The sequence below is a fragment of the Mauremys reevesii genome, linkage group 5, assembly GCF_016161935.1.
Source record: "Mauremys reevesii isolate NIE-2019 linkage group 5, ASM1616193v1, whole genome shotgun sequence".
Lineage (NCBI taxonomy): Eukaryota > Metazoa > Chordata > Testudines > Geoemydidae > Mauremys > Mauremys reevesii.
Window position 1 is genome coordinate 2,563,443 of NC_052627.1, and position 287,669 is coordinate 2,851,111.

The 287,669-nt window shown below is 47.9% G+C and overlaps 6 protein-coding genes and 1 long non-coding RNA gene across 12 annotated transcripts; 2 read left to right on the plus strand and 5 right to left on the minus strand.

Annotated features, from left to right (window-relative positions):
* Positions 1-8,789: 8,789 nt before the first annotated feature.
* HOPX (HOP homeobox) lies at positions 8,790-40,506 on the plus strand. Of its 2 annotated transcripts, none has more exons than XM_039541935.1 (3): positions 8,790-9,017; positions 28,193-28,379; positions 39,869-40,506. In XM_039541935.1, exons 2-3 carry the CDS (start codon positions 28,236-28,238, stop codon positions 39,944-39,946), a joined length of 222 nt encoding a protein of 73 aa, XP_039397869.1. In that variant the 5' UTR covers positions 8,790-9,017; positions 28,193-28,235; the 3' UTR covers positions 39,947-40,506. The 2 variants fall into 2 exon arrangements, with proteins under 2 accessions (XP_039397869.1, XP_039397868.1); XM_039541934.1 differs by lacking the exon at positions 8,790-9,017 and adding an exon at positions 9,129-9,506.
* LOC120406807 lies at positions 35,862-43,896 on the minus strand. The gene is made up of 3 exons (XR_005599599.1): positions 42,100-43,896; positions 39,102-39,103; positions 35,862-35,908 (listed from the first exon to the last, which is right to left on the minus strand). It is a non-coding gene; the product is annotated as an uncharacterized LOC120406807 (long non-coding RNA).
* Positions 43,897-52,198: 8,302 nt separating this feature from the next.
* On the minus strand, positions 52,199-113,106 carry THEGL (theg spermatid protein like). 4 transcript variants are annotated; one of them, XM_039542447.1, is made up of 9 exons: positions 112,984-113,106; positions 82,627-82,657; positions 79,508-79,564; positions 78,714-78,839; positions 74,677-74,814; positions 70,849-70,969; positions 62,631-62,762; positions 60,109-60,284; positions 52,199-52,354 (listed from the first exon to the last, which is right to left on the minus strand). In XM_039542447.1, the coding sequence occupies exons 1-9, from the start codon at positions 113,000-113,002 to the stop codon at positions 52,240-52,242; spliced, it is 915 nt and encodes a 304-aa protein (XP_039398381.1). In that variant the 5' UTR covers positions 113,003-113,106; the 3' UTR covers positions 52,199-52,239. The 4 variants fall into 4 exon arrangements, with proteins under 4 accessions (XP_039398381.1, XP_039398380.1, XP_039398379.1 ...); XM_039542446.1 differs by having other exon boundaries at positions 78,714-78,842; XM_039542445.1 differs by lacking the exon at positions 112,984-113,106 and adding an exon at positions 83,866-83,932.
* Positions 113,107-122,027: 8,921 nt separating this feature from the next.
* On the minus strand, positions 122,028-138,147 carry ARL9 (ADP ribosylation factor like GTPase 9). Its single transcript, XM_039539717.1, has 4 exons — positions 138,020-138,147; positions 134,453-134,621; positions 125,281-125,456; positions 122,028-124,219 (listed from the first exon to the last, which is right to left on the minus strand). Exons 1-4 carry the CDS (start codon positions 138,071-138,073, stop codon positions 124,040-124,042), a joined length of 579 nt encoding a protein of 192 aa, XP_039395651.1. The 5' UTR covers positions 138,074-138,147; the 3' UTR covers positions 122,028-124,039.
* A 47,816-nt stretch (positions 138,148-185,963) lies between these two features.
* SRP72 (signal recognition particle 72) lies at positions 185,964-230,344 on the minus strand. Its single transcript, XM_039539716.1, has 19 exons — positions 230,121-230,344; positions 224,879-224,999; positions 218,746-218,869; positions 217,736-217,879; positions 217,179-217,290; positions 208,992-209,023; positions 208,216-208,340; positions 208,066-208,123; positions 202,247-202,378; positions 200,357-200,485; positions 199,317-199,389; positions 197,842-197,906; positions 196,881-196,976; positions 195,566-195,669; positions 194,581-194,658; positions 191,925-192,062; positions 190,954-190,991; positions 189,959-190,118; positions 185,964-186,240 (listed from the first exon to the last, which is right to left on the minus strand). Exons 1-19 carry the CDS (start codon positions 230,224-230,226, stop codon positions 186,060-186,062), a joined length of 2,016 nt encoding a protein of 671 aa, XP_039395650.1. The 5' UTR covers positions 230,227-230,344; the 3' UTR covers positions 185,964-186,059.
* A 5,944-nt stretch (positions 230,345-236,288) lies between these two features.
* On the minus strand, positions 236,289-245,673 carry LEPROTL1 (leptin receptor overlapping transcript like 1). Its single transcript, XM_039542450.1, has 4 exons — positions 245,518-245,673; positions 241,503-241,581; positions 239,735-239,921; positions 236,289-238,745 (listed from the first exon to the last, which is right to left on the minus strand). The coding sequence occupies exons 1-4, from the start codon at positions 245,531-245,533 to the stop codon at positions 238,629-238,631; spliced, it is 399 nt and encodes a 132-aa protein (XP_039398384.1). The 5' UTR covers positions 245,534-245,673; the 3' UTR covers positions 236,289-238,628.
* Positions 245,674-251,521: 5,848 nt separating this feature from the next.
* Positions 251,522-268,880, plus strand: SARAF (store-operated calcium entry associated regulatory factor). 2 transcript variants are annotated; one of them, XM_039542401.1, is made up of 6 exons: positions 251,522-251,786; positions 255,892-256,067; positions 257,454-257,859; positions 262,298-262,406; positions 266,703-266,830; positions 268,494-268,880. In XM_039542401.1, exons 1-6 carry the CDS (start codon positions 251,537-251,539, stop codon positions 268,517-268,519), a joined length of 1,095 nt encoding a protein of 364 aa, XP_039398335.1. In that variant the 5' UTR covers positions 251,522-251,536; the 3' UTR covers positions 268,520-268,880. The 2 variants fall into 2 exon arrangements, with proteins under 2 accessions (XP_039398335.1, XP_039398336.1); XM_039542402.1 differs by having other exon boundaries at positions 262,301-262,406.
* The last annotated feature ends 18,789 nt before the right edge of the window (positions 268,881-287,669 follow it).

A 287,669-nucleotide genomic window follows, 5' to 3' on the forward strand; every position in this document is an offset into this window, starting at 1 on the left:
TCACTCAGGAGCAATCCCTAAAGGTTTTTGGGGAAAGGATCTATATTTGGCACAGCTTACAACGGGAAATGCCAAAGCAGATGTCTCGTTTGTATGAAAAGCTGGCCAAGCAGTAAAAATCCCATGCAAGTAGGTGGGCTTAAGGTGCAGGTGCCAGCTGGGGCTGGTGGCCTGTGATATACAGGAGGTCAGACTAGATGATGCGGTGGTCCTTTCTAGCTTTAAACTCTATGGCTCTGTATGGCACATGGCAGGGGCAGAGGGAAAGGTGCGCTCCTAACTGCAGGGCAAGGGACATTTTGGGGAAATTTGCATCCGCTTGTGTAACCTCTGGGATAGGCCATGCAGTGAAACCCAGACTATTTGTCAAATAATAAAATCTTACTAAAGAAACAGAAACCCAGAAAAGAGGATTGAGAGGACATGAAAAAGGTCATTGTGCTTCTGCTCAACATTTGGTTGGTAATATATAGGACCCTACCACATTCACAGCCATGAAAGACACGTCATGGACCATGAAATCTGATCTCCCCAGTGAAATCTGCTGGGGAGGGGTAGGGCCGGGGGTGCCCCAGCTGGGGCTCCGACCATGCCCTGCTCCCCAAAAGAGTGATGACCCCCCACCAATACCATGTGACCCTCCCATCTGCGCTGGCCTCTGCTCTCCGGCTGCCCAGTTCTTCAGGCAGCACCTCTGGCAGCAGCACCAAAGTGAGGGGAGCAATCCCACGACTCCCCCTTCAATAGCCCCATAACCCTTTTTGGGTCAGGACCATCAGGGTTACAACACCATGAAATTTCAGGGGTAAATATCTGAACCCATGAAATTGATCATTTTTAAAAGCCTGTGACTGTGAAATTGATGAAAATGGACGTGAATTTGGTAGGGTCCTAGTAACATACAACCAGTGTGGCCATGAGCTCGCATTTGCCATACAGCCATAGACCTGTGGGTTACCTAATCCATCCTGTGCATGTCTCTGAAAGTGGCCAAGAACAAAGGTGTCCCAGGAAGGCATAGTTCACCTTGAGAACAGCCCGGTGGCCCCAGTGGGGGCTTAGTGCATTATGCCCAGACACAGGAGGACTGATAGCTCCTGCAGCTGTATCTTTGCCAGTGCAGGGACCAACGCAGTTCTCAGTTCTATCCCCAGACAGAAACTTTGCTCAGCTGAAGTTCAGTTTTCCCCAATATCACTTACTTCAGGGGGGACACCATCAAATACTACGATGGTTTTTTTTCAGAAAACTAAGAAACTTAACATTGGGGAGTCTGGAAATCAAGCTGCAGGCTCCAGGTGAAAAACAAAGCAAACATTTGAAAGGCTGGAGAAACTCTGTTAAAATCACTTGGCCAACTTCCCCTCTGCCCTTACCCCTGCAATTCTCCCACCTTCCCCAGCAGACAGTTTGTAGAGAGGGACAAATACTGTTCTCCATTACATGGGCAAAAGCATCTGCCCCTCGACTACCCAAATGGGACTGCTCAGAGGGTCTCGCAAGCCCATAACTGAGAGCAGAATTTGGCCTGGCTACAGTGCATAAGATGCAGGCTTTTTCTGAGGAAGGCCTATTTCAGAATGTTTGTTCTGAGGGTATGCAGTGGTGGGGTAGCCGTGTCGGTCTCAGGATACTAGAGAGACAAGGTGGGTAAATCTCTTTTATTGGACCAACTTCTGTTGATGAGAGAAACTTTCTGAGGGTAGCAGTCACTGGTCCTCCAAATCTCCTAATGCTCCTTTGAGCTTTTCAATGGAAAGAGATGACTCATCAGATGAATTATTCAGACCTTCCCCTTTGAACATCCCACACACAGCAATTATGTGTAACCTCCTGCAAAGCTAATGGCAATAGATTTACATCCTGCAAAATCACATCTGACTGATTTCAGACAGGAGTATTCAGTAGAGCTGGTCAGGAAATTATTTGACAAATCTGAAAATAAAATTACTTTTAGTTTTCATCAAAATTTTGGAGGTTCTCATTAAACCTCTCCCCAAAAGATGAAAAATTTGGGGGATTGATTCAACAACTGGAAAACAAAATAAAAGTTAGCTTTAGAGGGATTCTAGTTTTGACAAAAAAAAGTTTTTGACAAAACTGAAAAGCTCTGTAATTGAAAAGCCATTGTTTGTCAAAACAAATCTTTCAGCTGAAAATGTTTGACCAGCTCTAGTGTTCAGAGGAATATTGCTGAAATAACTCTAAATTTATAATAACACTTTGTTAAATGAAATACATCTCTGCCTAATGCCCTGTCCTTACAAATCAGTGGCCTGCTTGCTGTGGATCAGGAGGTGAAGGAAAAGAGTTCCTGCCACATGAGGGGTTCCTTCCTTTCCTAGGAAGCAATAAAGAAGAAAAGTTGCCACTCACAGTTGCCAGGGGTAAGGGGAGTTAAGTTTTGAAAAGTTCTGATGTGCTAGGAATAGACACACACAAATCACACCAAACTGAGTAGCTGGTGGCCTTGCTGCTGCAGTGCCAAACCGACAAGTCTAGAAAGTAGACCAGTTCCACACTCTCTAGGCCGGCGTGGCCAAGCTGTGGCTCCAGAGCGGCATGCGGCTCCTGCTAGGAGCCGACTCTGGGGAAAAATGGTCGGTGCTCAGCACCCACTGGCAGCCCTATCAGCCACCCCTCCCTTCCGCCCGCTAGCGCCCCCCCATCAACACCTCCTCTGCCCTCTCCCGTGCCTCCCACCTGCCACAATCAGCTGTTTCACGGCATTGAGGAGGCTCTGGGGAGGAGCAAGGATGTGGTGCGCAGCCTCACCTCTCCCTCCCCCAGCGCCGCTGCCTCCTCCCTCCCTGTGCCTCCCGCCCACTGCAATCAGGTGTTTTGCAATGCGCAGAGGGGGAGGAGTGAGGACATGGCTCACTCAGGTGAGGGGGTGAGAAGGGGTAGGGACTTGGGGAAAGGGGTGGAGTGGGGGTGGGGCCTGGAACAGAGTCAGGGTCCAGCACCCCCTGGCTGGCAAAGTACACAGTGACTAGCTAGGTGTGGAAATGTTTAATCAAAATGTTTCTTACACCATCTAACAATGGAAGGCAAGTCAAACAGAAAAGAAAATACACAGATGAAAAATCAAGGCTTCCAACAGGAGTGGAAGAATAAGTAGTTTTCTTTGAACGTAATGGTAAGGCCATGTCTTTGCCAGACATGTATCTCAGTTCAAATCTTCAGACGTGCAGCGTCGTTTCACTTCTAGCCATGTACATATGAATCAAGAATTCTCACGAGGTTCTGAACTCCGCACTTTAAAACTGAAAACTTTGAAAAAACAAACAGATGTAGAGGCCCAGTTCTTCACCACACCAGATTTGCCAACTGATCGCAGACTGTAACATGAGCTTCCTATTATGTGGCCTGGCACATAGCCCATGTGAAAAAGCCCTACTCTGAAGGAGAGCCTTTAAAAACATGCCTCACTGATGTGATTTCAATCCTGTCATCAGAGAGTGAGAATCTACAGAAGAAAATGTCTGGCCTGCAGCTTTCACCCCATACAATAGAATGCAGAATCTCCGACCTGAACAGTGACATTGAATCGCAACTGCACTTGCAACTTCTGCAGTGTGAATATTTGAGAATCACTTTGGATGAGTCATCCGATGTACAGGATAAACCTTATCAGTATTTGTCCGGACTGTGTCTGACGACTGTGTTGTAAGGGAAGAATTCCTTGATATCGTGTCACTAAAGGACAGAACTTGTGGACAAGATCTAAAGGAGGTGTTGATATTGGTAATCGCGAAAAGCCACTTGCCTTTACAGAAGCTCACTGCCATTGCAATGGACGGGGCACTGTCCATGTGTGGCTCTGCAAATGGATTAGTAGGGCTTTGTAAGTCTGATGAGAGCTTTCCCAAATTTTGGACATTTTACTGTATTATTCATCGGGAGCAACTGGTATTTAAAAATCTCAAATTTGATCATGTCATGAAACCTGTCTTGCACATTGTGAAATGCACTCAATCACAGATAATTTCAAAATCTAATTGAAGAACTGGATGAAGACGACTCCCCTGCCGATTTGTCATTTCATTGCGCTGTTCGATGGCTCTCGAGAGGTAATGTTATTTCTCGTTTTTTTTATCTCCTGGAACCAGTAAAATTGTTTTATGTAGGAGAAGCACAGAATACACCCCGAGCTTACAGATCCTGGGTGGGTTCTAGACTTGGCATTTCTTGCAGACATGCTGCTGCACTTGGATAAACTAAATGTGGACATACAAGAACCATTCTGGTTGCTGTCTGATCTAGTGCAAGGTGTATTTGCGTTCATGAACAAACACAAACAGACAAATGCTTGAGAGAGAGCTGACACACTTTCCTTCAATGTCACAGCTTCCAGCCAGATCAAAAGAAGGTGCAGCAGAACCCCTAAAACAGAGCACAACTAGGTATGCGAGCATGATTAAAGATCTTAAGGACAGTTTTGAGGAAAGATTCCAAGATTTGCAACAGAAAAGACCTCAAATCAGATTTCTGACTGATCTTTTTAGTGCTGAAGCCAATTGTCTGAAGCCCCCTTTAGTCACTGATGAAGCAACTTCCCAGATGGAAATAATAGAACGAAATCTGTTCGGAAGACAGACGGGACCCTTACTTTCTGAAAATCTGTACCAAAGGATAAATACACCACCATCAGAGTTGTGGCCCTAAAATTAATCTCGATGTTTGCCTTGACCTATGAGTGTTTTCTTGACACTCAAAACATGAAATCCAAGCACTGATTTGTTTTGACAGACAGACACTTAAGAGAACTGCTGCATGTGAACACAACTAAACACAAACCCAACTTCAAGGGAATTGTTGAAAGCAAAGATTGTCAGAAGTCCCACGAAATAAGATTAAGATGTTGTTTGTGTTTGTTATTATACATTTATAATTTATAGTTAATATACATGATCAACCTATACACACACACACACACACACACACACACAAAGTTCCTCCTCTACCTTGGTGGGTCCTGCGCTTATTGGTAGATTTGTTTGCCTCAGAGATTCACCATGTGGGTCAGGAAACAGCCCAGAGACCTTCCCCTCTGATAGAAGCACAGTCCAGGTCAAGTCCTCCTGTGTCTGATCAGGAGTTAGGAGGTTTGGGGGGAACCCGGGCCCGCCCTCTACTCCGGTTCCAGCCCTGTGGACTGCAGCTGTCTATAGTGCCTCCTGTAACAGCTGCATGACAGCTACACCTCCCTGGGCTACTTCCCCATGGCCTCCTCCCAACACCTTCTGTATCCTCACCACAGGACCTTCCTCCTGGTGTCTGATGATGCTTGTACTCCTCAGTCTTCCAGGGAAAAGGGATATATTAGTCTCAGATTAAGTAGATCTGCCTTCTAACACTCTCCTGTATCCATCTGGCCCGATCCTGTCACTATATATATATTACTGCAGCTCTTGAAGGCACTACTGCAGAAATCCCCTCCCCATCCCAAGCTGGACTGCTCCGAGTACGACTGTTGGTATATGTTGCTTGGGCACCTCTATTGCTCTGCTGAGTGCCCTACTTCCCCAGCTAATCTTCATGACATATCTTCAGCAGCTGCTCATTAGCACCAGTCTCTCCCGGGGAAGGCTGTCCACGCTCTACGCCTGGCAGTGCTGCTAAACAGGACACGGGGCACTGGCCTTTTGCCTAAGTAAAGCGTGTAGGACCAGGTGCTCTGCCCCGGGAAGTCTGTTTACAAAGATTTAAAAGCAAAGCTTGTTTGATCAGGTTTCAAGATTACCACTGTATTGCAAACAGTGCCTGCTCCACCTGGCAGGTTCATAGAGTTCAAGGCTAGAAGGACCATCAGCTCATCCAGTCAGACCATTACATTTCACCCAGTTCCCCCCGTACTGAGCCCAATAATGTGTGGTTGGCTACCAGCAGTTCTTCCAGAAAGGCAGCCAGTCTTGATCTGAGACACTGAGATGGAAAATCTACCACTGCCCTTGGGAGTTTGTGCCAATGGCTCATCACCCCCACTGGTAACAATTGCCTTATTTCTAATTTGAATGTGTCAGCAGTAGCGTCCAGCCATTGGTTCTTGTTTTGCCTTTCTTTGCTAGATCACAGAGCCCCTTAGTACCTGGTATTTTCTCCATGTGAAAGCTCCTCTAGTCTATAATCTCATTCTTCATTTTGATAACTAAAGAGATTGAGCTCTTCAAATGGCTCACGGTAAGGCATTTTCTCCAGATCTGCAATCATTTTTGTGGCTCTTTTCTGCACCCTCTCCAGTTTTCAGTGGGGACACCAGAACTGGACTCAATAGTCCTGCATCGGGCTCACCTCCCTGCTCCTGCCCACACTACTCCCCATTCTACAGCCAAGGATTGCATGAGCCTTTGTGTCCCAGCATCGTGCTGGCAGCTCACGTTCAGTTACTTGTCCACACTCCTTTTCAGAGTCACTGCTTTCCAAGGGCACCCCAGGCATTTGCATACTTCTTTCTCTCTGTTCTTTGGCGTTGAGCTTCTTACTGTACTGACAGTGTCCTAAGGAGTCTTCCCCTATCTGTCTGGCCCCACTCCAGTAGCACAAACCATGGCTCATGGTTCCTTATGCCATGGGGTGGCCCAAAGCAGCCTGAGAGCAACAGTGAATTTGCGCCATCCCATGGCCTGCCACGTGTCTCTGGAACTTCATTGTTAAACCTGGGAACCGTCTATGACCCGTACATTTAACCCAGCTCTCACTACGTTTCAATTAGTGTTTTTAGTAGCAACTGAATTTGCAGTTGTTGTGCCAGCAAAACTCTGCTTGAACTCAATTTGCCTAAGTAAGGACTACAGGATCAAGCACAAGAAACTTATCTAGTGAAGCATTAGCACATGGCCATGGAAATTTATTGAGGAAACTTCCCCTAGTGGTGAAGCAACACAGGCAAGAACAATGTATCTATAAGTAAAGAGTACAGTACTAAAACCCCATGGGAGGGCGGCTGCAGGTACTGGGTATTAAAGCACTGTCCTTGGATGCTTTTAACCCCAGGGCTTAGATATCAATCTCAAACTGGCCTGTGAGGCTGGGAAAGGAGATTTTAGCATTCCCCTGATATTTACAGCATATTTTCTGTGCTGTCAGATTACCATGGATTGCTTTGGCTGCCTCTGATTGGCTAATTTGCAACTCAGCTGGCTGACAACCAAGTAACTCTCTGCTATTCCTTAAAAGAAAAGTTTGCATTCCTGTTTGCAGCTACAAGCTTCTTAACTGAAGGCTTTATTCCCCTCCAGCATTCTCAGCACTTCAACACTCATCATTTCTGCCCTTTCACTCATCCAGTGTTTAGTTTTATTCAGTCCCAACACAGCTGAACACAAACCCCTAAACCAATGGAAATTCCAAAAAATGACCAGAAAATTCCCACAGCACTTGGGCGCTCTGCAGACAGGATCCAGCTGAGCCACATTCACTGGGAGGCAGGAACAACCCCAGAGGAGATCTCCGTCCTCCCATCACCACACCAGCGGGAGTAACGTGTTGGATGTAGGAGTTTGCAGCAGTGGCATGTACTGTGCCTCTCTGCAGGTATTCAGCTGTTATCAATTTTCTATAAAAGTCTGAGGGCAGGAGGGTGCATGGCTAAAACTCACCCCTAAATCGCATTATTTTTGCTAATGTATTTCCTCCTTCCCCAAAATTGTTTCCATAGTAACATTAGAGCCATCTATGCTTAATCAGCGAAGTGAGGGATTCCTTATGGAGCTCTCTTCAGACACCCCACGGGAAAGGTATCTCTGCAGGAGAGGCTGAGCCAGGCCAACGGGACTTCAAGGTCACAGAAGGTTCGTGGCCATGCCAGGAACTGACTGCAGATGGTTACAGCACTCAGCCCTGTGCCTTAACCACCAGAGTATCCTTGTGGTTAGAGAGCAGATTAAAGCCAGTTCTAAACTGCTAATTTGCTATGGCAGGAACCCAGCCAAAGGGGCATTACCACTGAATGCAGGAAACCAAAACCGAAGGTAAGTCCTCAGCAAGGGCACTAGAGATGCCCATCGGCAATGCTCCAATGGCAGGGCCCACACCTTTCACGGCAGCAGAGGCCAGACGCTAAGGACCATATGGTCAAACGTAGCCACTGATTTTAGGGGCCTCCAGTGTTCAGTGCCCAAGCGGAGCTGCCTTGGCCTGCACATATAGCCCCAGCGGATGCCCACTGGACCTCCCGGGACCTTGGGGATTTCAGTCTGGGTGCCCCGGAGCTCTAGCAGTCAGGCTCACTAAGTGTTGGCTTGTGTACTTAGTGCACCTGGAATCCAAGTCGATGGGAGTAAGAGGTCAGCACCCCCAGCTACCACTAGGTTTAATGGCTGGGGGCTTTTCATGGGCAGGGCTGCCACAGAAGGGTTGGTATTTGCATTTTACCCCATTGCTGGAGTTTATTTTCCTGACGCTGGTCGTCACTTTCAGGAGGCCCAACTGGCTCCTTCCTCTTCAGAGCTAGACGGTGCCTGTCAGCACAGCCATGAGACAGGTGGTATGTGCGACGTGGCCTCCACGAGGAGCCCTAGGAGCCCTTGTGACTGATGCACAATTTCCTCTGGCTTCGTCCGAGCTCAGAAGGGGTCACAGATTCCAAGGGCAGAAGGACCATTGTGATCAGTCTGACCCCCATGCGACATAGGCCAGAGACCTCACCAGCCTCCTTCCCAGAACTGGTGGTGGGAATCTTGATGGCAATTCCCCGTGCACAGTGACCCCTGGACGCTGACTCAGCCACACCGGCCTGTATATTGCGGGGACAGTGCCAAGGATCTCCCTGCTCCAGTTCGCCCACCCAGGAGAGTTTGGGAAGTGGTCCTCGCGCCCTGCGCAGGGGACTCCAAGGCATAACCGAGTGCAGCGTGCCAACAGCAAGACAATTATACACCTGCACATGCACAAACTTGGGTGCAGAAGTGCCATGAAAAGCCTTCTACTCTTTGCTGAGATGTCAGGGCAGGCAAGCTAGGAAGGACACACTGAGAAAGAAAACAGATTTACCAGCGCTTGTGGTGGAGCTGCGGGTGAGTCATACCTGCCATCCCCTCCCTTCTATATGGTATGTGTACGTTCTGTCCCTAAAGGGAAACAAGTGTGTGTTAATTAGACAACCGTCAGAATGACATCCAGCCTGGCATACGGCCAGGCGAACTCATTACATCAACAGCGAGCTCTTTGAAGTGCTGCAGCAGCTAGTGAGAAGCCAGGCACAGAGAGGGAAGCCAAGTATCCTCAGCCTCTGTTCTCGCCAGGCTTCGTGTGAGCTCTAGAGCCGGTGGGTTTGAATAAGAGTGGATGTTCCTGCCTCGGCGAGCTGAATGCCAAACCTGAATTACCAGCAGTGTGTGTGGCTGAACAGCCAGCCAGGTGACAGTGTGCTGCAGGTTTTTCAGGTACCTGCTTGTCACACACACATATAGGCTTGTTATCAGGGACAACCGCCCGCACAGCTACTTAAACAGGCGCGTAGGACACTGTTTTTTTGAGAACGATCCAGTCACTTACAGCTCCAGGTGAGTGCAAACTTTGACTTGAATGCACTGGCTTTTCTGAGAACCCAGGGTGGAACTGAGGACTGTCAGGGACTCTGCTGCAGCAAGAGGGAAGCAGAGGGGTGTGGGGATGAGGGCCAGAACCGTACTGGCACCACCCTGCACAGGTACTGGTGGAAGAAAGTGCCCAGGTGCAGAAAGAGGTGTTTAATAGCACCAGGTGTTGCCGCACTTCGCAGTGTTAAAAGATAGGGAGATGGCTCTGCTGGCTGCTGTTGCATTCAGATTATTATTTCTTCTGCTTTTACCAGATATTTTGCTATAAATATGGAGCTGCTGAAGCCAGCTGGAGATTAGATGCTGCATGTTACTATTTTACATGATCACTGATTAAGATAGTTTATGTAGTAAGGAGCCGATTCTGTCACCTTGTTTACAGTGAGTGGTACCGTATTGTGTGTCCCCCGCCCCCCCGCCCAGTTGAGTTCAGAACCAATGGTAACTGGTGTCAGCAGGACCACCAGCAAAAGTACGATATGCATCAACAAGAGCAAAGGTGGCAGAACCGAGTCCTGGTCCAGGACTCGTTGCTGAAGCAGAGAAAGGGACTGACCTGCTTTGGGGGCTTTTCGGCTTTTCACATTTGCCTTTTGGTTGCTAGTGGCTTGTTGTTTTGATCCTCCCAGTGGCAGGAAAAAGGGGATATCTAAAAATAGCCACTTAAACATTCAGTCAGGGTAGAGCCCACTGACAGCTGAGTGATTGTGTTTGAAGAATAGATAGCAGGGGAGGTCAGTGAGACACAGCACAGCAGTGGGGGTTAGTCAGCGCTGCTGCAGCTTAGCAAAGCATGAAATATTAAAAAAAGGCCAAACTTCAAGTGAGATTTACCGCTCAGTAAATATTGACAGAAGCAGCCACCAGCCAGATATTGCGCGTAGCGTTCAAATGACCCAGTGGAGAGGATAGGTGTTGTTTGTAACGACTCACTAGGGAACCAGTGCAGAACACCATTAACCCTTTGTATGACCATTGTGTATAACGTCCGAGCACCAGAACCGAGATTACTGCTTCCTGTGGTTGAGAGGATTTCAGCAAGGCAGGAAACTATAGCTGGGTTGTACTTAGTTGAAATTGCAATATTATCTATTGCATAAAGGACGAGCCTTTGACGATAGCTTGCAGGTAGCAGGCGAATCTGGCACTCAGACACTAAGGCCCAGAACCTCAAAGAAATGGAGGCACCTGACTCCCATTGAAATCATTGAGCCTATGATGCTAGGTGCCTGGGAAGCACTTGGCCTGGCTTCAGAGATGCAGTCATTTCTGCTGCTTGCACTCAGGCCCGGCTCTAGGCAGCAGCAAAGCAAGCAGGTGTTTGGGGCGGCCCAATTCCAGGGGCTGCATTCCGACCATTCTTTTTGCTTGAGCAGTTGTGCTCTCGGAGCTTGGGGCGGCAAAAAGCCTACAGCTGGCCCTGCTTGCACTGTCAGGACCAACCCTACGCACGAAGACACTGGTCTGTCCCATGTTCAATAGCTGTGGAACCAGGGCTCAATGAGAACCCTACAGTACACTGCTTGAGATGACTCAGGTACTTTGTGAACAATGAGTGTTTGCAGGATGCAGCTTACAGCTGGGGGCCCCTTTGGGAGGAAAGATGCTTTATAATGTGGGGGAGGAGCGGGGGGGTCAGTTTTGGCCTAACTCTGCTCACAGTGAAGCCAGTGGGAGTTTCAGCACTGACATCCATGGGGTGAGGCCAGCACCGCTTGCTCTCGGAAAGCTCACTGCTTAGGGGCTACTTTTCAGCAGTGAGGAGCACCTACCCCCAAGCGACGTCACTGGACCCCGCAAAGGCTCAGCACCTCCAGACCCTGATACAAACCTCAGGGTTGGCAGTAGGACTCTGCAAACGTGTGGCAGGGCAGACTGCTCTGTCCATGCTGCTCTAAACTGTTGTTCCACAGAAATATTTTCAGGCAAACGCACCCCCGCAATGGGCGCCGAAGGCCTCTTCTGCATGCAGCATTCTCTGCGTGAGCAGGCACAGCGCAGAGGGGCTCTCTCCAGAACCTAGCACCAGCTCAATCTGCTTTTCCTCCGGGAAACCAGTCAGGCTGCTGAGTTTGCTGCCAGAGACAGCGCTGCCTTAGCTGAGCGAAGCGTGCCCAGGAGGCCGTGTGCCCCGGGAAGGAAGGTTCACCTAGTATTAGGGGTCTGTTCAAAACGGGGGCAGCTCCTGGTGAATGTGGTCTGTCGGCAGCCTCCTCTTGCAGTGCGCTGTGAAGGTAGGTGATGCTCATTGGCTTTAGTACACCTGGGAGCCCGAGTGAGGGACCCTGGGATAGAGAGAGTGTTGTAACGGGGGGCAGGGCAGCAGGGATAGTCTTGGCCCGTGTTCATTGCATCGGGGAGGGGTGAATTGTTCCTTTATTTTCACTTTCTTGTCCTGTCCTCAGAGGTTACGAAGAACAATTTTTCTCTCTCCTCCTTGTAACAACCTTTTATGTACTTGAAAACTGTTATCATGTCCACTCTGTCTTCTCTTCTCCAGACTGAACAAACCCAGTTTTTTCAATCCTCCCTCATAGGTCATGTTTTCTAGACCTTTAATCATTTTTGTTGCTCGTCTTTGGACTTTCTCCAATTTGTCCACATCTTTCCTGAAATGTGGCACCCAGAACTGGACACAATACTCCAGTTGAGCCCTAATCAGCGTGGAGTAGAGCGGAATAATTACTTCCCGTGTCTTGTTTACAACACTCCTGCTAATCCATAGAATCATAGAATCTCAGGGTTGAGAGGGATCTCAGGAGGTATCTAGTCCAACCCCCTGCTCAAAGCAGGACCAATTCCCAACTAAATCATCCCAGCCAGGGCTTTGTCAAGCCTGACCTTAAAAACCTCTAAGGAAAGAGATTCCACCACCTCCCTAGGCAACCCATTCCAGTTCTTCACCACCCTACTAGTGAAAAAGTTTTTCCTAATATCCAACCTAAACCTCCCCCTCTGCAACTTGAGACCATTACTCCTTGTTCTGTCATCTTCTACCACTGAGAACAGTCTAGATCCATCCTCTTTGGAACCCCCCTTCAGGTAGTTGAAAGCAGCTATCAAATCCCCCCTCATTCTTCTCTTCTGCAGACTAAACAATCCCAGTTCCCTCAGCCTCTTCTCATAAGTCATGAGCTCCAGCTCCCTAATCAATTTTGTTGTCCTCTGCTGGACTCTTTCCAGTTTTTCCACATCCTTCTTGTAGTGTGAGATCCAAAACTGGACAGAGTACTCCAGATGAGGCCTCACCAATATCGAAGAGAGGGGAATGATCACGTTCCTCGATCTGCTGGCAATGCCCCTACTTATACAGCCCAAAATGCAGTTAGCCTTCTTGCAACAAGGGCACACTGTTGACTCATATCCAGCTTCTCGTCCACTGTAACCCCTGGGTCCTTTTCTGCAGAACTGCTTCCTAGCCATTCGGTCCCTATTCTGTAACAGTGAATGGGATTCTTCCGTCCTAAGTGCAGGACTCTGAACGTGTCCTTGTTGAACCTCATCAGGTTTTCTTTTGGCCCAGTCCTCTAATTTGTCTTGGTTCCTCAGTATCCTATCCCTACCCTCCAGCGTATCTACCACTCTTCCAAGTTTAGTGTCATCTGCAAACTTGCTGAGGGTACAGTCCACACCATCCTCCAGATCATTAATGAAGATATTGAACAAAACCGGCCTCAGGACCGACCCTTGGGGTACTCCGCTTGAAAACGGCTGCCAACTAGACATGGAGCCGTTGATCACTTCCCATTGAGCCCAATGACCTAGCCAGCTTTCTATCCACCTTATAGTCCATTCATCCAGCCCATACTTCAACTTGCTGGCAAGAATACTGTTTGATACGGTCTCCCAAGCTTTGCTAAAGTCAAGGAATAGCACATCCACTGCTTTCCTCTCATACACATACCCACTTATCTCCTCATAGAAGGCAATTAGGTTAGTCAGGCATGACTTGCCCTTGGTGAATCCATGCTGACTGTTCCTGATCATTTTCCTCTCCTCAAAGTGCTTCAGAATTGATTCCTTGAGGACCTGCTCCATGAATTTTCCAGGGACTGAGATGAGGCCCTGTAGTTCCCCGGATCCTCCTGCTTCCCTTTTTTAAAGATGGGCACTACATTAGCCTTTTTCCAGTCATCCAGGACCTCCACCGATCGCCAGGAGTTTTCAAAGATAATGGCCAATGGCTCTGCAATCACACCCGCCAACTCCTTGAGCACCCTCGGCTGCAGCGCACCCAGCCCTATGGACTTGTGCTCATCCAGCTTTTCTAAATAGTCTCAGACCACTTCTTTGTCCACAGAGGCCTGGTCACCTTCTCCCCATACTGTGCTGCCCAGTGCAGCAGTCTGGGAGCTGACCTTGTTTGTGAAGACAGAGGCAAAAAAAGCATTGAGTACATTAGCTTTTTTCACATCCTCTGTCACGGGTTGCCTCCCTCGTTCAGTAAGGGGCCCACACTTCCCTTGACTTTCTTCTTGTTGCTAACATAGCTGAAGAAACCCTTCCAGGGCTGCCCAGAGTGGGGGGCAAGTGGGGCAATTTGCCCCAGGCCCTGGGCCCCCACAAGAGTTTTTTGGGGCCCCTGGAGTGGGGTCCTTCACTCGCTCCAGGGGCCCCGAAATACCTCTCGTGGGGCCCAGGCCCCCAGAGCTGCTTCTGCTCTAGGTCTCCAGGAAGGACCCCCCGCTGCCGAATTACCACTGAAGACCTGGCCCACGGGTCTTCGGGGCACTTCGGCGGCAGGTCCTGGAGTGGAAGGACCCCCCGCCGAATTACCACTGAAGCGATTCCCCCAGCCCCCCTGAATCCTCTGGGCGGCCCTGAACCCTTCTTGTTACTCTTAACATCTCTTGCTAGCCGCAACTCCAAGTGTGATTTGGCCTTCCTGATTTCACTCCTGCATGCCTGAGCAATATTTTATACTCCGTGGTCATTGGTCCAATCTTCCACTTCTTGTCAGCTTCTTTTTTGTGTTTAAGATCAGCAAGTATTTCACTGTTAAGCCAAGCTGGTCACCTGCCATATTTACTATTCTTTCTACACATTGGGCTGTTTTTTTCCTGTAACCTCAGTAAGGATTCTTTAAAATACAGCCAGCTCTCCTGGACTCCTTTCCCCCTCATGTTAGTCTCTCAGGGGATCCTGTCCATCAGCTCCTTGAGGGAGTCAAGTCTGCTTTTCTGAAGTCCAGGGTCCGTATTCAGCTACTCGCCTGTTTGTTCTATTGACTTTCTTAATTTTCTTTTTTCAGTTTTATTTTGTGGGGATTTTTAATTACCAGTTTTGATCCATACAGGAATATTTTATCCCCAAATCAAAAAATTGTATTGACATTTTTAAAAAATGTTTTGAACACGTTACAATTTTAAAAGCAAAAAATACTGTTTTAAGCAAATCTGCTGAAAATTCAGCAAACAAAACACTATTATGTAAACAATGGAATAGCGTTTGCCCTAATTTCTGCAAGATTTTAAATCATGATGATCCGTCCCATTGGAAATGGAAAAGCCACCTTACTGCTTACAATGGCACTCACTCCAGGACTTACTCAGTGACACCTGGCCTGTAATGCTTCAGTCACTACAGAGTTAGAGAAGAGTCGCTTTTGTGCATGGTGACATGTAACAAGTCTCCTAGGCTCTGTATACAAGGTATTTATTAGTGGGAGTTTAGACTGACTACACTACAGCTGAGTGGCAAAGATTGAGAGTTATTCAGCTCACTCTAACGAAGTGCCAAAGAAATCTGTATTCTTCAGTCCACCTGTCCGGTTTCTGGCCCGTGTTACGAGGAGTCTCTAATCCAACACTCAGAGAGCTGGACAGTATTTTAGTGGTGCACAGCCTTGTGAGGCACAAGTCAGTGCCATGGTGCATGTGGCATGGCCTTGTGACTAGGGCACAGACCTCTGGGCAGGCTGCACTAGTGCACCCACCTTTGCTAGCACTGATGGCGCTAAATCAGCACTGGAGCAATGGGGGAGAATTTCAGGGAAGCCTCGGGTAGCCCCAACCCCTGGGGGTAGCACAGAACACATGTACACCAGGGAAATAGCTTACCCAACAGCAGAGACCAGGACACGAGCCGTTTGAAAGCTTCTGCCTGTGGGGGCTCTATAGCTTGTGTCTACACTGCACACTAAGCGTGGGTCTGAGGGACCTAGTCTTGGGAACACAGCATTTCCAAGCCCAAGCTTGAGCATCCGCACTGCATTAGAAATCTGGGTTTACCATTGCTGGACCCTGGGCTCACAGCCCTGCTAATGCATCCACACTGCACTGCCCTACGGACTCGAGTCTGCAGCTAGACCAGCATCCATGCTGCAAAGTGACAGGGCTTGGCCTGCGTCACACCAGGAACTAGACTCTGGCCCCCTCCGCAGGGTCCGAAGACCCACATCCTGAGTGTCTGATTCTGTGTGGACCAGAGTGCGGATAGCCTCAAACCTGCGTCCGGGCCTGGGCTGAGTGTGCAGTGTAAACACACCCACTGAGCTTGAGGTTATCACGTGTTTCCAAAGTCGGGGGAGCGCGATAAAAGCCTCAGCCTGGGGCTAGTGAGGGACAGGGAGTCGGCAGGCTGAGGCCCACAGACCCTGAGGCCAGAGATCATGGCTGGTGAACACTGAACAGCAGCCCCCACCGCTCCTGAGCCTGAAGTCATTGCAGGGATATCCCTCCCGTTGGAAACTGCTTTGCCACTGAGCTGCCTCCGGCGCCAGTCGCTCACTGGAGAGTGCTAACAGAAACAAAACAGCTATAAGCTGAACTGGGGAAACAAATATGCACGTGTTAAATTCCATATGCAAATTAGCATGCATAAAATTAACACATTTTAAAGAACGACGGTTTACTGAGTACTGTCAGCATGCCCAGGGCTCTGAGCCTACCACAGCTGGCCCCAGCCCTGCCAGGGGAGCTTGCACCCCAAACCGGCTCCAGCTCGCCCCAGGGCCGCGGTGCTGGGCCCAGCGCTGTCGGCCACAGACGCTGCGCCAGATGAAGGCCCAGAGGGCCGGATTAACCTTTTGTGGGCGCCCGTGGAGGCAATGGAGCATGGTGCGGGGAGGTTAGTCCCCAGGGCGAGGGGCCAGCCAGAGGCAATGGGGCATGGCATGGCAGGGGCCCGCCCAATGCGAGGGCACTATTTACAAACCAGCAGTGGCCTGCCCAGCCCGGTGCTGCCAGTGTGCCCCTTTCCCTCGGGGACAGGCCCATGCCAGGCCCCCCCACCCAACATCCCCCAATTCCCTATGGCCAGAGCCCCCCTGGACCCACTATGCCCAGCGCCCCCCAGACCCAGCATCCAAATGCACAGCGCCCTGCACAACCCCACCCCTGCCCAGTGCCCCCCTGCCCACAACCCCACCACAACTACCCAGCACCCCCCATAGAACCCCCACTCCCCAGTGCCCCAACACACACAAATCCTCCCCGCCCCTTCACAGCCCAGCACCCCCAGACTCTCCACAGAGCCACTCCCCCAAGCCTTGCTGGGAGGTGACTGTGTCTGCCAGGCTGAGCTGGCAGTGCAGCCAGGGCCTGGAATTGCTCCGGCCCCTTGGGAGTGGCACGATCAGCCAGGCCAGGACCTGCCCCAGCTGGGGTCCCTCAAGACGACCTTGCCTGGAGGGGCCCTGCCAAGCCCCCCACACTGTTCCCTCCCCCCACCTGCCCCCGGGCAGCTGAGACTGGCCAGGCTTCTGTACCAGTCCCAGACAAGTCAGCTCCGGGGCCCCGCAGGTGGTGGGAGGCTGAGACTGTCCAGAGCTGGAGGTGCCCTGGGGGCTAAGAGGACCAGGGGTGGGGCCAGGGGGCAGAGAGGAGCCCTCGGCCAGGCGGGGGGCAGGCCGAGAGGAGCAAGGGGCGTGGAGGGGGAGCCAGCAGGGTCTCGGGGCGCAGTGCAAGTGGAGCAGGCCGGGGCCCCTTCTGAGTATGGGCCTGGCTCCATGGAGCCACTGGCACCATTGTAAACCTGGCTCTGGTCGAGCCTGAAGCAGTGAGATTAGTGACACTCAACAGAATGTCATGGGCAGGATCTGAACACCGAGCAGGCGGGGAGGGCGGCGTTCCAGGCCTGGGCTCTGGCCAGAGACGAAGCCGAGGACAGAGAGGCAATAGGGAGGACGTGACAGTAGAGACCGGAGGGGGTGGGAGCTGGAGGAAAAGACATCTCCCTCCAAACAGCACAGCCAGCCTGCCCAGGCGGGGCTTGCAGCTGACACACACGTAGGGCAAATCCGTCTAGCTCGCCCTGTGTACCCAAGCATATACTAGACAGCCGTGCTAGGTGGAAACCAGCCCTGTCTCCACCGTGGGAGGCTAGAGAGCTGGCCTGGGGGAGGAACCATCCCGACGACAGCTTTCCTTTGGGTGGGTTCCGCCGTGCCCGTACCCCACAGAGCTGCAGAACAGCAGCCAGCCAGAAACATCTGGTTTTGGAGCAGGTCTGAAGATGGGGCAGAGAGACAGATGGACATTTCCAAACAGCTGGTGGCAGAGGAAAGAGGGATGCAAAGGCCTGGGTCAGCCGCTGTTCTGCCCCTGACTCCCTGGGGCCCTGTGCTCAACACTTACTCTCCCCTGTGTTCCAGCTCCCACCTGTGCGATGGCCCTGCCCCATGAGGTGTCAGGAGGGCAAGCGCATTGAGCAGCGCGAATGCTCAGCCTGCATGGGAATGGGGCCTGTACAGGTGCCTGGCGTCTGGGAGGGGACACCTTGCCCCCTGCTCCTCACCCCACACGACGGAGATGGCGGAGAGGCAGCGATTCCTCTAGGCCAGGGAACGCCCGTGAAGACCGTTACATCAGCCTTGTAGCCAGTGGTGCTGGAAGAGTGAGGCCTAGCGGTTGCTTCAGGGCGCTGAGGCTCCAGCCCAGAGTGCCTGGGGCAATGACTCTAGGTGCAGGGGTCACTGGGGGCTGCTCCCTCACCAGGGAAGCCCACTCTGGCCTAGCATGGCCAGCACCAGCTTCTTTGGAGAGCCTGCCCCTTTCCTGAGTGGAGCTCCCTGTGGGCGCACACGGGACACCACCTCCAGGCCGGGGTTGGAATTCGCCCTTCCCTGCTCCTTCCAGTTCAGCCAGAAGCATCGGGGTTTCCAGCGCGCTCCCTTGCTGGATCGCAGGCAGGGAACTGGCCTTCGGCAAACGACACCAGTGGCCAGTGAGACAATTCCAGGCATTGGGATGGACTCAGCCAGCCTGGCAAATCCAGTACTCAGGTACTCGCAGGACCATTTACTGCCTTCTAGCCCCACATGCAGGCTATTTTAATTAAGGAGCCTACATCCAGATTTAGGTTTCCAGTTTGGGGCCACTATCTTTTCGCACAACCACCACCTGTCAAAGCTGCGGCAGGTCTGTGTCTACACCGCAGTCAGGAGGTGCGACTGCAGCATGTCTACACATACCGTATCTGAGCTACCATTGATCTAGGGCGAGCAGCTCACCTACACACCCAAGTCCCGAATGGGGCTAGCCGTGCCCCTGCCCTTGCTGCCACAGCTTCACTGCTAGCATCACTTGAGCCGCCTTGGAGCTAGCTAGATCCAAGCTGGCTCAGGTATGTCTACATGTGCTGCCTCCCCACTGCTGGGTAGGCAAACCTCCTTACCTGAGGAGGTGGTGAAGGCTAGGACTATAACAGCGTTTAAAAAAGAACTGGATAAATTCATGGTGGTTAAGTCCATAAATGGCTATTAGCCAGGATGGGTAAGGAATGGTGTCCCTAGCCTCTGTTTGTCAGAGAGTGGAGATGGATGGCAGGAGAGAGATCACTTGATCATTGCCTGTTAGGTTCACTCCTTCTGGGGCACCTGGCATTGGCCACTGTCGGGAGACAGATACTGGGCTAGATGGACCGTTGGTCTGACCCAGTACGGCCGTTCTTATGTTCTTATGTTTGTCTCTCGACTGCGTGCTCTGTTGGAGTCACTCAGATTTCTATGCAAAGTATTCCACATTGCTGATCAGGCAGGACGACACTGGCTTTCCTGTAGCTGGGTGCTGGACGATGCAATAGAAAAGCTTGTTACTCATTTCGTTTGCATGGGTCACTAGTGAGGGAGTGGCAGTAATTAAGTTTGCACAAGCAATGATGTCCTATTCCTCTCACTGGGTAAGCAAATTGTTTGGTCATTCGTTTGTTTTGTAACAAGGAGAAATGAGCTGGTCCCACCCATTTCACACATCGGTACATCCCAGAACCATGTGGGTGGTTACTGTCCTGCAGCCTTCTCGGACACAGGAAAGAAGCTCTGTGTTTGAGCAATGCATTTTACCGTCAGTGTTCAACCAATGAGTCATGTGATGGTGGAGGTTGCACAGCTGGGGCAGTGTTATTTATAACCACTTTCCATATTGCCAAACAATGATTTCACTAGCAAATGCTGCCTTCTGCAGAAGTGGCTCCAACAGGAGTTTCCAGACAGGGTGTTGGCAGCAGAAAGATCAAAGGTATTGAGACAGAGGGTAGCATTTCAAAAGACCCTCTGTGACCAGGGCCGGTGCAAGGATGTTTTGCACCCTAGGTGAAACTTCCACCTTGCGCCCTCCCCCGTCCCCGATCCCCTGCCCTGAGGTGCCCCCCTGCGGCAGCTCCCCCCCCTCCGCCCTGAAGTGCCCCCCCGTGGCAGCTCCCCACCCCCCACCCTGAGGCACCCCCCAACCCCAGCTCACCCCTGCTCCGCCTCCATCCCGAGCACGCCTTCGCTGCTTCACTTCTCCCGCCTCCCTGGCTTGCGGTGCCTAAGCTGATTGGCGCCGCAAGCCTGGGAGGTGTGAGAAGTGAAGCAGCTCATCCCTGCTCCGCCTCCTCCCCGAACACGCCGTCACTGCTTCACTTCTCCTGCCTCCCAGGCTTGCGGCGCCAATCAGCATAGGGGCGGGGAGTTCCCCTGCGTGCTGCCCCACCCCCTTCACTTGCTGCAGGCGGCCCTCCCCGTGCTCCCCTGCCCCAGCTCCCTCTGCCTAAATGCCGGCGACGACAGGGGCGGGTGAAGATCCAGCCGCCACAGTCGCTGCCGAAGAAAATGCTGCCCCCCAAATCCTAGTGCCGTAGGCGACCGCCTAGGTCGCCTAAATGGTTGCACCAGCCCTGTCTGTGACTTACGAGCATTTGCCCTGTTTTCAGAAATGACTTTGGCCGTTAGGAGTCATAGTCCCATCAGCTTTCAATAAGACCTCGGCACTTTAGAGACTATGACGGTCAGCCTCGAGAGAGCCGCCCTGGTTTGTGGGCCTGGGGGGTTGTACCAAGTCCTTCTGGGACATGAAAATAAAGCTGCTACAGGGGGCTCCTGAGAGAGGCCAATAGTCCTAGCAATAGCTGGTGACAAAGCAGGATACAAGGTTTGATTCTGAAGTCAGAATCTGCTGCCTTTTCACAGCAAGTTCAAGCCAGATCTTCGTTGTGTTTTGGAGAAGGGGAATAGGAATGGGGAGGGTGGAATTTCCACCTCCACAAGTACACCTGTGCCTGGAGACCATTTTTCCTCAGCTGGTGGGGCAGTCAGCTGTCCATGGCTCTAATCCAGGCCAGCTCCAATCGGATGCCATGGGGACATTTCTAGAAACATGTGGCTCTAACCTCCCCCTCTCCCCCATTAAAACCTTAGCCATGTCCATCTTTCAGGAACTTAACTTTTAAATTCCCTGGTCACCATTGCAGGCAGTTCTTCCCCATTTCCCAGCACTCAGAGTCCGTGGGAACAAGGAACCGCGCACACCTTTTATTTGGGAAAAACACAGTCACTATATATTTACCTGCAATAAAATGGGCAAAACCCAAGCTGTCCAATTCCGGTCACTGGTGTATAGAAAGGATGTGGAGAAACTGGAAAGGATCCAGAGACGAGCGACAAAGATGATCCAAGGGATGGAATGCAGCCATACGAGCAAAGGCTGAAGGAACTGGGTATGTTTAGTTTGGACAAGAGGAGATTAAGGGGGAGATATGAAAGCCGTCTTCAGATAGTTGAAAGGCTGCCATAAAAAAGATGGAGAGAAGTTGTTCTCTCTTGCCACAGAGGGCAGGACAAGAGGCAATGGGATCGAACTACAGCACAGCAGATTTAGATTAAAGCTCAGGAAAAACTTGCCAATTGTCAGAACAGTAGGAGAATGGAACAGATGCCTATGGAGGTTGTGGAAACTCCTTCACTGGAGGTTTTCAAAAGGAGGCTGGACAGAGCTACCTGTCTCGGATGGTTTAGACACAACAAATCCTGCATCTTGGCAGGGGGTTAGACTGACCCTGGCGGTCCCTCCTAACCCTGTGGTTCTATGATCTCACGCCACAATCCCAGTTATTAGGTGTCCTGCTTGTTGAGGGCCCACATCCATCTAAAAGCTCACTCACCGATCCCATTAGGCCCAGTGCTGATCAAGTGGGCGCTAGGAGGCGGCTCCTCAGCCAGGCTGCTCTGTACCAGCAACACCCACCCGACCAGGGCCCCTGCTGATCTGTGGCTGTCTCAGCCAGTTCAGCTCCTGCCCCAGCACTCAGGGCACACATGATGTTCAGCCATTGCGCAGGCCCCACGAAGTTCATCTCTGCCACCAGGAAGCCCAATGCAGTGAAGACAGCGCTATGGAGGGTTCAGGGTCCCCAAGCAGGGCCGGCTTTAGGGCAAGTCCCCGGATTCCAGGGAATTGGGCCCCGCAGTGTCCAGAAGAGGGGCCCTGCACCCTCCACCGAAGTGCCGCTGGAAACAGTGGCAACCGATTGAGCTGCCGCCGAATTGCCGTCATCTTCGCTGCAGGACTCCTGGTCAAACCACTTCCCTTTCCAGCACAGCCCCTCTCTTCCCTTCAGAAGCATGCATTCCCAGCCTATCAAACCACACACAACCTGTCAGCTCAGGGTGACCCACTTCCTACTGGGCGTATCTTGCACAATTCAAATGCCTTTTCATAACCAGCCATGTTAACAAACTGCTGTCATTCCTAGAAACAGAACACAAACAGATTCCAGACAATGCAACACAACACGCCATAGAATCATAAAATCATGAATATCAGGGTTGGAAGGGACCTCAGGAGGTATCTAGTCCAACCCCCTGTTCAAAGCAGGACCTAATCCCCAACTAAATCATCCCAGCCAGGGCTTTGTCAAGCCTGATGTTAAAATCCTCTGAGGAAGGAGATTCCACCACCTCCCTAGGTAACCCATTCCAGTGCTTCACCACTCTACTAGTGAAAAAGTTTTTCCTAATATCCAACCTAAACCTCTCCCACTGCAACTTGAGACCATTGCACCTTGCTCTGTCATCTGGTACCACTGAGAACAGTCTAGATCCATCCTCTTTGGAACCCTCTTGGGGCACTCCACTTGATACCGCTGCCAACTAGACATGGAGCCATTGATCGCTACCCGTTAAGCCCGATGATCTAGCCAGCTTTCTATCCACCTTATAGTCCATTCATCCAGCCCATACTTCTTTAACTTGCTGGCAAGAATACCGGGGGAGACTGTATCAAAAGCTTTGCTAAAGTCAAAGAATAACACGTCTGCTGCTTTCCCCTCATCCACAGATCTCCTCATAAAAGGCAATGAGGTTAGTCAGGCATGACTTGCCCTTGGTGAATCCATGCTGACTGTTCCTGGTCACTTTCTTCTCCTCAAAGTGCTTCAAAATTGATTCCTTGAGGACCTGCTCCATGATTTTTCCAGGAACTGAGGTGAGGCTGACTGGCCTGATCCTCCTTCACTTTTTTAAAGATGGGCACTACACTAGCCTTTTTCCAGTCATCCGGGACCTCCCCCCGATCGCCATGAGTTTTCAAAGATAATGGCCAATGGCTCTGCAATCACATCCACCAACTCCTTTAGCACCCTCGGATGCAGCGCATCCAGCCCCATGGACTTGTGCTCATCCAGCTTTTCTAAATAGTCCTGAACCACTTCTTTCTCCACAGAGGGCTGGTCACCTCCTCCCCAGGCTGGGCTGCCCAGTGCAGCAGTCTGGGAACTGACCTTGTTCGTGAAGAAAGAGGCAAAAAAAGCATTGAGTGCATTAGCTTTTTCCACATCGTCTGTCACTAGGTTCCCTCCCCCATTCAGTAAGGGGCCCACACTTTCCCTGACCTTCTTCTTGTTGTTAACATACCTGTAGAAACCCTTCTTGTTACTCTTAACATCTCTTGCTAGCTGCAACTCCAAGTGTAATTTGGCCTTCCTGATTTCACTCCTGCATGCCTGAGCAATATTTTTATACTCCCTGGTCATTGGTCCAATCTTCCACTTCTTGTAAGCTTCTTTTTTGTGTTTAAGATCAGCAAGGATTTCACTGTTAAGCCAAGCTGGTCACCTGCCATATTTATTCTTCTTCCTACACATCAGGATGGTTTGTTCCTGCAACCTCAATAAGGATTCTTTGAAATACAGCCAGCTCTCCTGGACTCCTTTCCCCCTCATGTTATTCTCCCAGGGGATCCTGCCCATCAGTTCCCTGAGGGAGTCAAAGTCTGCTTTTCTGAAGTCCAGGGTCCATATTCTGCTGCTCTCCTTTCTTCCTTGTGTCAGGATCCTGAACTCGACCATCTCATGCTCACTGCTTCCCAGGTTCCCATCCACTTTTGCTTCCCCTACTATTTCTTCCCGGTTTGTGAGCAGCAGGTCGAGAAGAGCTCTGCCTCTAGTTGGTTCCTAGAGCACTTGGACCAAGAAATTGTCCCCTACACTTTCCAAAAACTTCCCAGATTGTCTGTGCACTGCTGTATTGCTCTCCCAGCAGATATCGGGGTGATTGACGTCACAGGCGCCAACTTTTTTCTGTGCCGGTGGGTGCTCGCGCCCCTGCTCCGACTCCACCCCTGCCCCAAAGTACCCTCCCTAATTCTGCCCCTCTCTGCCCCTATTGGACCCCTCTCCAAATTCCCACCCCAACCCCGCCTCCTCCCCTAAGCACACCACGTTCCCCCTCCTCCCCCTCCCTCCCAGACTTGTCGCACAAAACAGCTGTTTCACGGCGCAAGCGCTGGGAGTGGGGAGAAGCAGGATGCAGTGGCATGCTCAGGTGGCCTTTGCATCCTCTGCCTGTGCAACAGCTTGTAGATTGATGCACAAATTAGGTTTCTGCCCCTCTGCTGAGTGGTAGCAGAGGTCAGTGTTTTGCAGGTCACCTGCCAGTGACCAAGGGACATCCCAATACACACTGCCTTTCTGAAATGAAAAGTCAAAACATTTAATCTCAAAACTGCTGAAACAAACTGTTTCAACCTTTCCAACGGAAAAAAAATCCAACCAAAACAATTTGCTGAATTCACAAATTGTTTTGGCTGACCCGAATCTTCATTATTATTATTTTTTGGCAAACAAAGGTTTTGCATGAAGTATTTCCCACAATGCCGTGTACTAGAAATGCACTAGGGCCTACGAACAGAACAGTAACCTGGGAGAACACAGGAATATTTTGGAGCTATTAAAATTAGAGTTTATGCAGCTATGTCCTCTTGGTGTCTAAGAGCTAGCAAACAAACCTTTATTCTGCAGTTCTCTAACAGGGTATGAACACGTGTCACAACCATGTGAACTAGTGTGACCTGCTCACCCTTAGAATGAGAAGTGTGTCAAGATTCTACAGAAATCCCCCAGCAATGAAACTGAAGATGGGCATGGGAAACTCAGGCTTAGCACATACAAGAAATATTTCCACAATCAGTAGTTCAAAAGTTGTGTTGGAGTCGTTTAGGTGCCAAGCAAATGTATTGCCTTGGAAGCTCACTGGGTAACGTTTCCCCAAGGTGATCTCAGGTGTGGCAAATCTTGCACTTCAGTTGATGCTTTCCTGGAGGACTGCATTCCTTCTGTCTAGGTTGGGCTCTTTGGGAATGGATGTTCATCCCCCTGAGAGCCCAGCAGGAGCTGTCCAGTAGAACCATAAAGCACTTGTGGGGATCACTGAGAACAAACCATGGGGCCCCGGGCTGTGTGGGGAGATGCACTGCTTTGACTGACAGTAGAATCTGCCCTGGCCTTCTCATTTGTTGAAGTGACATAGGAGAACACGACACTTAACACACCAAAAACTAAATACTGGAGCGTCCCTGTGCTAAGGGGCTTGCAAGCTAAAGATCTGCATCTGCAAAGACTAAGCATGTGAATAATTGAGTCCAATGGAGCTTTACTCGTGTGAGGAAAGTTCCTCATATTCTTAAATCTTTGCAGGACAGGTCTATATGTTGGCTATACACCGTTACCAATGCTAATAAACAAGGGATGGGGGAAAAGGCTGGGAAAGACCAGGAGGTGTTGGGCCGGGCATGCACAGTGACCAAAATCAGGACTGGGACACGCCAAGGTGGACCTGCAGGAGAAATAATGGAATGGGGGCACGAGGGGGACTGTTCAACACAGACACGGTGGGAGCCAGCTGGGCCCATTGCATCCCAGCCCTGCTTCAAGCACGGCTCGTTAGTGAATCCTTTTGTGCCTACACTTTCTAGTCAAGAAAACGGGCTGTGTAGATCCGCTGTGCTCCTTCCTGCTCTTATGTGCCCCTTTCCAACCTCTCTGTGCTGCCTCCGTCTTCCCCATCTCTCCAGACCCCCGCCCCCAAATCTCACACTGCCGCCCCCTGAAAATCCAGCCAGCATGCACCCACCCGGCCATGCAGACACCTCCCCCTGGCCCCAGCTTCTGTAGGGTCACCAGCTGGCCTGTGTTTATAAGGACAGTCCTGATGTTTGGGGCTTTGCCTTTTACAGGTGCCTGTTACCCACACCCCGTCCTGATTTTTCACACTTGCTCTCTGGTCACCCTCAGCTCCAGCCACACACACATACGCCAGCTCCCCCAGGAGAACTCATACACAGGCTTCACCCAACCCGCCTCACATCCGCAGCCGCCCCCCGTCCTGTCCCTCTCACCCCTCCAAACAGGGAGAGAGCCCCCTTCCCTGTTTGCTTTCCTCTGCCCCTCCTTGTGCACACCCAGAGGTTGGAAAGGCTCCCACTGACCCCGAGGGAGCAAAACTTGTCCTGCCATTATCATGTCCCACATAGAGCTGGGTGGGAATTTTTCACATAACCTTTTTTTGTTGGAAAAATGCCAGTTTGTCAAAACCCAAACGTCTCCTGGGAAAGGGGCAGGTTTGACACATTTCCCCTTTCAAAAAAGTTGAGAGAAAATCACAATTGTCAAAAATGTCCCGTTTTGACATTTTCAAAATGAAAAATCCCATTTTCAGTTTAAAATGACTTTGGTTCAACTTTTAAGTTAACTTATAGTTTAAAAAAAAAGGTTTTCAAAGAAAGGTCAAAATCAAAATGAAACATTTCAATTGCCCCAATCTGAAACAAAATGCAGATTTTTCAGTTCGTGAAAATTTTTGACATTTTGACTTTTCTGACAATTTTGAGACAGAAATGTCTTTTGAACTCTGGACAGTTCTCCTGGGAAGGGAAATCATTCCCCACGCTGCTCTAATCACGGCCAATAGGTCACACTCCAATGCAGCGGTTCTATAAGGAGTCCAGCCTTGCAGGGAAGCCATTCTATTGCTGATACACCCAAGGAAAAAAGCAGGCCATAAAAAAACCTTTCAGACATTCTTTCAACATCCAAAAGCACAATGCATTTTTTTCCCCTTAATAGTTACCCTTAATGCACTAATTTGTTACCAGAGCTTGCAGGGCACTACAGGATCCAGAGGACTGGCTCTCCCAGTGCTATAACTAGCAGCCTCCCTTCCCAGAGTCCTGCACATTCCTGTAACATCCCCAACCAGCAATGCCAACACCTAAAGTTGTGGACAGGAATCAGCCCTGCAGGAGTCTGCTGGAACTGTAAACATGGCAAAATAGCTTTGCCCAGCAGAGCACAGAATCAGCACGGAAAGAGGTGGTGGTTTCTGCTCTGCAGGCTCTGACATCTCAAGCAGATACACACTGATGTGAACTAGCTAACATCTCCCCCCATTTCCTCTGTTCCAGATCCCCCTAAACAATTTCAATTAGGCCTTTCTGCTAATCTTTGAGCTGAGCAGTTGTAATCACACTGGCCCAATACCCTGTCCCCTCCACCACGCGGGGAAGGGTCTCTGCCAGCTCCCAGGGGAAGGAGCGATGCTTTTGCTCACAGGGAAGCAGCTCCTGGTGTTCCCAGTGAAGGGGCTCTGCTCAAACCCAAGTGGGAACAGGGAACACAACGATATGGAGCCTCTGACTGGTTTACACGTAGCAGACTGAGCATTGCCCTGGGTGAACATTGCCTCGCATTAACTAGCCCGCTGGGCCTGTGCATCAGGGGCCTGGTTACTCCATTCAGGTATCTTTGGCAGCTGTTTCTGCCCTGCCCACGATGAAGGGCTTTGCAGGGGGGGTCCCAATGAGCCAGCGCACTAAATCTCACTCATTCAGATTAGCCTGGTTTGGGACAGCCCCCAGCATGAGATGCCCCTGGCGTTTGCCAGTGTGGCAGTCACAGCGCACGCAGGCCCCGCAGGGCCCAGAGACCAGGTGCTGCACGTGCGGCGCGGCAGCAGTGCCCTGCTAACACGGCGGCTCTGGCTGCTGAGCAGAGCTGGCTGGGGGGGTGCAGGCTGGAGCTGGGTGTCAAGGGCTGAGCTGAGCACCAGCAGCACAGGCCACGAGCGGACGCAGCTCCACTCCCTGCTCTGGGCTCAGGAAGAACCTGCTTCTCCCCAGGTGCCTCCTCAGCCCCTCGCCCAGCGCCCCGTGTGCAGAGGAAATGGCCACCGAGCAGCCAGTGGGCCCCACGCAGGAGCAGCTGGAGATCCTGGAGTACAACTTCAGCAAGGTCAACAAGCACCCAGACCCCACCACCCTCTGCCTCATCGCGGCCGAGGCGGGGCTGTCCGAAGAGCAGACACTGGTGAGTGCCCCAGCGCCCACAGCCCTGCTCTGGGGCCCAGAAAGCCATCCCGCCCCCAGCCCTACCCACCCCACAACCCGCCCCATGACTCCATTCCTCGCCCTGTAACCCTACAGCCCTGACCCACCTCACAACCCACCCCATGACTCCATTCCTCGCCCCGTAACCCTACAGCCCTGACCCACCTCACAACCCGCCCCATAACTCCACTGCTCGCCCCGTAACCCTACAGCCCCAACCCACCTCACAACCCGCCCCATAACTCCACTGCTCGCCCCGTAACCCTACAGCCCCGACCCACCTCACAACCCGCCCCATAACTCCACTGCTCGGCCCGTAACCCTACAGCCCCGACCCACCTCACAACCAACCCAATAACTCCACTGCTCGCCCCGTAACCCTACAGCCCCGACCCACCTCACAACCCACCCCATAACTCCACTGCTCGCCCCGTAACCCTACAGCCCCGACCCACCTCACAACCCGCCCCATAACTCCATTCCTCGCCCCGTAACCCTAGAGCACCGACCCACCTCACAACCCGCCCCATAACTCCACTGCTCGCCCCGTAACCCTACAGCCCTGACCCACCTCACAACCCGCCCCATAACTCCATTCCTCGCCCCGTAACCCTACAGCCCCGACCCACCTCACAACCAACCCAATAACTCCATTCCTCGCCCCGTAACCCAACAGCCCTGACCCACCTCACAACCCACCCCATAACTCCATTCCTCGCCCTGTAACCCTACAGCCCCGACCCACCTCACAACCCACCCCATGACTCCACTGCTCGCCCCGTAACCCTACAGCCCTGACCCACCTCACAACCCACCCCATGACTCCACTGCTCGGCCCGTAACCCTACAGCCCCGACCCACCTCACAACCCGCCCCATAACTCCACTGCTCGCCCCGTAACCCTACAGCCCTACCCACCTCACAACCCGCCCCATAACTCCATTCCTCGCCCTGTAACCCTACAGCCCTACCCACCCCACAACCCGCCCCATAACTCCATTCCTCGCCCCGTAACCCTACAGCCCAACCCACCTCACAACCCACCCCATAACTCCACTGCTCGGCCCGTAACCCTACAGCCCCGACCCACCTCACAACCCGCCCCATAACTCCACTGCTCGGCCCGTAACCCTACAGCCCTGACCCACCCCACAACCCGCCCCATAACTCCACTGCTCGCCCCGTAACCCTACAGCGCCGACCCACCTCACAACCCACCCCATAACTCCATTCCTCGCCCCGTAACCCAACAGCCCTGACCCACCTCACAACCCGCCCCATAACTCCACTGCTCGCCCCGTAACCCTACAGCCCCGACCCACCTCACAACCAACCCAATAACTCCATTCCTCGCCCCGTAACCCAACAGCCCTGACCCACCTCACAACCCACCCCATAACTCCATTAATCGCCCTGTAACCCTACAGCCCCGACCCACCTCACAACCCACCCCATGACTCCACTGCTCGCCCCGTAACCCTACAGCCCTGACCCACCTCACAACCCACCCCATGACTCCACTGCTCGGCCCGTAACCCTACAGCCCCGACCCACCTCACAACCCGCCCCATAACTCCACTGCTCGCCCCGTAACCCTACAGCCCTACCCACCTCACAACCCGCCCCATAACTCCATTCCTCGCCCTGTAACCCTACAGCCCGACCCACCCCACCCCCCGCCCCAGACCTCCATGCCTCGCCCCGTACCCCTACCGCCCAACCCACCTCACACCCCCCCCCATAACTCCACTGCTCGGCCCGTAACCCTACAGCCCCGACCCACCTCACAACCCCCCCCATCACTCCACTGCTCGGCCCGTAACCCTACAGCCCCGACCCACCTCACAACCCCCCCCATCACTCCACTGCTTGGCCCGTAACCCTACAGCCCTGACCCACCCCACAACCCGCCCCATAACTCCACTGCTCACCCCGTAACCCTACAGCGCCGACCCACCTCACAACCCACCCCATAACACCAATCCTCGCCCCGTAACCCAACAGCCCTGACCCACCTCACAACCCGCCCCATAACTCCACTGCTCGCCCAGAACCCTACAGCCCCGACCCACCCCACAACCCACCCCATAACTCCACTGCTCGCCCAGAACCCTACAGCCCCGACCCACCTCACAACCCGCCCCATAACTCCATTCCTCGCCCCGTAACCCTACAGCCCTGACCCACCTCACAACCCACCCCATGACTCCACTGCTCGCCCCGTAACCCTACAGCCCCGACCCACCTCACAACCCACCCCATAACTCCATTCCTCGCCCCGTAACCCTACAGCGCCGACCCACCTCACAACCCACCCAATAACTCCACTGCTCGCCCCGTAACCCTACAGCGCCGACCCACCTCACAACCCACCCCATGACTCCACTGCTCGCCCCGTAACCCTACAGCCCCGACCCACCTCACAACCCGCCCCATGACTCCACTGCTCGCCCCATAACCCTACAGCCCCGACCCACCCCACAACCCGCCCCATAACTCCATTCCTCGCCCTGTAACCCTACAGCGCCGACCCACCTCACAACCCGCCCCATAACTCCACTGCTCGGCCCGTAACCCTACAGCCCCGACCCACCTCACAACCAACCCAATAACTCCATTCCTCGCCCCGTAATCCTACAGCCCCAACCCACCCCACAACCCACCCCATAACTCCACTGCTCGCCCCGTAACCCTACAGCCCCGACCCACCTCACAACCCACCCCATAACTCCATTCCTCGCCCCGTAACCCTACAGCGCCGACCCACCTCACAACCCACCCCATGACTCCACTGCTCGCCCCGTAACCCTACAGCCCCGACCCACCTCACAACCCGCCCCATAACTCCACTGCTCGGCCCGTAACCCTACAGCCCCAACCCACCTCACAACCCACCCCATAACTCCATTCCTCGCCCCGTAACCCTACAGCCCCGACCCACCTCACAATCCGCCCCATAACTCCACTGCTCGGCCCGTAACCCTACAGCCCCGACCCACCTCACAACCCACCCCATGACTCCACTGCTCGCCCCGTAACCCTACAGCCCCGACCCACCTCACAACCCACCCCATAACTCCACTGCTCGGCCCGTAACCCTACAGCCCCGACCCACCTCACAACCCGCCCCATAACTCCACTGCTCGCCCCGTAACCCTACAGCCCCGACCTACCTCACAACCCACCCCATAACTCCATACCTTGCCCCGTAACCCTACAGCACCGACCCACCTCACAACCCACCCCATAGCTCCATTCCTCGCCCTGTAACCCTACAGCCCCGACCCACCTCACAACCCAGCCCATAACTCCCTCCTCGCCCCACAACCTGCAGCCCTGACTCACTCCACACCCCACGCCATAACTCCCTCCTCGCCCCGTAAACCTGCAGCTCCGACACTACCCCACCTCATAACGCCACTCCTCGCCCCATACCCCTATAGCCCCGACCGATTTTACAACCCACCCCATGACTCCCTCCTTGCCTCGTAACCCTATCCCCTGATACTCACTCCACAACCTACCCCATAACTCCACCATTCGTCCCATATCCTACAGCCCCGATACACTCCACAACCCACCCTGTAACTCCACCCTTCACCCCATAACCCTACAGCCCCGACCCACTCCACACCCCACCCCATAACTCTACTCCTCGCCCCGTAACCCTACAGCCCTGATCCACTCCACACCCCACGCCATAATTCCCTCCTTGCCCCATAACCCTATAGTCCCGACCCACTCCAAAACCCACCCGATAACTCCACGCCTCGCCCCGTAACCCTACAGCCCCGATCCAGTCCCCACCCTATAATTCCACCCCTCGCTCCGTAATCCTACAGCCCCGACCCACTCCACAACCCACCGCATAACTCCACCCTTCGCCCCGTTACCCTACAGCCCCGACCCTCTCCACACCACACCCCATAACTCCCTCCTCGACCCATAACCCTACAGCCCCGACCCACTCCACAACCCACCCCGGAACTCCACTCCTCACCCCATAATCTACAGCCCCATCCCACTCCATAAATCACCCCATAATTCCATTTCTCTCCCCATAACCCTACAGACCGGACCCACCCCAAAACCCACCCCATAACTAGATTCCTCGGTCCACAACCCTACAGACCCAACCCACTCCACACCCCACCCCATAACTCCCTCCTCGACCCATACCCCTACAGCCCTGACCCAGTTCACACCTAACCCCATGACTCCCTCCTTGTTCCATACCCTAGAGCCGCGACCTACTCTATAACTCCATTCCTCGCCCCATAACCTACAGCCCAGACCCACTCCACACCACACCCCATAACTCCACTCCTTACAGCCCCAACCCACTCCACACTGCACCCCATAAATCCTCACCTGGTAACCTGTTCCCCGCGACCCACTCCATAACTCCATTCCTCACCCCATAACCTACAGCCCTGACCCACTCATACCACACCCCCTAACTCCACTCTTCACCACAAAACCTACAGCACCGCCCCACTCTGCACCCCACCCCATAACTCCCTCCTTGCCCCATAAAGCTACAGCCCCGACCCACTCCACAACACACCCCATAACTCCACATCTTGCCCATAACCCTACAGCCCCAAACCATTCTACAACCCACCCCATAACGCAAGTCCTCGCCTCAAAACCCTACAGCCTCGACCCACTCCACAACCCACCCCATAACTCCCTCCTCGCCCCACAACCTACAGCCCTGATCCACTCATACCACACCCCATAACTCCACTCTTCACCACAAAACCTACAGCACCGACCCACTCCACACCCTACCCCCTAACTCCCTCCTCGCCCCATAACCCTACAGCCCCGACCCACTCCCAAACCCACCCCATAATTCTCTCCTTGCCCCATAACCCTACAGCCCCGACCCACTCTGCACCACACCCCATAGCTCCCTCCTCGCCCCATAACCTACATCCCCAACCCACTCCACACCCCACCCCATAACTCCCTATTCACCCCATAACCCTACAGCCCCGACCCACTCCACAACCGACCCCATAACTCCATCCTCGCCCCATAACCCTAGAGCCCCCACCCACCCCATAACTCCACTTTTCGCTCCATAACCTACGGCTCCGACCCCCACTCCACCCCGTAACGCTCTCCTTGCCCCATAACCCTACAGCCCCAACCCACTTCACAACCCACCCCGTAACACCCACTCCTCTCCCCATAACCCTACAGCCCCGATCCACTCCACAACCCCCCCATAACTCCTCATCTCACAACACACCTTCCTATAGCTGCATCACACTGCCATAACCCTGCTGTCCGGAGCACAGCCCCACAATCTCACCGCTCGCTCTCCCCCATAGCTATGCCGTCCATCTCCCACCCCACCACTCCTCGCCCCACGCCACAGCCCCATCCACCCTACATGAGCCCGCCCCCATATCCCTGTAAGTGCTCCCCTACTCCCTCCCATAGCCTCAATTTGCTCCCCAGAACTTCGCCAGCACCTGCCCTTGCTACCCCAGGGCTCTGTCCCTTCCCAGCGGCCCGCCCGGCCTGCCCCTTTTCATCTCTCGCTCTGCCTTTCAAGCATGTTTCTTTCCCGCTCACTCGCTGGCTCGCTCTAGCTGTCACTTCCCCTCCTGGCTGGGCTCCCCGCGGCTCCTCTATTGCTGGGTTCCCAGCAGCAGCCCTGGCTGGCTCTGCTCTTACAATGCCGGCCAGGCCATTTACAGCACCTTGGCAACGGCCCCTTTCCCGCTGCCTGTTCTCTCCTTTTGCCACCTCACCCCCAGCCGGCTGCTTTGTGGCCCCTTTAACTCTCTGTGTCCTCATTCCCGTCCCTTTCCATCCGATCAGTAGCATCAGCAGAATTCTCTGTGGACTAAAAGGGGTCAAAGAAATCCTGGAAGCTCCTTCAGAAGGAGGCAGGAGCTGCCAGACTGGCTGCAAGCTGCAGGGTCAGGCCTGAGAAGTGGGCCGGACTGTCTGTGGGGCGCTGTGCGTGCACACAGAGTCTTTGGGGGATTGTCCGCACACACAGCTCGCTCACGGCGGAGAGACTCCCAGCCATCGATTTTTCTTGGGGAACTGCTTGGACAGACTCACACAGACACACACTCGCTCGTGGCCTGACTGCTTTATTCCGCCTCTCCTACTTATGAGCCACGTGTGTTGGGTGCAAGGCCCGGCTCATGTAACGGTTTGGAGCTCATCACTGGAAAGTTAGTGCATAGCTGAAAGGTCGTGCTGGCGCCCAGGTGCCATGCATAACGTCAGAACTTACAGCCTGCACAGCAGCGGGCCGCAAATCCCAGGGCTGATTGAACCTGGTGATCTGCTGAACAAAAAGCTCTCAGCCATGCTGGTAGCTGCTCCCATCGCTGCTCGCTGGCTCAGCTATTCGAGGCTTCTCTGTGACACAGACAGAGACAATCCTGGTGTCTTATTATATGGATTAAGGCCAGAGTGAGCAGGCGCTGCTGGGAGAGAACACACAAAAAGCCTCCAACCCACCCCTCCTGCATGTGCTTCCAAGCACCCCTACAGAGGGCAGGGAGGAGATGGAGTCAGGGACCCTCCCGGCCAGCACAGGCTAGCTGGGTGCACCGGGAAGAGCATGCGGCATTCTCCTTAGGGACGGTGCAGCGCACAGTCCCCCAGCACGCAGGCAGGCAGGACGTATGGTGATTCCTAGGCACAGCCGCCCCATGGCACAAGCTCAGTGCTGCCCCCCAGTGCAGGCCCTGTGATGTGTTGCTCTTTAGCCAGCCACACGCAGCAGCTGGAAAGCTTGCGTCCTGCCTGCTGCTAGCACCAGGATGAAAGGGCACCAGGGACATTAAAAAGTAGCTGGTTGAAAAGGAGCCATGGGAGTACGTTTCGATGCAGCATTTCATTAGCCTGTGGGAGTAGCTTGGGCTGGAAAGCTGCAAGGCAAAGCGGGCCAGCAAGAAGGGCAGCAGCTGCAGTGCCCAGCAGGGCTGCCGCCATTACAGGGTTAGCCAGGGTCAGGAACCAGCCCCTCTCTCGGGATCGCGTTGCTCAGGGGGCTAGTTGCACTTTACACCGTTCCCCGGAAGCATTTGGTTGGCAATGGGCATGGCTGGAGCTTCCCTGCTGAGGTCAGAGAGACGTTTCCTCCCGCAGAACGTCATGGCCCACCACAGCCTCCAGCCTTGACCCGAGCTCAGAGGCCTGTGGTTGGTTCCAGTACGATCTTCCCTTATCTGGGACCAGAGCTAGCTCCCAGGGCTGAGCAGGGCAGACAGGCTAACTCGGCGCCAGCCAGCACAGCTCCTGCACACTGCGGAGCCAGCGCTGGTCAGGGCGGTCAGCAGAGTCAGGAGCTTCCCCCAGGCACGCTGCAGCCTGAGTTCATTCCAATACCCAGAGACACAAGGGCATGCATACAGCTCAGGCCGATACTCTGGGTGTAACCTACTAACACGCTCAGCATGGGCTGAGTACCTCGTCCTCCTCCCCTGGGCGTTACAAATGGGTTTGTTTTCATTCTTCTCTGGAGAAGACCTGTGAATATACAGGGGCAGGGGGAGAACAGGGCCTTACTACTTCCCAAGACAGCTGCCATACTCTTCTCCAGGCTGCGTGAGGAGCCACCAGCTCTCCCACATTCAAATCAGATCAGTGAAAAAGTCCCCCATCTAAAGAGCTTGCTACCTCCTTTCCATTCCTCACCTCACCTTCTTAGATCAGGCCAGGGCCAAGCGGTACTCTTGGCCTGTTCTGTGCACTTGAATGCCCATACAGCCAGGACACCCCACTATACTCCCTTCCCTCCGTGGCTGGCTAGAAGCTGGTGCCCCGTGCTGTTGGGCACAGACCTGCCCACGGTGATCCATGCCTTCGTGGCCAGCTCAAGGCTGAATTGATGCAGCTCATTCTATCTGGGGCTGACGCCACCAGCCCCGAGAACGTTCCAGTCCAGACACATACACACAGCGCAGCAGCCCGGGTCACCGAGAACACATAGTCCTGGTGTTCTGCTCTGCACCACAGCTACAGCCTACTGGAGCGCAGACACTGCTGGCCAGTAGGAGGCAAGCGCATGAGGCCAGGAAACAGATCCTCACCCTGCAGCTAGGCCTACGGGAGACTCACGCCCACCGGAGAGGAGAGTGACTGCAGACCTAGCCACTTACACAATGAGAGACAAACGTCAGCTGTTAGCTTCCCCAGGGAGTGTGTCACTCAAACCCACACCCAGAGACACCCAGTCGTACTACATTAGTTCTCCTACAGGCTGAAAAGCGAGACTAGGATTGTTACGTCTCTTCTTAAGGAGGCCAGGACAGTGGAGGGGGCCAGATGAGCCCCGGATAGCACCAAGCACAATGCGCAGACCCAGGAGGGTGGAACTGCAAACAGGGCCGGCTCTAGGCACCACACTCCAAGCATGTGCTTGGGGCGGCACTTTCCAAGGGGCTTAGGGCGCAAAAAGCCGGGAGCCGGCCCTGAGCGGAGGTGAGCTGCAGCGGTGGGGTGGGGGCACGGGGAGGGCCACAGGAAATAACCATCCCCCCCAGCTCACCTCTGCTCCACTGCCGCCTGCTCAGCTGTTTTGCGGCAAGCCTGGGAGGGAGGGGGAGAAGCGGAGTGGCGGCGGTGCGCTCAGGGGAGCAGGCGGAGCGGAGGTGAGCTGCGGCGGTGGGGGGCGTGGGGAGGGCCGCAGGAAGTAACCCTGTGGGGGAGGGTAGAGGAACCGTTCCCCCCCAGCTCACCTCCGCCTCCTCCCCCGAGTGCGCTGCCGCTCCGCTTCTCCGTACTCCCTCCCAGGCAAGCCAGGAGGGGTAGGAGGGGAAATGTGGCACACCCGGGGAGGAGGCGGGGCCAGGGATTTGGGGAAGGGGTTGGAATGGAGTGGGGAAGGGGCGGAGTTGGGGTGGGGCCAGGGGGGGGCACGGGAAAAATTTTTTGCTTGGGGTGGCAAAAAACTTGGAGCCGGCCCTGATAGCAAAGCACCCACTGGGCCATTTCCATTTGATAGTTTTCTTTTTGAAAAGTGCCAAAGTTGCATCTAAAGAGAAAGTCACCCCAGGAAAACCACTGCACCACATGCTGCAGGCTGTCTCTGAGCGCCGGGGAAGTGGCATGGAAAGGGCCCAGGCACCTCTCACACTGTATAGCTCAGAAGTACCATTGCAGTCAATGGAGTCACAATGGTGTAAACATAGTGAGCCCTGTCTCTGGCCTGGCCTGCATAAGTGGCGCTGGTGTAATATTCATTCCTTTGTTCCCAGCACACTTCTCCCTCTTCCGTTTACCCAGAGTGCAACTGACATCAGTGAGTGCGTCAATGGGGAGCAGTGCAGGTCTCTGTGTCTAACACCACACTGCGCTGCTGGTTCCAGCTCTGCTGCGGGGTGGGAATCAGTCACACACGAGCCTCTTCATGCCGATCTCCTGATTAAAACAAGCCCCACGAGAGAATCCATGCTCCTCACTGGAGTCTCCCCTTAAGAGACTTATTTCCCCGGTTAAACGGTGACATCAGCCGATGGGCAGAGGCCCTGCTGTGTGTTAGTTTGTTAGAGATGTGCTATGGCTCTGAAGTTTCACTTCTTCTTTCTTTACAGAGTAACGATCAAACATCACACAGGGCAAAGGGTGCACAGAACTCACGTCTCTCTCGTGAAAATTACTGCACATTAAAATTTGACCTTCCTAGACAAGCTTGTCTGCTCCTGAACCTGAAATACTCCTATAGAGCTGAGGATGTTTGAAAAAAGGGTTGTTTATGTAATAAATCAAGACTGAGGTTTTAGTTATATAGCACATGTACTGCGTCTAATACTATTAATATCAGTGTTTTCCATCTGCAGTGCCCTGCAGTCACTAGTCAGACACCAGAGAGACTTCTGATGAAGTGCAAAGTGGTAACTGGTCACCTGTTTAGGACAGGACATGTCAAACAGTCCAGCTAATCGAACTGACAGGGAGAAGTTTAAGTCGCTAGTTACCAGGCTGAAGTTGGGCCAATATCCCTGTTAATGATGATAAGTGTTAGGAAAAGTGTTGTAGCTCCAAAAATAACTGCTAACAGCAAAATAGCAGCTCACAGGCATAGGAGTGCTGTGCTTATTCACAGACAAAGGGCAACATTGGACTGTCCGTATGGATGACTTATTTCAGCTGCTGGCTTTTTATTGAAGGCACATGGAACTGATGACAGGACACATTTTATTATGTAAGTGTTAAAAGGTGGCAAAGGGGAACACTACGGAAATACAGCAGAGCTGAGGCATTATAACATTGTATAGTAGGCATCTACTGGGGATGACTTCTTTTAGATTAAGGGAAACGAGGCAAAGAAAAAACAATATGCAGGCTCCTGTGGAGAGCACAGTGTGTGTGACTCACTCTATACTAGCTGCCATCTTGGGCTAACTCACAGGGCACGGCCCTCCAGACAGGCTAGGGAGTTCACTTTACTCTTAAAGGTGCAGAAGCTAGAAAATAGCCTACCTGCACCACAGAGATCTAAATTTTTAACCAAACTGTACCTATATCCACAGAGAGCCATTCTGCTTCTTCCTCGTGCACTTTGAAATAGTTTCCTCTTTGATTACCACCCTTGTCATCTAAAGCATATGTTGGTCCCACCATTGGATTGGAGGACAAGGGGAGTTTCACTACTCCAGGTTTCCCAGCATTGCTGCTCATGCAGTGCCAATCATATTCTGGCCATTTAGGCAATACTTACTTCTGTGAATTAGAAAATCAAAAATGCCAATGTTAAAAATGTGACTTAGATGATCTGTCCTGCAAAATCTGCAGCAAAAAGACACACTTTAGTCCTATAGTGAAGATAATTTCCACACATATTAAAGTGCACTGTGATCACAGCTTTCAATATGCACATACACTTGTACTCACTACCACCAACCAAGCCCTATTTGTGTGCTTGGAGATGTGCAAACATCAACTCCCATCGTGCACAAAGCTGCCTGCAGATACTTTGCCCATGCAGGATTAGGGCTATAGTACCTGCCCTAGGGAGCTTTCATACCTATTTTATATGTAAAAGATTCAGTCCAGTGACCCACATTTCTTTCCCCACTCTCTGATGTCTACATGAACTGGGAGCACATGACTGCTGCACACCTGGTAGCAAAGCAGACCCAAGACAGCCACATCTCTCATTCTCTCTGATGCTTTCTCCCATCCCGGATTCATCTGGTTGTGATGTAAGACTAGTGGAAAGCTCGATCCTACTGACAGAGTCTTTAGAAAGCAAGAACATAAGCCTGTGGGTAACACTGTCAAAAGCACCTAACTGACTTAGGGACTTTACTCCTGTTGATTTTTGGTGGGACTTTAGGCTCCTAAATCAAATAGGCACTTCCGAAAATGTTACCTTATGTGTGATTGCAATGGAATAGGAAGTTATAGCAGTGCAAAGACATTGTTAAGTGCATCATTCTAATTTCCTTCAAAATAGTCATCTTTGTACAATTCTCTGTTCTCTAGAAATGGTTCAAGCAGCGCCTTGCAGAGTGGAGAAAATCCGAAGGACTCCCTTCAGAGTGTGGATCCGTTAGAGACTAAGGAAGATGACTCGCTTTGTCCCTACGCACTGAAAACAACTGATTTTGCTTTTCCTTCTCGCAATAGAATTTATGATCCAAAGTAACATCCTGCTATTTAACATGGTGTTTTATTTAAAGTGTACATAACCAGAAAAAAATAATGATATAAAATTGTATACAGTTCTTGTAACGTATTACAAGTGGCTAAGAGGAGAGCAGCTGTACCCTGTGCGGATTAGAGTTCCATATGGCATATAAATGTAATGTCAGCTGCACAGAGCAGAACCAGTTAAGGACCTCTGAGCAAAGCTACTACGAAAGGGCAGAATGATAGTATGAAAAATGTCCTTTTCTTCTGATCCCCGTATGCACACTCAGTGCCAGCATTAACATCCTCTCGGTTCCCGGAACAGAAAACCAGATGTGTCCTTAACCTGAGCTTCCTCAACTCAACACACAGAGCATTGAAAGTCACCACAGAGGAGAACTGAGGACATCCGTAATTACTAGATCATGCCAAGAACCCTTGATTTTATCTGAAGTGTGTCTAATAAATGTCACTAAATGAAAAGGAATATTTCTCTGATGTATTAATAAAATTCTAACTTTTTGTTAAAACTGAAAATATTTGTGTTCTGGTCACACTAAAGTCAGTTCAAGGCCAGACGAGCCCCCACCCTCAGATCACCTAGTCACAGGGCAATGACCACCATCCTGCCACCCGCATGCCAAGCCAAACAACCCGAAGTAGATGTTCACATTCTTCAGCCTGGGGTGCTCTTAGCACATGCTCACGACCTCACTCACAGCCCATCCAAAGCATTCACTGTGACAACATAGGGCTTTTCTTCCCTTCCACAATAACTGTCTTTAAAAGGTTGCTGGCCATTTTGCAGGCCTTCCGCATGTGGCAGACCCTGGGGCAGTCTCATGACCGGAGGGATTTTGTCCCACTGTTGCATTTTTAAAAAGCTTTTGGATGTATATTATTTGTCCTCCAATTTCCAAGCTCAGGAAATGACGTGTGGCAATGCAGGTTACTGAGATGACTCTGATTTACCAGGGGTTCTCAAACTTTTTCTTTCTAACCCCCTCACTCCCCACAACATGTTATAAAAACTCCACAGTCCAGCTCAGATGCTCTGGCTCAGGGCTCCAGTCCCGCTGGGCACCAGCCAGTCTAACGCCAGCTCTGTTTGGCAGACCCCCCTGAAACTGGCTCGTGGTCCCCAAGGGGTCGTGGACCCTGGGTTGAGACCCACTGCTTTAGACCAAACCAAGGGGTGGGAATCATTAGTGTACCCCAAAGCTCAGTTCCCACTGTACTGGTGAGAGTCACTAGTCAAGCTAAAGCAGTGTTTCTCAGCCTGGGGGTTGTGACCCCCCAGGGAGGTCACAGCCAGGTTTGGGGGGGGGGTCGCAAGTGCAGGGTTGGCTTCCTGGTGCGCTTTAACATTGTGCCGTTTGAAAGCCTAACGCCTGGGCACTCCTCCAGCCTCTGGAACGCCCAGGCCTGAGTTAGGGGCCCAGGCTCCCCATAGAATGCATGGGGAGAGCTAGGGGCTAAGAAAGGGAATCTCAAAGCAGGAGTCACCTAAGCTAACCAGGACTGAACTGCAGAGGAAGGAGGTGGGGTGCAGGCACCTAACTTCCATTGCTTTTGACGGACGGGTCTGTCTCTGCTCCGGCATCTCTGCCATGAACCTGTTCCTGGCATTGGCCCCACGCTCAGCCCTTTCTCATGAAAAGAGCAGAAAGGGGCCCCTCCCGTTACAGCCAGCAGCCAGTGCCCTCCCTTGAGCATGAGACACCCATTTTCAAGCCCTGCTCTGACTGATTGGAGCAGGGACGCGCAGCCAGGGCTCCCAGCTCTCAGAAGAGGCCCTGTGGGATATTCAGGGGCGGGGATGGCTCAGTCTCTCCTGTTAAAGTCATTCCACCAGGTATAAATAGTCACCTGGCTCAGAGACAGCAAGTGAGGGATTGACTCTAACCCAGTGACTGGGGCCCTCAACTAGAAGATGCCAGAGCCTGGTTGAATTCCCTTCTCCAAAGCAGACAGCGCAGGGATTTGAATTTGGATCGTCCCAATCCCCAGGAAACACCCTGCCCACCTGACTCCTGGAACACATCCCCACTCACCCTGTCTGGGTGAGATCGGCGCACACCTACCAGAGTGGGTCCCTCACAGGAGAGAGGCAGGGAATTGCCTGGCTGGAGCATCCTGCTGGGGCAGCATCAGGACTTAGGCACACGCAAGGTTGCCCACCAGGCGAACTTAGGTGCCTGTGGGCATTGAGATGGCAGCTGAGCAGGGCTTTTGGGACCATCAGTGGCACCTAAATATTGAAAGAGGCAGTTAGGTGCCCACATCCCTTTGTGACTCCAGCCCAGAAACCCGTGTCATAGGGTGGCCTGGTCCTTCGGGGGGGGGCTAGGCTCAGCCCGCCTGCCAGGCACGGGATGGGTTTGGACTTGGGGCAGGTGACCAGGCATCACGCACTGGTAGCCCCAGGCAAAGCTTCCCACAAGAGGGGGGGCTCAAGAGCCCAGGAAGGCCCTAGGAGGCCTCTTTGGAGCAGGGCTGGCAGCACTCCCCTGCGCAGAGAGCTGTGGGGGCTGAAGGAAAGAGCTGGGGCTGTCCTGATACAGGGGAATGTACAGGCAGGCCAGCGTCAGGGCGGACTGGGGAAGGGGCTCTCCAGGCTTCCCAGAGGGAGGGGCTGGTAAAAGTGCCCGGCCAGGAAAGGGATCATTGGAGGGAAGCATTCAGGGAGAACAAGCTGGCTCTGGGAAAGGGGGTACTGAAAAGCCGACAGCAAAGAGGGGCTTGGACACTTGCCCTTGTTCATTAAGGGGGAGGGGAAGTCTCTCTTCCATCGCCCTGATTTGCTCAGTGCAAGGCCCTGGTAAGGCACCCCTAGCAATCCAGGGAAGGCCCAGCATGAGTGTCTGTTTTGTTTAGCTGACCTGGGGTGTTTTAATACCATCTCCTGGAAGGGATATTTGACTTGCCCAAGCATCTGGGACATGATTTGAAAGCCTGAGAGCAGGGAAATTGAGGCAGCTAGGGGCAAAGGTGCTGAATGAGGTTGCTCACAGTTTTCATAGAGATTTCTAAACATTAGCTGTGCTGGCCCACAGCAACTGGGTGGGGTAGGTTTGGGAGTATGGCAACAAACGTGAGAGGGAAGAACTATTGCAGTGTCAGACCAAGAGGCCTGAGTGCAATGTAAGCTTTTCTCCCTGACAGGCGGGAGTGGAATCTCTGCTATTCCCTAACTGGCTGACATGCATGCCTTTCCTAGCTCAAAGAGGACCCGATCTGGCGGCTGTCATGAGTGCTAAATATTTATTCCCCCAGTGCTCTGAATACCATCCCTTCAAAGAGCTGTGGAATTGCTCGTCCCAGTGCTGGGATGCGTCACATCACCATGGAGAATAGCAAAGGCTAGACATTCACGCAGGAGCAGAGTTACAATGCAAGTAGCTAGAGTCCTAGCATCCTAGGCCCTTGTATTTAAAGCAATATCACACTTGTCCTTGCTGGAATTGGTCTAACTGATGCAGTGATGTCAGAGTCACTAGAGGAGAGAGAAAAGCAGCAGGTTGTTTTTTTGCAGGGAGGGGAGGTTTAAGAACTGATGCCAAGGCGAAACACTGAACATCCTGCATTCAGCTTCCAAACAATGAGCATGAATACAGCCCATAAAGGCGGCAATATTTAAAGGGCACTGCATGGCGCACTCAACACTAGAGCCAGAAGGTGACTGAGCATCAGCATTGCAGCATCTAACGACAGCTGCCCTACCGCTCAGTGGAATTTTCAGCCTTGACTTAGGCCTTGGCTACACTTGAGAGTTACAGCACTGTTAGTGGCTTCATAGCACTGTAACTCACTTCCCGTCCACACTGGCAAGGCACATACAGCGCTGTATCTCCGTGGCTACAGCGCTGCTTGTACTCCACCTCCACAAGAGGAATAAAGAGTATAGTGCTGCTGCTGCAGCGCTGGGGTGCCAGTGTAAACAGAGAATAATCTTACTATGCTGTAACTGACTTCCGGAACCTTCCCATAATCCTTTTAAGTAAAGATTGCACTCTTCGTTTTGTTGTGAACTCAGGGCTCCCAAAGCTGCTTATCTAAAAAACAAACACAGCTACTGTTTGCTGTGAATGAGCAGAGGCAGGCAGGGGGCTCCCTTTGGAACACCCACAGCTAGTGTTTGCTTGAAGAGAGGGGGAGGGAGGGGGCTTGAGGAGAGAAACTGCACGGCACGTGGGAGGGAGGGAGCGGGGGTCCGTTTCAGGGAGGCTGCTTATCAGCTGCTGTTTGCTTTCAGTGAGTGAGAGAGGGGTGGGGGAGGGGGTCGGAACTTGCAAGGCAGCTGCTGACAGAGGGTCGGCTCCAAAAATCCACTCTCTCTCTCTCCCCCACGCTCCCTGTCACACTCCACCCCACCCCCATCTTTTGAAAAGCACGTTGCAGCCACTTGAACGCTGGGATAGCTGCCCATAATGCACCACTCCCAGATGCTGCAAATGTGGCCACGACAGTGCACTGGCAGCTGTCAGTGTGGCCACACTGCAGCGCTTTCCCTACTCAGCTGTACGAAGACAGGTTTAACTCCCAGCGCTGTACAGCTGCAAGTGTAGCCATACCCTTAGGCTCAAGAGAATGAACAGAACACGGAAATTGGAAGTGATCCATTCCCTGTTGTCTAGTCCAGCTTCTGGTAGTTGAAGGGTTAGGGATATCTGGAGCGTCGGGTTATATCCCTGACCATCTTGGCTAATAGCCATTGATGGGCCTATCTTCCATGAACTTATCTAATTCTTTTTTGAACCCAGTTATAATTTTGGCCTTCACAGCATCCCCTGGCAATGAGTTCCATTGACTGACTGCGCTGTGTGAAGTGGGTGTCCCCCTAGTTCTTCTGTTATGTGAAGTAGTAAACAACACTTCCTTATTCACTTTCTCCAAGCCATTCATGATTGTATAGACCTTCTATCATCTTAGTTGTTTCTTTTCTAAGATGAACAGTCTCTGTCTTTTTAATACCGCCACATGTGGAAGCTGTTCCATACCCCTAATCATTTTTGTTGCATTTCTCTACACCTTTTCAGCTTCTAATGTATTTTTTTTTAGATGGGGCAACCAGAACTGCACATAGTATTCAAAGTGTGGGTGTACCATGGATTTATATAGTAGCTGTATGATATTTTCTGTTTTATTATTTATCCCTTTCCTATAGTCGCTTTTTGGACTGCCGCTGCACATTGAGCAACGGTTTACAAAGAACTAGCTACTGACTCCAAGATCTTTCTTGAGTGGTAACAACTAATTTACACCCCATCATTTTGTATGTACAGTTGAGATTATGTTTTCCAATGTGCATTACTTTGAATTTATCAACACTGAATTTCATCTGCCATTCTGTCACCCAGTGCCTCAGTTTTGTGAGACTCCTTTGTAACTCTTCACAGTCTGTTTTGGACTTAACTATCATGAGTAATTCTCTATCATCTGCAAACTTTGCCACTTCACTTTTCATCTCCTTTTCCAGAGCATTTATAGCACAGGTCCCAGGATAGATCCTTGGAGAACCCCATTATTGCTTTCTCTCTCCATTGTGAAAACTGATAATTTATTCCTACCTTTTGTTTCCTATCTTTTAATCAGTTACTGATCCAAGAGAGGACCTTCTCTCTTATCCCATGAGAGCAGTGGTGAGCTGGAGCCGGTTCCCACAGGTTCTCAAGAACCGGTTGCTAAAATTAGACCTCTGTGGAGAACCGGTTGTTAAAGGGCCAGGGGGTGGGCAAAGAACTCCAGCCCGCAGGCCAGACCATCCTGTTGCTCCCAGGATTCCCAGCTGGGGAGGCTGAGGCTCCCCGGGCCCCTCCCCTGCTTCCCCCCAGCTGCAGCATGGCCAGCCGTCGGCACCAGCTGGGCAGCTCAGCTGAGCTTGGGAGTTGTGCTGCTGCTGCTGCTGCTGCTGCTGCTTTTTTGAGTGGCCCGGCAAGGTGGTGGTGGTGGTGGGGCTGCTGCAAGCTCCAGGGCTGGCCAGAGGGGAGGGGAGGGGAGGGGGCAAGTGGGGCAATTGGGCCAGGCCCTGCAGGGGCCCCCGGCCCCACGAGTATGTCTCCCCCCGCCCTGGCCCCTCCCCCGCTCCCTCCCCCCTTAAATCAGAACTTTTTATAGGGAACCGGTTGTTAAGATTTTGGCAGCTCATCACTGCATGAGAGCTTACTTTTTTAAGGGCCTTCGGTGAGGGACCTTGTCAAAGACTTTCTGAAAGTCCAAGTGCACTATATCCACTGGATCCCCCTTGTCCATGTTTGTTGATGCCCTCAAAGCATTCTAATAGATTGGTGAGGCATGATTTCCCTCTAAAAAAGCTGTGTTGACTCTTCCTCAATATATCAGGGCCATCTGAGTCTGATAATTCTGTTCTTTCTAGCCATAGAGATTTTATGGGACAGTTTGATTTATTTAAGATTTGTAATTTATTTGACTCTATCCTTTCTGTCACATAGTATGCAACTCCCCCACGAGCACAAACTACTCTGTCATTCCTATATATTTTGCACCCTGGTATTACTATTGATTATTATCATTCCACCAAGTTTCTGTTATGCCTGTTATATCAACATCCTCATTTATTGCCAGGCATGTTAGTTCACTCTAGTATTTAGACATGTAACATTTGTATATAAGCACTTGTACATTTTGTCAATATTCAGTTGCTTTCCTTCACAGCTCATATTTAAATGGAACGCTTTTACATTTGACTGTTCCTCACAAGCTTCTACCTGTATTTTATCAGCTTCTTTCCTATCCTCTTTACTAGTACCCCATTTAATAACTGCATTGCTAAGGGGTGCTATTATCAATGGCTATTGGCCAGGCTGGGCAGGGATGGTGTCCCTAGCCTCTGTTTGCCAGAAGCTGGGAATGGGTGACTGGGGATGGATCACTTGATGATTATCTGTTCTGTTCATTCCCTCTGGGGCACCTGGCACGGGCCACTGTCGGAGGACAGGATACTGGGCTAGATGGACCTTCAGTCTGACCCGGTACGGCCATTCTTATGTTCCCTAAATATGTGCGCCTCCCCACCTATTGGCATTCCATATGGGATTTTGAGTCCATAAAGCAAAGAACAGATTACACTTGAGCATATACACATTGTCACGGACTCACAGAACGTGCCCACTCATGGCCCTGTGCGGTCCGTGGAGGGGTGTCCCTTCCAGTGCAACAGCCCTTCTCGGGGGTCCAGTCTCTCTTGGGGTCAGGCCCCTCCACCTCCTGGAGCCGCATGGAGACATGTCTGTCTCTCACCGTGGGCCCCCTCAGGGAGTCCACGCGCTCTGGACCCCCCAGGCCTCCTCACCCCCAAAGGGGTTGATGCCTCCTGTTCTCTAGACCGGAGCGACTCTCAGCCAGCGTAAAACAGGAGGGGTTATTGAGATTTGAACCCAGCACAGGAATCTCTCAGGGCCTCAGGCCTGGCCTCCCTCAGCCCAGCACATCCTAGTCCCCCTGCAGCCAGGTGGGATCTGCCTGCTCCCCCTCTCCAGCCCCAAGCCCCCCTGCTTCCCAGCTGGGCCTCCGATATCCCCGGCTCTAAGCCCCGCCTCTGTCCATTGTCTTCTCTCCAGGTAAACAGGGTCATAAACAGGAAGGCCTGGGTCTCCTCTCCTCTGGCCCCTCTGGCTGGAACCGGCTGGTCAGGTCACCGGGGTCCTCTCTTCGCAGCCCATTGTCCTCCCACTGGCCAGAACCGGCTGTGACTCCTGAGCTGGATGTCCGGGTCCCCAGGTCACCGATCGCTGGGGTCTGCATCCTCCAGGCCATCGGCCAGGGTCCCAAGTTCCCTCTCCGGTCCTCTGTAACAACAAACTCCCTCACCCCTCACCTCGTTAAACCTGTAACACCTGGGGACACTGAGTCCCCCTCCCTCTACATGCAACCCACTGGAAAACACAGAAAACCCAAGAAACCCCCCCCCCCCTCTTCGTCACACACATCCTTTTCATCTGTCACAGTAGCAATACATGAATAATATCCTTCATTTACAAAGTAATCCAAGTGTAAATCTATCCTAAGTATTATTTAACTGTTTCAGAAAAGTATGAGAATAGAGCTGGTTGAATAACTGATTTTTTTCAGTTCAGTGGCCAAACTGAAAAAAACACAGAAAAATGTTTTGTTTTGGGTCAACCCAAAATGACAATTTTTCAATATTTCCTTACCCTAAAAGAATTTTTTTTTGTTTTGGGTCAAACAAAACATTTAGTTCAACTCAAAATAGAATATTTCATTTCATTTTGGGAGCTTTTTACACTTTGGGGGGAAATTAGCTAAATTTTTAAACAAATCATCATTTTGAAACAAAAAATCAAAATGTTTCACTTCAGCATTTTCTGATTATATTTTCCTTTTTTTTCCAGTCAAAACTATTCACCGAGTTCGACCCAAATTTGCAAATAGTTTCAGTCAACCTGAGACTGCGTTTTTTGGTGAATAAACTATTTGCGAGAAAAAAATTCACCCCACTCTAACAGTGAATGGAAATCGCTTACGAAAAACATGAGAAAGGATTTCTGCATTGGACTGTAGGTGCCTCCTGGTGAAGCGAAAGGCATGTCTTTGCAGCTCATGGTGGTTCTGGGCCCACCCATGAAGATGAAACTAAAACATGTTATATAAGGGCAATGTGGCGTCTGATGAGCTACAGCACTTGTGGACGAACTCCTCCCACAGGGCGCCGCTCTGAAGCAAAGGAACTCAGGGCCTGGGGAGTATGATCCAGCCCTAAGAGTGCAAAGAGATACTCTGAGTTTTTTTTATTTTTAGACACATTTGTATTTGAGAACTTGGGTAGAGACACAGCGTATTTAAAAGCAGCCGCAGTTGAATCACTGGAGGGCTTTTGCCTGGATCGCCCACCTCTTCTTTATTCAAACTCCCCCACGCATACAGTCTATCTACAACAGGGTCTCAAACTCCCGGCCCATGGCCATCTGCGGCCCGCGAGCCTCTCCAATGTGGCCTGTGGGGCTCCCAGCAGTTTTGGGGCCGGGTCTCTCCCTTGGCCCCACCTGCCGCCCCCGGGCGCTCCCCCCTCAGAGGCCCCAGCAGCGCAGTGGAGCTGAGAGGCATCTGCCTGCTCGCTGCAGTGTCTGCCGGCCCTTCCCTGCGGCCCAGGGCCTGCACTCCCTTCTCACCCCCCCAGTCCCCAAACTCCCTCCCAGAGCCTGCACCTCATCCCCACCAGAGCCAGATTAACCTTTTGTGGGCCCCCCGGGGGGCAATGGAGCATGGTGCAGGGGGTTGGTCCCTGGCGTGAGCGGCTGGCCTGGGGCATAGCGTAGTGCCCAGTGTGAGGGCACTGTTTACAAACCTGCAGTTGCCAGACGCACAGTGGCCTGCCCAGCCCTTTGCTGCCACGCACAGACCCCCGCCCCCGCCCCAACACTGGAACAGCCCTCCAATTCCCTATGGCCAGAGCTTCCTCGGACCCACTATGCCCAGCGCCCCTGCCCCCCAGACCCTGCCACAAATACACAACGCCCTGCATAACACCACCCCTGTCAGCACCCCCACAGCCCCACCACAGCTGCACAGCACCCCACACAGACCCCCCACTCCCTAGTACCCCAGCACACACAGATCCCCCCTCAGCCCAGCACCCCCACCCCAGTCCCTCCAGACACACCCTCTCCCATGCCCTGCTGGGAGTGCAGGTCCTGAGGCAGGGAATCGCTCTGGCCCCTCGGGAGTGGTGTGATCAGCCGGGACAGGACCTGCCCCAGCCAGTCTCCCTCAGGACCCACTTGCCTGGAGGGGCCCAGCCAAGCCCCCCCCACTGGTCCCCCCCACACTGGTTGAGACTGGCCAGGATACTGCCCCGGTCGCAGGCGGCTCAGCCCCAGGGAGACGGGCGGGACCCCGCAGGTGGTGGGAAGCAGAGGCTGCCCGGAGCCGGAGGTTCCCTGGGGTCTGGCCAGGGGGCAGAGAGAAGCCGGTGGGTGGGGCCAGGGGTGAAGAGGAGCCCTCGGCAGGCAGGGCAAGAGGAGCAAGTGGTGGGCAGGGTGTGGGGAGCCAGCAGGCTGGTGGGGTCTCGGGGCGCAGTGCAAGCAGAGCAGGCTGGGGCCCCTTCTGAGCCTGGGCCCAGCTCCATGGCGCTACTGGCGCCATTGTAAACCTGGCTCTGATCCCCACACCCCCTCCCAGAGCCTGAGCCCCATCCCCACACAACCTCCCAGCCCCCACACCCCCTCCCAGAGCCTGTGCCCCATCCCCACACATCCCCAGCCCTCAAACTCCCTCCCAGAGCCTGCACCCCCTTCCCACACACCCTCCCATCCCCACACCCCCTCCCAGAGCCTGTGCCCCATCCCCACACAACCTCTGAGCCCCCAAACTCCCTCCCAGAGCCTGCACCCCCTTCCCACACACCCTCCCATCCCCACACCCCCTCCCAGAGCCTGAGCCCCATCCCCACACAACCTCTCAGCCCCCACACCCGCTCCCAGAGCCTGAGCCCCATCCCCACACAACCTCAGCCCCCACACCCCCTCCCAGAGCCTGTGCCCCATCCCCACCCACTCTCCCATCCCCACACTCCCTCCCAGAGCCTGAGCCCCATCCCCCCACAACCTCCCAGCCCCACTCTCTCCCAGAGCCTGAGCCCCATCCCCACACAACCTCCCAGCCCCCACACCCCCTCCCAGAGCCTGAGCCCCATCCCCACACAACCTCTCAGCCCCCACACCCCCTCCCAGAGCCTGTGCCCCATCCCCACACACCCTCCCATCCCCACACTCCCTCCCAGAGCCTGAGCCCCATCCCCACACAACCTCTCAGCCCCCACGCCCCCTCCCAGAGCCTGTGCCCCATCCCCACACTCCCTCCCAGAGCCTGAGCCCCATCCCCACACAACCTCTCAGCCCCACACCCCTCCCAGAGCCTGTGCCCCATCCCCACACAACCTCCCAGCCCCCAAACACCCACCCAGAGCCTGAGCCCCATCCCCACACAACCTCCCAGCCCCACCCCACTCCCAGAGCCTGAGCCCCATCCCCACACAACCTCCCAGCCCCCAAACTCCCTCCCTTAGCCTGTGCCCCATCCCCACACAACCTCCCAGCCCCCAAACTCCCTCCCAGAGCCTGAGCCCCATCCCCACACAACCTCCCAGCCCCCAAACTCCCTGCCAGAGCCGGTGCCCCATCCCCACACAACCTCCCCGCCCCCAAACTCCCTCCCAGAGCCTGAGCCCCATCCCCACACACCCTCCCAGCCCCCTCACCCCCTCCCAGAGCCTGAGCCCCATCCTCACACAACCTCTCAGCCCCCAAACTCCCTCCCAGAGCCTGAGCCCCATCCCCACACAACCTCTCAGCCCCCACACCCTCCCAGAGCCTGCACCCCTGTCCACACACCCTCCCAGTCCCCAAACTCCTCCCAGAGACTGCACCCGGTTCCCACACTCCCTCCCAGAGCCTGCACCCTCTCCCCACACACCCCCAGCCCCCAAACTCCCTCCCACAGCCAGCGCTTCTTCCCCTTCCCACACATCCCCTCCCGCCCCCAAACTCTCTCCTAGAGCCTGCACACCCTTCCTCTTCCCACCCCCAAACTCACTCCCAGAGCCTGCGCCCCATTCCCACACACTCCCAGCCCCCAAACTCCCTCCCAGAGCCTGCACCAGTCCCCCCACACCCTCCTGCCCCAAACCCCCTCCCAGTGCCTGCACCCCCTTCCCACACACCGCCTCCCAGACCCCAAACTCCCTCCCAGAGCCTGCACCCGGTCCCTAAACTCCCTCCCAGAGCCTGCACCCCATCCCCACTCTCCCCAGCTCCCAAACTCCCTCCCAGAGCCTTCACCCCTTTCCCACACACTCCCTGCCCCCAAACTCCATCCCAGAGCCTGCACCCCAGACCTCCTCTCCCACCCAAACTCCCTCTCAGAGCCCAACCTCTCACCCCTTCTGCACTCAAACTCCCTCCCACAGCCTGCACCCCAATCCCCTACCCCAGACCTCCTCCCCCACCCAAACTCTGTCCCAGAGCCTTAGGCAGGTGGGAGGTGGAGTTTTGGGGAGGCAGGTTCTGGGTGGCATGAGTGACATTGGGCCATTGGGAGGATTTGAGGATGGGCACTGGACCTAATGTAAATTGAGTTTGAGACCCCGCTCTACAATATGTAATCAAACACACTGGGGGGGGGGGGGGGCAGCAGACAAGACAGCCATGAATTTTCTAAGGATTTAATGAACTTAAGAGCCAACAGGTTCAGCGCTCAATAGGGCATGCTAGTTTTTTAAGCCTGCTGGAGCAAACTGCCTTCTTAGCAGACTCCTTTACTAAAAAGGCATCTGGATCAAACTGAGCAAGGTTCGCAGTGAGCCTGAAACAGTGAAAACACAGAAGAAGAATGGGTTAGGAGTATGAATTGTGGCACAGTGATTTCTGAAGACTCCCTCAGTTTTAACTGAGCCTAAGTTCTGAATCTACAGCTACTAACAATAAGAGCTTATGTTCTCAGGAGACCTTCAAACTGCACCCCTTACACTCTGCACAAATCACTGGTGACCTCTCCACCTCTCTCAGCCAAGATTTAATAGCAGGTGTCATTGAAAAGTCCCATAGTACTAAAATTTCATTATTTTTGCAAAATATATCACAGAACATTTTGTAATACGTGGTGATATATTGCCACAGATAATTAAGGTTGACACGCTGACAGGCCAGGTGCCAACGCATGCCAGATTCTCAAGGCACCTTCCCTTGATTGTGAATATCAAAGATGTTGATTATATTGTTTTCATCTGTCTATATCCCATATTTTGCTATTATGTTACTTCTACATTATGTATACCCTGTAATCAAAGGTGTGTTCATGTAAGATTGTAATCAGGTGTTAAAACTTCATAAAAACTAAATGTAGGATTTGTGATACAGCATGGCCAGAGGGCAGCAGGAGAGTGTTAGCAGGGAGCCTTATTCCCTGCAAGGGGAGGAAGGTTTGCTATAGATTAACTAGAGCACCTGAAGCCAGTCACATGATATAAACCCCTGCTTCAGTCAGACAGTGTGGGGGTTGGAGCAGGAAGGTTTGGTTGAAGCAGAGAGCGGTTTGAAGGAGTTGAAGCAGAGAACAGTTTGAAGAGAGACAAAAGGAAAGTTTGGAGGAGTGCTGCGGTGGGCTGAGAAGTCCAAAAACCCTAGGTAAGGGGCACCTGGCTTGTGTAGAAGGAAGGCAAGAAGCCCCTCCACAAGCTGAAGGGCAGGAGAGGGAAGTAGCCCAGGGGAAGGAACCACCAGTACAAGTGGTTCACCACTATCCTCAGGGCCCCTGGGCTGGGACCTGGAGAAGAGGGCGGGCCCAGGTCCCTCCCTCTCCACTCCACTCCTCAAGGACACTAGTGGGGTAATTAAAAATACCGGTTCAGAGGCAAGCAATGGCGCCCTGAACCTTCCCCAAAGAAGAGAAAGTGCGAGACCCAGCATAACAGTACCGGCAATTTGGCACAGATTGTTGTTTGCTATTATATTACCTTTTACATCGTGTATATCTCTGTGACTAAACTCATCAGACATAAATGGAACCTTGGAAATGCTGATGAAAGACTTAATGGCTATAACAGGAAATGCTCATTTCAAAGCCAGGGATCATGGAGGAATAAAGACACTTATCAGATTACCTTTTGTGGGGGAAAGCTATAAATATGGGTTCATGGAATGATCCTGCATCTCTGGACTATCTGGATTCCAACAGGGTGGAAAAACTGAGCAAGTGGACAGAAAACCCCAGACTTCTCCTGTGTAACTAATTAATGATCTGGAGGATGGCGTGGACTGCACCCTCAGCAAGTTTGCAGATGACACTAAACTCGGAGGAGTGGTAGATACGCTGGAGGGTAGGGATAGGATACAGAGGGACCTAGACAAATTAGAGGATTGGGCCAAAAGAAATCTGATGAGGTTCAAAAAGGACAAATGCAGAGTCCTGCACTTAGGATGGAAGAATCCCATTCACTGCTACAGACTAGGGACCAAGTGGCTAGGCAGCAGTTCTGCAGAAAAGGACCTAGGGGTTACAGTGGACGAGAAGCTGGATATGAGTCAACAGTGTGCCCTTGTTGCCAAAAGGCTAACGGCATTTTGGGCTGTATAAGTAGGGGCATTGCCAGCAGATCGAGGGACATGATCATTCCCCTCTATTCGACATTGGTGAGGCCTCATCTGGAGTACTGTGTCCAGTTTTGGGCCCCACACTACAAGAAGGATGTGGAAAAATTGGAGAGAGTCCAGCGGAGGGCAACAAAAATGATTAGGGGGCTGGAGCACATGATTTATGAGGAGAGGCTGCGGGAACTGGGATTGTTTAATCTGTAGAAGAGAAGAATGAGGGGGGATTTGATAGCTGCTTTCAACTACCTGAAAGGGGGTTCCAAAGAGGATGGATCTAGACTGTTCTCAGTGGTACCAGATGACAGAACAAGGAGTGGGGGAGGTTTAGGTTGGATATTAGGAAAAACTTTTTCACTAGGAGGGTGGTGAAGCACTGGAATGGGTTACCTAGGGAGGTGGTGGAATCTCCTTCCTTAAAGTATGAAATTAATTCGAACTTATTCTATTCGAATTTTCAGAAGCTATTTGATACATTCGGTGTTGCGTGTCCCCAATAAAATGCATGAATTCGGCAGAATGCATCCACAGTACCGAGGGTAACATCGAATGTCAGAGCAGTGCACTGTGGGAAACTATCCCAGAATTCCCACTGTCTCCGCCGCCCATTGGAATTGTGGGTTAAGCTCCCAGTGCATGATGGGGCAAAAACATTCTCACGGGTGTTTCTGGGTGTGTGCTGTCACTTGCTCCTCCCTCCGTGAAAGCTACGGCAGATGCCGTACTGCCAGCAGACGGTGCAGTATGGTGCACCACCACCGCCTGTCTCCTGGTACTATGAATCCACCTCGCATGTCCTCTCATCTTTCTATCCACTCTTTTGTCTAACCATTTCCCGCCTTTTTTCGGCTACCGTGAACCGAGCAGCACAGCTTCCGCCGCAAACGCTGCTCACGCTTCCGCCGCAAACTCTGCTCTCCCGCTCTTGCAGCTCTAGCAAGCTTCCTGACTCCATGAAAGCTACAGAAGACAACCATTTACCGCCTTTTATCGGCCATCTTGAACTGAACAGCTCTCCTACGTTTCGCGCCCTTTTTCCAGGATTACCTGTGCAGGCGCCATAGCATGGAGCCCGCTCAGATCTTCACTGCAATTTTGACCATTGTAAATACCTCGCGTATTATCCAGAAGTATGTGCAGTACCTGCAAAACCAGGTGAGGAAGCGACAACAGTGCTATTACTATACTGATGAGGACATGTACAGAGACATTCCTAGAAGCACGGCATATGGTGATTGGGAGATCATGGTGGCATTGGGCCAGGTTCATGCCGTGGAATGCCGATTCTGGGCCCAGGAAACAAGCACAGACTGGTGGGATCACATAGTGTTGCACGTCTGGGATGATTCCCAGTGGCTGCGAAATTTTCGTATATGTATGGCCACTTTCATGGAACTTTGTGACTTGCTGTCCCCTGCCCTGAAGCACAAAGACACCAAAATGAGAGCAGCCCTCACAGTTGAGAAGCAAGTGGCCATAGCACTGTGGAAGCTTGCAACACCCGACAGCTACCGGTCAGTCGGGAATCAGTTTGGAGTGGGAAAATCTACTGTAGGGGCTACTGTGCTGCAAGTAGCCAGTGCAATCATTGACCAGCTGCTATCAAGGGTAGTGACTCTGGTAAATGTGCAGGCCATTGTGGTTGGCTTTAATGCGCTGGGGTTCCCTAACTGCGGTGGGGCGATAGACGGAACGCATGTCCCCATCTAGGCCCCGGCACATTGTTGTGGCCAGTACATAAACCGCAAGGGGTACTTTTCCATGGTGTTGCAAGCATGGGTAGATCACAAGGGAAGTTTCACCGACATCAACGAGGAATGGCCAGGAAAGGTGTATGACACTCGAATCTTCAGGACAAGCTGAAGGAAGGGACTTACTTCCCTGACCAGAAAATAACCATTGAGGATGTTGAAATGCCTATAGCTATCCTCGGGGATCCAGCCTACCCCTTAATGCCATGGCTCATGAAGCTGTACACAGGCACCCTGGACTGTAGTCAGGAGCTGTTCAAATATAGGCTGAGCAAGTGAAGAATGGTGGTAGAATGTGCATTTGGACATTTGAAAGCGCGCTGGCGCAGTTTACTGACTCGGTTAGATCTCAGCACAACCAATATTCCAACTGTCATTGCTGCTTGCAGTGTGATCCACAATCTCTGTGAGAGTAAGGGAAAATGGATTCCCCACTTGCTGCCTGTGCCCTGTCCTCCTCCTCTTCATCCTCCAATGACTCTTCCTCCTCGCTCCGTGGCACTCCCCCCTTGCAGGTGTCCACGGACAGTGGTGGGGTAATGGTAGCGTCACCCCCCATAATTGCATGGAGCTCACGATAGAAGGGGAATGTATGGGGCTGTGATCCACAGTGCCCATTCACCTCCCCAGCTTTTTGGTACGCTTCCCTGAGCTCTTTGATTTTTGTACGACACTGCTCTGTGTCCCTGGAGTAGCCTCTTTCCGTCATGGCCCTGGAGACTTTAGCGTACGTATTTCCGTTCCTTTTTTTGGAAAGTAGTTCTGCCATAACAGACTCATCTCCCCAGCATGCGATGAGATCCAGTACCTCCCATTCGGACCATGCTGGGGCTCATCTGCGAATCCGGGACTGCGTGATCTCCTGGGATGGTGGACTCTGCATGGTCACCTGTGATGGTGGACTGTGCTGATGGTCACCTGTGCTGATGGTGACCAAACAGGAAATGAAATTCAAAAGTTCCCAGGGCTTTTCCTGCCCACCTGGCTAGTGCATTGGAGTTGAGAGTGTTGTCCAGAGCGGTCACACGGGAGCATTCTGGGATAGCTCCCGGAGGCCAATAATGTTGTATTGCGTCCACAATACCTTTAACCCAGGATTGCGATCTCGATTTAAGCGCTCCTCCACTTGCCGAGGTGGAGTACAGAAATCAGATTAAAGAGCCCTTTAAATCAAAAAACCAGTTTGATCATGTGGACAGAATCATTTTTTTTTCGAATTGGGGGTTGATCCTGCTTTGAGCAGGGGATTGGATTAGATACCTCCTGAGGTCCCTTTCAACCCTGATATTCTATGATTCTATGATGATTCTATGAACCCTGAAAGACTTTTGGAGATTGGCAGATTACTACATCTCTGCTAAGATGTACAAACTTTGACTCACCTGTTAATATGTTTTACCTACTTTAACCTCTCAATAACTCATTTATTTTTCTTAGCTAATAAACTTTTAGTTAATTTACTGGAGAACTGGCTACCAGGATTGTTTTTGGCATAAGATCCAGAGTACCACTTGGTTTGGGGTAAGTGACTTTGGGACAGGGGCGGCTCTAGACATTTGGCGTGCTGGGGTCTGAAGCCGCCCCTGCTTTGGGATTGGGAATAACCTAATGTGATGTGATTTTTGGTTTCTATAACTTTTTAATCACAACGTTAAGTTTGTCTGGGTGGCAAGATAGGCTCGAGGGTCTAAAGGGACTGTCTGTGACTCCAGGTATAGTGATCCAGGCATGCAGCTTCTCATCCACTGTAACCCCCAGGTCCTTTTCTGCAGAACTGCCGCTTAGCCAGTCGGTCCCCAGACTGTAACAGTGAATGGGATTCTTTCATCCTGCACTTGTCCTTGTTGAATCTCATCAGATTTCTTTTGGCCCAATCCTACAATTTGTTTAGGTCACTCTGGACTCTACCCCTACCCTCCAGCATATCTACCTCTCCCCACATCTTAGTGTCTTCTGCAAACTTGCTGAGGGTGCAATCCATCCCATCATCCAGATCATTAATGAAGATGCTGAACAAAACCAGCCCCAGGACTGACCTCTGGGGCACTCTGCTTGATACCGGCTGACATTGAGCCGTTGATCATGAGCTGTTGAGCCTGACGATCTAGCCAGCTTTCTACCCACATTATCGTCCATTCATCCAGCCCACACTTCTTTAACTTGCTGGCAAGAATACTGTAGGAGACCGTATCAAAAGCTTTGCTAAAGTCAAGACATATCACTGCCACTGCTTTCCCCACATCCACAGAGCCAGTTATCTCATCATAGAAGGCAATCAGATTGGTCAGGTTCTCCCACTGGTGTAGGTAATCCAGTTGCCTGAGAGGTAGTAGCTAGGTTGACAGAAGAAGTCTTTTGTTTACATAGCACTGTCTATGTGCAGACTTAAGTCTGCTGAGCTATGCTGCTCAGGGGTGTGGATTGTCACACCCCAGAGGAAGTAGCTAGGTTGATCTCTCTAGAGTGACCAGCCCTTCGAGGGTAAGTTCTTTGAGGCAGGGACTGTCTCTCACTATGTGCTTGGGCGATGTTTAGCACAATGGGTCTCTGGTCCTGGTTTTTCTTCCAGATGCTACTTAATAGAGACAGCAACAAAAGGTGCCTACTATAACTTAGTGCTGCCCTTGCCTGAGGCAAAGCAGCGTCCCTAAGCCTGACATGAGGAATGAACACTGCTCTCAAAGAAAACATACAGCACTGCTGAGAAGCAGAGAAGAATTCAACAGACTGAATCACAGAAGCCAGAGAAATCAAATGATCAGATAGGGAGTAGGGTGAGGGACTCCTATCTCCCTGCCAAACCAGCGAGTATATTTTGTAATGTATTGTCCAGACCAGCTATAAAATTCCCCTTGATGCTACTGACGCATCTAATTCATCTCATGGTCATGGCACATCTCCTGATATTCCACCTATGTTTTATTTTCTCAGTTTCTTCCCATTACCCCAGCTATGTCCTGCACAGTCACACGCACAAATTCCTCTCCTTCCTTGGTGGTTACGTCCCTCAAATTTGCAAAGTATCACATCCTCACTTAGTCACTGCTTAGCCAAGTTAAGTATATTTAGCTCTTTTCTCACAAGTCAATCCTCCAGACTTGGATTCTATTTATTGCTGTTCTCTAAGCTCCCTTCAGCTTGCCAATGTCTTTCTGGTAATGCTTGGCCAGAATGGAGCAGGAATTTCCACCTACTGTCGCATCAAACCCATCCCAGCTCTGTCACGATACTTTTGTCTGAGGCCTGAAATTGGATTGGCCTTTTTGTACCATGGGCCACTGCCAATTCCTGTGAGGTGACAGACAGCATGTTACAGATCTTTCAGTATTGCTACTTACCAAGTGTCTCCTTCTGATTGAGCTGATGTTTCAGTTCATTTTTCTTAGCTATGTTAGCATGTGTGTTTGTGTGTGGGGGGGTGTTTCCAAGCTGAATTACACTTTATTTCTTTGCACATGCCATCTTTTCTCTAGTTTCCTGTCTTATTTCTCTGTCCTGGGTGGTGGTAGCAACTCCTCCTAACTCTTCAGTATCTGTTAATTTCATTAGTGTGTTTATTCCACCATCCAGATGATGATAGATTAGGATGTTAAATAAGATTAACCCTTAAAGATTCCTTCAGTAACCTGCCTTCCGCAACTAGCTACATTGCCCTTTACCATTATTCCTTCACGTTTGTTACTGGCTTGGTAAAAATCGAATAATATAACACATCACCAGTTTGTGGTGTCTGCCCTTGTTTTCTGACTGTCTGCCCTGAGATAGGCACTCACAGTTGTGAGCCACTCCAGACAGTGTGACAAAAGCTACATGAATGAACAAAGACCATTGTATGATACATTAGCCTTATTTTTCTTATTGTATTTACTAACTAATGTGCTAAATTCAGTAATTCAGAGCGGTTTTCCCAGCTCTGGCATCTCAAAAAATTTAAAAGCACTTTTCAACTATATAAACAGTCCAATACACATTCACGAGTTGCTTCTTCCAATACTAACATGCAAACATCTCTGGGGTGGAATGGCAGCTGTTTAACAGCACAACTAGCTTTTGGGTTTCTACAAGAACTAATTATGCTTAATACATTTCCACGTTCTGTACGAAATGGCCATAGACCCAGCTGGTGAGACACAGGAACAATGACAAAGAAAAGTGCTCTCTGCACATCTGAGCAACCTCTCACCTCTCCTTTTAGCAAGCCCCTTTGGTGAGCACATACCTTTTGCACGGCTGGGCCAGTTCCTCAATCCTAGGCGTAGTCACTGCATGCTTTGCTGCCTTTGTCACTGGCCGTTCAGTATCACAGGCAGGCAGATACTCAGGTGACACCACTTTTGCTTTAGCCAACTCTAGTGTCCGAACACTTGCTACTGCTTGCTGGGCAGACCTAGATACCTGTGAGAGGAACCACAGGAGGAGCTCCCCTTGAGTTCTGTCCTGAAAGTACAGCTGTTAGATTAAAGCCAAAGGAGCATTCTGCCGTGAAGTGCTGGGCTGAATGTTAGGAAGCCACTGGGCAGCCAGTGCCAATCTGCAGTCCAGTGCCATACTCTCCTGTCAGGAGACACCACTTCCCAAAGGGATTTAAGATGTACCCAGTGCAGCCCAGCATAGCAGCCTGGCATGGATCATAGTAGCAAAGTCCATGGCCAAGAGAAAAGGCTGGAGCCTCCTGCCCAGACACTGCCTGGCCACTGCTGTTATTTGATCCTAGGGAAGCAGCTGGGAGTCTACCAAGCCTACTAAGTTATACACCCAAGTGACAAATGCTACACCCACCCTCTCCATCAGAGGGGCTGACAGTGTCTTTGCTAAACCCTGCAGCTGCTTCCCCCAACCTGCCAGCATAGGCTCAGCCTCAGCAAGAATGCACCTCATGTCCAGTCCTGCCCAGACCTGGAGAGAAACACACCACCGTACTCTCTGGCCTGGGCTACGTGGCCCCGTTATCACGCTGGATGTATCAAGGCGACTCGTGGCAGGGACACAAAAGGGGACACCAGCTAAAGGGAGGGCAGGTGAACTCCCCACGTGGCTCCTCCCCACCCCACCCCCAGCCTAGGGCCCCTGCACACTCCCCATCCACCATTACCTGGGGCTCTATCCTCCCACTGTGCCAGCTCCCCCCTGGCAGGTTCGACTGTCTTGGCAGCCAGGACCCGGAGCCACTCCCAGACGCTGCCTGGGAGAGTGCCTGGCTGTGGCAGCAGCAGGCTGCCCCCTGCCCAGGCTCAGCTTCTGGGGACAGTGGCTGAGTGAGCCGGCGCGCCCCCAGGAGCTGAGCCAGGGCAAGGGACAGCTGCTGCACTGCACGGAGCAGCATCCCAGGAAGGCAGCGTGTCTGGAGACAGTGCCATAGGTGTACATGGTGATGTGAGAAGAGAGGCCCCATTGGTCCAAAGAGCTACGTTAGATACCTCCAACAAGAGGAGCAGAGGGAGGAAAGGAGACAAGTGAAACGGAGGGAGGCAGCATTGTCCAGTGTCTAGGACCCAGGACACGGGATCTATTCCTGGAGCTGCTACTGACATGCTATGTGATCTTGGGCGAGTCACCTCCCTTCTCTGTGCCTCAGTTTCTCCTCCCTCCCCTGACCACGTAGACTAGTCTCATTGGAGAGGGGTCCTGAGTGCAGGATCTCAGCTAGCCAAGGTTTGCTAGAGACTGAAGTCTGAGTCTGTGGAATGGACCAGAACAAAGGGGCAGGGTCTGGAGTTGAGGGAATTCTTCTCCTTCATTTCCCTCTCACAGCTGGTTCTTTCCCATCACTAGCTCTGAAATCCGCCCTTTCCTCTCCATCCCAACCTCTAACACCCTGGCCCTGGACTTGATTCTCTTTTGCCCAAGCTCCTAGCCCCTTTGGTCGTATCTTTGGTATTATAGTGGTGCCCACAGCCATCAGGCCTTGCTGTGCTGGGCACGGCCCACACACAGTGAGAGAACTTTTACAGTCTACATGGACAGGGCAGGGAGGAGAAACTGAGGCCAGAGAAGGCAGGTGACTTGTCAAAGATCACATATCACCCCGGCTTGTCAGGCTATCCTATGCCAAAGCACTTTCATTCCATGCATCACCTTCGCTGCCCTGCATGGTGCACTCTCCATCTTAACCACTGCATCTCCCTCTTCCCATAAACTGGACAAGCTTCAAATGGAGCTGTACTGCTGCAACATTTGCTCCTTTTTCTACTGGGGTAAGTCCAAAGTGCAGTGCCAGCCTGAGAACCACATCAGGTGCCAGGCAAATGCATGGGTGGGAGAAAGAATCCTTGTCCCGGGCTACAGACTGGCTGCAGGACTGTTCTGCAGCAGCTACTTCAGCCTAATGGCTAGAGCAGCTTCTCTGGGCCCTTATGTATGGAGGAGAATGAGAGGATCGGTGCAGTGCTGGACCTTCCAGTCCCCGCTCTCCTCCAGCCTGTCCATCTCACCCACCTGCCATCTATCCATCCGCCTCGTGTTCATGCCTTGCACATCTTCAGGGTGTCTGAGCACCATGTGCCAGGCATCCAGGATCCAGCCTGACCCATGGCACAGCCTGACCCGGGATTGCACCAGAACCATTGCCCAGAGGTTCTCTGCGGGCAAGGAGGAGGGTACTGGCTTGTGAAGCCCTAAGCTGTTTTTGATACACTGAATGCATAAGTATTGTCTGCTTAGTCATCTAAGGGAGACCAATGACAGCCCATCAATAGAGAGGAAGGCCCTCCACACCAAGGAGCTGCAGCCACATTGCCTTACTGGACAGATCATGGACTCGGGACTTCCCCGGTCGTAGCACAAAGTATTCTTCTGAATCTTCGGCTGGGCAAGACGCTGTGTTCTTGGAGGGGTGAGAGTCATCTTCGCAGTGTCTGTAATTTGTGTTTCAACCTACAGAGGGCAAATAAACCAGTACACAGGTCTGTTAGATGTTAGAGGCCAATATTATCACAGGCAAGTTTCTCACCTTAGGCACCTGTATAAGAGTTTGATTTTCAGAGGAGCTGAACATGTCCAGTTCCCACTGACATCAGTGGGAGCTGTCTGAAAATCAGGCCATTTTTAATGTGGGTGCCTAACCTGGGACGTAGGTCCCTAGCTTTAGGTGCCTAAGTTTGAAAAGTTTGATCTGTGACACATACCAGTAACCAAGTCAGACTTAGACAGCAAGCCACAAAGCTTCATTGAAACATGCAGAATGAAACTTTTAAAAATCTCCTCTTAGGGTGGGAGTTTCAAAAGTGCCTAAGTGGTTGAGGAGCACCAATCCCATTGAACTCAAGGGGCCCTGGAAATGTCACCCTGGCTCCCCAAACCAACCCCTGCTGAATGTTGTTTGGAAGTTTGGGTGTTGGCCTTCTTTATGGGAGGAAACAACAGGTGTGCCAAGGATGTCATGGAACTGCTGCTACGCATCTGGTGGAGCTGCAGGCAATGGAAAGGAAGGAGCTTAGATACTGTTTACAGTGGCGTGTTCACAATACTGTGCTCAAGGGTGGATAAACAGCAGCCATAGGAGGAGAATACAGGGATTATAAGTGAAGAGAGAAAAGGAGATGGCTTTCCAAAGTTTGTGTGTGCGAGTGTACCTGGCAGCCACCCAATGGAAAATCATCAGGGGTGCCCCAGGCACACAAAGGCTAATCTATCAGAGGGGTAGCTGTGTTAGTCTGTATCCACAAAAACAACGAAGAGTCCGGTGGCACCTTAAAGACTAACAGATTTATTTGGACATAAGCTATTTTGGGCAAAGGCTGATCTGTAAGGCAAGAAAAGCAAGAGGCGGGAATAAAATGCCTCACACATATAGATGGCACAGAACTGCTTAGTCTCCAGGCCTGCAGCCAGGAGTTACTGGGCCTGGGAAAAGTGCAGCAGCAGTCCCAATGGGCCCCAGGGGATCTCAGTACAATAAAGCCATTTCTCACCAGATGTGCAAGGTACTTGTCCTGACATCAGCCCTTCCACTTGCCTCTCCACCACAATGTCAGGCTCTTTATGGTCCACCAACCACTGTACTGTATTACTTTCCCAGACCCTCACAGACTTCGATCGTGCTACTCTTCCCCCGGCTCCTACACTCGTCCTGAACTTCACTCTCAGCACCTAACCTTTCTGGCCATCTCTCCAGGCAGGTGCAGCAGGCTTCCTGCTCCTCTCCAGCTGTGAGCACTGCTCTGACCCCTCTCGCTCTGTGTGCAGCTTGGTCACATCCCTGCCAGCCCTGGGCCCTACAGTAAAGGACCTGGCAGTGTGGTGGAGGAGAGGATAGAAGGTCTGATGTCGGGCACCTACCTCGTACACCTGGTTTGAACCAAGGCCTATTGGACTTGAAGAGAGGGGGCTGACAGGACTCCCGGGAAGGTGAAGCCACCTGGCAGTCACTGAGCTGTCACGGGCATACATGTGCTAGTATAACTGTAGACATTGATCCAGGGAGCTAGGACCGTGCTTCATTGACAATAAACCTGACCAAGTGCCTTCGCACCTTGATGGATCTTGTGGTCATTGAGTGGTTCGCTCGAGGTCTGCTGTGCCAGCTACCTGCACAGGGCTGGGATGGCATATGGAGGAAACACATGCAGCCAAACATCTAACTACACTGGGGACCCCAACCGCTGATCTGTTAGGTAAACGAGCTGCCCTCTGTAGGAATCGCGATCTAACATGGCAGAACAATATGAGTTAGGGAACCCCCAATACCTACCCTGCAAATCCCCACAGAGCTTGATGAAATTTGGACCCGATGAATTGCCAGCAAGGGGGGACCCATATGAATTTTAAAAAAGAAAATGGGGAAATATGACAATAGGTGCTGGTGCACTTTTAACCATTACTGCTTCCAATTTGCCATTGCTTAATATCACTGTTTTCATCTTGATTCATTTTTTGCTGTTCTACAGCTGGTTTTGCTGCAGCAGACCCTTGGGCAGTACCCAACCAGTGTTTAAGATTGTTTATCTAGATCGTTGTTGCCATTGCTTTTAGTTTCCCAATCTAGGGGGTATAGCAAGTTTTTCGAGACAGGCATGGGTCTTCCAAAGAGCACCTCAGAAAGGCTAAATCCTGTCATGCAATTTGGACGGCTCCAGATTCTCATATGAACCCATGGGAACACCATATCCCAATTTGTTCCCAGTTCATTGCACACTTTGGATAATTCAATTTTAAGAGACTTGTTCATACTTTCCACCTGCCCTCCAGCTTGAGGATGGTAGGGATGTGCAAGGGTAAGGGAATACCAGGCCATGTACCCATGTTCCGGAATACTTTCCCAATGAATGCAGGTCCATTATCAGAATCAGTACTGTGTGGTAGTCCTCATCTGGGGAATACTTCCATCATCAGCATTTTAGCAGCTGCAGGGCTATCTTCCTTCCTGGTGGGAAATGCCTCTATCCATTTACTGAAGGAATCCACCACAACAGATGAGCAATGGCCCCATAAAATCCACCTGCAAGCACAGCAGCCTGCAAGGAACTCTTTAAAGCCTGGTGTATTAGTTCTCCCCACCTTTTCATAGAATCATAGAATAGAATCATAGAATCTCAGGGTTGGAAGGGACCTCAGGAGGTCATCTAGTTCAACCCTCTGCTCAAAGCAGGACCAAACCCAACTAAATCATCCCAGCCAGGGCTTTGTCAAGCCTGACCTTAAAAACCTCAAAAAAAAGGTTTCCTTCTAGCAGGGCTTATAGGGAATAATCATGTAATCCCTCATATATATCCATCTATACACTGGTACTACTCTATAAAGTATAAGCACAATACACTTATAATGGTGACCAAAGCCCTTCTCATCAATCACCAACTAAGTAGAAAGGCCTCCTCATGTCACCCAAAAGTTATCCCAAAACAACTCTAAACCCCACACATCAGTCATAGTCCCAGGCCTAACATTCCCAGGTCCACCATAAGGAACTAAAAACAATTAAAAAATAAAATCTGTCTATCAGTCATACGAGGGAATGTGCAGATTACAGGACAGATGAGGCATGAATGTGTAAGGTGACTACGTAACACTTTTTAGTCTAATGGGTCATCTTCAGTCCATGCATTATGCTTTTCCAGGACAATGGGTGAACATCCTCTGCATAAAAAGACAAAAAGTGGAGGAATGTAGTAGAAAGAGAGCCTTGTAGCAGAGGCCTGGAATAAGGCCTGAGGCCTGGGCTAAAGTAGTGATCAAAGTCAGGCTGTGAGCTAGGCAGGACCCGCTCACAGAATCTGGCAAGAACAGGGCTGATATTGCAAAAACACACATTCCAAAGAGGTGCTAGGCACAGAGCTCTCATGCAGAGCTCTCATCCAGTAGGGTGGTACCAGAATACCTCGATACCAGCACATTCCCTAAAGAGAACAGAAACATGCTGACCCATGCTAAAGATAAAGTCAGGACGACAGCATGATGGATAGAGATGTTTTGATCAAACCAACATGTAAAAGGTGATGGGTGGCACCTAACTACATCAGCGGGGCAATACGTAACTTGTTTGCATTGATATATAATGGAGTCTTGGAGGGAGTGTCCTTGGCCAGCAGAGGGGGGAATGGAAAGTCCCGCCATTCACTGAACTGGTCCATTGCCACAGGCATGCATGTGCTAGTGTATCTATGGACATTGATCTGGGGAGCTAGAACCGTGCTTCGTTGACAATAAACCCGACCAAATGCCTTTGCAGCTTGATAGATCTTGTGGTCATTGGGCAGTTCACTCGAGGTCTGCTGTGCCAGCTACCTGCGCAGAGCTAGGACGGCATACGGAGTAAACACATGCAGCCAAACACCTAACTACATTCATTACTCTACATTGCTGTAGCACCAAGGAGGCCCAGTCATGGACTAGGACCCCATTGTGCTAGGTACTGTACAAACACAGAACAAAAAGACTGAATCTAAGTGTAAGACAAGAGACAACAGATGGACACAGACAGACGGGGGAGTGCAAAGAAACATAAAGACAATATGTGTCAGCATGATGGACAGTGGGATAAGCATACCAGCAGCCTGACCATTGTCAGGGTTTTTTTTTTGTATGCTTCTTGGAAAAGAAGGGTGGTGCAGGATGCCAGTGAGGTGGCTTGGTAGGTATTTAGGGAAGCTCCTCCCAAGGGGGAGGCACAGCATCAGGGGGAGGCAGGAAGCACAAAGAAGCTTGTCTGACAATTTAGCAAGTGGAGTTTTGCAAGATCAGCTAGGGGACTGCAGTGCCTTTTGGGGACATGAGTATTGTACTCATCTTCTTTTGCTGGCCACATTGTATCTGGGATAGAGAGAGAATCATAGAATATCAGGGTTGGAAAGGACCTCAGGAGTTCATCTAGTCCAACCCCCTGCTCAGTGCAGGACCAATCCCCAATTTTTGCCCCAGATCCCTAAATGGCCCCCTCAAGGATTGGGCTCACAACCCTGGGTTTAGCAGGCCAATGCTCAAACCACTGAGCTATCCCTCATATCCTGTCAGTTCAGCCAAATGTTGTTCTTGGCATTCACAGCTGGCATGAAGTAGGCAAACACCTGCATCCAAAAATATAAACTGGCTATACATCATGTACCCTCCCGTACAGCCCTACTGTTACACAACAGAAGTCATTAAAGAGAGGGAGACGTTGCTTTCCTAGACTACATCTATTTTTCAGCTACACCGACAGGAAATACTGACCATAAACAGTCCAACTATTGCACAAAGCATCCAGAGAACAGTTACACAACGTCATTAGCATTACATATTTTTGTGGCTAATAGGATTCATGGATATTATTGTTTTTTATTTTAGCCAGCTGATTGAAAGGAAATGAAATTACTGAACTACACCTAAATAGAATTCACAGAACGAGTTATGTGAGCAAAATGCAGAAGCAGGTTTCTCCCTGTGTTGTAATAGTGCTGGATGTGGCAATGGCCTGCAATATCTTGGAAGACCTTACTGAATTAAGTTTCTTTGGGGTCCATTATATTAAATGCAAAGTTTAAGTATTATTGTGGGGCAGGATAGTATATAACCTCTCTGGGGGCAGGGCAGCTGTGATGTGAGGCGTGAATGATCAAAGGACTATACTGAACAATGTGCCAGACAAGAATGGACAATTGTGAAGGGGATTTCTGGGGAAATGCCCAGGGGGAGGTGAATATAAATTCCCTATCTCCAGTTATGCAATAACCAAGCTCTTTGAAGCTCCGCGCTGAGGAGTGGGCTTTTGTCTCATCTGTTACATGACGCCAAGATCAAAGGCCCAAGCTGTATACAGGAAAGACTGAGATATTCATGATTGCTCTGGTTCTGTATCTGAGATGGTTATAAACTTGTAACCATGGTAATAACCCAGCAGTGGGTTTTAAAGGACTGACACCGACCAGAGCCTGAGGTTGGAGCGGGGGTAGCCTCTGGTAAGCTTTTGAGAAGGCATGTAGGTTCTTGTACTGTCATTAACACCTTTCTCTGTTATGCTTTCATCTTAAGAATAATTGTGCTTGCTTAGATAGAGCTGTGTGGTAATTACATTGTTCATAGCCTCCAGAGTGAAAGCAAAGTGCAGACACTGGCCTGTTAAGTAGTCTGGCTTGCTGGAAATATCACAGTGTAGGCAGGAAACCATGCAGCCTGGAAAATCTCTGGGCAGCGGGGAGAAAGACAGGTCTCTGCCCAAGAGAGGTTATTGCTGAGGAGCTGTCAACCTAGAGTGGGTACCTTGGTAAGGATGGAGGGGGATACAGGTGCAGTTGCCCTGATCCATGACAGTAATATTTCCCACAACAAAGCAATTTTCTAATCCTCCTTCCTGACAGTCATAAAATTTATTTGTTAAATATAGATATTCATGTTCCATTAAAAATACTTTAACAAAAAGGATGGTCTCTTAACTTGCAGCTTCAAAGGCGAGAGTAATTTATGTACTGGAATGGGATTTTTAATTCTCTTTTTGCAATAGTCATAATTGGGGCCAGAAGAAACCACTATGATCACCTAGTCTGACCTCCTGCATACCACAGGTCACAGAACCTCACCCAGTGATTCCTGCAGTGTAAGCACTTCTGCTTCCCTACTATGTACATGAATGAATATGACTCATGTTATCTGAGATCCTGCCTGAACCTCTCACCCCATAATAGAGAGTGACCGACTGAGGAAGAGAGACTTCAGAGGTCACTCTCAATTTAGGTTTCCTGTACAATAGCATCAAAAAGGGGGGAGCTGCAGCTCCTGGCCCCTTCTTCTGTCCTTGTACGGGTGGGTAAGTATGTCTGATGTGAAGGTGGCTAATACATTCCAAATGTGGTTTGCATGATCTAGCAACAACAGGGGGTCAGAATTCTTAGCAGCCAATCAGCTCTTTCCATTTTCCCAACCCACTTTATCATGCACTATAGCCAAGAGTATTATTTTGGCTTGTAGTTATTTTTGGCCACTTAGACTAGTCTGTTTTCAATCCCCCACCAGATGTCTTTTGGAATTGCTGTAACACATAAAGAGAACATGTAGATTCGTAGATTCTAATACCAGAAGGGACCACTGTGATCATCACAGGCCAGAGACTTTCCCTCAAATAATTCCTAGAACAGGTCTTTATGAAAAGCATCCAATCTTCATTTAAAAATTGCCAGTGACGGAGAATCCACCATGACCGTTGGTAAATTGTTCCAATGGTTAATTACCCTCACTGTTAAAAATGTACAGCATATTTCCAGTCTGAATTTGTCTAGCTTCAACTTCCATCTGTTGGATTGCGTTAGACCTTTCTCTGCTAGACTGAAGAGCCCATTATTAAGTATCTGTTTCCCATATATGTACTTATAGACTGTAACCAAGTCACCCCTCATCCTTCCGTTGGTTAAGCTAAATAGCGTGAGCTCCTGGAGTCTATCACTCTAAGGCAGGTTTTCTAACCCTTTAATTGTTCTCGTGGCTCTTCTCTGAACCCTCTCCAATTTATCAACATCCATCTTAAATTGTGGGCACTGGAACTGGACACAGGATTCTAGCAGCAGTTGCTTCAGTGCCAGTTACAGAGGTGAAATAACCTCTCTGGTCCCAGCCAAGATCCCCCTGTTTATGCATCCCAGGATCACCGTATCTCTTTTGCCAATAGATTCATACTGGGAGCTTATGTTCAGCTAATTATCCACCCCAACCCCCAAATCTTTTTTTGGAGTCACAGGTTCCCAGGATAGAGTCCCCCATCCTGTAAGTATAACCTGCATTCTCTGTCCTCAGATGTATCCATTTACATTTACTATTAAAATGCTTGTGCCCAGTTTCCAAGCATTCTAGATCATTCTGTAACAGTGACCTGTTCTCTTCATTATTTACTACTCCCCCAATTTGTGTGTCATCTACAAACTTGAACAGCGATAATTTTGTTTTCTTCCAGGTCATTGATAAAAATGTTAAACAGCATTGGGCCTAGAACCAATCCCTGCAAGACCGTGCTAGAAACAGACCCAATGACGATTCCCTGTTTACAGGCACAGTTAGACCTATCAGTTAGCCAGTTTTAATCCATTTAATGGGTGCCAGGTTAATTTTGTATCAGTCTCATTTTTTTTAAATCAAAATGTCATGCAGTACCAAGTCAAAACCCTTACAGAAGTTTAGGTGTATTCTGTCACCACTATTATCAACCAACCAAAGCAATAATAATAATTAAAAAAAAATCATGCAAACAGGCTAACATTTAAGTCACCACTAAACTACAAGAAAAAAGACGATTTAAAAATGGCATCAGTTAGTGTGGCTGAGCAGCCATGGCAGGTCTGGCACAACTTTCTTAACCTAGTAATTAAAAAGCATATCAAGCAACTTGTGCCCCAACTCCTGAACTGGCAGAACCATCCAGCTGTTTCTGTAGTGCGAACAAGCCATTGTGTCTATTCCATGGCTAACCTCAGGCTGCAGCAACCAAAATGAAATTGTTGCTGAAAGCCAATACAGGGGGGAGCGACGGTTCCCCTTTCCCAGTTTGGTTGAACATCACCATCACCTTTCTGTCTAGCAGGAAGCCTGGATGCACTGATTTGGGACGTGCAAGTTCTAGAACCCGCTGGGAAGCCTCACAGGTGAGTGCAGCTGTTGGCACAGGCCACTCTGGAGAACTACGAGGCCTAGAAAAAAACACAAACATGCAACATGGACACAGCTTCAGGGTGTTCCCAGAATAGGTTTGTTTATTTGAATTAAACTAGCGAAGTTGTTGCAGAATTATTGTAGTTTGTCTACAAGGATTGTGGTGGTGATGCTGTAACAAACAGCCCAAAAAATGGTTTTCATTTAATGCCTGGTGTAACTAAAACCAAAGCCATAGAGATGGTGTAACTTAGGGAGTGCATGAAATTATCTGGAGTAGGGGTGTGCTTGAGGGAGCCATCACCCTGCTAAGCAGTGAGCTGGGTGTGGAGTCCCCACTCCACATGGGCATGGGTCCAGTGTGAAAGGTCCAGTCCTACCCACCAGCCCTGATTGAATTGGGAGGCAGAGAGGGGAGCTGGCCCCAGAGCTCTGCTGGCTAAGGGATGGCTGGCTTGACTCCCTAAAGCCAGCATACCACCCCCCATTGGAGGAGGGGAATGCCTTTCCGGAGCAGGAGCTCCGCCTGGCCCAAGGTGGGGCAAGTGATTGGCTGCAGCCCTGGAGGGCTCTGGGATGATCACCAGGCACAGGGGTGGGACTGGAGAAGACTGTGGGGTTAGGTGGGGAGCACATGTTGCTGCGGGAGGGAGCAGGACCACATGCAGCCTGGATCTGCAGGCTAGGGGTCAGCCCAGGGAGCAGAATGGGGGCATGGCATGGCAAGGTGGAAGGAGCAACCTGGACCCAGCAAGGAGCCGTGACCAGCCCAGTGACACAGAGATGGATGCCAGGCAATGCAGCAGAGACCGGGATTCACCCTCCCAGCTCATACCCCACCCAGGCACCAGCCAGTGCTGCCAGGGGCAGGAGGTGCCGGTTCTGGGACTGGAGCTGGGGGTCGGATGGATTCTGATTTGGGCTAGTGAATGCGGGTGTGTATGTCTGGGCTCCGGGGACTCAGGACACCATGCTCTGGCGGGAGGGAGGATGTGAGACTCCCCAGGGGCCCACAAATGGTCTCTTGTGCCATTTGTGGGTTTGTCCAGCCCACATAAAGCCACTGGCCTGATAGCTGAGTGCAGCTTTTATTTCCTTGGTTAATTCCTGCCTCCCCGATGGCTGTGGAGGGACCCAGGGGGGTGGAAGGCAAGCAGGGTTCTCGCAGGCATGAAGCTTGGGATCTGGGGTCCACATGATGAACCAGGGGTGCTCCACCCCGAGACTGAATTGCCTCAGATTATGGAACTGGGAAGCAAAGTGAGTTGTTGCTCTCTTTGTCACCTACGTTGCTAAACCCTCCATCACCGTGCGCCTCGCTATGATGCAAAACCATCAGCCCTGAACCAAAACATGGTCTAAGCCACTTTGTACATGAATATTTAGCTGCTCTGGTGCATAACTCCAGTGGTCAAATGCACAAAGGGAGCCAGGTGATTGTGTGAATGAGATCAAAAGAAAGAGCCAGGAAATGACGATGAGCTGCTTTGTGGCTGAGGGGAAATCCTGTCATCTCACATCTCTGCCCATCACAAAGCAAGATAGAAAAAGTGCCCGAGGAGATAGTGCCCGTCCCCAAGCTCATGTTTCAGATCAAAGGCTGGGAACAGTGTTTAACAAAATGGGGGAAGGGAGCATTTTCACTTGGGGAAGAAGCAAAAGGCGGCAGCTGAAAATAAAGAATATGGGCATCCTAAGTAGATCTGCAGTGATGCCCAAATCCCATTGACTTTCAGTAACTCCTCCAGTTCCCAGTTTAAAGGTGCACACAGTGCATGGCCTGGTGCTGCAAACTTGGGGATGGACAGTTGCTAGTTTTGATTGTCTGTTCCCCAAGCACATTCTGCCTCTGCTTCTCTTGGGAGACACCATAAACGGGGCCTTTCCTTGTCTACACTGCAAACAACTTGCTGCCTGGTTAGCCCATCTCTCTGGTGAAAAACAGATAAGCCATTCGGTACTGCACTTTGCAGGGGGGGCTCTTAAGAATTCTATACCTGTCCCCTAGCTGCTACCCTAAATGGACCCAGAGCAGAGAATTCTTATGATCAGGTTCACCATTTCTGATGTCTATCCAGAGCTTGATAGTGGGGCCATCACAGCAGAATCTGTCTCTCCCCAAGAGTTATAACCAAGCCCAGGGCTTAATTTGTTTCCCTACTTCCTCAGAGGAAGTCAGACAGTTTCCTTTCTTCTTTCCTTTTCATCTTTCTTCCTCCTCCTACCCACTCCACTATCTTTTCTCCCCTTAATCTCTTCACCTCATTTTCCTCCTCTTTGACGTTTTAGATGCAGCCGTGAGGAAGTTATATTGAACAGGTGAGTTTCACATGTCCTTATGAAGGCAGCCAGATTAGTGGTCACTCATCTCCTCAGCCCTGCTCACACCCTGTCTCCCACTCTCACCAACATCACCCTGGAGCCTGACAGCTGCACAGATGCTGAGGAATGCAGCTGCTAAGGGAGGTTATGGTCACACAAGGTTTGTCTAGACCTGGAAAAGAGATGGACATTAGGCCAAGGGAAGAGCTATTGGGGAAACAACCCCCTTTTTTCCCAATGCAAAGAACACTCATTTTCATCTAATTTTCCACAGAATAATCCGATTTTTTTTGGCAGAAATTCAAATACCAAAAAATTTGTCCAAAACTGAAAAAATTCTATATGGAAATGTGGCCACGGTGCCCCATGGGAGTTGTAGTTCAGATGCCTCATGCTCCCTTTCTCCTCTATAAATTGGGCTCCCTGGTTTCACCAAGTCTCCCCTTTTGGAGGTGGGAGGCAGTGTATCATGGAGTCCTTGGCAATAGTCTAATCGGAGAGCCTGGCAGATAGAGAAGAATGGAGACGTGAGGGAACTGAACTACAACTCCCACAAGGCACCACTGCAACATTTCCAGATTGAAACACTTCTATTTCCACCATTCCAAATTTGGCTAATCAAATTTTTCCATGGAAAACAGAAGCTTTTTGCAAAAAAATTAATTTAGTCAAAAACCCATTTTCATGTCAAAAAAACGTTTTGGACTGACTATTTTCAGCCAGCCCTACTCAGGGGCAGCTAATGTGTGTTAGCTAATCCAGACCTATCCTCACCGTTTTTCCTAATCTAGCCAAACCCAGAGACAAAGGAACTCTCTCAGAGCCTATGGTCAATTCTATGGAGGGTCTGTTTCATCAGGACTGCGCTCTGAATCTGATCCAGTGCTCCATTCTTTTCTTCAGACGAATATGTGTTTATGGTAAATGTATCCTTCTCTCACATTTATAGCCCTTGCCTATTCCAAGTATACCACCTGTTTTGGCCTTGAAGGAGTCCCTAACATAATGATGTGCTCTCTAGGATGGTTCTCAATCATTTTCATAGTGTGGAGTTTGTTGGCCACACAAATACAGAGATTTTCAGCCCTCCCATTCACATTTATGCTGGCCACTTCTCTTCCTGTGCAGGGTATGGCAAGGTAAGGAGAGGAAAGAACTACATGTATGATTATATGCTTAGCTTCTTTCAGCCCAGTTTGGCAGCTGGAATGAGGCAAGTCCACACAATGACAGCAGCCAGCTAGCTACAGGTCATCAGCAAGTGCCACACAGAGCACAGCTACACAGCACCTCTGCTCTCCCCCCTTTTTTGGTCCTGTTCGGTTTGCTCCTACTCCAACCAGGCATACTGCTTTGAACGCTAATTATGCTGAAAACCCACTTGAAACACCTGTAGCACAATACGAGCTGTGTCGTTTTTTACCTTTGTTTTAAGTACGCTGTTTGGTATTTTTTAGGTTCTGCCAACTTCAGTATTCGAGGAGATGGTAAAGCTAAATCCATCAATGGTGGGCGCTGCCAGATCTCTGACATCCGGCCACAGCTGTACAAGAAGAGGCACCTTTGGGAATGTCATGGAAGAAGTAATGAAGAGAGTCAGCCAGGACCATAATCTCATTAAAACAGTGACAAACAGGCATGCATGGCCAAACCAGGATAACTTAAATCCATACACAGACATTGCACATGCAAAAATCCACATTTCTGCACTCAAACTAGGTACACTGCCTAAACAAATGGGTATTTGCACATGGGATTACCCAACCTGGCCATGCAAATACCTGCTTGCTTGCATGAACAAAGGACTTTTTAAGCACAATGGGGGGCGTGTGTGGGGGGTGAAAATGTAGGCCTTTCTATGGGCAGTTTTGAGAAACTACTTTACAATACATATCCCACAATAGCTCTGTTGTTTATTTATGCAAATTAGAATCCTTCTAAGTATAACATTTAATAATATATTGCACTGTTATAGTTCCTTTCATGTCAGGGTCTCAGAAGCACAGAATTAACTTGGCTTCATAACAACCCCCTTGGCAGGTGGAGTCAGGATGATTATTCCCACTGTTATGGATGGGGAAAATGAAACACAGTGTGGTTTGTCCAAGGCCACACCGAATAAATCAGTGGTGGAGATGGGACTACAATGCGGTAGTCCAGATTCCCAACTGCTTCTCCCCATCGCCTTGTTATCCTCACCCCACCTACAGTACCGACTTTACTGAACACTGGCATTTTGTTTTGTATATGTAAATCAATGTTTTGTATTAATTCTGAGTAGGAAAGAGACAAGACACTAGTGGCAATGGCAAGAGAAACAAATACAGTTGTACTGTCATGACATCCCCAATCCTTATTCTGGCTACTGAGCATCATATTCAACAGCACAAGAAATGCATAGACACATTCTCACAGGTGTTATGGCTCCTTAGGGGCTAGAAATCTGCTCTACACCCTGACAGAGCTCTGGCCTAGTCTCCTCACCAAAACCACCCCCTCTTGTAATTATTTCAAAACAGGAATTGAGACTTATAAGCACTTAGCGAAACCTTCTGCTAAAAAATCTGCAGTTAGGCCCCTGGGGTCTACAAAGCATTGGGGACAGTGAACCTTTAGGAAGGGACTGGCGAATGATTTCCATGATTAGCACCTGATAAGCAAAAAATATTGTTTATTCTTTTGGGACTTTATTGAAACTGCTACCGGAGAACTGCAAACTTGGGCATTGTCCCCCTGGAACAACTTTGAACTATGTAGCCGTATGGCCAGTTTGTCCCCTGGCTTTGCCTTTTTCCAACAAATCTGTAAGTTATGAAAAACAATACTCATCTGGAGGAGGGGTAGCTCAGTGGTTTGAGCATTAGCCTGCTAAATCCAGGGGTGTGAGTTCAATCCTTGAGGGGACCATTTAGGGATCTGGGGCAAAATCAGTACTTGGTCCTGCTAGTGAAGGCAGGGGGCTGGACTCAATGACCCTTGAGGGTCCCTTCCAGCTCTATGAGATATAGGTATATCTCCATATACACAGATTTTTATGATGATGAATACAATTGGCAGATGTTAATGAAACTGAAGATTCATTGCCACAATATAACTAATAATGGTAATAATCATTCACCTATACCTCAAGATGGGCATTTTAAATATGAAAGAGGAACTAAATAACACTTGTTAGGGCATGTTTTCTTCTTGAAAGCTGTTGGCAGTGGGTTGGTTAATTTGTTGCCTTACAGCCACATTCCTTGGACGATATTCTGCTCTCGTCTATATGCCCTCATTTGGTGTCCTGGCTCCTCTTCCATATCATCACAAGCAGGCTGGTAGGTTAACAAAATTCCATGCGACAAATTCTACCCTATTAATTCATATATCTTTCCATTCTCTTCATCAGCATGTGACACAGGGATGTTTGTTGAACACGGGGAATTTACACAATGTAGACCAGGGGTTGGCAACTTTTGAGAAGTGGTGTGCCAAGTCTTCATTTATTTACTGTAATTTAAGGTTTCGCGTGCCAGTCATACATTTTACATTTACAAGGGCTGGCGGATGGAACCCCAGACTGGCAGCGGGCTGAGCGGGCCGGCGGGCAGAACCCCAGACTGGCAGCACGGGCAGCAGACAGAACCCCAGACAGGCAGCGGGCTGAGCTGCTCAGCCCACTGTCGGTCTGGGGTTCCATCAGCCAGCCCCTGCCAGCCAGGGTCCCGGCCACTGGCCCTGCTCAGCCCGCTGCTGGCCCGGGGTTCCATCCATCCAGGCTGGCAGTGGGCTGAGCAGGGCTGGCAGCAGAGTGTCACTAAAAATCAGCTCACATGCCACCTTTGGCACATGTGCCTCAGGTTGCCGACCCCTGATGTAGACGATTTGCTGAAGGATGCATATCTTCTCTCCTTCTCATGGAACAACAAGGTCATGAAGGAGAGAGGGCGATGGTCTGGGAGAGCACACATGGCATTGCTCCCAAGGGTCTCAGCCCTGGGGCATCGGACAGTCTGTGCAAGACAGGACAGCTGTGGCTTGCTGAAGGCCTTTGGGTGCAGGGGCCTGCAGACCAGGGGAAATGGAGAGGTCAAAGACAGCCCCAGCCCTGTGCAAGTTAGCAGATCACTGTAGAACCCTGTGCTCTTACAGTGGTGGGGAGGAGGGAGGTGGAGTGGACAGCAAGCCCAGAGCTTCTGACCAGGCAGTCTTCCCACCTGGCCCTGCACACCAGCTACCGAATTCTGGAGTGGGACTCTGCTCCTTCTACCCTCAAGCTGCTGGATCTTTATGCCTTTGAAGTGGCAGCACATGTGGGACAGGCAGTTGACTAAATGGGTGACCAGTGAAGGGGAGAGAGGTTGGGCAGGGGACAGTGCCACATAAATCCTGGTCTAATGCTGCATAGGACCCAGGGCTTTGCACCTGGGCCAGGGTATAACAATCCACACCCACACACATTACACAGACACAGACACCATCAGTCACGCGCCATACAACACCCAACGTTCCACTCCAAAGCCACACGCCACATGGAAACCAAGATCGAATTGGCACTAGGCTGAACCTGGTGTCACTGGAATTCTAATAAAACAAACTGTTGCTCCAGCAACAACAGCTTCCCATTATGCGAGTCATACCCTTCTCACAGCCCAGCAGCTGCTCCACCCTTCTATCTAATCCCTGTATTGCCTGCCAGGTTTTGGAGGAAGCCTGAATTAAAACCGAAGTACAACTTAACCTTTCCAATTTCCCTTTAAAAAAATCAACCTGCTCCCACTTTTTTGGAACAAACATATATTTAGAAGGAGACTATATTATGAAGAACCAAGATTTCTATTATGAAGAATTGGGATTTTCAAAAGTGACTAGTGATTTGCTGACTCAGTATTTGGGTGCTCAACCTGAGACACCTTAAAAGGACGGCTTGATTTTCAGAACGTGCTGAGTGCCTGCCCTCTGAAAAAATGAGACTCCTTCAAGTGTCTCAATTTGGCCACCTGAAAATGGCAGCACCCAGAGTCATTAGTCCCATGTTGAAAATCTCAGCAACAACATTTACTGACCAAAACAACCACAAAGATGAATAGATGGGAAACACTGAAAAAACACTCTATTTAGAGACATTTATAATAAATGCTTTACACTTCTGCAGCCCCTTTTCATCCAGAAAATTGCAGAACTCAGCCAAACTTACAGGCACCTTAAGATGGCAAAATTGAACAATTGCCTTACTCAAAGATAGCAGCTGTGCTGAGCTGATCTCAGAGGGAAGCTGTGCATGGTGGATTGGGCTACAGTGATGATGTGAACGTGCAGAAACTTCTGCTTTCTTCTCCTTGCCCAATGGTCTGGATTCACCTCTGTACAGTTGTCATGCCTTTATTTGTATTAATTATTATCAATAAACCCTAAGCTGTTGCATTCATTAGTGAATGTTTTCCAGCAGAAGGAAGAGTGCTCCTGAATACAACCAACCTGCGCTGAAGGTCACCATTGAAAATTTTCTTGGGTTTGGCCAGAAACATAATTCTTGGTGTTGGCCGAGCCGTCAAAGCACTCAGGGAGAGCGGCCAAATTGTCTCCTGATTTCCCCATTCTAACCTACTGTTAAAACAGGGAACAAAAGGGAAACAAAATTCCCGGTTAGATGATCACTAAACTAAGCTTGGCACTGAGCCTCTGATGCTCTTCCAAACTTGCAAAACAACTGAGGAGCAACGTGCATGTTTATTGGTTGCAACCATTATTGTTGCACAATGTTAGCAGCCCTCTCAATGCCATTCCTGAGGAACAGCATGACCTGCTCCATCCCGCCGTCCCCAGGCATGTCCATTCTCAGGAGAGGCCATCTCCCAGCCTTTAAACACACTGGTAAGGGTGGGTGATAAGTCTCCCCCTTGCTCTCCTCCCAACTATCCAAAACGTGCAGGGGAACAAAAACTGGCCAGGCATGACAAGAACCGGCAAAATGTACAGCCACCCAAGCGGCAGGTGAAACTTGATGACTACAGTAATCCTGACCACAACCAGTGCTAGATCAAGGTGTAAGCACTACATGTTCATGTCTTAGCCTGGCCCTGACCACAGCTTCTGTGGATGAATTTAGATTCTCTAGCTCTGTAAATGAAAAGCCACATTCTCTTGTCTTTCCCAGATGTCAGATGGAGACAGCTCGCCAGTGCAGGAGAAACCCATTCTCGACACGCTCCACCTTTCATTATCTGACTGTTGTCCATTGAGGCCCAAAGCTTTGTACGTTTTCCACTCACCTACTATAGTTCTCCCAAGCTGCTTTAGGCTTCTTTGGCCTTGCTAGTTCTCGGATCCTAGTAAATGCAAATCAAGGTTACATGAGCAATTGAACGCAGAGACTGACAAAACAAGCACAGAGCAGGTGTTACAGTATTCTGAACCTTAAATAATTCTTGAGTCACTCAAAGACTTTCATCATGAAGCCAACGTGACAAAAGAACACTGAATCTTTTTTAAGTAATGGGCCTGGCTAGTCATTGTCTCTATAACATGACCTATCTTTTCAGTACATCTATTGATGTAAGAATTCTCTCCCTCTCAGTCCAGCTTCTCCTTTGCTCAGTTCTCTGGTGAACTCATAATCCAGTTTTTTTCGGTTACAGTAGTCTACAGTAGTAGCCAGAATTGCATAGAAAAATTCAGGATTAAGACTTCATGGAGATGGGCTGATGTGGAAGCATTTTTTATTGTTTTAATAATGTGATATTAATACACAAGGACTAGGAGATCAGAGATTCTCCCAGGCAACACAAAAATAAACAGAATAAGCACCACACAAAAGTGCATGCATCATTATCATCATCATGATTATTAAATAAAATGATTCACACAGTGCTTTACAAGTACAGATTAAGTCACATTCCCTGCACTAAACTGCTTACACTTAAGATCAATTTATTATATTACTATTATTATTAATGTTGTTTGCCTGTTTCCACTAGTACCCACAATGTGCAAGGCACTGCAGAAACACACTAAATGCATGGTCCATATCCCTAAAAGCTTCACTGTAAAGAAGGTAAGATGGTTACACTGTAAAGAAGGTAAGATGATCAAGAATTCCCAACAAAGTATTGTCTGTGTCTGTTTATACAGTGTCTGTGTCTGAAGCATGGGCAGGCACACTTGACTGGTGTTTACCCAGATGCGGCTGCAAGATTAAATATTCAGACTGCATATCCAATCAGGGAAGGGATACAAGCAATTGATTTAGCAGTTCAGTAGTATTTGCAAGGTCTTTGAATTAGAATCAGACTAAGTCCTCTGTCAACAACCTCTCTGCTTGCTGGAAGTTAGTGGCAAAAGAGTCCAATAAAATAGATGAAGTGCCATCAAATTCTTCCTCCTTCTCCATAAGTCCCATATTTCATATGTTGACATCCTTGGTGTCTATTCAACCCTTTCTCCAGGCAGGAAGAGGGCTGGTGGCTTCCCTTTACTTTGTGACACTTCCCTTAGCAACTGAACAGAAGCAGGTGTACAAATTATGCACTATGGGCCTGATCCAACGCCCATTAAAGTCAATGGTGTCACTAGGTTTTGGATCAGGTTCTCTATTAGCCTGGCAATGGGAACACAGCCTGGTGAGGGGGCGGGGCTGGAGCAGTGTCTGAGAGATGTTGGTTAAGAATGCATGTACGATGTGATTATGCTATTGGGTTCTCTTAAGGGCATGGGGCCCGATTTGAAAGTGCTGAGAACTTGCAAGATGCTGAGCACAGTAAGCTCTCCCTGAAGTCAGTGGGAATGGGGGAGATCAGCATCTCGCAGGAAGCTGGAAGGATGCCTGCAATCGCAGATTATCTTTTAGGCAGTCTATTGTTTACTTGATGCAAGAGGCAAGATAATGGACCATGCTCATTATACTTAAGCTCTACCATCCTCACATCATGTACAAACTCTGCTCTCAGAAAGATCAGCACAACTCCCATGAGCTTCAGAGGGATTTGCTCATGAAACTCTGGTCCTGTGCCTTCAGCTCATGGCAGAACATGTCCAGGTGTGGCCTTGTCATTTAAGGAGCCAAGCATCAGTTTCATTTTTTAACTCCAAGTCAAGTTGTTCTACAATGGTCTTCCCTTGCGAAGCAGCAACGGGCCAATTACAATTTCATCTAGAACTATTTCTAGTTCCGGCCTTGTCACAGCATAAATTTAGCAATAGATAAACTAGTTTACTGAAAATGAGATTATTACTGGGCATCCTCTCAGCAGAAGGGGCTCATTAATATCTCTCTAACCTTTACTCAGCCACGTTGGCCTAGATCCGTTTTCTAACTATAGCCAATGGATTAGAAGGAAAGTCTGACTGTAATGCTTTATGTTTTCCTAAGAATCAAACCACCTCACAAAATATGTTCTGTGCAACAGATTCCTCTCAAGAAGCACGAAAAACACCAAGACGACCTGCTGCTTGTATGCTGTTTTTTAAAAATGACGGGATGGCTGTAATTTACATCTCAAATGGAGACCTTCAGTTTGAAATGTTGTCACTTTACAGAAATAAGTTAAAAGTATTTTCATGTCCCACTCCTGCCCCTGAATTCCACCCACAATTTTTGTGTTTTTTTTATCAATCACATTTTCCTGCTTTTAAAAAAATGTCATTCTCTCCTCTGCTGTCACGTGAAAGACTCCCACAAACAGGAGAAAACGACTCTCTGAGGTCCCAGCCCAGCAAATGATTTACATAAGTCTGTAACTTCAAGCACGTGTGCAGTCCCATTGACAGGGGAAATGATGAAATTGACTATACTGGTCTAGTATTTGGGGTTTTTTACAAATTAAAATAAATAAGCCCAGATCCTCTGCATACAATGAATGCATTTCTACTCTTTATGTGGGCAGTATAATCAAAACTAGCATGTCTCCAGTTTTGTATGCATGGGAATTTCTGGTGAGAGCTTCTTCTAGTTGGGACAGAATGGTCTTTCACATTAACCCGCATGCATTCACAGGCTGCTCTTTCACAAAGCCGGTCAGGGTCAGCACCACACACCTGTACACTACTACAAACATCTAGATCATGGAATAGATTTTTTTTTTTTGCAGGTGCTACATTGAAATAATGTGAATAATTCTTGTAATAACCAGTTGACACAGACCTCCAAAAGCACATCAGCATTGTAAGAAATGTAACTGCTTTACTCATTCAAGTTCCCTCATCAGCAGGAGACATTGCCTCCTGATATTTATGACATTAGCCCCAGCCCGATGAATCCCCTTGGAGCCAGGCCTGCAGTCCACACTCAGGCAAAGCTCCCATTAGGTACGCTGGGAGCTCTGTCTGAGTGTGGAAGAGGACTTTGAGCTATGTACTTGCATTTCCAGATGCCTGCTGGGTTGTTTTTTCTTACCTGTCACTTGAATATGAACAGAAGTAAGAAACTGCGAAGAAAACAAAAACAAAGTGGGTATTAAAAGGCTGGATAACACCTGCATTCTATGCTGTCATTCACTGTAAGTAGGTGACTATACTTTAATCTCTATAAAATAACTGGCAAGGGAAAAGAAGCGTGTCCAACTACTTAAGCCTCAGTTATCTGACAGCTTTGTGTATGTTTTCCTAGTAGTTATCCTGAAGGTAACTACAGTGCAATGTACACATCATCTCTCACACGTCCCTGTGGTTAATGGTTGTAACAAAAAATGTTCAGGTCTCTCTCTGAACCAAGTGAGTGTAAGCAGGGTCTGAATGAATGCTTTCCTGACAGCTAGCTGGGAGGAGGGGAGACTATGGGTGTGTTTATGTAAATACAGTTTGCTCCTGCTCTGTTTACATATTCATCATTTACTGTGGTGTCAAAGGATCAACTTGGCTGGTGTGGGGTACAAATCACCTTAGTACTGAATGCAGGGGTAGTGAAATATGGTTCCCAATGATCGCTTCTTGGCTCTGTGAGCTAAGATGTGAAAAAATTATCTAAATTATTGTAGGAATACAGGAAAGCAGGCCTGTGCTTATCCCAGTGGTTCTCACACTTTTGTACTGATGACCCCTTTCCCACAGCAAGCCTCTGAGAGCAACCCCCCTTATAAATTAAAAACACTTTTAAAAATATTTACCACTATTATAAATGCTGGAGGCAATGCGGGGTGGAGGCTGACAGCTCGCGACCCCCAGGTAATAACCTTGCGACCCCCTGAGGGGTCACAACCCCGTTTGAGAACCCCTGGCTTAACCTGTCCCAAATGAGGGAGGGCACCCTCGGTTGAAAGAACCTCATTAAGCAGGGGCTCGAATGTCAGAGCCTTGTGAAAGTAAGAGGGGTGGGGACAACAACCCCACCCCCACCCTGGGTCCTCTCTAGACTGGCTTAACCTGTTCTTCCCCACTGCTCAAAGAACAGAGCTAAATAAACTTCATTAGGAGCCTCTTTTGTTATTTTAAATGCTCAATTCGAGTTGAAACCAGCTGTGGTAGGACTGTGTTTCTGCCCTGCCTGCTAACAGCTAAAATCACCGAGAGCTGAAATCACTTGAGATGGGGCTAAGATCAACGTGTAGGGAAAGTATGCCCCCCGGCCAACATGGCGCCTGGGACCCCTGCAACGAGCGAGTGCTACGGACCTACGGGATTGGTCAATGCTACGCACAGCTCATGAGGCGCCTCATGATCTCTGACACCATCCGATGGTCCAGGGACATCTACATCGAGCACATCACTGGCCACCGACAGTACCAGGAGGCATGAGCCAGAGTGACATCGTTCTTTGACTACGAGAAAGGGACCAAGACACTTTCTCTGTTGGATCATATGAACTGGAACCATAAACTCCCTGAACATTAAATCTCACCAAATGAGGGTCAATCCATCCTCCTCATCATATCCACTCATTATACTCCACACCCGAACATAGCCACTTTATGAACTTCATACCCTCATATCTCAATGTCTGTACTTTGACCCATCAACCTTTTACCCCCATTCGGGGATATTACAGATTATATATTCCTTATGCCACCCGATCTGAAACCAAACTTTGCACCCTTGATAATGTGTATGTTATTCCCTGATAACCAGAAACTTCTATGTTTAAACTCTGTACCATTCACTTTTTTAACATCTTAATAAAATGTTTAAATCTGTTCTTCTTATCTGTTCTTATCAGTTTAATATTTGCAAAAGAGCTGAAAATCACTGAGAGGCTGATGTGTAGAGGTCAAAGCTGAGAGACAGAAGGCAGAAGCGAATGAGTGACCAGCAGGGTGGCGGCAGAGAGGAGTGATGACCGAACAGCAGGGTGGTGGCAGAGAGGCGTGATGACCGAACAGCAGGGTGGCGGCAAAGAGGCGTGATGACCAAACAGCAGGGTGGCGGCAGAGAGGCGTGATGACCAAACAGCAGGGTGGCGGCAGAGAGGCATCACAACCAAACAGCAGGGTGGCGGCAGAGAGGCGTGATGACCGAACAGCAGGGTGGCGGCAGAGAGGCGTGACTAGCAGCCCGCAGGGGGCAGTGGAGAGGCATGATAAGTGGCCAGCAGGGTAGCTGGTGGAGGGGTGTGGTGAGAGTGGTGAGCGGTGAGCGAAGCGAGTAAGGTACCTCTTGTTGAACTCTGCAGATGTACCTCTGAATTCTGGATCTGCACTGACCAAGAACAGCAACTGTGAGTGGGGTGCAGAAAAGGGTTGGGCATGTGAAGGGGACTTTTGGATTGCTGGACTTAAGAACCTGAGGGGAAAATGGCACTGCCCAACCTACTTGGGGGTGGATCTTAGAATAATAGAATCTCAGGGTTGGAAGGGACCTCAGGAGGTCATCTAGTCCAAGCCCCTGCTCAAAGCAGGACCAAACCCAACTAAATCATCCCAGCCAGGGCTTTGTCAAGCCTGACCGAGAGCTGGCTCCAGGTTTTTTGCCACCCCAGGCGGCGAAGCAAAAAGCAAAAAAAACATAATAAGCCAATTGGCGGCAGCTCAATCGTGCCGCTTCGTCCCTCGCTCCCTCTCTTCCTCTTCGGCGGCACTTCAGCGGTAGCTCAAAGAGGAAGAGCAGGACTGAGGGACCCACTGCCAAATTGCCGCCAAAAACCCAGACGTGCCGCCCCTTTCCATTGGCCGCCCCAAGCACCTGCTTCCTTTGCTGGTGCCTGGAGCAGGCCCTGGCTGACCTTAAAAACCAATAAGGAAGGAGATTCCACCACCGCCCTAGGTAACCCATTCCAGTGCTTCACCACTCTCTGAGTGAAAAAGTTTTTCCAAATATCCAACCTAAACCTCCCCCACTGCAATTTGAGACCATTTCTCCTTCTGTCATCTGCCACCACTGAGAACAGTCTAGATCCATCCTCTTTGGAACCCCCTTTCAGGTAGTTGGAAACAGTTATCAAATCCCCTTCATTCTTCTCTTCTACAGACTAAATAATCCCAGTTCCCTCAGCCTCTCCTCATAAGTCATGTGCTCCAGCCCCCTAATCATTTTTGTTGCCCTCCGCTGGACTCTCTCCAATTTATCCACATCCTTCTTGTAGTGTGGGGCCCAAAACTGGACACAGTACTCCAAATGAGGCCTCACCAGTGCTGAGTAGAGGGGAATGATCACATCCCTCGATCTGCAGGCAGTGCCCTTACTTATACAGCCCAAAATCCTGTTAGACTTCTTGGCAACAAGGGCACATTGTGGGCTCCTATCCAGCTTCTCGTCCACTGTAACCCCTAGGTCTTTTTCTGCAGAACTGCTGCCTAGCCATTCGGTCCCTAGTCTGTAGCAGTGAGTGGGATTCTTCCGTCCTAAGTGCAGGACTCTGCACTTGTCCTTGTTGAACCTCATCAGATTTCTTTTGGTCCAATCCTCTAATTTATCTAGGTCCTCTGTATCCTATCCCTACCCTCCAGCGTATCTACCACTCCTCCCAGTTTAGTGTCATCTGCAAACTTGCTGAGGGTGCAGTCCATGCCATCCTCCAGATCATTAATGAAGATATTGAAAAAAACTGGCCCCAGGACCGACCTTTGGGGCACTCCGCTTGATACCGGCTGCCAACTAGACATGAAGCCATTGATTGCTACCTGTGGAGCCCGATGAGCTAGTTAGCTTTCTATCCACCTAATAGTCCATTCATCCAGCCCATACTTTTTTAACTTGCTGACAAGAATACTGTGGGAGACCATATCAAAAGCTTTGCTAAAGTCAAGGAATAGCACATCCACTGCTTTCCCCTCATCCACAGACCCAGTTATCTCCTCATAGAAGGCAATTAGGTTAGTCAGGCATGACTTGCCCTTGGTGAATCCATGCTGACTGTTCCTGATCACTTTCCTCTCCTTAAAGTGCTTCAGAATTGATTCCTTGGGGACCTGCTCCATGATTTTTCCAGGGACTGAGGTGAGGCTGACTGGCCTGTAGTTCCCCGGATCCTCCTTCTTCCCTTTTTTAAAGATGGGCACTACATTAGCCTTTTTCCACTCATCCGGGACCTCCCCCGATTGCCATGAGTTTTCAAAGATAATGGCCAATGGCTCTGCAATCTCATCTGCCAACTCCTTTAGCACCCTCGGATGCAGCGCATCCAGCCCCATGGACTTGTGCTCGACCAGCTTTTCTAAATAGTCCTGAACCACTTCTTTCTCCACAGAGGGCTGGTCACCTCCTCCCCAGGCTGGGCTGCCCAGTGCAGTAGTCTGGGAGCTGACCTTGTTTGTGAAGACAGAGGCAAGAAAAGCATTGAGTACATTAGCTTTTTCCTCATCCTCTGTCACTAGGTTGCCTCCCCCATTCAATAAGGGGCCCACACTTTCCCTGACCTTCATCTTGTTGTTAACATACCTGTAGAAACCCTTCTTGTTACTCTTAACATCCCTTGCTAGCTGCAACTCCAAGTGTGATTTGGCCTTCCTGATTTCACTCCTGCATGCCTGAACAATAATTTTATACTCCTCTTTGGTCATTTGTCCAATCTTCCACTTCTTGTAAGTTTCTTTTTTGTGTTTAAGATCAGCAAGTATTTCACTATTAAACCAAGCTGGTCACCTGCCATATTTACTATTCTTTCTACACATGGGGATGGTTTGTTCCTGCAACCTCAGTAAGGATTCTTTAAAATACAGCCAGCTCTCCTGGACTCCTTTCCCCTTCATGTTATTCTCCCAGGGGATCCTGCCCATCAGTTCCCTGAGGGAGTCAAAGTCTGGTTTTCTGAAGTCCAGGGTCCGTATTTTGCTGCTCTCCTTTCTTCCTTGTGTCAGGATCCTGAACTCGACCATCTCATGGTCACTGCCTCCCAGGTTCCCATCCACTTTTGCTTCCCCTACTAATTTTTCCCTGTTTGTGAGCAGCAGGTCAAGAAGAGCTTTGCCCCTAGTTGGTTCCTCCAGCACTTGCACAAGGAAATTGTCCCCTACACTTTCCAGAAACTTCCTGGATTGTCTGTGCACCGCTGTATTGCTCTCCCAGCAGATATCGGGGTGATTGAAGTCCTGCTTGAGAACTAGGGCCTGTGATCTAGTAACTTCTGTTAGTTGCCGGAAGAAAGCGTCGTCCACCTCATCCCCCTGGTCTGGTGGTCTATAGCAGACTCCTACCATGACATCATCCTTGTTGCTCACACTTCTAAACTTAATCCAGAGACTCAGGTTTTTCTGCAGTTTCATACCGGAGCTCTGAGCAATCATACTGCTCTCTTACACACAGTGCAACTCCCCCACCTTTTCTGCCCTGCCTGTCCTTCCTGAACAGTTTATATCCATCCATGACAGTGCTCCAGTCATGTGAGTTATCCCACCAAGTCTCTGTTATTCCAATCACATCATAGTTCCTTGACTGTGCCAGGGCTTCCAGTTCTCCCTGCTTGTTTCCCAGGCTTCTTGCATTTGTGTATAGGCCTTAAGATAACTCGCTGATTGTCCTGCTTTCTCAGTCTGAGACAGGAGTCCTCCCCTCTTGCACTCTCCTGCTCGTGCTTCCTCCCGGTATCCCATTTCCCCACTTACCTCAGGGCTTTGGTCTCCTTCCTGTGGTGAACTTAGTTTAAAGCCCTCCTCACTAGGTTAGCCCGCCTGGTTGCAAAGATTTGCAAGAGGGACGTATTGCCTCTCAGAGGTGCCCAGGGGTGGTGTGTAAATTTCCCAGGTTACTGAGTGGGGGCTCAAGCCGGTTCTGTGTTGTATCAATGGAAAGGAACCCCGAGATATTGAACCCGGCCCTGGTTGCTGCTGGCTCCACCTGGCAGAAGGATGACATGAGCAAGAGTGGGAAATTACCATTGGTTGTAACAGGAACGTACAGGTCCCTCTTTGGCTAAGTCTAATAATCTATTATGTGCTTTAACTGCAACTTCAAGGGAATTTTTCAGAGCCTTAGGTAAGTAGTATTATATAAACTGTACAAGACAAAGGAATAGTGCCATTTTTGGAACTCGGATGCTTGAGAAATAGGAAAAATCCAGGGGCAGTGATGTATGTTGTAAAGGCAGAAGTGAAGCAAATGATATCATACTTGTGTCATTATTGGGAAACAATGCACTATGAGGACCTCAACAAAAGCCAATCTGCAGATGGTGTGAGTTGTTATAATTAATTTCTTCAGACACTGTTATTTCAATACCACTACTTGAGTCTTTATAGCCAAGGTTGTCATTTGTTCCACATCCTTTTAATCTGTTACCAAACACTACTTTTTACGCAGTGAAAGAAATCTGCTTTAAATATTCATTCCGGGCAGTAGCCTGGCATGTAAGAGAGCAAAGCAGGAGAAAAGAGCAGTTATTGCAATGTGGGGATTTTTTTGCAATTCCTAGTTGATTTCTACATAATTTAAGTTGTACGTTAAAAGGAAGTTGCTAACCCTTTCTTGTGCAAAGACAACTTTCCGACTGCACTTTTGCACAATTAAGCCAGCCTTGCAGAAATCTGTGCCCAGCTAGACAATTGCAACAACAAAACATGTAAACTGTTCCCCACCTTCACCCAAATGGGAGGTTTACTTAATTATTTTCCTGAGATCACTACAGTGCTGGAATCAGATTTTTTTTTTTTTAAAACTTACCTTTCCCTTTGGGGACCAACAACCATGAATCACTGCTTGGGAGGCATGGGAGACAGAGCGCCATATCACTCTCCCTGCTCCTTCCATCTACACTTGTGAAATCGTATTATTCCCTGTGGCCCAGAGACTTGGAAAAGTGGTGCTTTGGTTATGACCACAGTATTAGCAGACTAGCTGGGGACAGAGTGTTGTGATGTCCAGTCTCACAGACTTGGAGAGCAGAACCGTGTCAGGATTTCCTCCCACTTACATGAACAACGATGATTATTTCCATGGAGGTGGCACCTAAGGACCCCAGTTGATGATCAGGGCCCCGTTGTGCTAGGTGCTGTACAGGTGAATGACTGCATAAATGTTCCATGTGGCCCAAAGACAATTGATATGGACACAGCGGCAAAATGAGGCCAGACACACGCCTGGAATTAAATGGCAGGCTGTAACTTTTATTAAACAAGGGAGGGGCACTACCCACCCATCACCCACACTCTCCTATACCAGGCATTTAATTGGGGGTTACGATATAGCCCATAACGAGGGGTAGGCTCTCCTCAGCCCACTCCTCTGGACTCAGCTCTCTGAGCTGAGTCCTAGCACCCTCCCCTCCATGAGGGGGACAGATGGTGCAGCAGGATAGGGATCTTGGCCCATGAGGGTCACAAGCCCTGATCTCAGCCCACAAAGGCCACAAGGTCTCATCTTATCACATGAGCCAAGGCCCATTACCCAAGTCCCAGGTCTTTTACCTCTGGAAACCGCACACTTTGTTCTCTTAATCGGACTGGAAACCAGCGGCAAGTTGCGATGAATAAACACCAGCACCTCTGTACTGCAGTTAGGTGCTAAGCGCGTTCCTACTCAGCCACTGTGGCTTGCAGGTGCTGCAAAGAAGGCCAAAAAATCCTCCCAGGTCCTCTGCCAATTGGCCTATGGGAGAAAAATTCTTTCCAGACCTCCTAAACAGGCAATTGGCTACACCCGCAGCATCTGTCAGGCCGGGCTCCCACTCCTAGTTCGAGGGGTAGGGTGGGCTGCTGGAATGGAGCTCAAAGAGGCGTCACATGGCCCCTGCACTGGGCTAAACCCCGGGAGTTGGGGAATACTGGCCAATTAGCACCCCTCTCCTCCAGCTGGCCAACAGACGCCAGAGACTCCTGGGGGAGGAACTACCTATTGTCCCTTGGCCCCATCACGTTCCCCCACCCATTGTTGTGAGTGGTGGCATTTCATACCATCACGGAAATCTCAAGTTCAGAGAGGAGACTCGTCCTTATTGCACCTTGTTATGCATACGTACATTGCAGAGGTCGTGACGTACGCATTATCCTAGGGAGACGAGGTGCCGAGACTTGCTTTTGTGGCATTCAGTAACACCCTTTAATGTGCCTTTTTAATTAATTTATATAAACGGTTGAGCTTCCCTGCCTCGTGGTTGTTGAAGCAAGGTTCTGCTCTGGAACATGACCCTGCAGAAATGAGGGAATCGCTGTAGGGCTCACTCCCTGTTGATTATCTCTCTCTGATTTCCATATCAATTGTCCTCAGTTTCTAGGTCAAACATATGGCTCTGGCTTCTCCCAGCTGCTCTGCAGAGAGGACAGATTCTGGCTGGGAAGGGCTGTACGGGGATTCTCTGACAGGAGGACTGAGGGAGGCAGAAAAACCGTTCCTGCACCAGCTGACCTTGTTAAGAACTTTACGCAAGGGCTGTAACACTCGAGCAAGCCCCAAGCGGCGATAGCTTCTGCTGGGGCTGGCTGGCACTGGGCTAAGATGCCACTCAGGCCCCATCCCCCCTGCACTCAAGCAAAGCTTATGGGCCGGGGGAGGGGAGAGAATCCCACCTATTGTTTTTCTAACAGCCAGCTCTGCACACTCCACTCGTATCTTAAAGCCAAAGTGGGCTCTTTCTGACTGCTGCGTGTCCTCAGTCAGCCTCTGTTGCAGGGAGCATGACCAGTGTGCAAGTAAAATCAGCCAGGTGCCCAATTCTGTGAGCAGGGTCATCCCTGGGGTCAGGGCCGGCTCCAGGCACCAGCCCAGCAAGCAGCTGCTGGGGCGGCCAACGGTGAGGGGCGGCACGTCCGGGTCTTTGGCGGCGGGTCCCTCACTCCCTCTTGGAGCAAAGGACCAGCCGCTGAATTGCCGCCGAAGACTGAAGCAGCAGCGATAGAGCTGCAGACCACGAGGGTTTTTTTGTTGTTGTGGTTTTTGTTTGTTTGTTTGTTTTTTGCTGCAAAAAACCCTGGAGCCGGCCCTGCCTGGGGTGGGGGTGAGGCTGGATGGTCCCGCATGGGTGGGGAATGAGTGGCAAGGTCACTTTGGACTGGGGAGTGTCCTGTGACTGAAGAGATGAGCTTCGGTGACTGGAGTGGGTTGAGAGTCTGCGAATATGGAGGCTGAAAGAGGGGGCACGTGGCTCTCAGAGAGTGATCTGAGAACAGGGTCACATAATTGTGACCAGGCTAAGGCAGGTACTGGTGTGAAGACAGGCTTCCTCGTCACTGGAGGAGAGGGTTAGGAGCGGCTTTCTGGCTCTGACCAGCAATGAGCCAAGGCCCCTGGCCCCTAAGCAGGAGCGAGCCCCTCTGGTGCCTGTTTTCACATGATGAGCACCCCAGTCCCACGTCTTTCAGGTACCCAGCTGAGACTGTGGCTCCCATGAGCTCTAGCCATCAACCTCCCAGAGCTCCCATCGTCCATCAGCCGAGTGTCTTAAGTTACACAAACCGTGGCTACTGCTCTCATGGAACCTGCAAGCACTACAGCTGCTATACATATTACTCTGAATGGCCACAAGGCTGGATTCTCCTCATGCTTACACTGGTGTTACGCCGTCATAACTCCACTGACTGGACTGGGGTTCTCTTGACTTACACCCATGTGCAGGAAGAAAATTAGGCCCATAATCTCCACAGGGACCTTAGTACAAATCCCAGAAATAAAAAATGTGGGATTGCCTTGCATCTTGAGGAGTCCTTTACCCATGTGCAAAGTGTGTGTGCAAAGCACCACCAGTCTGAGCTGGGAGCACTTCACTCCAGTTCTGCACAGGAATAAATAACTCTGCAAGGTGAAACAATGGAGAGAATCAGACATTGATCTGTACTAGCTCTAACATTTTCAATGCAGCCTTAGCAAAAATAGTCCTATGCTTGAAGTCTCAAAAGTACTAATAAATACATTGTTACATTTCAATCTTCTCTCAGTTATTATATTTTGTATCTATTAAGTAAAGAAATGCATGCTGGAAGCTTTTACAAGAAAGGAAAGAACACTTTTCTTAAAAAATCCCTTACTGCCAAAATGATGAGTCTCCAGCTCCTCGGGTTAGAAACTGAACATGAAAAACATGAGGAGGAAAGAAACATCTTTTGAAGAAGTTACACAGTTGTTTGCGTGCGCATGGAAAACTGGGCTTACAACCTTAGCTGTGGAGTAATGTAGCTCCACACCTCTGTGTCTAGTTACATGTGATGTCAAAGCCTGCCCTCTGCTGGAACAAGAGACGTAGTACAAAGAAACAGATTCGTGCCAAGCTTTATCAAAAATCGTGATCAACGTAACATTGTACCAGACTTGTGATATAGGACAGAAATGAACACTGTTTACTGTCAAGGAGAAAAGGAGAGAGAGAGCCAAGACAACATTCAGGCTTTATGTCTTCCTCCATGTATGCTGTTCTCTCATCAAGCACTTCCTGTGTATCTCACCTAAAGGTTTACCATCCCCTGACGATAACCTAGGCAGGCCTAGTTTCTTCAGATACCCCAGCAAGTGCCTGGCTGCTAGCCTGGCTCCCAGCTCTCTTGAGAGACTGTTCCTTTTTAAACAGGTCAGGATCCTTTTGCTCTCCTGCATCCCTAGGCCATTCCCCATGCTGGCATTGTCTCCTGGCAACCCTCAAATGCTTGCTGAAAAGTGGCTTACTGTGAGCCATTCTTTTTCCTTCCTGACAACCCCTTAGTAAACTAAACCAGTATAGTCACACAGCAAACATCCCGCTACCCAGACCAAGACACAGCATCCATCGCTGCAGGCACCACCGATTTGGGAGACTTACCCTTTCTACACATAATACATCATTTGAAAGTTTATTATGTCTACTTTAACATGAGCTGTCAAGTGATGCCATCACCACAGAAATGGGGATAAACAATCACACCATCAACATGTTAAAATATTTGCATTTGTTTTTGTTAGTTTAATGACTCTATGAATTATTTTCAAGAAATAAAATTAGATTTCTTTGTAACCTCAAAGCATCATAACAAGAAGGGTGAAACAAAATCTAATTATAAATGTGTACAGGAATCATTAAAATGTAATCACGCTTGTGACATTCCGCCTTGGTATACACTACGAGTTTAGGTCGAATTTAGCAGCATTAGATTAGATCGATTTAACCCTGCACCTGTCCGCACAACGAAGCAATTTTTGTCGACTTAAAGGGCTCTTAAAATCGATTTCTGTACTCCTCCCCGAGGGGATTAGCGCTGAAATCAACATCGCCGGGTCGAATTTGGGGTAGTGTGGATGCAATTTGATGGTATTGGCCTCTGGGAGCTATCCCAGAGTGCTCCATTGTGACCGCTCTGGACAGCACTCTCAACTCAGATGCACTAGCCAGGTACACAGCAAAAGCCTCAGGAACTTTTGAATTTCATTTCCTGTTTGGCCAGCGTGGGGAGCTCATCAGCACAGGTGACCATGCAGCCCCAGAATCTCAAAAGAGCTCCAGCCTGGTCCGAACTGGAGGTACTGGATCTGATTGCTGTTTGGGGAGATGAATTCATGCTATCAGAACTCTGTTCCAAAAGACGAAATGCCAAAATATTTGAAAAAAATCTCTAAGGGCATGATGGACAGCCGTACAACAGGGACCCACAGCAGTGCTGCGTGAAAATTAAGTTGCTCAGGCAAGCCTGCCAAAGAGGCAAACGGCAGCTCCAGGTCAGAGCCCCAGACATGCCTCTTCTACGATGAGCCCCCACCACTACCCCACCCCTGTCTGTGGACACCTGCAAGGGGGAAGTCTCACGCAACGGGATGAGGAGACGGAGGAGGAGGAGGATAGCACACAGCACGCAAGCGGAGAAACCATTCTCCCTGACAGCCAGGAACTGTTTATCACCCTGGAGCTAATACCCTCCCAACCCGGGCTCACGGACCATGAAGCTGGAGAAGGCACCTTTGATGAGTGTACCTTTGTAACTATAATGCATGATCTAAAAGCAGACGTGTTTAATGATTAATTTGCCCTGAAGACTTGGGATGCATTCATGGCTAGGACAGCCCCTCCTTTTAAATGGTCGACCCAACGGGTGCTTGGTATGGGAAAGGAGGGTGCTGCTGTTTGAAACCATTCCCATGTGTTATGGAGATTAAAGAAGCCGAAAGACTGTGGCTTACCATGGCCGCCTGCAAGTTGAATTCTGTTGCTCACCGGCCCTGCGTGTGTGATCTCTCACACCAACCGGCAGGCCCTCAATATAAGAGGCAAAATGCAACCTTGTACCGAAAGCACATGTGCTATGTAATGTTAACAGCTTGGTTCACCGTGAAAGAGTCTACTCATTGTTCTCTAAAATGTGTCTTTTTTAATACTACTCTCTCTTTTTTTCCTTCCGCGGCTGCAAATGTTTCAACGCTCCCCCTATGATGAAATGTTCTCTGAGCTCATGCAGTCCTCCTGCACTGAAAGAGCTCAGCAGAATGCATGGAGGGAAACAATGTCAGAGTCCAGGAAAGCAGAAAATGAACACGAGGACAGGAGGGATGAACGAGATGAGAGGTGGCAGAAGCAAGATGAGAGATAGTGGCAGCACGATGAGTGGAGGCAGGATGCAATGCTGAGTCCACTGGGGGATCAAACTGATATGCCCTGGCGTCTGGTGGAGCTGCAGGAAAGGCAGCAGGAGCACAGACTGCTACTGCTGCCCCTGTGTAACCGCCAGCCCTCCTCCCCAATTTCCATAGCCTCCTCACCCAGACGTCCAAGAACCCAGGGGGAGGGGGCTCTGGGCACCCAGCCACTCCACCCAGAGGACTGCCCAAGCAGCAGAAGGCTGGCATTCAATAAGTTTTGAAGTGCAGTTTGGCCTTGTCCTTCCCTCCTCCCACAGCGGAAGCGGTGGATGATGATGGATGCCACGAGAATAGATATTAATACCGAACGATGAGAGGACCTGCGAGGTGGATTCATGGCACCAAGAGAGCAGGAGAGCAGAGCTAGAGCTGCAGCAGAAGCAGTGGTTGGATGATGACGGTTAGCAGTCCTACTGCACTGTCTGCCGAAAGCAGTATAGCGTCTGCACAGAAAAAAGGCGTGAAACGATTGCTTTTGCTTTCACAGAGGGAGGGGCAGCTGATGACATGTACCCCCAGCCACCAGCGACGATGTTTTTGCCCCATCAGGCATTGGGAGCTCAACCCAGAATTCCAATGGGCAACGGAGACTGCGGGAACTGTGGGATAGCTACCCACAGTGCAATGCTCCGAAAGTCGACGCTAGCCGCAGTACTGTGGACGCACTCCGCTGACTTAATGAGCTTAGTGGGACACACACTGTCGTATAAATTGCATAAGTTAGATTGAATATTATCACTGTTCTGTTTGTTTGGCTCCCCTGTGGTTATTACCTGTCAATAAATAACTTTCATGATTAAGCTGGTTGTTTCTCTCCCCCCGCCCCATTGGGTGTTTTTTGGTTTCCCCATTTGCTCTGCAGCAACGCTTCCCGTAGCTAAGCTAAGAGATCCCTGCAGCGCCCCAAAATCCTGTGGGGTTTGCTCATCAAGTGGGTTACTAGCAGAACAATTGTGACATGAAAGTGGGGATAGGGACTGTGCAGGGAGACTTTGGCAAACCAGTAAAGTGCTTGAAACCACTCTGGCTTATTGTTAAAGGCGGCCTAGTCAGCAAGCTGTAAATTGGCCATTCAGCAGTCTCAGCTTGACCAAGGCAGGATTGGAGGGGATTTGGGGTGCCACAGAAAGGGCAGCTTGACCCCGTGTCCTTCCTGATAAGAATTGTGTTGAAGTTGCTGATGCATTTTAAAAGAGCAGGATGTGCCCCAGGAATGTCTATTGGGGTCTCAAGGCTGCAAACTCTGGAAAAACCCACACCTGGTTAATTAATAATCAGAAGGAGCCTCTTGCTTGCCCATTGGAACTGCTTGCTTAACAAGTTTTCTTTAAGGGACATGTCATTCTATTACTAATGTATAAATCAGGGAAAAGTTTGAGGTAGTTGGACTCTTTTTGGACTCTCCCTCTGGATACATCTTGCGGTCCCCACCGGCACATGGAAGATTTGGCCACCGGAAGCCTACCGCTGTGTCACTCGAGAGCCACACTCAGCTTTGGAAATTATCAAGGGTTGGGGGTGTTTTATTAACCTGTTGTGGACGTGTGTAAGTGCTTGAGACTAAGTAAAGTTTATCTTTAAGTGAAAGCACTCTTGCGTTGTCCTGTTTGTGCCAGCCATCTATCGGTTGGACAGCCGTGTCTCCCCTGATTTATTTCCTGACACCACCTCGCACAGAGTAAAAGTTACCCAGAGCTTTGGGTTGAAAGAACCCCGGGTAACAGGACGTGCTGAACCTGGGACGTATGAGGGTGGCAGCTTGGAAGTGCTGTTTGACCCAGCCTGCTGAGTCCAGGGACATATAAGGGTTCAGCTTGGGAGTGCTGATTAACCCGGTCATCTCAGATGTGCTCTGTTAACGTGTGTGTGTGTGTGAGAGAGAGAGAGAGAGAGAGAGAGATTCTGGGGTTGGAAGAACCCAGCCCTGGGGAACCTAGCTCCTGCAGGATAGCTCCATTGGGAAGGAACTTGCAGCAAGGAGCAGTGGAGCTCTGTATGAGAACACAAGTGACACAAGCCGTACATTGATAGAATTACAGAACACCCCCCCCCTCAAAAAAAGTAACCCTAATAAATGAGCATACCCGAAAGTAACAGGCAAAGCTGGTAACAATATGTTCACCAACATCTGTTATTTTCAACTGAGATTCTTGTACGTTGATGTTACATGCAGTCCAATAGACAAGTTGGTAAGCACCTCTGGGTGTGATTGAGGGTCAAATGAGTTTGTCATATTGTTGATGACATGGTTGGTAAGAGCTGCAACATGCTGGTCATCCCACTTCAGTGCAGAGGGAAGAACTTGTTTGTGGAGTTCTTCCTCATTGCTTCTTGCTAGGCCACTTTTCTCTTACAACTTTTCCATATTCACTTGGGATGTGTCTTGTGGGGGTCCCTCTGACAAGGGCTGGCTTCTTCCTTCTCAGTCCTATCAACCCCACTGCTGCCCTTTGAATCTTTGATGACAGTTTTCTCTGTTCCCATGTCACTCCACATTCCACTGAAAGAACCAGGAGTCTGACGCACAGCAAATTCCCCAGATTCAAAGGCACTGCTTACTTCTTTAGAGAGATTTAACATATCAGGAATGTAGATTGGTATCCACCTGGCATCGTTGGGCCTGTTTGCAATAAAATAGTATGGAAGCATGGCACACTGCATTTGTAGGTGAAATTTCCAATCACTCTCTTGCTCTTCATGGACATTTAGAAGTAATCTCTCCCAGAACTTGATGGGTATACCCCCATGTCAGAAATTCCTCCAGTACTTGTAGCACATGCTGAGTTATAGCATCATCACGCTCTTTCATGACATGTTGTAAGAACTCAATGTCTTCAGACTCAAACACCTGGAGTATCACCCAACATTTGCCAGACAAATGCTGGAACTACATGGTTCCACTTCCCTGCTCACACCATTTAACAAATGAATAAAGTTTCAGAGCACTCAGAGTCAAGCCAGGTAGAGCCCGGCTGAAGTTGTTACCAGCAAGCATTTGATCTGCAGTACAAGCTACGTACACATCAGAATCAACAAGAAGATCTCGCAATCCTGCATTTCCCCAGCATTTCCCAATACATGCAATAAACCAGCACAGGGTGTGAAAACCACCCAGGCAAATCATATTGGTACTAAGTTCACTTGGGAGAGTCCAGTTCACAAGCTGAGCAACAGCACACAGCTGCTGATCCACAGTTTGAATGGCATGCTGCTGTCTTAGAGCTGCTGACATTTCCTTACATTTCAGCATTGTAGTATAGACTGTGGCAGTGGCAGCTGGTTCGGCATCCACAGTAGGTCCCATATGCAACTGTTGTATAGGGGCTCTTCTTTGTTGCAAGCTTGTGGTTGAAACTAATCGAAAATGAAATTACCTGAGTGTGAAAATATCAACGTCATTTGGTATTGGTAGACCATCATGAGGTAGTCGTCTTAAAAGACATCAGCAGAGATCTCAGACAGAATTAATTTTTAGGCAAACAGAGTTTATTTTCGCAAGTACTTTTTCCATAGCAATTTGGTTCAGGATGTGTTCTAGGTTTTCCAAATGCTGCACACTGCATAAGAAACTAACTGCCTAGGGAGAGTAAGTGACTTTTTCCTTTCACACACTTTTAGTCCAGCATCAGAAGAAATATCACTATCAGCAGACTGTTCTTGAAATACCAATCTAGCCATTGAATGGAAGGTGTTCTTTCCATCAAGGGTCTCTATTCTGCATGTCTATCTCATCAGCAGCAGCAGCTCCTTCATGGATGAGATTTCTGCCAGCATTAAGTGATGAACTGCCTCAGCTCATCACAATTGATGCAGAATCCAAGAAGATGTAGTATGTCAGTTAAATTGTGAGACTGGGTCATTTGGTGTAACTGTGCAGCAAGGTGTATGTGCAGTGATGTGATATTTAACAGTTCCAAAACTACTATGTACTCCACAAATGAGAGGCACCTTCTATCACGCAGACTAGAAACTACATTGTAGGTACAAAGCTTACAAATGGAGAAGCATGACATTAGGAATTCACAAAAATTTCTATCTACCCACTATGTAGTACAAACTATGGGCATGCAGCCTACTGCTGCTGTTGCACAACCTTCATTGTGTTACCTTACAATGCTTAATTAACATCCTGACAGAGAGACAGGTGAACAAGCATCTTATGTCTGATAGAAAACCTCTTTTTCCACCTCTGTTGTGATGCAGATGCTATGAACACATTTCCAGTATATATACACCTATGTAACCTCTTGCACAATAATTGCACATACATTTCACGCCAATATCAATGACCAGCATGCCCTTGGCTTTCATTTGAGACCTCACATGACATTCTTTTGTGAATGAGACTGTGCAGACCAAAATAAGGGTATTCTTGTATTCTGTTGGCATTAAGGGGTCACAACTCATTTATCCAGTTTAGCTGTTTGAAGAGACTGTGGATAGGACAATGGGACCCCTCCCCAGCCGCTCCACCCAGCAACAATGGCACCCTGGCCCCAGCAAATGCATGGTGGCAGACACCTGCTCCACTCCCTCCGACAGCTAAGAGAGTAGAGAAGTGCTAGCCGGTACCACAGAAGGGGCTCAAGCAGTCCATCACAAACCACGCTCCTTGGTGGTTTCCGCTGTTCAACAGAACCCCCAAAGGAAAAGACTCCAAGAGACTGGACTCACCTGGTCAGTGTCAGTACAGTTACACATCGTCAGCTACCCAGCCCCCTTCACTGAGTAAAATTACTTGACATGGGCAGGGCCGGTGCTACCATTAAGGCGAACTAGGCGGTTGCCGAGGGCGCCAAGATTTGCGGGCGTCAAAAAGCGGTGCCCCCAATATTTTTTTTTTATAGCAGTTCCTCCCCGAGCGCGCGGTCGCTGCTCCACCGGTCCCACCTCCCAGGCTTGCAGTGCCAATCAGCTGTTTGGTGCCACAAGCCTGGGAGGAGAATTAGAGCGGGAGCAGCGTGCTCGGGGAGGACGTGGAGCGGAGGTGAAGAGGTGCCACACGGCTCCCTGGGCCGGGGTGGTGGAGAGCTGCCGCGGGGATGCCTCAGGGCGGCGGGGGGAGCTGCCACAGGGCTCCCCACCCCAACTCACCTCTGCTCTGCGTCCTCCCTGAGCACACCGCCCCCGCTCTAATTCTCCCACCTCCAGGCTTGCGGCGTGCTCGGGGAGGACGCAGAGCAGAGGTGAGCTGGGGTGGGGAGGTGCTGCACAGCTCCCCGGGGGGGGGGACTGCCATGCGGGGATTCCTCAGGGTGGAGGGGAGGGCGGGGAGCTGCCGCAGAGCTGGGGGCAGGGGCAAGGTGGAAGTTTTGCCTAGGGCGCGAAACTTCCTTGCTCCGGCCCTGGACATGGAATAGAGAGTGTCCCTGTGTAACTTTAGCGCCCTCGTGGCCAAGATGGAGTCTGCTCTGCAGACAGCTCTGGCCAAGAGACAGCGCGCGCAGGAACGCAGCAGGAGAAATCCCCTCCACCCCAGGGGCGCCTGTTCCAAACCCCCCAGAGTGAACACACCCCGCCACAGGAAAAGTACAATGGATATAACAAAGGGAGATATTTATTTACAGAGGGCTGGGAGGAGAAAAGCAACAAGGGGAAATACAGGGGGAGCAGTAAAACAGGGCTGCATCCAAGCCAAGGCCCCACGGGCCCAGCGGTGGCACAGTCTGGAAGGGCAGACACTGAGCAATGTGTCTGCACACAGAGTTCAGGCGTCCTGAGCAAAGTTCCAGTCCAGTGGTGAGTCTTGGGGGCTCCTGGTCGTCTTCGGCGCCAGTGAACTCTCCCCAGCAAACCCCTCCGGTGCCTCTCCTGCCGCTCGCTGCAAACACCCCAGAGCGACCCCCTCCCCACTGAACTAGCTACAGCCTCCCTCCTTGCTCCCAGTGCAGAGTGACCAGCCCCAGCACTCCCAGCCCCACACAGCTCTGGGCAGGCGTGATCCTGGGTCCAGCTCCGGCCTGTCCTTCTCGGGCGATTCCCCCCGGCACAGGGCTCCCGTCCTGGGCTGTCCCCGATCGGCACCCTGCCCTTCCCAGGCCTCAGGCAGGTTCCCTCTGCTTCCTTCTCCCTGGGCCTGCAGGCTGCCTCTCCCCTTCCTTAGAGCTCCAGACCCGCCCACTCGAGTTTCCCTCCTTTTGTCTCACTCTCCCCCTCCCCCCTGGGAAAAAGATTTAAAGGGGCCATGTTCTCTAAACCCCAAAGCGGTTACACCTGTTTACTTCTAAGCTTCCACAAGATGCCAGCGGGGAGCTGACAGACATCACCACCAGGGCCAGCTGGTTTCCCTGCAAGCAGCCATAGATATCTTGGACACAGCATGGAGGTCCACGGCCAACACTGACATCATGGAGGGCTTTGCAGCTCCAAGCCCCGGGCACCCCGAGAGGGGTGCAACATGCCCTTGGAGGGAACGGAATGGTTTGGCAAGTGCACCGATGATGTCTTGCACTCCCTCAAGGACTGTAGAGCTCCACTCCACCCATTGAGCATGTATACATCTGCCCCAAGTCACAAGGCCTTTACGTATCAAAGGCAGAGAGCACCTACCTACTGCCAAAATAGGCCCTCTGAATATCTACCTAGAAAGAAGACTAGACACTCCAGACAAAGGCCCCATCATTCTGGACCGTCAATCACTCCACACCACCTTCTAGGCAGCAGGCCTGAAGAGAGGATAGAGAGCCACAATCAAACCCCTCAGGAGCCCACCTTTGGAGGCTGCCAGGCCTTTTACCATTGGGATTGGTCTGCCCTAGCAATGGACAGAAGGGGGTTGGAAGAGGTTACCCACGGCTACCACATCCAGTTTCAGTCCTTCCCCACCTACTCTGATGCTTCTCTGTCCCTCTTCAGGGAGCCTTCTCATAAAAGCCGACTGAAGGGAGATGTGGTGTTTCTGCTTCATCTATGACCCATAGAGGAGGTAGCCCTGCAGTACAGGGGAAGAAGCTTCTACTCCAGATATTTCCCTAAGGAAAAAGGGAATCATCATCCTGTCCTTGACCTGCAAAGACTGAACAAATATATCTGCAGTCTTTGATTCAGGATGGTAACACAGGATGGTAACACATCAACCCTTCCCTGCAGGCTCATGACTGGTTTGTGGCTTGCAGGATGCATCCTGCAGGAAGTAACTGCAATTCACAGTGAGGCCCCAGCAGTACAAAGGTTTACCATTAGGTCTCTCTACAGTACGGAGAGTCTTTACAAAACACCTAGCAGTGGTGGTGGTGACAGACTAGAGGAGACAGCACATCAAACTCCATCTATACTTAGATATCAAACACAGATCTCATCAGGATGTCTCCTCAGCCCTGAGCCATGTTCTCCAGCAGTTCAACCAGCTGGGTCTTCTAGTAAACCACAAAAAGTCACCTCGTTCCATCACAGACAGAATTCATAGGGCCTTTGATCGACTCCAAAATCAATAAAGGCATGCATATCTTCTGAAGATAGGTTTCAATCTCTACAGTCAATAACCACTGGCATCAGACTGAACCCATCAACTACAGTGCAGAGCTGTCTCAGACTGATGGACCACATGCCAGCCTGCATTTATGTGACGCCACTTCTCAGACTTCACCTACCTTTGTTACAAGTCTGGCTACAGTCAATCTGTTCTCCTACAAGGCTTTAAATGATCATGAGAGTCATGGTGCTGCTACAATTCGCATCAGCACTGGCCTAGTGACTAGATCCCAAAATCATTCAAAGGGGAGTACCCTTCTCTACCCTCCCCTGACAATGACACTGATCACGGACACATCAAGAACAGGTTGGGCACCCATCTGAATGTCTCCAGATAAAGGAATCTGGTCCCAAAAGAACACGACCCTTCACATAAACAGCCTGGAGCTGCGAGCGATAAAATGAGTTTGCATGGCATTCCAGCCTGCCCTACAGAATTCCACAGGGCGTATCTTACCAGACAGAACGTCTGCAATGTATTACATAGGGGCACGTGCTCATCACTGCATGTCAAGACAGACATGGTGTCACTGTCAAGCATTCTTCATCTTCCAGGAATCAGCAACAATCTAGAAGACTTCCTAAGCAGACAATCCATGACCAGCCACAAGAGGTGACTGCAAAGCTCCATCATCAAACCAGTATTTCACCAGAGGGGAAATCCCACAATAAATTTGTTTGACACCAAAGATAACAGGGGGAGGGGGTGCTGTGCATGACACATTCCTCATACCTTGGAATCAAGAGCTCATGTATGCTTTCCCACCAATTCTTGCGATAACCAGGTAATACACAAGATGAGATGGACTAATCCTGCTAGCTCCATACTGGCCAAGACAATTCTGACTAACAAACCTTCTCTGGATGTGTATTCAACTGTCTTTCCACTTCCAGACTGTCCAGAAATAATGTCATAGAACCAAGGTCAGATACTGCATCCACACCCAAATTCACTGCATTTAAATAAAATAAATAAATTTGACAGTGTAGATGTTGGCTGGTTGAGTGCTACTGATGGAAACTGCTCCCTACATATACAAGCAAGTGTTCTGCAAAGCAGGGAGCCCTTTGTGAGGATTTACTCCTTGAAATAGAAATTATTCTCAATCTGAGTAGCTCAGCACAATCTTGGCCGGGGAAGGCTTCTATACCAAAGTTGAAAGACAATTTATCTGAAAAGCTTCAAACTTCAGCCATTTTTGCTACTCCCAAGTCTAAAAAAAATAGTTAGGATGTTTTCTTCTTCACCTCTCTTGAACCTGAAAAAAGCTAAATTACATTTTTTTTCAACGACGACAACAACAACAAAAAAAGTTAGTCACCTTTGGACTGAGACCAAGCACAGAAAATTTCAGCCCAAAGCAACATTGTTCAGAAAGTTATGAGCATCTGAAAGTAGGGGGTCATATTGTAATGGAAACTGTTTTGTGACTATCTGCACATCTGTCTATTGGATAGAAGAGCTATGTATACACACCAATCCTGCTTTGATTTGGGACAGGGACTATTTTTGTTATATGTGACAGTGCCTACCACTTTGTTGCGGAGGAGCTGACTGCCCTTTAAACGTGTACTATTAAAGTGGCACATGTACAATCTGTGTATACCATTATGACAGGATGGACTATGTCTGGAAGCCCCCCAGCTGGAGGCCCTGTGGCCCTGCGTCACTCTGCCCCAGAATAGAGCAGCGAGAAGTCAGGCAGCCTAGAATGGCTGCAGAGGAGCGGCCAATCAGAGGGGCAGCTGAAGCGACCAATAAAGGGCCAAAAGAACCAGATAAAAAGCAAGCAGCCTTCTTTTGCTGTGTGGAGCTTGAGGAGGGAGGACTGTGTACCTGGCTGGCTAGATAAACAGCAGGACCACAGACCGCTCACTGCAGAGAGCTCACCAGACAGAACTGAGCCCAGGGAAGGCTGCCAATGACTGGGTACCTGGCTAGCGGAACGAGCAGCAGGATCATCGAAAGGTCAGTGCAGGCAGGCTGAGCCCAGGGGACTGAGCACAGAACCTGGCCAGACCAGATGAGGGTACTGAGATGGGCCCTGCTGGTCTGGTTGCAAACTGACCCCAGGGAGGACTGCTGAAAAGGACACCAGCTGAGGGTATTGAGATGGACCCTGCCTAGGTGTCTGAAGAAAGCTCTTATGTTTCTTCCCAGAGGCATTGCCATGGCCCAATACCAGGGCTGTGATAAGAACTCAGGACTGTATATCCCGGAAGAGGGGACAGCATATGCAGCTCAGCTGGAGGGCTGAGTCACTGAAGACCTGCTGAGAGAACCAACGGCCTGGGGGTGCTTGCGCAAGGTGGGTGCCACCCTGTTGAAAGAACTAAAATCAAAGCCGGCTCACACCCAACCAACTAAAGGGGGCCGCCCATGAGAGTGGGTGTGGCCCTGTGAAAAAAAAACTGATTTTCTGGCTGATATGCTGCAAAGGGGGTGCTCGTGAGAGGCGGGTGCTGACCCCATTACAATCATTTAACTTACTGTAAAAGCATCAAAGAATCCTGTGGCACCTTATAGACTAACAGACGTTTTGCAGCATGAGCTTTCGTGGGTGAATGCCCACTTCGTCGGATGCCATCTACCCCATGGCTGCAGTGCACTGGGAGCACATCCACCTCCAAGATCCTGACTCCAAGCAAATTGCCTCACCAGACCCGGGGACTCTTTACTCCCATGGATTAGCAAGGACTCGGAGGGGGGGAGGGGGATCACATGTCTGAGACACTCTCCCTCCTTGTAACTTCTCCAGCCCCTTCTCTCCTGCCCCCCCACCTTTTTTTAAGTCCTTCCCTTCCTGCCTGATGATTTTACTTTGTTTTATCCCCATCAAATTTCCTAGATTCTGAGTTTACAGTACATCTGAAACTATTTGATCTATTTGCCTTAAGAGTACACTTATCAGAGATACCAGATCTAAACAATGCAATGAAGATTTCAATTGATGAATCTTTTCAATTCCCCAACTGATCTCCTAAAATCCTGTCCAAGAATAATTATTATTGTTGGTTATGATTCACCAACTTACTGAGAAAGTGTTTGTGATGGGTTGGATCACAGAAACCCCCTTGGGAACTGTCAACTGATGTGCCAAGACTACTTATGCCTCTGCTTTCCTTGCCAGCCTGGGAATCCAGCACCCTGTTTTGTCTGCTCCAACAGACCCAGGGTCTGAACCACGTGACCCAAAGCTGCAGACTTAACTGAAAGCAACTTACAGATGTGTTCTTATCTTTCACATTCAGATGCCCAACTCCCAATGGGGTCCAAACCCCAAATAAATCCATTTTACCATTTAACTCATAAATTGTTCACCCTTTATAAATACTGATAGGGATATGCACAGCTGATCCCACCCCCCGCCCCTCCCCCAGGTATTAATACATACTCTGGGTTAATTAATAAGTAAAAAGTGATTTTATTAAATACAGAAAGTAGGATTTAAGTGGTTCCAAGTAATAGCAGACAGAACAAAGTGAATTACCAAGTAAAATAAAATAGAACACATAAGTTTATGTCTAAGAAAGCTGAATACAGATAAAACCTCACCAGTTCCAGTAAGCTTCCTTTTACATACTAGTCTCCTTCTAGTCTGGGTCCAGCAATCACTCACACCCCCTGCAGTTACTGTCCTTTATTCCAGTCTCTTTCAGGTATCCTTGGGGGTGGAGAGGCTCTCTTTTTAACCAGCTGAAGACAAAATGGAGGGGTCTCCCAGGGGTTTAAATAGACTTTCTCTTGTGGGTGGAGACCCCCCTCCTCTCTCTTATGCAAAGATCAGCTCCAAGATGGAGTTTTGGAGTCACATGGGCAAGTCACATGTCCACACATGACTGAGAACTTACAGGTAGCAGCCATGGTTCACATGTTGCCTTGAACGTCCTCAGGTAAACTTCTTATGTGGATTGAAGCCTTCCAAGATCCATTGTCCGTTAAGTGCTTCTTGATTGGGCACTTAACTTGCACATTCCTTTCTCAAGAAGCTGACCAAATGCTCTATTAGGCTAGTTAAAATCAAGCAAGTACACAGCCAATATTCATAACTTCGAATACAAAAATGACACATGAATACAGATAGGAGGAACAGATTCAGTAGGTCATAACCTTTGCAGAGATGTGTTACATGGCATATGTAGCATAAAACATATTCCAGTTATGTCATATATATACATTCATAAGCTTATTCCCATGAAGTCTTATGGGGTATACCGTCACAGTGTTAGTATGAGACTGTCAATTGTTTTTTCAATAATATTATTTCAGGTGCTCTCCTCTCCCCTCTCCTATTCAATCTGGCATTAGAACCACTTGCAATAGTAATTAGGGGACACCAAAGGATCCAATCAGGGAGTCAATAGACAAAAATCCTTCTAGATGCAGACCACATTCTCCTAGATATTACAAATCCAGATCAGTCTATTCCAAATCTCCTACAAACAATATATAACATTGGCAAATTCTCTGGCTATATAACATAAATTGGGATAAATCAGAAGCAATGAAGATCTCATTAGATTAAATTGGAAGTGGCTCCTAGAGAGACATTTAGCTGGCAACAGACCAGCCTCAGATATCTTGGCATCCTGCTCCCTAGGGCAATTAAAAACATAGTCCAAGTTAGCCTAGCCCCATTAATCATGCAGTTAGCAAACCATTTCCATTGGTGGGAGGCACAACTTCTCTGCCTTTGGGGAACAATAAACGTTTTACAATGAATGCCCCTCCCAGGATCCTTATTATGCTGAATTCCCTCCCTAGTCATATTCCTCCCTTTTATTTTACCAAACTCGACACCGGGTTCAGATCCTTCTTGTGGGGTGCAGGTAACAAACTCAGAATCTCCATACACAGGTTACAGCTCCCTGGCAGAACAGGTGGATTTAAATTTCCCAACTCTACACTTTTCCATCCAGCAATAGTGCTTAGCCAAGCAGCACAGGGGCTCATTCCCTGGCGCTGTGGAGCCCCAGCTTGGCTCCTGCTGGAAGCAGAATTGGTTGCTCCTTTCCCCCTTTCCAATGCACTGCACTCAGATTACTTACTACCGATCCCTAAAGCGTGATTATCAACTATTTTGGCAGCCAGAAATATTTGAAGTACTCTGTTCACTAACTTTAAAAATCATCCCCTTCTACATAGCAAGGCCTCTCCCTGGGGGTAACTCAAAATTCTGTATAGCAGCGATAGGTGTTCACTCCACCCTTGCCCCAAAGGGTCAATGAAGACTAAGAATGGGTCCAATTAACCCAAGAGAGAGGGCTGAGAGGAATCAGGTGGCCAAATAATCCCCTGATTGAATGAGGAAGTCCGAGCTGGGTTGGGGCTATAAAGGCAGGAAATTGGCAGCAGAAAAGGAAAGGCTGTAGTCTCTCCATAGTGAGAGAGAGGAGGGTTGGGGGCTGGTACACCTAGACAAAGGAGGGGAACTAGGATTTGTAGGCATGAGTCCAGGGAAGGAGCAACAAGGGCTGTGGGAAAGCAGGCCACAGGTGTAGGATCCCTGGAGAGGAACCTGGAGTAGTAGGTAGGCTCAGGTTCACCTACTGGCCACTGAGGAAGTGGCACCATCCGTGCCTGGCCAGAGAAGACTGCCTGACACTGTTTGCGTAGAAGGACTTTGGGTAACCCCCAGAAGAGGAAACCACCTAGTGACCTGGCCAGAGGGACTAGTCACGAAGAGGCTCCTGGAGCGAGGGGGCTGCAGGGTGAGACAGGACTGGTACAGACACTGCTGGAGGAGGGCACAACACCTAGCCAAGCAAATCCCCAGCTCACACCAGTGGCGAGTGCACCCTGTAACAAGTAGGCAACCCCATCATTTGGCCAAATTGGCTTAGGAAAGGAATTCTGACCATCAGCCAATTTAGTTCGCATGACATTTTCCTCCCTTTTACAATATTAAAATTGAGGTCCAATCTAGAACCTAATTAGGAGTGGCAATATTCCCAAGTTAGACATGCCCTTTCCCATCTGTTTGGCCCCGTGCCTGAGCTACCCTGGCTCACCTGAACTGCTTTCATTTCTCCAAATATTATCCAGATTGCCAAAATCTATGGCAACACTATATGCACACTGGGCCAGAAAATTTGAAATAAACATGAATCCCCCAAAAAGAAATGGGAGGAGGAACTAGGATTGAAACCAACTGAAACAAATTTTAGCCGGTGCTCCAAACTGCTCCTTAGACCTCCATTTAAGATTAATCCAGCAGAAAATCATATGGAGGATGCATTGGACCCCTCTCCAACTTATCGAAACAGGAGCCACTAAGTCAGACAAAGGTTGGTGCCGTGATTCAGTAGGTGCTAACTTAACCCATAGGCTTGGGAAGGCTCCTACACCAGTAGGTTTTAGGCAGAAGTGAATGGCAGAGTTAATTTTTTCTGATGAAATAAAATTTGTTACAAGCTAAACAGGTAATTTAAAACCTAATGGATATTAATTGGGAGCTGACTAAGCAGCGCGTTAATAATTGCTGAAAGACTAGCACTACAAACATGGAAATCCAAAAGGGGACCAAAGACTGGAGCACAGACATGGTAAGCTGAGCCTCCGTGGAAAGAATCGTACACACCTTAACAGCAATAGTCAAGAACAACTCTCCGCCATGTGGGATGCTGTCTTGCAAGTAGCTGAATGATCTTATTAATAGGGCTGTCGATTAATCGCAGTTAACTCACATGATTAACTGAAAACAAATTAATCACAATTAAAAAAATTAATTGTGATTAAACACAGTTTTAATTGCACTTTTAAACAAAGGATTACCAATTGAAATTTATTAAATATTTTCGATGTTTTTCTACATTTTCATATATATCTTGTATTCTGTGTTGTAACTGAAATCAAAGTGTATATTTTGATGACAAATATTTGCACTGTAAAAATGATAGAAGAAATAGTATTTTTCAAGTCACCTCATACAAGTACTGTACTGCAATCGCTTTGTCCTGAAAATGCAATTTATAAATGTAGATTAATGATCTGGAGGATGGCGTGGATTGCACCCTAAGCAAGTTTGCAGATGACACTAAACTGGGAGGAGTGGTAGAAACGCTGGAGGGTAGGGATAGGATACAGAGGGACCTAGACAAATTAGAGGACAGGGCCAAAAGAAATCTGATGAGGTTGAACAAGGACAAGTGCAGAGTCCTGCACTGAGGACGGAAGAATCCCATTCCCTGCTACAGACTAGGGACCGAGTGACTAGGCAGCAGTTCTGCAGAAAACAACCTAGGGGTTACAGTTGATGAGAAATTGGATATGAGTCAACAGTGTGCCCTAGTTGCCAAGAAGGCTAATGGCAATTTGGGCTGTATAAGTAGGAGCATTGCCAGCAGATCGAGGGATGTGATCATTTCCCTCTATTCAACATTGGTGAGGCTTCATCTGGAGTACTGTGTCCAGTTTTGGGCCCCACACTACAAGAAGGATGTGGAAAAATTGGAAAGAGTCCAGTGGAGGGCAACAAAAATGATTAGGGGGCTGAAGCATATGACTTATGAGGAGAGGCTGAGGGAACTGGGATTATTTAGTCTGTAGAAGAGAAGAATGAGGGGGGATTTGATAGCTGCTTTCAACTACCTGAAAGGGGGTTCCAAAGAAGATGGATCTAGACTGTTCTCAGTGGTAGCAGATGACAGAACAAGGAGTAATGGTCTCAAGTTGCAGTGGGGGAGGTTTAGATTGGATATTAGTAAAAACTTTTTCACTAGGAGGGTGGTGAAGCACTGGAATGGGTTACCTAGGGAGGTGGTAGAAGCTCTTTCCTTAGAGGTTTTTAAGGTCAGGCTTGGCAAAGCCCTGGCTGGGATGATTTAGTTGGGAACTGGTCCTGCTTTGAGCAGGGGGTTGGACTAGATGACCTCCTGAGGTCCCTTCCAACCTTGATATTCTATAGATTTTTTTTTATTACATAACTTCACTCAAAAACAAAACAATGTAAAACTTCAGAGGATAGAAGTCATAAGAACATAAGAATGGCCGTACTGGGTCAGACCAAAGGTCCATCTAGCCCAGTATCTGTCTACCGACAGTGGCCAATGCCAGGTGCCCCAGAGGGAGTGAACCTAACAGGCAATGATCAAGTGATCTCTCTCCTGCCATCCATCCCCATCCTCTGACGAACAGAGGCTAGGGACACCACTCCTTACCCATCCTAGCTAATAGCCATTTATGGACTTGGCCACCATGAATTTATCCAGTCCCCTTTTAAACATTGTTATAGTCCTAGCCTTCACAACCTCCTCAGGTAAGGAGTTCCACAAGTTGACCGTGCGCTGCGTGAAGAAGAACTTCCTTTTATTTGTTTTAAACCTGCTGCCTATTAATTTCATTTTGGTGACCCCCTAGTTCTTGTATTATGGGAATAAGTAAATAAATTTTCCTTATCCACTTTCTCAACATCACTCATGATTTTATATACCTCTATCATACCCCCCCTTAGTCTTCTCTTTTCCAAGCTGAAGAGTCCTAGCCTCTTTAATCTGTCCTCATATGGGACCCTCTCTAAACCCCTAATCATTTTAGTTGCCTTTTTCTGAACCTTTTCTAGTGCTAGAATATCTTTTTTGAGGTGAGGAGACCACATCTGTACACAGTATTCGAGATGTGGGCTTACCATGGATTTATATAAAGACAATAATATATTCTCAGTCTTATTCTCTATCCCCTTTTTAATGATTCCTAACATTCTGTTTGCTTTTTTGACCCCCTCTGCACACTGCGTGGACATCTTCAGAGAACTATCCACGATGACTCCAAGATCTTTTTCCTGACTCGTTGTAGCTAAATTAGCCCCCATCATGTTGTATGTATAGTTGGGGTTATTTTTTCCAATGTGCATTACTTTACATTTATCCACATTACATTTCATTTGCCATTTTGTTGCCCAATCACTTAGTTTTGTGAGATCTTTTTGAAGTTCTTCACAATCTGCTTTGGTCTTAACTATCTTGAGCAGTTTAGTATCAACTATCTTGAGCAGTTTAGTATCAGTCCACTCAGACCTACTTCTTGTTCAGCTAATTGCTAAGACAAACAAGGTTGTTTACATTTACAGGAGATAATGCTGCCCTCTTCTTATTTACAATGTCACCAGAAACTGAGAACAGGCATTTGCATGGCACTTTTATAGCTAGCATTGCAAGGTATTTATGTGATATATGCTAAATATATCAGCATAACAGATATGCTAAACATTCGTATGTCCCTTCATGCTTCGGCCACCATTCCGGAGGACATGCTTCCATGCTGATGACGCTTGTTAAAAAAATAATGCATTAATTAAATTTGTGACTGAACTCCTTGGGGGAGAATTGTACATCTCCTGCTCTGTTTTACCTGCATTCTGCCATATATTTCATGTTACCATAGTCTCAGATGATGACTCAGCACATGTTGTTGTTTGTTTTAAGAACACTTTCACTGCAGATTTCACAAATGCAAAGAAGGTACCAATGTGAGATTTGTAAAGATAGCTACAGCACTTGACCCAAGGTTTAAGAATCTGAAGTGCCTTCCAAAATCTGAGAGGGATGTGGTGTGGAGCATGCTTTCAGAAGTCTTAAAAGAGCACCACTCTGATGTGGAAACTACAGAATCTGAAGCACCAAAAAAGAAAAGCAACCTTGTGTTGGTGGCATCTGACTCAGATAATGAAAATGAACATGCGTCGGTCCACACTACTTTGGATGGTTTTCGACTAAAACCTGTCATCAGCAAGGACTCATGTCCCCTGGAACGGTGGCTGAAGCATGCGCATCTGGCATGTAAATATCTAACTACAACAGTGCCATGACAATGCCTGTTCTCAATTTCAGGAAGTGGGCAACGTTTTCTCCTGCAAATGTAAACAAACCTGTTTGTCTGAGTGATTGGCTGAACAAGAAGTAGGGCTTAGCGGACTTGCAAGCTCTAAAATTAGACACTTTTTTTTTAATGCAGTATTTTTGTACATAAGTTCATGAGAGTGCATTACTGTACTTGTATTAGGTGAACTGAAAAATACTATTTCTTTTGTCTTTATACATTGCAAACACTTGTAATCAAAAATAAATATACAGTGAACAGCCCGATTAATTGCAATTAATTTTTTTAATGGCTTGACAGCCCTACTTAGGCATTAATGGTGTGTAAAGGGCGCACTGCGGGGGGGGGGGGGGTCCAGGCATTTTGCCGCCCCAAGCAGGGCAGGCAGGCTGCCTGGAGCCGCCCCAGAGCTCGCCACGCTGCGGGGGCCAGGCGAGCCCCGGCCCGGGCGGAGGGGGGGTGGGGGAGGTCAGGCTGGCGCGCTCCGAACAGCCGCACACGGAGCAGCAGCGCGGCCGCTCCACAGCAGGGAGGCGGCACCTCCCGGAACCGCCCGGCGCGGGGCCGCGCACCCACCTGGCTGCCGGGCCGCCATGCCGAGCGCCGGGCCCGCTCCCCGCCCGCGGGCCCTGGCAGCGACCGCCGCGCGCTCCGCCTGGCGCCGCTGTTTGTCGCGGTCGCCAGGGCAACCGCCGGGGCTCGCGCCGCGTTCCGGGCCACAAAAATGGGGGACGCGCGCCGCTGTAGTGTGTGTGGCGCGAGGGCAGCCCGACTCCGGCCGCCGCGCGCTGCAGCGCCCCCTGCTGCTAGCAACCGGCGTGCAGCGCCCCCGCGGCCAGGGCCGGGGCCAGGGGCCGGGCCGGGTTCAGAGCCCTGCGGCCAGGGCCGGGACCAGAGGCACGGCCGGGTTCAGAGCCCTGGGGCCAGGGGAACCGGCCGGGTTCAGAGCCCCGCGGCCAGGGCCGGGGCCAGGGGCACGGCCGGGTTCAGAGCCCTGGGGCCAGGAGCACGGCCGGGATCAGAGCCCCGCAGCCAGGGGCACGGCCGGGTTCAGAGCCCCGCGGCCAGGGGCACGGCCGGGTTCAGAGCCTCGCGCCAGGGGCACGGCCGGGTTCAGAGCCCTGCGGCCAGGGCTGGGGCCAGGGGCACAGCCGGGTTCAGAGCCCTGGGGCCAGGGGCACGGCCGGGTTCAGAGCCCCGCGGCCAGGGGCACGGCCGGGTTTAGAGCCCCGCGCCAGGCCAGGGCACGGCCGATCAGAGCCCCGCGGCCAGGGGCACGCCGGGATCAGAGCCCCGCGGCCAGGGCCAGGGCACGGCCGGGTTCAGAGCCCCGGGCCAGGGGCACGGCCGGGTTCAGAGCCCCGCGCCAGGGGCACGGCCGGGTTCAGAGCCCCGGGGCCAGGGGCATGGCCGGGTTCAGAGCCCCGTGGCCAGGGCTGGGGCCAGGGGCACCGCCTGGTTCAGAGCCCCGAGACCAGGGCACGGCCGGGTTCAGAGCCCCGCGCCAGGGGCACGGCCGGGATCAGAGCCCCGCGCCAGGGCTGGGGCCAGGGGCACGGCCAGGTTCAGAGCCCCGCGCCAGGGGCACGGCCGGGTTCAGAGCCCCGCTGGCCAGGGGCACGGCCGGGTTCAGAGCCCCGCGGCCAGGGGCACGGCCAGGTTCAGAGCCCCGCGGCCAGGGGCACGGCCGGGTTCAGAGCCCCGCGACCAGGGCACGGCCGGGTTCAGAGCCCCGGGGCCAGGGGCATGGCCGGGTTCAGAGCCCCGCGCCAGGGCACGGCCGGGTTCAGAGCCCCGCTGCCAGGGGCACGGCCGGGTTCAGAGCCCCGCGGCCAGGGCCAGGCACGGCCGGGTTCAGAGCCCCGCGGCCAGGGGCACGGCCGGGATCAGAGCCCCGCGGCCAGGGGCACGGCCGGGATCAGAGCCCCGCGGCCAGGGGCACGGCCGGGTTCAGAGCCCCGGCCAGGGCACGGCCGGGTTCAGAGCCCCGCGGCCAGGGGCACGGCCGGGTTCAGAGCCCCGCGCCAGGGCACGGCCGGGTTCAGAGCCTCGCGCCAGGGGCACGGCCGGGTTCAGAGCCCTGGGGCCAGGGGAACCGGCCGGGTTCAAAGCCCCACGGCCAGGGCTGGGGGTCAGGGGCATGAGCTGGGTTCAGAGCCCCGGGGCCAGGGCTGGGGCCAGGGGCTCGGCCGGGTTCAGAGCCCCGCGGCCAGGGCTGGGGGTCAGGGGCATGAGCCGGGTTCAGAGACCCAGGGCCAGGGTTGCGGCCAGGGGCACGGCCGGGTTCAGAGCCCCGCGGCCAGGGGAAAGGCCGGGTTCAGAGCCCCGCGGCCAGCGGCACGGCCGGGTTCAGAGCCCCGCGGCCAGGGGCACGGCCGGGTTCAGAGCCTCGCGGCCAGGGGCACGGCCGGGTTCAGAGCTCTGGGGCCAGGGCTGGGGCCAGGAGCACGGCCGGGTTCAGAGCCCCGGGGCCAGGGCTGGGGCCAGGGGCACGGCCGGGTTCAGAGCCCCGCGGCCAGGGCTGGGGCCAGGGGCACGGCCGGGTTCAGAGCCCCGGGGCCAGGGCTGGGGCCAGGGACACCGGCTGGGTTCAGAGTCCCAGGGCTGGGGCCAGGGGCACGGCCGGGTTCAGAGCCCCGCGGCCAGGGCTGGGGCCAGAGGCACGGCCGGGTTCAGAGCCCCGCGGCCAGGGCCGGGACCAGGGGCATGGCCGGGTTCAGAGCCCTGGGGCCAGGGGCACAGCTGGGTTCAGAGCCCCGGGGCCAGGGGCACGGCCGGGTTCAGAGCCTCGCGGCCAGGGCCAGGGGCACGGCCGGGTTCAGAGCCCTGCGGCCAGGGCTGGGGTCAGGGTCACCGGCCGGGTTTAGAGCTCACTTCTTTGGATGCATAGAATGGAACAAATTCTATTCATTCTATATCTAGAATTCCATTCTATGCATCCGAAGAAGTGAGCTGCAGCTCACGAAAGCTCATGCTAAAATAAATTTGTTAGTCTTTAAGGTGCCACAAGTACTCCTGTTCTTTTTATAGTAGAAAAAACTTGCTTCCAAAGTCTTCCTGTCCTTCCTGTCCACCCCTGTCTCCCCTCACCCCCATGTTGAAGAGAGCCCTTAAAGAGACAACACCCCTTTCCTGCCAGATAGCTGGACAAACAAGTTTCCCTTTCTTTACTTCTATCTGATGAAGTAGTTTTAAGAGAACCCACTAGCAAATCAGTACCTTAGTAAGATGTAAAATCCTTTGTTATGCCTAAAATCTTTGGAAACATATTTTTTAAAGTTGGTGAAATTTCATAAACATGTCTGTTGTTATGGAGATCACACCGTAAATTAGTTTCCCTTTTTCTAAAAGCAGTGAACATTGTTATGAACACACTAAACCTCTGTGCCTGATTAATTTAAAAGAATGTCTTTGTTTCAGTGAGTTACATATGTAGTAATCTGGAATGAGTACTTTATGAAGACTTGAGTACATTTAAAATATAAAATCAGTTTAGAAATACTGATTAAGAAAATGTAAACCAGAGGAGAGCTGCATCATGTATTTCATAATATTTAATGTTGTATTCAGCAGGACAGCTGACTTGCCCTTACTACAAAGTCTTTGCAAATAAATCTCTGACAAACTTCAGGGTACATCAAAAAACCCATTACTGACATATTTTATTCCCAAGTTTAGTGCTTTTAATTAGGTATCTTCTGCATGTCCAGTCTTCAACTTCTGGCATGCAGTGGAAAACATGCTCCATTTTCTTTAGAAAGAAATTGCAGAAGAATGTTTTTTTTCAAATGTCATTTGCTTCAATTGGGTTCAGGGATTTGGCTGGAAGGGGGTGATCAGGGAGGGGGAGGGAAGAGAGGAGGGAGACCGTGGGGAGAGGGCGGGGCCTGGGCAGAGTGGGGCGGGGCCTGGAGCAGAGCAGGGGTGGAGTATACGCGGGGCCACAGGCAGAAGAGGTGGGCTGGGGAGCTGGCTTCCCCAAGTGGCAGCTTCACCCACCGCCCATGACAGCAGGTGAGAGTGGGTTGGCTCCTGCACACCCAGTTCATGCTGCAGTCTCCTTAGGCAGGGGCCGTATTCACAGAGCCGAATGCGCCAGCACCGCACATTCTGCGTGAGGGAGAGGGTACGGGGGTCTCTACGGGAGCTGTGACTCTCCGCTGCCGTGAGGCAGGCTGGGCGGCTTGGTATCCTTCGCTGCCTTGTCCCTCCCCCCAGGCTGAGAGCCCCAGCTGCCGTCGGGCATAGGGGCACAAGTTTAATAATACTGCATAGGGCCCCCTAAATCCTAAGGATGGCCCTGGCCTTGGGTGTGGGTGGCACATCCAGCAGAGTTCAGAGGTGCCCACCCGCATACAATGCAAGCCCATAGCCTGAGGCCATGACCAGAGGGGAAGGAAGTTCCAACAACTTATTTGTCCAACACTTATTTCTTCTTTTCCAGCTCCCTGTAGCCAGGCCCAGTGCAGGCTGCTGGATCCTGCTGTGTGCACTGCCCCAGCAGTTTAAACCAGTCCGCAGCACAGGTAGGTCTTGTCTGCACTGGCCAGGGAAACTGTACTTAAACCTGAATAGCTAGAGAAGCATTAACATGGGGCCTGATCTTACCAAGGACTGAACATCTCCTGCAGAGTGCTGCTCAGCTCCTGGGAAACAAAGATACTCAGCACCTCACACAATCAGACCCCCAGTTTCCCTGACTATGTAGACTGGGCCTATGGGTGAATGAGTCCAGGAAGTGCAGCTCTGTGCTGTTAAACATTTTGGGCCGATTCTCCACCCTTACAACATCAGTTGTTAAGGAAGGGTAAAGCACCTGTAGTGCTGAAAGTCTTAAAATCCTGATTTGAGGACCTTAGTAACTCAGCCAGAGGCATGGACCTATTACAGGATTGGCGGGGGAGGTGGGGTGAGATTCTGTGGAGTGCAGTGTGCAGGAGGTCAGACTAGATGATTGTGATGGTCCCTTCTGGCCTTAAAAGTCTAGTCTCTTACCCTACTAACAGGGAGAGAATTTGAAAACCACGGTTACTGACAATGAATTAAGATCAAGCATGCCATCAGCTTGCTATCAGTTATGCACCCTTGTCATAAACAGATAGTTAAGGGTTAATGTCTCTTTTACCTGTAAAGGGTTAAGAAGCTCAGGAAACCTGGCTGACACCTGACCAGAGGACCAATGAGGGGACAAGATACTTTCAAATCTTGGTGGAGGGAAGTCTTTTGTTTGTGCTTTTTGTTTTGGGGGGTTGTTCACTCTTGGGACTAAGAGGGACCAGACATCAATCCAGGCTCTCCAAATCTTTCTGAATCAGTCTCTCATGTTTCAAACTTGTAAGTAACAGCCAGGCAAGGCGTGTTAGTCTTATGTTTGTTTTCTCAACCTGTAAATGTTCCTTTTTGCTGAGAGGATTTTACCTCTGTTTGCTGTAACTTTGAACCTAAGGCTAGAGGGGGTTCCTCTGGGCTATATAAATCTGATTACCCTGTAAAGTATTTTCCATCCTGATTTTACAGAGATCATTTTTACCTTTCTTTAATTAAAAGCTTTCTTTTTAAGAACCTGATTGATTTTTTCCTTGTGTTAAGATCCAAGGGGATTGGATCTGGACTCACCAGGAATTGGTGGGGGAAGGGAGGGGGGATGGTTAAATTCTCCTTGTGTTAAGATCCAAGGGGTTGGATCAGTGTTCACCAGGAACTTGGTGAAAAAGCCTCTCAAGGCTGCCCAGGGAGGGGAAGGTTTTGGGGAGACAGAAAGTGATCCAGACACTGAAATTTCTGGATGGTGGCAGTGTTACCAGATCTAAGCTAGTAATTAAGCTTAGAAGTGTCCATGCAGACTCTGTCTATAGATCAGTGGTTCTCAATCTTTTGTACTGGTGACCCCCTTCACATAGCAAGCCTCCGAGTGCGACCCCCCCTTATAAATTAAAAACACTTTTTATATATTTACTACCATTATAAATGCTGGAGGCGAAGCGGGGTTTGGGGTGGAGGCTGGCAGCTCCCGACCCCCCATGTAATAACCTCACAACCCCCTAAGGGGTCCCAACCCCCAGTTTGAGAACCCCTGCTATAGATCATAAACTGTTTTTACAGAGAAGGAATTCTTTGCACTGGCATTTTTTCCCTACTCTCCCATCTCTGATCATATATTAAAATAATGTCAAATATTCTTTTAAATTAGCAGATGGCTTCAGGGCTCTGCCCTGTCTGTTAGGAATGGCATATTTTTTTCTTCTAACAGTATTGCAGTCCCAGTGTTGCCATCTCTCACAACTTCATCACGAGTCTCATGATATTCAATGCTTTCTCTAAAAACCCAGCTTCTGGAGTTGTGATTACTTTGAGAATCTCAGCATTCACTTTAAAAATAAGTTTCTAGCCCTTGTGGATATGAAAAAAGGCTTTAAAACGTGGCCCCTAAAGCCTATGACACCAGAAGGCAAAGAAAAGGAACCCAAAAGTTATTTTTAAAATCTTGTAATTTTGGGGGCCTAACTCATGAATTCTGAGTGCTCGAGATTGATAATACTGCATCCCCATGGTCTTCTCTTTCAACTGCTTCCAATTTAAGCATGTTTTTTTAAAGATTTTAAAAAATTCTCTTGGAGTTGTCTATGAATTTGTCATGGCTATGGCTGCTGTAATGTTTGTCCCTTGTTTCTGTCCCTTGTGCCTGTCCTAGCTGGAAGAAAACGAAGTCTCCAATTCATAGATTGGGTATGTCTACACTACAAAATTAGGTCGAATTTATAGAAATCGATCTTTAGAAAGTGATTTTATATAGTCAATCGTATATGTCCCCACTAAGTGCAGTAGGTCGGCGGAGTGCATCCTCACTACCGTGGCTAGCATCGACTCACGGAGTGGTGCACCGTGGGTAACTATCCCACAGTTCCCGCAGTCTCCGCTGCCCATTGGAATTCTGGGTTAAGCTCCCAATGCCTGATGGGGCAAAAACACTGTTGCGGGTGGTTTTGGGTACATGTCATCAGTCGCCTCTCCCTCCGTGAAAGCAACGGCAGACAATCGTTTCATGCCTTTTTTCCGTGCAGACGCCATACCACAGCAAGCATGGAGCCCGCTCAGCTCAGCTCACCGTCACTGCTGCTGTTGTGTACTGGGTGCTGCTGGCAGCAGACGGTGCAGTAGGTCTGCAAACCATTGTCATCCACCGCTTCCACTGCAACTCTGCTCTCCTGCTGTTGTAAATGAGCTCAGTTTCAATTGAGTAAATGATGACTGCGCTCAATAGAGTAAATGAGCTCAGTCATCCACTGCTTCCGCTGCAACTCTGCTCTCCTGGTGCCATGAATCCACCTCGCAGGTCCTCTTGTCGATTGGTATAAATATCTATTCTTGTGGCATCCGTCGTCTCCACCGCTTCTGCTGCAACTCTGCTCTCCTGCTGTCCTGCAGATGCCATACCACGGCAAGCATGGAGCCCGCTCAGCTCACCGCTGCTGTTGTGAGCATTGTAAACACCTTGTGCATGATCCTGCAGTATAACCAGAACCTGCAAAAGCAGGCGAGGAGGCAACGACAGTGCGATCACAATAGTGATGAGGACATGGACACAGACTTCTCTCAAAGCACGGGCCCTGGCAATTTAACATCCCTGTGACGGGGAAAATACCACAGCAGCCCAAAATGGTAGCACTTAATTTCAGAAAGGGGGATTACATAATATAAAAATGAAGAAGTTAGTTAAACTGAAATTAAAAGGTACAGCGCAAAAAGTGAAATCCCTGCAGGTTGCATGGAAACTTTTTAAAAACACCATAATAGAGGCTCAACTTAAATGTATCCCCCAAATTAAAAAACATAGTAAGAGAACCAAAGAAGTGTCACTGTGGATAAACAACAAAGTAAAAGAAGCAGTGAGAGGCAAAAAGGCATCCTTTAAAAGTGGAAGTTAAATCTTAGTGAGGAAAATAGAAAAGAGCATAAACTCTGGCAAATGAAGAGTAAAACTATGATTAGGAAGGCCAAAAAAGAATTCGAACAGCTAGCCAAAGACTCAAAAAGTAATAGCAAAAAAAATGTTTAAGTACATCAGAAGCAGGAAGCCTGCTGAACAACCAGTGGAGCCACTGGACGATCAAGATGCTAAAGGAGCACTCAAGGATGATAAGGCCATTGCGGAGAAACTAAATGAATTATTTGCATTGATCTTCATGGCTGAGGATGTGAGGGAGATTCCCAAACCCGAGCCATTCTTTTTAGATGACAGATCTGAAGAATTGTCCCAGATTATTGCAGAACTACTAACTGTAGTCTGTAACCTATCATTTGAATCAGCTTCTGTACCAAATGACTGGAGAATAGCTAATGTGACACCAATTTTTAAAAAGGGCTCCAGAGATGATCCCGACAATAACAGGCCGGTAAGCCTGACTTCAGTACCGGGCTAGCTGATTGAAACTATAGTAAAGAACAGACTTGTCAGGCACATAGATGAACATAATTTGTAGGGGAAGAGTCAATATGGTATTTGTAAAGGAAATCATGCCTCACCAATCTACTAGACTCTTTAAGGGGGTCAACAAGCATGTGGACAAGGGGGATCCAGTGGATATAGTGTACTTAGATTTTCAGAAAGCATTTGACAAGGTCCCTCACCAAAGGCTCTTAAGCAAAGTAAGCTGTCGGGATAAGAGGGAAGGTCCTTTTATGGACTGGTAACTGGTTAAAAGATAGGAAACAAATGTTAGGAATAAATTGTCAGTTTTCAGAATAGAGAGAGGTAAGTAAGAGGTGTCCCCCAGAGGTCTGTACTAAGCCCAGTCCTATTTAACATATTCATAAATGATCTAGAAAAAGGGGTAAACAGCGAGGTGGCAAAATTTGCTGATGATATAAAACTACTCAAGACAGTTAAGTTCCAGGCAGACTGCAAAGAGCTACAGAAGGATCTCTCAAAACTGGGTGACTGGGCAACAAAATTGCAGATGAAATTCAATGTTGATAAATGCAAAGTAATGCACATTGGAAAACATAATTCCAACTATACATATAAAATGATGGGGTCTAAATTAGCTGTTACCACTCAAGAAAGATTGTGGATAGTTCTCTGAAAATATGAATACCCATCTCAAAAAAAAGATATATTGGAATTGGAAAAGGTTCAGAAAAGGGCAACAAAAATGATGAAGGGTATGGAACAGCTTCCTTATGAGGAGAGATTAATAAGACTGGGACTTTTCAGCTTGGAAAGGAGATTACTAAGGGGGGATATGATAGAAGTCTATAAAATGATGACTGGTGTGGAGAAAGTAAATAAGGAAGTGTTATTTACTCCTTCTCAAGAACTAGGGGTCACCAAACTAAGTTAGTAGGCAGAAGATTTAAAACAAACCAAAGGAAGTATTTTTTCACACAATGCACAGTCAACCTGTGGAACTCCTTGCCAGAGGATGTTGTGAATGCCAAGACTATACCAGGGTTCAAAAAAGAACTATGTAAGTTCATGGAGGATAGGTCCATCAATGGCTATTAGCCAGGATGGACAGGGATGTCCTTAGCCTCTGTTTGCCAGAAGCTGGGAATGGGCGAGAGGGGATGGATCACTTGATCATTACCTGTTCAGTTCATTCGCTCTGGGGCACCTGGCATTGGCCACTGTCAGAAGGCAGGATACTGGGCTAGATGGACCTTTGGTCTGATCCAGTCTGGCCGTTCTTCTGTTCTAAGGCCAGAAGATACCATTATGATCAGTCAATCTGACCTTCTGCATAGCTCACAGGCCAAAGAATTTTACCCAGTAATTTCTGTATTAAGTCCATAACCTCTGTTTTGAGCTATCATCACCTCTTGCTCAGTTTAGGGCAAAGGGCAGGGAAACAAAGCAGTACTGGTGTCACCGAATTTGGTTCAAGTTCTGCTCCAGTAGTCTATCTGGCAGAAAAATCAGTGTTGGTCTGTTCTTTAAGTCAGTAAAGGCCAATATTTTGGGTCAGTTCTGCTCCTGGAGCTAGGGGTTCAGCACTATACAGGCGGAATGGTGAGGTTGGAAACTGGACAGAGGCTGAGGTTTGAAATGAACACACTTACCCTCCCCAACAAGCAGCATTAGAGAGAGTTTGAACCCCCTTCCTTTCCCCAGCCAATCAACTAACAGGAGTGGCCCAAGGAATGGTTGCAGGCAGTCACTGTTCACCAGGGGGAGAGTGCTAGCTGCCTGAGCTGAGTCCAGGAGGTGGGAGGTGAAGCAGCAGCCTAGAACAGGAGATGTGTGCAAAGCAGAGGAAAAGAGGCCTTTGGAGAAAGAGAGTGGGAAGGCTGGGACCAGGATTTTGACATTAACAATACCAGAGTGTAATACAACTGAAAACTAACTCTACCAGACCACTGGGATGTTCTGGAATATCAGCTGAGCAGTCTGGTCAGAAAAATGAACTCAGACATGTGACTACGATAAAATGTTCTGCTTTATATAACTGTTTCAGTGGACAAATGGAAAGGCTGCTGCTACAAAACCTTTGTACAGAATCTGCTGTTACAAAACCTTGGTTTGGTATTTACAGTATTTTCTAAATATTCTTATTAAGGAGGTACATTCTTTAAATTAAAGAGACAATGGCAAGATGAACATAATGAACAAATTGTTTTCCTTATCTGTAAATAACCAAAATAATTTTTAAAATGTGATTTATTTTTCATCTTTGATATTGTTTGTTTACTTTTGGCATTTGACTTAGTTTAGGGCTTGTCTTTGAAACCAATAGAGTTAAACTAACACAAGAGGGGTGTCTGGATAGCTTTATCTGGTATAAGAATGGCTAATTTCAGTTTAGCTTAAACAGGTTCCTAGTTGAATTAAACTAAACCAAAATAAGCCACTCTTAAACTAAAGTAAGAGCTGTTTGCATCACTAACTAAACAGGTTTAAATTCACACTGTAAGTTATACTGTTGAAACTATCTTCTATAGGCAAAGAAACCCTTAGTGGTTTCTACCTTCTCAGTTTCACTTCCTGGTTTTCACACTCTAACAAAAGGCTGCAAGCCAAGATTTTCAAAGGGGATTAGTGATTTTGGGTGCTCAACTCAAGGCACCTTAAAAGGGCCCGATTTCCAGAAAGTGACGAATGGCCCCCCTCTGAGAAACAGCCCTTCTCAAAGGTGCCAAGCGGGACACTCAGAAACTGGGGCATCCAAACCTGCTAGCCACTTCTGAACAATCTGAACCTTCCCAACACTGTGGAGGAAAGTTTTCCTAGTTTTAAGTGCAGAAATCATGTTGTTAGGATTTTGTAAAACATAAAAACAAACAATTTCAGGCTCAGCTGGTATAAATCAGTGTCATGTAATTGAAGTTAATTGAATAAGGTTGATTTATACCAGCTGAGGATCTGGCTCATTGTTTCTAAACTGCATCTCCCATTAAATCTGTCTTATTGAAACTTCCCCCACCCTACAAATATTTACACTGCTTTTCAAAGATATTTTAAACTGCAAACCGTAAATAAAACAGATGTCCATAACAAATTGACATCATTTTCATATAAACTCCATGCGTTAGGAAAAATAATGCCACATATTTGATTTGAAAGTGAAACTATTGTGGCTGCAAGCTGGCAATACAATAACACAGTATCCCATTACTGCTCCCAGGAGAACAGTTGTCATTGAGTTTCTGAAACCAGCTGCGTGATCAGTTCCTTGGCATCCTGCATGCTGGAAGAGATCTCGGAGCCATCCTCTGCAACGTGGGTTCCAATCAGGAACATTTTTCTCTCATCTCCCATTTCAGACAATGCCAGAGCATCATGAATGTCTGTGATGCAACAGGCACCTTTGAGATCCTGACCAACAAAGACAAAACAACTCTGTTACTTGCATCCCTTATAAACACCAATTATCCCATTCAGTCTCTGAGGCAAAGACCAGTACATTTGGATAATTGAGAGTGAATACTGTGAATTGAGGGGAAGATTTTCAAAAGTGCCTAATGGATTTCAGAGCATAAATTCCTATTGTCTCTGTGATTTGTGCTCCCAAAACCCGTTGGTCTTTTGAAAATCTGGCTAGCTCCATTCTAATTTGTCTCTGGCATGAAAGCATACACTCCAAGGGCATGATCCTGTTTTATGCTGTTCCAGTGTCTCTGACACCAAGGCCCATCCCTGCACTTGAGAGTCCCCGCTGGTAACGTGACCCAGTGGATTTGTGGAAGTGCACACCCATCAGACAGATGCACAGCCCAAGTAAAAGTCAAGTTGTTAGAAAATCTGAGGCAAAGCAGAAGAAACAAACAGGGTTTTAGTAAGATAAAGAGTATCTTGTTTTAGAAAAAAACAGGCATTTTCTTTGTCATATTGATATAATATGGGTGTGATTCAATTCAGGGCACAGAGAAGCCAAGGAATTCAAAGTTATCTTCTGTATTTTAGTGCATTAAGTAGGAGAAAATGTGTCTAGCTGAGAGAAAGCATATTGCAGTTTCCACATTCCTTCAGCTATGCACCCATTCTATGAAACACAAAGTGCCTAATATAAAAATGGGATCCACTAAATGGATCCTAGTAGGTAACGTGAAACATATAGATAAATGCCCTCCAGCCTCTAAATTAAATAATATTTTCCCATGACACTGTACAGACACATTGCTGAGCCTTCAGGTCCAAACTGTCAACCAGGGTTAGCCAGTTCTCCATTTTTGCACCTGCAAATTGCACACACAATTATTTACACGCCCACTTAGGTCATATGGATATCTAAGCACCTGACCTAAACTGTGAGTGCAAAACCAATCCTGAGATTGTTTTCATCTGCAATTGGGAAGCACAAACTGAAGACCAGCTTCTGAAATACCTGGCCTTGAAAGATTCAAATGTGTTTGGAGAGGGTTAAGTTTCCCTTTTACCTGTTTATTGGCTAGGATCACCACGGGCAGAGTGGAGTCATTTTGGATCAACTGATGAAGAAGCTGTTTAGCCAAAGGGAAGCGCTCATGATCTGCTGAATCCACAACGTAGATCAGCACCAGAACCCTAGGCAGGTACATCTTCCAATAGGAACGCAAAGATTCGCTGCCCCCAACTGAAAGAGAACAGTATGGCCGAGCACTCTGTTAGTAACCCAAGCAATGCAGCCACTGCTTGCATCCGAAGAAGTGGGTATTCACCCACGAAAGCTCATGCTGCAAAACATCTGTTAGTCTATAAGGTGCCACAGGATTCTTTGCTGCTTCTACAGAACCAGACTAACACGGCTACCCCTCTGATACTTGAAGATATGCAATGTGAACACAAGATATTCAGATTAGAGAATATTTGATTTTATGTACTTTTGTTATCACTTAACAGTTCCTAAATATAAAGGCACCTAATCAAAATACCATCCTCTTATTTTTCAAATGTTAAGCTGCCCTCAGTCTCTCTCTCTCTCTCTGTTTGTTGGGGAAAGGGAGTAAGGGAAGCTAGACAGAAGAGCAGATTCTCTCCCTGAAAACATTCCTACAAAAGACTACGTCCAAGTGCTTGCTCTTTATTAAGGCCTAATGTTTTCAAACCTTTCCTCTAGTTCTGGGGGTCTCTCGGTTTGGGGATCTGACTTGAGATATCCCGGACCTGTTTTTTTCAGAAGTGCTGAGCTCTCCCTACTACAGTCAAGATGCACAGCCATAGGTGCTTAAGAAGAAAATCCCAGTGAGCTCACAGAACTATTCCTGTACAAGAGGTGAAGATCATTGCTTCGGATACATTTTACCGACCCTAATATCTTCTAGATCCTGAGTTAAGCTGTCTCCAGTATAAGGGCTGCAACACTATACCTCCCAACTACTCAGCTGAGTCACCCACCAGTAACATAACTGAGCTCAGCCTGCTCCAGTCTGCAAAGAGGACTTTTGCATTGCCTGTGGATTTCAGTAGGAGCAGTCCCCCAGTACAAGGGGTCTGTCACAGGTGTGATCATGCACTGCTACTCTGTGCAGCTTGCCTGATCCACTCTTTTAAGAGACCAGAGGATCAGAATGTACAAGCTTCCTCTTAGGCAAACTTCAAAGTCAGTGCAATGCTCAAGTGGAGGCTGATGTATATTAAGGAACAATTAGAACACCTAGTCTGATCTCCTGTTTAACACAGGCCATAGAATTTCAACTAATTACTAACAGAGTGCTGAACAACAGAACGCCTCAGTGGATTATTACAACTATAAATATGTTGCATTTATAGCATGCTTTGCAAACATGGGGGCCAAATATTTCACAAATGGTCACTGAGTTGGGCCCCCGTCCTTCCAACATAAGACATCTGGGGCTTGATTTTCAGAGGTGCAAAACTCTAACTGATTAGAATGGAGGCTGTGGGTGCTCCGCACCTCTGGAAATCAGGCCCCTCGGTGCGTCATGGTGGCTATCTAAAGTGAGTATGCACATTTGCAAACGTCGGCCTGACTGATCCTCACAATCACACTCAGGGGTAATACACAGACAGGGAGATTGACGCACAGAGGGGAAGAGGGTTTTTCAGAGCCATAAAGGGGAAAGAGTCAATGTCAGAGCCAGCAATAGTTCTGTCCTGTGTTCACACCCAACCTTTCTACTCTGCTTGACACTTCCCAGCCCCAGGTGCCTGTTGCAGCACCAGTGCCTCCTGGCTCAGAGAAGCTGTTCTCCTGGGGGAGCCCAGCTGAATGGCAAGAGGCACTGCTTCGGGGATAGTCTACACTACCACACTATATCAGCACAACTGCACCGCTGTAGAACGCCTGAAGATGTGCTATGCCAACAGGAGAGCGCTTTCATGTCGGCATAATTACTCCACCACAACGGTGTGGACACCGCTTTAAGTCAACGTAACTTGCGTCACTCGGGGTGGCTTTTTCACACCCCTGAGCGACACAAGTTACATCAAGTGAAGTGGTAGTGTAGACAAGTCCTAGGTCTGGACATATGGCTTCCAAAGTCCCTCCTGTATCTGCTCCGCAGGGTAGTGTGACAACAGAGCTAGGAATAAGATCTGGGTTCTCCCGCATGGCAGGGCACAGCAGTATATGCACTGAGGAAGCACAATCCTGCACCTACTGTGCATCCAGATTCCCACAGACTTCAACTGGGATACACGGCTAGGCTATTATACATACTGTATTACTACACAGGTAAGCCTGGACTATACGGCTAAACACACAGTCACCCGACCGGCTTCTGACTGCATGTGTGGGGTTCATGTGGATTGTGGGAAGCCCCTGGCACCTCGGCAGTGGTTTTGCTGCATTGTATTTGTATATCTGAACTCACAGGGCATTCACACAATTGTGGAACAAGGGTCGGTCCCCCTTACACACGAGATCAGCCATCTTGGGTACTACTGTGGAATAACTGAGGCCTGGAAAACAGCAGCTTGTTTTTAGATGTCTTCACCAGACCTTTGTACCTCAAGTTAACTGACTGTCCATTAACTCAAGGTACTTTAACCCACTGAATGTTTGTAGTTTGGCAGAGCCATTTTCCTGGGACAACTGACAATCGTTTGTAGCCTAGAACAAACGAGCCTTTCAAAGGGGTGCCTTCACTAGGACAAAAGGTGTGTTCTTAACTCAAGTGAGCTCAGGCCTGGGCTACACTTACAGGTTCTGCCAGTTGAACGCACCTTCTGCTGTGGGCACGGCTATATTGGTATAGAAGTGCTTCTACTGGTATAGCTTATGCCAGTTCAGAGCAGTGGCATGGCTAGGAGTGGAAATTTGGGTGGGCCCTGACTTTTGGGTGGACGGGCAATGACAGACGGTGGTAGCTCAGCTTTTTCCCCAACGCCACAACTCTGCCCCTGGTTCAGAGAACGAACACAAGCTACTCCAGCATAAACTGGAGCCTGGGTTCTCGCCCAGGCTCCAAACCCAACTCAGCTGCTTTTCCATGGGCTAACACCCACGTAAGAGCCCAGGTTAACTGTGCAGCGAAGACAGACCAAAAGTTATCTTATTCAGGTTAAGAACACACCATTTCTCCTACTGAACACCAGGCCAAGATGTTCACAATCTTGAGTTAATTGGCAATTAATTAACTCAAGGTAGAAAAACCTCCAGTGCAGACCAGGCCTGTGATGTCAGCATACAACTGACTTCAAATCCTTTGCATAATGCTTCATATTGGTCAAAGGGGTGTGGAATTCTTCACCAGGTGGCTGCTTGTTTGGGGGGAGGAAGGTCACATCTGCTTAAATGCAGGGCCCTGTCTGTTTATTGGGCACCAAGCTGGATCTAAAATCTGCAGCAAGGGCCAAGGTCCAGTGCAGGCTAGAAATTTTGGAGCAGCTTCAGGTACATTCGATAAAGGAGGATTCCTTGAATTAAACACAAACACAGATAACACCAGCCATGATGATATCTTTGATTTATATTGATTTGAAAGTCAATCTGTTTTATGCAGCTTCTAGATTTTCAGCAAGCCCTGGAATTTTCTTCTGAAAACACAGACCTGGCCACAGAAGTTGTGGAGGGAGGCTGGAAGGTTTGGGAACTGCAGAAAAAACAGCTGGGATTGGGGCACCGAGGAAGCAGTGGAGACTTTTTGTCCCCAGGGAGGAGACTTCCCTGTTTTAAGGAGGGGACAGAGATCCCTTGCTCCCCAGCCCAGAAGCTTTTCACCAGGAATCACACAACCCCCAAATTCCTCACTGGAGTTCCATCAGACTAGAGTGGCAAACTAGGCCCTTGATCTTAATAGGTTTTATTTCCACTAGGAGAACCATTGCACATGCTGCAAGGTTTTTGCAGTTAGAAGCTTCTTTTTAGTTCCCAGCAGCCTCTTCTGAGAACAGAGACCTCAGAAGGAGAGTCTCCCTAGCCATTTTCAGAGCTCCAAAGGGAAAACTTAAAAGATTTATTCTAATTGCGTCACTAAAAATGCTAGGTTTCAGAGTAGCAGCCGTGTTAGTCTGTATCAGCAAAAAGAACAGGAGTCCTTGTGGCACCTTAGAGACTAACAAATGTATTTGAGCATAAGCTTTCATGGGCTGCAGCCCACTTCATCAGATGCATAAAATGGAACATAAGGTAAGAAGATATAGATACATACAGAGAACATGAAAAGGTGGAAGTACCCATACCAACTGTAAGAGGCTAATTAATTAAGATAAGCTATTATCAGCAGGGGAGAAAAACTTTAGAAGTGATAATCAAGATGGCCCATTTCGGACAGTTGACACGAAGGTGTGAGGATACTTTAACATGGGGAAAAAAATTCAATTAGTGTAATGACCGAGCCATTCCCAGTCTCTGTTCAAACCTAAGTTAATGGTATTGTCATAAACAGATAGTTAAGGGTTAATGCAACTTTTACCTGCAAAGAGTTAAGAAGTTCACCTAGCCTAGCTGACACCTGACCAGAGGAACCAACGGGGGAACAAGATGTTTCAAAAGGAAGGAGGGAAGTTTCCTTTGTTAGAGTCAGTTTCAGTTGGAGTGAAAAAGATCAAGGAACCAGCCTCTTATCAGAGTAGTAAGTTTTAGAAAGGAATAAATAGGTTTATGTTTATTTTCTTTTGTAACTTGTCTTTGTGCAATTAGGGGAGTAATCAAATTTGGGTATTCTTGTGTGTACTAAGGTTTTTGCCCAGGGGAACATCCTGTGTTTTAAATCTGTTGTCTGTGAGATCAGCTTGTCTGATGTCTCCCAGAGGTTTTTTCTTTTACCTTTCTTTTCTTTAGTTAAAAGCCTTCTTTTTAAGAACCTGATTGATTTTTTCCCTGTTTTTTAGATCCAAGGGAATTGGATCTGGACTCACCAGGGAATTGGTGGAGGAGTCTCTCAAGGCTACCCAGGGAGGGGAAGGTTTTGGGGGGGGGAGACAGTTTCCTCCAGATAACTCAGACACCTGGATGGTGGCAGCGAGACCAGATCTAAGCTGGTAGTTAAGCTTAGAGGTGTTCATGCAGGTCCCCACATCTGTACCCTAAAGTTCAGAGTGGGGGTGAGACCTAAGACAGGTATCTAGTTTGCATATTAACTCAAGTTCAGCAGCTTCTCGCTGAAGTCTGTTTTTGAAGCTTTTCTGTTGCAAAATTGTCACCTTAACGTTTGTCACTGAGTGATTAGAGAGATTGAAGTGTTCTCCTACTGGTTTTTGAGTGTTATGATTCCTGATGTCAGATTTGTGTCCGTTTATTCTTTTGCATAAAAAATGATGTGTCTTATACAGGATATGTAATCAGTTATGAAGCTGTTATCTGAGAGTCCGATAATGTACTTCTGGACCCAGAGGATGCAGACGCATTAGCCTGCATGGGAAAGCAAAATTATTACAAGGGAAGTTCCATTTTTTTTTCCAATTTATGGTACTTACTTGGCCCCAATTAGCACAGTACCTGAGCACCTCTCCCCTCCATCAGGTAAGGAAGTGCTATTGGTCCAACTTTTTATAAGCTGCAAGGCCAGAAGGGACCACTGTGATCATCTAGTCTGACCTCCTGTATAACACAGGCCAGAGAACTTTCCCCAAATAATTCCCATTTTACAGATGGGGAGCCTAAGTGGTCTGCCCAAAGTCACACATTGTCTGTATCAGAGCAAGGAATTTACCCAGATCGCTCAAGTCCTAGGCTTGCCCTAGCTACTGGGCCATCCTTCCTCTCTCTAACTCCCTTCTTCCTCATGAATGCTAAGGATTGCTGCGTCCTTTAAATCCTACTCTACCACCAGGAGTCAGGTGCTCCCAGTCTGGAACTAGTACAGTGGCCTCTCCCACAGACACATCATTAATTGCTATGGAGATAGTGACACAGTGGCACACAGATTTTAAAGGTATTTAAGCTCCTAGTGGTATTTTTGAAAGTACCTAAATGCCTAAAAAGCCAGCTGGATAACGAGATTTTTAAAAAAATATCAATTTTTTTATTGAAGGTAATTTTTTTAAAAAGAAACAAAGTATATCTGTTCAAACAAATCTCATATAATGACAATTTCGGTTAAGGCCCAAACTTTACTATAAACTATTTAAATTATTTTCATTACATAAAAAAATAATATTCAAGCAATACCTGTTTGCTGCCAAGTTTTAAAGAAAGTCAGACCACTGAACTGGTGTAAGTCTCTGGCTAAGCAGAGTTTGCTGAAGTGCTAAACAGCAATAGTGCGAGACAGCAGTAGCCTCTTCTGCAGGTGCAGAGAGAATATTTTCTTTATTTCAGTTTATTCAATTAGTTCAGTTAAATGACTAGCTCATTCAAAGTTAAAAAAACAACTAGGAGCTGAAAAAAAGGAGGAAAGTTGTTTTACCTATCTATGAATAAAACTGAAGCATGAGAGGTTGAGATCTGCTAGTTCTAAAATCTTGAAGGACATGGCGAGCAGAATCAATCAGTTCAATGCACTAGCTATAGATCATTCTTTCTTTGTTTATTAAATCAGTTTTAGAAACAAAACATGTTTTGATCAACTTAATTTTTTCCCCTCATGAATCTAGCAAGGTAGTTTTATTTAGCTAACAGAAAATTTTAAAATGCTGATTTTGTGCATTTAATTAAATTCCACTTTCCATCCAAATGCAGCCTGACATAGATCACAAGTAAACAAATAATTATAATCTAGTAAAGGAGAAATGTGTCCATATTTTCTAACATAATAAGAAGTAAAAATTAAGAATCTGAGTAAATGTAAGCAAAGCTATATAATTGCTTAAATAACTATGTATAGCTATGATATATTCTCCTGGTTAGCAAAACAGTAGTACCAAAATATACTTCAGCCTTTCTTTAGGAATATAACTAAAAAGTACAAATACAAAACAAAATTAAAATTGCTTCCTGCTTGCTAATTTAAATCACTGATTTAAAAATCAACCGACCTTGCATAGACACTTTTGAAAATCCCACTAGGCAACTGAATACCTTTAAAATCTGGCCCTATATTTTCTAAATACTGGATTTCTGTTTGCTTAGTTCCTTTTAGTTCTCATAAAAGATGCTGGCCTGACAGACTAGGAAATTTCTATTTATCCACCAACGAGGTAAACAGGTAATACCATAACCTATACACTGCCCTGCCAACACGCCCCACCCGTTCTAGAGAACAGAACCCCGTCTCTATGTACATTCAGTTATTATTATAGGTGGAGCATGAGCAAAGTTACGTAAGGGTTTCCATTCTGTTGTTTACAATTTGTTCATCTTTTCTGTTCTGGCTGAATATAGGCAGGGTTGTTCTTCATCTGGGAGTGACATTGTTCTGCTTAAATTTTAGTCAAAACAGATCAGTAGTTTCCAGAATAAAGAAAGAGAAAGTTTACACTTTCTCTAACAGCTCTAGCACATCCACTGTCCATAGTAAGAACTAGACATTTGGGGTAGAGATAATCCCGTAGTTACAGCTGGGCCTGCCTTTTGGTGGTTATGATTTGTTAAAAGTTATAAGTATTTTTAAAATGTGCTTGGAACATGTGTGCTGGATTTGGTAATGCGGTTTTAACGTTTGCCAACATTCTCCTGGTTCAGCATGTGTGCATAACATAGAAAATACCACAGACCACATAAGTAAATAGATTAGATAGGGAGGTACAGATTTGACTGACAGAAACTGAACGAAGTCATCTCATTTCACAGAGGTCACTAAAGAGCCACCAGTTAGCAACAAACTTCAGTTACTACCAGCTGGGCCTGGATAGGAAAGGGCACCTCTGAAATGAAAGGTTCTGTCAAGTATTGCCAGTCACCTGAACCAAGCAGTTCCACTCTACAAAACTGCTTTGGATATTAATATAATGCATGCACTGAGCTCAGCCAGAGCATCCTCCACTTCCTTCCAAGTCAATGGAAGGTGCATGGGCTAAATACCTCTCAGTGGATGCTTTGAGGATCAGGACCCTATTAAGTAACTGTTTCAGTCGGATATTATAAATAACCTGAATGTACTATAGCCAGAAACAAAGTTGCTTGACTATTTTCATACACTGAACTATTGTATATTTTTCCCAGTGAAAATTAAGTTTTTAAAACCTCCAAAGTGGTCACAGCAGTTTTTTGTTTGTAGACTCAGTCTGCATGCAGAGTCCACCCTGTCTGGAGGAAGGAAAGGATTAGCCAGAGTTCAAAGGAGCTCCATCATAATGGTAATTAAGAATTAGAACATTTAGAGTTCCTGTGGTTTAAACTTTACAAACATCAGAGATTCCTTATTCTGCCTAGCCTTAGAGTGATTGCCTAGCCCTCGTCCCAACACTGTACTTAGCTAGACACGTTCTCTAGTGAAAAACACTAATTCACAGCTGTAAAACACAACTTTCTTCAACAGTGTCATTACCTGGAGTTACATTAGCATTCTCTCACCCTCAGCCAAAGTCATCCCTAGTGTAACTTCACTGGAGCTATGCCAGAAATGAATTTGGCTCCATATTTCCATTTAGCATATGTGCACACACACATGCACTTTGATGCCAATGTATTTTCTTAAGCAAGGAACAATGTAGAAAGATGTAATCCGTTAATAAGCACTGTAGCCGTAGTGTCTTCACAGTGTCCCAGAGGACAGTGTGATAGCACATCTCTGAAATTGGAAGGATTAAAAATGGAGGGTTTATAGAGGGATGGTTAGAAAAAGGGGAGGTTGTGGTTATGAAAAAAATAATACACCAACTATGTACTCAGCAATATAGAAAGAGGACAGACAGCTATTTGGTTACCTTTTATTTTATACTCAGAGAAACTACTGCAAAAAAACCAGCACTCCCATCCATTTTTTTGAATAGTACCATTTGATAGACATGTTTGGTCTGTTAAATAGGTGTATAGAGATTTCACTCCATTTAATAAAATCACTAGAAATGACATGTTGTAGGTGCTGTAATGACGCTCACTCACCCTGTTAAACAGAAAGATCTGATGACTGTATTCCTGTATAATGTGTCTTTAGACAAAAAACTCGCTGCTGTAATGATTATTTTGTTTCTAATACTTATGTGGCAAGGATCTGTAAACTTGTTAAAACTTCCTAAATAAATCATTAAAAAAATGAAGGGTCTAAGAGTTCTTCCTAAAGCAAAGTTCCCATTAAATATAATGAGAGTTTTCCTTATGTTACTTATTAAAATGCACGCACTTACTTTCTAAGAATTCCATCTTGGCTTCTTCGGTGTTGATGCAGACCGCGTTGATGCCCTCTGTGGGAGCTGTACTTCGCTTCACATGGTTTGTGGCCAGTGAGTGGAGAACACTGGTTTTCCCCGCTCCATCCAGGCCCAGTACTAGTATCTGTTTGCTTTGGGGTTTTCCCTGTGAAATAAGAAGGAGCACGTTCACTAGTGCAGCAGGAAGAGGGTGAGTAGCTGTTCAGCATACACGTCTGCAGAGAATCCCCCTATGAAGCATTAAGCGTTTTGCAGGGCTAGCACACAAGGAACCAAGAGAACTAATCTGTCTGTGTGCGGCTATAAGAGAAAACCCCCAAATATTAGTCAAACTCCAGCAAGATGAATGCAGTAGGGGCCTATGCCAGCACTAGGAATAGAAAGGCTCAGAAATGCAGGGCCGTCCTTCGGCATAGGCAGCATACACGGCTGCGTAGGGCACCTGAAAATTTGGGGCACCCCCGGGTCTTGGTGTCCACCCTCCCGCCTCTTCTTATCCCTGTTCTGACCCTTCCTGCAGGCTCCCACAGCCAGCTGCTGCAGCCTGGTGAGTCTTCCTCCGGAGAGGAGCTAGTAACTTAAAAGTGAAAAAGCCTCCAGCCTGCCAGACCTATTGGCACAACACTGACACTGTTAAAGAGCCATTCAAGGGGTAATGAAGCCATTTCACAGGCATTTGCCAACCCCCAGGAATATACTGTCAATTTCTGAATTTACTGACAAAACCAGTTGTGCGTCACGGTCATAGTTACTCAGAACAGGTTAGTCTACAGGACCTTAGTTTAAAATTTGCTTTAAAAATATTTCATTAGTGTGTTGCTGAAGATTTTAAAATCACATCTCTCAAAAATCCTTGCATCGATTTTTAGATGCACAATCTGAGTATTCAGCTTTAGCCTTAAATGCTTGGATCTTCAGACATAGTTTTTTTAAATAAATCCTTCAAAAGACCACCACACATTTTAATTGTAATTACTATAGTAGAAAAAACTTGCTTCCAAAGTCTTCCTGTCCTTCCTGTCCATCCCTTTCTCCCCTCACCCCCCTGTTGAAGAGAGCCCTTAAAGAGACAACACCCCTTTCCTGCCAGATAGCTGGACAAACAAGTTTCCCTTTCTTTACTTCTATCCGATGAAGTAGTTTTAAGAGAACCCACTAGCAAAATCAGTACCTTAGTAAGATGTAAAATCCTTTGTTATGCCTAAAATCTTTGGAAACATATTTTTTAAAGTTGGTGAAATTTCATAAACATGTCTGTTGTTATGGAGATCACACAGTAAATTAGTTTCCCTTTTTCTAAAAGCAGTGAACATTGTTATGAACACACTAAACCTCTGTGCCTGATTAATTTAAAAGAATGTCTTTGTTTCAGTGAGTTACATATGTAGTAATCTGGAATGAGTACTTTATGAAGACTTAAGAGTACATTTAAAATATAAAATCAGTTTAGAAATACTGATTAAGAAAATGTAAACCAGAGGAGAGCTGCATCATGTATTTAATGTTGTATTCAGCAGGACAGCTGACTTGCCCTTACTACAAAGTCTTTGCAAATAAATCTCTGACAAACTTCAGGATACATCAAAAAACCCATTACTGACATATTTTATTCCCAAGTTTAGTGCTTTTAATTAGGTATCTTCTGCATGTCCAGTCTTCAACTTCTGGCATGCAGTGGAAAACATGCTCCATTTTCTTTAGAAAGAAATTGCAGAAGAATGTTTTTTTTCAAATGTCATTTGCTTCAATTGGGTTCAGGGATTTGGCTGGAAGGGGGTGATCAGGGAGGGGGAGGGAAGAGAGGAGGGAGACCGTGGGGAGAGGGCGGGGCCTGGGCAGAGTGGGGCGGGGCCTGGAGCAGAGCAGGGGTGGAGTATACGCGGGGCCACAGGCAGAAGAGGTGGGCTGGGGAGCTGGCTTCCCCAAGTGGCAGCTTCACCCACCGCCCATGACAGCAGGTGAGAGTGGGTTGGCTCCTGCACACCCAGTTCACGCTGCAGTCTCCTTAGGCAGGGGCCGTATTCACAGAGCCGAATGCGCCAGCACCGCACATTCTGCGTGAGGGAGAGGGTACGGGGGTCTCTACGGGAGCTGTGACTCGGTACCCTTCGCTGCCTTGTCTCTCCCCGCCCCCAGGCTGAGAGCCTGGGCTGCCGTCGGGCATAGGGGCACAAGTTTAATAATACTGCATAGGGGCCCATAAATCCTAAAGACGGCCCTGCAGAAATGTATCAAGTTAGACCCTGATCCTGCAAATAGCTACGCATACACTTTCTTTATACACTGAGTAACCCCACTGCCTTCAATGTGACTACTCAAAGTGTGTGAAGTTAGCTCGTTGCAGGGACCTTATAGAGACATCGTCCGTTTCTTTGGAACTCTTTCCGTTTTCCAACATCACAGTCCTTCTGTAAAGGAGAAGGAACGCTCCCTGCCTGCAAGGTGAGTACGACACATTGGTGCTCCTGCAGTTTTCCCAGCCTGCATTAACAGAATACTGCCATGGCTTTCGAAACAAAACATCTTAGTCTCCTTTATTTAAAGGCACCCTTTTAGAAGCCTGAAAATAAGTGTTTCTCTACCAATATCAATGTGTTCTCCTTGGCAAATGCCTGTGTCTTCTGAGCTTTGAATGTATCTGGATTAATATATTCCCATCCATTTAAGTAGGGATAGCTCAGTGGTTTGAGCATTGGCCTACTAAACCCAGGGTTGTGAGCTCAATCCTTGAGGGGGCCACTTGGGGATCTAGGGCAAAAATCTGTCTGGGGATTGGCCCTGCTTTGAGCAGGGGGTTGGACTAGATGACCACCTGAGGTCCCTTCTAGGCCTGGTATTCTATGACCTTCAATGCACACTTAATATCATCAAGCCAAGACTCTGTTTGTGGACTAGCATCATCAGTTAGCCCACCACAGCTATTGGAATATTGTTTGTCACTGCAGAAAGAACAAAGGTACATTATGTTCTTGTAGAATCTGATTAATTTGACTTGGCACTTAGCTTGTTTTTACTAGCTATTCAGAACTGGACAGGGCTTTCCCTAGCTACTCCCCCCTGCCCCCCCTTTTTTTTTTTTAAAGAGGGACATGAGCATTTTTCTTCCACTGTAATGCAAGTGAGAGCCTCACAAACTGTTTACATGCTGTGAAACCCTGGTGTGTGTTATCCACCACCAGTGATGGGATGGGGCGGAGGGACATATGATCCTGATCCTTACACTAGATGGCAAGGATGGCACGCACAGGCATGGACAAGAGCCCTATGCACTGCTTAGGGCTATTGCTACAGGGTTATTTTTAGAAGGGGAGGCTATACCCATTCCCCCTTCCGCTCTCCCGCTGGTGCGTTTGCTCAGCTGGTCCTCAGACTAGGATCCCCAAATAAATCGATGCTTCCCCCAGCAGCTCCCGTGAGGCTCGGCCAGAGCAAGGACCACTGCCCAGGATTCTGGGGGCCAGCCGCACCAGGCTACCCAGGATGGTTTGATCTCCATGAGCCTCCTAGTTCCAGCCCCGAGCTGCTCCCCACGACCCCTCTCACCTCCTGTGCTGGTAGGGCACCGGGCACCCAGCCACCTCCCCCCAGCTGCGCCATGCGGCCTGGGGATAGAGGGTTGAACTAGAGAGGCAGCTTGGTCACCCACCATTCCTCTGCAGTGCAACCCTTGCTGGCCCGGAGGAGCAGCTGCAGGAGGCTCCGTGCCACGCCATCGCCCGGGGCCTGTCGATCAGGGATGAGGGGCCACTGGGTGCATGAGCGTCACCTGGGATGAGCAGCGCTGGATGTGGGAGTCACACCATCACAGAGGTGTAGGCACACGGTTGTGTATGATGGCTAGCACTGCAAAGCCCAGCGTGCTGTACGCCCCGCCATGCTCATTCTCTGGTGCTGCAGCAGCTGGCTAGCTTCATTCTGAAATGACGGGTCTCTACGGCATGCGGGTGTTAAAGATCCCATGGTGATTTTGGTCAAAGTGGGGGTTTGAGCCACTGTCCTTGGCCACAACGGTACCTCCCTGCACTGCTCTCAGCATGCTGCCTGCACAACAGTGTGTTACAGACCTCCCCTGCAGAAGTGGGTCCTATTTATATAGTTTCTTAAGGGCCTTGGACTCTATCTGGGTGTAATTTGTTTTTTTGCAGATGGGCTCAATGCTAGATTGTAGCCCAATGAAATCTGTTCTGGTGTCAGCTTTCTGAGCTCTCTGTGCCACTCGCACAGCTTTTAGCTCTAAAATCATCCTTGTGTAGCAAGACTTGTCTTTACCACCTGAATTTCTGTCACTAGATCTTCCGTCACTATTTAAACCAATGATCGCTAGCACTGTTTTGTTGCTAAGGCAGATGTTTTGCACCCACAGTTGGCTTTTGGGTACCCACAGAACTCTCTGTATATCCCATAGCAAATAACACAGAAGAGAATAGAAAATTCGTACCAGCTATCCCAAAGCACAAGAACATAACAATGACACTTAGACCCAGATCCTCAAAGGTATTAGACACCTAACTCCCATTGCTTTATCATTTATCTGGACCTTAGCTCTTTTCATTCACAGATCTCAAAGAAAGGGACATATCCTTATCCCTGTTCTGTACAGACAAGAGAAATGAATGATTCATATTGTTGGTGTCATTAGGCATAACTCTAGGTAACTCAGGAGGGTGGAAAACCATAAGTGTCAATGAAGCCTTCCTGTATTAGGCCTGAATGAACTAAAGTCACTCCATGTCTGACCAAAGCCTTTCCATGTTTGAACTTTAATCGACCTAACAAGCTAGCAACAGAGAATGGAATGTGTAACAGCTAGTTATCAGGTGCAACCCCACTCACACCGGTACTAGGAAATAATAATGAGGCCTGCTTGCTCCTGGCTAAGGGGCAAAATAACAGATCAAAAGAAATAAAACAAGATAACTGTTCACAGAAGAGTTACTAACGAGCTAAAGTGGTTGTTGCCAAGTATGACTTAACTGCTTAATGTAATTGCTACTTGCATGATGTATCTGTTATAGAAGAATAGACGAGAGGGGGAAGAAGGGGGGGTAGTGGGGGTAATACGAATGCTTAGCTGAAGTTATGTATAAAGAGGGAAAAACTGCTTGTAGGTGTGTGCTTGATCTGAGACAAGTCTGTCTCCTAGCATCACGCTTTGAGATCTCAAATAAACTTTGTCTGCTTCTCCACCTTGGTGTGTTTATTGGAGCGAAGCACACCGGGCAACGAACCGCTGTTGCTACCTCGGGCATTCTGTGCCGGCAACAATATGGTAACACAGTTGGTCTGGCAAAGCTGAGTCTAGAAGCCAGGTCTCCTCACTCCCAGTTCACTGCCCTGCCCATTTAGGGTGACCAGATATCCCAATACTATCGGGACCTCCGGATATTCAGGGCTTCATCTTATATAGGACCCCATTACCACCCCACCCCCCCGATTTTTACACTTGCTAGGTGGTCAGCCTATGCCCACTATACCATGCTGCTTTCCCACCTTGTAAATAGTAGAATACTTAATAACATTGATGAAAACATTGAAAATATAGGACTGTATCAGCTCTAATGGAGACAGCCACAGCTCCTATTTCTTTCAATGGGAGTTGAGCCCACTTATCCAGTGCTAATGTGACTCGTAGCCTTCAGAGCGTGAGATGCATGGGAGTAAATAACAGACCCTGACACTACCCTGCTCTTTGATTCCACCAGCACATCAGCCTTGAGTTCATTGCTGCCAGCAGAGGCACCGATTGCCTGGATGACTGGTTACTTCAGTAAGTGCTAAACACCTGATTTATCTATTTAATTGCTACATGGCACAGAAAGCCATTTTGGGAAATCTGAGCTTAAAAGGATCATGGCCTAATAAAAATGCAAGGGAGTTAGGAGCTGGAAAGATCAGCCTGGTATTTTGGTCCTGTCATATAAACAAAGGCTTGGAAGGGCACTCAAGAGGGCATCTCGTTCTTCTCCCCACGCTGAGACAGGAGTGAGTATTCCTGGACAGGCGTTTGTCTAACCTCTTCGTAACAGCGTCCAGTGCAGGGATCCCACACCTCGATTTTTACACTTGCTAGGTGGTTGGCCTATGCCGACTCCTGTTCCAGTGCTTAACCATCCTTAGAGTGAGAAGGTTTTTCCTAGTGTCTAACCTAAATCTGCCTCGCGACAAACTAAGCTGAGTACTTCTTGTCTTACCCTCGGTGAACACACAGAACAATTCAAGCCATGTAAACTGCCTTCTAGATTCCCAGTGTGACAAGGGCCTTACAAATGCTTGTAGCAAGATGATAACCTCTGCCAGCCAGTGGCATTAGCCAGCCATATATTTCAGAAAAAGCATACTTGGGCTACTGAAATAAAGAACTGCACACTAATTGCATATGAATCATCCCCCAGCCAGCAGCTGAAGTCATCAGCTATCCTGGAGATTTGTGTGTATATTTTGCTGCCACGACCCACAACATACAGGAAAGTGGTAAGAGTTTGATCTCACAGCTGCTTACTACACAGCGGAGCGTTTACTACCCAGCACTAAGTATTTGCAGAATTAGGGCCTATGCAGGTATAAGTTGTGGTTCCCTAATTTAGAAAAGTTAATTGCTTGTGATATAGAGATATACTGTACATTAGCCACTTAATTGCTCTCCAGCCTCATATTAAAATTGATGGTGACTCAGTTACACAGCCCAGTCCATAGACAGCTGCAGTGGCACAGGAGCCAGCAAACAGAGCTGTAAACAGGGGAGTTTCAGTGGGAGCTGACAGGGGGAGTTTGTGGGGGAGACTTAGAGACCTAGGCAGAGGAATTGACAGGCCAATGAAGGGAGTGGGTGGTGTTCTGCCGGTGGTCTGGTGCCTGCTGGGGGTTTGTTTTGGTTTGTGTTTCCTGCACTAACAGGATTTAGGTGGGAAGGCTATGACCGATACAGAGGCAGCAGTGAAAGACACAATGAGGATGACTGGATGTGGAAGCTGCGGCATGTACATGTGGAAGCCAGTAAATAATTAACAAGGATTTGAAGGGATCTTAATGAATGTCAGTTACTTAGCATGAGTTAGGCTAGCTGTGACCCTAATGACGTGAGATTTGTAGAAGCAAGATAATGTGAGACAGAGTGAACTGTGTGAAAAGTTATTACGACCTTGCAAATATGCAGGCTTGTTTTTCTTAGTAGTAAGACAAATAAGATAGCAGAAAAGCTTATGTATAAACAAAATGTATTTGTTGCTTTTTATCGTCTGTATTATTGCTAGAAATTGTCTGTAACAAAGGTATAAAGCTTGCTGTAATTGTTTACCAGTTGAGAGACCTGTCCGGGACTGGGGTGACCCTGTGTCCTATGGCACTCTCTCCCTCCATTGTAATTACTGGAGAAATAATAAAGTATTTGATTTTGCTGCACCCAAACAAAAAGAGAGAACTGAGTTTTTCTCCGACATACATGATCCTGGAGGGGGTACCTGATAAGAGTTTCATCTGCATGAAGTGCCGCCTGATAAAGCTGATGGAAGAAAAGATCCGAGGACTGGAGATGCAGGTGGAAACTCTGGTAGAGTTTAGAAGGGGGTCGGAGCAGATGATGGAGCAAAGACATGAGGAGGCTGAAGGGATAAGCTCAGACTTGCAGATGGAAGCAGGACCAAAGAGCTCTGAGGGGAGGCTGCTGGGTGAGGAAAGTGAACGGTGGAAGCATGTGACTAAGAGAACCAGGCAGAGGAAAAGACGGGCCAGTGAAGGAGAAACAGAGCTCAGGAACAGGTTTGCAGAGTTGGAAAATGAAGAAGGGGCACAGCAGGTGATCGCTGAAGGTGAGAGGGCAAGGAAGAAGAGAAGAGCAGCTAGTCCTCTGGGAAGAGTCAATGGAGACAACACCAAATATGAGCCCTAGGAGGATACGGGATGGGTTGTGGAGGATTGCAAGGGACAATAGCAATCGAGAGGACTTGCAGCCAGAGGGAACAGGGGATAGACCGGAGAATCACACTGTCACCAGGAAAAGGCAGGTCTACGTGACTGGGGACTCCTTACTGAGAAGGATAGACAGGCCTGTAACTAGAGCTGATCTGGAGAACAGAAGGGTGTGCTGTCTGCCGAGTGCTAAGATACGGGATGTGGACCTGAGGCTGAAAAGGATCCTAACGGGAGTGGGAAAGAATCCGCTGATTGTCCTTCATGTGGGAACAAATGATACGGCTAGATTCTCGCTGGAACGTATCAAGGGAGACTATGCCAAACTGGGGAAGACACTTAAGGAAATCGAGGCTCAGGTGATCTTCAGGGGGATTCTGCCTGTTCCTAGAGAAGGGCAACAGAGGGGTGACAAGATTATAGCGATCAACAGATGGCTCAGGCAGTGGTGCTATAAGGAGGGCATTGGGATGTACAGCCACTGGGAAGCATTCATGGACAGAGGACTGTTCTCTCAGGACAGACTTCACCTGAGTAAGGAGGGAAATAGACTTCTAGGATGGAGGCTGGCACAACTGATTAAGAGAGCTTTAAACTAGGAATTTGGGGGAGATGGTTGGGAGATGTCCAGGTAATGGAATTCAACATTGAGAGGGAAGAAAACAAACTAAGAGAGGATGCAGCCGTGGGCAGGAGAATGGACGTAAGGAGGAAGGGTAGTGTAGATACCAGTCTAATTGGTGATACTGGTGATAGAATGTCTGTGCCTAACCGGGTAAAGAATGTCAGTGAAGCCAAACGGCAAAAATTAAGATGTTCGTACACTAATGCAAGGAGCCTACGTAACAAAATGGAGGAACTAGAGCTACGGGTGCAGGAAGTGAAACCAGATATTATAGGGATAACAGAAACATGGTGGAATAGTAGTCATGACTGGAGTACAGGTATTGGAGGCTACGTGCTGTTTAGGAAAGACAGAAATTAAGGCAAAGGTGGTGGAGTAGCATTGTATATCGATGATGAGGTTAACTGTAAAGAAATAAGAAGTGATGGAATGGATAAGACAGAGTTTGTCTGGGCAAAAATCACATTGGGAAAGAAAGCTACTAGAGCCTCCCCTGAGATAGTGTGCTACAGACCGCCTGGATCTGATTTGGATATGGATAGAGACCTCTTTATGTTTTTAATGAAGTAAACACTAATGGGGATTGTGTGATCATGGGAGACTAACTTCCCAGATATAGACTGGAGGACAAGTGGTAGTAATAATAACAGGGCACAGATTTTTCTGGATGTGATAGCTGATGGATTTCTTCACCAAGTAGTTGAAGAACCAACAAGAGGGGATGCCATTTTAGATTTGGTTTCGGTGAGTAGTGAGGACCTCACAGAAGAAATGGTTGTAGAACCAAGGTTGTCCCCAAGTGATCATGAGCTAATTCAGTTCAAACTAGATGGAAGGATAAACAAAAATAGATCTGGGACTATGGTTTTTGATTTCAAAAGGGCTAACTTTAAAGAATTAAGGAAATTAGTTAGGGAAGTGGATTGGATTGAAGAACTTGTGGATCTAAAGGCAGAGGAGGCCTGGAATTACTTCAAGTCAAAGTTGCAGAAACTATCAGAAGTCTGCATCCCAAGAAAGGGGAAAAAAATCATAGGCAGGAGTTGTAGACCAAGCTGGATGAGCAAGCATCTTAGAGAGGTGATTAAGAAAAAGCAGAAAGCCTACAGGGAGTGGAAGATGGGAGGGATTAGCAAGGAAGGCTACCTTATTGAGGTCAGAACATGTAGGGATAAAGTGAGAAAGGCCAAAAGCCATGCAGAGTTGGACCTTGCAAAGGGAATTAAAACCAATAGTAAAAGGTTCTATAGCCATATAAATAAGAAGAAAACAAACAAGAAATGGGACCGCTAAACACTGAGGATGGAATGGAGGTTAAGGATAATCTACGCATGGCCCAATATCTAAACAAATACTTTGCCTCCGTCTTTAATGAGGCTAATGAGGATCTTGGGGATAATGGTAGGATGACAAATGGGAATAAGGCTATGGAGGTAGATATTACCACACCGGAGGTAGAAGCCAAACTTGAACAGCTTAATGGGACGAAATCGGAGGGCCCAGATAATCTTCATCCAAGAATATTAAAGGAACTGGCACATGAAATTGCAAGCCCATTAGCAAGATTTTTTAATGAATTGGTAAACTCAGGGGTTGTACCATACGACTGGAGAATTGCTAACATAGTTCCTATTTTTAAGAAAGGGGAAAAAAGTGATCCGAGTAACTATAGGCCTGTTAGTTTGACATCTGTAGTATGTAAGGTCTTGGAAAAAATTTTGAAGGAGAAAGTAGTTAAGGACACTGAGGTCAATGGTAATTGGGACAAAATAAAACATGGTTTTACAAAAGGTAGATCGTGCCAAACCAACCTGATCTCCTTCTTTGAGAAGGTAACAGATTTTTTAGACAAAGGAAATGCAGTGGATCTAATTTACCTCGATTTCAGTAAGGCATTTGATACAGTTCCACATGGGGAATTATTAGTTAAATTGGAAAAGATGGGGATCAATATGAAAATTGAAAGGTGGATAAGGAACTGGTTAAAGGGGAGACTACAACGGGTCATACTGAAAGGTGAACTGTCAGGCTGGAAGGAGGTTACTAGTGGAGTTCCTCAGGGATCGGTTTTGGGACCAATCTTATTTAATCTTTTTATTACTGACCTTGGCACAAAAAGTGGGAATGTGCTAATAAAGTTTGCAGATGACACAAAGCTGGGAGGTATTGCTGACACAGAGAAGGACTGGAAGGACAGGTTTGAAAGCTCGAAGCCTCTGGTAATTGGCTGAGCCTTAATCAGTGGGCGGGGCATTCACTCAGGCCAGGCCAGGGCTTTATAAAGCCGCGCACAAGCGACCAGGGAGCTTTGCGACCAGGGGCTGCTAACAGGGAGTTTCGCAAGGGAGTTTAGAAGGGGAGTGGGAAGGGAGTGGGAGCCCCTCGCCAGCCCTAACCCCTTCCCCGTGGCCCCCCCCTAAAACCTATAAACCGAACCACATTCCAAAACCACTTCCGTAAACCACCCTTTCACTGACTAGGAGACAATGCAGGCAGAAGCCCAGCAGCAGAGTGGGGGCTATCCAGTTTATTGCACTGACTGTCGCATGTATGATTACCTGCCCTGTGGGCGGGTGGCGTATGTGTGCAGTCGGTGCAAGGAGCTCCTGACCCTCAGAGACCATGTACCGACTTTGGAGGCCAGGGTGGCGGAACTGGAGGAGCTGAGAGAGGCAGAGAGGTATGTTGATGAGGCCTTCCGGGACACTGTAGAATTGTCCCACCTCCGCTTAGACAGCTCCTGTGCTGTTGAGGAGGAAGAAGGGCCCAGGGAAGTAGAGCAGTCAATGGGAGCAGAGGGAAACCTTCCCATAGTTGGGACCCTCCTTCCAGATGGTTCTGGGGTTGCCTCTCGCACTGAGGTTGCCTCTCCGGGGGAGGGAACTCCAGTTTCTAGGAAAAGGCAGGTGTTAGTAATGGGAGATTCGATTATTAGAAATGTAGATAGCTGGGTCTGTGATGACCGGGAGAACCGTATGGTGACTTGCCTGCCTGGTGCGAAGGTTGCGGATCTCTCGAGGCATCTAGATAGACTTATGTGTAGTGCCGGGGAGGAGCCGGTGGTCGTGGTACATGTAGGTACCAATGACATAGGGAAGGGTAGGAGAGATGTCCTGGAAGCCAAATTTAGGCTGCTAGGGAAGAGACTGAAATCCAGGACCTCTATGGTGGCATTTTCAGAAATGCTCCCAGTTCCACGCGCAGGGCCAGGTAGGCAGGCAGAGCTGCAGAGTCTCAATGCGTGGATGAGACGATGGTGTAGAGAGGAGGGGTTCACGTTCATTAGGAACTGGGGAAACTTCTGGGATGGGAGGAGCCTATACAGGAGAGATGGGCTCCACCTAAACCAAAGTGGAACCAGACTGCTGGCACTAAACATTAAAAAGGTTGTAGAGCAGTTTTTAAACTAGGAGATGGGGGAAAGCCGACTGCTGCAGAGGAGCGTGTGGATCGGACACAGACTTCTCTTAGGGGAGAGTCTGATGATAGAGAATCTCCAGGTTATAGTCAGGAGCAGAGGAATGAGAAGTATAATGTAAGGGCCGGATCAGATGATAAACAATCACATAAAAAAGAATCTGGCACATCAGAAAAAGGCAGGCTAATAAACAGGGACAAGTTTTTAAAGTGCTTGTACACAAATGCCAGAAGTCTAAATAATAAGATGGGTGAACTAGAGTGCCTTGTGATAAAGGAGGATATAGATATAATAGGCATCACAGAAACCTGGTGGACTGAGACCAATCAATGGGACACAATCATTCCGGGGTACAAAATATATCGGAAGGACAGAACAGGCCGTGCAGGGGGAGGAGTGGCACTATATGTTAAAGAAAGTGTAGATTCAAATGAAGTAAAAATCTTAGGCGAATCCACAGGTTCCATAGAGTCTCTATGGATAGAAATTTCATGCTCTAGTAAAAATATAACAGTAGGGATCTATTATCGACCACCTGACCAGGACAGTAATAGTGATGATGAAATGCTAAGGGAAATTAGAGAGGCTATCAAAATTAAGAACCCAATAATAGTGGGGGATTTCAATTATCCCCATATTGACTGGGAACATTTCACTTCAGGACGAAATGCAGAGATAAAATTTCTCGATACTTTAAATGACTGCTTCATGGAGCAGCTGGTACGGGAACCCACAAGGGGAGAGGCGACTCTAGATTTAATCCTGAGTGGAGCGCAGGAGCTGGTCCAAGAGGTAACTATAGCAGAACCGCTTGGAAATAGTGACCATAATACAATAGCATTCAACATCCCTGTGGTGGGAAGAACATCTCAACTGCCCAACACTGTGGCCTTTAATTTCAAAAGGGGGAACTATACAAAAATGAGGGGGTTAGTTAGACAAAAGTTAAAAGGTACAGTGACTAAAGTGAAATCCCTGCAAGTTGCATGGGCCCTTTTTAAAGACACCATAATAGAGGCCCAACTTCAATGTATACCCCAAATTAAGAAAAACAGTAAAAGAACTAAAAAAGAGCCACCGTGGCTTAACAACCATGTAAAAGAAGCAGTGAGAGATAAAAGACTTCCTTTAAAAGTGGAAGTCAAATCCCAGTGAGGCAAATAGAAAGGAGCACAAACACTGCCAACTTAAGTGCAAGAGTGTAATAAGAAAAGCCAAAGAGGAGTTTGAAGAACGGCTAGCCAAAAACTCCAAAGGTAATAACAAAATGTTTTTTAAGTACATCAGAAGCAGGAAGCCTGCTAAACAACCAGTGGGGCCCCTTGACGATGAAAATACAAAAGGAGCGCTTAAAGATGATAAAGTCATTGCGGAGAAACTAAATGGATTCTTTGCTTCAGTCTTCACGGCTGAGGATGTTAGGGAGATTCCCAAACCTGAGCTGGCTTTTGTAGGTGACAAATCTGAGGAACTGTCACAGATTGAAGTGTCACTAGAGGAGGTTTTGGAATTAATTGATAAACTCAACATTAACAAGTCACCAGGACCAGATGGCATTCACCCAAGAGTTCTCAAAGAACTCAAATGTGAAGTTATGAACTATTAACCAAGGTTTGTAACCTGTCCTTTAAATCGGCTTCGTACCCAATGACTGGAAGTTAGCTAATGTAACGCCAATATTTAAAAAGGGCTCTAGGGGTGATCCTGGCAATTACAGACCGGTAAGTCTAACGTCGGTACCGGGCAAATTAGTTGAAACAATAGTAAAGAATAAAATTGTCAGACACATAGAAAAACATAAACTCTTGAGCAATAGTCAACATGGTTTCTGTAAAGGGAAATCGTGTCTTACTAATCTATTAGAGTTCTTTGAAGAGGTCAACAAACATGTGGACAAGGGGATCCGGTAGACATTGTGTACTTAGATTGCCAGCAAGCCTTTGACAAGGTCACTCACCAAAGGCTCTTACGTAAATTAAGCTGTCATGGGATAAAAGGGAAGGTCCTTTCATGGATTGAGAACTGGTTAAAGGACAGGGAACAAAGGGTAGGAATTAATGGTAAATTCTCAGAATGGAGAGGGGTAACTAGTGGTGTTCCCAAGGGTCAGTCCTAGGACCAATCCTATTCAATTTATTCATAAATGATCTGGAGAAAGGGGTAAACAGTGAGGTGGCAAAGTTTGCAGATGACACTAAACTACTCAAGATAGTTAAGACCAAAGCAGATTGTGAAGAACTTCAAAAGATCTCACAAAACTAAGTGATTGGGCAACAAAATGGCAAATGAAATTTAATGTGGATAAATGTAAAGTAATGCACATTGGAAAAAATAACCCCAACTATACATACAACATGATGGGGGCTAATTTAGCTACAACGAGTCAGGAAAAAGATCTTGGAGTTATCGTGGATAGTTCTCTGAAGATGTCACGCAGTGTGCAGAGGCGGTCAAAAAGCAAACAGGATGTTAGGAATAATTAAAAGGGGATAGAGAATAAGACTGAGAATATATTATTGCCCTTATATAAATCCATGGTACGCCCACATCTCGAATACTGTGTACAGATGTGGTCTCCTCACCTCAAAAAGATATTCTAGCACTAGAAAAGGTTCAGAAAAGAGCAACTAAAATGATTAGGGGTTTAGAGAGGGTCCCATATGAGGAAAGATTAAAGAGGCTAGGACTCTTCAGTTTGGAAAAGAGGAGACTAAGGGGGGACATGATAGAGGTATATAAAATCATGAGTGATGTTGAGAAAGTGGATAAGGAAAAGTTATTTACTTATTCCCATAATACAAGAACTAGGGGTCACCAAAGGAAATTAATAGGCAGCAGGTTTAAAACAAATAAAAGGAAGTTCTTCTTCACGCAGCGCACAGTCAACTTGTGGAACTCCTTACCTGAGGAGGTTGTGAAGGCTAGGACTATAACAATGTTTAAAAGGGGACTGGATAAATTCATGGTGGCTAAGTCCATAAATGGCTATTAGCCAGGATGGGTAAGAATGGTGTCCCTAGCCTCTGTTCGTCAGAGGATGGAGATGGATGGCAGGAGAGAGATCACTTGATCATTGCCTGTTAGGTTCACTCCCTCAGGGGCACCTGGCATTGGCCACTGTCGGTAGACAGATACTGGGCTAGATGGACCTTTGGTCTGACCCGGTACGGCCTTTCTTATGTTCTTATGTTCTAATATGATACAGGAAGATCTGGATGACCTTGTAAACTGGAGTAATAGTGATAGGATGAAATTTAATAGTGAAAAGTGCAAAGTCATGCACTTAGGGAGTAATAACAAGAATCTTGATTATAAATTGGGGACACATCAATTGGAAGTAACAGAGGAGGAGAAGGACCTCGGAGTACTGGTTGAACACAGGATGACTATGAGCCACCAATGTGATATGGCCGTTAAAAAAGCTAATGCGGTTTTAGGATGCATCAGGCGAGGTATTTCCAGTAAAGATAAGGAGATGTTAGTACCATTATACAAGGCTCTGGTGAGACCTCATCTGGAATACTGTGTGCAGTTCTGGTCTCCCATGTTTAAGAAGGATGAATTCAAACTGGAACAGGTACAGAGAAGGGCTACTAGGATGATCCGAGGAATGGAAAACCTGTCTTACGAAAGGAGACTCAAAGAGCTTGGCTTGTTTAGCCTAACCAATAGAAGGCTGAGGGGAGATATGATTGCTCTTTATAAATATATCAGAGGGATAAATATCAGGGAGGGAGAGGAATTATTTAAGCTTAGTACCAATGTGGACACAAGAACAAATGGATATAAACTGGACACTAGGAAGTTTAGACTTGAAATTAGATGAAGGTTTCTAACCATTAGAGGAGTGAAGTTCTGGAACAGCCTTCCAAGGGGAGTAGTGGGGGCAAAAGACATATCTGGCTTCAAGACTAAGCTTGATAAGTTTATGGAGGGGATGGTATGATGGGATAGCCTAATTTTGGCAATTTAATTTGACAACTGATCTTTGATTATCAGCAGGTAAGTATGCCCAGTGGTCTGTGATGGGATGTTAGATGGGATGGGATCTGAGTTACTACAGAGAATTCTGTCCTGGGTGCTGGCTGCTGAGTCTTGCCCACATGCTCAGGGTTTAACTGATCGCCATATTTGGGGTCGGGAGGGAATTTTCCTCCAGGGCAGATTGGCAGAAGCCCTGGTGGTTTTTCGCCTTCCTCTGCAGCGTGGGGCACGGGTCACTTGCTGGAGGATTCTCTGCAGCTTGAGGTCTTCAAACCACAATTTGAGGACTTCAATAACTTGGACATAGGTTAGGGGTTTGTTACAGGAGTGGGGGGTGAGATTCTGTGGCCTGCATTGTGCAGGAGGTCAGACTAGATGATCATAACGGTCCGTTCTGACCTTAAAGTCTATGAGTCTTTAAGGGCCACATTTTTAAAAAAGACGGTTACTCACCTGTAGTAACTGGTGTTCTTCGAGATGTGTTGCTCCTATCCATTCCATGTAGGTGTGCGCGCCGCGCGTGCACGGCTCTCCGGAACATTTTTACCCTAGCAACTCCGGCGGGCCGGCTGGCGCCCCCTGGAGTGGCGCCGCCATGGCGCCCATTATATACCTCAGCCGGCCCGTCCGCTCCTCAGTTCCTTCTTGCCGGCTATTCCGACAGTGGGGAAGGAGGGCGGGTCTGGAATGGATAGGAGCAACACATCTCGAAGAACACCAGTTACTACAGGTGAGTAACCGTCTTTTCTTCTTCGAGTGATTGCTCCTATGCATTCCATGTAGGTGATTCCCAAGCCTTACCTAGGCGGTGGGGTCGGAATGAGACGTGGCGGAGTGTAGCACCGCAGAGCCGAAGGCTGCGTCGTCTCGAGACTGCTGTACCAACGCATAATGGGAAGCGAAGGTGTGGACTGAAGACCAGGTGGCTGCTCTACAAATGTCCTGGATGGGAACGTGGGCCAGGAAGGCGGCTGATGAGGCGTGCGCCCTCGTCGAGTGTGCGGTGAGTCGGCACGGGGGGACGCGAGCAAGCTCGTAGCACGCCCTTATGCAGGATGTCACCCAGGATGAAATCCGTTGAGAGGAAACAGGTTCGCCTTTCATGCGCTCCGCAATTGCCACAAAGAGCTGGGAGGAACGCCGGAAGGACTTTGTCCGGTCGATGTAAAAGGCGAGGGCCCTACGGACGTCCAGGGTGTGGAGCTGCTGTTCCCGAGGTGAGGCGTGCGGCTTTGGAAAGAAGACCGGGAGGAAGATCTCCTGATTAAGATGAAAGGCCGACACCACCTTTGGGAGGAAGGCCGGATGTGGCCGAAGCTGCACTTTGTCCCCGTGGAAGACGGTATATGGGGGACCTGCTGTCAGGGCGCGGAGTTCGGAGACTCGTCTGGCGGATGTGATTGCCACGAGGAAGGCCGTCTTCCAGGTGAGATGGAGCAGAGAGCACGTGGCCAGGGGCTCGAAGGGTGGGCGCATCAGCTGGGTGAGAACCAGGTTCAGATCCCACGTCGGAGCAGGCGGACGCACTTGAGGGTAGAGACGGTCTAACCCCTTGAGGAAGCGGGCAACCATTGGGTTGGAAAACACGGAGCGACCATCTACAGCGGGCCGAAAGGCCGACAGTGCCGCCAGGTGTACCCTCAGGGACGAGATCGCAAGACCTTGGCCTTTCAGGTACCAGAGGTAGTCGAGGACCATCTGGATAGGGGTCGAGAAGGGGTTAAGACCTCGCTGATCGCACCAAAGCGCAAAGCGTTTCCACTTCGCGAGGTAGGTAGAGCGTGTGGAGGGTTTCCTGCTTTCAAGCAGAACTTGCTGCACCGCCGCGGAACAGCCCCTCTCTGCGTCGGTCAACCACTCAGGAACCAGGCTGTAAGATGCAGCGACTGCAGGTTCGGGTGACAAAGCCTGCCGAGGTCCTGAGAGATGAGGTCCGGCCATAACGGGAGGGGAATGGGATCCCGAATCGAGAGCTCGAGGAGCAGGGTATACCAGTGCTGCCTTGGCCAGGCCGGAGCGACGAGTATGACGCGGGCCTTGTCCCTCCGCAGCTTGAGTAGTACGCGGTGGACGAGCGGGAACGGAGGGAACGCGTATAGGAGGGGACCCGTCCAGGGCATGAGGAACGCATCGGAGATGGAGTCCGGAGCCCGACCCTGGTACGAACAGAACCTGTGGCACTTCCTGTTGGTCCTGGAGGCAAACAGGTCTATTTGGGGAATTCCCCACCTCCGGAAGATGGTGTGAGCCACATCGGGGCGAAGGGACCACTCGTGGAAGGCGAAGGACCTGCTCAGACGGTCGGCCAGCGTGTTCTGCACTCCTGGTAGAAAGAACGCTTCGAGGCGAATCGAGTGGGTCACGCACAAGTCCCAGAGGAGCATCGCCTCCTTGCACAGCGGGGAGGATCGGGCCCCGCCCTGTTTGTTCTGATAGAACATGGCCGCCGTGTTGTCCGTGTATACCGCCACGCAGCGGTCCCGGAGGTGTACAAGAAAGGCGAGACAAGCCAAGCGGATCGCTCTCAACTCCCGCACGTTGATGTGGAGGGAGAGCTCCTGGGCCGACCAGAGACCCTGAGTGTGCAGGTCTCCCATGTGAGCCCCCCATCCAAGCGCCGAAGCGTCTGTGGTCAGGGTGACCGACGGGCGAGGGGGGCGGAACGGAACCCCTGCGCAGACCACCTCCGGATGCAGCCACCAGGTGAGCGTCTGGAGAGTGGGGACCGAAACCGTGACCACCATATCTATAGGGTCGCGATGGGGGTGGTACACCGATGTCAGCCACATGTGGAACGGACGAAGCCTCAGCCTCGCGTTCGCGGTCACAAAGGTGCACGCGGCCATGTGCCCCAGCAGGCGGAGGCAGGACCATACCGTCGTGGAAGGGAAGGCCTGCAGGGCCCGGATGAGCGAGACCATCGTCTCGTGTCGAGAACGAGGGAGGCAGGCCCTGGCGAGGTTGGAGTCAAGGACCGCTCCTATGAACTCCAAGCGCTGTGCCGGAACTAATTGGGACTTCTCGGCGTTGACGAGGAGGCCGAGAGACCGGAACAGGTGCAGTATCTCTGACACCTGAGCTGTCACCAGCTCTTGAGAGCGACCACGGATCAGCCAGTCGTCGAGATATGGGTATACGTGGATTCTGCGACGACGGAGAGCTGCGGCCACGACCGCCATGCACTTGGTGAACACCCTCGGGGCAGTGGAGAGGCCGAAGGGTAACACCGCAAACTGGTAGTGGGTCTCGGTGACCGTGAAGCGCAGGAAGCGTCTGTGGGGGGGGTAAATTGCCACATGAAAGTAAGCATCCTTCATGTCGAGGGCGGCAAACCAGTCTCCCGGATCCAAGGAAGGGATAATGGTCCCCAAGGTTACCATCCGAAACTTGAGCTTGCAGAGGTATTTGTTCAGCTCCCGGAGGTCTAAGATGGGACGAAGACCTCCTTTCGCCTTGGGGATGAGGAAATATCTGGAGTAGAATCCCCTGCCCCGCCTGCAGGGAGGCACCTCCTCGATGGCACCCACGCTCAACAGAGACTGGACCTCCTGTATGAGGACTTGCTCGTGAGAGGGGTCCCTGAAGAGGGACGGGGAAGGTGGGTGGGAGGGGGGGCGAAATAAACTGTAGGCGGTAGCCGTGCTGGATGGTGCTGAGGACCCAGCTGTCCGATGTTATAGCAGACCACGCCGGAAGGAAGCGGGAAAGGCGACTGGAAAACAAAAGGGATGGATCCTGGGGGGAGAGTGGTGGGCCATCCTCGGGCGTCCCGTCAAAAGGCCGGCTTCTGAGCCTGCGGGGCCTTGGACGAGCTCTGAGCCTGGTTGCGCCGTCCCCCCGACGGTCTACGGCGGAAGGGGGCCGTTCGGCGATTGTTAAACGGCCGAGCCCTGGCCTGGTTGAAGGGTCGGTAGGGCTGCTGACGGAATGAACGCCTCTGCGTGGCCGGCGTGTGCATGCCCAGCGTCCGTATCGCAACCCTCCCGTCCTTTAGGGTCTGAATTCTGGCATCCGTTTTCTCAGAAAACAGTCCCTGCATGTCAAACGGGAGGTCCTGGAGGGTGTACTGGACCTCAGGTGGGAGGGTGGAAGACTGCAGCCACGCAATGCGGCGCATCGTCACTCCGGATGCCACCGTTCTAGCCCCTGAGTCCGCTGCGTCCACGGCCGCTTTAATCAGGGTTCTGGAGGTTAACTTGCCCTCTTCCAGCAGTGCCGAGAATTCGGGGCGGGAGTCCTGAGGGGTCAGCTCCTTGAATTTAGCGAGGCACCCCAAGATATTAAATGCATATCTGGACAATAGGGCCATCTGGTTGGTGATGCGGAGTTGGAGACCTCCCGCCGAATAGATCTTACGCCCTAATAAGTCCATGCCCCGGGCCTCTTTGGACTTCGGCGCAGCGGCAGGTTGTCCGTGACGCTCGTGGTCATTGACTGACTGGACCACCAGCGAGTCCGGGGTGGGGTGTATATACAGGTATTCGTACCCCTGGGGCGGGACGGAATATTTCCTTTCCACGCCGCGCGCCGTGGGGGCAACGGAGGAAGGCGACTGCCAGATAGTGGCATTGTTCTTTTGGATGGTACGGATAAACGGGAGCGCCACTCTGACGGGGGCCTCATCTCCCACAACATCCGTAATAGGGTCCTCGACCTCTTGGACCTCCTCGATGGGCAAATTGATGGCTTTTGCCACCCTTCTGAGAAGGTCCTGGTGTGCCCTGAGGTCAATAGGCGGGGGCCCTGATGGCGACGCCCCTGCTACCGCCTCATCGGGAGAGGAGGACGAGGAATGGCCCGGCAGCACCTCTTCCTGTTGGTGCTCCACCGCCTGGCGATCTGGTGGCAGTGAGTCCTGCCCTAAAGATGGGCCGTGGGCGTCGGCTTGCGTCGGTGGAGACGGGGGGGCTCTACTGACGGTGGCCACCGGCACCGACGGTGCCGAGCCCGGCTGCCTGGGTGGCAGGGGAGGCCCCTGCTCATATTGCGCCCAGGGAACCCAATGTCCCCAATACTGGGGTCCATGATCCGGTGGAATCGACCCGGCTCTGAAGTCCACCGCACTGCCCTGAGGGGAGGCAACGGAGGGTTCCCTTGAAGGCCAGGGTGGAGCCGTGGCGGTGCCTGGGCGGGCATCCAGCGCCGGCGTGAGACGAGCCTCCGTGCCGGTCGGTGCCGCCGCCTCGGAGGCCAGTGGCGGCGGGACCTTCGCCCGCATGGTGCCGGGAGTTAGACCGACGGTGCCGGAGCTAGATCTCCGTGCCGGAAGGGGAGCGACGGCACCGGGAGCTCGACCTGCGGCGGCGCCGGGAGCTCGACCGGTGGTGCCGGGAACCGGACCTTGATCGTGATCTGCGGCGCCTTGAACGGCTGCACGAGTCCCGATGTCCGCGGTGCCTGGACGCAGACCTGCTGCGGTGCCGGTGACTTCTCGACCGGGACCTGGAGCGCCGCCGGGAGTACGACCGGCCCCGCGATGGAGAGCGGTGCCGGGACTGCGACCGGTGCCGAGACGCTGAGTGGCGTCGCGATGTTGATCTCCGGCGAGATGGGGAGCGGTGCGGCGGTGACCGTCTCCGCGAGGGACCGGATCGAGTCCGATTCTGGAGCCGCGTCGCCTCGGTCGCCCGGGATGAAGGGCGATCATCACTGGCTTGCCGAGGGACTTAAGTGTCCGCACCGTTGGTGCCGGCGGCTGATAGGACGGAGCCGTCGCCTCGATTAGCTCCCTCGCCGTCGCGAACGCCTCCGGCGTCGACGGGATCCTCAGCTCCTCCTCGGTGGGCACCGGGGAGCTGGGCGGTGCCGGACTCGACGGGCCTTGCGGCGCCGGAGTCAACGGCCCGGTGCACTTTGCGTGCACTGCCTCAGCCTGCACCGTTTTCGTCGGAGGCGGCTGGGCTAACGGCTTCCGCTGCTGCTTCGCGGTGGCCGTCTTCGGCACCTTATGCTTCCTCACCGGAGCGGCTCGGTGCTGCCGGTGCGCTGCTCGTCGAGGTAGTTTTCGGTGCCGCTGGAGCTGGCGCCGGAGGTTGGAGCGCAGACTCCATCAGCAAGTGCTTCAGCCGAGAGTCCCGCTCTTTCCTCGTACGAGGCTTAAAGGCTACACAAATAGGGCACTTATCTGGCCGATGCGACTCTCCGAGGCAGCGGAGACAAGAGTCGTGCGGGTCGCTGACCGGCATGGGCCGCTGGCAAGCCGCGCAGGGCTTGAAACCCGGTGCTCCGGGCATAAGCCCGCACCGGGGTGGAAGAAGAGGGGTAAACCCTCTAATTCCTTAACTACTAACTCTATAACTATATATATACAACTATAACAAGAACTTAACTAACTACTAACACTATATACACTAGAACTATGGAGAAACACTAGGGTTGTGGAGGTAAGGGAGCACTCCACTGTTCCAACTGGCCGTCACGGGCGGGAAGAAGGAACTGAGGAGCGGACGGGCCGGCTGAGGTATATAATGGGCGCCATGGCGGCGCCACTCCAGGGGGCGCCAGCCGGGCCGCCGGAGTTGCTAGGGTAAAAATGTTCCGGAGAGCCGTGCACGCACGGCGCGCACACCTACATGGAATGCATAGGAGCAATCACTCGAAGAAGAAGTATTTAGATGCCTGAAGATGCAAATGGGCACCTAAATACCTTTAAAAATCTGACCCTAAGGCATGCTCAAATTCAGCCCTGAAGAAGCTTAAGGTGACCTGCCATGAAGGGGATGTGGGGGGTGGGAACTGTGGCTGCATCTTCTTGGATTTGTGCTCTTTCTTGCTTCTTAATGATGGGGGAAGGAGGCTTTGAGGGTGTTGTCAAACAAAAATTGTTTTTCCTGTGCCTGAGCAGATTGTCAAGCTGGTCTTGTCTGGTTTTGTTGGAGAACTCACTTGAGGTCTCAGCATGAAGGGGCTGGGTGTGCAAGACTTCAGCAAGTTTCTGGGCCGTGGTTAAAAGGTAGGTCAGGTCCCATCTGCACTACAGAATGGAGCTGGTGTTGTAACTGAGTGCCCTGTTGTGACCGAAGTCATAGGGCAGACAGGCTCAGGGGGTTGAGTGTCAGCTAAAACAAGAGATTGATCATCTGGAAACACAGCAGGAGGCACCAGCTCACAGCAGCATGTACGACGGATTAAATATACCAGAAATGCCACTCAGAGTTTGCAGTAAGTAGGAGGGGAGTTTTCAGAGCTGACGCGGCGTTCTCTAGTTAAAACCAGAGTACCTCAAGCCAGGTTATCCAAAGGGCTCAGCTCCCCTTTAGGCCCCTACACACAGTGGTCAGACTTTCACAAGGGCCTGGACCCCAGCAGCTCTCAGAGAGTAATGGTGGACCCTGCCCCTCCAGCCCCACTGAGAACAAGAGGGCTGCTGAGCTCTTTGGAAAACGTGACTATTTATTTAAGTGCCTGAGAGCTGTTGGGGGCTGAGCTCTTAAAATCCAGCTCTGGGTTTTTTCATGCCTTGTCTCCACTGTCTGTGACACAAGTCGGTGCCAGTGGGGACCCAGCTCCATTGCAGGCTCTGTAATCGCCACCAGGTAACAGAAGCGGCAGAGTTCACTGCTGATGAACAAGTCCCCAACAGAGCCCAGAACTCAACTACAATAAGCTGGTGCCATGAGTTGTGGGCTTAGTGCTGCTAAGGATCAGCTCAATCTCTCTCTCTCCTCTTTTAACGGGGACCTCATTCAGAATCTCCGTCACTTCTAAGGAAGGAGCAGCCTACAGCCAGCTTTTCACCAGAGAGTTAGCCTTCTTACCAGATCACCGACTCAATTCAGGGGAGGCCTGACAGTGGGGAAGAACAAGCCGACTCACTGAATCCCTTGTTTAGCTCAGGTCAGCCACGAGCATTTGGACTTGTACTCCCGTTACACTGTGAGAACAAACAAGTCAATACAGCAGCTAGATACGTGCATGGGGGATAGGTCCATCAATGGCTATTCAGCAGGATAGCGAGGGACGCAATCCCATGCTCTGAGTGTCCCTAGCCTCTGTTTGCCGGAAGCTGGGAATGGGTGACAGAGGATGGATCACTCAATCATTGCCCTTTTCTGTTCATTCCCTGTGAAGCACCTGGCATTGGCCGTTGTAAGAAGACAGGATACTGGGCTAGACGGACCATTGGTCTGACCCGGAGTGGCCATTCTTATGTTCAGCTATTGCATTCACAGGAGGCTGACTGGGATAGGATGTGATGTAGAGGAGGCAGAAGAAACCTGAACTAAAGCGCCAGCTTGGTGTGGGTTACTTCTATAAACCAGGCTCTGACCCACTTCTACCCGACACTGGCCAGACCAAACCACCTTGACAACTGTTAAGCTCTGCTGTTTGGGGTAGCTCACAGAACTCTGCCTGCTTGTGATATTGCTGAAGACAGCAGTACAAAACATTCCATGGAGGAACACCAGAGGGTCACTGCCTTCACTTCAGTGACCATTACTTTCTCCTGGAAGTGATGGCAAGAGCTCGGCTCTATCCCAGCTCCCCCACAGCAGGTCTGTCTGAACTAGGAGGTGGGTTTTAGGCAGCGTATGTTAACTCACCCCTGTCTTTCCCCTAGCAGAGATGCAGGTTAACTAACACGTTCCACCTCCATCTAGCAGGTCCAGGTTGATCCCTGGGGCTAGCCAGGCATCTCAGAGGCACCATCTCAATCCTGAGCCCCTCCTAAATGTGCTGCCAACCAAGCCAAGCTGTGTGGTGACAAAGACACATTCACAAGAGACCACTGGTTGAGCTCACAGGAGCCATCTGGCTGGGAATCATGGTCGGATTATGGCCCAGAACTGCACAGTAGAACAATTACTACTGTATGAGCTGCGTGCATTAACCCACAGTGCCACCTATACGCCAGCCTCTGGACAATCTTCAGAGCTGCAGCCTCACCTCTGCCTTCATTCACTAACCCTGCCCTTCCCGGAATGGCTGCTAGCCTTATTCTTGAGGCATTAGCCAAGGTGTTTCTGTGCACACCCAGCTGAGGCCCCTATGCAGGCAGGTCTCCCATTGGCTTCACTGCGAGTTTTGCCCAAGATCTAAACAAGGGCAGGCCTTGTGGGGTTTCTGTGGCTGGATTGCCTGCGGCTTTCAATGACGTGTGAACCAGTGTTCCACTATGTATCCAACTAGGCAAGGACTGAAAAAACTCTTTGGACAGGAGAGTTCTGCCTTATTACATCGCTGTATCTGGAAAACAAGAAATAGCAATTGCCACTTGACTAGCCACTATGCATCTGTCCAGAGATCTTAATGTGGATGGAGCCTGGGGCACTAGCCCCCTGGCCAGCTAACTACATAGGACAGCAAACCAGCCCCCAGCAGTGACACCACTGCGATGGAATCCATATAAACACATTCAGTTCACGCACAGTATGAAACCAGCAGTAACTCTATGAGTGCTAGTGGGCCAGTTTTGATCTCTATTACACAAGTATAAGACTTGACTAACATCAACGACTTAAAAAACAAAACACAAAACCAACCCCCTATTGACTCCCCTGGAATTCCTGTAGTTTAAGAGAAGTTAGAATTGCGCCTGGGATGTCAGGGTGAGCCAAAGCTGTGGTGCTAGAGTTACAGGTAATCCCGTGAAAATGTAAAGAGTGCTTTCTTGAATTACGTTCAGTTTCTTTCGTCATTGCAGTCATTAGACAGAGGCACGGGCAGTTCATACATTTAGAAGGATTTTTATTTTGGGTATGTTTTGGGAAGCCTGGCAAACAACCAGTGAGCAATCGAGATGCTAAAGGAGCACTCAAGAAAGAAAAGGCTGTTGTGCAGAAATTTAAATGAATCCCTTGCATCAGTCTTCACTGTAGAGAATGGGAGGGAGATCCCCACACCTGAGCCATTCTTTGTAGGTGGCAAACCTGAGGAACTGACCCAGACTGAGGTGTCAATAGAGGAGGTTTTGGAACAAACTGATAAATTAAACAGTAACAAGTCACCAGGACCAGATGGTATCACACAAGTGTTCTGAAGGAACTCAAATATAAAACTGCAGCACTACCAACAGTGGTATGCAACGGATAGTGATCAATGGCTCCATATCTGGGTATAGTGAGGCGGTGTGGCTCCCCTCCGCCCCGGAGGAGGAAGAGCCCACTCGGAGGCCAGAGTGGGCGGAGCTAGGGAGCTCTGAGCCCGCCCCTCAAAGGGTCAGGCGGCGACCCGGAACTATAAAGGCCGGCCCTCAGAGCTCAGTAGGAGCCCAGCCGCCGGAGAGAGCAGATGTCCCTCGGGGAGCCTGAGACTGGGAAGCTTCTGCAGCCCAAGGCGGGCAGCCCAGACTGGCCCAATCTGATAATTTCCCAGGACCCATCTGTCCATAGTGATGGCTTCCCAATTGGCAAGGAATGGGTGCAGATGGTGTCCAAAGAAATGGATGGTTGAAATCGATGCTGAAGAGGGTGGAAGGTTTTCTATACCCTTGACCAAGGCTTCAAATTTGTTTGAGGCAGGAGGGTGGGTCACCATTGTTTATGGAGGGTGACGTTGGGTCCTAGGTCTATGGCATTGTTGTTGCTGCATATCATATTGTCTGAAATGTTGATTTTGTGCAAAAGCATGGTAGCGTGGCCACTGGTATGGCTGATATCTGTACTGCCTCTTTTTTGTGGCAGGTGGCTGGATGCCTAAAGATCTTGAGCATAGCATGTGATTCTTTCATGGAATGGAAGACCTCCATTGGTTGCAGAAGTGAAGAGCTTGTCCCCATCGAAGGGAAGCTCTTCGACAGGTGGATGGTGGTGGTCAGGGACTCTCTCCTGAGGGGAATGAGTCATCTATCTGCCGTCCCGACTGGGAAAACCGAGAGGTGTGCTGCTTGCCAGGAGATAGGATTCACAATGTGACGGAGAGACTGCCGAGACTCATCAAGCCCTCAGATCGCTACCCCTTCCTGCTTCTCCATGTGGGCACCAATGATACTGCCTTAAGCGGATCACTGCAGACTATGTGGCTCTTGGAAGCAGGATAAAGGAGTTTGAGATGCAAGTGGTGTTCTCATCCACCCTCCCTGTGGAAGGAAAAGGCCCAGGTAGAGACTGTTGAATCGTGGAAGTCAATGAGTGGCTACGCAGGTGGTGTCGGAGAGAAGGCTTTGGATTCTTTGACCATGGGATGGTGTTCCAAGAAGGAGGATTGCTAGGCAGAGACGGGCTCCACCTATCGAAGAGGGGGAAGAGCATCTTCGCAAGCAGGCTGGCTAACCTAGTGAGGAGGGCTTTAAACTAGGTTCACCAGGGGAAGGAGACCGAAACCCTGAGGTAAGTGGGAAAATGGGATACCAGGAGGAAGCATGAACAGGAGAGTGCAAGAGGGGAGGACTCCTGCCTCATACTGAGAAAGCAGGACTATCAGCAAGTTATCTTAAGTGCCTAAACACAAATGCAAGAAGCCTGGGAAACAAGCAGGGAGAACTGGAAGTCCTGGCATGGTCAAGGAACTATGATGTGACTGGAATAACAGAGACTTGGTGGGATAACTCACATGACTGGAGCACTGTCATGGATGGATATAAACTGTTCAGGAAGGACAGGCAGGGCAGAAAAGGTGGGGGAGTTGCACTGTATGTAAGAGAGCAGTATGACTGCTCAGAGCTCCGGTATGAAACTGCAGAAAAACCTGAGAGTCTCTGGATTAAGTTTAGAAGTGTGAGCAACAAGGGTGATGTCGTGGTGGGAGTCTGCTACAGACCACCGGACCAGGGGGATGAGGTGGACGAGGCTTTCTTCCGGCAACTAACAGAAGTTGCTAGATCACAAGCCCTGGTTCTCATGGGAGACTTTAATCACCCCGATATCTGATGGGAGAGCAATACAGCAGTGCACAGACAATCCAGGAAGTTTCTGGAAAGTGTAGGGGACAATTTCCTGGTGCAAGTGCTGGAGGAACCAACTAGGGGCAGAGCTCTTCTTGACCTGCTGCTCACAAACAGGGAAGAAATAGTAGGGGAAGCAAAAGTGGATGGGAACCTGGCAGGCAGTGACCATGAGATGGTCGAGTTCAGGATCCTGACACAAGGAAGAAAGGAGAGCAGCAGAATACAGACCCTGGACTTCAGAGAAGCAGACTTTGACTCCCTCAGGGAACTGATGGGCAGGATCCCCTGGGAGAATAACATGAGTCCAGGAGAGCTGGCTGTATTTTAAAGAATCCTTACTGAGGTTGCAGGAACAAACCATCCCGATGTGTAGAAAGAATAAATAAATATGGCAGGCGACCAGCTTGGCTTAACAGTGAAATCCTTGCTGATCTTAAACAAAAAAGAAGCTGACAAGAAGTGGAAGATTGGACAAATGACCAGGGACGAGTATAAAAATATTGCTCAGGCATGCAGGAGTGAAATCAGGAAGGCCAAATCACACTTGGAGTTGCAGCTAGCAAGAGATGTTAAGAGTAACAAGAAGGGTTTCTTCAGGTATGTTACCAACAAGAAGAAAGTCAAGGGAAGTGTGGGCCCCTTACTGAATGAGGGAGACAACTTAGTGACAGAGGATGTGGAAAAGGCTAATGTACTCAATGCTTTTCTTGCCTCTGTCTTCACGAACAAGGTCAGGTCCCAGACTACTGCACTGGGCAGCACAGCCTGGGGAGGAGGTGACCAGCCCTCTGTGGAGAAAGAAGTGGTTCGGGACTATTTAGAAAAGCTGGATGAGCACAAGTCCATGAGGCCGGATGCGCTGCATCCAAGGGTGCTAAAGGAGCTGGCAGATGTGATTGCAGAGCCATTGGCCATTATCTTTGAAAACTCATGGTGATTGGGGGAAGTCCCGGATGACTGGAAAAAGGCTAATGTAGTGCCCATCTTTTAAAAAGGGAAGGAGGATCCGGGGAACTACAGGCCAGTCAGCCTCACCTCAGTCCCCGGAAAAATCATGGAGGAGGTCTTCATGGATCTAATTCTGATGCACTGAGAGGAGAGGAAAGTGATCAGGAACAGTCAGCATGGATTCACCAAGGGTTACTAATTGCCTTCTATGAGGAGATAATGGGGTCTGTGGATGAGCAGAAAGCAGTGGATGTGCTATTTCTGGACTTTAGCAAAGCTTTTGATACAGTCTCCCACAGTATTCTTGCCAGCAAGTTAAAGAAGTATGGGCTGGCTGAATGGATGGTAAGGTGGATAGAAAGATGGCTAGACTCAACAGGTAGTGATCAATGGTCAGGCTTCACAAAGCCCTGGCTGGGATGATGTAGCTAGGTTTGGTCCTGCTTTGAGCAGGGGGTGGGACTAGAACCTCCTGAGGTCCTGTCCAGCCCTGATCAGTACTGGATTTACCATGGCGCCGGGCCCACGAGCCAAAGGGGCCACTTAGTGCTGCTGGCTCCTGGAGCTCCTGCTGCAGCAGGGCAGGCTCTGCCGGCAGCCACACTCCCCCCCTCACAAACCCCTGCCCTGAACCCCCCACATCTCCACCCCCATCCTGAGCCCCCAATGTGAGGGGGAGGGATAGCTCAGTGGTTTGAGCATTGGCCTGCTAAACCCAGGCTTGTGAGTTCAATCCTTGAGGGGGCCACTTAGGGATCTGGGGCAAAAATTGGTCCTGCTAGTGAAGGCAGGGGGCTGGACTCGATGACCTTTCAAGGTCCCTTCCAGCTCTAGGAGATTGGTATATCTCCAATTATTTTTTTCCCCTGCACCCCTCCCCCCACATTCCCACCTGCACCCCTCACACCAAACAGGAGCTGCCCCAAGTAAGCACACAACACCCCAACCTCCTGCCCCAACCCTGAGCCCCCTCCCTCACCTTAGCTCCTCGCCAGACCCTGCACCCCAATGTTTTGGTTTTTTTTACAATATTTGGAAAGATCATTAAGTGGTCTGTCAAGACCCTCTGTGATTTTCAAGTGGTCTGTGGAAAAATAAGTTAGACTCAAGAACAATCAAGGTACCTCACTTTATTTTCATTTACTTGCTATTACTTATAGGAGGAGGATGAAGACAAAAAGAATGAAAAAACAGGGGTGGGGGGAGATAAGAGAGAATGTTCTTTTTCTTGGCTGGGTCCCAAGGAAGGGCCCTAAAAATGAAGCTGAGCACACAGCCGGGGGCCCCACTAACTCTAAATCCACCACTGGCCGTCACGTCACCTGGGCTGGGGATACTGTGTCAGCTGATCCCCACAGTCTCCAACCTACCTGGGCAGTACAGCAGACGTGACCCTGCCCACTAGCTCCTCTCCACTCCCCAGCCCACCCACCACTTGCTTCCCACAGCTTAAGGCTTAGCCCGCTCACTTTTAAAAATGAGTGCTTGCCCCGCCCCCCCCTCCCCCCCAGGCTTTTCTGGCAGCCCTCTTGCCAGGTATCCAGTTTTAGACTGGAAACTCCAGTAGAAAATGGGACCTGGGTGTCCGGTTAGCAGTGCTGACTGGAAACCAGAAGTCCGGTTATAGGAGTAACAGTCTAGATCCATCCTCTTTGGAACCCCCTTTCAGGTAGTTGAAAGCAGCTATCAAATCCCCCCTCATTCTTCTCTTCTGCAGGCTAAACAATCTCAGTTCCCTCAGCCTCTCCTCATAAGTCATGTGCTCCAGCCCCCTAATCATTTTTGTTGCCCTCCGCTGGACTCTCTCCAATTTATCCACATCCTTCTTGTAGTGGGGGCCCCAAAACTGGACACAGTACTCCAAATGAGGCCTCACCAGTGCTGAGTAGAGGGGAATGATCACATCCCTCGATCTGCTGGAAATGCCCCTACTTATACAACCCAATATGCCATTAGCCTTCTTGGCAACAAGGGCACACTGTTGACTCATATTCAGCTTTTCGTCCACCTCTGACATCCAGCAGCAGGACAGGTTCTCTTCCAGCCCTCTGGGGTGGGTGTTGGGAGTGAGAGGAGCAGAGGATAATGTGGTTCTCAGTGGTGGCAGATGACAGAACAAGGAGCAATGGTCTCAAGTTGCAGAGGGGGAGGTTTAGGTTGGATATTAGGAAAAACTTTTTCCCTAGGAGGGTGGTGAAGAACTGGAATGGGTTACCTAGGGAGGTGGTGGAATCTCCTTCCTTAGAGGTTTTTAAGGTCAGGCTTGACAAAGCCCTGGCTGGGATGATTTAGTTGGGGATTGGCCCTGCTTTGAGCAAGGGGTTGGACTAGATACCTCCTGAGGTCCCTTCCAACCCTGAGATTCTATGAGATTCTATGAGAGTGTGGGGGAGTCAGGGTCCTGCACCCGCCACTTCCTGCGATTCACCGAGACTCTCAGCCAGCCAGTAAAACAGAAGGTTTATTAGACAACAGGAACACAGTCAAAGCAGAGCTTGTAGGTGTGGAAAACAGGACCCTGCAGCCAGATCCATCTTGTGGGGTAGGGAGCCCAGACACCAATGCTCGGCCTCCCTCCGTTTCCCCAGCCAGCTCCAAACTGCAACCTCCTCCAGCCCTTCCTCTGGCCTGTGTCTCTCTCCCCAGGGCCAGGAGGTCACCTGATCTCTTTGTTCTCTAACATCTTCAGTTAGGACCTTGCAGGGGAAGGCCCAGGCCATCAGTTGCCAGGAGACAGGGTGTCGGCCATTCTCTGTGCAGACGGCATCACACCTGCCCTCTAAGGCTCTGCAACAATCACACACCCTGATCCCACCACCTAGATACTTAAGAAATGTATTGGGGAAACGACGGCACCCACACAGTATCCAGAGAAAACATTAAGAACATTCCCACTTTGTCACACTGGAGGAGGGGCAGCTCAGTGCAGAGAGAGAGGAAGAGAATGGGCTAGAACCAGGGAGAAGGTAGGTACCCGCTCTATGTGGGCAGGGGCAGGGGGATCCTGTTTACCCCCTCCTCAGCCCTGCTGCGCTTGCAGTTTATCCCTGGCCCCTCCCTTGCTCCAGGGACCAACCCTAGCTCCTGCCCCACGGTGCTTTTGCTCCCGGCCCCTTTTACAATCATTCCCCGAGGGGGCCACAAATATGTTTGGAGCCGGGCCCACAAAAAGTTAAACCGGCCCTGACCCTGATATTCTATGATCTCCTTGGGAAAGAAGGAAGAAGTAAACCATGAGGCATGCCACATGCTGATGGCCGTGGATCTGGCGGCTGCATCTGCAGCATCGAGGGTGGCCTGAAGAGCTGTGCAGGAGATCAATTGGCCCTACTGCTTTGAATTGTCGTTGTTTGTCTTCCGACACATAATCAATAAATTGCATTACTTTAGCATAATTCTTGTGGTCATGTTTTGCTCAGAGCGCCGTGTAATTTGTTACTCAACATTGCAAAGTGGAAGATGAATGCACTTTGCGCCCAAGTCTCGTTCTCCTTGTCAGATGGGGTAAATCGGAAAGGCTGGTGTTTATTTTTCTGGTTGGCCGCCTTGACCACTAACTAACTAACTCCGAACCCTGCGATGGGACAAAATATTGGCAGTCCAGTCTCTTACTAGTGGGGTTTACCATGGCCAGGGTCTGCCAGATAATTTTAAATTTTAGCTGGTTCCATGATGGCCCCATTAATTAGTAGGGCTATTTTGGATGAGGTGGTAGCCTGTAATATGTCGGTGAGTTCATGGTGGGTGTCTGGTACCTCCTCCAGGGTAATCTTGAGTTCATCGGCTACGCTTTTAAATAATTCCTGAAAGTGGATGAGCACATCAGCAGTGGGAGCACCGTGGCCTCCTGTGGTGGTATCACTATAGGATGGGGAGCGATGTCCTGTGCAGGCAGAGTGGCTACTTCAGGTCTTATCTGCCTATCCATGTAAGAAAGCATCAGGGAGCGCCTGACAGCTTTTCTGTGAGTGGCACAGGGAACGCTCGATTGTGCCATGGTGTAGTTGCATGGACCCAGTGTGGCCATTGCCCAGGAAAGGGGGCAGGTGGTCCCATCCAGGGGTTGCCATACCAGTGTGGGTAGCCACTAGGATTGGAGGAGCGTCTCCCACTTGTAGGTAAGTGAACCTGGGAGGAATATTGTGAGGAAAACATGATCATTGTCCTCTTCCTCCACGTCTCCACTTGAGAGGCTTGGAGCAGTAGGGGACTACTGCAGATCGGGTGCTGAGCATCCCGGTGATAGATCGGTGCTGAGTAGTGGAGACTGGGGGGTATGTGACACTCTTAAGGCCCCTGGATGTAAAAACTGAGGTGGTGCAGTGACTCCAGGTGCCGAATGATAAGGCAGGAGAGGCGTGAGGGTTAACGGAAGTGGAGCTGGAGCCGCTGCTGTTGGTGCAGGCAGAGTCTGCAGAGGCATCTGCTGCACCGAAGGTTGCACTGGGGATGCATATTGTGCCGCAGGAGTAGGTGCCCCAGGCATGGGCACTGTCGGGCAGGCAGGTGACATGAGGCAGCTCGGTGCCAGGAGCATCGGATGAGGAAGCGGTGCCACAAGATCGAAGGGCGGTGCTGCGATCTCTGCTTGTGCTCTCAGCACCGTGACAGCTCTCGGCACTGTGCTGTCAAAGGTTGCGGAGGGAGACCTGTAGGAAGCGGGCAGCTGAAAGCCACCAGGATGCTGAGCAGCCGACTGCAGAGTTAAAAGTGCTGAGCCGTGGAACGGCGGGCACTGGTGAAGGGGAAGTCATTTGAGACTATTTCGCTGAGGAGTGGCTCCTGATGGGGAAGGATGCTGGCTGGCCATTTCTCCCTTGAGGGTTTTAAAGAGCTTTGCTGGCCAGAGTCAGATGTGGGTCTGAGGCAGTTTTCTAAGAGGAGCAGTTTCAGTCTTAGCTCCCTGTCCTTGCGGGTTTGTGCTTTAAGCTTATTACAGAGGATGCATTTTGGGGGTACATGAGACTCCCCCAAACAGCGTACACACTGTGAATGACCATCCGAGACAGGGACGGTCTCACTGCAGGAGGCACATCTCTTGAAGACTGGCATGTCCATAGCCGAGGTTTATGTTTTTTAAATAACTCTAAAAACTAAACTATTTTTCTTAAATAGTAACTCTATGATTAAACTATCTAAATTAAACAGAGACACAGAACTATCTGAGTCCATCTGAGAACACGGCTGCACTCCATCTCTAGCCGGGGACGGTACAGGAGGAACTGAGGAGCCCCCGCGGGGCGTGCACGCGCTATTCAAACACTGACAGCTCGAGAGGCAGGCACAGCGCATGCACGGCTCGTAGGGGTACTGCTGTAGAAATCGCCGATTGAAGGCACTGGGATGCACCCTGACCTGAAGTGGAGCACCCACAGGGACATCTCTTGAAGAAGCACTAGTGGAGCAGTAGGATTCTGAAATCCTACTGCACCAATGAAGAGCAGAGCCCAGTGCTTTTTCTACATGTAAGTCACATTTACAAGTCCAACTGAAAAATCACATTGGCCAGTTAACTCCAGAGCTGTCTCTCCCCTGAGACCACCAGGGGCTCCACTAACATGAACCCACAGAAGCACACAGAGTCTTCCCAGTGGGCTTGGATCAGGCCTTCCCTGGCTTTACACAACCACACGGGTCTGCACTTACAGATCCCGCTGTCCCAAATTACTCTAGTGCAGGGGTGTCCAAAGTTTTTTTGGTGAGGGCCAAATACAGAAAAATAAGCAAAGGCCCGGGCCACACACAAGAGGTGTACCGGAGCCCGGGGCGAGCGGACCTGCCGCAGGCATGACTGCGGCGGGTCCCGTCTTCCCGCGGCTCCGGTTGAGCTCCGCAGGCATGACTGCGGCAGGTTACTTCGTCCGGGCTCCGGTGGACCTGCCGCAGGCATGCCGGCGGGAGCTCAAACGAATTTGCTGCGGGCCAATAAAAACTGACCCGCGGGCCGCAGTTGGCCCGCGGGCCGTAGTTTGGACACCCCTGCTCTAGTGTTTGCTCAGTGCAGGATTTGATCAAAGGGGGGAGGGGGGAACTTTCAGAAAAGAAAGAACTTCACAATGATGGGCTTTTCCACTTCCTAGCCCCCAACCAGTGCTGGGGAAAGCAAAGTTCAACTCCACTGACTTCAGCAGGGTGCTCAGCGATTTTATGCCAGCGATAAAGAAGGCTATTGGGCCCAATTTATTTTTTAAAGGCTTTTCAAGCACCACTGTGGGCAAGTGGGAAGAAGAGCCTGAGATCACCCAGTCAGACTCAAACCATGCTAATCCTTCACCTCTTCAGAACGCTCCCCAGCTCTCTGTGAAAGTCAGCCCTGCCTCTTCCTAGACAGGCAACGCTGGGCTATCCTGCAAGAAATAAGTAGATACAGGGTGGAAACAGCATATTGCTTATGGGTGAGATTTTCAAAAGCACCCAGGGAGTCAGGCGCACAGCTGTCCGCAGTGATCAATAGGAATTACATGCCTAAATCACACAGGCCCCTCTCACGCGTCCAGTCTGCATTTCTGTGTGAAGAGTTTGCTCTTGTACCAGAAATCGAGAGTGTAAGAGGCGTGTCTGTGTTTTAACAGGGGCGTAAGAGTGAGGCTGCAGCCACCTCGGCATGGAAGGATTCGTATTTGACTAGTTCTGAAGCTGTGAACGGTGGGTCTTAGGCAGATGCTTAGTTACTAAAATAAACGTTTACTAGGCTGCCCGTTCATGACAGCTGGGCAGCGCCTCGATGCAGTAACCCAGGGCACCCCTGGCTGCCCCAGCCAGAGACAAGACAAAGAACGTGGAGTCTGCTCGGGTGCCCACGTGCAGGACACTCCGCGGTGCGGTGCGGCGGGGTCCCCGCAGCGCCGCCGGGCCCCGCCCGGGCAGCCCCCGCAGCCGGGAGCGGCGCTCCAGGCAGCGTCTATTCTGATCGCTCCTTCCGCTCGGCGCTAACAGGATCCCCCCAGGCCGCTCCGGCTAATCCCGCCTTAGCCCCGATAGCCCGGGGCCGGCAGAGCGGGAGCGCAGGAGGCCGGGCCCGAGCGCGGCTGGCGGACCAGCCCCGCCTGACTCCTGGGGCCGGGCAGGTCCCGCGGCTCCCAGCGCGGCCGCCACGGCCCCCGCGAGCTCGCCGCCCGGCAGAGCCCCGCTCCCGGCTCCGCGCCCCGTACCTGCTCCCGGCCGCTCCGCAGGCTCCGCCCGCCCGCGGCTCCGCCCGCGGCTCCGGCGGCGGCGGCGCTCGGCCCCCGCGCTCCCGGGCCAGGTAGCGCCAGGCGGCGAAGGCCCCGCCCGCGCCGAGCGCCAGGGCCGCGCCCGCCAGCCCTGCCCGCCGCAGGCTGCTGCCCATCGCGGCTCTGCCCCGGCTGCGCGATGCCCGGCCCGGCCCCAGCCCCGGAGCCCGGCGGGAGGGGGCTGAACCTCCGCCGGGCCCGCCCCCGCCTAGCACCGCCTCCCCTGCCGCCATGAGCCGGCACCAGGTCCCCGCCTGCGCCGCGCCCTTCGCCTCCGCCCTCTCGCCACCCGGCCCCGGCCCGGAACTGCTGCGAGGGGCGCTGCAAAACCCCACATTTGGAGGCTTGTTTTGTTTTGTATTTTACAAGGACCCGCCCCCCGGGGGGTGTTTGCTTCTCTCCCGCTCCTGTCCGACCCCCGCGCAGCGCCCAAGGCCGCTCTCCGTCAGCTCCACAGTGCCGGGCAAACCCCTCCCGGCCGCCGGCCGCTGCTTAGAGCCTGACTCTGTTTCCCCTGGCGCGAAGCCCGCGCTCGTGTCCCCATGGACGGGGGTCCTGAGAGCCACTGAGCCAAACTCAACCCTGTGTGCGATGGACGCCGCGTCAAGCCCGGGGTGCTGCTGCCGCCAGGGGCGGCTCTAGGCACCAGCAAAACAAGCTGCTGCCTAGGGCGGCAAAATCTAGGGGGCGGCAAAAGGCTGAGGCTGGGGCCCCAGCTCATCCTGCCGCTGCGAGCCGAGGAGCGGCCCATCCCCTGCTGCCGGGGCGGGCGGCAGGCTGGGTCGGCGGACCTGCCGCAGTCATGCCTGCGGGAGGTCCACCGGAGCCCGCTGGACCTGCCGCAGGCATGACTGCGGAGGGGGTGCTCGTCCCGCGGCTCGGCTGGACCTCCCGCAGGCATGACTGCGGCAGCTCAAGCGGAGCCGCCGGACCCGCGAACTGTCCGCAGCCGCGGGAGGTCCAGCCGAGCCACGCGGGACCAGCAGTCGCTCTACAGTCATGCCCGCGGGAGGTCCGCTGCTCCCGCGGCTCCTCCCGCGCATGACTGCTTGGGGCGGCCAAAAAGGTAGAGCCGCCCCTGGCTGCCGCAGCCCCAGCACCCCTAGTCCCAGGGCCTATGACCAGGCCTAGGTTAAGGCAGGGGTTTAGGGGCTGCAGCCCGGGGTCCCAGCTCAAGGGGGCCCCTCAAACCTAAACCACAGGCAGCCATGGCACAGCGGGGCACGCGGGGGGCCTGCCTGCCATAGCCCCACACTGCTCCCGGAATCGGCCCACTGCTACACTGTCTCTGTGGCACCTGGTGGGGGGAGGGGGCTCCACATGCTCTCCCCCCCCCCAGCACCGTCCCCGCAGCTCCCGTTGGCGGGACCTACAGGGGCAGCGCTTGCAGCCTCAGAGCTGTGCTAGCCTCTGGCTGCTTCTGGGAGCACGGTGGGGAGCAGCCTGCCTGGGAGTGGTCTGTGGTAAGCACCTCCCAGCCAGAGCCTGCACCTTGCACCCCCCTGCACCAAACTCCCTCCCAGGAAAATAATAGGGCTGGGCCCACAGAATAATTCATCTAGCCCTGCCTCTGACCATGGACAGCAATGTAACCTGGCAGACAGAATCAAACATGGCTGATACTGTAATAAGAACATTGTGGGCCTGATTTTCAACAGCTGCTCTCCTGGAGGCACTTAAATTAATTGGCCATATTGTCAGGTGCCTACATGGGAGCAGTGGAGGTAGGGATAGGGCCAGGGCCAGGGCCAGGATTTTCAAATTCCACAGTTAAAAAAATCATTTTGAGGAATGAAACCAAAATTCAAAATCTCCCCCCCCCAAAAAAAAATTATGTTGGGTTAATTGAAACATTGTTACAATTTCATCCTTTTAAACTTTTTAAAAATATTTTTATACATAATTTTCTTTCAAAAAGTAATTTCAAAACAAAAATGTTCCATTTTAAAAATGGGAAGTTTTAACACAGGGGGGAGGGATAGCTCAGTGGATTGAGTATTGGCCTGCTAAACCCAGGGTTGTAAATTCAATCCTTGAAGGGGCCATTTAGGGATCTGGGGCAAAAATCTGTTTGAGGATTAGCCCTGCTTTGAGCAGGGAGTTGGACTAGATGACCTCCTGAGGTCCCTTCCAACCCTGATAGTCTATGAACATTAAAACACGTTTTTTTTTTTACCCCTTAAATGAAATTTCATCAGACACCATTTTTCCAAAACATTTCACCTGACAAAAATGGCATTTTTTGGTCAAACTATTATCACCAAAAAAAATCTGACCACCTTTGCATACATAAAAAATGGGAAATGACTGCCTAGGAAGGAGTACTGCGAAAGGGCTCTGGGGGTCATAGTGAATCACAAGCTAAATATGAGTCAACAGTGTAACACTGTTGCAAAAAAGCAAACATAATTCTGGGATGTATTAGCAGGAGTGTTGTAAGCAAGACATGAGACAATTCTTCCACTCTACTCCATGCTGATGAGGCCTCAGCTGGAGTAGTGTGTCTCATTCTGGGCACCACAGGTCAGGAAAGATGTGGACATATTGGAGGATGTCAAGAGAAGAGCAACAATGATTAAAAGTCTAGAGCAGTGGCTCTCAACCAGGGGAAACACGTACCCCAGGGGTACACAGGGGTCTTCCATCAACTCATCTAGATATTTGCCTAGTTTTACATCAGGCTACATAAAAGGCACCACTAGCGAAGTCAGTACAAACTAAAATTTCATACAGACAATGACTTGTTTATACTGCTCTACATACCATACACTAAAATAGAAGTACAATAGTTATATTCCAATTCATTTGTTATAATTATCTGACAAAAATGAGAATGTAAGCAACTTTTCAGTAATGTGCTGTGACTCTTATTTTTGTCAGATTTTGTAAGCAAGTAGTTTTTAGGGGAGGTGAAATTTGGGGGTGTGCAAGACAAAACAGACTCCTGAAAGGGGTACAGTAGTGTGGAAAGGTTGAGAGCCATTGGTCTAGAAAACATGACCTATGAGGGAAGAGTAAAAAATTGGGTTTGTTTAGTCTGGAGAAGAGAAGAATGAGGGGGGAACATAACCGTTTTCAAGTACATAAAAGGTTGTTACAAGGAGGAGGGAGAAAAATTGTTCTCTTTAACTTCTGAGGCAAGGACAAGCAATGGGCTTAAACTGCAGCAAGGACGATTTAGGTTGGTTTGGTCCTTGGGAAACACTTCCTAACTGTCAGGGTGGTTATGCACTGTAATAAATTGCCTAGAGAGGTTGTGGAATCTCCATCACTGGGGATTTTTAAGAGCAGATTGGACAAACACCGGTCAGGGATGTGCTAGATAATACTTATTCCTGCCATGAGGCAGGGGACTGGACTAGATGACCTCTCGAGGTCCCTTCCAGTCCTAAGATTCTATGATTCTAGAGCTGTTCTTTTGAATATCTGGTTCTAGAGATAACAGACGTCGTCTATCAAATTAAATGCCATTTTAAAAATTATCAAAATTTCCTTTCTCAAGTTATTAATGCCATCATTGATCATATACAAAGAATTTTAAACTTTAATAGATTAGACATTTATTATTGGTGTTTTAATTTATTTTGGCTTGGACACAGTGAGAAGAAATTAGTCAGTTTGTCTTTCTGCCTCTCATTCATTAGCAAATCACTGCACTGCTCAAGCTAATAGCACACACAAAGCTATCCTAGTTAAAATATTAAAACATTTCTAATATTACATGTTATTACATTTATATTTTTGGCCCAGTTTCCATTTATATCCTATGTATTTGCATATAACTAAGACGGCTGTTGTTTTTTCATTTCACATTTAAAAACCTTTCATTTCACATTTTTTAAAATGCAGGTGGTTAGCCTAAAATTATGGCCCAGTCTTTATGTTAACACACACAAACATATTGTAACTTTACTCGTATGGGTAATTCCACTGATTTCAGCAGCACCACTCTGGTAAGTAGCTAAGCATGCACCTAAGTGTCTACAGGATCAAGCCTTTAGCCTTACTTGCTACCCTACACCCCTGAAAAATGCTCCCAAATCCTGCACCACCACCTCCTGGCCAAATGAGGGGGAGTATCTGCCCCTTCCTGCATCCTAGGCCCTCTTGGGAATTATTTTATTTGCATGTGTTGGTCCTCCTACCTCTGCCCTTCCACCCTAGATGACCTCTCGAGGTCCCTTCCAGTCCTAAGATTCTATGATTCTAGAGCTGTTCTTTTGAATATCTGGTTCTAGAGATAACAGACGTCGTCTATCAAATTAAATGCCATTTTAAAAATTATCAAAATTTCCTTTCTCAAGTTATTAATGCCATCATTGATCATATACAAAGAATTTTAAACTTTAATAGATTAGACATTTATTATTGGTGTTTTAATTTATTTTGGCTTGGACACAGTGAGAAGAAATTAGTCAGTTTGTCTTTCTGCCTCTCATTCATTAGCAAATCACTGCACTGCTCAAGCTAATAGCACACACAAAGCTATCCTAGTTAAAATATTAAAACATTTCTAATATTACATGTTATTACATTTATATTTTTGGCCCAGTTTCCATTTATATCCTATGTATTTGCATATAACTAAGACGGCTGTTGTTTTTTCATTTCACATTTAAAAACCTTTCATTTCACATTTTTTAAAATGCAGGTGGTTAGCCTAAAATTATGGCCCAGTCTTTATGTTAACACACACAAACATATTGTAACTTTACTCGTATGGGTAATTCCACTGATTTCAGCAGCACCACTCTGGTAAGTAGCTAAGCATGCACCTAAGTGTCTACAGGATCAAGCCTTTAGCCTTACTTGCTACCCTACACCCCTGAAAAATGCTCCCAAATCCTGCACCACCACCTCCTGGCCAAATGAGGGGGAGTATCTGCCCCTTCCTGCATCCTAGGCCCTCTTGGGAATTATTTTATTTGCATGTGTTGGTCCTCCTACCTCTGCCCTTCCACCCTGCTGCGCTGAAAACTGAATTCAAAATGGCCACTCTTGGATTTCCTGGTTCCGGTGAAAACCTCCTGTTTTGATAATTTCTGAGTCAGAACATTTCATTTCAATAAATATTTGAAGGTTTCAGCATCTCATCTCAGTATCAAAATATCGCAATTTCCCACAGGATGGAAAAGCTGTTTCCTGATTAGCTCTGGTAAATTGGTATTTGAAAGCAGCCCACTTCCGCACACAGCCCCCCGCTCCAACCAGGGGTGAGGACTGGCACAGATGTCATCATCATCATCGACATGATAAACACTCACTGACTCCAACAGGATTAGTTCAAGCACAGGAGAATTCATTTTCTCAGTGGGTGGTTAAAGTTCATTGTGCCCAAGGAGATGGCAGTTTTGGAGTCCATCTTCTGAAAGTCCCTGTAAGCACTCAGCACCCACTGAGAACAATGGAGAACTCTGCAGCCATCGAGGACAATGGGAGCTGCTGGGTGCTAAGCACTTTGGAAAATCTGGCCCTGAATGTTAAACAGATTTTCTAAAAAGTTAGGCTGACTTGAAGTTCAGAGTCTGAGGGTATTTTAGGTGCACTATGCGCTGGAATTTAAAAGGAACATCAACAGTTTTTCAACCCATGATCTTGTTTATTAGCTAAAGTTAGTGGAAGAGGATTAAAACAAAGATTTTTAAAATCAAATTTAATTTTCCTGGGTTATGCTGTTTACTCTTCACATTTATGGTCACTGGGATGATGAAACAGACTAGCGTGTTTAGTCAGTTTCAAGTTCTCGTGCCAGGTAGTGCATAAAGCAGTGGTTCTCAACCTATTTAGCATCGTGGGCCGCATCTGCAGCTTTCTCTGTGTTATGCAGGCCACAGCCACACCTTATACTACCTGTATGGCTCTGAGGATGTCAAATGGGCCAGAGCTGTGTGCGGACTGGGCCACAAGTGGCCCACGGGTTGAGAACCACTGCTGTAAAGTCTGGGAAGCAGCTGCTGCAGAGCAATGGTTGTTTTCATTGGCAGAAGTGCGCTTAGTCTTAGATTTTTCTAGAAGACTGATTTTACAAAGCCTGTAGTTTGTGGCCAAACTTTGTCCACCTACCATCTACTAACTAGTGCAATTTACACCCAAGTTCAGATTGCCTCCCTCCTACACTGTATGAACACCAGCATTTTCTGAAAGGCTTTTCAGTTAAAGGAGAACAACTGTGACTGGAGGAGGAGAGAAAACAGCTCGCGCCCTCCCCCCCCCACCCCATCATATTCTGTATATAGCCACTACAGATCCTGGCACCAACCAAATCAGTACGTACTGTCCAAGAGTGTGTTAGGAAGATGGAAACACTGGTCATGCCTCTATAGTTGGAGTCGACAGGATCTGGGATTGCTCAGCAAAAATCAATCCAGTTTTATTGTTGTGGAAGCCAGTAAATAATTAACAAGGTTTTGAAGAGATCTTAATGAATGTTAACCTAACTCATGCTAACTAACTGTGACCCTGGTGACGTGAGGAAGCAAGATAATGTAAGACAGAGTGAATTGTGTGAAAGTTATTACGACCTTGCAATGTGCAGTCTTGCAGTCTTGTTTTTCTAGTGAGATAGGAGGAAAGCTTATGTATAAACAATATGTATTTGTTGTTTTTTACTGTCTGTATTATTGCTAGAAATTGTCTGTAAAAGGTATAAAGGCTTGCTGTGATTGTTTGAGAGTTGAGAGACCTGTCCAGGACCCTGTGTCCTATGGCACTCTCTCCCTCCATGGTAATTACTGGAGAAATAATAAAGTATTTGATTTTGCTGCATCCAAACAAAAAGTGAGAACTGAGTTTTTCTTCGACAATTTGGGGGCTCGTCCGGGATGGCAACGCCCACGGACCCACAGACAACTACTACGGATCATTCCCCTTCGAACCCCATGGCGCCACATGAGAGGTATGAGACCTTTTGAAATCTCTATTGGGGTATCGGAGGAGGACTTTCCGTGAGGACGTCTGTCTCTGTTGGGCTCACGCCATCTGAACTTATTGACTGTGCAGCAGGATCAGATGCAAAGTGGTATTGGGGAGAGGCCCCAATAAGGTTAGTTTATTGCAGTACTGGGAACTGCTGAGTTGGCCAAGGAAATGCATAAGGTAATGCATAAGGTAATGCATAGGTAAATGCATTAGAATGCACCGGTGCTGAGGGGTTTTTACCGCCTCAAGAGGGGTTGTCATACCGCCTCATGGTATTGGTCCGGACCAGGTAAAGATGCATCATGGTTTAAAAAAAAAAAAAAAAAAAAGACAGAAAAAGAAAAAGGAAGAAAAAGAGGCCTTGGTGTGTGTGTGTGTACACCAGTGTGAGTGGCTGTTACCGGGCTAGCCCGGTAACTAGTGGATCTTTAGGAGATCCGACCCACGGTGGGCTGACTCAGCCTGGCATAGTCCGGCGAGGAAGCTGCCTGGGTCTAGGAGTGTGTGAACCCATCTTCCCTCCCCTTTCCTTGTGAGTCTCTCCTGTGTGAGTGGAAAATGGGTAAGGGACTGTCTAAATATTCCACCTTACCCCCTAAGGGTACCCCAGCATATTACATGTACGTACATTATGGTCCTAAAACCTGCAGGTATTTAAATGATTGGAATCTGTATACGCGTGAAAATTCATTTAAACAATGCCCATTAGAAGGTACCTTCAATCTAGATAAGATCATATATCTCAGTGGAGCTTTATTCACAAAGAAAAACCTCTGTTACAGTGTGAGCAATTTGTCTAGGAACGGGTTAATTTGAAATTCGGCTTAGCCCTGAGATAAGGGAGAAGTTGTTTTGTCTTCAAGGTCATGAATTAGTGAGGACTATGCTAAGTGCTAAGTAAAAATGCTTCAGCTCCAACTGGTTGAGGAAAATAAAAAAAAAAGGCAAACCAAAAAAGCAGTATAAGTTACAAAACTGAGATTGCATTTGCAAAGCTTAACGGTTCAGTGAGATCCAACAGTTTTTGCAACCCTGAAGCCGGACAGGCAGCTGACCTGAACTGAAAGAGACGCGCAGGAGATTCCAGGGTGTAAAAGAACAGCCATCCCAAGAGTGGCAGCATGTTGGAAATGCTGGACAAGCTGTATACAGGATAATCTCCCGTCCACCTATTTCCCTTCTCTGAACATTATACACAGACATACCAGTCTGGATATGTGTAAGTATTAAAGTGGCTTAAGGCTTGGGGCATTCATATTTTTCCCGAGTGATGTGGGAGCATTCCCAACACTCTCCATTGTTGTTTTATTATTTTTAATGAAGCTTTAAAATTTGATTATATGCTCTGTCAGTTTGATCACCTGACATAAGGGATAATTGGTAACAGAAATTTGTCACAGTTTGGTGAGCAATAGAGAATTGGAAAGCACTGTAGAATTTACACCATCTATCTGTTTTACCCTTGTTAGTTTATGTTTGCTTTGTTTGGTACTGTTGGTGTTAGGTGTTAAGAATAGCATGATTATAGGTGAGCTCTAATAGAATAAGGAAACACTATTTGGTTTTGGTGCACTATTTAGCTTTGGCTCTGTTTTGTTTAACCGGTTACTGATGTTTTTCTGCTCTGTTCATTTGGGCGTTAGGTGTGTGAGCGGAACTGAACTTCTCGTCAGAATTCCTCAGGGTGGAAGCCATGTGTGCGATGAAGCTCTGGGGTTGTCCTGAAATTTTACAGTCCCGCCCCATAGCGGACAATATAATAGAAGTAGAAAAATTTGGCTTAGACTGTAATTTTCTTTGTTTTTGTGTAATTTTCTTTTCTGTTTAAGTGTCAGCACACAAATGGGTGGGTCTCTGGGTATGCCCCAAAGGGGTTTGGATTATGTGTTAAGTGAATGGCCATGTATTTTTGCCCAGGTGGCAAGCCTTACTAGGAAGGACTCAGGTAGTCTTGTGAGTAGAAATGTTTTGGGGACAAGACCAGAAGGGTGGGGGCTAGTTATGCGTAGCCCACCCTCCTAGCTAAGAACTGGTTGTGGAACAAGCTAGTGTCCATGGACGGGACGATTCAGCGAGGAAAAAGGATCGGGCCCAAGCGGAGGGCAACAGACAGAGAGATTTGGAAACTTTTGAGGGTGTAGTGGAAAGAAGGAGTAAGTGAATATAAGCATGAGGATTTCAAATACTCAGAAGGATATTTGGAATGGTGATTTGCATTGGTAAAGTGGCTGTTGGAAGGAGAAAGCAATTGATTTTTAAGGAAAATGAAAAATTGACTCTGTGTTTGCTGGGGGGAACAGCACTTGAACTTTGTGAAAAAGCTGAAGAGAACAGTTTTTTGGTGTCTTTGACATGTTTGTGAATGAATTCAGGCAAAGAAATTATTAGATTGCACTCATTTGGCTATGAACAATTTTGTTAAATCAGTTGAAGAATGTATACAGTGCTATGTAATGACATTGTATTAGGCCCTACAGGCACTATAAGTGGTGATGTTTTCTTTCAGTGTTTAAAAGCAGGAGTTAAAAGAAATAAAAACCAAGCCGGAGAGCATCTGTGTTAATGCAAATTAACTAACTGATAAGGTAGAGGCCGCTGAACCAGGGCTGTCTAAGAAGCACATATGAGAAAATATGGGGTAATTCCTCTGTTTTGCCTAGAATCAACAAGAGTATTTGTATATTTTAAGTATTTAACTGCCCCGAAGGGGTGGACCTCTGTTTTTGTCTTTCAGATAATCAAAGACCATTAATGCCAGCTACACAGCATTCCACATACTATGATTTACTGGCAGTCACAATTATGTTCTGTGTTCTGTTTTGTGGTGTTTTGCCAAAAAAAAAAAAATTGTTGTGTTTAATATTTTCATGAGATGGTCTGATTTGACATCAAGCGAAAATGTTGCATTGCAATGCAGATACTTGTTTTGTTCAACTTAGAGTACAAAGTGTTTAGTTATATCAGAAAAATGTGATATACTACAGTCTAATACATTTTCTTAAGTAAGAGAAAGAAACTACATTGGCCAAATCTTTTAATTGAGAATTGTTGTTAAAATTTGCATACTGACAGTCTTTGGAGCAAGGACATGAACAGTTAACCCACTCCCCATATTGTACAAGGGATCCTTCTGGCTACCTCAGACTTTTAGCCAGAGGGCTGGGGATGGTGGATAGCTATTGGACTAGAAGTTATATTAAGTGAACTTCTCAAAGTGGGTGTGCTTGTCCTGGCTTGTTCTTCCAAAGTTCTGTAATAAGATTATTTTAGTGAAAGGGTATATGTGGCATACATTGAATGATAATACTTCTGTACTGTATAACAGTACTGTTTATGTGTTCATGGTATGAAAAAGGTGTATAATTGAAGAGTAAAAGTTTCCTTTGTAGGTTAAATGAAAAAAAAAAAAAAAGCCAAGTAGAGAATGGCTAACATGCGCTGGCCCCAGTCAAGGACACCGCTTGGCTGCCTACCAAGGGAAGGGGGGGGGAAAAACTGGTTGTTGCAGTTACACGAGATTGGTGTGCAGCGGCCAGCCCACTCTCCTCCTTGGGGAATTTTTGTGAATATTCAGATTGATTTTATTTCGATGTCTACATGTTGTGGTTCTGGATATGTATTTGTTTTAGTTGATGTATTTACCAATTGGGTTAAAGCTTTTCCCTGCAGGAAAGCAGGTGTCAGGACTGTTGTGACATTTTGCTTAAAGATTTTGTGCCACGTTTTGGCATCCCTGTGACTATCAACAGTGATCGTGGAATTCATTTTTACTGGGCAGATTGTACAGGAGTTATGTGCAACTCACTGCCCTCACCACCCAGAATCTGCTGGGACAGTGGAACGCCAGACCGGGATTTTAAAGAATAAACTGGCCCAGATTTGTGCTGAAACGAACTTAAGGTGGCCAGATGCCCTTCTTTTGGCACTGAGGTGTATGAGAACCATTCCCAATCGAACGACTGGACTCAGCCCTCATGAAATTTGACAGGACACCCCATGTTGACTACTAACTGCACCCCCGCTGACCCCAGCTCAGATGGACATTCATTTGCTGGATAACATAATGCTTAAATATTGTCAGGCACTAATGAAATGTGTTAAGTCTTTTATACACAGGTGATGGAAGCACTACCAAAGGATCCTGTGCAACCTTGCCACTCGTTGGAACCAGGAGCCTGGGTCTACATAAAGATCCATCAGCGAAAGACTGCCTTGGCTCCATGCTGGAAAGGCCCTTTCCCAGTCCTGCTGACTACCGACACCGCTGTGAAGTGCCACAGACTGACTGCTTGGACCCAGGATTCTCACTGCAAAAAGACCCCTCCACATCAGAAGAATTTTCCTATTGATGATTAGCCTATTCTTTCTTCTAGTTCTACTGTGCTTCTGGACAGCGGGAAAGAGCTCCTTGACCACTGACAGACCAACTGTGCCTTTAGACTTTTCTAGAAAAGAGCACAGCTATTACAGGGTGATATGTGCTGGAAACCTCTCCCCTGTAGGATGCTAAACCTCGATTGTTTTGGGAAAGAAGGAGACACACTCACTCCACTGACATTGCCAAAGTCCAGGAATTCCTGACTGAAAAGGACACTGAGAACTGACCCTGGTGAAGAAACACAGAATTACATACTGGCAGGAAGAAATTTGTGGGACCCATGCTTGGGACTGTGGTATTATTTGGATTTTGGGGTTTATTCTACAGGCTGTGCCCTGTGTTTTGGATAAATCCTTCAGTATGTATTTCCCTCCCTAATTGGATTTTACCTGACATTGCCCTTATCCAGTTTTCTACATACCCAGATTGCTCACAAGGGGCTACCATTAGATTAGCACAACAAAAAGGCCTGGGTTATTTCCTCTGGACAAAAAGGGAATTGACCAGATCCCTGTGGGCTGGGTTATTTCATCTGGCCAATAGTGTAGTAGCCATTTGGACTGTTCTTCCAGGCCAAGAACGTGATAAGAAATTGGGGCAACTACAAAAGGCCACTAGTCTTATTTTTGAAGCTCAGCTATCTTCAGTACAGGCTGGAGTTGCTGAGTTACATGTAATTTCCACCCTTAGTTCTATGACCCAGAAGTTACTGACAGAGATGGTATTGAATATCACTGAGGCTGGGAAGGCATTGCAGTGGGATCTGGACTAGACTTGGCCCACTGCCCTTACAGACGTCAGGAGTACCCTCTGATCTGTGGTCATGAAGACATACTTGGACACTTTCTGGATGGAAGTGTGGACATTCACAGTGCTCCTTCCAAGCATATGGACCGGTTAGGGTGGGTGTGGGCTCCCACATACCGAATCCTGCTGGGTCCATGGGGAGGATGCCTGTGGGACTGTAATTGTTTACCGAGACATCTGGGGAAATTAGACCACCTGGTATCTCCAACTGATTTCTAGACAGTACCCTGGAATGACACCTGACATTTTGGATGAGAATAGAGAGTCAATGGACATTTTGGCCGTTAGAACCACCACAGCTCAGTGTATCTATAAACTGAAGCTAGGGGAAGTTGTCACTGTTTATGACAATATTTGTTGAGAGGGTGGAGGTCAAGGAACTACCCTGACTGTACACCAATTTTTTTTCAACCTAATGATAGCTGTGTATGCGTTAATGCCACCACTTTACAAGATATACATATTGATCTTACCACTGCTGCAGGCAATTATATCATTTACTGGCCTGCAGATAGAATGCAGATAGAATATTGTAAGTAGCTCTTGGATTTTAGGTATATTTTGATTGGACTAGAATAATGCCTGATCAGTTTCAAAATTTGCTTTCATTGTTACCAAAGGTTCAAAGAATCTCTGAATTGCAAGGGCAAATTCCCATGCTTTAGAATATATATCAAGATGGAAGGAATGCCTATCATACAGCTTATAGAGTGTTTATTTTATGTACTAGGTATGATGTTTTGTGCTTTGTGTTCGCAATTGTACAACAGCCCCATTATATTATTCCTATGGGATTGTTATTGTTTGTAATGTTGTTAGTTAATTTAGGATTATATTATTGTTGTTGTTGTTGTAAATATTGTAAGAATAGCAATACCTTTCATGTTCATGCTAATTATGCATTGTCATTACGTCCCATGATGGTTGACATGTTTGCTGTGGAATCTGAAGTCCATGGTTTCATGCGAATTGAGATTTGAAATTGTTTGTTGTACTAGAAGTACAAAAGGGGGGAGTGTGGAAGCCAGTAAATAATTAACAAGGTTTTGAAGAGATCTTAATGAATGTTAACCTAACTCATGCTAACTAACTGTGACCCTGGTGACGTGAGGAAGCAAGATAATGTAAGACAGAGTGAATTGTGTGAAAGTTATTACGACCTTGCAATGTGCAGTCTTGCAGTCTTGTTTTTCTAGTGAGATAGGAGGAAAGCTTATGTATAAACAATATGTATTTGTTGTTTTTTACTGTCTGTATTATTGCTAGAAATTGTCTGTAAAAGGTATAAAGGCTTGCTGTGATTGTTTGAGAGTTGAGAGACCTGTCCAGGACCCTGTGTCCTATGGCACTCTCTCCCTCCATGGTAATTACTGGAGAAATAATAAAGTATTTGATTTTGCTGCATCCAAACAAAAAGTGAGAACTGAGTTTTTCTTCGACATTGTGGTGTCTGAACTTCCAGTCTTCACATTTGACCGTTCTGGCCGTGATTATTAAGAATGTAGAGTTCTCCAAACTAGATTGCAAACATCTAAATAAATACACTTGAAAGCTGAATTCCCAGTTGTTGTGGCCAGAGTGAAAGTTGCTTAGTGTGTTATGATTTAGTCTTCATAGTTCTAGTTAGAGACCATACACGTGATAGACATAGTGATTTCTAACACTGCATTCAGGTTCTTTCTGTAAAAAATAATTGTGTTTTGTTCAGTTACCCCTGTTCTCAGCCCAGTCTATTGTGCTATACAAAACAGTAGCACAAAAATGTGTTTTTGTGCCCGCTCTGCCTGCCATCCAAAGCACAATACTCGCTGTAACTTGGTCTTGGAGCCAGCTGCTGCTAGAGACTTCCTTCCAGTCCACACTTGCTTCCTTTTCTACCATGATCACTGCTACCTGCTAGCAACTGCCAAGCAACTGTCCTCCGAACGTTTCTGCTACTTAGACTGTAGCTGGTTAACACAGGAGCTATGCGCCCCTGCAGTGCTAAGATAAGATGGTGCAACAGTTGTGACAGACTGAAAAGCAGTGTGTCTGACATGCTGGTAGCTGGAAATGCAAGTGTGGATGTTCCTTTGCTTATGGTTTTTGTCTGACGGCCTCCAGGAATTTCTGCTACAGTAAGAAATACTGTTCCTGTGCCATGCAATAAATCCATCCCAACTTAGCGGGCCTGGCTGTCTGAACTGCAGCCCGCAGACCCAGTGACACTTGGACACCAGTCTATGTACAGTGTGCTGGCTGTAAGGCAGTCTGGGGTTGGCAGGCTTTGTTATTTCAACCACACAGAGTTAACAGCTACCACAAGTGTGGAGGAAGCAAGAGTCCCATCCTTAAAGAGGTACCATCACAGCAGTTCAGAGAAAGCCTAACCAGCCCAGGGACCCCCCCAAGAGCAAGCTCCTATGCTCATTTCTTTGCAAGGAGCTGAGTGCGACTGGCGCCCCCGTAGTGGCTATCTCTACACATATCGGAATAAAACACCAGATACCACCTTACGATTCAGGGGCTTTAGGCTGGCACCGGCGTGTGCATCGGTAAGACAGCAGGAGAAGCAGGCCATGAGGCACTGTCTACATCATCTTGCTGCATATTCCTAAACCCCCGAAGATTGCACCCAAACAGGTCATAATACATATGAAGGCTGAAATCTGGACTGTGTCCCTTGGAATATGGCCAGACCCTGAAAACAAAGTATTCCAATGCCAGACACCATAGGGCAGATGCTCAGAGAGCTCAGCACCCAGAGGAGAAGTGCGCCATTTCTAATGCCCCACCTCATTCCAGAAAGGTTTGTTCCTCATGGAACCCAGAGCGTGGGCTGCTCTCACACGCAGCGCTGCCGAAGGCCAGTGTTATCCGCTAACAAAGCAGCATTCTCACACACTCTGTTTGGCTGGAGGAAATCAAAGCCTACAGACAGTGCCAAGGCACCACAGGTCGCCTGAACCTTGCCCTGGGAAGCTCCACGCAACCTCAGATTCTTGACACGTTTAAGAATGTGGCTCTCCAGAACTCAAGCCACAAAATGAAGTGAGAGCGAACTGTCCCTTCTGCCATGTACAGCCACCTCCAGACAGCAGCCCACAGGTCCAATGTCTGCCCTCCTGTCACCTAGGTGAGGGCTTTGCCAGGCAGCCCAGAGACAGCAAGGGCCCGTGGGGAGGCCAGTAATGTGGCATGTTTGTCAAGACTCATCACTCCAGCTGATTCTCTGATGTAAGCAGGACTGGGGAAATACTGTGTGTTAGTGTAACCACGAGCACACCAGGAGGGACAACAGTCTGACTCCATAAGCAAATGAACCCTAAGCCGCCGCCTCCTCCCCCCAAATAACTGAGGGAAGCATCGGGTAGCGAGTTAGGAAAGGGAGCAGGGATGGGCGGAGGAAAAGCTTCCCCTTCCCTTCCCTTCGCAGAGGAAACGAAGCCCAGGAGGAACCTTTTCAAGACAGTGTGAAGGAAGCTGTGACTTTGTGCTGCTTCTTACTCTGACCTTTATTCTGTTCTCAGCACTTTACAGCAGAGCGCTCCAGTCCCTCACATGGCCAGCTTGGCAACCCCTCTTGTCACCAGCCTCCCTTGCCTCCTTTCTTCTTCTTCTGCTGCTGCTTCTTCTTGGTTGCTGCAGCACCAGCAGGTTTCTGGTGCCGGGGGGGGATCATGTTACTTGTGGCTGCGGAGGACGGGGCTGTGGAGCTGCCAGGCCGTGGGGAGGTAGGCGGGCTGCTTGCTGTCTTACTGGCATCCCTGCAGGGAGACAGGTAACGCCCCTGGGTTAGGAGTGCCTCCCAGAGCCAGGGGATTTCGAACATCACTGCTAGAGAGAGGAACATTTTCCCTTTCCTTGCCCATAACAGAAATCAAAGGGAAACTAATTTAGGCTCCAAAACAGATAAAAAAGCAATTGGCCTTATGCCCATGGAATTTGCTTTTAAAGCTGTGGAATTACAGCCCAACAACTGAAGTGACCACACCGTCTAGGTTATGGATAAATTATTCAGACACAAAGTAGAAAGCTCACGCTCCGGGAAACGCAGACGAGCAGTATGAACCCAACAGAAGCCAGGCTGTTGCTGTTCTCTTGCCTGCACTGTTACAGAGAGGTTTGTTTGCACTAGGGCTCCCCCTGCCACAACCCAGCCCCTCCCTGCTTGGCCCTGCAAGTGGCAGCACTGAGCTCCCATCCAGTGCACAATTAGTCTGCAGAAGAGAAGAATGAGGGGGGATTTGATAGCTGCTTTCAACTACCTGAAAGGGGGTTCCAAAGAGGATGGATCTAGACTGTTCTCAGTGGGAGCAGATGACAGAACAAGGAGTAATGGTCTCAAGTTGCAGAGGGGGAGGTTTAGGTTGGCTATTAGGAAAAACTTTTTCACTAGGAGGGTGGTGAAGCACTGGAATGGGTTCCCTAGGGAGGTGGTGGAATCTCCTTCCTTAGAGGTTTTTAAAGTCAGGCTTGACAAAGCCCTGGCTGGGATGATTTAGTTGGGTTTGGTCCTGCTTTGAGCAGGGGGTTGGACTAGATGACCTCCTGAGGTCCCTTCCAACCCTGATATTCTATGATTCTTACTGAGTTCAGTGCAAACAGAACCTCACTTTAGCCCAGAATCATGCTCAGGTAGCTTTGAAGAGTCTGTAGCAGCTGAGCACACTTATCGTAAAACTAAACAGAAGGGTGTGCACAGTCTCTTTTCTAGTTCATCATGCATGTAACGTGGTACACCTGAAAAGCAGGAAAGGAAGACAACAGGAGCCAGGAAACTTTTAGTAAGTGTGATTTGCATCCTAGCTCTAGCTCCAGAAAACTGGTTCCAAATCAGAATATTTAATATCAGAAGAACAGAACAAGCTTGCAGAAGGCAAATTCTGGACTGAAGGGACCTTTTCACCCAACCTCAGGTAGCATAAATAACCTGTTTGTTCACTAAGGACAAAGCACCGGGTCCCTCATTCTGTCTGGGCTGGGGTCGTGAAAGGGTGCAAGGGAATCAGGTGAAAGTCAAGGGGTACTTACCTCCATTAGGCACTTTTGAAAACCCCAACATACCTCTCCTCTCGAGCACCAACCAGATGACACGTACCGTTGGGTATCCCATCCCTGCAGGCCCCAGATGTGAGGAAGACTGGGGTTCTGATGGGGCAAAACAGCAACCCCCAGCCAGGTCTACAAGGACAATGACGAGCCCCTGGCTGCGAGGGAAGCCACCCTGCTGCTGAATGGCTCTTGCCCAGGGACGGCTCCCACACAGTGAGTGAGTGAGCAGGGCTGTAACAATGGGGCTTGCAGGAGGCTCTCTGCACTGCCCTGGAGCTGGAGACAGCAAGGTGGCCTGCCCCACAGCCACCGGCTCATCCTCCTGCTCTCTGTCCTGCCCTGCCAGGAACTCAGCCTTCCCCGCATATTTCCGTTGCTGGGATCGGGGTCACTACACAGTTATTGTCTGACACCTTAATTTTCTGGGACTATGAAAATTCAAATAGAAAAATAATAATAAAAACAAGCGGAAAAGAGTTCTGTGGCACCTTATAGACTAACAGACGTATTGAAGCAGGAGCTTTCGTGGGTGAATACGAAGGGTTCTCCTACAGGTTTTTGTATATTGCCATTCCTAATGTCTGATTTGTGTCCATTTATCCTTTTCCTTAGAGACTGTCCAGTTTGGCCGATGTACATAGCAGAGGGGCATTGCTGGCATATGATGGCGTATATTACATTGGTGGATGTGCAGGTGAATGAACCGGTGATGGTGTGGCTGATCTGGTTAGGTCCTGTGATGGTGTCGCTGGTGTAGATATGCGGGCATGCAACAAACCTCAATGCCAACTCTGCCCACATATCTACACCAGCGACACCATCACACAATCTCCCTGGACACACAATAGCAGATTTAAAGGTGGCCATCCTGCAGCAAAAAAACTTCAGGACCAGACTTCAAAGAGAAACTGCTGAGCTCCAGTTCATCTGCAAATTTGACACCATCAGCTCAGGATTAAACAAAGACTGTGAATGACTAGCCAACTACAAAAGCAGTTTCTCCTCCCTTGGTGTTCACACCTCAACTGCTAGAGGGCCTCATCCTCCCTGATTGAATTAACCTCGTTATCTCTAGCCTGATTCTTGCTTGCATATATATACCTGCCTCTGGAAATTTCCACGACATGCATCCGAAGAAGTGGGTATTCACCCACGAAAGCTCATGCTCCAATATGTTTGTTAGTCTATAAGGTGCCACAGGACTCTTTTCTGCTTTTACAGATCCAGACTAACACGGCTACCCTGCTGATAATAAAAACAAGGTGAAACCCTTCAGTTCACATCACTGAAAAAATTAAAATTGATACATTTCAAAATGTTTAAGAATAAGAATTGATGTACGTACGTCACAACAACAAAAAATAACCATTGACTTCTGCTAAGCCTCCATCCTGTGTACAAATTCTGAGCCTGTGATTTGCAGGTGGTGACAGCTGCATAACTGCTGCACTTAGCTGGGAGTCCCAACTCACCAGATTGCAATCAGAGCCATAGCCAACTTGTTCACAAGTGACTCCAGTACCATATGGGTTAAGAGGAACTACAACTCCCGTTTGCTTTTACTTGCTATTAGTAGCTTAATAGTTTCAATCGTTTCTAAAGTAATCAGCTACACTAAGAAGTGATTTAGCCATAAGTTGCCCATTTCACACTAGGCACATATTATACACACGAGTGTGATGACAGAGACAGAATTCATTCCACCCCAGGGGCACCACAAAGGAAAGGCTACTGAAAAAGTTGCAGCAGCCTTACCATTAAGCTAAGTCTAAAGCAGGGTTCAAAAAAGAACTAGGTAAATTCATGGAGGATAGATCCATTAATGGCTATTAGCCAGGATGGGCAGGGATGGTGTCCCTAGCCACTGTCTGCTAGAAGCTGGGAATGGGCGACAGGGGATGGATTACCTGTTCTGTTCATTCCCTCTGGGGCACCTGGCATTGGCCACTGTTGGAAGACAGGATACTGGGCTGGATGATCCAGTATGGCCGTTCTAATAGTCTCATATAATTCTTTCTACCCAAGTTTTCCCACACTTGCAATTGGATAAGGATGTTTCACTTCCTGTTCCAAAGTGCTGCCTAATTCAGCCGTGAGCTGTTGAAGAACTACTGTGTTTAATGACTGATGAAGCTCTACTAGTGTATACTTTGTACATTATGGTCCAGTCCCAGGCCTGGCGCACACCAGACTCATGCCACACACGGACGATGTGCTCAGTTTAAGATAACTACAGATACAGTCCCTGCCCTGGGGAGCTGGCATTCTACAGAGCAAACGAATCAGGTTCAATGCACTGAGAGAACCAGAGGATGAGCCTCACCGGTCTCAGTGGGATCTGGAGGCCATGTTTGTGAAGCAGTTGAGGAGTGTTTGCTGCCTGAGGCACTGTGTAATTACAAAGCACTCTTCTCTGCAACCCCTACTCACAGCTCAGACGTGCCAGCTGTCGTTGCTCCCTGGGTTCCCTTTCCAATCTGATCCTTCTTTTTGCCCTTCTTCCTGCCACGATAATAGGAGCGCTCTCGCATCGGCAGCCACCGCTCAGGGTCTGGGGTCACCTTGGGATCGTAGTTCTTAGGCAATTTTCCTGCACAGCCGTCAGCAGGAGAAAAAAGTGGAGATCACGTGACATGGTGAGGAAAAGCCCCACACATTGATATGAAGCTTGAGTAATCTTCCTTCCATCTGGGCTGTTGTGCTACAAGAGCTGCTCAAGGACTTATTCCAGGGCAGTTCTCGGGCGGGCGGGGGAGGAGGGGGGCTAGTCCCTTCCGGCCTTGGAATCTGTGACTCTACAAAGCTTAAGCCCGCAAGGTATGCAGAGCTGAATGAAGCTCCTCTTGCTGGCACAGCTGTGTGCACTAGGTCTGACAGGCGGCTTTCCCCTCTAAAGGGGACGTGGGAAATACTGTCAGGAAACAAAGGCTTGGAAATCAGAGGGGTTCTGGTTTGTTTAGGACCCAATCCTGTGTGATGCAAAGTGCCTTCAACTTCCACTGAAGCCCATGGGAATAGAGGGATGCTCAGGCCTGGTCACTTCACATTTTATGTTGAACCCAGCAGCTGAGGTTGAAGAGACAGTACTAGGCAGGGAGCACAGGGACCTGGTGGGAGGGAGGGCATGTGGCAGCCGCCTGTCACTCTTTAAAAGAGGTGGTTTAAACTCCATAGGTGGGATTTCCAAACCCCTCCCCCCCACACACACACCAAGGGAATGAGGCACTCAGCATCTATGGCACTTGGGCACCTAACTCCTGTAGGCGTCCCCCCCCAAAACACAGCCTGGGATTTTCACAATCTTCTGCTCCTGCTGGACGGGAGTTTAAAGAACGTTACCAGGGAAGGGGGCAGTGCACAGATGACAAGGTGTGGCTGAGGCTCCAACCTGATCGCTAGCAGCGCTGCAAACACACACAACTCACCCTTCTTTTTCCTCTTCTTTTTCTTTACATCCCCTTGCCTAAAAGAGGGAGGAGGAGAAACAAGATCACAGTGCTGCAGTGGGTTCCCTGGAACGCACTGACACGCATGGAGCCAGGGTTGGGACCAGACGAATGTCTCTTTTTTCAAAGAAGTGAGAAGGAAAGGACACCAGTCTCAGAGAAACGGTTCTAATCCCCTAGGGCAGTGGATCTCCAGTTACTCCCCCTGCAGACCGTCTGTAAGGGCAGGTCTACACTAAGGGCGGGGGTCGAACTAGGGTACGCAAGTTCAGCTACGTGAATAGCGTAGCTGAACTCGAAGTACCCTGGTTCGAACTACTTACCCGTCCAGACGCCGCGGGATCGAAGTCCGCGGCTCCAAGGTCGACTCCGCCACCGCCGTTTGCAGTGGTGGAGTACCGGAGTCGACCGGAGCGCGCGGGGAGTTCGAACTATTGCGTCCAGATTAGACGCGATAGTTCGAACTCCGAGAAGTCGAACTCACCGCGTCGACCCGGCAGGTAAGTGTAGACTAGCCCTAAGAGACCCTGACTCCTGCTCCCAGAACACCCCCATTTCCCCGGCTCAGTGTTTCATTCTGCAGCCTGCCAGCAAATGCTCCACAAGCCAATGCACGAGAACCCCAGCGTGAGGGAATGTTCCCCAGACCATGCTTGGCCTCACGCTAGTGGTGTGCACAGCTCTGGCTTCACAAGGGCCTTGCTGCCCACCTCTGCATTGCTGATAGGGACATTTCCTTGGCATCACTGAGCGGGACGACTGCTGTCCCTCTCTGGACCTCCTGGAGTTACCTACAGACACTCTAAGGGACAGCCTGCTTTTTGACTGGTCAGACCATTTGCAGGGTGGCTGGAGGAACAGGCCTGAAGCTCTGAGGTGATCCACACAGCAGGTGCTGTCTAACCCCAAGCCCATGGAAGGGAATGATGGGCATGAGAGACGCTTTTTACCCTTGCTCTTTCTGCTGGTTCTCTCCCGTGAGCTTTCCGCCTTTCTTCCGAACATACGTCGCCCCGGGGGAATTTTCAAGCGCATCCACGTCTACTTTCAAAGACATCGTGTCCGACGAGGGCAAGTGTTTGCTAAGGCTGTTGCGGGGCAGAGCTCAGGAATGGAAACAGGAATGCATTCAGCAGAGAAAGCTGGGATGGAGGTACCAGCAGCAACTCAAACCCCATCTTCGTCCCAGGGAGATTAACCAGCAGCTCCAATCCATACACACAGAGTGAATTAGTGGAGAGAGCAACAGACAGGGACCCAGGAGACCTGGGTTTTGTTCCTGGCTTTGCCACTGGCCTGCTGGGTGACCTTGGACAAGTCATAGAATCATAGACTCTCAGGGTTGGAAGGGACCTCAGGAGGTATCTAGTCCAACCCCCTGCTCAAAGCAGGACCAATCCCAACTAAATCATCCCAGCCAGGGCTTTGTCAAGCCTGACCTTAAAAACCCCTAAGGAAGGAGATTCCACCACCTCCCTAGGGAACCCATTCCAGTGCTTCACCACCCTGCTAGTGAAAAAGTTTTTCCTAATGTCCAACCTAAACCTCCCCCTCTGCAACTTGAGACCATTACTCCTTGTTCTGTCATCTTCTACCACTGAGAACAGTCTAGATCCATCCTTTCAGGTAGTTGAAAGCAGCTATCAAATCCCCCCTCATTCTTCTCTTCTGCAGGCTAAACAATCCCAGTTCCCTCAGCCTCTCCTCATAAGTCATGTGATCCAGCCCCCTAATCATTTTTGTTGCCCTCCGCTGGACTCTCTCCAATTTATCCACATCTTTCTTGTAGGGTGGGGCCCAAAACTGGACACAGTACTCCAAATGAGGCCTCACCAGTGCTGAGTAGAGGGGAATGATCACATCCCTCGATCTGCTGGCAATGCCCCTACTTATACAACCCAAAATGCCATTAGCCTTCTTGGCAACAAGGACACACGGTTGACTTCTATACAGCTTCTCGTCCACTGTAACCTCTAGGTCCTTTTCTGCAGAACTGCGTCCTAGCCATTCGGTCTCTAATCTGTAACAGTGAATGGGATTCTTCTGTCCTAAATGCAGGACTCTGCACTTGTCCTTGTTGAACCTCATCAGATTTCTTTTGGCCCAATCCTCTAATTTGTCTAGGTCCCTCTGTATCCTATCCCTACCCTCCAGCGTATCAACCACTCCTCCCAGTTTAGTGTCATCTGCAAACTTGCTAAGGGTGCAGTCCACACCATCCTCCAGATCGTTAATGAAGATATTGAACAAAACCAGCCCCAGCACCGACCCTTGGGGCACTCCACTTGATACCGGCTGCCAATTAGATATGGAACCATTGATCACTACCCGTTGAGCCCGACCATCTAGCCAGTTTTCTATCCACCTTACCGTCCATTCATCCAGCCCATACTTCTTTAACTTGCTGGCAAGAATACTGTGGGAGATTGTATCAAAAGCTTTGCTAAAGTCCAGAAATAGCACATCCACTGCTTTCCCCTCATCCACAGAGCCGGTTATCTCATCATAGAAGGCAATTAGGTTAGTCAGGCATGACTTGCCCTTGGTGAATCCATGCTGACTGTTCCTGATCACTTTCCCCTCCTTTAAGTGGTTCAGAATTGATTCGTTGAGGACCTGTTCCATGATTTTTCCAGGGACTGAGGTGAGACTGATTGGCCTGTAGTTCCCTGGATCTTCTTTCTTCCCTTTTTTAAAGATGGGCACTATATTAGCTTTTTTCCAGTCATCCGGGACCTCCCCCGATTGCCATGATTTTTTCTGCAATCTCATCGGCCAACTCCTTTAGCACCCTCAGATGCAGTGCATCCGGCCCCATGGACTTGTGCTCGTCCAGCTTTTCTAAATAGTCCCGAACTACTTCTTCCTCCACAGAGAGCTGGTCACCTCCTCCCCATACCGTGCTGCAGAGTGCAGCTGTCTGGGAGCTGACCTTGTCTGTGAAGACAGAGGCAAAAAAAGCATTGAGTACACTAGCTTTCTCCACATCCTCTGTCACTAGGTTCCCTCCCTCATTCAGCAAGGGGCCGACACTTTCCTTGACTTTCTTCTTGTTGCTAACATAAGTCACTTCCCTTCTAGGTGCTTGTTTCCCCAGCTGTACAAGAGGAGCGATGACCCGGACCTCCTTTGTAACGCGCTTTGAGAGCTGCTGACGGGAAGTGAGGTAAGAATCGGTTTTTATAATAAGAGTTTCACGGTGGGAAAGTACAACATGTTACCACTATAGGACAAAAATGCCACAGCAAAAAGTGGGATCATACTGATTTGTTCGCTCATCATTAACTGACTGAAGTTCTCATTGCTTTTGGGGGGCCAAGGGGAGATTTAAAAGCCCTAAGGGAATTTAGACACCCAAATCCTACTAGAAGTAAATAGCAGCTAGGCACCCAACTCACTTAGATGCTTTTGAAAATCCCACCTCTAATGTGGAGTTGCACTATGACCTTCCTGCTCTCCCCAGGGTCAGAGGTTCCCTGATGTCCCTGTTAGAAGAGTCCTGAAGCAGCTCAAAAATTCCTAACACTCATGACATCATTAGGAAAACACTCTGGGAACAGCAAACCCCTTCCCCTCCACAAGCCCAGTCACCACCACAAAGGATACACCTTCGCCTTCTCGGGGTCTACGAGGGAGTACGCGGAGATGAGCTGGGCCAGAGTATGAATATCTTTTGGGTTTTGCCTCGAAGAGAAGAAGAAAGGAACATTGTGAAGCTCACTGAACACTCTACAAACAAGAGCCATGCCCAGAGTATGCACTATAGCTAACCACACAGCCCAGCGCTGGCTAGCCCCAGGCAGATGCTTTCCGTGTGTGCAATAGCAGGTGCCGATAGTGTACAATGCAGGGTGTTCACTGCCAGGCACTTTGACTAGCCTCTCCCCGGGGACGATGCAGCCACCAACAACCCTAGAAATCTAGGGCCTGTTGTCATTTTTCTTACCCATTTTCTTATTCTAAATTTTTTTTTAACTGTTTTTTTTTGTTTTTTTGTTTTTTGTTTTTTTAAGGTCACTCCTACAAAAATCTTCTATCCCTATTAAAAAAAAACCCCACACTGCCTCTGCTTCTCTCCACAATTAGCTCAGACTGCACAGACAGGCTGATTTGTTTTTTCGCAACACAGGAGAGAGAGCTGCAGATCAGTCCTCAGAATGCGCCAGCATCAAGAAGGGCCTGGGGGTTCATATGAATTTCAGATACGGACTGGGGAACTCCTCCCACAGGGAATGGGTGCTGGCTGGGGACAGACGACATGGCATCCAACATGAAAGACACAGCTTCTATCAGGATGTAATGCACAAGCACCCACAACAGAGACAGAGCTGTTCCTACAGATCGTGGGGCTCGGCCTGCTGTAGCAGTTACTTCATCCAAGGGGTGGGGCAGGGGGCACAGCTTTGACCAGAAGCCCCTTTACAATGTCTAAAAAGGAGGAACTTCTGCCTCACACTTTATCTGGCTCCAGAACCCCTGAGCAGTCCTCACAGGGACCAGGCACTGCCCATGTTTCAGTGCACAAAACAGCAGGACCACAGCTCAGGTCCAGAAGGAAAACAGGACACCCCTCTCCCCTCCCTGAACTCACTTCCACAGCTCTTCCAGGTCGCTGATCGCTTCCTTCTTCCTCCCGTACTTTAGCTTGAAGTTGGCTGCTTCCCTTATCAGCGACAAATGAACGGGAGACTTGGGCTGCAAGTCACAAGGTTTTTCAAATGAAGACATGTTTGACAGCATTTAGCAAGTCAGTGATGTGGCTGCTTTGCTTCCTGACGTTACTAGAGACGGTCTCAGACCAACGTACACTCCCCACCCAAGTGATCTGGAAGGAGAACTGAGATGCAGGAATTTCTTCCTCATTCCTTGAGGAAAAGGCTTGGCAGTCTGTGGCATTAAACCTAACCCCGCCTGCTACCAGCAGCCCATGATCAACAGAATTGGGAGGAGGAGATGAAAATGGGAAGGGGACAGGCATTTTAGCCAGCGTCTGACAATCACGGAAAACTAACAGTCATCTGCTGCTGCTGTTTATTTGCAACCTGACGTCACAGCCTGGTTTAGGACATCAGCCATTTCCCCAGTGACCAGCCAAGGCATCAGATCATAAGGTGGGGAACAAGTGCAGGCAGACGCATTTTGAAAAGCCAAGCATCCTTGCTGATAGAAAACCAGGGAAGAGAGAAACATGGGAAACAGCCAATGCCAAGGCAGCTTTAAGAGAACACTTCCCATGGGGCACATGCTTCTTCTGGCAATTCATTGTTTGCTGAAATAATTGCTACATCCAGCCTCAAAATAATCAGGTTCCAGGAACTAATTACTGAGCCCCTAATGGAACCATCATTCTGCTCATCCGACAGACTCCAAGTGGCTCCTTTCAGCGGCCCGACATTCCGATTAACTGAGTACAGCCAGCAGGCTGCCGGCCTGGAATCAGTGTCCCTCTCTGAAGCTCTCCTGGCTCAAGCTTTTCCTTCTCAAGTAAGTGCACAAAGCCAACTGACTGCTGCTCCTCCAGTGTCAACACGGGAAGAGGGGCAACACTGCGGTGCCCTCTGCTAGCCTGCAGAATCTATAACCTGACAGGCACTGGAAGAGCTGGTAAAGAGAGTCTGCCATTTTCCCCACCCTGCAAACTTGCCATTGGTCCAAATGACAAACTGGTGCAAGCAGCATGTCAGAGAGAGAGAGAGAGACATGGAGTAGAATATTCCCCGACCCCCCAGCATCTCATCAGCCGTAGCGAGCCTTTGGCAAGGAGACCGCTTATTGCCATGTTCCTCTCCAGTCGATGTACAGGTAGGAGCTAGGAGCTGGTCAGGAACAGCTGGTCTCCAGCAAGTTAGTAAGGGACAAAAAGCAGCTTCAACTCACAAATGTATTGTCTGCCCAGATCTACTTGCCTGGTATTCCTGGTACCACTGGATAGCTTGCGTGAAGACCTCAATAGCACTGTCAATGTCTTCTTCATGACTGTACATCGTCACTAACGCAGACACCTGCAAACCCCAACAACACTCAGCATGCAGTCAAGGGACGGGCACTACTTCTAAGTGATCATTTTAAGATACTTTTCATGTAAACATGTTATTAAAAGAATTGCTGAAGAAAAAGGGAACGGAACGAACGGCAAAAGTGGAAGTTTGAAGCAGCAGCCGCCCCCTGGGATTATCCTCCCCAGTACAGGCAGGACGTTACTGCAATGATCGCAACAGCCCAGGAGAACTGTTGTTTAAAAGGTTTCCAATCAATGAAGGATAAAGGATGAGAGAATCACTGAACTGGGAAAGCCAAGGCTCCCACACTGTGCTCTCAACACCACAATGGTCAGCAGGGCGCTTGCTACCGCTGGGGCCCTGGTGGGAGCTGGAAGGTCTTACGATACTGGCTCCTCCTTGCTTCCGGCTGCTCACCGCCACATAAAGCAGCTTAAAAATGGGTTTGGTACTTTCCCAACATTGCTTACCGGGCAAGAAATTGCTGTAGCTGCCCAAGGGCTGTTAAGGGAGTGCTGTAGGAAAGGGAGGCAGGTCTGTGCAACTGTGAATGAGAGGGAATTTGTCCACTCTAAAAACAAGGTGGGGAACTCTGATGCAAGTTATTACCCTTTGTCTGGCTGGCTTTCACCACAATAAGTGAGTTATCTAAAGGTCTAACATCTACTCTGAGGCATAATGCCGTGTATCAAAAATCTCAGCAACCAAGCCGCACTGTGCAAGCAGCCCAACAGACTGAGACCAACACTGGGCACCCAGATCTGAATCTCAGCCCAGGAGTAGCTCAGGAGACAGGGAAACAGGAACAGGGAAGGAGCATGAAAAGGATGATGGTATTCTGGGATGCTGCCTGTTAACTGCCACTCACCATGCCTGGCTTATGCTTCAGCTCTTCTATACTCCTCAGAATGATGCATGCTTTGGTGACGCTGCCTTAGAGAAAGAAGGGAGAATAATGCACTTTAAACTACACAGCAATGCTTTCCTTGCCCCTGGATCCCCCTACCCTCAGAGTGTCCCTAGGGAAGTCAGCATACGCCAACTGGCCACCACACTCCTCTGCCTGCAGGACCAACTCTGAAGAGGTTTTCTCCACTATTATTGTTAAGACAATATAATCGCTGGCCGTTCCTGGAGAAAAAACGTCAGTCCCAACAGTGCTCTTCTCATCCTCAGACTAAACAGCCTTTGCAGCAACCCCAGCACCTCCTGGGCTCCCCACATGGGTCTGCAGCACGCCCAAGGCTGCTACCACACGCAAAGGGCTCATCCCCAGCTCCAATGCTAGAAGCAGTGGATCGAGAGCAATGCTTTACTTCCCTACGGGAGGGAATGGAGCACTATCAGCTGGGTGTATTTCAGAACAAACCTCAGTCAGCTCTGGCCTGCCTGCTCCGACTGATGCCAGTGCAAGTTTTATCACAAGCTTCAATGGGAGCAAAGCTGGGTCAACAGGAAGTGCTTTGATCCCCCTTCCCCACTCTCCCCCCTCAAGCACTGCAGGGCCAGATCCTGCCCCCTTATTTCTCCCGAATAGTCCCACTGATTGCAGGCACTGCTGCCAGGCGACAATGGAGCACGGCCCATGCCAAGTACTGGATGTTGGGTAGTGCATATTTGAGGTAGCTCGAGGGGAACTTTAAAACTTGAGTGACATGCAGTCAGCAGCAGCCAAACATTTCAATACGCAAATCCCCAGCCTTTCCTGTATGTACTTCTGCAGCCACTCAGGAAAGGGTCGATCCCGCACCAACCACATTAATACAAATCCCCTGCCCCCCGCCCGCGCTGACCCTCGGGGCCCAGCTGTCCTGCTCCCCCTCTCAGGTCAGGCTGAAGCACACACTGTAATGTGCTGAATGCCAGCTACCAGCACAGTGCCCGGGGCTGCCCTCCACTTGTTCCACAGGCCCTGCCCCCTGGGGCACACAACCCACACACTGCATGGACAATGCCAGGCTCAGGCAGGAGCACTGATTTCCATAGGGCACTCCCTCGGCAAGAGGTACCATCCCCTAATTACAACCCCTTCCCCGGTAACTCCTCTCACAGACACCAGAGGGACGGGGCAGCCCTGTCCAAGAACTGATCAAGAGAAAAATGGTTCTGGCCGAATGCCTAGGACAGCTTGCTCTGAGGAGTGGAGATGCTGTCCCAGCCCTCCTGCAGGGCTGTGATGGAGCTCCACCCTGGATGGAGCTGTTTGCGAACTCCACCCTGGATGGAGCTGCCTTGCTGGGGCTCACAGCAGCAAGAGGCCACTCTCAGAGACCAGTGACAAGGGATTGGGTATTTTTACCTAGCATTAAACAAGCATCTCCCAGCAAAAAAGGGCACTGGTACCTTGAGCGATTTTCAGCTGTGCCATCGTCAGCTTTATCTGTGCCGAGTCGGCCGGGCTCTGCTCCGCAAAGTCCTGGGGGCGAGAGACGCAAGGGCACATGAGCACGTCCATGAACACAGCGCGTCAGCCTTGGCCCGGGCCCGTTTTAAAACCAACTTCAGAAAGAAAAGCTCGACTGTGTCATTTGAAGCCAGGGAGGGAGCCAGTTTGAGTGGAACCACTCCACACAGAGTCCTGAATTGCTTCCATGGTCTGTCACTCCTCCCACAGCGCTGCCCCATTCCACCACAAGCAAGTCCCAGGGTCCATGCCCTCACCACACACAGCAGCTGCTCCCTCTAGGCAGGCAGCTGGCAAGTGCAGCATGCCAGGTGACACTCGACACCAGGATCGAGGCCTTGTTTACATGAGGAAGCTGCACCCATTTAAGTAAACCAGTTTAAAGTGCCATGCGAACACGACTTCAGTTTAAAACCAGCTTATTTCAATTTAGCAGAAGTCGATTAGGAACAGGGCACTCTGAAACAGAAGTGTCCATAGAGTCTTTGGCACCGGTTTAAACCCCAATTTTAAGTAAACCAGTGCAACCTGTGCATGTAGACAAGGCCAGAGAAGGGCTCTGGACACCATCGTTTGGGATGAGAGGCCAGGAAAAGTGAAGTCCTGCCTTCCAGAGGAGCACAGCCCCAGGCATCAGCACCCACCAGGTCCCTATGGGGAGGAAAAGCAGCCCTAGCACCACCGCCATACTGAAGGGGGCCATTTGCCAAGTGGGGCTCTCCCATTATAGAAAGAACACATCCTCCATGATCAGAGCATGGGCGTGTACGTGTCTCTCCCAAGCACTGCTACGCCCTGCGTAAGTCACACTCATTATACAACGCAATGACCATTGCAGGTGGTTGAGCTAACATCCATTTCTGCAGTGTCCAGTGTTTCAGGACTATTAATTGCCCCTTGTACCAACTCCATCTGTCAGGTTCCAGTGCAGGAACAGCCCTCCGCTCTCCAGACCAGCAGGAGGAGATCAGTCACCCACCTGTAGGAGCTCTATTGCCTTCGCATGCTGCTTCTCTCGACAGAGCTGGGCAGCCTGGATTAGCACAGGCAGCAGGTGCTCAGGGTTCTGAGACTGTAAACTTGCTGACAGCTTGCGGCATTGATCTGCCTACGGGACACAAGGGAACGTTTTCCTCAGTATTAGTGACCAGTCAGTATGACTGTGCAAACCCCACAGAGAGAACAGGGCGAGGGGGCTAGTGGGGCCAGACACTGCCTGTCATCAGCTGATTCCAAGAGACACTGCACCGCCCATGGAGGACCAGATTATACTGCCCTAACCGGGAATGGGACAGGTGGCGGTAGAGGCTGTGCAAACAGGGGAAGTCACTGGCCCAAGGAGAGTCTGACCCACAACTCCCACATGGCAGGGCCTTTGGGTGATAACCACAGCCATCACTCTGCACTCCTCTACATCTCTGTGCGCAGGCAGCTGGTTACTCCTCAGTGCCCCCTTGTGCTCCTCCTGCCAGCTTATTACATCTGTCTAGACACTTGGGGCTTGTCTACGTTACCCGCAGGATCGGCAGGCAGCAATCAATCCAGCGGGGGGGGGGGGGGTGTCGATTTATCGCATCTAGTCTAGATGTGATAAACTGACCCCCGAGCGCTGTCCCATCGACTCCAGTACTCCACCACAGCGAGAGGTGCAGGCGGAGTCGATGGGGGAGCGTCAGCTGTCAACTCACCACAGTGAAGACACGGCGGTGAATAGATCTAAGTACATCGACTTCAGCTACGTTATTCATGTAGTTAAAGTTGCATAACTCAGATCGATCCCCCCGGTGTAGACCAGGCCTTAGGGTCTGGGGGCAGAGACAGTCGGTTATGTGCATCCAGTGCCTAGCTCAAATCAGCATCAGAGCCTGTTGGTGCTACTGCAGTAATAAACACATTATCTGGGAAGAGACTCTCCAAGCGAGGCGCTGTGTGAGCCACCATCAGATGAATTTTTCTCAAAGGTTCTCCCTTTTTTTCGCACTAGAATGTCTGTGTGGGAGAGGGAGGAGCTGGACACACACAGGGGGGTGGTGTCTGATTTTACTAAGAGCTCTGGAAATGGAAGGAGAACCAGGTGAAAATGCCCAGAACACCCCTTCTGCCAGATTCTGTAACAGACAAAGGATAAATCTCAGTTTCTGCACACACGCAGCTCCAGGCATTTATTTCTTGCTAGAGTGCCTCAATCTCCCTCATGACAGGGCCACACTGAAAGCTGCCATCAGCAGCCAGTGTGCAACCCCATGAAGTGCCTGCACAGGTAGCTCTCTGTGGTCTAGAAACCAGACAGTATTTTTCTTAGGTATTTAGACTTTTATAAAGCTTACCCATCCAAACCACTGAGCTCATGGACCCCGATATTAGTACCAAATCCATTATTCCCGTGTTTTTGTTTTGGCAATGGACATTATTGGTCCTTGTTAACAAGAACAGCAGTATGCACATTTCCTCATATAGAGCAACGCACAATTTCTTCTCAATCTGCACATACCCAGTTAATACTATTTTAATAAACAATACATTTACCAGGATAGTCACATGAAGTTTTTCTGATAGGTATTAAACATTATGGGCCAGATTTTTATTTTTTAAATGCTCATCTCCAATTTAGGCACCTAAATGAATTGGCCAGATTATCAAAAGGCCTCAGCAAAAAGATTATTCTCAATAGGAGCTGCTGGGTGCTGAGCACTTTTGAAAAAAATCTAGCATTTAAAATTCACTCCATCTCTGGACAACATCCTGACTATTTTGAGGGGGAAAGAACAGTCTATGGAGATCTGACTAGATCAACTGGATTTACATTTCTGCTCAAACTCCTGTGACTGGTTGTAAATCTGTACCTAGCAGACACAGGACAGTTCTCTACCTGATTGGTGTACATAGCCAGTAAAGCTTTGTTGAATTCGATGGCCTGTAGCTGTTTCTTGGAGAGTTTGTGCTCCACGCCTTCTGCATTGGTCAATTTCACCTTTTTCTTTGAGTCAAAGACATTTTGGTCCTGTAGGAAACAAAACCGAGATCAAGCCAAGTTCCACTACCTTCATTAAATGGTGATCTCTATCTGGGCCCCCAAACTGACTTCATCCTTCCCCACACCACATGCAGAACGGGCAAGGAACACCCACAGGCATGTGTTTCTGCCTTATTTGCCAGCACTGGGCAGCATAAAGAACACAAGAAAGGAGCCAATGAGGCACGGTGACTGGGAGGGGAATAAGATAGGAGAGCATAGTGTGATTAAGCATCTATATAGCCTCCATTATAGTGCTACCTGAGCACCTCACCACCTTTACTGTCTTTATTTTCAACACCCCTGTGAGGTAGGGCCATGTTGTCATCCCCATTGTACAGATGGGGAACTGAGGCACACATTTGCCTAAGGTCACAAAAGGAGTTTGTGGTAGAACAGGGACAGAACCTGGGTCTCCTAAGCCAGCACCCTTCCCTCTGGGCCACATAGTCTGAGTCTCTCCTCATTGTTCTCCACCATAAAAACATAGTAAAAGTATATAACTAGCCAAATCCTGACTTATATAAATAGTATTTGCTTCCTAGAGCAAAGCCTTGCTAGACCTCCTGGGAAAGAAATAAGACCTTGATAACTGCTGACAGAAATCAACCTTTATGCTTGTTTGTTCACTTGCAAGACCGACTTTGTAGTTCTCACTGGTTTCTTATTACAAGAAGAGTTCACTTGCTTGACAATAAAAACACAAATTAACCAGTCGCAACCCTTTGGAAATGTTACATTATTTAGGTATTTATGTGACTTCCCGTGAGATACATACACAAAAGAGCGTTATGAGAGTCAATAGTTTCCCCTGGAGACTCTCTCATGTTCCAGAGTTTTCATTTAAAAAGAAATCAGGCCTCTAGCGCTTATGGCTGTGAAGAACACTTCCCAAATGTGAACCAAGTGTAAACTGGAGCTGTGATATGTAACTAAGGCCTGGTCTACACTGACTTAGTTGTGCATGTGTCTACACTCAAATTGGTCTCCCACCAATTAAATCATCCCGTTATGCCAACACAGTAACACCTCAGCCTGAGCAGGGGAGACCCACAATCGATGTGCTTAAGTCAACGCAATGCAAATGTAGACTCTGCGTTAGTTAAACTGATCCTAACTGTCCTCCAGCATCTGTCCCAGTGCTCCACACTGACCGTGCTAGTTACCATTGTGAAATCCACTGCGCAGGGGTCACGGAGACCAGAAGCCCCTCCCCTTTAAAGCCTGGCGAAGTTTTGAAATTCCTTTTTCTGATTGCCTGGCTCGGTGAGCACACTTAGCAGCTCTCCACTGTTGAGTGGAGCTGCCCAGCTGACCAGGCCGACGACACACTCCATAAAGTGGAGCAGACAGGAGATATTGGCTCTCCTGGGCTGGTGGCGAGAAGAGGCTGCCCAGACACAGCTCCAATCCAGCCATAGAAACATGGATCTCTAGGAGCAGATTGCTGGGGGGATGCAGAAGGGGTACGAAAGGGACAGCAGCAGCGCCAGGTGAAAGCAGGCCAGTGAGGCCAACAGTCAATGCAGGGCTGAGCCGCAGACCTGTCACTTTTACAAAGAGCTACATGCCATCCTCTGAACGGCGAGGAGGAGGAGGTGGTGGGTGAGGAAGAAGAGGAGGAATATGGGGTCACGCGACCGGTGGAATCCACCTGCACAGCAAGCCAGGACCTGCTTTTGACTCCACTGCCGTCCAGCCAGTCCCACCAGTGGCGCACAGGTGAGCCTGATGCAGGGGAAGGAACCTCGGGTAGGTATGTAGATAACTCTTCCATTACAGGGATGGCACCCCCAAAATGGCAGGACACAGCTGTTGACTTTTCATTACTTTACTCGTGCTAGAAGAGGCAGTGGTACAACCAAGAGAGGTAGAGTTGTCATCTGCTTTTCATTCCCCTCAAGAGTTAGGCCAAGGGGGCCAAGTGGAGCAGCCTGTTTATATGCACCGGGATGTCTTGTGAATCCTCCATCGAGATCTCGAGGAAACTTTCATGGAGGTGTCTGCAACCCTTTGCCGAAGGTTTCTAGAGAAGGCAGCCTTATTTCTTCCGCCGCGGTGGGACACTTTCCCATGCCAGTCAGTGATAACTTCAGCAGGCACCACTGAAATGCGCAGGTCAGCAGCACACGGACCCTGGTGGCTTTGAGATGCTAGCAGCAGCTTTGCTCTCTCTGCCATGGTTACCCTGAGGAGTGAGAGATCAGCTAAAATCACCCCTGCCTGTGGAAAACGGTGCCAGTGCTCAGTACCGTTGCCCTGTGCTACTAGAATCATAGATTCATAGATTCTAGGACCGGAAGTGACCTCAAGAGGTCATCGAGTCCAGTCCCCTGCCCTCATGGCAGAACGAAATACTGACCATCCCGGATAGACATTTAGCTAACCTACTCTTAAATATCTCCAGAGATGGAGACTCCACAACCTCCCTAGGCAATTTATTCCAGTGTTTAACCACCCTGACAGTTAGGAACTTTTTCCTAATGTCCAACCTAAACCTCCCTTGCTACCAGCGAGCAATTCCTTCTGCATTTCTCCAACCCCAGTGGGTCATACTCACCAGGCTGGTGTGGTGTATGGGGCCGTGCACAAGCAATCCCAATCCCAAGCGAGAATACAGAGCTTACAACGTTAGGGGAGCAAGGGGAGTGAGTTCAGCAGCAGTAGTTTCACTCTCTGTAGTGAATGTGCTGATAATGTACCACTGTGTGTTGTATCTTCAGCTGCTGCCACTGTGGCCTTCAGGGTCTCCCCCCCACACCCACAGGACACCTAAGCCAGATGAGGGGAAGAAAGAAGAGGACTCGGGATAACATGTTCAATGCGACCCTGCAAGCCAGCGCTGCATCGGACCACAAGCACAGGGCCTGGAGGATGAACACTGCGGACAGCCTGGAGAAGGGAAGAGTGGAGAGGAGACAGGCCCAGGAGTCCCAGAAGGAAAAGGAGAGGGAGAGGCACCAGGACATAATGGAGCTTCTCAGACAGCAAACACAGATGCTGCAGACTCTGCTGGACCTGCAGGTTCAACAAGCCTGGGCTCGCCTCCCTCTGCAGCCCAATGCAAACTCAATAGCGGGACCTTCTCATTAACCTCCCCCCAACATTCCACATGACATCGGGGTCACTATACTACCCCTACCACTCCACCTGGGGGGCACTGAAGACAATCGCAGCTTCACAGACACAGGCCTGTGAAAGCCACGGTTGGTGTACGTGTAGCTGAAATGGATGTGCATGTTCTTTCCCCCTCATAAGTTCTGTTCTCTTATTTTTTAAAGTTTTTGTTAGGTTTTTAATGTATTTGGTTTAAAATTGCATGGGGGATTTTTGCACTGATTTTGTTCTGTTGCAGAATAAAATTATTTTGAACATAATTATTTCACAACACATACAACCACATGCTCAACCATTTAAAAATAATAATTATAATAATAATTGGAGACATACCTATCTCCTAGAACTGGAAGGGACCTTGAAAGGTCATCGAGTCCCCCTGCCTTCACTAGCAGGACCAAGTACTGATTTTTGCCCCACATCCCTAAGTGGCCCCCTCAAGGATTGAACTCACAACCCTGGGTTTAGCAGGCCAATGCTCAAACCACTGAGCTATCCTTCCCCCCCGCAAACCTACCAATTTCCTGTTACTGCATAATGTCACACAACTCAGATTCAGTCCCAATTAAAATTCATAGGTACATTAGCAACATTACAGCAATCACCATAGGATTCCTACTAGGCCACAAAAGTACACCCCTACTCCCCCTACTACTCGGGTTCACTATTAAAATGGTCTTTCAAAATCTCATTGAACCGCGCAGCTCCACACTGAGCTCATCTAATAGCCCTTGTAGCCAGCTGTTCAAACTCAGCAGACAGTCACTCCACCTCCACCATCCACCCTGGCAAAAACGTTTCCCTCTTTGCTTCACATATATCATGCAGGACACAGCACGCAGCTATAACCATTGGGATAGTCTTCTCACTGAGATCCAGTCTTGTGAGTACACAACGCCAGCAGCCCTTCAATCAATCATTCTGTCATTCAACTGTCATTCTGCACCTGCTGAGCAGGGAGTTGAACTGTTCCTTGGTGCTGTCAAGGTGGCCAGTGCACAGCTTCATTGGCCAGGGGAGTAAGGGGGAGGCTGGGTCGCCCAGGATCATTAGTGATATTTCAACATTCCCTGTGGTATTCCACCTACCAGGAAAAAAGTCCCTGCTTGTAGTTTTCTGAACAGTTCTGTGTTCTTAAAGATGCAAGTGTTCTGCACCTTCCCTGATCAGCCAACATTGATGTCAGTGAAGCATCCCCAGTGATCGACCAATGCTTCCATAACCACAGAAAAGTAGCCCTTTCTATTGATGTACTCAGTGGCAAGGTGGGCTAGTGCCAAAATGGGTATATGCGTGTTGTCTATCGCCCCACCACAATTCAGGAACCTCACTGCTGCAAATCCATCAACCATGTCCTGTGCGTTGCCTAGAGTCACCGTCCTGCGTAGCAGGAGGTGAATAATGGACCTGCACGCTTGCATCACAACGGCCCTCAGGGTGCATTTCCTGGATCCAAATCATTCCCGACTGACCAGTAGCGATCTGGCACTGCAAGTTTCCACAGTACAATCACTACTCGCTTCTCCACTGTCATTGCAGCTTTCATTTTGGTGTCCCTGCGATGGAGAGCTGCGGTGAGCTCAGTGCACAGATCCAGAAATTTGGCCTTGCGCATCTGAAAGTTCTGCAGCCACTACTCTTCATCCCAAACCTGTATTACAATGCAATACCAACCAGTTTCTTGGTCCTAGAATCGGTGCCCCCTGTCTGAAGCCATCACCACCAACCTTGAATTGGTCCTCTGTGTGTCCCACAGCAATCTGTCCTCCATGAAACCATCATGCTCCCTATTCATTCAGTTCTTCTTGTGGCTCTGCAAATATTTCAGGATCTTGAGTCCAATGCTTGCAGAGGTAGAGTGAGACTAGATAAGAAATGTCTCCTCCGTTATGCTATTTGTATAGTTTTTTCACGTATAAAAATACTGTTGTGGCTGGGCACTTGATGTAAATTTCACTGTAGTCATCCATCAGGTTTTGAAGACAGCACAAAAGCCTCATGTCCGCAATGTGCACTAATAGCTTGCACAATGCACTTTAGAAGTTAATGAAGCACAAGCACAACACACCTAAATCCAGTATCTTTCCATTTCCCCAACTCCCTCAATTCTGTACCAGAAAAAAATTCTCTCTCACACATACACACACCCTTAGTCTGGAAGCTCCAGTCTTCTAAAACCCGGATCCTGCAAATTCCTAGGCACATATGTAACTCTAGTCATGCAAGCAGTGTGATTGGCTCCAGTGGGACCCATTTGATTGCAAAAATGATCCTGCACATAGATAAATTCAATCTGTTTGTAGGACTGGGGCCTATAAAGGATAAAAATATAATGGAAATACCAGTGTAACAGCAACACTATAAATAGACCTTTCATGCTAGAGTGATTCTTCCACTTGAAAGCAAGTACTTATTTCAAAGAGAGATGCAACTCTGCAATCCTTCTGCACATAGAACCCGCCCTCAAAGCCAATGGGAGCTTGTGCATATGGCGAGTTCTCAGTTCATTCTCATTTCTTTGCAAAAATGCTTTAGAAAGAGGATGGGCAATTCTATACCTTGTTAATAGTGATGATGTTATTTGCAATTACAGCAATCAATCCCACATCTGTCGGCCTGCAGAACAAATGAGAATGAAAGGCACAGCTATTAGACAGCAGCCTTGTCACATGTGGAATGATGAGAGCTTGTTTGAATAAAGCACTTACTTTAATTTGATGATTTGATTGTAAAGCTGGAGAGCATCCTCTGTACGCCCCTGTAATTGCATGATATAGGCCATCTGACCGTGAATAATGGCCAACTCAGCCTCGATGTCTTCCTCAGTTACATCCTGAAGGAAAATTCAGACAAAACAAAGTGAATCTTACCCCTTCCTGTGCTCCCTGGCTTCAGCGTTTGGCAGAGGACCTGTTCCTTTTTCTGTAGATCTTGGGCAAAACCATCAGTCACAATCCCCACCACTAGAAGAGCAAATCTTCAAAAGACGCGATTACACACATTCACGCCTTAAACCAAAAAATAGGGGCAAAAGGCAGCACTACCTTTAACCATAGAAATTACCCTCCCAACCCATGTATGTGCAGTCTGCTTCCACCCTACAGACACACCAAAGTGTGCTGGATATGAAACAAAAATGGTGGGCCTGATTCACCACAGCCTCAGCACCTCTGCAGTGGGTGTACCACCCATCCTCTGATGTGGTAGGAGTACACCCACATTGCACTGGTATAAAAGGGACTGCAGAAGGGGCAAGGCAGGAGACAGTCCGTCCCCAAGAATTTACATTTCAGCAATAGGCAGAAGGACAGCTCACACCTCAGGAGCGGTATTGTGAATATGAATTTAGGCAGATTGGTCACTCTTGCTGGGTATGATATTGCATAGCAATTTAACAAGTGATCACATGGCTAATCCCTGGTGCACTGCTTTGAAATACTTCAGTGTAAAATGCACATTATTCAGAGTAATAGCAACAACTTACAGAGTCTTCTGAAAGCGACTGGCGACACAGATCTAGAGAAAATAATTTGAAAAACAAATTTAGAAAGGGTTAATTCTTACCTACAGGAAAGCACAGAACAGGATGATGGCAGGAATGTTTGTTTATATCATGTGCCATTGTTGATACTAAGTGAGGCTTTTACAAAGTTTCACAGGTACTTTTTAATGCAAGAAAGTAAGGAAATGACTGGGTGCATGTGGGAGAGAGATAAGATCTACAGTGAAATTTTTAAATAAGTCAAGAATGCAGGAGACATTGCTCCTCCAGAACTCTTTTTGAGTACTCAAGTTTTCACTTGTTTCTCTCCTTCCCCTGTTCATTTTCTTTAAAACTAGTTTATGATTGTTCATGAAATAGCTCTCTGCACCATAACTACTTGCCACTCATATGACCTTACCCAGACTTAAAAGACTGATGTAGATTTTGTCCCTCTCCTTCGTGCAGTGATGCCTCACTAGTTCCTTCTGGTTTTCAACCCACTTTCATTCCGAGTCTACTCTTCTCTCTCACCTACTGCTCAGTAAGCAGTTTTGCAGTGTGATAAAAGCAGTGAAGCTCTGTGTTTTCCTAAAGATTACTGTCTCAGCGCCTGGATTAACTAGGAAGGGCCTGCAGTTTGTCTAGCTCCACACAGCTGTAGCTAAGGGCATGTCTACACTTACCTCCGGAGTGATTGATCCAGTGGGGGTCAATTTATTACGTCTAGTGAATACACAATAAATCAAACGCCGAGCACTCTCCCGTCAACTCAGGTACTCCACCGGAGCAAGAAGCGTAGGCAGAGTCAAGGGGGGGGCGTCAGCAGTCGATTTACCGCAGTGAAGTACATCCATTTCAGCTACGCTATTTTTGTAGCTGAAGTTGTGTAACTTAGACCGACTTAGCTCGCTCCCACCCCCCACACTGTACACCAGGCCTAAGGTCAAGACTGAACTGTGTTATTTATTACCATGGTATCCAACAGCAAACACATCTGAAGGGTTCCCATTATGTTCCACAATTAGATCATAAAAAAGCAAAATTACTACATAGGAATGTACACAACTAGCACTCCTGATTCCACAGTAACATTATAGATTAGATACTGAACCAAAAAATTACGTTAGAAGTACATGAAGGTTGCAAAGTCAAGCACTCCAAAGTCATGAAAGGCCAGAATTAAGGTTGCCTGTGCAAGCTTAACTCAGCCCCCTTCCTCAACTGGTTGCACACAGACAGAATCTTCAACAAATTTTGCTGTAAAACTAACAAACCTCTAGTAATGCCTGTGAGAATTGAGATTTTCAGCGATGTATAGCTTGGGATGACATAAGGCACATCCATGACACCAGGGCAACCACTTTGCCAAGTACTGAATCCTTGCTCTGCTGCTGGGAACATGCTAGAACTTCTCAATGAAACTGCTGTAAGCATTGTTTGTTTATTTTTTAACATGGGCAAACTGAAAAATGGTTACTTACCTTTCTGTAACTGTTGTTCTTCAAGATGTGTTGTTCATATCTATTCCAGTTAGGTGTGTGCGCGCCGCGTGCACAGAAGTCGGAAGCTTTTTCCCTAGCAGCTACCCATCGGCCAGCTGGGGAGCCCCCTGGAGTGGCGCCAATATGGCGATCCATATAAGAACCTGCCGGCCCAGTTCCTTCTTACCAGCTACTCCGACAGAGGGGAAGGTGGGGGGGGATGGAATAGATATGAGCAACACATCAGCTCGAAGAACAACACTTACAGAAAGGTAAGTAACTGTTTTTTCTTCTTCAAGTGATTGCTCATATCCATTCCAGTTAGGTGACTCCCAAGCCTTACCTCAGAAGTGGGGTCGGAGTCAAGAAACTGCGGATCGGACGATCGCTCTGCCAAAGGCCGCATCGTCCCAAGTGCGCTGAATGATGGCATAGTGGGACATGAAGGTGCGAACGGAGGACCTGGCTCTGCAGATTTCCTGGAGCGGAATGTGCGCCAGAAAAGCAGCTGATGACGCCTGAGCCCTCGTGGAGTGAGCCGTGACAGCAGGCGGAGGGACATTTGCCAAGTTGTAGCAACCGCAAATACAACCAGTGATCCACAAAGATATTCGCTGAGAGGAAACCGGAGCGCCTTTCATCCGCTCCGCGATGGCGACAAATAACTAGGTTGTTTTATGGAAGGGCTTTGTTCTGTCTATATGGAAAGCGAGTGCCCTTCTAACATCCAGGAAATGGAGATGCTGTTCCCGAAGGTCAACATGCGGTTTGGAGTACATGGAAGCAGACACCACTTTTGGCAGAAAGGCCAGGTGAGGCCTTAGTTGAACTGTATCTTTATGAAAAATGGTATAGGGTGGATCACAGGTGAGAGCTTGTAGTTCGGACACCCTGGTGGGCGGAAGTGATGGCCACTAGGAAGGCGACCTTCCAGGAGAGATAGAGAAGTGAACAGGTGGCCAGCAGCTCAAAGGAAGGGCCCATAAGGCAGGAGAGGACCAGATTAAGGTCCCACGCAGGCACAGGCGGCTTCGTTGGAGGAAGGTCCGGGTGCAGGAGACAACCATGGTTCTGGGAGATGAGGTCGGGGTCAAGAAGAATGCAGATGGGAGCTCGAACTGACAAGTCCAGCAGGATTGGGTACCAACACTGGCACAGCCAGGCGGGGGCTACCAGTATGACATCCGCCCTGTCTCGGCGGACTCTGAAGAGCACCTTGTGAATGAGTGGGAATGTGGGGGCGAAGGCATAAAGCAACTGGCTGGACCACGTGATCTGAAAGGCGTCTGCTATCGAGCCCGGGCTGTGACCCCAAAAGAAGCAGAAGGTTGGGCACTTCCTATCGGTCTGTGAAGTGAAAAAGTCGACTTGGGGAAACACCCAAATGCAGAAAACAGAGTAAATGACGTCCGGGCGTATCAACCACTCGTGTGTGAGAAAACGCCTGCTCAAGCTGTCTGCCAGTATGTTCTGGACACCCGGCAGGTACGAGGCCTGAAGCGTGGAGTGGGCTAAGCAGAAGTCCCACAGAAGGAGGACTTCTTGGCAGAGCGGCGATGACCGGGCTCTGCCTTGCTTGTTCAGGTAGAACATGGCCGTGGTGTTGTCCGTTAGGACTGCTACGCAGGGCCCTTGTAAGTGAGAAAGGAAGGGTTGGCACGCAAGGCGAATCACCCTGAGCTCTTTGATATTGATGTGCAACGACAGCTCGCTTTCGTGCTATAAGCCCTGCGTCGTCAGGGTCCCAAGGTGGGCCCCCCATCCCAGGGCAGACACGTCTGTGACTAGGGTCAAGATGGGTTGAGGGGGATGGAACGGGACCCTGGCACCCACCACCTGAGGATCCAGCCACCATCGGAGGGAGCCAAGTGTGCACTTCGGGACCGTGAGGACCATTTCCAGGCTGTCGCATCCCAGTCAATAGGCAGATGCCAACCACGTCTGTAGAGGCCTGAGCCTCAGCCTGGCGTGTTGTACCACGTAGGTACAGGATGCCATGTGACCCAGCAACCTGAGGCACTGTCTTGCTGTGGTGATGGGAAATTTGCAGAGGCTGGTAATTTTGCTTGCCATAGCCAAGTGCTGTGCCTCCAGAAGAAAAACTCGCCTGGTTTGCATCTATAAACGCTATTGTTTGAGTAGGTGATAGGACAGATTTGCTGACATTCAGCATGAAGCCCAGTTGAGTGAACATGTCCGTGGCCAACTGTATCTGAGACTGGACATGTTGATGAGACCGACCCCGTATAAGCTAGTCATCGAGGTATGGGAAGACGTGCATGCGGTGACGGCGAAGGAAGGCTGCCACAACCGCCATGCACTTGGTAAAGACACGAGGGGCTGTGCACAGGCCGAACGGAAGGGCCATGAACTGATATTGCATGTTGCTCACCATGAAGCAGAGGAAACGTCTGTGAGGCGGAATAATTGAAATGTGAAAGTACGCGTCTTTCATATCGAGGGCGGCATACCAGTCTACCGGATCCAGCGAGGGAATGATAGTGGCTAAGGAGACCATACGAAACTTCAGGTTGATGCTGTGCCTGTTGAGCTCCCTGAGGTCCAGAATGGGCCGTAGGCCTACCTTTGCATTGGGGACAAGGAAATAACAGGAGTAGAAACCCTTGCCCCTGAGCTCCTGAGGCACTTCCTCGACGGCCCCTAGGGCAAGGAGGGATTGTACCTCCTGGATGAGGAGTTGCTCGTGAGAAGGGTCCCTGAAGAGGGATGGGAAAGGAGGCTGGGATGGAGCGGAAATGGATAGAATATCCCGTCCACACCATGTGGAGGACCCAACGGTCTGAGGTAATATGGGACCAGGCATGGTAGAAATGGGATAGACGGTTCAGAAACGGGGTGAGAGCTGGTAGTCCATCCTCGGGCACACCTTCAAAACGGGCGCTTAGGGCCCAGGGGAGGCTTAGACTGTCCTTAACCCTGTCCAGTGGGGGAGGGGCGAGACGGTCTATATCAGGAGTATCTGTTTCTCCGACGAGGAAAGTCCTGCCTCGGTCTAGGCGGGAAGGCGCGCTGCTGTGTGGTCTGGGGTTTAAATGGCTTTCATTGGTTAGCCGGCGTATGCATACCTAAAGATTTGATAGTGTTTCTTGTGTCCTTTAAGGTATGCAAGCGGGAATCGATTTGCTCCACAAACAAGCCCTGACCATCAAAGGGGAGATCTTGGATGGTGCTTTGGACCTCCGGAGGGAGACCCGAGGATTGCAGCCAGGCATTGCGTCGCATGGCAATGCCAGAAGCCAGAGTGCGCGCAGCCGCGTCCACAGCATCGATGGAACCCTGGAGGGAGGTCCGGGCCACCAATTTACCTTCCTCAGCAATGGCCCCGAGTTCCGTACGGGCCTCCACTGGGAGAAGATCTTGGAATTTAAGGACCGAAGAGTTAAAGTTGTATCTACTGAGGATCGCCAACTGGTTAGCGATCCTAAGCGATAGACCCCCAGTAGAATAAACCTCTCTCACAAAAAGGTCCAGGCGTTTAGCATCCTTATAGAGTCATAAAATACCAGGGTTGGAAGGGACCTTGAGATCATCTAGTCCAACCCCTGCTCAAAGCAGGACCAATCCCCAGACAGATTTTTGCCCCAGATCCCTAAATGGCCCCCTCAAGGATTGAACTCACAACCCTGGGTTTAGCAGGCTGATGCTCAAACCACTGAGCTATCCCTCCCCCCTTTGATTTGGGCACAGGCCCTTGCTGGCCCTGCCTTTCTCTGGTGTTTACCACATCCACCACAAGCAAGCATGGGGTGGGGTGAGTGAAAAGGTACTCATAACCCCTGGTGGGAACAAAGTATTTCCTTTCTACCCCCTTGGCTGTGGGAGGGACAGAGGCAGGGGTTTGCCAGAGAGACTTGGCATTACTTTGAATAGTCTCGTTCATGGGGAAGGCCACCCTGGAAGGTCCTCCAGGGCCTAAAATGTCCATCATAGGGTCCTCCTCCTCCACAACCTCCTCAACTTGGAGGTTCATATGAAGGGCCACGTGCCGAAGCAGTTCATGGAGGACCCCAAAGTCCACTGGAGGTGGACCAGACATGGACATGCCAGCCACGACCTCATCAGAGGAGAACGAAGACGACTCCACTGGGAGAGCCGGGGCGGAGACAGCCTCTTGGGCCCCCGGGGTAGCCCCTACCAAGGGTGCTGACTCCGCGGGTTGGTCCAAGTCTGGAGGAGGGCGGCTGAGGGTTGCCTCAGGAGGACGAGTGTCTGAGCGTGACAACGTCCGGGCCCCCGGGGGGCATCTTGGGCCCGGTTATATGCCCAGGGGGTCCAGAATTGCCACTGAGGCTGCCAATTGGGCACTGGGGGGTCTTGTCCGAGGCTTCCCAGGCCCGACTGGGGAATGTCCGAAGCCCCTGAAGCTCTCCCCGAACTGCCACAGGGGGATTGGGACCATGACGGCCAAGGAGGGGCGGTGTGTGAGTGGAGTAAAGGGGGCACCGAGCCCCTTGGTAGCCAAGGGTCATGTGGTGATCGGCGCCAGGAGGCTGATCACCATCGAGAGCGGTGCCGCGATGAAAAGCGGTGCCGCGAGGAAGAGCAGGAGCGGGCCGTGGACTGGTGCCATGGTGACAATCGGGGATCGATGTTCCGTGTGGCGACAGTCCGAACAGTGCCGAGAGGTCACTGAGCGAGACCCAGACCTTGAGTGGGACCACATTCCAGAGTCAACTGCAACCTCGGGCAGGAACAGCTCTGAGGATTGGGGCTGCGAGACCAGTGCCGGGAGTCTAACCAGTGACATGAGTCAGACTTGGAATGACGCCGGGACTCCGAGAGGCATGGAGATGCTGGTCTAGGGACTGACAGTCCGAACATCGCCGGCTTGCCCTTGGATGGTACCGGAACTCGGGCCGGGGCCGGTGCTGGGGCCGGAGGTACCAGGGCCGTCATTTCGATGAGCCCTCTAGCGGCCTCAAAAGGTATCCGGAGTGGAAGGCAATGTAATCTCCTCCACTTGAACGACACCCTGTGCTGGGCTGGCATATTGCTCGGTCAGGGCCGGAACAACTGCTTCGACCCTAACGAAGGGTCCTCCCAGGGCTTGCTTCTTTCCAGTAACCAGGGAATGGGAACAGTGCCAAGGTGGGCGTTTCTGGGGCCCGGGAGATCGTCGGTCCCGAGGTGGGCACGGGATCTTCTGTGGCGCCGTAATAGGCACCGCTGGGGAAGCACTGCGCACTGAGGCGCTCGGGCCCACATCTTGAGAGGCCGCAATGCAGACTCCACGAGGAGTTGCTTGAGTCGAATTTCCCTCTCTTTTCTTGCCCGTGGCTTGAAAGCCTTACAGATTTTACACTTGTCAGCCTGATGGCCCTCCCCCAGACACCTAAGGCAGGAGTCGTGGGGGTCACCCTGCAGGGCAGTTGATTAGTGCTAAACTGCCCTCAACTACTAAGCTACACTTATAACACTACAGAGAAAAACACTTAACACTAACTGCTAACAATTAACTAACAACAATTAAGATAAGCCAGGGATTAGTGGAGCACTTGAGAAACCAAGAGACCACTGTTCCAACAACTGACACTGGCGGTAAGAAGGAACTGAAGGAGGGGTCGGGCCAGCAGGGTCTTATATAGAATGCCATATCAGCGCCACTCCAGGGGACTCCCCAGCCAGCCTGACGGGTAGCTGCTAGGGAAAAAGTTTCCGACTTCCATGCCTGCGGCGCGCGCACACACCTAACTGGAATTGATATGAGCAATCACTCGAAGAAGAAGGTATTTTTTCTAACACTCCTTCTTGCAAATGGCTGAACTGTTTATACTGAGGTTTTCCAAAAATGCCAGGCCTGAGGCAAGCACCTGGCCTGGAAAACTTCTGAATGACTATAGTCTGGCAAAGTTATAAGCAACTGAAAACAGGGCCTTACAATGACAAGTGTTGGGTAGCTTGAAGTATTGATGGTATTGCTGGCTGCACCTATAACATATTTAGTCAGCTTAATAAGAAAACATAAGGGAGTTCAAAGCTTTTCAGTTTTGCAGCTGTTGATGTTAAACCTAAGGCCTGTAACTTGATTCCTCTTCGCTACTTTCAACTTCTACTTTAAACTTTTATTCTCCTTCCTACACATACAGACTGAAATAGAACACTAATAAAACCAGTCTTTCTGAATGTGAAAAATGAAAGTTAGTACACTCGATAGGGCAATCCCCAACTCAGAACATTACTGCACTCTACAGTCTTCAGTACACTCATAAAACAATGACTATCTAGGACTTTTAAAACTTCTGCCAATCTGAAGAGATTGCACTGTCAAAATTATACGCACATACCAAACTGCACTCAGGAATTAAATACCAGTTGGGAGGGAAGACTGAGATGTTATATACAGTTTGCTGCTGTAAAATGATGGCAAAACAATAAACTATACATATCTGGAAAGCAAGCGGAGAGCTACGGATTGAAAAGCTATGTACCACATGGGAATTGCAGATAAGAAAACAGTTTGATCTACAATAGCTAAAAGTTACTGATATAATAAAAGTTATTTAAGGAATGTTAAGTGCTACCAAGTCCCAACCATTCTTGGCAAACACACAATGGAAACTGTAATAGAAGAACCCTACAGTTGTCCAATCCCACTTTCAATCCAGAATCAAATTCTTGTTCTCTCTCTAAATGTGTTTACAAAGAATGAGTGACAGAGAGATCTAACACACCCCCATGTTTTTACCTTCTGCTTTCTGTAGGTTTTCCATTGCCTCATTCAGCCTGCCTTGCCCAATCAATGCACATGCAGCATTATAACACAGCTCATAGGTAGCTTCTTGGAGGCCCAGATCTTCCTGACATGGAGTGAAATGATTGGGTTAAATGCTTGAAAGACAAATTAAATATAGCCTAATTTTGGATCATAATCTAAACACATTTGTTTAAAGCCACTTTTATAGGATTACCACAGACACAAATCATAGCTTTTAGCAAACATGCCAACTTCTTAGATTAATATACAACAGAAGATTCATTATGAAATCCGCACATTAAGGTGATCTTGAGAGGACATATGTTGTCTAAAAAGCCATGAGTGGTCTTCCCCTTACGCTGCAGGACAAAGCCAAAGGGGAATCTGCAATGCAGCTATCCAACTCTTAGCTGTAGAGCAGCCCTGTTCTTAGGAACTGGAGAGAATCAGATTAGACCTCGGGGAGCTGTCCAGGCTGTTTAAGCAGACAGAGAATTCGGAAGGGGGAACAATCTCTCCCAGGTGTGTGCACATGCACACACACTCACTGGCTCCACTTTCTCCCATGTGCTCTGCGCTGCAACCACTGCAGAAAGGTTGGTTTTCCTTTCTTCTTCATAGTCGTCTTGAGAGTTCCGGATGAGATCCCGATACACGGCTAAGCAGTCGTCATAGTGCTCCAACCTATACAACTGAAAAAGAGACATTGCCCTGCACATTGGCATCCACAACTAGAGACAGCTGAACAAGTGCTGTAATGTCTAAAGCAGAATTTACTTGGGAAAATAGAGTTGATTATGGTCTCTGCCAGGATCTTCATGGCAGTCTTTAGCACCTCGCCAGGGAGCAAATTAAATGACCAACTTTCAAGCATTGTTTACAGCAAACAACTGTTTCTTCAACACGTCGGGATCATTCTAATCAACTGTGGAAACAAAAGGAGGAGGAAAAGCCTTTTCTCTTCCTCTTTTCAATCCTGATGCTCCAAGGAAGCCCATCCTTGTGTCGTTTCACACACAGCTAGCTGCTCCTGATGTCACAGAGCTATATGCATGAAGCATGTGCAGAACTAGATCCTAAACCAAGAGCTGACCTGGCTCACAGAGTGGAAAGTAAAGCACTCTCCTCAGGACTGCCCACTTCCCTGGCTGATGGAAATCAAGCAAATCACTTCATTCTAGCCCTGGGGAGAAGGAAGGTGGCCAACTGTATGGCTGCACAGGCACATTTTGATTCAGTGGCTTCCAGCAAACTACCCCACTTTCCAGAACAGAGGAATGGGATTCATTAGAAGCTGAAATGGATGGAAGTGGGGGAAGAGTAATGAGCCAACAAGTGAAAGGATGGCGCTGGCTAACTAGAAGAGAGGGTGAAATCCTAGGCCCCAGTGACGCCAGTGGGAGTTTTGTCACTGATTTCACCAGGGTTTTCACCCAGAACATAACCGTTTATTAAATCACAACTGAGGGGGAGAAAAGTTTCTCTCTGATTTTTTTCCACCCTCACAAAGCAAAGGGCTCTTGAATGATAGACACCGAGTTTCCAAAGCAGTAATTACCACTTGTCCATGAAGCTCCTTCAGTTTGTCTGTCTGCTGGCTGGCACTCTGAATGGTCTTCAGGGCATTTTCAATTCTGTTCAACCTGTACTCACAGTACGCCTTCTCAAAGGTGATAGAGTCACTGCGAAAACAAGGCAGAGAGTGACGGCAGGTGCATCACCACAGCACTCATTCTACAACATTTGCCTCCCAGGAGAGCCATGAACCCTTATTTAAGCATCCATAATTACTCTTATAAGACTACCATGTTGTTAGAGGCAGAACAGCATGTGTTGGCACCAGGCTATTTAATTATTTCTCTATTGAGCAGTGACAGTACCTAAAACATGTTTTCTTAGAAAGGAAGGGAATAGAAAAGCCCTACCCCGAAGAAGAATCTAAATTAGCTAAACCAATTCAGACTCCTCAGTACCCTAGATCACCACTTCATGGCATCAAAATCTCCAGGATGTGCAGATTGCCTGTTTATTTTTTGTATAACATACTTTTCTAAGGTAGAAAAATGAAAAGATTCACTGAATAATCAATGAAGGAAAAGAGGATTGACCGCTGCTGCATGCAGAAAGGGGTATCACTACAACCCAAAGATACAGATATTCAGTTCTTGCAGACAGAGCAAACGTGATGACACAATCTCTCCTAAACTATAAACCCCAAATCTGATGCTAAGCAATGAAAGCTGTCGAGAAACATCACAATTACAAGGGAGAACCCAGGGCAAAACTGGTAGGTTGAATCAGACCTAAAAGGGCACTGTTGACACCAGCAAGCCTTGATATACACTGACCGGGTAGTTTTTATTTAAAAGGAGTCCAGTATATATTTCCCCAGCAAATTATTGATCAGGTTGAGTGAAAACAAAAAGAAGGGACTAAACTTACTGTGACTTTAGCACAGATGCTGTGAGAGAGGTTTGTCCATGTTTTATTTAAATGTTTTCTGCACTCTAAACATTTCTGGGGGGAATACAAGGATGGAACAGTAATAAAAAGATTAAAACATGATCCTGGTCACGATAGCCCCAATGAATCAATCAGAACGGACGTATCAATTGTGATAAAGAACTTTCTTTGCTCTGGAGAATACACAATTCAGTGGTTGAGCAAAAAACTTCAGTTTCATAAGAATGGCCATACTGGGTCAGACCCATGGTCCATCTAGCTCATATCCTGTCTCCAACAGTGATCAGAGCTTCAATGGGAGTGTACAGAACAGGGAAATTGGGAGAAATACACCCGTCTTCCACTCCTGACTTCTATGCAGCGTCGTTGTAGTAGTGTCAGTCCTAGGATATTAGATGTCAAATATCCTGGAACTGACAGAGCTATAACTACACTGCATACAACACTGGAAGATATTGAAGTTAGCCGCCTGAAACAGAAACACCTCAACATGAAGAACAAGGAAGCAAAACTTAATAGCAACATCTATTTCCTGAGCAAATGCAAGAAACAAAACATCATCCCCAGAGGGCTTGCCATCTATAACCCTCTGACCGCTACTCCTGGCTTCTGGCAGTCAGAAATTCAGGGTCACCCTGAGGATGGGGCTGCATCCCTAACCATCTTGGCTAATGGCCATTGATAGACCCACCCTCCATGAACTTCTCTATTTTTGAATCCAGTTATACTTTTGGCCACCATAGCATCCCATTGCTATGAGTTCCACAGGTTAGTTGTGCGCTGTGTGAAGAAGTATTTCCTTTTGTTTGTTTTCAACCTGCTGCCTATTAATTTCATTGGGCAACCCCCTGGTTTTTATATTGTGGGTAACGATAAATGACACTTCTCTATTCATTTTTTCCACACCATTCATGATTTTATACATCTCTAGCATATCCCCACTTGGTCATCTCTTTTCTAAGATGAACAGCCCTAATCTTTTTAGCCTCTCCTCATACGGAAGCTGTTCCATACCCTGGATCATCTTTGTTGCCTTTCTTTGAACCTTTTCCAGTTCCACTATATCCTTTTTGAGATGGGGCACCCAAAACTGAACACAGTATTCAAGGTGTGGGAGCACCATAGATTTATATAGTGGCATTATGATATTTTGTGTCTTATTTTCTATCCCTTTTATAAATAATTCCTAACATACTGCTAGTCTTTTTCACCACTGTTGATTCCAAGAGCTCTTTTTTGAGTGGGAACAGTTAATTTAGATCCACTCATTGTGTGTTCTTGGGATTATTTTTTCTAATGTGCATTACTTGCACTTATCAATGAATTTCATCTGCCATTTTGTTGCCTAGTCACCCAGTTTTGTGAGACCCCTTTGTAATTCTTCACAGTCTTCTTGGGATTTAACTATCTTGAATCATTTTGTATCATCCGCAAACTTTGCCACCTCACTGTTCACCCTTTTTTCCAGCTCATTAAACTGGGGTGACGGGCATGAATGATGAATGATGAATGAATATATTGAACAGCACATGTCCCAGTACAGTTCCTTGGGGAACCCTGCTGTTCATCCCTCTCCATAGTGAAGACTGACCATTTAGTCCTATCCTTTGTTTCTTATCTTTTAACCAGTTACTAATCCATGAGGACAACCTTCGCTCTTATCCCATGACTGCTTACTTTGCTTAAGAGCCTTTGGTAAGGGAACTCGTCAAATCAGTGTTACATTAGCTACCATCCAATCATCTCATACAGAGGTTTGTTTCAGCAATAGATTATACACTACAGCTAGGAGTTCTGCAATTTCACATTTGAGTTTCTTCAGAACTCTTGAATGAATACCATCTGGTCTCAGTGTCTTATTACCATTTAATTTATCAATTTGTTCTAAAACTTCTTCTACTGACACATGAATGCAGGACAGAACTTCAGATTTGTTGCCCAAAAAGAACAGTTCTGATGTGCTCACCGTAGGACTAAATCAAGAACTGACACTGTGTTTCTGGGTTCCAGGACTAGCTGCATAAACAGCTGCTTCTTGGAGGAGTCCAGAAATTATGTCTCTGCATCATGAGATGGCATTTACTCTGTCAATATGAGGATAGTTGAAATCACCCTTTATTATTATTGCGCCTTCTGCTTTTGAAGTCTCTCTGACTTCCTCAGCATTTCACGATCACTGTCAGGTGGTCAAAAGTATATTCTTACTGCTAGACCAGACGTGGGCAAACTACAGCCCGCAGCCCACATCCAGCCCACGGGACTGTCCTGCCCGGCTCCTGAGCTCCCGGCCGGGGAGCCTAGTCCCCGGCCCCTTCCTCACAATCCCCCCCTCCCCTGAAGCCATGCCCCCGCACAGGTCATGCTCTGGCCTGCCACTCCCGCTGGGCAGCGTGGGGAGCACAGCTGGCTCTGGCTGGGTGTCGCGGCTGCGAGCTCCTGCTGCTGGTAAGGGGGCAGGGAGGCTGGGTAAGGGAGTGGGGACAGAGGTTCTGGGGGGCAGTCAGGGGATGGGGAACAGGGAGGGTGGGGAGTGGGAGTCCCGGGGGGGGGCTGTCAGGGGGCAGGGATGTAGAGAGGGGTCAGGAAGGCAGTCAGGGACAGGAGGCGGGGTTGGATCCTGGGGGGGCAGTTAGGGGTAGGGTATCCCGGGAGGGGGTGGCCAGGGGACAAGGAGCAGAGGGTGGTTGGGTAGGGGGTGAGAGTCCTGGGGGGGACTATCAGGGCGTGGGGGTGTGAATAGGGCTCGAGGCAGACAAGGGACAAGGAGCAGGGGGGTTTGGATGGGTAAGGGGTTCTGCGGGGGGCAATCAGGGGGCAGGAAGTGGAAAGGGGCGGATGGGGGCAGGGGCCAGGCTGTTTGGGGAGGCACAGCGTTCCCTACCCAGCCCTCCATACAGTTGTGCAACCCTGATGTGGCCCTCGGGCCAAAAAGTTTGCCCGCCCTTGTGCTAGATGCTTTTTATTCAAACATGGAATTTCTATCCACAGAGATTCTATTCACAGAGATTTGAAAAAAGATAAAGAAAAAGATTTTTGCTGTACTTGGCTCTAGACTTTTTTTCCCACATATAGTGCCACCCGTCCACCAGCACAACCTACTCTGCATTCCTATATATTTTGTACTTTGGTGCTACCCGGTCCCATTGTCGTCATTACACCAAGTTTCCATTATGTCTGTTATAGCAATATCCTCATCTATTGACAGGCATTCTAGCTCACTGATCTTAGTATTTAAACTCCTTGCATTTGTATATAAGCACTTATACATTTTGTCTTCACGTGTTATTTTTGAATGGGATTCTATTTCATTTGACTGTTTCTCACTCGTTCCTACCTATACTTACCCAATTTCTTATCTATATCCTAGTAAAGAGGATAGGTATCTCCCTCATCATTCCTAAGGTATGACTCTGCCCAAACTGTGTGCTCCTCTGCACCTGTTGGCTTTCTCTTAGCCCTTAGTTTAAAAAATCCTGTACTACCCTTTTTTAAATTTATATGCCAGCAGTCTGGTTCCATTTTGGTGTAGGTGGAGCCCATCCTTCCTGTATAGGCCACTCCTTCACAAAAGGTTCCCCAGTTTCTAATAAACCTAAACCCGTCCTTCCTACACCTTTGTCTAATCTGCACATTGAGACCTTGCAATTCTGCTTGTTTGCTTGGCCTGGCATGTGAAACTAGAAGCATTTCAGAGGATGCTACCATGGAGACCCTGGACTTTAATCTCTTACCTAGCAGCCTACATTTGGCCTCTTTTCCCTATGTCTTTGGTACCTATATGTACCACAACCACCAACTCCATCCCAGCATATCTATAAGGCTATCTACGTGTCTCATGCGATCCACTACCATCACACCTGACAGGTAATTTCCCATGAGGTTCTCTCAGTCCTCACAAGTGTGTGTGTGTATATATATATATATATATATATATTTTTTTTTTACACAAACGGAATGAAAGTTGCTTTGTTATTTGAGTTATGAGTGTTCAAAGAGGCAAGGAATTAAGACTAAAATCTAGATTGATTTCTTTACATTCACATTAGTGGTTATAAATAAGGAATATGAGAACATACTTTTAGTGTCTACGCTGGTATTACAACAATCAGTTCTACAGCCTTTCCCTCCATGCATACTTCTTTCTTTCCCATAGGGAAGTGACTCTGACAGTATATACATTAGTTTTGCTAATAGAGAGTTCTTATATAGCAGTTTTCATCTTAAGCCACTGCACAGACACTAGGCTGCAAACAGCCCTGTGAGGCAGGAAGGTAACATTTATCACTGCCATTTCACAGAAGGGAAAATGGAGATAAGGAGAGGTATGGGCCACAGTCTTGGGAACACTTATGCACATTCCGAACTTTATTCATCTGAGCAGTTCCACTGTCTTCAACAGGAGTGCTTATGAGAGTAAGGGCATGTCTACACGACAATCTTACGTCGACCTGTGTTAGGTTGACTTACAGCCACCACAATAATTACTGTGGTGGCTGATGTTCACACTACTTTCTGTCAGTGGTGCGCATCCTCACCAGGAGTGCTTCCATTGACTGGAGAGGGGCAGTGTGGAGGGCAGCAGCTCTCAGCTCTCCACACAGCTCCACACTGGAAACCCAGCTGCTTCTTGCCTCCATGCTCCCAGTCAGGAGCGGGGGGAAAGTCACCCAAGGCTTCTCACCTCTGGGAAGTAGATCGCACCCAGAATCCGGTCACCTGCCAGATTGCCAGTGGGGAGCTGGGATCCTGGAGGGCAGCAGGGCTCCCAGAGGGGAACAGGGAGCTCAGGTGGCAGCCCGGCTTGGAGCAGAGACCTGCCAGCAGCCCAGTAAGGGAGCCAGGAGCCAGCTTCCTTGTCAATTTCAAAGCTCCACTGGATGACAGCCAACAGCAGATATAAGGAATGCAGTGTCTACACAGATGCTATGTCGCCATAACTACACCATCATAAAGCCTACACCTTTAATGGAGGTGGAGTTGTGTCGGTGTAGTAGGGCACTTACATTGGCGGGAGCGAGGCTGTGGTGTGTACACTGACATAGTTAGGTTGACATAAGCTCCCTTACGTCGACCTGTGTAGTGTAGACCAAGCCTAAAGTTAAGCATGTGAAGCACTGAAAACTTCAGCAACAGCCATTGCCCACCAGCACCACCCTCCTACCTAGACTAGCAGCTTCCTGGAGCTTGTGCTTTTTTCCTTTGCAGGAGCCTCTGGGGCTACCACTCACCTGGTTAACACTTTGGTGTGGGTGTGGATTACACCTAGGGCTTCCTTGAAGCTTCCATTCTGAATGAGACAGACCACTTTGCAGTGAAGGGCAGTCACATCATCCTTGTTGATCTGCAACACTTGGGGAAGCAAAGAGAGTTATCACAATCTCTAACTCCATTCCTACTTCCCATTAAAAACGGAGTCCATCAAATTAAAATCCAGACAATGTCTCAGACCTTGTCTAAACTAGAAAGCTGACCTGCTTTAACAATCCCAGTGAGGCAGAAGTGGCCAAAAACCCCTGGAGTGGATGCAAGTATAGTGGTATAAAAGTACTTATACTGGTATAGCTCATTCTGGTTTAGGGAACAAAGGCTATACCAGTATAAAATACCTTTATACTGGTAAAACTGCCTCCACAGTAGGGTTTATACCAGTATTACAGGTAAGAATAAATACATAAGTTACACAATTAATTGCCAGTTATACTAGTAGAATTTTTTTTAGCATAGACCAAGCCTTGATGTCAGCTAAGTGTGAAAGTGTCCGAGGGCTAGATAGCACCAGGGTTACTGCAGTTGCACGTCACTCTGCAGACCAGAGGTCAAAGCCTGACTAGCAGGTTCTCAAGAACTGGGCATCATCAATTCTGCAATCCCTACTCAGGAACAAAAGGGCAAGCGCACTGAAGAAAAAACAGAGCAAGTCCAGATCGACAAGAGGATTAATTTCAAGACTCAGAGATTTGCTACCAGGGAAAGACAGTAGGGAAAAATTTGGAACATATGTTGTATGACAAAAATACAAACTTAATTGTTGACAGTTCAACTACGGGGGGGAACAGATCCACTCCTTTCCCTCAAAATATGTGAAAAAGTACATGCTCTTTCCCTATACCACCCTCGGTTTGGTATCTAAAGTGGTGTAGTCTAACAGTCATATGACAACACCCTTCAATCCTGATTGTCCAAACTCCAGTTAGCCATAGGTCAGCTGCTTCCAAACCTGCACACACAGACCAAGGCTCCTTCCTCCAGACTGAAATCTCGCAGGGCTGAAGCTCCCTGGGTGCCACTCAACAATCCCAAGCTCTGATTTGACAAAGCTTATGAGAACGCCTACCGAACGTACAAGAATCCGAATTCTAATAAATTCACCTTGTTCTGTCTCCATAAATGTAACACCTAGAAAACGTCAGGCTCTTCGGGAATCTTATCTAGGCCACATAGCTAAACTTAACCAAACTACATCCTAAACACAATCAAACTACAGCCTCTGATGCAGGACTAGGGCTTAAATATGCATCCTTCATCTCTTGCTTCTCCTTCCATCAGTTTTCCCCCTTTTCCTCTCTCTTACCAAGGTTAGCCTGATTGCAAACCAATGGATTTATGAAGCCACATCATACTTTAGCAATGGAACTGTTCACATAATATTACTACTCAATAAAATATAATCTGCAACTTGCTACTGTACTGTAGATGCTTTTCTTTATTATTTGTATTACTGTAGAGCCTATAACCCAGGGCCCCATTGTGCTGGGCACTGTAGAAACACAAGAGAGACAATCCCTGCCTGGAAGACCTTACAATCTAAGTGTAAGTTACGAACAAGTGGATAATTGAAAAGATGAGGGGAGCCCTAGGAAAGAATAAAACTAAACAAGTCAGCATGAAAAGCAGTGGTCACAGAAAACCAGCTGCCTGACCACCAGCATTACCCTCATGGGACCTACATGACACTGGGGCCCTGATCCTAAAATCAGATCCATGCAGGCAGGCTTCTAAGAACATGCAATACCTAACCGAGACTGATGAAGTTTTGACTACACAGACTGAATTGCAGAATCAGGATCCTGGGAGCTGAGGACAAACACAAATATCTGTAGATGGAGAGGTTCTCAATACAGTAAGATGTGATGTAATGAAAGTCACTTGAGATGGTTTTCAAACTGTGGGGGGCCTGGAGGAACATTTGGGTGGGTGGGCGGCGACGTCAGGCAGCTTGGACTTCAGCCGGCTGTATTTTAAAGAATCCTTATAGAGGTTGCAGGAACAAAGCATCCCCGATGTGTAGAAAGAATAATAAATATGGCAGGTGACCAGCTTGGCTTAACAGTGAAATCCTTGCTGACCTTAAACACAAAAAAGAAGCTTACAAGAAGTGGAAGATTGGACAAATGACCAGAGAGGAGTATAAAAATATTGCTCAGGCATGCAGGAGTGAAATCAGGAAGGCCAAATCACACTTGGAGTTGCAGCCAACAAGGGATGTTAAGAGTAACAAGAAGGGTTTCTTCAGGTATGTTAGCAACAAGAAAGTCAAAGAAAGCGTGGGCCCCTTACTGAATGAGGGAGGCAACTTAGTGACAGAGGATGTGGAAAAAGCTAATGTACTCAATGCTTTTTTGCCTCTGTCTTCACAAACAAGGTTAGCTCCCAGACTGCTGCACTGGGCAGCCCAGCATGGGGAGGAGGTGATCAGCCATTTGTGGAGAAAGAAGTGGTTTGGGACTATTTAGAAAAGCTAGATGAGCACTAATCCATGGGGCCGGATGCATTGCATCCGAGGGTGCTAAAGGAGTTGGCAGATGTGATTGCAGAGACATTAGCCATTATCTATGAAAACTCATGGCGATCAGGGAGGTCCTGGATGACTGGAAAAAGGCTAATGTAGTGCCCATCTTTAAAAAAGGGAAGAAAGAGGATCCGGGGAACTACAGGCCAGTCAGTCTGACCTCAGTCCCTCGAAAAATCATGGAGCAGGTCCTCAAGGAATCAATTCTGAAGCACTTAGAGGAAAGTGATCAGGAACAGTCAGCATGGATTCACCAAGGGCAAGTCATGTCTGACTAACCTAATTGCCTTCTATGAGGAGATAACTGGGTCTGTGGATGAGGGGAAAGCAGTGGATGTGTTATTCCCTGACTTTAGCAAAGCTTTTGATACAGTCTCCGACAGTATTCTTGCTGGCAAGTTAAAGAAGTATGGCCTGGATGAATGGACTATAAGGTGGATAGAAAGCTGGCTAGATCTTCGGGCTCAACGGGTAGTGATCAACGGCTCGATGTCTAGATGGCAGTCGGTATCAAGCGGAGTGCCCCAAGGGTCAGTCCTGGGGCCAGTTTTGTTCAACATCTTTATTAATGATCTGGAGGATGGCGTGGACTGCACCCTCAGCAAGTTTGCAGATGACACTAAACTGGGAGGAGTGGTAGATACGCTGGCGGGTAGGGATAGGATACAGAGGGACCTAGACAAATCAGAGGATTGGGCCAAAAGAAATATAATGAGGTTCAACAAGGACAAGTGCAGAGTCCTGCACTTAGGATGGAAGAATCCCATTCACTGTTACAGACTAGGGACCAAGTGGCTAGGCAGCAGTTCTGCAGAAAAGGACCTAGGGATTACAGTGGACGAGAAGCTGGATAGGAGTCAACAGTGTGCCCTTGTTGCCAAGAAGGGTAACGGCATTTGAAGCTGTATAAGTAGGGGCACTGCCAGCAGATCGAGGGATGTGATCATTCCCCTCTATTCGACACTGGTGAGGCCTCATCTGGAGTACTGTGTCCAGTTTTGGGCCCCACACTACAAGAAGGATGTGGACAAATTGGAAAGAGTCCAACGGAGGGCAACAAAAATGATTAGGGGGCTGGAGCACATGACTTATGAGGAGAGGCTGAGGGAACTGGGATTGTTTAGTCTGCAGAAGAGAAGAATGAGGGGGGATTTGATAGCTGCTTTCAACTACCTGAAAGGGGGTTCCAAAGAGGATGGATCTAGACTGTTCTCAGTGGTGGCAGATGACAGAACAAGGAGTAATGGTCTCAAGTTGTAGTGGGGGAGGTTTAGGTTGGATATTAGGAAAAACTTTTTCACTAGGAGGGTGGTGAAGCACTGGAATGGGTTCCCTAGGGAGGTGGTGAAATCTCCTTCCTCAGAGGTTTTTAAGGTCAGGCTTGTCAAAGCCCTGGCTGGGATGATTTAGTTGGGTTTGGTCCTGCTTTGAGCAGGGGGTTGGACTAGATGACCTCCTGAGGTCCCTTCCAATCCTGATATTCTGTGATTCTATGACTGGGAGAGGGAGTGCCACCTCCACCTCACCCTTTTTTGTCTAGGATGGCGGGGGGGGGGGCGCACACCTGAAAATTTTAACTCAAAGAGGGGCTCAGCTCAAAAAGTTTGAAAACTGCTGAGCTAGACTATACTATCTAGCACAGAGCCACATCTTAGGAGACTTCCCTGCTAATGGTGATACATGCTTATATAGCTAGAATTTTCTAAAAGTTATTGGGCAAACAGGCTATCTTATTCTTTGTTCAGTCATGTCAAACATCAGGCTGGAGGGTCTCAAGCACCAGGTATGGAGGGTAACAGGCTCTCCCTGCCTTTGTTATGGTTGTGCTGCCTTTTAACCAATAGAGGCCTAGGAATGCAGCTGGGTGCTCAAGGCCAGTTGTTGGCAATCAGAGGGGTACGCAGGGATCTTTAGGGGGAGGGGAGTAAATCAGCTGCGCTAGATATGCAGCCTGTTCTAAAACTAGGCAACTGACAAGCACCAGCAAAGTCAGTACAAACTACAATTTCATGAGGAAGTCCGCAATAGTTCTGCTTGCATCCGAAGAAGTGGGTGTTTACCCACGAAAGCTCATGCTACAAAACGTCTGTCTCTATAAGGCCACACAGGGATCTTTGCTGCTTCTAGAGAGAGAGAGACTAACGGCTACCCCTCTGATACGCAATAGTTCAGTAAGGCTCCAGCCTTGGTCTGACGCTGCCCGCCAGCAGCTGGTAAGTGAGGTGAAACGGGGGGGCCCACAAGAGCCCTGGGCCTGCTGCAAGGGGCGCAGGGTGCCGAGGCCGAGCGCCGCCGCTGCGGGCCACCGAGCCAAGCCGGGGTAGCCTGGTAGCCGTTCCGCAGGCACTGCCCCCCCCCCGGGACAGCCGGAGCCCAGCGAGCTCGTTACACGTAGGCATATGGCACCTGCCTGCCCAGCGGGCTGCACCGGGCCGGGGGCAGGACAGGCCTGGGGCCGGCAGCGCTGCCCATCCCCGCGCGCGGGGCAGGTCCCGGCCCCCCACAACCGGTATCAGCCGGGCGCTGGACGGGGGCGGGGGGCTGAGGGGCCCGGCCCAAGGCACGTGCCGCGCCCCACGCGCGCGGCTCGGACCGGCCCACCCAGGCCGGCGGAGACGCGCGGACCGACCCATCCCACCCGCGCGCGGGGGGGGGGGGAGCTGCGCGCGCGCGGGACTCACGCTTGTTGACGGACTTGAGCGCGCGGCCGAAGTCTCCGTTCTGGCCGCTCCGATTCACCTCGCTCCACAGCGCGGCCGCCGTCCCCGCGCCGCCCGCCGCCGCCATCTTGTGAACGGGGAGAGACGGGGGGCGGCTCGTTACCTTTTCCCCGGAAGCTGACGCGTGCCCGCAGGGAGGCGGGACCGGGGCGAATGTCCCGTCAGCGCCGGAGGCGGGGGAGGGCTTCAAGCCCCGGCGCTGTACACGCTCGGTGCGGGGGCGGGGCTGGCTCGAGCCCCACGTCAGGCCCAGGGAGCGCGCCCCCCTCCGGCCTCCCCCGCCGCTGCGCCGGCTGGCGCCTCGCCCCCTGCTGCAACCCGCGCGCGCTCCTCCTCTGGCGTCGCGGGCAGCACCCGGCAGAGCTCGTGTACCGGGGGCTCGTCGTGTCACAGGCTCATGGCCTGCGCTCTGTTACCACCCGGCCTGCGTTTGGCTCACGTGGTGCAGGACGCGTTTAGGCACCGTCTGACCCAGGAACTTTAAAAGGTTCAGAACAAGACTTGCATCAAGGGAGAGCGACAGGCATCTGACCGGTGCTGGACAGCCGCGTTTGTTACCTCTAGGGCTTAGTAACACTATAGTTTCCAGCGTCTTATGGCTAGAGACAGCTTTGTGAGCTGGGGTAGTGGGCCTCCAGCCCGTCTCTTTGCTTCAAACAAGGTACTTAGGGAAAGTTTAGATCTGGATCAGAAGTTTTCGTGCCGCCCTGTTTAGAGGGGAGGGATAGCTCAGTGGTTTGAGCATTGGCCTGCTAAACCCAGGGTTGTGAGTTCAATCCTTGAGGGGGGGCCACTTAGGGATCTGGGGCAAAAATTGGTCCTGCTAGTGAAGGCAGGGGGCTGGACTCAATGAGCTTTCGAGGTCCCTTCCAGCTCTGGGAGATTGGTATATCTCCAATTATAATGGGTTGAATGAAACTACAGAGCAGGTACTGAATCCCTCCTGAACGGGAACACTGGAATTTGACTCCTGCTGAAAGCTCCATCCCCTCTCTAATTTGTCATTATGGCTGTCTGCTTTAGAGCATTGTTTATAAGAAGTGCCTTTCCCAGCTATTCTCTGTATGCATTGGCCCCTTCTGACTGTAAAATCTATAACTTGAGAGAAAATATTGTAAAAATCTAAGATGCATTTGATTTCAACATTTGCACTGCATCACTTTTTAGTTAGAATAGCTACTCTTGTGGCAATATTTCTCAAAATTTGGCAAAATTTCATTTATATCTATTAAGCACACCTGCAAAATTGATTAAAAGGAGACAACTTTTCAGAAAGTACCATATCAATGTTGAGAGATGAAAAATACTTTCAAAACCATAAGCTAGATATTGTTAGCTGCATTTTACAGAGTGGGAAATTGAGGCAGGGAGACTTATACAATCACAAAGCCAACCTCTAATTCTCTCTCTCTTCCTACTGAAAAGCAGATAGTACCTGCTTCTTGGCTCTGTATGCATTGCTTGAAGTTGTAGCATGGTCCAGTGGATAGGTTAGTGGACTGGGAAGCAGAAGACCTGGGAGCTAATCCTAACTCTGCCATTGACTTGCTACTTGGGCACATCATTTCACCTCACTGTGCCTCTGTTTCCCGTTCTACCCTTTGTCTGATTTGTCTTTCAACTGTAAGCTCTTCAGGGTAGGGACTCTTACTATATATTTGTACAGTATCTAGCCTAATGAGACCTTAGGCACTAAGGTAATATAAATAAAAATATGGACATAGACAGGATCAGAACTCAGTAGGTCCCTACCCTGTGTTCAGATCATCCCTCTCCCTGAAATGGAAAGTTAATATCCTATAGATTTTGGCTTATAAATGAGTCTACACCAAAATTTGATGGTTTTAAACTCTATGGAATCATTTAATTGAATATCTAAAACGTTGTTTTGTTTATCTGGAGCATCTGCAGGCATGGAGTCTCTCGGCTCCCTGTGGCCATGGTTTGCCGCTCCCATTGGCTGGGAATGGCAAACCACAGCCACTGGGAACTGAGGGGCTCCATGCCTGCAGATGCTTCAAGTAAACAAAACGTCCCACCAGCGACTTACCCTTTGGCCTAAGCCAAAGTTTGCCAGCCCATTTATTGATGTCAATACTGCAGCCTTTTAAAGTTGCAAAGGCTTTGTTTAGTGGACTAGATTAGCTTGAAAGGAATACTAAAAGAGCAGTGCTGCAGATCTGCATGACATTTGACCCATGCATTTCACAAAATTCACAAGCCAATCAGAAAAATACAATGAATGATAGTACTATAGCACTGGTGTCAGTCCACTACTGTGTAATGTGTTCTCTTCGTGCATTTCTACCAATGGACCTCAAGCAAATATGAAAATATAACGTGCAGAATTGATGGAATCGCTAATAAAATTGAAATAGCTGTTATCTCCACAGACTTGCCAATCTACAGGGCTGCTTTGAAATAAACAGAGAATAATAATAATTTGACTGTGATAAAGCAGGTGACATTCCTATATAAAGTCCTACAAAATCTAGAACTACAATAATATTCATACTAGTATTTAAAATGAATAGAGAAATCAAAAGTTATTAGAATTTTTTAGAATATACCCCATATACTCGTTCATTAGCCCATTCATTTACAAGATGACCCCCCAAGATGGTTAGGTAAAAATAGCAAAAACTGTCTGGCCCTTTCATAAGCCAACCCTGTATTTCAGGGGTTGGCAAACTTTGGCTCCTGGCCCATTAGGGTAAGCCGCTAGCGGGCTTGGACGTTTTGTTTACCTGCAGCTTTCCACCAACCACATGACAATTTCCTCTCTCTTCTTTGTCTGTTCTTGAGTTTTCACCTGTGCCATAAATTTCCTCAGCAAACTTCTGCAGGATTTTACACATTTGGGATCATCTTGAGGCAGCTCTTATTCCAGCTTCCCACATCTTAGACTCAGATTTTAAGGCCTGAAGGGACTATTATGATTATTTAGTCTGACCTCCTGCATATCACAGGCCACAAAACCTCATTCACCCATTCCTGTAATAGGCTTATAATCTCTGGCTGAGTTATTAAAGTCCTCAAATCTTGATTTAAAACTTAAAGTAACAGAGAATCCACCATTTACTCTAGTTCAAACAAGCAAGTGACCCGTGCCGCACACTGCAGAGGAAGGAAGAAAAACCCAGGGTCTCTGCCAACCTGACCTGGAAGAAATTCCTTCCCAATCCCAGATATAGCAGTCTGTTAGACCCTGAGCATGTGGGCAAGACCCATCAGCCAGATACCTGGGAAAAAATTCTCTGGTAACTCAGAGCTTTTCCCTTCTCATGTCCCATATCTAGCCTTTGAAGAGATTTGCTAACAACAGTCACACATGGGCCACATGCCATCATAGGCAACATCATAACAACATAACAAGCTCAGTCTTGAAACGGTTTCAAATTAGGTTTTTGCTCCCACTGCTCCTCTTGGAATGTTTTCCAGAATGTCACTCCGACAAGAATAGGCAAACTACACAATGACCATGACATACAGTTTGCTGTTGTTACAGGACTTGATTTTAACAATATCTTTGGCACAAACAGCCTTTCTTTGTTAAACTTGCAGCTCAGCAGCAATGCCTGGGTACAAGATTATTATCCATGAACACTAAAATCATAACAGTACAGGTACATGTAACACTTCCATAGTAAATTGGTAGATAATGTTGCCACTGACTTATTTTTTAAACAGACAGACAATATGGGAGAGACTATATTTAGAGGTTTTAGACTTGCTCAATTATTTGTTGTACACAGTAGACAAATTTGAGGGAACTATATGCTAAACATTGTTACTATAACTAAAAAGTATAGAAAAGCTATACTAATTGAAGGAGTAACTTGCAATAGGCAGATTCAGAAGCTTGATTTTATGTTGACATTGTTAACACTTCACTTTCTTTCCACTCTCTGGTATGTAAACCCACTGTACCACTATTTTTGTATAAACATCTCAGTGGTTTCTTGAGGCAAGGTGATTGCATAAAGTACAAGTCTGTACTCTCCATCCTTTTGCAAATGCAACCTAAAATCAATTTTTTTTTTTTTTTTTTTTTTACAATAGGCAGCTGTCAAATATAAAGGGAAGGGTAACAACCTTTATGTATGCAGTAATATTAAATCCCTCTTGGTACAGAATCACTTACCTGTAAGGGGTTATCGGTTCAATTAACCTAGTTGGCACCTGACCAGAAGGACCAATGGGGAAAGAAGATACTTTCAAATGGGGGTGGGTGGGGAGGAAGGCTTTGTTTGTGCTCTTGTGTGTGTTCTCTCTTGAGACAGAGAGGGACCAGGCAGGAAAAAAACCTCTCCTAAAACCCTACCTGAAATAAGCATCTAAGATTACAAAAAAAGTAAATAAAGCAAGGAAATGCATTAGATTATCTTTTGTTTTAGCTTGTGAATTTTCCCTATGCTAAGAGGGAGGTTTATTCCTGTTTTTTGTAACTTTAAAGTTTTGCCTAGAGGGCAAATCCTCTGTTCTAAATCCTATTACCCTGTAAAATTACCTTCCATCCTGATTTTACAGAGGTGCTGCATTTACTTTTTTCTTTATAATAAAATTCTGCTTTTAAGAACCTGATTGGTTTTTAGTGCCCTAAAAACCCAAGGGTTTGGTCTGTGCTCACCTTGGTTACCTATTTGGTTGGTACAGTATTCTCAAGCCTCCCCAGGAAAGGAGGTGAAGGGGCTTTGGGAGATATTTTGGGGGAAAACAAATCTGAATCTTTGTCTAACTCACTTTGTGGTGACAGCAATACCGTCCAAGGACAAGGATGAATTTGTGCCTTGCGGAAGTTTTTAAGATAAGCTGGTAGAAATAAGCTTAGGGGGGGTCTTTCATGCGGGTCCCCACATCTGTACCCCAGAGTTCAGAGTGGGGAGAGAACCCTGACAGCAGCCTTATTCTTTAAGCTACCCGTTCACAATGACTTTTCGGCCTTTTCCACTCAGAAGATGCACGTTCAGAGTTCATGAGCATTTTAGTTTTTAGTCAAGAGTTACTTATCCTAGTCAAATTCCATTTGCCATTGTGCTAATTAATCTCCACTGCTATGTTTAGACCTAATCTGTAATCCTTATTTGCTAATAGTCTCAACTCAGTTGCCTCCAATAAACAAACTACGTTAACGCTTCTCACACTACTGGTCCCAAGAGATCTCATTTACCCCAGAAAAACAGCTCTTTGTTGTTACTGTCATAAGTTCTTCCCTCACCTGTTACAGGACTCTGACTCACTGGTTTTCCTCACTTATGAGTGATGGTTAGAAAATTAAAGTTTCAACCATCAGAAGCCATCTATTATAATTTTCCTCAGATTTCACACATTAGAAATATACTTTTTTTGCTTTCAGAAACTGGTTTGACCCCATAAAGTTATACGTTTTTCCCCTTAGAAAAAAGGAAAGGGCTTATCCACAATTTCCATTGATTTCTTTGTTAGAAACAGGCCCTATGTGTTATCAACGTCTCAATTTTCAGAAGTTTGCTGATGGATGTATTTCACACCACTCTTTATAAATCAGTATTCTTACACCTTGTGTGTACTGAGGCAATAAATGTAGCAGAAACGCAACATATCAAAGTTTTGACTGACAACATATTACTGTGGAATATTTAAGTTTAAATTGTGCTAACTTAGTTGTAACCAGTGGATTTGCCCAAAAAGAATACTGTATGGTTTAGCATACTGTTTTATATAATTTAAGAATTTCAGCAGTCCCCATATTGTGATATCTATTGGCAATGTAAGTCTGGAGGCATATACAATTAAGTTAGAGAGGTAGTATCTGATATTACACATCTTACAAATGAAATTCAAGAAAATGGAAAAATAGACTTGGAAAAGTGTCTAAACATTTTAAATATTATCTTTTATGGCTTTTTTGGAGTTCGTTGGGACATCATTATATACTGATGAATATATAATGTTAAACCTCTATGATAAGCCTTGGATTAATGAAGAACTGGCTCACAGAACTGCCTCAAGTAATTATTGAAAACAAGCACATTTTTCCAACAGCAAGGACAACCCTATGAAAACAAGTTGTGGAAAGCAATTCATGTTTTAAACACGTCTGATCATTAACATAACAGTAAATTTAAATTAAATACCCAGAACTCAAGCTGATATTTAAAATGTTTATTGTTTCATCATTAAAAGTTCTCTATAGAAGGATGGCAATGCTATTTCAGTGCATATTATATGGAAAAATCATACCTCTCAAGTGTCTAGCCTAGAAACCAGAGACAGCACTATGTCTAATTAGTGTGCAAGGTCAAGAACACAATGCTGTCAATGCAATGAACAGAAAAATACACAGCTATTAAATATAAAAAATTCTGTGACCAAGTGGAAGAGTAGCAGGGTATTACATTGACAACTAGGAAAGCAATGTGGGCATGGGAAAAACAGAACTCATTTCTTGGGCAATTGACTGGGTCAGGTCATAAAAAAAATTCAAGAATCTGGGAGGAGTTGTCAAAGTCACAAGTGCTACCTTTTGTGTGAAGGCAAGTACTATCATTAGCCACTGGTTTAGATGATTTTCAAAAGCATGTAAGGTATTTAGGTGAACAGGTCCCACTGAAAGTCAATGAGACATGCTTCTAACTCACTTAGGCACTTTTGAAAATGTCCACCTTACTCAGATTCTTCTGTTGCACGTCTTTACAGGTGGCTGAAATGCTATCTGCTAAAGATTCACTTTCTGCACACCTAGACTTTATTCTTCAGTTCCTTTACAGCTATGGGGAATATTGCTCAAAGCTCTTACCCACAACATTGTGTGGCCTTAATAGACTGACAGGTAGCTCTACACACTAGACTAAATATCTTGAACATACAATATCACATATGTAACTTGATGATGATCACATGATAATCAGACTTGAAATAGTTTTATAGTTTGTTTACATCCGTGTAAATAAAAGAATCCCCTTTCAAACAAGATAAGCCAAGATCCACTTACCAGTGCTTCAGTATAAAAAAGCACAGAGTAATTAAGACCTAAGTAATCAATTTTTATCATACCTGCACAGTTAGCTTTCTAATCTTCATTTTTAAAAAAAAAGTTGACTAAATATAGATTTTAGAAGTATTTTTGGTCAGCTTTATTGATGCATCTAATATAATCAAGCCTGGCTAATCTGCATTAATCTACTGCGTATCACAACTAACGTCTAATAAATAGGATTTGCATCAATTAAAGACAGACAATTGAGAGGTATGCAGAAAACTTAAATATTGTAAATTATGGGTGACATAGCTTTATGGAACAAGAACTACAATTATTACAGATAACATTACTGTTAAATAATGCATGAACTGAAAGACTGACAAAGTCACTAGGAAATCATTTCAGTCAAAGACTTGCAAAAAAGTTGTGCTTTGACTGTACTATATATTAATATAGCAATCAATTTTCTTACGCAAGTTAAATACCTATGATTTAAGTGTTAGTCTACATTTGAAAAGCCATTTTACTCAATATATACTATGTATAAAATAAATTAAAAAAGGGAAGCGGGAAAAATATTTTGTATACGCTGCAAACATACATCAGTAGTTCCATAAATGAACATTTTACCTCCCCTTTGGTAAAGTGTGAAAAAGTTGACATAAGAACAAAAACATACAATACTTATAAATAGAAACATTTCAACACTGATTTTTTGAAAATGGAATTAAATGTCAGTTTTCTTTTCTCACCAATGCAATTTAAATATTGCATTTTATAGCATCAATAAACTTACATATAAGAGATTTGTATGTCACACCCACAGAAGAGTTGAGAACAAAAAAGGGGAAGTACTACTTTAAGGGTGTTAAAAACATAGGAATCAGATCCCAGAAAATAATTACCTGCTTATTGGCAGAATAGCTGCCCCATCCCCAAGGTAGTGGCATCAACACTTCAGTCGTAGTGAAGTATGAGCAGAACAGTCTACAACTGGTACTCTCATCCAGTACACATACCCCCCACCAAAACACACTGACAATCCACATATTTGCTTATTGACAATGTTGCATTTTGGCAGCACAACTGCTTACTTTGTCTCCTTTGTACATCATATTTTAGTCACCATGCTCAAAAGAAAAAAAAAGATAAAATATCTTTAAAAACTCTCTCAAGGAAACTATTTAAAAATTCTTGTTCTAGCATTTATATGTAGCATAAATACAAAAACAGAATGGAACCAACAGTTACAATTTTTAATGAAGTGAGATACTAAACATATTTAAATAAAAAGAAGTGAAAACAAAGTGTCTTTCCAAACAACAGAAACCTTGAAATCCATCAACAAGTCAGTGAATATAGTACACTTAACAATAAACAAGGTGAAAAGGAGTACCTAAAATACACCAAAGGCTTGCTATGCTATTTCTCCTTATTGCCCATTCTCTCATTTGTAGGATGGCCACTGAATAATAAGATGTCTACGATAGTTCTGTACGAAACTCCTTTCACCACTGCTGCCAGCTGAAGTCGTCATTGCTGCCAAAGACCAAGAAAAATCCTAGGATAGTAGCAAAGATGACAGTATTCCCTGTGAGGACGAGTGCACATGCTCCCCACAAAATCTGTGGACAAGGAAAATTTAGTTACATATGCAGAGAACTAGACAACAGAAGCAACCAAATGAGACAAAAAGAATAGCGTGCAAAGTTACTGAATGTGGTCTGAAGTGTAACAATTCACTGATGCAAGGACAAGTTGGTCCAGAACCCAAGCAGCTTCCCCTCATTGCTAGAGTTCAGGTACAGCTGTTTTTTACCACCATATCATCTAGACCTGCTCCAAGCAGGGTTAGATAACACAATAATAAACATGTCTGCTCTCAATCTACCCTGGTGCTCCTTTGGTTGCTGGCCCCAGTGCTAGACTTGCCTAAACGTAGAATTATAGATGAAGCCCTCTAGAAAAGTTATTTTCAAAAACCATCTAAAAGGAATTAAATGCTCAGAATCCATTAAAAGTCAATAGAAGTTCGGCACCTGACTCCCTCAGGCACTTTTGAAAGCCACGCTCTAGTGGGAAGTTTCCCTCTAGGAAAGAACTTTAAAAAAAATAATCTTTATTTTCTGATTTTCTCAATGGAATTAATGCACACTAAATATTCTTTTAAAAGGTGTAAGTGAAAGAATACAAAGCAGTACAGAGTGGTTTGAGGGACTGAAGAGAATTATACATTGATTAGAATGAGGTCCACTCATTTTTTCATAATTCTCTGACATCCTATATTTTTATTTATTGAGCCTAACAAAAAGAAGAAAGAGAAATAGCTGACCACTAAGGAACTGTCCTTTCTAACTATTACAGAAATGGTTTCCACATTATTTGGAACATTTCTAGCTTTGTTTCTGTGGGTAAGATTTTATATTGCTGTTATGTTTTCCTTCTTGAATGTTTGCACTGTTATATACATTTTCATCTACTCAGATACACTTTAAACATCTTAGTTTAAAAGTTGTATCAAAATGTATCAGCAAAACGTTAAGCTCAGAGAAAGTATTACACAACATAGAATCATTTAGCAAAGAACATGTTCCCATATGGAAATATTACTAACCAGTTGTGCTCTGGCAAATACTATAGGTAGTCCAAATGCTGAGACAACAATGCCTGTTGTAAGAAATATTGCTAGTTCCTTGCAAGCATTACTTGTAGCATCTGTTTCATCTACTAATCTTCTTGCTATGCAGTATGGAATAGGAGAAAGGATGTAAAAAAACAGAACAAACAGTGGCCAGTATTGGCTGGGGAAAAGAAAAAAAAAAGAAGAGTTAATATTCCCATTTCTTCAAAGTAACTAGTTTATTGTCGCTTTTCCTGAGATACACCCCTAAGAGCATACTTTTATCCCCCCATCCAGGAAACAGGAATGTTTAAGAAGCCCCTACACCACAGCGATTGCAGTACAAAGCATATTAAGAACTACAGTTTCTTGCCCCACTGCAAAGTTATAACCCCCTTTTTAATCTGTTTCCTCTTCAGGCAAAACTTTAAAAATGAGGCATTCCAACATGAACTGACAGACATATTGGCTCCAGTTCTTTTATGTGGGAATTCCATACCTAAGGTGTGGCCACCGATGAAAATGTTCTGGCAGTAGCCCCGGATGTTCAAGCCCAGGGCTGTTTCAGCTGACCTCAATGACAGTGGAGGAAAACAGGTTGAGAGGGAGTTCTCATCCATGTTTTTCTGGGAGCCTCATTGCATCATTTAAGAGAACCAGATATGATCCACTCCACTCTGAATATTTTAGAAACCAAGCCAAGCTTTACAGGATTTAAAGGCTGACCATAAAAAAGGAGACAATGTTCTCCACAGACATGTTCTCCATGGAAGGAGACAATTGTTCTCCACAGACATTAAAAAAAAAAAAGGCAAAAAAAGCATAGCAATGGAATTAATGCCTCCATAATATTTTTAAGAACTTGGAAAATTAATACTTTGGCAGATATTTTAAGTTTAGAGTTCACTCAATAAGAAGGGGTCACACAAATTATATTTAGCACTACACCTGACATTCAACATACAGAAAGGAAAAAGGATGCTATAGACCAAAATACAGATCCATGAGGACAACTTATCCCACAACAGCAGTGTAGGATGTCATCCTATCTAGAAAGAGGTGTGTAGTATAATTTTTTCATTTTACCATCAGTTGGAAGGGCAGGACAATTTATCAAACAGACGTGGTATACGGAAGAAACTAGAAGGGCCTGCCTTTTGGCTAGATGGTCTACAAGCTTGTCTATCAGTGAATCTAGAGAGACAAGGTAGGTGAGGTATCATCTTTGATTGGACCAACTTCTGTTGCTGAGAGAGACCAAGAAATTGGTCCAATAAAAGATATTACTTTGCCCTCATCATCTCTTGACTATTCTGGGACCAACTCAGCTACAACACTGCACATATCAGTGAATGTCAACTATCCAATAGAGTTTGTTGGACAAAGTGGCAATCACACTGGCAATACACTTCATTACCCATTTCAATACATGCAAGTCCTTGTCAATCGCAAGTACACAGAGGTTATAGGATAAAAGGAGTATTTGAGAAACATTTTTCTGATGCTTTCTTTAATGGTTTGTATTTAAGGCTATGCTATAAATATTAGTTGATTTCCCTTTTCTGACCAGATAGCTGAAAACTAGTTCACAGGCGACCTTTTTTGTTTTTTCCCCAACATTTTCAGTCCATAATCAAAAAATTGCCTATAGGAACAGGCCAGTGTGCAGCAAAAGGAATTTCACTACACTGGCTCTGGAGGACAGACTATTCAGGAGTGAAAGGGCCATGAGGTCAAAGTGTATTAAAACTGTATACATTACCTATTGTACTGTGGAAGAGCACACCCAAGCATTAGGAACATTAGTCCAATTGCTCCCCCAAAGGACAGACTAATCAAAGCTGTAAGGAAAACACAAATCAAGAACAGAATGGTCAGTTTGTTGGACCACATGGAACACAATTTGAAAGCATTAACTATTTTTTTGGCTATTGGCAAAGCTGAACAATATCTACACAAGTCAAGAGTGTCGTTGCAATAACAGCCTCCTCCTGCTGCATTAACAGACTTTCAAAGTTAAGGTGGAGGCGGTAATATCTTTTATTGGACCAAATTCTGTTGGGGAGAGAGACAAGCCTTCGAGCTTACACAGAGTATCCTATAATATCCAACAGGTTTCAGAGTAGCAGCCATGTTAGTCTGTATCCGCAAAAAGAACAGGAGGACTTGTGGCACCTTAGAGACCAACACATTTATTTGAGCATAAGCTTTCATGGGCTACAGCCCACTTCATCAGATGCATAGAATGAAACATATAGTACATGTACATTGGCCAAACCGGACAGTCTCTACACAAAAGAATAAATGGACACAAATCTGACATCAGGAATTGCAACATTCAAAAGCCAGTAGAAAACCACTTCAGCCTCTCTGGTCACTCAGTAATAGACTTAAAGGTGGCAATTTTGCAACAGAAAAGCTTCAAAAACAGACTCCAACGAGAAACTGCTGAACTAGAATTAATTTGCAAACTAGATACCATTAACTTGGGCTTGAATAGAGACTAGGCATGACTGGGTCATTACACAAATTGAATCTATTTCCCCATGTTAAGTATCCTCACAGCTTCTTGTCAAGCTGTCTTAAATGGGCCATCTTGATTATCACTACAAAAAACAATTTCTCCTACTGATAATAGCTCATCTTAATTAATTAGCCTCTTAGAGTTGGTACGGCAACTTCTACCTTTTCATGTTCTCTGTATGTATATATATCTTCTTACTGTATGTTCCATTCTATGCATCTGATGAAGTAGGCTGCAGCCCACGAAAGCTTGTGCTCAAATAAATTTGTTAGTCTCTAAGGTGCTACAAGTATACTCCTGTTCTTTTTATAATATCCAAGTCAATTTTACTTTTACAAACACTTAAAACAGATCAATGGATGCTGTTGCCGTAGATTGGGGTGAGCTGATCTCATTCCTCACCCCTCCCCAGCATTTGCTTGACAGAATATGCTGTAATTAAGGTTGCAAAACAGATTCAATAATAATCCTGTTTTTCACTTGCTCAAAAACTCCTTGGGGCTCGACAGAAGATTAACGTTTTTTGCATGTTTGGAGGAAATCTATTCAACTACTTGAATTGTGAGACACTAAAAATGTCACACTAATAATGCAAATAGGCTGAACTTTGAAATGAGACACAAATCATGCTTATTGAATGGAATATCCCATAATCAAACTTGCAAAAAATACAACCGGACATATTTCTAAAGGACTTATATTCGCTTAGCACAATAAGATTTTAGCAAAGAAGCCCAGCCTCCTTTGGATAAACTCACTGCCTTATGCATATTCATTGTTTAGTATCATAGGTTTAATACTGATAATTGTTCACAAGGCTATGTTCTGAAACCTCTTCTCTTAGGTGATTTTTTTTTAAATGTTATTCTGAAGTTATATCTGACTAAATGAGTGTCAAGTCACATGCAACATATACCTCAATTTTATTTCACACTCTCAGATGTCCAAGTTTATATAAAAAATAAAGTATGGTAATTGCATCCACTAGAAATCAGTATTTTTAAAATCAGAAAATAGAAGACAGAAAACAGAAGGAATAGTCCCACTGACTGATGTGAAAGTGTAATTGTTTTAAATCTTCATTTATCATCCTATCAAATGATGTCCTCTTAAAACTGCTCGGTTATTTACCAATGAAAATTTAACTTGATATACAGCCAAATTAAATTTTACAGCTACTATGCTTTTCAGAATTAAATCTTTTGAAGTGTTACATTTGTGTATTAAGTAGGATTCATTCAAATCTACTGAAACTCAAGTTCCCAGATTTTTTCCACTGATTCCAAGCCATCAGAGCATTTTATTTCTTGTTTGTTTCATATTTAATTTAAGGAGACATTTATTGGTATTAAAGGTTCTGTACATTTGTATATAATACTAAACAAAAATGTAACTTTGGTTACATGAACATTTATATTAAGCTTTAAAACAAAGTCTATGTTAGATGAAGTTTTGAATGTAATTTAAAATGAGGCTCTACATGTTTTCACCTGTTAATACTTAAAGAACAAAGATGATGCAAGTGGGACCATCATATCCACCTTGGGACTTTCTGAAGCACAAGAAAGGTTATAAGTCCCTAACTGTAACCTCATGGGGTTACTTCACTTATTTATCCTATTGTGAAGAAAACGTGATTTAACTTTGGCAGTATAATTAAGCTAGCAATGAGAATGAATAGAGGTTTGTCATGAAGCCGTGTAGTATATACACACCAATGTCCCAGTATAGATTCAGACAATAAAACAGAAGTGAACAGAGTTTTTGGAACTGTAAATTTTCTTTCAAATTTTTCAAAATCGATTATTCAGTTTGTGTACGGCATCCAAAGCCCAATGGAGCTAACAAAAACTCTGACCTCAGAGGACTCTGAATCAGGCCCTATATTAAGTTGACAGCATTTTACCCATAGTACATTGTACTGTTTACCCCGTACACATAAACATAACATAAGAACATAAGAAAGGCCGTACCGGGTCAGACCAAAGGTCCATCTAGCCCAGTATCTGTCTACCGACAGTGGCTAATGCCAGGTGCCCCTGAGGGAGTGAACCTAACAGGCAATGATCAAGTGATCTCTCTCCTGCCATCCATCTCCATCCTCTGACGAACAGAGGCTAGGGACACCATTCTTACCCATCCTGGCTAATAGCCATTTATGGACACAGTTTCAGTCAGTTTCCTCTATTTATGTGGGTTATTTTAAAAGAAAATATAATTATACAGCAAAAATCAGCAAGAGATCTCAGAAGCAGAGCTACTACCTGAGGCTACTTCTAGCTCATTTAAAATGTTAAACAAAGGAATTATTAATAGAGAAATATTTTAGATTTCATTTTAAACCTGTTCCCCATTAAGATACGGTGCTTTTGGTTCCATATGTTCGTTTTTATCCAGAAACATTTTGAGGCAAATGACAGATTTTCAAGAAGCTGAAGGCTTACCAATTCTTAACCAGCCTGCTGGCTTTATTGTAACTCTTTCTTTAAATAACATCCTGAGATCAGAGTTATTTAACTTCACAGAAACATAGGGTAGTCCCAAGAGATTTCAGAAAGCTTTTGTTCCTTTGTATGGATCAGTCCATTTAAAGTTAGAATTTGATTTATGAAAAATGTTACTGGAGATTTGGAAGTTGTATAGATAGGATACAAATGAAGATTAGAGTAAAGCTAGGATTTGATGAGTCAGCTTGCCAATAGCCAGAAGATAACTTTCACTGGAGGACCGAGGGAAAGCAAAAGTAATATTTATTGCAGAATTTACTCTTTGTGGGTGTTTAAAATTTGACCTCCTGCCCTTCTGTCTGCAAAGGCGCCCGCACGAACGTGAGCCAAGGCGAAACCAATCCAGCGCTGCAAGCTAAGGCTTTGTTTTCACGTGGAAGCAGCTACCTCGCTGTCAAACCCAACGGGTGGGGTTTGCCTCCACCAGCTGCATCAAACTAACGCCGGCGGTGGGCTGCCCTGGATCAGCCACACGGAGCATAAGACCTCTCGGGCCTCCCCACAGCCAGAGAGCGCTCACCCCGCGCGAGCCAGCGAGCGCCGGGACCCGCCTCTGGGGGCGGCAAGGCAGCTGTGACAGCCGTGTCCGTGCACCCCGCGGCCCAGCCACTGCTCCCTGCCGCGGAGCAGGACCCGACCCGCGGCTGCGGGAGACGGGCCCCGCCTCGCCCCGGGGCACGGGGTGTAGCTGGGACCTTGGGTCTCAGGGGCGCCCGCTCCCGCTCCCGCTCCCCGACCCCCAGCACCTTTGATCCCGGCCATAGCGTCGCCACCGCTCCCCTCACCGCACAGCCGGCCGCCGACAGGGAGAAGGCCCGACCCAACCCCCGGAAGTGCGTGTGGGGCGGGACGAGGCAACACTTCCGGTGAGAACTGCGCAGCCGCCAAGGCAGGAGCGCGCTCCTCCGTCAGGTGACTCGGGCACCGTGACGCCCTGAGCTGGGGGGGTGTTGGGGAAGGGCGGTGGCTGCTTAAAGGGCCAGTACTGCAGCGGGGACTCCTTAAAGGGCCAGAGACAGCTTATTACTCCCCAGCCCAGCAAGATGAAGCCAGGGCCGCCCAGTTTCAGGGGGCCTGGGGCAAAGCAATTTCGGGGGCCCCTGCCATAAAAAAAGTTCCAATACTATAGAATACTATATTACTGTGGGGGCCCATATAGGGCCCAGGGCCAATTGCCCCACTTGCCCCCACCCGGGTGGCCATGGGAAAAATAAACATTTAAAAACCATCCGCATCTCAGCGCAAACCCAGTTTTGACAAAACTTCTTTTTCAAGTCACCTTTACAAGGTATCACTGGGTCTCAGCATCAGCTAGTGCTAAAAGGCACTAAAGCTCATTAAAAGGCTTGGACAAAGATTTTCCATCAAAACTAGGGGTTTTTAAAAAGCAGAAACAATCACGGACAATGTCTGCTTTCCTTCAAAATTTGTTGTGGTTTTTTTAATTGAAAAGCTGAAATTAGTCTGCCAAAACCTGAACATGGTTTGGGGTTTCAGAAGTGTGTGGCCAAATATTTGCTCCTTTCTGTGTTTGATTGTTTAAAGAAACAATACAAAAATTCTGGTTAAAAAAAAATCCAAAACTTTTGAACCACCTCAGCTTGTGACCAAATGCCTGAGCCCATCCAGTCACAGATTTTTCCAGGTTTCTGATACTCTGCTGGCTTCCTTGACTCATATCTGTCTCCATAACTTTGGGTTCATTTAGCTTAGAACTTAAGAACAGCCATACTGGGTCAGACTAAAGGTCCATCCAGACCAGTATCCTGTCTACCGACAATGGCCAATGCCAAGTGCCCCAGAGGGAGTGAACCTAACAGGTAATGATCAAGTGATCTCTCTCCTGCCATCCATCTCCATCCTCTGATGAACAGAGGCTAGGGACACCATTCCTTACCCATCCTGGCTAATAGCCATTAATGGACATAACCTCCATGCATTTATCTGTTTCCTAGAGACTGGCTCCATGGGGTCCCTCACACACTGGAGACGGTTACTGTGGGTTTGTCTTTAGTATAGCTTATGTACATACTCCACGAACTGAGCATTTGAGCTTGTTCCAGAATCTGGGATGAGCCTATGTTGTGAAAACTGAAATGCTCAAAATAGCACATGCATGTGAATGGACACAGGGTGCTAAAATTAAATTAATCCAGGGGTTCTCAAACTGGGGGTCAGGACACCTCATGGGGTCACAACCTTATTACTGGGGGTTGCGAGCTGTCAGCCTCCACCTCAAACCCTGCTTTGCCTCCAGCATTTATAATAGTGTTAAATATATAAAAAAGTGTTTTTAATTTAAAAGGGGGAGGTCGCACTCAGAGGTTTGCTATGTGAAAGGGGTCACCAGTACAAAAGTTTGAGAACCACTGAATTAACCCCTCAGGAGCCTCGGGGAATGCAGGGGAGGGGGGTCTCCCTTGGTAGGATTGGGAAGGAGGTAGGTGGTGTAGGATATTGCTCTTCTCATGTGATCCCTCCCGCATTGCTCTCTTGGCTCTATCACTGTTAATCTAAAGTGGCTAATTTTGATGAAGCTGCCCTCCCCTGACATGAATCTCTCTATGGCACTGAAATTAAATGTAGACTATAATTTGGCATTTGAGAAGTGAAAGGGATGGTAGCCCTAAGGGAAAAGCTAACAGCTCGGCTCTTTGTGTTAAATAGCTGTCTGCAAGCCTCAAACTGCTCAATGAGCTTTAGGGTAGGGAAGGCTGTGCCTCCCCAAACAGCCTGGCCCTGCCCCCTATCCGACCCCCACCCACTTCCTGGTCCCCGACTGCTGCCTCAGAATCCCCGACCCATCCTGCTCCTTGTCCCCTCACCACCCCTCTGAGGTGCCCCCCAACCACCACCCTGGGACCCCACCCCCTGCTCCCTGTCCCCTGACTGCCCCGACCCCTATCCTCGCCCCCGAGTCCTGACAGATCTCTGGAATGCCCACGATCCAACCCCCCATTCCCCATTCCCTGACCATACCCCCAAAACCACTGTCCCCAGGACTCCCTACCCCTTATCCAACCCCCCCAGCCCTGGCCCCCTTACCATGCCACTTAACCCCGCCCAGGGGTGAAAGTAACTTACAGGACTTACCTGTACTGCTGGAGTCCTGAGGGGGGGCGTGGCCTCATCCGGAAGAGGCCTGGCCTCAACCAGAAGAGGCGTGGCCTCAAGATTTAAAGGCCATGGGGCACGGGCTGTGGCTGGGAGATCCAGGGCCTTTAAATCAACCCGGGGCTCTCAGCTGCAGAGGTGTCCCCTGACTGTTCTCAGGACTCCCTACCCAATCCCCCCGGCCCCCTTACCATGCCGCTTACCCCCGCCTCTCCTGGATCCTCAGTGCACCACGTTGAGGAGCGTTCCTGAACAGCACTGCAGCGGCGTAACTCCATGAGACCTGAGCTCCCACCGCTTGGCCGCAGCTCGCAGCCCTGCCCCTTACGACGCGGCTCGGAGCGGGAGGAGCTCAGGCCCCACCCCCTTACCATGCGTCTCTGAGCGGGAGGAGCTCAGGCCCTGCCCAAGCTACACCGCTTTAGCTCTGTCCAGAGCCGCTCCTAGATGCAGCGCGCTGAGGCGCCGGAGGATGGGGAAAGGCGGGGGCAGGTCCAGGGGGGAGCCTCCGACATTGTCATGGGGGCCCCTGTGGGGCCCAGTGCAAATTGCCCCACTTGCCCCCCCATCTGGGCGGCCCTGGATGAAGTGCTCAAGTCATACCCCCTTCAGCCGAGCCCTGGATCGCTCTCTGCTGGGTGCAGATGCCAGCAGTGCCTTAGCTTTTATCTCAGAAATATTGCAACCCCCCTGATATTATCATTAGTCGCACAACATTTGGTGCTTTCAATATGGGAGATGCTCCTCTGTAAAACAAGTTCATTTCTAGCCCTTGTGGTTGGCTGACATTGTGAGCCAGTCAGACCAGGATGCTGAAGACAAATCAAAACATCCCCACTGTTATTTTGTTATTTTTCAGGCAAATTTAATTTGAGTCTGAGTCATGATTTTTGAATGCTTGAGGTTGGCAATTCTGCAGCTTACAGAGTGCTGCTCCTCCCTCCCACCTGTTGCCGGCCCAAAGGGCCCGAGGAGGAGCAACAGTGGGGGTTCGTTGCCCGGTGTGCGTCGCACTAATTAACACACCAGGGTGGAGAAGCAAACCAAGTTTATTTGAGCTCAAAAAAGGTGCCAGGGAGAAAAAGCATCTCAAATCCTGCACACCCGCACGCAGGCGGGGTCCCAGCATTTATACCCCCCTCGTTTTTCCCCCTTTCTCCCTCCCCCTTGCAACAGTTACACTTAACACTATAATGTAGCTTGTTAAAACTGTTCTCATTCGCATATTTATCTCTGGCCTTCACAACACAGACGCATGCAGATTTTCCTCCCCCTTCTCCCCCTCCTCCCCGCCGCTTTTTGCTGTTTTAAACTGTCCTGCAGCTGCAAGCTAAGACAGCTGACAGTTACACATTTTGCTTTTAGGCTGTTAACATTTAGGTTGGTTGAAGTTCACAAGATGGAGTTGCTTTGGCTCACTCAGGCCCAAAGTCACAGCTTTGGTTTACTTAGGCCTAGGGACACCAACACACCTGAACAATTTCAGATGTTGTTGGATGTATAAAATAATTGCTCATCCCTTTGAAAAGAGCCACACATAAACTATGTAACTGCACACTGAATGCAGAGCAAAGGAACTTGGAGGGAGCAGATAGTACAAAGCGAAAAAGGCCCTCCGTGACCCACATGCTTTTTGCACATCTGTATCTAGCTCAAGTCCTCAATAAGCACAACCAATTTGCTACATTTTGCCAAAAAAATGTAAGGCTCAGTCTTTCAAGAGGAGGATTGGGTGTGGTCTACATTTAAGTTTAACGCAGCAGTTCTCAGCTGGAGGTCAAGAGCCCCATGGAGGGCTGCAAGCAGATTTCAGGGAGGCTGCCAAGCAGGGCTGGCATTGGACTTTATGGGGCCCAGGGCAGAAAGCCCAAACCTGAGCCTGAGCCCCGCCACGGGGGGATGAAGCCAAAGCCTGAGCAACTTAGCTTTACAGGGTACCCTGTGGTGTGGGGCCCCAGTCAATTGCCCTCAATGCCAGCCTGGGCTTTTCTATGCAGAAAACCTGTTATATTGGTACAGGTAGGCAAAGGAGTTTTTATAGCATGTGGGGCGGGGCGGGGCAGGGCTCAGAAAGAAAAAGGTGGAGAACCTCTGGCTTAATACATTAGGCACTATATGACCCACAGAAAGTTTACAATATTAAAAAAGTTTAACAACACAAATGAGAGCTATAATGCATAAATTGGGTCTATAGATTCAGTTGTTAAGACCAGAAGGGACCACTATGTTTATCTAAACTGACCTCTGATCTAGTGCATAACACAAGCCACAAAATTTCAAACAGTGTGTCCTGAAGCAAACCCAATAACTTTTGATTGAACAAGAGCATCACCATTTAGGTATGTCTAGGCTGCAAACAAAGTGTGTTCTTAACTCAGGATAGCAAAATTGGATTAAAACAGCAGAGAAGACACAACTATTCGGCATTTAGCTTGGGTTAGCAGCTCATGTTCAACCAAGGATACATGGCAGGCTTGGCCTTGAGCTGTTAGCCCTTATCTTCCTGCTGTTGTAAGTAACCCAGGCTTTAACCCACACCGTGTAACCAGCTGAGTCTGTGACTAAGCCAAGACTCCCCCTAGGAGGCCTGGCCAAAGGGATGCAGGCTGGGCTCTCGTATTTCGTATTCACCCACAAAAGCTCATGCTCCAATACATCTGTTAGTCTATAAGGTGCCACAGGACTCTTTGTTGCTTTTTACATTAAAACGTGTGCCCAGGAGGGAGCATGTATTGTGATCAGTGGGGCTGGAGTCAGAGGCCCATGTGCTGTGGAGGGGCCCCCTGCTTTGAGGGGGCCCCAGGAGCTTCGGGGAGTGGCTCAGCCCCAGGCAAGGCCACCCTGTATGGGGTGTAATAATCTTCCACTCTTTCAGCCCCACTTGCACCCAACATCACTCTTTCCTAACGAAACAACCTGAGGACACAAAATTGCTTCCAGACACCCTTAACTCTGCCTGCACTGGCCCGCAGCTCCAGCGCTGTGGCAGGGCAGAGGCTCAGCCTGGGAGGCACTCACATTGGGTGGTGCTGAACAGCGAGGGAATATGGGAAACAGCTGCAGTACAGAAATAACATGTGCACCTATTAGACATTGCTACGGCTATGAGTCTTTCACAGAGGTCACAGAAGTCATGGATTCCATGGCTTTCTGGGACTGCCGGGACTTTTGCAACGGCTGGTGCGGTTGACCCCAGGGCGCAAGGGGCCAGCTGCACCAGCCTCTACTTGCGCTGCCCCAGAGCAGCGGTCCAGGAACAGCAGTGATGGTGCCCTGGGCTGCCCCACCCTGCCCAGAGCAGCAGTGCCGGGGCCCCAGGCCACCTCCCCCCCAGCAACATCTGCAGGCCCCGGACCATCGCCCCAGAGCAGCAGCGTCTGCTGGAGCCCTGCCCCACTCTCCCGCCCTCCGTAAGCACCTAAGTTCTACTCAGGGGTCCACAGGACACGTCACGGAGAGGGCGGGGCTGTGACTTTTTGTGTATTGCTGTGACCTGTCCAGGACTTGTACTACAAATACCCCTGACTCAACCCTAGCCTTAGACATTGCCCAGCCAACCCTCTTGTCGGCTCAGGGACATCTCGCCTCCCATTGGCTCTGCAGGACAGGGGGGCGGGATCAGGACGGGGGGCGGAGCGAGGGTCTCCGCCCATGTTCTGGGCTGTGACCAGAACGCAGCAGGGATGCGCGAGCGAGCGCCGCTCAACAATCACCAGCCAATCAGAGGGCGCGGCTTGCAGGCGCGTGCGCAGTAGCGGGAGCTGTCGGCGCCGGGTGGCCGCGAGCTGTAGCCGCCGGATGTGCCCTGTAATCGTCATGGCGGCCGGCGGGCGGGTCCTGCTCGTGTCCCTGCTGCTGCTCCTGAGCGGGCCGGGGCTTGCGCGGGGCTGGGACCAGCCGGGTAAGGGCTCGACCCCTCCGCGGGGGGCGGCAGGCGGGCTGGGCCGGTCTCCCAGCGCCCGAGCGGGTGTGAGCGCGCCGAGCCCCCCCGCCCGCGGGCCTCGCCCCGCCCGCGGGCCTCGCCCCCCCCCGCCCGCGGGCCCCGCCGTTGGTAACGCGGGAGAGCAAAGGGCGCGCGGGCTTGGGACCGTTGCACTAGCTCGGCCTCGCAGCCTGCGCCGAGCATGCGCGCGCCCCGCCCGGTACCGGCGCTGGCCGCAGCAGGGGCTCAGGATGGGGCCAGACGGGCCAGGCCTGGGGAGAACCGTCCCCTCCTGGCAGGCTCCCCACAGTCACATCATCCCTTGCACCCGTCAGCAAACAAGTGACGTCGTTGCCAGGGCCGGGCCCCCGCTGTAAAGCCTGGGAGACGGGGCACCCTGAGTTCCCGGCTTAGGCCAGACCAGCTTTGCAACCGCCTGTCTCACCAAGGCCTCGCCTCGCCTTTCCTCTGCCCTCTTGAGCCACGGGTTTTCCATACGATAACACTGGGGGGGGGCAGGTTTATGTTTGCTCCTTTTAAGACACTTTCGTTTTGTCTTATTTAAAACCATCTTCAGTCACCCCTATCTAGGGTGACCAGATGTCCCGATTTTATAGGGACAGTTCTGATTTGGGAATTTTTCTTATATAGGGTCCTATTTCCCCCCCCCCCCCCGGGTGACCAGATGTCCCAATAAAATCGGGACTCTCCTGATTTTTAGGTGTTTGTCCCGCATCCTGATTAATGTTTTGTCAGGACACAATTTGTCCTGATATTTCGCACTCCTGTTTTTTTTGTTTTGTTCTGCCAGTGGGACTCCGCTTTCCCCCCCCTCCCCCCCGCCGGTGGGACTCCGTGACTCGTTATTTTTTTCTCTCTCTCTCTCTGCCAGCGGGACTCTGGCTTTTTTTTTTTTTCACTCCGCCGGCAGGACTCCCCCCCAATGTGTCCCAATATTTTCTTCATCCCATCTGGTCACCCTACCCACCCTGTCCTTATTTTTTACATGTTCCATCTGGTCACCCTACCCCTTATCGGTCCAGGCCTTCTTTTTATAAACTTCCCCTCACCAAGCAGTTCTCTGCCGATGGCCCGCAGGCCACTTGCAGCCCAATCAGCACAGAGCCACAGCCTCCGGGCCATACAGGTAGTATTGGATGTTGGTAAATAGGTTGAGAACCACTGCCCTAATTGCATTAGACAGAATCCTGGGCTAGATGGACCATTGGACCGACTCAATATGGCTGTTCTTGTGGTATTTAGGGTCTGTCTTCAAGTCTCTGACAGAATTTTACTGTTTTGCCTGTTTTCATTTTTTGTCCCTCTGAAAAATTATGATTGTGAGGGTTTGTTTGCTTGTTTGACCTGCATGGCTCATATATCGCGGTAAATGTCTAGAAAGTGTAAGATTCTTGACAATCTTCATAAGTATGCTTAGTCATCATGACACAGTAGGCATTTAATTTTTGAGTCTTTTAATGGGCATTCTTGACTTGGGGATTGTTCCAGTAGCGTTGGTATGCCACTGATGTATAAATAGAAGAGGGCTAGGCTGAAATTAAACCCTGTTTTACTCATCTTTCTTTCTTGAAATCTTCAGTTTGTATATTGCTGTCTTGAATTTGATGGATTGACTAATGTCATAGGTTTCTCCTCCACTTCCATTTTGTACTGATTTTAGGTTCAGTCATGAGTGCCAGTCAAAAGCTTTTTATGGAGTCTATGAAGCAGAGAAATATTTATTTTAACAAATTTGTTCATAAGCATCTATATGGTAAATACACAGTCAGGGATTCGCTTTTCAGAGAAACTATTGCATTGCTACTAAAGGTTCTTGTATAAGGGGGAGGGATAGCTCAGTGGTTTGAGCACTGGCCTGCTAAACCCAGGGTTGTGAGTTCAATCCTTGAGGGGGGCCATTTGGGGATTGATCCTTCTTTGAGCAGGGGGTTGGACTAGATGATCTCCAACCCTAATAATCTATGATTCTATGAAGTCTATGTTATTGGTGAGATGCCAGCTGGTCTGTGACATACACAGTAACATCTCTTTGAAAGGAGTTGAACAGAGCTGGGTCCTATTGGTAGGGTCTGTCAGTGTCAGACTTTCAGCCACAATCACATTGTTGCTGGGAGTCCCAAGTGGTTTTTAAAGTGCTCAGAGTGGATAAAAATCAATGATTTAAAAAAAATCATATTCTTTTTTATTTAAATAGATTTTTTTTCCTCAAAAAACATTTAATCAAAAAAATCCAATCTAAAGATAGTTTTAACTAAGATAAATTATAGCTCAGATATCTCATCATGGAATAGGGATTATAAATTCTAATTTTATAGTATAAGAACATAAGAACGGCCATACTGGGTCAGACCAAAGGTCCATCTAGCCCAGTATCCTGTCTACCAACAGTGGCCAATGCCAGGTGTCCCAAAGGGAGTGAACCTATCAGGTAATGATCAAGTGATCTCTCTCCTGCCATCCATCTCCACCCTCTGACAAAGAGAGTCAAGGGACACCATTACTTATCCATCGTGGCTAATAGCCATTAATGGACTTAACCTCCATGAATTTATCCAGTTCTCTTTTAAATGCTGTTATAGTCCTAGCCTTCACAACCTCCTCAGGTAAGGAGTTCCACAAGTTGATTGTGCGCTGTGTGAAGAAGAACTTCCTTTTTTATTTGTTTTAAACCTGCTATCTATTCATTTCATTTGGTGACCCCTAGTTCTTGTACTATGAGACAATATACCGTATATACTTGTTCATAAGCTGAATATTTTTGGTAAAAAAGTGACACATCAAAGGGGGGGGGTCGGCTTATAAACGGTACTACACCAAAATTTGGTGATTTTTAAACTATGGAATCATTGAATTGAATATCTAATACACTGTCATTTTGTTTACCTGGAGTGTCTGCAGGCATGGAGCTCCTCAGCTCCCTGTGGCCGTGGTTCGCCGTTCCCAGCCAATGGGAGCTGCGGGAACGGCAAACTGCGGCCACAGGGAGCTGAGGGGCTCCATGCCTGCAGACCCTCCAGGTAAACAAAACATCCCAACCCGCCAGCGGCTTACCCTGATGGGCTGGGAGCCAAAGTTTTCCAACCCCTGAAATATAGGGTCAGTTTATGAAAGAGTCATATAGTTTTTGCTATTTTTACTTATCCATCCTGGGGAGGTCGGCTTATAAACAAACGGGGTAATGAATGAATATATATGGTATTCATTTAATGTTTAAGAAAAGTTTTGTAAATGAGTTCCAATAGTTCATGGATTAGGGACCCAATCTTACGGGATTCCAGGGGTTTCTGTTTAGATTATTTAGGTTAGTCTTTCTATCTCCCCAATGAGACTCAGTGCTCAGACTAGAAGATACCAGCAGAGATGTTTAGTTTTGCAGTTCTCAAACTGTGGATTTGTGTCTCCAGAGATAACATGCTTGTTAACAGCAAAAATGTTTTTAAATAAATACATAAATAAATAATATATAGAGGTGAGAAATAGACCTCAACCCTGTTGTCCCTCTGCAAATTGTGTACACAGAATCAATCCCTGACTCTCTAAAAGTGCAAAGTTTCAAAAAGTTCAATGAATTAGAAGATTGTTGGGGGCAGAATAGATCTGGACAAGGAGAAGAAGTCTGGAGATAAATGTGAGAAGGGAGGGACAGGCAGTAGAAACAAAAGTGAAACTGTTTGAGCAGCATATTCCAGAAATCTTGAGGTCTTTCTGAGTGTAGCCTTCATTGATTTGAAATCTACCATACCATTCTCTCACTAGAAGGGAAACCCTATAATGGCAGCAGGCCGTAAAACAGACCCAGTTTGGGAATATTTTAATGAAGTTCCTCTACCTGTGAAGAATATGTATTACGGTTGTAACAACCAACAGGAGTGCACTTTTATGTAGAAATCCATGATTAAATCGAGTCTTCCTGACTAGTGATTAAAATCAAATCCACCCTGGTGCTCCCTGTTCTGAAAGCACCTTGGCAGGCTGCTTGTGTTAACTGTCACCATTTACTCTTGTTCTGAAACAAATTCGTCATGGATGCTAGTTCTGTTAATTTGTGTACTTCCTGTTTCAGGGAGAGTTTTGTTGCGGGAGGTCCAAGCTCTCACTTTCTACAGAGATCAATATACTACTTCTCGGCGGACATCTCCAATTCCCCAGTTACAATGTACTGGAGGCACAGCTGGATGTGCATACGTTCCCATGGTTGTTCAGTGTCATAACAAAGGCTGGGATGGCTTTGACATACAGGTAGCTTCACTTAAAAGTGCATGTAAATGAAATGCTAAATATTAACTAAGAATCTCTTTGCACATACTGAATGAACTGTTCAGCAACCATAAACTGAAAAGAATCACAAGAACATTTCTAAATGATAGTGCAGATTATTCCTTTAAAGACTGTTTAAAAGCATAGTTTTAAAGGGACATTGTCTGTTAGTTTACACCCCAAACTTAAATTTTGTTTAAAAGAATACTATTCAGTCAAATTTGAGCCAAATGTTAGGTTTCTTAAAATACACTTCCTGAAATCAAAGACCAATACAAAAGTCTCCATATTAACCATATCTTTCTTTAGTGTGAAAATAAGATCTAGTCTACATGAGAAAGTTGCAGCAGTTTAACTTAATTATTTTTAAACTGGGTTAGTTAAAGCAGTGCAAGACCATACTTGGACACCCTTATTTTGGCTTTGTTGAAACAGATTGCCAATCAATTTATGCTAAAACAGAAACAAGGCATTCTGTAACCAAACACAGAGGTTTGTACCATCTTAGCTAAACTGATTTTTAAAACCAGTTTAAGTTAAACTGATGCAAATCTTTCAAGCAAAAATGTGGTTTAAATTTTAATATTTTATCCAATTGTCAAAAGTTTAGGTAATAGCAAAATAGATTTCTGAGGAAGAAAAGCTGAAATGGGAGTCTTAGCAATAGAAACACTGAAAGATCTTGGTATTACTTTGTAAATTCAGTCGAATTGTTTCTTCAGGAATTACCTATTTAAATCTTGCTAAAGCTATGTGTGCCCTATGGCTAAAGCCATTTTTTTTTGTTTGAGATAGGCACATCTTTAGGAGTTGCATTTATGACTTTCTTTACAGAATGGTTTCTTTACATCATTGTTTCTGATCCTGCAATTTAATTTGTGTGGGCAACCCTTCTGTCTCACTGATGTCAATGGCGCTCCACCTGGATACAACAGCCTGTTAACATGGATCAGATTGCAGGATTGGAACCTTGATTAGTATTTCATTGTAACTACCACACAGCTTTCTTGTGGGGGCTGCTTATTAAAACATTTTAAAGGCTATTGTTGTTTTTATTACATGATACTCTGCAGTATTCTTTAAAGATGAATGCTTAGAAAAACCTGATATGTGAACTACTGAAACATTGTCTTTTAAAGTTACAATTGCTTTACTTTTTGAATGTTCAGTTTCTCTAAGTTAAAGGTTTGTGAATCTTGATAGCTAACTTTTAAAATACAGATGTTCAGAAGCTTTCTTAATTACTGTTCTTAAATTATGTTATTAATTATTGCTATATTTCACTACATATATAGGAAAGTAAACAAGAGAGCTACTCTCACCTACCAGGAAATGGTTACTACTTTGAATTTTGTTTACTAATTTCAGTGGGAGTGTAAGGCAGACTTGGACAACTCCTATCGCTTTGGAAGAATCGAAGTGAGCTGTGAAGGCTATGATTATCCAGATGACCCTTACATCTTAAGGGGATCTTGTGGTTTGCAGTATGGGTTAGAGTTAACTGAGGAAGGCCAAAGAAAAGCGAACAACTTTGGTGGAAGCTTTGGCTCCAGCTATTACCAGTCAAGTAAAGTGAATTCTCAGGATTCCTCTAACTCTTTTGCTGGAGTGATTGTCGTAATAGTACTTCTGCTCCTTGCTTATGGATGTTACAAGCTATTCCTCGGTAATCAGCTGCCTCAACAGGATTTCTCTAATGGTGATGGATACTCTGGGACATCTTGGCAGAATACTCAGACACCACCTCCTCCTGGTTTTAAATCCAGCTTCACAGGTGTGGTTCTAAGCTTGTTGTAGTGTTAGAAATAAAAAGCAATGGGATATTGCTCTGGCTGCAGCAAATGTGGACGGGAATAGTTTAAGAAACAAAACAATGTCTTCATGCATTGCTGAGTGTGAATGTCAGTCATGAGTTCATTACTAAAGTTGCAACTAGCTTTTCACTATACTCTTTGGAGGAGACTTTCAAAGGCACAAATGGCCAACTCCTACTGACCCTCAAAGAGAGTTGGATGCCTGGCTGCCCTTTGTCTTTGAAACTCTCCCATTATTTTTGGCAAACTTAACTTTTTTCAAAGCAGTCCTTTTAGCATGAAACTTCATATTTATTTGGTTTGGGGGGGGGGGGGGGTTGGTCGGTCACAACTTGAAAGGAGTCAAACATTTTGAGTAAAATTATTTTTATGTGGTATGCCATTGTGCTGGGTGCTGTATAAACAGAAAAAAGACAGTCCAGTGCTCCAAAGTTTATAAACTTAAATATAAGGAAAGAGACAGCAGATGGATACAGACAGATCCACAAAGGCGCAAAAGGAAACAGTGAGATAACGTTGGTCAGCATGATAGGCAGTGATCTCAGCATGATGGCAAAGGGAGTTTGAGGGAGAGTTGAAGGTGGATAAATGCGAGTAGAGAACCTCAGAGAGATACAACACCAGATTACGCAGCAGAGACCTAAAAAAAAAAAAATACAGTAGTATATAGTATAAAAACTACTTTAAAAAAAAAAAAAAAGAATTTTTTTTTTTTAGTAAAGTTTCGATGTTCAGCTGTAAACTTTTGAAAGAACAACCATAATGTTTTGTTCAGAGTTACGAACAACCTCCATTCCTGAGGTGTTCATAGCTCAGAGGTTGTACTGGAGTTGTGCAGATGTTTACGGGGGGGAGTGCCTCCCAAGTGTGTGGGGCAGCACAGGAGATGAAGGTGGTTGTTTGTTAATGACCCTTGTGAGTTCCTACAGAACAGCAATGGCTATTGGTATCATTATTATGTATTAGTATTGAATCCAAATTTAGCCAAAGTCCCTGTCCTTGCCAGAACCAACAGATTTTAGACATGCTAGGAAATTTTCCGTTTGTAAAGTTTTTCTTTAACTCTTATCTCAAATACCTTATTGAGTTCCCTCAGACTACTATGGCATAAAGTGCATGTGACGTTTCTGGCAGATGGTTTAGATTGGGCGAGTTCAGGGGGAGTTCGGAATGCTGTCTCTGATCACTTACTTTTTTATTTTTTATTTTTAGTAATTATGAATATTCTTATTATAGTAGTTAGTTTAGAGGTTGTATCTATCTAAAAAAAAAAACTGTGAATGACATTAAAATGACTCCAGGTTGCAATATTTTCTCTTAACACTTAAAAAAAAATTTTTCTGCTTTCAACTTCTCTGTCTTGAAATCCAGAGATCTGTTAACACATACTTAAGACAGAACTACCAGGAGATAAATGTGGTAGTGTTATTTTAGTCATTAGATTGAGCACATACTACTCAACATACTTATTTACTCAAAATGGTAGCAAATTTGTTGAGTGAGAAGACTGGGAGGCAGTGTGGTCTAATGTATAAGGCACTGAGCGAGGTTCTGTTCTCAGCTTTGCCAATGACTTGCTGTGTGATCTTGGATGAGTTGCTTTATCTGTCTTGCCTGTATAAGCTCTTTGGTACAGGGACTGTCTCTTAATGTGTTAGAATCATAGAATATCAGAGTTGGAAGGGACCTCAGGAGATCATCTAGCCCAACCCCCTGCTCAAAGCAGGACCATTTCCCAACTAAATCATCCCAGCCAGGTCTTTGTCAAGCCTGACCTTAAAAACCTCTAAGGAAGGAGATTCCACCACCTCCCTAGGTAACCCATTCCAGTGCTTCACCACCCCCTAGTGAAAAAAGTTTTTCCTAATATCCAACCTAAACCTCCCCCACTGCAACTTGAGACCATTACTCCTTGTTCTGTCATCTTCTACCACTGAGAACAGTCTAGATCCATCCTCTTTGGAACCTCCTTTCAGGTAGTTGAAAGTAGCTATCAAATCCCCCTTCATTCTTCTCTTCTGCAGACTAAACAATCCCAGTTCCCTCAGCCTCTCCTCATAAGTCATGTGGTCCAGCCCCCTAATCATTTTTGTTGCCTTCCGCTGGACTCTTTCCAATTTTTCCACATCCTTCTTGTAGTGTGGGGCCCAAAACTGGACACAGTACTCCAGATGAGGCCTCACCAATGTCAAATAGAGGGGAATGATCACGTCCCTCAATCTGCTGGCAGTGCCCCTACTTATACAGCCCCAAATGCCGTTAGCCTTCTTGGCAACAAGAGCACACTGTTGACTCATATCCAGCTTCTCGTCAACTGTAACCCCTAGGTCGTTTTCTGCAGAACTGCTTCCTGACCATTTGGTCTCTAGTCTGTAACAGTGAATGGGATTCTTCCGTCCTAAGTGCAGGACTCTGCACTTGCCCTTGTTGAACCTCATCAGGTTTCTTTTGGCCCAATTCTCTGATTTGTCTAGGTCCCTCTGTATCCTATCCCTACCCTCCAGCGTATCTACCACTCCTCCCAGTTTAGTGTCATCTGCAAATTTACTGAGGGTGCAGTCCACGCCATCCTCCAGATAATTAATAAAGATGTTGAACAAAACCGGCACCAGGACCGACCCTTGGGGCACTCCGCCTGAAACCGGCTGCCAACTAGACATGGAGCCATTAATCACTACCTGTTGAGCCCGATGATCTAGCCAGCTTTTTATCCACCTTATAGTGCATTCATCCAGCCCATACTTCTTTAACTTGCTGGCAAGAATACTGTGGGAGACCGTATCAAAAGCTTTGCTAAAGTCAAGGAATAACACATCCACTGCTTTTCCCTCATCCACAGACCCAATTATCTCCTCATAGAAGGCAATTAGGTTAGTCAGGCATGACTTGCCTTTGGTGAATCCATGCTGACTGTTCCTGATCACTTTCCTCTCCTCTAAGTGCTTCAGAATTGATTCCTTGAGGACCTGCTCCATGATTTTTCCAGGGACCAAGGTGAGGCTGACTGGCCTGTAGTTTCTCGGATCCTCCTCCTTCCCTTTTTTAAAGATGGGCACTATATTAGCCTTTTTCCAGTCCTCTGGGACCTCCCCCGATTGCTTTGAGTTTTCAAAGATAATGGCCAATGGCTCGAACCACTTCTTTCTCCACAGAGGGCTGGTCACCTTCTCCCCCTACTGTGCTGCCCAGTGCAGCAGTCTGGGAGCTGACCTTGTTTGTGAAGACAGAGGCAAAACAATAATTGAGTACATTAGCTTTTTCCACATCCTCTGTCACTAGGTTGCCTCCTTCATTCAGTAAGGGGCCCACACTTTCCTTGACTTTCGTCTTGTTGCTAACATACCTGAAGAAACCCTTCTTGTTACTCTTAACATCTCTTGCTAGCTGCAACTCCAAGTGTGATTTGGCCTTCCTGATTTCACTCCTGCATGCCTGAGCAATATTTTTATACGCCTCCCTGTTCTTGTGCAATGTCTAGTAACAAAGACATTGTTGGACGGTGCCACTAAGCCAGGGGCAGGCAACCTATGGCACGTGTACCAAAGGCAGTACGCAAGCTGATTTTCAGTGGCACTCATACTGCGGGTCCTGGCCACTAGTCCGGGGGGCTCTGCATTTTAATTTAATTTTAAAGGAAGCTTCTTAAGCATTTAAAAAACCTTATTTACTTTACATAGAACAATAGTTTAGTTATATATTATAGACTTACAGAAAGAGACCTTCTAAAAATGTTAACATGTATTACTGGCATGCAGAACCTTAAATTAGAGTGAATAAATGAAGACTTGGCACATTACTTCTGAAAGGTTGCTGACCCCATGCACTAAACATTACTGTAATACAAACAGAAGGTGCCATTTTATAGAATACCAGGGTTGGAAGGGACCTCAGGAGTCCAACCCCCTGCTCAAAGCAGGACCACTCCCCAGACCTATTTTTTCCCCAGATCCCTAAACGGCCCCCTCAGGGATTGAACTGATAAGCCTGGGTTTAGCAGGCCAATGCTCAAACCACTGAGCTATCTCTCCCAAAGGAAATGTTAAGGAAAGTCCTGAGGAGACACCATCTGAAGTTGTAGGAGGATATCACAGGGGGAAAGGTCCCTCCACCTGAGGAGGGACTTGAACCCGGGACCCTCAGATTAAAAGTCTGATGCTCTACCAAGGTTCATTTTTTAATGTTGTCACTTTCCAGAGCAGAACCGCTCCCTGAAGCTTTTCAAATGGGGATTGATTCATTGAAGGATTGAAGTCATTTGGAGTCAGTCTCACAGTTCTTCATTGTTAAAATAATTCTTTAATATGACATATTATTGACTCTGAGGATGGTTAACTGCCACTGACTCATATTTGATAGGAGTTTTTTTGTTTTTTTTCCCCATTTGCAATTTGAATTAAGGAGCTGGTGGTTTTGGTGGCAGTTCCAGTTCTGAGGCCAATTTAGGACGAGGGTTTTGGACTGGACTCGGAACAGGAGGCCTACTAGGATACTTGGCTGGTAGTCAGAGGTAAGCACTACACTCACTCTCTCCCTCCCTGTTCTCAGTAGTCTCTACCTGGCTATAAAATATTCACATTGCTTCTGGATTTGAGCTTGCAGGATCCTGCATCATCCAAACTGCAAAGTACTGCCACAGTAGCAATTCCCAGATGGAAGCTGCAGCTTCAGCAGATGGGGCATTTTAAAAGGGTTCTCTGAGACTGGTTTTGTTTTGGTTAAGGCACCTACCGTTGTAGCTTGTTTAAATGAATTGCAAATTTAAAAAATTATGTAAAAAAGCTGTGTGGAATGTCTGCAGTGACATAGCTAAGAGTATTAAGAATAGAAGTAATTGTTAATTTGATGGGCTGTCGATTAATTACCGTTAACTCATGCGATTAACTCAAAAAAATTAATCACAGGTTTTTTTGCACTAACGATAGAATACCAATTGAAATTTATTAAATATTTTTGATGTTTTTCTACATTTTCAAATATATTGATTTAAATTACAACACAATACAAAGTGTATAGTGCTCACTTTATATTGATTAAATATTTGCACTATAAAAATTATAAACAAATGAAATAGTACTTTTCAATTCACCTCACAAGTACTATAATGTGATCTCTTTATCGTGAAAGTGCAATTTACAAATGTAGATTTTTTTGTTACATAATGGCAATAAAAAAAAAGTAAAATTTTGAGCCTACAAATCCACTCAGTCCTACTTCTTGTTCAGCCAATCACTCAGACAAACAAGTTTGTTTACATTTACGTGAGATAATGCTGCCTGCTTATTTACAATGTCACCTGAAAGTGAGAACAGGCATTCGCATGGCACTTTTGTAGCCGGCATTGCAAGATATTTACATGCCAGATATGCTAAACTTTCATATGCCCCTTCATGCTTTGGCCACCATTCCGGAGGACATGCTTCCATACCATGACGCTCGTTTAAAAAAAAATGTGTTAATTAAATTTGTGTCTGAACTCCTTGTGGGGAGAATTGTCTCTCGAGCTCTGTTTTACCCGCATTCTGCCATATATTTTATGTTGTAGCAGTTTTGGATGATAACCAAGCACATGTTTGTTTTAAGAACACTTTCACGGCAGATTTGACAAAATGCAAAGAAGATACCAATGTGAATTTTCTAAAGATAGCTACAGCACTTGACCCAAGGTTTAAGAATCTGAAGTGCCTTCCAAAATCGGAGTGGGATAAGGTTTAGACCAGAGGTTCTCAAACTGTGGTCCGCGAGCTCCATTCAGGTGGTCCGCAGATAGTTCCCTCTAAGGTGCGCACCTGGGCGGCCGCACACGAGAGAATGAAGGGCCACTCACCTAATTAGTGGAGCCGCGCAGGTGTGGCTCCACTAATTAGGTGCCTGGAGAAGATGCATATGTAAGGTGAGGTGGTGGCCTTCGGGGAAATAGGGGGTAGGTGGGAGGGGGAAGTGGGGTGAGAAGAGGGGGGGAATTTGGGACGTGCAGGGCTGCGGCCGCCAGAGAAAGAGGTGACTTTCCCCAGCTCCAGGGCTGCGGCTGCTGGGGAGAGATCCCTCTCCTTCCCAGCCCTAGCTTGGCGGCTGCCGCAGCAGAGGAGAGGGCACATCCATTGCATTAGAAAGGTAAGACTACTGATATTAAAATATTAGTGTGCTTTTATTTGTAGAACAAAAAAAACTTTATTAGGTTTTTTTTATACAGTGCTTTTATCCAAAGCACTTTACAATAGTTAGCTAATGGTACAAACAACATTTGGAAAGCTCATTAAGTGGTCCACCGAGACCACCAGCAATTTTCAAGTGGTCCACACAAAAAAATGTTTGAGAACCACTGGTGTAGAGCATGCTTTAAGAAGTCTTAAAAGAGCAATACTCTGATGCAGAAACTACAGAATCAACCTTCTGCTGGTGGCATCTGACTCAGATGATGAAAATGAACATGCGTCGGTCTGCACTGCTTTGGATAGTGATCGAGCAGAACCCATCATCTGCATGGACGCATGTCCTCTGGAATGGTGGTAAAACCATGAAGGAACATGAATCTTTAGTGCATCTGGCACGTAAATATCTTGTGATGCCAGCTACAACAGTGCCTTGCGAACGCCTGTTCTCGCTTTCAGGAGACATTATAAACAGGAAGCGGGCAACATTATCTCCTGGAAATGTAAACAAACTTGTTTGTCTGAGCGATTGGCTGAACAAGAAATAGGACTGAGTGGACGTATAGGCTCCAAAGTTTTACATTGTATTATTTTTTAATGCAGTTATTTTTTGTACATAATTCTGCATTTGTAAGTTCAACTTTCATGATCAAGAGATTGCATTACAGTACTTGTATTAGGTGAATTGAAAAATACTATTTTATTTTGTTTTTTACAGTGCAAATATTTGCAATAAAAAATAAAGTATTCTGTGTTGTAATTGAAATCAATATATTTGAAAATGTAAAAAGCATCCAAAAATATTTAAATAAATGGTATTATATTATTGTTTAACAGCTCAATTAATTGCATGATTTATTGTGATAATTTTTTTTAATCACATGACAGCCCTATAAATTAGCCTTTGTTCTTAATTTTATCTCCCCTAAAGTCACTTTGGGCTGGTTCCTGCTCTGCTGTGACATCCAGAATGCACCATTCTGTGACAATATGGGGAGCCAGATTCCAGGGGCTCCAGTACAAAGGACTTTTACTTAAATATTACTTTGTACAAAGTAACGGGCAAAAATGTACGTTACAATAATAAAGTAATTTAAATATCTGAGCCTTCATCTACCATTCACTTTTGAAATGTTTATTTAAAAATCAAAAAAAATTGTAAACTCTTCCAAACAGCCTAGTAGGAGTAGCAACAGTTTCCATTTTATTGGGATTTTATAGCTCTTCTGGGACTCTGCAGAGCACAAACTGATCTTGCACAGGAGTGTTTTGTTATCAAGTGACTGGGCTACCTGCAGATATGCCAACTCACCTTTTATTGGGCTGTGTGTATTTAAGGAACAAAAGTTGGGATACTAACTGATAAAAGCTTTATGACTAATACAAAACATGCTGGAATGCATTGAAGTTTCAGTCTACTTTGAAAAGTGATTGGGAGGGAGCTGGAGGAGACAAACTCTGCAGAAAAAACAGTTTGGGATCAGAGACCAATTCTGATGTACAAGCAGCAATAGAATCCAACTGGCACTCTTAGCTCTGAAGGGCTAACAGAAGTAAAAGCAGCAAAGCTAGCAGATATGACTGAATACACACACTGTGCAGATTTCTTCAGTAGGAAGAAACAGAAATGTTTAGAGTGTCACTCTTCAGAGGAGAGTGGCTTGTTGAAGTAAATGAAGTCACCCCCATTAGGGCTCCTAGGATGTTTCAAATATCTGGATTTTTTAAGCTTTAAACTGGTCTAAACACCACGAAATTTGTATATAGAAAATATGTGCTTTTTTACTTCAGTCGGAGCTCTTGGGTGCTCAGAATGCCGGAAACTCAAGTCACTTATTTAGTGGTCTAAATAAGTATTTAAGAGCCTAACTTTAGCTTCCTGTCTTAGAACAGATTTTAAGCCAACATTTTCAAACTTGTGACAGCACATGCCACAAGGATACTAATGTTACCAAGTACCATAGTAGCTTTGTTCCATTAAAAACTCTTGTTTCCCCATGTTCTGACAAGAATAAGAAGAAATTATGATCCAAACTTAGTGTGAAGGAGTAGATTTTGGATTTTCAAAAAGTAGGAATCTCCTGCCTGTAGGAGTTAAGAATAAACTGAAGTGAGATGAGTCAAAGATCATGAATTTTACTCTGTCTCTAGTCACACCTGTATTGCAGTTGCTCATATCTTCTCTAGTAAAATGTCCTAGAGATACTTTAAAGTACTTTTTTTTTACATTACATGAATGTAACAGAAGAACAAAGGAATTGCCAGACTGGATAAAAAAATCTAGTCCAGTTTCTGACAATACTCAGCATCAGATTCTTCTTCGGAAGGTGCAAGAAACCTCCTAATCCCTAGGAATTAGAGACTGGTTAAATCCTGAAGCATGAGGTTTAATATCTCTTCCAAAAGTTATTAGCATTAAGTAGGATAGCTCTGAAAAACCTTGTTATCGATGTATATGTCTAATTCCTCTTTGCATCTTGCTAATTTTTAGGCCTAAAAATAAGTAAAATGTGTGCAATTGTATTTTTCTACTCTCATCTGCCTTTTTAAAAGAGATGCTTCACTGTGGGTGTTAATACCTTCTTAAACAGTGACCTTTCTTTAAAAAAAACAAAACAAAAAAACAAAACTTAAACCCATGTTTCTTTTGTCAGGTCACAACCACATTCCTCATATTTTCCTAATGTCAATCCATACGCCGGTCCTACCACTCCTCCTCCTCCAAGCAGAAATTCAAGTGGCTTTACGGGGCCTCATCCCTCAGGGACAAGAACTGCTTCTGGTAAGGCAAAGACTGTTTTATTTTCCTGTGGCTTTTTAAGAGATTTTGGGGCTGATCCAAAGCACATTGAAATGAATGAACAGACTCCCATGGATTTTAGTGGGCTTTGGATCTGCTCCTCCTGGGCAAAATAAAACCTAACATCTTGCTGGGTAACTGTTCTCCATAAAGTTCCTTGAATGTGTGTGAACTTCCTACTGCAGATAGCTTCTTTCCCAAAGTATTATTGATTAAATAACACAAATAACCAAAATGCCAAATTAGAGAGACAAGGTGGGAGAGGTAATATCTTTTCCCGGGACTGATACAGCTACAGGTAAACTGTATGCATGAAGTGCCAGATGACCTTCCAAGACTGCTACCTTCAGCTCTATAATGACCATATTCAGGAATTCAAAATTTGTACATAGAATCATAGAAATGCTGGGCTGGAAGGGACCTCAAGAGGTCTCTGACAGCTATTTGTCCAGCCTGTTCCTAAAAACCTCCAATGATTGAGATTCTACAACCTCCCTTGGAAGCCTGTTTCAGTGCTTAACTATCCTTATAGTCAGACACGGAGTACAATTAATCCCCATCATCTTTATAACAGGCTATTACATATATCAGGCAACTTATAGCACATGTGCCAAAGGCAGCACACGAGCTGATTTTCAGTGGCACTCTCACTGCCTGGGTCCAGTTTGTGGTTCCCATCCTTATTCATAATACCTCCATTAAACCTCCATATTGTATGAGATAAAGGTCCACAGGGCTGTCTGGTGGTCTGGATTGGGGCACGGAGATTTTTCCTTTTTAGTGCCCCATCCACCCTACATTTTCAGTAGTCAAGAGCTTGTTACAACACTATTGCAGTTTGTAGCATAGACAGAAACTTAGAAGTATTTCTTAACCAGACTAAAACTTCAAACTATCGAACAAAGTTACGATTCCTTCTTCACTACAAATTGGAGCCAGGCTGTAACCAGGTCTCCCTTAACTCCTTTCTCATGTAAATAGGTTTTGTCATTCCAGATCATCACCTTTTCTTCTTTTGTTTCCATGGAGGCAGTAAAGTTGCTTTAGGTGCAACGAGTTTGTCTTTCTCTTGCTCCTGCTTGAGTAGTGGCAGCTTATGGCAAGTGCCATGGCTGTGTTCTAAGATATTGCTCGTTGATTAATATGGGGCCAAGGGTTGATTTATTAATGAACATTTATATTATGGTAGCAGCCAAAGACTGCCATCAGGATTGAGGACCCATTGTACTTATGCTCACACAGCATTCAAAAAAATTCCTGGTCTGGAGGGTTTGCAATCTAAATGACAAATGTGGAGCTTCCCTGTAGGCTTTCAGTGAACATCATGTTACCTGTACTAGGCCCATCCTTAGTCTGCAGACTTCATTAGTCTGTTAGGGAGTTCTCCTCTCTTCTATTAGTGTGGATTATTTGTGTGTGTTTTAGTAAACTCTTTTGTCAGAAATCAGACAGTCCAAGTCGTCACCTAGAAGTCTTTCCCAGGCCAGCTCAGTGTTACGCTCTGTCACACTAATCCTGTGGCTACCCTTAACCAGACTCAGTTATCAGTGTGTACAAGTGTAAAGGAGAGGGGAACCAAATGGAAAGCTGGTGGCTGGGCTGAAGCTGTTAATGTTTTTGTAATGATTGTCTTTTTCCTTTGCAGGCTTTGGAGGCACAAAAAGGAGATGATGTTCTTAGTTTCCTGGCACGGTTGCAGTTAAATACACTCTTCCTCCCTGCATTTTAGTGCCTTCTTTTTAAAATATGGAGCTTCAGTTTTAAAAACTATTGAAATCCTTCTCCAGAGGACTTATAGGCTGGGTGTTGAGTTAGAGTTTATTTATAAGATGTTCCTTGGGTTTAGATGTCGTAGATGTTATGCTTTGGATATCTGTTTTGAAAAGAAAATGGAGATAAGATCAGTGAGCAGATACTGCTCTTGGTGGTAAGAACAGTTTTTTTTGATGTGTTCAGATTAAAGTCTGTATGACTGTGTGGAGAGGAATGAATGAATAAATATAGGCAATGAGTTTTTCATAGCCCTAACAGAGAGGTTGGATGCTACCATCTTGTTTAGAGATTTAGCAGGTATCAAAACATACCCTATTTTCCTATAATAAAAACAAAGGGATATCTTACCAGTCTTTACTATTTTAGCGATCTGGCAATGGTACCTTTCCCAGTCTTCCAAAATAACTAGCTTACCATGCCCTGGGAGCCAGTTCTTTTCAACCAGGGATTCTCAGTCTTTGTACTCCAGCATCTGCAAACCAGTGGGGATGCTGGGACGCTAGCAAACTTGGTAATAAACACTCAAGCCCAGCTTCCCAAAAGATGATATTGAAATCAATGGAAGAGAAAGGAGCCTAAATATCTTTGAGGATCCAGACCTCAGTACATAATGAAGCCTGGCATGTAAGGAATTGTTCACCTCAGTGCTGTTTTCTGAAGATCCATTTGGTCTTTCTTTCACTTATAGAATTGATGTGTGTTACAGTAACAGTGAATTCAGTTAATCATATATGCAGGCATTGTCCATAATTGTAGGAGTGCAAAAAAAAATAGTGTTCTGATGTTCAGGACTTTTTCTGCCTTTGTCCCACATGTAATGGGGATCTTGGCATCAACGTTGAGGCCTGAAGGTTGCATATTTGAAGGCTTCCTTGCTTTATGATTCATCCTTGAAATGACATGACTTATGTGCATTATTAGGTATTTAGCTTTTTAAATATATATCCACTGGTTCATGTAACACTGGGTGTCTTAGCCTAGATAAGAAGCCACTGGCCATTGCCTTTAACTCCAAATCTCGTCAGAGCAGATTAATGTGGTGTTAAGTGCTTATGGCCACATTTGTCTTGTCTATAGTAGGGCTCCAGATGTTTCAACCATGGGTGTTAGCTATGATGGAAGGCTCTTACCAGAAAAATCCTTAGTACAGACACAGCTTATGCCTCAGCCACCATCCTTCCTTTAGGGAGAAGTGGCCAGGACTCAATTGGTTGGGAGTGATCACTGTAATTTGACAAAGAGCATTGCTGCACCTACTCAAAAACTGAAGTGTCTTCCTCCAGAGTACAGCAGACCTCGAGACTGAGCCCAGAACGTGAATCCAGGTCTCCTACATTGCAGCTTGGAGGCGTGGTTCCTAGCATGGATAGATCTCTTGAGCTGAGTTAGTGAGAGTCTAGCACACTAAAAATAGCCGTGTAGATGTTGCAGTGCAGGTGGTATCTCAGGCTACCTGCCCAAGCTCAGATCCAGGGGTCAGGTGGGCTTGGACTAGGGCAACCAGCCAGTGCTCTAACAGACACACTGATATTTTTAGTGCACCAGCTTGAGTGCTAAAATCACACCTTCAGGCTGCAGTTTAGGCTGTGTCTGAGCCAGCTCTGCAGATTTTGTTTTTAAAAATCTTGTAGCCTTTTTCTGTAACATGGACTCTGTGGCCCTTTGGCATTGCTTTCTGATGTTGTTTTAGAACCACCAATGATGGGCTCTGTGGGAGCTTCCCCTACCTTCTTCACATCATGATCTGGGAAGGGAAGAGGAGCTGCTTTAAAAAGCAAAGAAATAGGATCCTCTAAGGACCACTGGCGGTATGAAGAGAATAATATGACACTGAGGCCAGGTATGCACTAGAAACTCTTGATGGTATAGTAATGGCATTTTGAGTGGTAATTTTTTTAGCGACATTTCTGTACCAGCAAATGCCCTAATGTAAACCTGGCCTCAGTGCTAGTAGGCGCAAAAAGAAAAATATAACCACAACTATTATTAAGCACAAATGCAATTGTTTAAGACTATTTTGCCTGAGTTTGGGGCTTGTTTCATGCAAGAAGACTACATTTATAAGAATCTTGTTAACCAAGAAACTATTCAGAATGAGGAACTGACACTAAAAATAGTCTGCAAAAAGGACAGGTGTACTTGTGGCACCTTAGGCCTGGTCTACACTAAGAAGGGGGGTCGAACTAGGGTACGCAAATTCAGCTACGTGACTAGCGTAGCTGAATTCGAAGTACCCTAGTTTGACCTACTCACCCGTCCAGATGCGGCGGGGTCGAACTCCGCGGCTCCCCCGTCGACTCCGCCACTGCCGTTTGCAGTGGTGGAGTACCGGAGTCGACCGCAGCACTTCCGGAGTTCGAACTATCGCGTCTAGATCAGACGCGATAGTTCGAACTCCGAGAAGTCGAACTCACCGCGTCGATCCGGAAGGTAAGTGTAAACCTACCCTTAGAGACTAACAAATTTATTTCAGCATAAGCTTTCGTGGGCTACAGCTCACTTCTTCGGATACATAGAATGGAACACACAGACAGGAGATATTTATACATACAGAGAACATGAAAAGGTGAAAGTATGGAACACTTAGTCCCAAATTTGTAGTAATTTTCTACTTCACCATCTGAGAGATCTGGATCTGCTTTCTGCCGGACTAGTGGGGACCAAGACTACTGCAGGAACACCACATTCAGGCCTTGGCTTGCTCATTACTGATCCTGACAGCCAAAGAAGGAACATTGTTTAAAAAAACCCAAAACTCTTAACTGTCAGTGTGTGAGACAGTCACCCTTATACAGCCAGAAAGACAGTAACTGATCTGGGACGGTGGGCAGGTCCAGGGATGGGAGTTTTGCTGTTTAGAGCTGCCCGAGGACCACGTGGTTGGGGAGAGGAATTGAGCAGGTTCATTTTTGCGCTCAATCTAGAGAACAGAATAAACAGGGAGAGAGAATTAGTCTTACTGTTGGCTTGCTAGAATGCATGTGTAACTATCTTAGTTCTTATAGTAAATGGTAGCAAGGGTTGATAGCTTTTTTTGGTGGGGTTTTTGGTTTTGTTGGCCAAGTAGAGTGATGTAGCTTATTTTTGCTTAGCCGTCTTGATATTTTTTAGCTATGTATCATGCCATTTAATTTGTAATTATTTTCTCATTGAAATTTAATGTATAATTTAGCTTTTTTAGCACTTTGTTTCCTTGCTATGCAAGATAAATATCCATTTTCCTAGAACTGTCTGGATGGAGTTTGAATTCTGTGCTTGGCTTAGAAATACATAATTGTGTATATTACATGCTTCAGATAATGCTTTGCTTTGTATTTTGAATATTATGATGTATTTGTTCTGATGGATAACCTTGATGACATTGATATTTCTACAGCCCTACCAACCTATCCATTGATTTATTTTTATTAAAGCAACAAAGGGCAGGGCAAAAGCAAACAATTCATAGGGGGAGGTACTGTTTCAAACCCCAGGAAGTACGCTGTATCTAAAGCCTAGATGACTCTTCTCATTACCATGTTGTTTACAGTATACCATGGTGCTATTTTACAGCGCACCTGTGATACCACTGCACCTTTGGAGTGACTGTTGCATCTCATCATTGGCTTCCCAATCAGCATTATTAGCCTGAACATCCAGCTGCAAGGCTGGTGTATGCCATATTTTGTTTTAAAGGGGGAAATTATTAGAGGATTTATTATTGTCAGTCTTGCAAACAAAATCTAGCAAAACAATCTAATTCCAGCGTAAGAAAATATAAGAACAACCATTCTGGGTCAGCCGAAAAGTGCATCTAGCCCAGTATCTTGTCTTCTGACAGTGGCCAGTGCCAGGTGCCCCAGAGAAAACGAACAGAGCAGGTAAACATCAAATGATCCATCCCCTGTTGCCTATTGGCAAACAGAGGCTAAGGACACCATCCCTGCCCATCCTGGCTAATAGCCATTGATGGACCTGTCTTCCATTAATTTACCTAGTTCTTTTTTGAACCCTGTTATAGTCTCGGCCTTCACAACATCCTCTGGCAAAGAGTTCCACAGGTTAACTGTGCGTTGTGTGAAGAAATACTTTCATTTATTTTAAATCTGCTGCTTTTTAATTGTAGTTCTTGTGTTATGAGAAGGAGTAAATAACATTTCCTTATTTACTTTATCCACACCAGTCATGATTTTATAGACCTCTATCATAGCCCTCCTTAGTCGTCTCTTTTCCAAGCTGAAAAGTCCCAATCTTATTAATCTCTCCTCAGATGGAAGCTGTTCCATACCCCTAATAATTTTTGTTGACCTTTGCTGAAACTTTTCCAATTCCAATATCTTTTTTGAGATGGGGTGACCACAGATGACAGAACAAAGATTAATGGTCTCAAGTTGCAGTGGGGGAGGGTGGTGAAGCACTGGAATGGGTTATCTAGGGAGGTGGTGGAATCTCCTTCCTGAGAGGTTAAGGTCAGGCTTCACAAAGCCCTGGCTGGGATGATTTAGTTGGGGATTGGTCCTGTTTTGAGCAGGAGGTTGGACTAGATACCTCCTGAGGTCCCTTCCAACCCTGATATTGTATGATCTGCACACAGTATTGAAGATGTGCATATAACATTAATTTATACAGAGGCAACATGATATTTTGTCGTCTTATCTATCCCTTTCTTAATGATTCCCAACATTCTGTTAGCTTTTTTGACTGCCACTGCCCACTGAGTGGGTGGTCTCAGAGAACTATCCACAATGACTCCAAGATCTCTTTCTTGAGTGGTAACAGCTAATTTAGATCCCATCATTTTATATGTATAGTTGGGATTACGCTTTCTAATGTACATTGCATTTATCAATATTGAATTTCATCTGCCATTTGCCCAGTCACCCAGTTTTGTGAGATGCCTTTGTAGCTCTCTTGAGTAGTTTTGTGTCATCTGCAATTTTTTCCACCTCACTGTTTCCCCTTTTTCCAGATAATTTATGAGTATGTTGTACAGACCCCTGGGGGATACCACTATTTACCTCTCTCCATTCTGAAAACTGATAATTCCTACCCTTTGTTTCCTATCTTTTAACCAGTTACCGATCCACGAGAGGACCTTCCCTCTTATCCCACGACAGCTTACTTTGTTTAAAAGCCTTTGGTGAGGGACCTTGTCAAAGGTTTTCTGAAAATCTAAGTACACTGTATCCACTGGATCCCCCTTATCCACATGATTGATGACCCCCTCAAAGGATTCTAGTAGATTGGTGAGGCATGATTTCCCTTTACAAAAACCATGTTGACTCTTCCCCAACGAATTATGTTCATCTATGTGCCTGACAATTCTGTTCTTTATTATAGTTTCAACCAGTTTGCCTGGTACTGAAGTCAGGCTTACTGGCCTGTAATTGCCAGAATCAGCTCTGGAGCCCTTTTTAAAAATTGGCGTCACATTAGCTATTCTCCAGTCATTTGGTACAGAAGCTGATTTAAATGATAGGTTACAGACTACAGTTAATAGTTCTGCAATGTCACATTTGAGTTCCTTCAGAACTCTTGGGTGAATACCATCTTGTCCTGGTGACTTATTACTGTTTAATTTATCAATTAGTTCCAAAACCTCCTCTAATGACACCTCAATCTGGGACAGTTCCTCAGATTTATCAACTAAAAAATGGCTCAGGTTTGGGAATCCCCCTCACATCCTCAGCCGTGAAGACCGATGCAAAGTATTCATTTCGTTTCTCCGCAGGGCCTTATCATCCTTGAGTGCTCCTTTAGCTTCTAGATCGTCCAGTAACCCCGCTGGTTTTTTTTAAACAGGCTTCCTGCTTCAGATGTACTTTTAAAAAATTTTGCTATTACTTTTTGAGTCTTTGGCTAGCTGTTCTTCAAATTCTTTTTTGGCCTTCCTAATCATATTTTTACACTTCATTTCCCAGAGTTTATGCTCCTTTCTATTTTCCTCACTAGGATTTAACTTCTACTTTTTAAAGGATGCCTTTTTGCCTCTTGCTGTTTTTACTTTGTTGTTTAGCCACGGTGGCACTTTTTTGATTCTCTTACTATGTTTTTTTAATTTGGGGTATACATTTAAGTTGAGCCTCTATTATGGCGTCTTTAAAAAGTTTCCATGCAGCTTGCAGGGATTTCACCTTTGGCCCCGTACCTTTTAATTTCTATTTCACTAACCTCCTCAGTTTTGTGTAGTCCCCCTTCCTGAAATTAAATGCTACCGTGTTGGGCTGCTGTGGTGTTTTCCCTGCCACAGAGATGTTAAATTTAATTATATTACAGTCACTATTACCAAGCAGTTCAGCTATATTCACCTCTTGGACCAGATCCTGTGCTCCACTTAGGACTAAATCAGGAATTCCCTCTCCTCTTGTGGGTTCCAGGACTAGCTGCTCCAAGAAGCGGTCATTTAAGGTGTCAAGAAACTTTATCTCTGCATCCCGTCCTGAGGTGACGTGTACCCAGTCAATATGGGGATAGTTGAAATCCCCCATTATTATTATTGAGTTTTATTATTTTAAAAGCCTCTCTAATCTCCCTGAGCATTTCACAGTAACTATCACCACTGGTCAGGTGGTCGGTAATATGTCTCTACATCAAATCTTATAAAAGAATACTTAATCTAGAGTGCTTTGAAAAGTAGTCATATGTAAGGAGAGGATTCCTGTTGAGTTGCATTCATCCCCCCCCCACACACACACACACTCGCTATGCTAAGCCTAACTTTGGGTATGTTTAAAAGTGCTTTAGTATTAGTGAATTTCAGATAAAAAGGATATTGACTAAGGAATCTTTCAGAAATTTATAACCAGCTGTAAAAAGTGGTGACTGATGCATGAAAATTCCACTCTAGGAGAAGCCGTTGTTGTTTGCCCAATATTCTATGGTACATTTATACTAAAAGAAACCAAACTACCTATTGCTGACAGCAGATGTTGGCAATTGATGTAGCTCAGCTGGTGTTGAACACTATTTAAGCTACAATATTAAGTGCATTGTAACATGCTTTGGCCACAGCTATGTTTAAACATTTTTCCCCCATTGCTTTTTCTGAACAGATACAAAAAAAGCCAATTTACAACTGTGGTTAAACATGGCTGGGTTGTAGTGCACAAGGGCCTAACAGGAAAGAGAAGACCCAAGCAGCACAAAATTGGAAAGAGAGGAAGCTGAAAGAGTGCCTGAGTACCCAGAGCTATAACTGACTGTGGTGCCACCTAGTATCAAAACTGACAACTTCACTTTCCATTAGTGCATTATTCTGCAGTGTGTACGTGACATCAGGGCTGCAAAAGAATAACAGATTCTGTGGTTTTAAGATATTTCCATAAGTTTAGCTACTTTCTGCAAAATATAAAGCCTGGCTTACACTAGAAAGGGTTTGCCAGCGTCACTATTTCACTGAATCCTCCTAGCGTAGGCAGCAGCTTGTACCAGTAGAAGAGTTCCTTTGCTGACATAAATGCGTCTACAGCAGGACTTTTGCTGGCCTCACTGTATCAGTTAGCAGTAGACCAGGCTTAAGTTTTCATTTAAGAACATTCGTTTAGTCTTCTCTTGCACAGAGAGAGGTTGTGATGCTTAGTTGTGATAACTCCACCTTCTGGCCTGACATTTTAATTTTAACTGCTGGTTGGGCCTATTTAAATGCCAAACTTTTCAAGCGTGGCAGTATAAGGAAAGAAAGGTTAATAGATAACTTGGTCATGGTCTAATAAGGACCTACACAGAAGGTGGCCTAACAGCAGCTACTTTTTCTCTCTCTAGTAGGCAAGATCCACTGGTTGGAAGTTGAAGAAAGAAAAAGTCTGAATAGAAATAAATGCAGCTATTTAACAGGGAGAGGGATTACACAGCTTCCTAAGGGATATGGTAAATTCAGCATCACACCTACACAGTTTCTGTATCAATTTAACTATAGTGCAGTTATATTGCTACAGCTTACTTCATAAACTCCTTTATACTGATGTAACTATCCACCCTTGGAGCTGCATAGATAATAAATTTCTTAACTAATATAGTTAAATGGGTACAAAAAATGTGTGTAAACCACGAGTTGGGGGGCCAGAAGGTACAAAGGTACTTAGGTGTTGCAATGCTTAACTCCTAGGGACCTTTTTGCCTCATGGAATTCTCAGCTCCAAGTTAGGCTCAGTAGGAGAAGAGTTAAGCACCTAAGAAAGGGTTGCTCAGAAGCCAGGAAGCAGAGGTGAGACCCACCTAACCTAGCCTGGTGTGAAATGCAGAGGAAAGGCATAGGGCTTAGGTGCCTTTTGTGAATCTAGGCCTTTACTGCCTTTGATCTGGGCCTCGGGTGCCAGAGAGTACATCTACACTGGAATACGAGACCCCAGCATAGCTGTCAGCTGAGTCAGGCTTACAGAGCTCAAGCTGCAGGGCTAAAAATTGCAGTTCAGGCTTGGACTGGAGCCCAGGCTTTGGGACAGTCCCCCTTTGTGGGGTCCCAGAGCTTAGACTCCAGTCTGAGCCCACACCTCTGTCTACACAGCCCTGCAGCCTAAGCCCCAGGAGCCTGAGTCAGCTGACCTGGGCCAACAGCTGGTGTCGACGTACTTTGACTGACAGGCAGGCAACAGCTGCCTCCCGTTGCTAAGGATTCTCAGCAATTAACCCTCTTCTGGAGTTAGGTGCCTATGTCACATCAGGCCTTTCTCAGGGAGAATGACTCCCCCCACCCCATCATACCCAATAGCCCAGTGGTTAAGGCACTCATCTGGGATGTCAGAGACCTGGATTCAAGTCTCTGCTCTAACTCAGGCAGAGTGGTGATTCACACCTGGGTCTCCTACATCTTAAGTGAATGCCCTAACCACTGGGTATGTATGCACACTCTGACCTACTGGTGCAATAAATGGGGGAACACCTTTTTTAAGAATCCCACTGGGGCTTCAACTAGCTTGTTCGCTGCGGGGGGGGGGGCAATATCTGGATTTAGGTGGCTTTGCATGTGCCTACTGCCAAAACATAGGGATTTACAGGGTTAGTTGGCAACTGAGCAGTTGTTTTGAGAATGGCAGCAGTGCATAAATGTTGAATTTGGTGCCTAAGTCCTTTGAATCTAGCCTGGAGTCTTGAAATCAACACTGACTGTCTTTTTGAGAGATGCTATAGTTCAAATACAACTTACATGGGGCTCCCTTGTGAGAAAACAGGAAAGAATAATCCCTTCCACTGAAGGGATCACTGGGTAGCACACTCTAACTTGTGTTATGCAGGTTGGACTAGAGCATCAGAATGATCCTTTCTGGCTCTGTAATCTATGAGACTCAGCTGGAGTGAAATTATTTTTCTAAAATGTATTTTGGCTCCCTTCTCCCCACACTTTAGGCTTGATCCTGTTCTGAGTGAAGTCAGTGGGAGTTGCACTGCTGACTACAGCGAAGCAAGATCAGGCCTTTATGTACTTATAGGAGCAGCTTTGTCAACTTCCTGTTCTGCTGCCAGGGCTGATAAGACTGGGATTGTTCTTAAATCTTCATCTTTAGTGTGTGTTTGTTTCTGTTTTGGAATCACTCAAGTAGCAACTGAGGACTACCACCACCACAAGCAGCCTTGTACTTATGAAAATAAGATTCAAACAAGAAACAAAGCTACCCAGGTAACAGACACTGGGCAAATTCTGCTCAGTTACTTGTGCATCTTCCATTAATTTCAATGTAGCTGCATAAGTAACAAACAAAAATGTCATCATTGTAAACAGTGACGGGCAGGGTGTGTGTGTGCGCGCGCGCGCAAAATCCAGCACAATGGTCATCCCTTATTAGAGCCTTACTAGGCACATCTACAATGCAAAGAATATAGTAATGACCACAGCAATCACTTGACTGCTTAACACACAATGCATCTTATTAGTTTCTTTTTAAAGAGTGATATTATTACACCCCCAAGGTGCAACCATAAACTTTTAAATTTTGAATCTGTTACAGATTTAAAAAACTGCACGGGATTCTGTCTCTCCTATGATGGCTGGCACTGAAATGAACACCGAATGGCATTTAACTTTGCAGAGCCCATAGATATTTAAAAGTGCAAAAGACAAATCAAAAGGCATAACACTAACAATTAAAATCTCCTTTCGTAAGAGAACTTGTCTACAAGCTTATAGCACAATCCTGAGAAAACCTATGCATGTGAATAACTTTGCTTCCATGAAAGCCCATGACTTCACTGATACTGCACACAGTAAATTGAAACTACCAAGTAAAGTTGCAGGCTCACTGAGGCAGGAACCATCTCTTACTATGATCTTGGTCAGAGCCTCTCAGTGCTACTGCCCACAAATAATAACCACTGAGTGATCAAGATTTTGTTTAAACTAATAGAAGAGTCAACAACAATAGATATGCATATAGGGTCCTTGATTTCAAAAGGCAAAATTAAAAAAAAAATGGAATTAGCTAGGGAAGTGGACTGGACTGAAGAACTCAAGAATCTGAATGTGGAGGAGACTTGGGATAAGTTGCAGAAGCTATCTGAAGCCTGCATCCCAAGCAAGGGGGGGACATTCATAGAGGAGAGTTTTAAAGACCAAGCTAGATGAATCCAAGCATCTCAAACAGGGTATTATACGAAAGCAGAAAGCCTACAAGGAATGGAAGATAGGAGGGATCACCAAGGAAAGCTACCTCTTGCAGGTCAAAAAGTGTAAGGAAAAGTAAGAACTGCCAAAAGCCAAGCAGAGTAGGACCTTGCAAAGGAAATTAAAGCCAATATTAAAAGGCTCTTTAGCCACATAAATAAAAAGAAAACAAGGAAAGAAAAAGTAGGACTATTATGCAGTGAGGGTGGGATAAAGATTAGAGATAATGTAAGTATGTCCCACCGCCTAAGAGTAGACTGGGCCTCAGTTTTGATGAGGGTAATGAGTTTAGAAGCAGTGGCAGGGTGGCTAATGGGAACAAGGATATGGCAGTAGAAATTACCACATCCAACATGGAAGCCACACTCAAAACAGTTTAATGGGATAAATCGGGGTGTGGGGGGGCAGATAATCTCTATCCAAGAACATTAAAGGAACTATCACATGAAATTGCAAGCCAACTAGCAAGGATTTTAATGAATCTGTCAACTTGTGGTGACCCTATATAGTTAGGGACATAAAGGATAAAATATAACATGGTTTTTAAAAAGTTAGATTGTGCCAGACCAACCTGATCACTTTCAGAAGATAACCAATTTTTCTAGACAAAGGAAATGTAGTAGATCTAATTTACCAGGATATCTGTAAAGTATTTGATACAGTTTCACATGGGAAATTAGTTAAATTGGAGAAGATGGGGTTTAATATGAGAATCGAAAATTAAGGAACTGGTTAAAGGAGAGACTACAACAGGTCATGCCGAAAGGTGAGCTGGCAGACTGGAGTTCCTCAAGGATTGGTCTTGGGACGAATCTTATTTAACATTTTCATTAATGTGAGAGTGTGCAAATAAAATTTTGTGGCTGACCCAAACTTGAGAGGTATTGCCAATAAGGAGGAGGATCAGAATATCATACAAGATGATTCGGATAACCTTGAAAACTGGAGTAGTAGAAATGGGCGGAAATTTAATAGTGCAAAGTGCAAGGTCAGGCATTTAGGGACTAACAAGAATTTTTGCTATAAGTTGGAGATGTATCAGTTGGACTCAATAGAGGAGGAGAATGACATGGTGTATTAACTGATCAAAGGATGACTATGAGTTGCCAGTGTGATGCAGCTGTGAAAAAGTTGAATGTAATCCTAGGCTGCATCAGGTGAGGTACTTCCAGAAGCAATTGGAAAATGTTAGTACCATTATACAAGGCACTGGTAAGACCTTATCTCAGGGGTCGGCAGCCTTTTAGAAGTGGTGTGCCAAGTCTTCATTTATTCACTCTAATTTAAGGTTTTGCATGCCAGTAATATATTTTAAGGGTTTTAGAAGGTCTTTTTCTATAAATCTATAATATATAACTAAACTATTGTTGTATGTAAAGTAAATACATTTTAAAAAATGTTTAAGAAGCTTAATTTAAAATTAAACTAAAATACAGAGCCCCTTGGACCAGTGGCCAGGCCTGGGCAGTGTGAGTGCCACTGAAAATCAGCTTGCGTGCCGCCTTCGACACGCGTGCCATAGGTTGCCTACCCCTGCCTTATCTGGACTACTACATGTTTAAGAAATATTAATTCAAACTGAAACAGGTGCAGAGAAGAGCTACTAGGATGATCAGAGGAATGGAGAACCTACCTTACAAGAGAAGCTTTAAGGAGTGTGGCTTGCTTGCCTAACAAAATTAAGCATGCTCTCTATAAATACATCAGAGGGATAAACACCGAGTGGAGGGAGAGGAATTATTAAAATTAAGGACCAATATTGGCACAAGAACAAATGGATATAAATTGGCTATCAATAAGTTTAGGAATGAAATTAGACAAAGCGTTCTAACCCTCAGACAAGTGAAGTTTTGGAACAGCCTTCCAAGGGGAGTAGTGGGGGCAAAAAATCTAGTTTGTTTTAAAATTGAGCTTAATAAGTTTAAGGAGGGGAGGTATGATGAGATTGCTTAAGGTGGCATATGGTCCATCATTGACTGCTATTAGCAAATATCTCCAACAGTAAGAAATGGGACACTAGGTGGGGAGAGGTCCAAGTTAATGCAAAGAATTCTGTCCCAGGTGTCTGGCTGGTGAGTCTTGCCTACTTACTCAGGGTCTAACTGATCATATTTGGGATCGGGAGAGACTTTCCCTCAGGACAGATTGGCAGAGACCCTGGCATTTTTCATCTCCCTCTGCAGTGTGGGGCCCGGGGCACCTGCTTGTTTGAACTAGAGTAAATGGTGGATTCTCTAACTTGAAATCTTTAAATTAAGTTTTGATGACTTAGGTAACTCAGCCAGAGGTTAGGGGTCTATTACAGGAGTGGGTGGGTGAGGTTCTGTGGCCTGTGGTGTGCAGGTCAAACTAGATGATCATGATGGTCCCTTCTGGCCTTAACATCTATGAATCTGATTCTGCCACCCTGACTGACATGAAGTAGTATCTTGAATTTAAGAATCCCATTTTTAGACATCTAGCTCTCTCCATACATTGCATGGGGAGCCTGAACACCCTACCTTGGGGGTGAGAATTTCAATAGACAGCAAAGTGTCTAAACTTACCTTTGTGAATCTGGCTCTTACTTTACAAATATTTACTCCACTGAAGTCAATGGGCCACCTATGCAGATAGATACAATTCAGTGTGGCAAAACTGAGCCCAGTAATAAAGTTACATGTATTAAATGTTTGCAGGCTCAGTAAAAATTAAGTAAATGAACAAAACCATTTGACTCGACAGCTCTTTAGAATTTACCATGGTAATTCTTTGCAGAATTCCATACACTTGGAATGAAAGACTCCACAGAATTTGTGGATGTTTTCTGCAGTCTCCCGATGGCCCTGAAGTCTCAAAATCACCATTTACAAGTACAAAACTTTAATAAATTAAATAAATAAATAAAAATCATCTATTTAGCATTCTGAGGGCTATCACTCATTTTAGTCTCCAAGTTAACTGTATGCCACATAAGTCTGGGTCTCTTTCACTTTTACTGCTGGCCATTGTCTATAGCAGAAATAAGCACAGAGCTGAAGTTATAGGAAGAGCTATTTACATGCAAGGAAGGAATCCTACAGCAGATCCAGTTGCTGCAAGAATAAGTTGTTTGTCTTTCATTTTGGACTTTGTCCCACAGCTGAGCCCTGTCAGGTTGAGAGAGAAGTTCTGCTATGAAATGGGAATAGCACTTTCCTCTCCACCATTACCTCCAGGACCCTTTTGTTTAATGTAATCAAGTGCTTGCCACTGATTACCTGACATTTCTCTTGTTGACTTGAATTGTGTAGGAAAACAGGACAACTCACAAGAGGCAAGAGCCAATTGTCAGACCACTGACACTAATATCAGGGCCGCCCGGGGGTGGGGCAAGTGGGGCAATTTGCCCTGGGCCCCACAGGGGCCCCCACAAGAATGTCTGAGGCTCCCCCCATCCCCCGGCGCCTAAAGCGGTGTAGCTTGGGCAGGGCCTGAGCTCCTTCCGCTCCGAGCCGCGTGGTAAGGGGCAGGGCTGCGAGCTGCGGCCAAGCGGCAGGAGCTCAGGTCCCGTGGAGCTATGCCGCTGCAGTGCTGCCCAGGGCGCGCTGAGGATCTGGGAGAGGCGGGGGCAGAGGTGAAAGTAAGCCGGTCCGGTCCGGCGTAGCGGCAAGAGCCAGCACACTGCGCCGCACCGGACTGGCTTCCGCGGCGGGGGTTTAAAGGGCTCTGGGCTCCCCGCCACAGGAGGCAGCCTAGAGCCCTTTAAATCCCGCCCATGGCTCCGGTGGACGTGCTGGGCCCGGATTTAAAGGCTCAGAGCTCCCGCGGCTGCGGCCAGCCCAGAGCCCTTTAAATCCAGCCCGCGGCTCCCGTGGCTGGGCTGGAGACGGATTTAAAGGGCTCAGAGCTCCCCACAGCAGCAGGCGCTCTGGGCCCTTTAAATCCCGGCCCCAGCCCGGCAAGGCTCGGGGTTCCCCACAGCCGCGGGAGCTCTGGGCCCTTTAAATCCCGCCCGCAGCTCTGGATGCCGGAGGTCAGAGCCCCGGGCACTTTAATTTGCCCGTGAGCCCTGGGGGCTCCCAGCCACCTCTGCAGCTGAGAGCCCTGGGTTAATTTAAATCCCCTGGGTCTCCCAGCCACAGCCTGTGCCCCAGGGCCTTTATATATTGAGGCCCCGCCTCTTCTGGTTGAGCCACGCCCCTCTCAGGACTCAGCAGTACCGGTAAGTCCTGTAAGTTACTTTCACCCCTGGGCGGGGGTAAGTGGCATGGTAAGGAGGCCGGGGGGCTTGGATAAAGGGTAGGGAGTCCTGGGGACAGTGGTTCTGGGGGGGTGGAAAGGGAATGGGGAATGGGAGGTTGGAGTGTGGGTGTTCCAGAGATCTGTCAGGACTTGGGGGGTGGGGTGGATAGGGGTCGGGGCAGTCAGGGGACAGGGAGCAGGGGTGGGGTCCCAGGGTGGTGGTGGGGTGGGGTCTCTGGGGACGGTGAGAGGAAAAGGAGCAGGATGAGTCGGGGAGTCGGAGGGGGGTGGGCAGTCGGGGGGCAGGAAGTGGGTGGGGGTCGGATAGGGGATAGGGCCAGGCTGTTTGGGAGGCACAGCCTTCCCTACCCTAAAGCTCATTCAGCAGTTTGAGGCTTGCAGAAGAGCCGAGCTGTTAGCTTTTCCATTAGGGCTCCCATCCCTTTCACTTCTCAAATGCCAAATTATAGTCTGTATTTAATTTCAGTGCCATAGGGAGATTCATGTCAGGGGAGGGCAGCTTCATCAAAATTAGCCACTTTAGATTAACAGTGATAGAGCCAAGAGAGCCATGGGGGAGGGATCACATGAGAAGAGCAATATCGTACACCACCTACCTCCTTCCCAATCGTACCAAGGGAGACCCCCCTCCCCTGCATTCCCCGAGGCTCCAGAGGGGTTAATTCAGTGGTTCTCAAACTTCTGTTCTGGTGACCCCTTTCACATAGCAAACCTGTGAGTGTGCCCCCCCTTATAAATTAAAAACACTTTTTTATATATTTAACACTATTATAAATGCTGGAAGCAAAGCAGGGTTTGAGGTGGAGGCTGACAGCTTGCAACCCCCAGTAATTATGTCGTGACCCCATGAGGTGTCCCGACCCCCAGTTTGAGAACCCCTGGGGTGATCTGGATTTGGATGACTCTGTGAACTGGAGTTTAGTAACAGGATGAAATTCAAATATAGAAGTGTAGGTTATGCATTTAGGATGGGATGACTAACAATAGTTTTAAGCTGAGTCCTGGTTGATCGTAGGATGACTATGAGTAGGGCCACTAGAATGATCCGAGGAATGGAAAGCCTGTCGTGAAAAAAGACTTGAGGTTTAAATATATCAGAGGGCTAAGTACCAGGAAGAGAGAGGATTATTTCCAGCTCAGTGCTAATGGACACGAGAGGACAAACGGATATAAATTGTTGTCAGGGAAATTAGGCGCTGGATAAGTTTATGGAGGGTCAATGTTGGGATATTGTTAGCCACTTGAAGTCTTTAAATCATGATTTGGAGCATTCAAGCAGAGTCAAGTGGCCTGCATATTTCAGGAGGTCAGACTAGATGATCATAATGGTCCCTTCTGATCTTGAATTCTATGATTCTATTAATTTAATTTTAGCACCCTGTGTCCATTCACATGCATGTGCTATTTTGAGCATTTCAGTTTTCACAACATAGGCTCATCCCAGATTCTGGAACAAGCTCAAATGCTCAGTTCGTGGAGTATGTACATAAGCTATACTAAAGACAAACCCACAGTAACCGTCTCCAGTTTGTGAGGGACCCCATGGAGCCAGTCTCTAGGAAACATAAATGCATGGAGGTTAAGTCCATAAATGGCTATTAGCCAGGATGGGTAAGGAATGGTGTCCCTAGCCTCTGTTTGTCAAAGGGTGGAGATGGATGGCAGAAGAGAGATCACTTGATCATTACCTGTTAGGTTCACTCCCTCTGGGGCACTTGGCATTGGCCACTGTCGATAGACAGGATACTGGGCTGGATGGACCTTTGGTCTGACCCAGTACGGCCGTTCTTATGTTCTTATGTTCTAAGCTAAATGAACCCAAAGTTATGGAGACAGATATGAGTCAAGGAAGCCAGCAGAGTATCAGAAACCTGGAAAAATCTGTGACTGGATGGGCTCAGGCATTTGGTCACAAGCTGAGGTGGTTCAAAAGTTTTGGATTTTTTTTAACCAGAATTTTTGTATTGTTTCTTTAAACAATCAAACACAGAAAGGAGCAAATATTTGGCCACACACTTCTGAAACCCCAAACCATGTTCAGGTTTTGGCAGACTAATTTCAGCTTTTCAATTAAAAAAACCACAACAAATTTTGAAGGAAAGCAGACATTGTCCGTGATTTTTTTCTACTTTTAAAAAAACCCTAGTTTTTGATCCAAGAAAAGTTTTGATGGAAAATCTTTGTCCAAGCCTTTTAATGAGCTTTAGTGCCTTTTAGCACTAGCTGATGCTGAGACCCAGTGATACCTTGTAAAGGTGACTTGAAAAGAAGTTCTCTCAAAACTGGGTTTGTGCTGAGATGCGGAAGGTTTTTAAATGTTTATTTTTCCCAGGGCCGCTGGGGGGGTAAGTGGGGCAGGTGGGGCAATTGGTCCTGGGCCCCACAGGGGCCCCCACAAGAATACAATATTCTATAGTATTGCAACTTTTGTTTATGGACGGGGCCCCCGAAATTGTTTTGCCCCAGGACCCCTGAATCCTCTGGGCGGCCCTGACTAATATGAGAGAGATCTTTGGATCAGCTTCAGGTGAAGAAACCCGGCCACTAAGCAGGGGAATTAGAACTGCAGTGACAGTGAGTAGGAGGCTGCACTGCACCTGTGCATGTTCCAAGAGTCACCTGTAATCGGATGCACAAGGGAGGCGACAAATACGTCTGAGGCTGAGTCAAGGAGATCAAGGACCCTATGCACATTACAATGCGGGTCCATCACTACCATGTAGGTCCCCAGTGGCCTCACCCCCTCCCCTTTCCAGGCAGGAGGAGGCCCCAAGCAGCAACAGTGGAGGAAAGGCCTCAGCCTGCCAGTGTGCGTCTTCACTTCAGCGTTAACTCAAGTGATCAAGCTCTCAAGTTAGTCTAGCACAAACCACATTGCAAATAATACCAATATGCACAGGAACATGCAAATAGATTGGAAAGTCTCCAGCAAGGAATGGAGTGAGATTCCCCTCTTACAATCTTGTGTTTTATAAGACAGGAGATAAGGAAAAGCAGAATTTCTATGCAGCGGTTTATGGGGGAGAAATAGTTTGAAATCAAAACACTTCAGTCCGCATTGGAAAGTACCTGATCTCTGACTACAGCCTGAATTAATGCTTTATGTGGCTCTTGGAATGGGTCTCTTACCAGCTGTGGCCCGATCTTGCAATGAGCAGGCCTCTGTATGGGGGTAGGGGCTTGCCCACGCTGAGCTCCTTGCAAGATTGGGGCGTGAACAGTAAACATTGCTACTCGAGAAGTGCTGTGAGAAAGGACTGACCTTTGTCCAGGTGAAATGTTTTATCAGCATTTGTCCAGGCCCCAAAAGAGTGCTTTCTTGTTGCTTTTCTGAATATCCCCAGTGCTTTCTGAAGCAATATCAGAAGGCCCAGAATTGCTACAGATTCCGAATGCAATGAAGGTAAAAATCAAGCCCCTTTTGTATTTCTCTCTCTATAGCCTGGTTTATAGGCATCAGAAACAGGTGCAGCTAGAACAATGCTGAACATGATTTAACTGCAAGTGTTTCTGGACTTTTTCAGAAACTGAGGCTCAAAACTGGTCAAAGTGCATTGGAACCGCATGGAACCCAGTTTGCCCTGGACTACACTTGCCGTTAAATAGTGTTCAGCACTGATTGTACTGCACCTGTTTCTGACTCCACTGCTTCTAAACTCCGTAACTGGCGTTCTTCGAGATGTGTTGCTCAGGTGTATTCCACGTCCCACCCTCCTTCCCCTCTGCCGGAGTTGTCTGGCAAGAAGGAACTGAGGGTGGGGGGAGCGCACAGCCCCCTTTATAGTGCGATATGTCAGTGCCACTCCAGGGGTCGCAGCGGGGCCGTCACAATAGAGACCGCTCCAGTCGTTCCTACGGCACTGTGCAGTCCTTCAGGACTTCGGCGTCGGCATGCAGCCGTCTCTCCCTGGGCCGTGCCGCACCGCATGAGCAACCAGCCCTGCCGGCACCCAATGCGTCTCATTTCCAAGCCGTTCCCTGGCAAGGACAATGGTGCCACTGGGCACCGTGGCCTCAGGTTCCTGCGCAGCCAAGACCTTGCTCCGTGGCGGGAGCCTGTCAGGGCCGCCCTGCGTCGCCTCCCCGGCACCGGGATCAGACCATGGGTGCCGAACCCCCGGCACCGACTCCGGCACCGGACATGGACGTCAAGCCCATGATGCTGTCGGTTGCTGAAGGTACCACACCATCCACCTCTTCGGCGCAGGGTGATTCAGTTGCGGTGCCGTTTCCCTCTTCCCAAGAGGACTT

Excerpts from the sequence above, each read along its gene's own strand:
- HOPX (XM_039541935.1), top strand. The coding sequence starts at position 28,236 with ATGGCCACCGAGCAGCCAGTGGGCCCCACGCAGGAGCAGCTGGAGATC. Across the intron at positions 28,380-39,868 it reads TGTCCGAAGAGCAGACACTG|AAATGGTTCAAGCAGCGCCT; the intron begins GTGAGTGCCCCA and ends TCTGTTCTCTAG.
- THEGL (XM_039542444.1), bottom strand. The coding sequence starts at position 83,917 with ATGTCCCTGGACCATCGGATGGTGTCAGAGATCATGAGGCGCCTCATG. Across the intron at positions 82,658-83,865 it reads CATGAGGCGCCTCATGAGCT|TTTCTTACTTCTGTTCATAT; the intron begins GTGCGTAGCATT and ends TTTTCTTCGCAG. Across the intron at positions 52,355-60,108 it reads CTGGCCCAGCCGTGCAAAAG|GCTCACTGCGAACCTTGCTC; the intron begins GTATGTGCTCAC and ends TCACTGTTTCAG.
- ARL9 (XM_039539717.1), bottom strand. The coding sequence starts at position 138,073 with ATGGCGCAGCTGGGGGGAGGTGGCTGGGTGCCCGGTGCCCTACCAGCA. Across the intron at positions 125,457-134,452 it reads CAAGATGGAATTCTTAGAAA|TTGGGGGCAGCGAATCTTTG; the intron begins GTAAGTGCGTGC and ends GTTCTCTTTCAG. Across the intron at positions 124,220-125,280 it reads TGATCCTAGCCAATAAACAG|GATCTCAAAGGTGCCTGTTG; the intron begins GTAAAAGGGAAA and ends TTTGTTGGTCAG.
- SRP72 (XM_039539716.1), bottom strand. The coding sequence starts at position 230,226 with ATGGCGGCGGCGGGCGGCGCGGGGACGGCGGCCGCGCTGTGGAGCGAG. Across the intron at positions 208,124-208,215 it reads AATCAAATCATCAAATTAAA|GCCGACAGATGTGGGATTGA; the intron begins GTAAGTGCTTTA and ends TTTGTTCTGCAG. Across the intron at positions 192,063-194,580 it reads GACCCCGAGAAGGCGAAGGT|CCTTAGCAAACACTTGCCCT; the intron begins GTATCCTTTGTG and ends GCCCCGCAACAG.
- LEPROTL1 (XM_039542450.1), bottom strand. Across the intron at positions 239,922-241,502 it reads GCTCTTCCACAGTACAATAG|CCAATACTGGCCACTGTTTG; the intron begins GTAATGTATACA and ends TCTTTTCCCCAG. Across the intron at positions 238,746-239,734 it reads TATTTGCCAGAGCACAACTG|ATTTTGTGGGGAGCATGTGC; the intron begins GTTAGTAATATT and ends CCTTGTCCACAG.
- SARAF (XM_039542401.1), top strand. The coding sequence starts at position 251,537 with ATGTTCTGGGCTGTGACCAGAACGCAGCAGGGATGCGCGAGCGAGCGC. Across the intron at positions 257,860-262,297 it reads TTTTAAATCCAGCTTCACAG|GAGCTGGTGGTTTTGGTGGC; the intron begins GTGTGGTTCTAA and ends ATTTGAATTAAG. Across the intron at positions 262,407-266,702 it reads TACTTGGCTGGTAGTCAGAG|GTCACAACCACATTCCTCAT; the intron begins GTAAGCACTACA and ends TTCTTTTGTCAG.